The sequence below is a fragment of the Chlamydotis macqueenii genome, chromosome 4 (genome assembly GCF_036417535.1).
Source record: "Chlamydotis macqueenii isolate bChlMac1 chromosome 4, bChlMac1.mat, whole genome shotgun sequence".
Lineage (NCBI taxonomy): Eukaryota > Metazoa > Chordata > Aves > Otidiformes > Otididae > Chlamydotis > Chlamydotis macqueenii.
In genome coordinates this window covers 39,071,314-39,359,671 of record NC_141559.1, presented here as the reverse complement: position 1 = coordinate 39,359,671, position 288,358 = coordinate 39,071,314, and the positions used below count along the sequence as shown (strand labels likewise).

The following is a 288,358-nucleotide window of genomic DNA, read 5'->3' as shown; positions in this document are numbered from 1 at the left end:
ATGGTGTTCACAACTTCAGAAATTCAAGCAGAGGTTGGAGGACATAGAAAGAGCTGCATGGATATTTAGCCTGAGCAACGGAAAAAAAAAATACCAACTCCATGAAATTCAAACATCCCATAGGAGCTAAAGGCTGGTAAGCTCTGACATTTCAGGTAATTGCACTCTGTATATAAGGGATCTTTAAAATTTACAAACAAGATCTCTATGAGCAGGATCTTCAGGATTTTATAATAATTTCTTGCCTATCTATATCCTTACAAGACCTCCTGTGCTAGAAATCAAGGAAAGAAGACTCTTGACATGCCATTTCCTCACTGTACAACAAAGTAAGTATAGTAATTATAAATTTAAAAATTAAATACACAAAGTATCTCAAATGAAAATTAACAAATTTGAACACATACCTGCCTGGTTCACTGCACAGATAAATCCAGGTAGCTACCAAACCCTCTTTTGATTTCTACTGGGCTCTTTTTAGTAATGATCAGCAATGAAATAGGAACAATGTGTAGCATACTACAAAATTTCCATGTTTATTCCATTAGCCTAATAACAACAATAGATTTGTGGAAAAAAAAAAAAAAAAGAAAATCAGGGTTATAATTACATAATTTATTACTTTCAGTATATTAAAAATATTTGGAGTTAGTTTTTCTGAGATATTATAGTGAAAACCACGTACAAGACAATTACAGTTTTGTGAGAACTACTTTTTGGGTTGAGTTATGCTTTTAACAACCATTTTGTAACTTTTTTCTTACTGTTATTACCATTTTATAGGCCATTTTTTGCTGCAGTCCACAAAATTTGAATCACCTCAGAATCATATTTCACACTCACCTAATTTGGAATGCCTCCTAGAAATTTCACAGATGTGAGCAGCACTCAGGAGTAGACATTTTTATAGGGGTTCTCAAGCTCTCCACCAGCCAGCCGTCTGGTCAGCCACCTCCATCAGCACCCACCCTTCAGCTTCTCATTTCTCATGAGAATAAAGTGGTATTTCTACAAAAACACAGCAATTGTGAATTTGGACAAACATACCATTATAATCTTTTTTTTTTTTTTTTGGTCTATTAATGTCATCTACACCCAGAAATACTGTGCACAGTTATCAGGGCAGGGTAGAGGCTGAAATCCCCAGAGCTGCTATCAGGACCCTGGTGTCCTGTTGCCAAAACCAGTGATTTGAACAATGCTGACTGCACCCATGGTGCTGATCCTTGTCCCTGGCTTCTCTCTTCCCCTGTAGGACCGATCTTTTCTCCAAGATGAAATCTGCAGCAGAAGATATCACCACTACATGCAAAGAACATAAGCAGTACAATTTTTGCTAACAGTCTTGACCACAAACCTGAAAGGATGTATTCTGTAAATATGAAACGATCAGAGTTTAGCTTTCTCAACCTCAAAAGCAGCCATCCTTCACAAAGCCAGATCTCCCATGGGTTACTTTACTGTTGGACAGAGCAATTAGTATCACTATGTGATCTCCTCTTCTCTAAAATTGCCTAAAAATACAAATCAGATTGCAGCAGATGCCAGAACATCTATTTCACATATGTCTTTAAGACACCCGAAAATTAAATTATTGATCTTTCTATTAATCTTGGTTTACTCTAATTTAAAAGCATAATTTACTCTTTACTTAATATAGTAACTATAGCCAGAACATACATTTGGTTAAGTCTAGCTAAACATTAATTCAAAGAGAAAATGGGAGCTTCAGTTCATGAAATAATAAACAGTAATATAATACTTTTCTGTTTACCAGACTATTGTCAAAACTGTCTCCTGTACACTCATTATCATCATTCAATCAGAAAATCATAGTGTACCAGTCTCTCACATTTGATGGTTAAATGAGTTCTTTATGGTTTTACATCTCATTATCATCTCAAAAATGTCACCACACTGAAACTCTGAAGATGAAGGAAAGAAAGGGAAAATTAACATGCAAGAGGTTTCTCTGGCTTGTACCAAGTAACTGAAACCTCTAACTTCTTCATTTATCTTATTAGGATGAAAAAAGAAACCTTTACTTGAACAGAGAAATCTTCAGTTTCTGAATTTGGTAGTCAGGTTAATCACAGGTACTGTGATTTAACCTTACACACCATCTGGTCTTTCTTTTCCCTTGAGTTTCTTTACTGAGCTTTCCCCATGCTCCTCAGAAACTTCCCAGATGTAGCCTTTCTCCAGTTCCCAGCCCTCTGTCTCCAGGGAGACCTAAGTTGTTCATCGCTACTATCAATCTCATCTGCACCAAGCTTTGGGGGGAGCGGGGAGGAGGGAAGGAAGATTACTCAAGAGAGATCTGTGTTGAATGTTACATGATTTCCTATCACCTGTTTTCTGATAAACCTCTTGTTTGCCAGGCCTGTGTCAGATATTCTGTATTTGTAGTCACAAGGGACATCCATCCTAACTCAGGTCTTAAGGCAAATTTAGAAGAAAGCTTATGCCTGACATTTATTTATACATAATGCTAACACTTATGCCCTACCATTACTGTATTCTTTTCGGGCAGCTTTATATTAAATCAGCATTACAAAATGCAGACTTAGTTCTTCTTCTAACCTAATTTACTTTATGTGCTTTTCCCCTAAATTGAATAGATGTGACTGCAGAAAATTTTCAGAATGGAAGTAAAGATTATACAATATAATTCATACTGCAGTGGCAAGTGCTAAAATCTGAAGATAAGCTATCCCTTCATCTCATGATTTGTGAAAGCACTACATCATTTCAGACATATATTATGTCATCATCACAATGTTTCTTGCATAGAGTCTGTGTTATCATCATTCTAACCAGATCTAGCAAACAGAAAAATCTTTAGGTAATCTGATTTTATTCCCTAACACTAGAAAGATATTAATAAAAACATCTGTCAGGCCAGGATGCTCTGGTGTAATTCAAATAAAAAGTCCTAAAGTTTCTCCTGAAATAATATATTACCTTTACGCATTGGGTTAGAAAGAGAATTTAACTTATTCCTAGCACTTTTCTAAACAGCAATCACAGGAAGTCTTTTCATGCTCAGAAACATCTTAGAATATTGTCCTACACTGTAACTTCTCCAACACCAAAGCAATTGCAAGAAAACACCTGTTCTCTCCAGGCCGAGTCGTGCACCTGCCAGTATGCAGTACGACAACTTAATGGTGTGAGCTGTTTGTTGCTGTTTAAATCAGATTGCTCTGGAGTGTGACTCCACACAGAATCACAGCGGCACGATTAAGGGACCGTCGAACAGAGGCAGGCAGGAAGGTGTTTCAATGGGAACACCTTTACCACTGGAGAAGTCTGATATGGGCTGCACCTTTTGTCAGCGAGAAACAGTCCTTCAGGGATTTTTTCACTAGAGTATACTAGGCAAGGCAAGTATATAAATTTCTGGTGGCATTTTCAAAGGAGGCTGTATGTACAGGAGTGCAGGTACAATGAAAAAGCTGGACACGCAATGAAAGCTGGACACGCAACACCTCGAGCTGCTCTGGAAATCCTAGCACTAGTGAGAAAAATCTGCTTTATGCTTATGCAGGTAACTTAAGATTGCATTTATCTCATTTACTAAGCAAGGTATAAAAAAAAAAAGAACAGGACAGAGACAGGCCAAGTCAGCTGTAGGCACAGGGGAGGCAGGAAGGGCAGGAAGGCACGGTCATAAGACTGAGTCAGAGCTACTGAAGCAGCTGTTGCCAACGAAGAGGAGGAAGAGAAGGAAGGGGGAAAGACAGGCTTTAGTTCCTTCGCAGTAGGCTTTGGCATTTTCCCTACAATATAGAAATGCCTAAACTAATTTTTAAATTATCAGTCTAACTTGTCAGCACTAAGCTCAGTAATAGCTAACTTAACCTGCTTCTCAGCCTCTATGATCATAGACGTACCTGAAAGGCATGAACACACACAATTTTAAATATATTTCAATTAAATGTGAGATACAACATGGTTTAAACGCAGCTTGACAGACTTATAAGTTGCACCACATGAGGTTACAGGCCAAAATGCTGCACGCCGTGTTACCACAGATCAACTAGTCACAAAAAAAAAAATCACTGGTGTAAAACATTTAATTTTTTTAATGTCAATTTACAATGGATGGATTCCAGAGCTTTTTCCATGGGTTTTGTTTTTTTTTTTTTTTGGCACGTCCCCATTGTCAGCTGGATTCTTTGTAACTGTGGAAGGAAAGTACTGCTAATTAACCCGACATTCACTCCAGACTCTCATCCTGATTTTAGAATGGTAGTTTCAAGAGCCAGAGCAGAATATAAATGTTGAAGGAGAATGTAAGAGTTCTTTTCCCTTACATTTTCCTTCCCTTACATATTTTCCTCTCCATAAGAATAATGTTTCTGGTAATTTATTCATTGAAGAATTTCCTTACAAATAACCAGCTGTAACATAGCTAGATGCCCAGGGTTGTAGCTAGGAAGTTAGCACGCGCAGATACATTTGAAGGAACATTACCGAGCAATTCAAACAGTGAAATCAAAATGCAGCATTCACTTGAGACAATCTTTGCAGAGCTGATCCTTTGTTAGCTACTATTAGGAAGATAAGAAGATGGATTTGCCTTATCTGGTAAAGCTATTCTCTTTCACAAATCCAGAAGGAACACATTTGTGTCTTGGCTGTAACACAAAGCACGATACATACAGCAAGGCAATAACAGATGCAGATCTGCTGGTTGTCTGGGTGTGCTGTAGTGACTGGCCACCAGTAAGCTCACATAGACACAACACAGGTGCATGAGCTTTGCAATGCTGCCATTATTTGATTATCACATATTACAAAATATCTTTTTTTTTCTCATATTAAGGTGATAGACTATAAAGGGGAGGACTGCATACATAATTATGCTATTTCACTAGTAATGTATTCAGTATATAATAAACAGAAAAAGGTGGAAAGACCGTTCTTATAACAACATTGACTTTAAACTACACTGTAGGACTTGAGGCCATACCTGAAATCCTGATTTAGATTAAATAGGTGTCAAAATCTTGCAACTTTATCTAATGTCATAAGATCTGCTCCACTTGGATTAATTTGGAAGAATGAACACTCCTTCAAGGAAAGTTGAATGCAGGCTCTTTCTAGATAGAAAGAAAATGAGAATATGTCTTGTTTGGGAAAAAATAAAGTTAATGCCACATTGTTTATCCTCAAAACCCTAAAGGATTTTAAATTTATGTAATTCACAACTATCTGCTTTACTTTATTTTTTAAAGAACAAACATTCGCATTTGACAGTCTGAGAAATACCAAAGAAAAAACAGAAGTAACACAAAGCAGTTGATTTTGCCCATGCATCTAGGCTGTAATAATAAGTAAGAAGCAACAAGCAATGAAAGGATGAAGGGTCAGAAATACAGACTTCCATTAGAACCATTTGAATGGTTCATCACTGAATGTTTATCAAGATAGGAAACTACTGACCATCAAGTCTTGCTGAATTCGCAGAGAAGAAAGAAAAAAAAAAGTATCCTTTGATTCAAGCATTAAGCATCGAGTTACTGATAATGAAGGGAATAACGGCAAAATGCAGACGCAAATTAAGTAAAAAGGATCTAAAGCTAGTTTTAACTAGACAATTGCAGTACATATCAGCTTAAGGTTTAAAATATATTTTTGTCCTTTACCGGGACAAACCTAAAGCCTTTCAAATCCTATTGCAATATGTCCCGTAGTCCAAATCAAAGAATTCAGATTTGAGGGCTGTTTCGGTTTTATTTAGTATTTCTTTCCCTCCCATTGTCTTTCTTTTTGTCTGGTCAAAAGTAACAAAAGAACTCTGAAATACCAGATATATTCAAATGTCATCAGAATTAACCCATATCCTTGAAACTGCATATTTTAATTTTGTAATATCTTAACTTTTCACCACTATCTACCTATTGATGTGCATACAAGGAAAGACCAAAATAACTAAGGAGATCAGTGCATCTTAAATTAAAGCAGCACTGACAAGCATTTCATCAGCTTTGGTTTACAAACCCATTGAGTGGAAAGGGATTTCTGAGAGGGTTCTCATTTAAATCCTTCTCTCAAGCCTCAGCTTAAATGTACAGGGGATTATTTCTTCTTTTAAGTCAGTTCACCTATCTTAAAGAAGCATATACTCAGTAACTCAGTAACACTTGCTATAGTAAGTGTTATCATTTATTAAGTTGAGGGACGACGTTAAGAAAGTCCAAGCTCCTGAGCACACACGCTACTGAATAGGCTAGGGATAGACACAGCCAGTCTAGGATAAAGTCATGTCAAGAAAACACCCATGAGTGTGAGCTAATGAACAGTTTTAGGTAATGTTAGACATATTTCTATAAGGAAACTTTGGCTTCAGCCTGTAACTGAGCTCCATGCAGGGAGACTTGCAGGACTCTGTCTCTCACAGGAGAACCAGCTGACAGTGTGCACAGAGCCTCCCTGGGAGATTCACAGAGCCACTCTTGTCCTTCTCTGAAAATCTAACACACAGCAAACCAGCATTATGCCTCGTACTTTGAGAGAGAAATGTAACCTATTCAGAATGGCGCAAAATAATCTGACACTAAACAAAACAAGAAGGTGTTACAGAAATTTCTTGAAGAACTCGGGAATTTGATTACAGAATCATCTCTAACTCAGTGTGATGCCCTTCATAGCAAAATGTGGAACATCTTCAAATGACAGTAGGTTTATAATGGAACCCTGTTTACAATCTGAGCTTTTCTGAAACAACTGTCTTTGTACATGTATCAAAGCGATGGTCTATCAGTATCTGCATATTTTCTCATTTTTCTGCATAAGTATGTGAGAAAAGGTTAAAGGGGACAGCTACTCTTGTTTTTGTTGGTAATTTCAGAGGGCTTAGTTTACAAATTTTACATTTAATGAAGGCAGAATTTGGGATACATCTTTAATACTGTTTGCTCAGTCTTAGGAAAATTCTGTCTAGCCAGAGACAGACAACTTTATGAAACCAGAGAGTGAATATGAAATTAGAGTATGTCCTGAAAATGGTAATTACCTTAAAGATGGATAAAATTGCTTTCAAAGTGGAGTTTCAGCGAAACACTGGCTTCTATCAAAAACCTTTCATTTATATTATTTTGTACATCATCTTTGGTAACAAAATTCTGTGCCAGGTTTTTTCCATTAGTATCAGGAGCAAGAATCATGGTTGGACATTAAAGTCATGACAATTATGTAATCATTTTTTAAACCTGCTTCCAAAAACTGCTTCTTGTGTGAGACTGTCAGAATCTACGAACGCTTATATTTGTGCAGTGTGATAGTGCTGGACTGACAGTAAAAGACAAAGATTATACAGCATGTATTTATTCCCACTACGCATTTTTAAATGTATAGCTCTATGATTTAACACTATGACAATCTCATTCCTATTAATGCAGCAATCCTAGTTGCAGTATCTCAATTTATGAGACTTACTCATTCACATTCATCAAGCTGCTAAGTCTTTCATCACAACTGTGTTTTCTAAAAGAGATATATTCAGAGTTATTTTAAAATTTAATGCCAAAATATATTGTATTGCAAACTTATACCAAATAAATCATTTGCTTCTCAGTCAGTTTAAAATTGTTTACTCATTCCACATTTTATTTTGTTTGGTACAATCCACAAAACAGTTCTACTGACACATTAAACTCTCAGGCTTTTGAGACCCACCACGATTCTAACACTATCCTTTTTCTGATGAGCTATTGGGGTCTTTGTTAGTCCTAGCCACACAGAACATAGAGTTAAAAAGTGTTGCATGTTTAAAAAAAAAAAATAAACAAAACTCATTTGCATTGTTCTCTAGAATAGGAAGCTGATGATATTCAAAAGGACATGTGCTTTGCTCATGACAAGAACATTTTTTAAAATGTTTTTCTGGTGAATATTTTGGAAGTCATACAGCTCAAAATTGTGCTTCTTGCTTTTAACCTACAATAGCTGAGTTGGTGATATATACCCCAGTTCATAAAGCATTTCAGGACATGTTTTTCTTTTTGTATGCACAAAAAGTACTTTCCTAGGTTGGAATTAAGGAGATTCATAAAAGTGAAAACATTCCCCAGATAAGATGTAAAAAAATTAGTGACTATGCTGCTAAAATACAGTCAACACAAGCACATGCTAGAAGATATGGTTTTAAAGGCATTGTTAAATCAGAGCCTGAATTACAATTGCAAAGCCAATTTCCATCTCCTCAACATGACAATTAATACTGTCAGCCAACAAGGACTTACTAGAGGGCCTGTAATCTCTTTATTAACAGCATTTAGTGTGGTCCATTGCTCATGCTCAAGTGATAGAAGCAGTCATTGAGCTGAATGGAATATCAGACACACTGTCATTACACTGAGCCCAAACAAATGTACAAACACCTTGAAAGCAATTTGTGCTAGTATGCAGCCACATCGGCATGCAAAGAATGCAGAAATTTAAAGAAAACACAGCCTGAAGCCATTAGAGTCTGGGGAAATGAAGATCTACTGCGAACCCACCAATGTTACCAGTGATCACAGTTCACACAATCACGCAATTCACCATATTGTACATCCAGAGTGTTTAAACTTACCATGTGCATGCTACACAGCCTTTCAGGTTCGGGGGGGGGGGGGGGGGATGGGGGGGGTGTGCAGCAGTCACTGGGCACAAGCTGGGCTGGCCGTGTGTCCTCTGATCACATGACAGCGTGCATCAGAGATCTGCTGATTCACAGCGCACATGCCACATAATACACTTGTCCACATTTCAAAGACTAACTGATTTCCAAACGTGTATATCCTATGACAATACAGTGTTTGGGATTTCAAGATGTATTCAAAATGGTTTGAAAACTGAACAAAGCTCAGACTATAACTAAGAAAGCATCTCTTTGCAGAGACAATGAAATAGCCAGTTTAGTGGATGTCAAGAAATAATGCCTCACTGCCACCTAGAGGCAATTCAGACACTCCTCTTATCCTCGAGTAAAACCTCCCCTAGTTCTGCTCAAAATGCTGTTATCCTGCATTGAGTTTTTTGAAAAGTAGATAAGAGTTCACAGTCAGTTGAATATCCAGGTCCTTGTAGTACTGGGAATGTCGTAACAAAGACCAAAGATTGTGACTTCCTGCAATACAGTGATCTCTTTCAAAGGCAACAAAAATCTGTGGTAAACACAAGAACGTATATTTTAGTACATAAAAGTAAAAGCCTGATTAAAAAAAAAAAAGCACCAAGAATAAAACTACATCTAGGATGTACAGTTGCAGAGTACAAAACCAGTATATACACAGCTTTCATCTTTGTTTTTAGTAATTAAAAAAGGAACATGAAATATTTCAACTACATCTCCAGAATTACTTTTTTTCAATATTGCTCCACTGAAATGCTTGTTGGCTTTTTGAGTATTGAAATGTTGCTTTGAGAAAACAATTTAAGCACACAGCTATGAAGCGACTCTAGAGATGTTTAGTATTTATTGTTGTTATTACCATTCATTCTGTATGCAACAAGTATTTCCCTTCTTGGTAAGAAATTTTACACAGGCTAAGTTAAATTTGTTTTACATCAGTGTAAAATAATTGCCATTGAGAGTGGTGCTCACAGTAGAAAGTCTCAAAGTGCATACGTATGCCGTCAATCTGAAGTACTTCCATGTGTTTCGTGGCAGCAGTGCCTAATGTCCCTATGAGGTGATTCATCCCATCTGTGGGAGTGATGCCTACGCACATCTGGACCCAGCTGTGAAGGTGCTTTCCCCACCATCCAGGCCAGTAGGAAAGACAGAACGGTTAAGGGATGGAAGTTGACATGACAGGTTTTGTGGCACAAAAGACATATCTATGGCCATGAGACCAAGTTTTTCAGTTTGGGGATAGCGTGGTAATCGAGGAGAATAAAGGTTTTGAAACATGCTTTTAGACCTACAGGGGAGGAAAGCAAGCAGGCTCTGGTGGTCTCATACTCTTGGCCTGGTACAGAGCTACTAATGCTGCCAAAACCCCCACAGATGTTGCTGCCGCTTCTTGTGGTGCTTGAGCAAACAGGCACCACCTGGGGACCTCCTGGGTTAGGGAGCTGGATCTTATCATCAAGTTTATTTAATGACAGCCAAACATAAAAGAGAGAAGATTGAATTATTTCAGCAGGAAGGATTATCTGGATCAAAATCTTCCTTCAGTTCTCTGCCATCTGTTATAAAAAGACCTTGTAATAAATGCTGTAGTTTTGAAACTATCTGAAAGTTGCACACATTGGAAAGAACAATATTCAGTGTCTAGAGTGCTTGGGGTTTAGCTCCTGAGTTTTTTGTTTGAGTATATTAAAATTATTTGGCAGTATAAGGATAACAAAGCTTGTGGAGAGTTGTGACAGAAGAAGGGATCAGACCGAAAGCAGTTCCTTCCACCATCTGTATGCATCAGTTCCAATTTGTACTGCTTCCTGTAATATGAAGCTCTTCACAGGTGGCACAGAAGGCATTACAACAGTAAAAGTCCGTCTTCATTTATTTTCCTAACTTTCATTGGCATTATTGTTTTGGCTGAAATTTTCCGTGCTGGGTGTCTGCACAGACTTATGGATTTGACGGAGTTTCGTTTTTAATATTCAGCAATCCTGTTTAGAAGTAGCTAAACAAACAACTTTGTAAACACTTCAGAGAGCTTGGGGGACAGGGAGAGAGGGAGGTCCACCTAAAAAGTATTCATTTGGCTGTTGCACTAATAAATTCTAGCTCAGTGCTGTTATTATAGAAGAGCTGCATCCATATTGCATGTTACATTAAGCTTATTTATTAGTCACACAGTTTGTTCCTTTCTAGTGCCCACAAAAAAAAAAAAAAAAAGGAAGACATGGATGTAACTCACCTCAAATGCTGTCCTAGAGAGAAGAAGAAATACAAAGCAGACTGAATACGGAGGAAAAGAGCCTCCATGGGAAGGCAGCTAAGCACAAGGCAGAAATGATGGCTGTGATTTAACTGCAGTCAATTTGTGATAGTATTCTTGAATGCTATCCAACTTTATCACTGGCTAGGAATACCCAATCTGCATGATACTCTGATAAAAAAAATATCCTCCTCATGAAATCTGTGTTTTTCACAGCATTAAAAATACCTGAGAAACTGTCATTTTTCCACCAGGAACTTGAAATGACAGACAACTCACTTCTGTCGCATTCACGTTTACTTAGTGTCTTCAGTCAGGCTGCTGAGGACTTTGGATCTCTGCTTTCCTTATCAGATACTTCCAAATCATATGTGTCTAAGCTACCAGCAAGACTGAGACCAAGGCTTTGCTCATCTCCTTACCCTCCTGAAAAGCGAGCTGTGACTGCGCTTACAACCTAGTTTTTCAGCTACTGAGCTGAAGGGCTCTTGCCAATTTCACTTTCCATCTGCAGAAGACAATTCAACTGACAATAACTTTGTGGATGAGCAATTTAAGAAACAAAGGTATGTGCTCTGGGACCTCTTAAAACATGAGACACAGAAGACAGATCAGATAGCTAACAAAGAAAAAAAGCAACAAGAAAGCCATAATATTCAAATACTAAACAGCTAGGAAAAAAAAAAAAAAATATAAAATACCAGCTGGAAAGATGCTCTGAACTGTGAAAAAAAAGAAATTATTTTTCTTTTTTTTTGACTCGGTGTTAAGGGCAACAGACTTTTCTTTCTTTGAAATGATCAGGATTATGTGAAAGAAATATGATTCCATTACCAGTTTATTCCCCTCTTGGGAAGAACCCATAAGCCTCCCTAAAACCGACTGTTTGTATCAAAAGTATGAGGTCATTATATACTCTGACATAGACAGTGTTGGTATTGTGAAGAGGAATTTCAATTGCAGGATTATCTGTTTACCAATACATCTTACTACTACGTATTATCATTGACTTTTCCTCCTGGGGCTTACCTTCTACATCGAAGTTAACACACCTAACTGCATACCACCATATTATACATTATTTCAAGGTCTGAACTCAACTGAAATTGCCTCAGCTGTAGTATCAGATACTTAGACTTTCACTAGGAAAGTTATTCTATTTTATAAGAGTGTTTCTCAAATTCATTGAGTGGCACCCTGAGTTGGGAAAAGTTCAGTGCCTCTAGAGCTGAGGAGTCAAGAACTAGCCAAAAATCCTGTTTTAAAATATTTATACTTATTCCCTGACTTTGGAGGAATGGAGTTGCTGCCAGTCATTAGAGGTTTTTAGCTAGTTTTGGGCTACTGGAAGCACTTGAGGAGACTATTTCTCACTCCTGATTCTTAAAAAATCTATACAACTGGATGACTGGATGATATTAACATCCAGCAGCTCATTATCTCCAGTTGGCACTGATCCCATTGCTTCCTCCATCTGCACCATCTCAACTGCTGTGCACTTGTACCAGTTTTTAATCAGCCCTGGCATTTGTTGGGCCTTCCATTTAAGAGAATTCAAACCATTAACCTAGCAGAAAACTAATGCAAAAAAAAAAAAAAAAAAAAAAAAAAAGGGGTATTTTCTGCTGGCTTATGGAACTCAGTTCACTCCCATAAATGTCTGACAGGCACCAAAACTGATATGAGGGTAGAGCAGAACTGCAAAGCCAAAAATAAGTGAAAAGAAAAGAAGGAGGAGCAAAGAAGTAGAATGGAAAATTATCTTTCAAATAAGACAAAGGTTGAGCTTTGCTAGATCTAGACCCTAAATCTATAGGCCTCACAGGACACTTTTCCTACAACAGCTTTTCCTAATCCAGCAGGGATGGCAGTAGTGTCCGCTTATCTCATCCTTGCACGTCTGACAACCAAATACAGTTACTTGGCATGGAAGTTTTTGCTCATATTTCTGGCATTCACTCCAGAGACATGCCAATATTTCAGAGAAATCCTTTCTCTGTGACTCAGTGCACTTCAGAGAAGCAGGAAGATAACATTAATTCAGTTTGTTATCAATATAGATCATGAAATTGGTTCAATTTCCATAGCTGCAGAAAAATCAGTCAACCTAACATATATGCCATGAAGCTACTATGTCAAAGGAAGATTTCCCAATAAAATTTCCTAGAAAAGAACAGTATTTAGTAATGGTAATTCCAAATGTTAATTTGCAAAGAGTAAATTAATAGCAATATCTAGGTGGTAAAAACTGATGTATAAAATGTAACTAGTCATTAGACAGTAATGTACTATCAAGATTAATAGTAATTTGGTTTTTCTTCAGAGTATTTTCTCCATGACAAGGTACAGCTGTCAGGGCTTCAACAGATCTCTTTTTTTTTTTTTTTGGCAGAAAAAACAACAACAATCCATAGTTCACTGAATATTTTCCAAGTGGAGTTCCCAGTTGCCATAGAGGTAGTAGACATTCTGGAGAAGCTCCAGCTGAACTAAAAAAAAAAAAAAAAAAAACCAAGTTACTCTTGGTACTGCAAAAGTTATTTTGAGGCTGTCACACACTCTAGTAGGATCCAACAGTGAATTACAAAAAAAGTTGCCATATGGGCATACAGTAACTTCAGAGCTAGGTGTGTCTGGGATCTGCCATCATCTGCATCACACTAACTGTGGAGCAGTATCATATGAAGTCAGAAAGTCAGCCTATCTTGTAGCAGTCAAGAGCAGGAAAGCTTTGAACACTCCTATACTTTGCAAAGAGCTCGCCAAATCTCACATAATTTCTTTGTTCAGTGATAGTGATACAGTGAGTGCTCAGAACAAACTGCTAGCAGGCCACCATTTGAATTTAATACTCAGATTTGATTCATACCTAATAAAATATTTATCTTGTTGTTTAACTGAAACAGCCAAAATCCAAGCTGTGTTCATCTGCAGTTGGTCAGCTATGTTGCAGGATGTTTGCATACTCTTCCGACTGAATGAGTTTACAGGCGTATCGAAAGCCTGTGGTGCAACTGAAAGTAAAATGCAGCTCTTTGCCACAGCACACAAAGTTTCAGGGTTTGCATTCTGCAAATGTTCGGGATTGTCAGACTACCTGGAGAGCAAGGAGAGGTGAAAAGAAGGAGAAAGCTTGTTCGAAACAAATTCATTTAACAGTTCAAAACACTTCACACTGTTTACCCCAGCCTTAATTATAATTGACTCTGAAGGACACATTTTGCACATAAGCATGCTGGAGATATTTAATCTCTTTCAACACGCATGGGCATAAAGCTCTTATCGTGGGATGTCTAGGGAGAGACAGTAGTTGCTAAAAGAAAAACCAGAATATATACAAAATGCTGGAAAATCCTCATCCTCCCCTCCTCCTAAAAATACATTCAAGAGAAACACAAGCTCTTTCATGAACATATTTCAGCCTCATTTAAGGGCCTAGAAAATCCCACATGTATGCAATAACCCTCCTGACACTGTGCAAAGACAGCTGTTAGGATTTAGGATCCAGAGTGCAGCATATAATCCCGCAAGTGGAAAAAAAAAAAAAAAAAGGCAGTAAATACAGACAGCAAGCAGTGAACTTATTAGCATGAGGTCTTGTGCTCCTCCTGATTTAACCAACCAGTATCAATGAACTCAGAAAACAGAAAGTTTTCTGCAAGCCAGACATGTTAAATTGATTTCATCTATCATAATGTCAAGATGTGAAACACTCTCTTACCTCAAAATCTGCAAGCATTTTCTAATAAATGATTCTTCCCGTGGACTAGCTCGGCTTTTAGTCTTCGGCTCCTTTTTGTTTGAATTGCAGACCAATTCAACTGTCCAGTCACAACAGATGAGATCCTCTAAATCAGGTAAGCAATTTCAGAATAAATCTCTCATATTGATGAACATCATGTAGCAAAGAGTAAACACTAATAAGTAATAATGCAATAGCTAATATTATTTTCAATGTGAACAATCATATTGCACTTTCAAAAATCTCACCCAGACATTCCAAATATTGCTTTGAAGTCAGATATAAACTTTTATTTTTAAAGAAAGCTTTTAATTATGGTCCTGTTTCCATATATTCACACTGATATCAATTCACAAATTCCTTGTACAATCTTTTTACAACTCTTACACTAGATTTTATTAAAACAGCACTCCAAAATTGCTAGTTAGGACAAATAAGGAAATATTACCTCTTGTTCATAGAAGTAGGATAGGAGATTCTATTGTTAGGCAGGAGTCAAATGTATCATTTGGCATTTCATAATTTCTTGTGCATCATTTTCCCACCTGTAAATGAGGGATGTTATTTTCGGTTTTACAAAAGACTAAATACAGCTTTCTTTCAAGCTCGGACTGTCTAGACTAGAAAGAACTCATCAAGCCAAAGCATTAGTGCTGTGCATTAGTATCTCTGCTGATCCGGCACCTAAGACTAGTGTTCAAGTTATACATTATATCAAGATTAACATCTGTAAGGAAAAAAGGTGGAATAACTCACTTGGGCTCATGGCCACTAATCTTTCATTTCTTGAGCAAATCTTTTGCAAAATACACTGAAGTCAAATATGGTCCCAGACAGAAAAAGAACAAATATAGAAAGTTATCATCAGTTAAGAAGGTCTGAAAGTGAAATACCTGGATCCTACAACAGCAAGCAAGTGCTAGATCGCAAGTAGTTAATCTGTGGTTCTAAAATAGTAGTGTATTTAATATTAGCTTTAAAATAACACTAGGATAGCTTTAAAATAATAATAGGAGTATTTGTAAATATTAACATCATAATATTATGATGAACATTTACTTTTTCATTCCCTGCCCCTTGCAGGGGGGTTGGACTAGATGCTCTTTAAAGGTCCTTTCCAACCCAAACCATTCTATGATTCCATGATTTTTAAAAACTTTGATTTTTTGAGAATCTCATTGATTATTTTATGTCTAGGAATCTACTTGTAGATTGCATCAGACAGTACAAAATTGTCTTTCCCACTCAGTTTCATTGGTTTACTTGGGGATGAAATTATTTGTTTATACTTGGGGAGATCCACAAGGCGCCTTCGGAATTCCATGAGAAATTCTGAGAACAAGGTGCTTATAGCACTTAGGGGAGCAAATCATACAGAAAGAAAAGATCCAGTGAAACAGACAGTTCTCTCTACTCAGCTTTTCATACTTGGATGCTGGCAGCAATTGCTGACCAGCGTACTGAGGGTTACTGCAGTCCTGCCTGATGGCTCAGCAGCAATATACTCCTAATAATTCTAATAAAGTACAACAGGTGAAGTTTTCTATCTTCTTGTGGGAAAAGGAAGTGACATTTATTCTAAATTCAACCTCTTCAATAACAGGATTTTAAAATGTCTTCACTAATTAGTTCTGGCTGCTTGAAGTGTTGTTGCTTCTTTTTATTTTTTTTCTGTTAATTATTATAATTTTCTAACTGAATCTAGCTCTGCTATTGTTTCCTAAACTTTAAAAGCACAGCTGTCACAGAGGAGATTTTGATGTTTTGCAGCCTTTTGTATTTGTGTTTAGCTTCTTCTCCTCAAAAAAGCACTTCCATTAATGTCAGAAGCATTTAATGTCAGTTCACTAGTTAGCGTTCAGGTAATGAAGCAAAGCACAACTTCTGAAGGAGACTTTAGTCAGAAGCTACTTCAGAAATCTATTGCCCAACACAAAAATATTTACATTACAATGACTTTCATTTTAAATAGAATATTTTATGCTTCTGAGGAAAAAAAAGAAAAAACACCAAAAATTAGAAAACACTCAAGTTTTAGTATTATATTATTATTATATTTTGTTGGTTCCAACATGTATTTTGGAGAATTGGACAAAATACCGAAAGCTTACCAAAAAAAAAACCCAAACATTTCATGATTTGATTTCAAAAAGAAAAAACTGTGCATTCTCCACCAAATTACTTTTTGAGTAAAGCATGTTCAACTAGTTCTAGCAAGTCTAACATCAAGCATAAAATGTAACTGGATGTTGCATGAATGGAAACAGACAGAAAAAATTATATGTGATTTGAGTACAACAGCTAAATCTTTCAGTTATTCAAGAAGGATGGAAGTAAGACTGGAGGCGATCAGGCAGCTCTGCATGTTACAGAAATGTATGACGATTAATAGGGAGGCATGAAACTGTCTAGAAAGAATACAGGTACTTAGGCCAACTGACATTAAACTTGCCTTTCTTAATTACCTTTTACTCACTAAAGTAGACACTAGAATTCCCTGGGCCTGTGGACTATAGGTTGAAAACTAATCCTGTAGTGAAAAAACACCATCTCTTTAGGATAAAAGTTGAAAAGCCCCAGAAGAGAGAGATCTGGAGTATGGTTACAGAATCACTAAGCTTGGGCTAGAATATTAGGATAAATCCCTGTAAGATTATGAGAAACAAAGAGTACTGATTGTGTGAACATGGGAGACTAATCCCCCAAACTTGGATGCAATATAAATGCCATCACTAAGAGCTGAAGCCTTAGGTAGTCTTAACCTTGCTATAAGACAGATTTCTTTAATAAATACTCAGTGAACCAATGAAAATTAATGCTGCTTTGGACATAGGTTTAGCAAGAAACAAGGCCTTACAGAACAGCTTTTCACAGAAAGAAAATAATCTTGGATTGAGTGATCATTAGCTGAATCAGTCTTTATCAAACTGCAAGGGAGCCAACAGATTTGCCTATGACTAATGTTTGGGATTTTGGAAAGGAACTAAAGAAACCATACAGAGTGAATTCAAGAATGCAGAGCTTTTAAAACATAGAAAGCAACAAATTACTTTAAATCAAAGGGCAAACACTATTTAGAGTTCACATTGCAAGCAAGAAAAAAAAAAACTAATAGAAAAAGCTCATGGGTTTCCTTCAGTGAATCAGCTGCTTTTGTGCACATGCAAATCTAGAGGAAAGAAAATGTCTGAGATTTCTTGAGCTACACTTTTCATTTACCATTGAAACAATCAGCAAATTTCTTTACAAACAATAAAAATAGTGAAGTGTGGGGAACAGGAAAAGTTACCATGCTATGAATACAGAATTTATTATTTAACAGAAATTTGATGTAATAGGGATTAACAGTAACCTAGGTCTGATCCACATACTAAACGCGTATTTTGCCTCCATTTTCTATAAAGTTAATGATGAGGACATTAGTGGAGTAAGAAGTAAAAATGAAGGCAGAGCATTGGAAATTATGGCACCTGAGAGAGAAATAAATGTTAACATTCTTAATACCTCATAAAGCAAAAATAAGACGGGCTGGATAATCTCCATGTTGAAATATAGAAATATGAAGCTGTCGAACGAAATTGCAAGTCCAACTGCTAGGATTTTTGGAGGTAGTATCTTATGACTGGAGAATAGTAAATGTAGAAACTATATTCAAAAGAATGGGAACAAAGACCAATTCTGGAACCACCAGACTTATTAAACTGACTTAGTGAAAAAAGACCTAGAAGAGTGTGTGAAGGAAGAATTAAGGGCAGAGAGATAAATGGAAAGTAGTATAAATCATAATGTGGTTTTATCAACAATAGATCATCTCAAACCAATCTCTCTCTTCGAAAGTTATCTGCTTTAGTAGACAGAAGAGTATTATTTATCAGATATTTAAATAAGGCATTTGATGAAATATCCCTGCAGAAAAGGTTTGCTAAAGGTGAAGACGTGCTAATATAAGGTCTCTAAAGCAGCTAAGGGTGTGGCTAGAGGGATCAACAACAGCCTACAGTAACTAGGTAGCTGTGAAATGAGAAGAGTTTGCTAGGTGTCTTACGTGTCCTGTTTAATAAGTTATTTAAAGATCTTAAGGAAAAATTAGCAGACAATGTGAAGTTGTGCAGTACTGTTATTATTACAAAGACCAGCTCATCTTATAAAAGCATTAAATTAATATATTGATTTGACTGATAGAATGAGATATCATTTAATAGTAGAAGGAGCAGATTCATGTACTTGGGGACATCTGTTAAGAACTGCTGGCTCATTAATTATGGGTGATCATATAGGCTGAAAGTGCAAAAAAAAAAAAAAAAGTAGGTATATTGGAAGATGTAGTCTACTGAAATTAGTCTTTTGGAAGATGGCTATGAACAGTGATTGCTGGAGCTATGAAGGGGCTAATGAATTCACAAATGCATGAGGAAAGACATTTGTTGTGAGAGGAACCAAAAGGCCTAATTAAGAATATTGTGTACAGTTCTGGTCAACCAGTTTCAGTGAAAATTAACTTTAATTGGAATAACTGCTACGAAAGATGATTAGAATGATTAGAGAGAACAATACTACCAGCACAAGATCAAATGGTAATAAATCAGCTATAAATACATCTTTACAAGTTCAGAAAAAGGCTTCCAGATAGAGTAATGAAAGCAGCAAGAAAATTCTATTATTTCAACATGAAGTCGAATAAGTTTATACATAAAACTGTATAACTACATAAAAGAGTTTCTTGCGATATAAATTCTTATTCTTCTTACAAGCTTTCCTAGATGGCTATGTAATTTAAGAAGTTAAATACACATGTGGGAGTTACCCAAACCACATATCCAAGTGGACTGGTAATCCTCACCAGCCAGAGTCAGAAAGGAAATTGTTCCTTACGGCGGGTCTGCAGCATTCACTGTTTGAGTATTTGGGTTGTTTTTTCATGTTCACCACCACAGCATGCAACACAGACTAAACTCAGACTGGAGTTTCACTTAACTAATACAAAGTTAGTGCAGGGGATGGGACACTGGTGAGCAGTGCTGGAGCACTGCTGGAGCAGGGGAAGAATCCGAGGGTTGTTTAGGAGTTTCTCTATCCTGAGGGGTGAGGAAACTTGAATCTGCTTTACAGCTTGGCATCTATGTGAACAGTGACAAATATGAAGCCTTCTACAGTGATTTCCTCCTTCCCTTACACCTTTAATTTAGTTATGGGAAGAAACTCTAAAATATTTTTTATACTACAGCCTGTTTGCACACTAGCTCGGTGTACAGAAGTAGAGGAACTAAAATATTAAGGCCATCCTGTCAAAAGTGGTTTTGCCTTCTCTTAGGCAGATTTCATAGCCAACATTCTTCATGCTCTCCTGCCGTCTCACAACCCTCTCTAACTCCTTTCCTGTTCAGTTCCTCAGAACAACAGTAGTGCATGTCCTCCATCTCCTGCTTCCCAGCCCCTCAGTGTTGCCTCGGCAATCACTGACCGCACTGCATGGCAAAGCCAGGGGGTGACAGCACAGGGCACAATCCATTTCGTAGTGCAACCTTCCTCCCCTGCAGAATCCCACTGTGCTGCTGTCACCTCTCTGCATCTAGATAATGCCACAGTCCCGAGTAATAACACAGCTGGGGAGAGGCTGTGCTATTTCAGCCTTCAGACCAGAGGCTAGACTGCAGCGAGGCCCCTCCTTCCCTAAAGCCAAAGCAGTGCCTCTCAGTAAAGGGAAGGCGAGGTAACAGATTCCTTGACATCTCATGCTTCACCACTTTGGGAATATCCTGTTAAAGTAGACCCCCTTGCACACCACATCATTTCACATCATTTTCTTTGCTTAATATTTTGTTTCAACTAGTTCAACAGTGTTTCTTCGAACTTAGGGAAAAATATGTTACAACCAATTAAACATTTCTTCATCACATCACTTAAGCTCCAGACTTTTTCTAAAGGTTCTGCCTGTCATTTATTCTGCCATAACTCTAGGAGTGATTCCTCTCCCCGCTTTTCCTGTTTTCCACCCCTCTGTCTCATACAGACAACTGTAGTCAAACAAACCCTTCAACTGAAATGTCTGAAGGACTAAGTTGCCTTGAGTAGATCATTGCTAAGATTTCGAAACTACATCTTCACATAAAGGACTTCTTTTTATTCTTTTTTCACAATAAAGAAGCACTGCTACATCCATCAGTTTTAACTGGCTTAATCTCACCGATAGCATATACTTCACCTGTCATTCATAATTCAAGTATACCAGCATACTTCTCTTTTCTTTACAAAAACACAAACAAACAAAACAAGTCAGTTCATTCCACATAAAATATAACGATGGTTGTTTTCCAGGTGCTCATCTATCATTTTGCTTTAACTCATTGCAAAAAGGCTTCCTTCTTTTCCTTTCCATGTAACTTCTCCTAACCAACAAGCTAATCATTTAGACTTTCTTTCTGATGCAGCTCCTAATCACCAGAGAGGATGCTTTGCTGCAAAGGAATGCTAACATTATGTCTATATGTTTTTATAGTACAAAATAGTTTAGTTTTGTCATCCAGTTGCTGCATTTACATACAGGAAGTAAAAAGGAAGTTGGTGGATGTTAAGTGCTGCAGCAAAAGGAACACAAGTAGTTTAAGTCCCCACTAAAAAATAAATTTAAAAAATGTTAGTAGTTCAGTGAGAAAAATCCGGCAAATATTGAAATTCTTTATTCATTCTTAGAATTTGTTACAGAAAAAAAAAAAAGTCACTTTTAACACTAGGTTTAACACTGTAAGGATTTAACACAGTCTTGTGAAAAGAAAAAACAAAATTTACTCCAAGAGCTTAGTTAACGTCATCAGTGATCTTAGTATTCCACACAAAACTCAAACAAATCAATTCCAGAAAAAGAAAACAAAGCTTATGGCAAAATTTCCCTTATATTCCTGTGTTTGGAAAGAACTGGTGAGTAGGACATCGAAGTGCTAGAAATTAAATAGCAATTTATTATTTAATTACTAAGAGATAATTAGGTGCTTTGGAGAGATTACTAAGAGATATTGGGTGCTTTATAGACTGCAGAATAACTGACAGTGAAGTGGGAAAAGACATGCCAGAGATCATGAACTTCCCTTACAGTAGACTCCTAAGTGTATTACTTAATACACTCTTAAATATTAATCTGGTTCAGGTATTTTCACCAACTATTCATTTTTGTCAAATAGATCCAGACAAATTTCTGAAGTGCATCAGATCACTTTTTATTTTTGTTCTAAGGATCTTCTAAGCATCCAGTTTCTCCCAAACTTGTAAACAATAAATGTATTTGTAAACTGCAGTATTATTCTTCAATAACTATCCAGATAGCAACTTCTCAACTATGCTGGAAAGCTGAAATACTGTATTTGGAAACTTAATTTTCTATATCTCTGTGCCTTTCTTTTCCAGCTTCTCTTTGCAGACACTTAAATATGTCCTTCTTTTCTCTCTCTCCCTCTCTCAGCATCCCATCAAGGTCTCTATCAGCTAAAGATTATTTTCCAACAGCTCACACAGCTCAGATGCTGACTTTGTCCCTGTGGTTCCTGCAGCATGTTCACGCTCTGTCTGTAACAGTTTACGTGATCTTGAAAGATTTCCAGTTCTAAGCATAAGTGGGAGTAGTGGAGCTCCTTTTCAAATGACGTGAAGGTTACTCACTAATCACATACGAGGCATCTGTCTTCCAAAGCTCTAATCAGAAAGTGATGCATAAAAGGCCAGCATTTGATATTCTTTATTGACTTGATCAAACATTTAAAAGGGTTTACTCCTTCTGAAGTCAAGAGGACATCAGCTCAAATTAACTATGTGCTTAAGGATTCTGATTCATCAGATTTTCCAGTACTTCATTTGTAAGCCAAATTGCAGAGTGCACCTTTGCTCTGATGTCAGTCTACTAGCATTAGAAAAATCGGGGTGGCAATCTTGAAGTGACTAAATGTCAGGGTAATGAATTTCTTATACCTAAAGGCAAAAACACCAAGGAGTCTAAGTTTTTATAATTGTTCCATAAGAGGAGTGAAGATGGCTGATGACAAAATTTATGCTGCAACCAATTAATTAAAATATGTGGCACTGATGTGAAAAAGAAAACTGTACTGGAACAGCTTGGGTAGGCAAACACTTTTGATTCTATGATCTGTACAAGTAGAAAGTACAAAAGAAACCAGGACTAATGTACTTCTTCTGATAACTGGCATTCGAACCCTGTGGGAAGCTGAAAGGTCAAAGTGTACAAAGTCTTTGCATCTGTCTTTCTTATATATTTTCCCCATCTAAAGTATGAATTCTTTCATCTGGAACTTTGACTTGACCTACTGTTCCATAGGAATGAACAGTGATGTGCATGTGCATATTGAATGCTTAGAACAGATCATACAAATTTTTCTGCTGCTAACTCACTTCATTATGAGGCAGGCTCTTATCTACAGTCATTGACAGAAAAACCATGAGTCACTAGCACTTTTCAACAGACTCTGCTGTCTGTGCCATTACCTAAAAATAGTTACTACCTTAGTAGTTTTGCCAGCCTAGGTTTCATCAGAGCTGATGGAAAACTAACAACAGAAGGAAAAAAGTATCTTAATAGAAGCTTTTCTTCTTTGTTCTTTTGTTGTCCTTAATTCATCCAGTTTGGGCAGTGTGGTCAATTTTATGCATAGGCGTGGCATGATCAGAAAAATGATAGAGCGTTGTTCTTCATCTGCTATATAATTTTTCCATTATCTTCTACTTTCTCAATGATAAAAACATTGTATATATAAGAGAATGTCACAGCTCATGCAAATACAGGGATAAATTTTACCACTAACTTTCTCAGTATGAGATATTCCCAACCACAAGGCCAATCTTCTTTTCACAGAAGTTATACATCAATGTAATTTAACTGAGTACGTACTGCAGTTACATCTCTTTACATTCTGAGTAAGAGTTAAAGTGAGAGAATCAGCCTCTGCGCATACCCGAGTATGAATAAATCCAAACTAGAGCAAAAGCAGCACTTCAATAAATTAAATCACTATGGCCCATGACCACTTCTCCGCTCAAGCATAAATGAAAAACTTCTAAAATGATTTGCATCTTTCTTTCCTATGCTTTTTTTCTTTTTAATCTCTGCTCTATTTAAGACCTTTTACAAAGTCACTAGAATAGCAGGTCTTTATAAGGCTTCTGCACCGTTTTTACTGACAAAGTTGAGGAGACAATACATTAGGATAGATTCAGGGGAATAAAAGTCCCAGGTTCTTCAGTTTATTTGCTATGTGCCTGATTCTGCTCAATACTTCATGAAAATGAAAAAAGAGAATGACTAATAAGACTATCAATTGCTCACAGTGTATTAAGGATATACCTCAGTAACTGCTCCTTTAACTGCTCTAACTGTTCCCCCCTCCTTTATTCAACTAGAAGTATGATTATCTGACAGTTGGTTAATATATTCTACAAAACAGAGACCTCTGTGACTGAAGGCAGGCAAAGGAACAAGACCTGAACAACATGCAGGAATCTTAATAGCGAAAACTCTCCACTGCTGCTGATCTGCTTGTGTGCTTTAAGAACAGCTTCCCATCATCACAAGATAATTGATATTTATATTGCAAATCATGCCTGACATCACTACCTTTATAATTATTATAAATTCTCTGTTTATCTCCATGTAGCTGTGAATATTTTAAGAAATTATTTATTTTATGCAAGCCTGTTTTGGAAAAGTCCAGACGTTTGGCAATGATAGTTCCACCTAGCAACCACAGATCCCCAGGAGGGTCAACAATATACTTGCTTGAATTATAACTCATCTCCAGAACATCACTGGCAGCATTCCAACAAATTAAGCTTTCCTAGTCCCCATCTTTGTTTAGCTTATTCAGAAAATCCATCTGGTAAAAACCTTATAATCTAATTGAGATTTCCAACTGTTGTAAATACTTCACTGTAGTAACATGAATCACAATTCATTAGAATCATACTATTAATTACAGTATTTAAGATTAGAGAACCTCATTTTTCATTTTAAAAACTGAGCAACAATCAACCTCAAAAACATCTGAAGTACAGCAGTCACATCCAAAATAAGCAGATTGAAACCAAAATTCCTATCAGCTGCTTTATGACCTTGGAATTTCTATATTTCATCTATGAGTATAAAGCCACCAGTTACAACATCTTCTACAGGTCTTATATTAAGAAAACATCTCCACAATTTAGATTGTAAATATCTTCCCTTATAACTCCTTCCCCATTTTTCTCAATCAAACAAACAACAAAGCAGAAGATCCACAACAATTTACTGGGTTGACATAATCTATGTTGAAAAACTAGGAAGAACAATAGTGAGAAACCACCAACAACTGAGAGGAATCCTTTTTACAATAGTGTTTCCCAGCTTTGTCTCCTTGCTTTTTTGCTAACTCCCACATTAGGGAACTGCTGACTGAGTACAAAAGGTCAATGATTTTGCAGTCAGCAGTGACTGAGCTGAGACACTGGAGTGAAGAAGGGAAGTGTTTTAGAGATCCTTTATTAATCATAATAAAGTGTTATACTTCCTCCCTTATTCCATAGCCAGGCTGACCAGTCTGAGAGAAAAAGGACAAGCTTTCACACACACAGTCATTAGACAAGGGGATTATTTAAGACTTTTAATGTTTCAGTATCAGTGCTTTGCCATATGGGAAACTGCAAAATGGCAAAGATCTGGTTCAGAAACAGGCACCGTGCAAGGGTAAAGCACTGCAGTGGGGAAACAAAATTCACAGAATGAAACAACCTGACGTGACCCAGGAGCACACTCAGATTAAGTTTAAACAAGCTGACATTTAAGCACATTGGCAAAAGCTTCTGTTGGCAAAAGCTTCTGTTTTAATATTGATGTGCCCTTGACCTGGAGCATCAGCATGTCCAAAATGTAGTCAGCATGACTCCAGGTGTCCTGGTTTTGGCAGGGACGGAGTTGATTTTCCTCTCAGTAGCTGGTGTGTTTTGGATTTCGTGTGTGAAGAATGCTGATAAACACCCTGATGATACGAGTTATTGTGAATGAGACCAAGGACACCATCCTGCTTTCCAAGTCTCGCTAATGTACAGATGCAGGAAGCTGGGAGAAAGACAGACAGAATAATTGACCCAAGCTTGCCAAAGAGAGTATTCCATGCCATAAATGTCATGCTCAGTATATAAGCAGGGGTTGGCCAGGGTGGGTATCTGCCTTCGGGACATCCATCTCTCTCGTTCACTGGCATTGTTCCCCCTACCTTGCTGATCCTTTTTCACTCCTTTGCTTGCTGCTCAGTTTCATTTCTGTGATCGCTGATCAGGACGGGCTGTATTAGTCATTGGGACATCAGATGGCGAGAAAACATATATTGTTCATTTTGTATATTTTAATATCCTTATATTCTGCTATTATTGTAGTTTTCCCTTGCTATTTTAGTAAACTGTCTTAATCTCAACCCACAAGTTTTCCTTTCTTCCCAATTCTCTCCCGCATTCCCACTGGGGAGGGGAAGGGTAAGCAAAAAACTGTGTGCTAACTCAGGCTAAACCATCACACTAGGTTTGAGATTTTAACAGTTTAAATACAATTTGGATAAGAGTTTCATCTGCTATAGATACAATGTACATTATGAACACAAGCAAGGCCACAGAACTCCACAATGCCAAAATTTGTTTTACCAGCTTCAGCATTTCTGTTTCTTATCATAGTAATCACCCTCCATCCAGCTCCAAAGGAACACTGGAGATTTATCTTTCCTGACAGCTACGTTGAATGATCTTTGTTAACCAGGTAGCATACTCTGTTTAGGTTTCTTGAATTAAAAGGACAAAGGATGCTGCACCATCAATGTACACTGGCAACCCTGCCTGCATCTCTGGCCCGAGGTATCAAGCATTTTTTCTCTTCTATTGTGTTTAGGACGGTAGGATTTTCCTCCGCATTTTGGTGGGTCCCTTTGCTTCAAGTTCTCTCCATGCCTTTTTTACCATGTGCTGATCTTCCTTCTGCATCAGTCATTAGCTGACAACATTAAAAAGTATGTCCTGCTGCTGCAGTTCCAGTGTATCGGCAATCGGATGATACTGACAGCCCTTGGCATCTTGAAACAAATTTGTCCCTGTAACAGTCACTAGCTCTAAGGCCACAGTCATAACCTGAGCCAAGTTATCAAAGATCTACTATCTAAAAAGTGTACATAAACCCAGCTAATTGTAGTTGAAACAGGTACGTAAGTACTCATACTAATGCTCAATCAGCAGCACAGAGTAGTCTGACAGACAGGCACATTCATCAAAGTCATTCCTTCTCCTGGCACAGCTGACACGTTTCCTCATTTGTCCCAGAAAACAAGTTAACTCCTCCAGTAGATTACAATACAAAACTGAGCCAACACAGATACACATACTTCTAATAAAAGTGTGATTATTATCTATTTCCTCCGCAGTAGTGTGACTTGTTGTATTCTGACCACTCACATCCCAAGGTCAGGAACTCAGCACTTCTGAAGCAGCACTGAGAAAGGAATCCAGCTATTTAGTTTCCGTTCTGCCATTCTTACTCACTGTTAGTATTCTTTCATCTTTGTGAGGGCCTATTTACCGAAAGGAAGGCTATAAACGCTCAGTTACAGGTAGAATCCAGCCTTCCAGTTTGTATTACAGAATACTGTATTCAAGTAGTGTCAAAACAGCTGGGAAACCAAACAAATACAAAATAAATGTTATTGAATAAAGTATTGCTGTTGAAAAATACATTTAAATACTATTCCAACAGATGTAATGATTGCTTATGCATGGAAAGAGAGGACAGAGAAGAGTAGGTGAACTGAGGTGGATTTCAGATAGACAAGCCTTGAACTTGTTCCTTGTGAGTCTGCCAACTCTGAAAAAAATTACCTGAGATTTCAGTAGAAGAGCAAAAATGTATCAGCAATGATCTGTTTCAGATTCAAAGGTAAACTTCCAATTCCTAAAGGTACCTTGAGGCTCCAGTCATCATTTCATCATTTCCTGTGTGGAAGGGGAAGAGAAAATGTGTCAGTATTGTGTGGCTGAGGTGAAGTCCTGTCCTTCAGCTGGCTGAGAAGGACTGCACAGGACAGGACCATGCAGCAGCCAAGCCCAGGGCAGCTCCCTTTTGCAACTTTGATTGTGTCAGTTTTATGTGAAACCACAGTCACAGCCTGACATGATCACCGGTCTCCTAGAGGCTTTGGCATATGTTATCAGAGACCAACTGTATGGAAATCTCTGTTAAGGGTTGTGGAGTGGTGTTTACTGCTGCTGTGGCTTCAGGCAAAAGAGTTTGCTACTTTCATGCATAGCTACACTGATCCAAGGGTTTAAACATTTGTGTGCTGAACTTAGCCGGTCATCAGTCCTCCTGTGCTTTCACTAACCCAGCATTCCATGATGATTCAGTAGGAGTCACCAGTTCTCCGTTCACTGCTTTTTCCAAAAAACATATTTGTAATACCTGAAGGCATGATCCATTCCCATAGAAGAAATCAAAATCCTAAATACTGATAAAACTGTCTTTTCCTCCCTTCATCTAAGGCACTTAGAAGCTGTTATCACTGGCACAATTTCTGTGTAGCACAGTTAGATGATGGGTAGGTTAGTGATGTTTGCATATTTGTTGATGCATTTCTCCACCTTGCACGGCTCTTGCAGACTGTGTCCTTTAGGATGTTAACATTAGCAGAAGACATTTCATGTCAAAGATGTCAAAGCCTCATTTCCCTCAGGACAAGTTATAGTGAGTTAATTCCTCTAACTTGTTTCTCACTATATTGGCGCTGGTAAGTCCCTGGCAGATTAATTCCTTCCTTCTTTTTTTTTTTTTTTCTTTTTTTTTTTTTTTTTTTTAAATGTCTTTTACAAGTACAATCAAATAATTTTCAGGACTGAATCAATGCCAAAACGAGATTAATTTTCCTCCAGAGAACTGGAATAAATGGTTATTTACACTTCAACTCTCTAAGAGGCTGTTGTAAAGAATGACTTCTCGTTTATAGTTGAGTTGAACAAGAGACTAAGACAGCTTCATGGTTTAGGCTGAAGTTTTTTCAAAGCAAATTTGGATTACTAATTTCATCTGGAATTGGAAAAATCAACGTACCATGCAGAACTCATCTGGAGTATCACTTATTTTAATTCAGTTTTATTAAGGAAAAATTAAATATCAATTTGTTCTCAGATTGCATTTCATATATGTTTTAAGTAAGCAAACAAATGAACAGGAATTGACTTCACTTTTTTTCTTTTTTTTTACTATATAGTCTGCTAGCTTACCTCATTCTAATAGCACACTCATTCACATCAATAACAAACTCACTCAAATTTTCAGAATGCTTTTTCATTAATGTTTCTCCCAGGACTTCTTTGTAGAAGACAAGGTCTGTAAAATCCCAGCCCAGAGATCATCCCAGAGGTCTATGGGACTTTTGTCATTAATATTTAATCTGATCCTTCTTTCTAAAAAAAAAAAAAAAAAAGGGATTGCAAGCCCATGGGAGCTGAAAGTCATATCGGGCTGATAGGAAAAGCTTGAAAGGTAGGTAAGGAAGAGGAAGTATTCTGTGGCTGAAAGGAGGAAACAGTATGAGGGAAAGATACAGAGTGGACAGAGAAAGGTATTGCTATTCTTCTGCCTGGTAATATCTATCATACAATCATTTAAAGATTTAATTCCATACAGATTCCATTGAGCTAGTAGAGAAGTACCTTCAGTTTGAGCTCAAGGAAAAGAAAAAAAAAAAAAAAGAGCTTGCAGACTCACTTTTACATTCAAGATTTTCCTTCTTGCATGGATCATTCACAGCAGAGAAAACTGGCGTTTGTAAAATTGGATTGCTTATTAGAAGAGCACTCAAACAAACTTCACATCCTTTTAGAATTGATTTATTTACTTGCAGACTTCATAAACATGTATCAGCTTGAAAATGCTATTTTGTTTTGGCCAAGCTCACTCAGGTTACATGCACATGGTTGCACAGAAATGAAGCTTTATAGCAGTTTTCTGATTTCTGTAATCAGATTTTACTTTTTTTGCTTCCACTGGAAAGATTCCAAAGTAAATATCCATTCTTTCTGCAATACTTATTCAAAATGTGATGACTGTTGCTTCGCAAACTATCCCACTGGAACCCTGTAGGACATCTGGAATTCAGGTGATTCTGTATAGATACTCATTATTGCAATCAAAATTTAAAATCATCTGGCATTACAACTTTGTCTCGGATTTTCCACTTCAGTTGTATCATATAATTATAGAATAATTTAAGCTGGAAGGGATCTTTGCAGGTCATGTAATCCAACCTACAAACACAGACACACAATCAAAGTAGGGACAACTCCAAAGTCAGATTAGGTCACTCAGGACCTTGTCCAGCTGAATTCGGAATACCTCCAAGGATGGAGATTCCACCACCTCTCAGAACAACTTGTTTCAATGTTTGACCATCTTCATTTCCTTACATCTAATAAGAACTTCCTGTGCCGAAACTTTTGTCCTTTGGTTCTCAACCTTTCACTGATCACATCAGAGAAGAGCTTGGTTTTCTCTTCACTATAATCCCCTATTAGGGACATGAAGACAGAAATTAGATCATATCCTTTGCCTACTCTTTTCCAGGTTGAACAAATTCATTGTGTGATTTGAAGGAAGTTATCATTGAACAAGTAATATCATTGAACAAGTAATAGCAAGTAGGTGGAAGCTGGGAGAAGGCAGCTGAGACAAAGCAACACAGAATAATAGAAGTATTTTTAAAGGTCAGTAAAAATAAAATCTACAGTAAAGTTACAGCAAAATGTTCTCCAGTGTATCTGGTTACTGGAGCCTTCCAGTGATTTGGTACCAAACGTCAAGATCTTTGCAATCACTCTATTTAACACAGGAACACATATGTTAAAATCTTCTGAGATTTAGTTCTCAGAGCAATCTTAAAGCATTCACAAGTTATAGTGCACTTTATTCATTGTGAGGAGACACAAATGAACATCACTTCCATCATTCTGGGGAGAGACTGTTCAGTAGGGCGTGTTGCAACAGGACTAGGGGTAATGGTTTTAAAACAGAGGGAGCTAGATTGAGATTAGATATAAGGAAAAAATTTTTTACACTGAGGGTTGTAGAGCACTGCAACAGGTTGCCTAGAGACGTGGCGGATGCCCCATCCACGGAAATGTTCAAGGCCAGGCTGGATGAGGCTCTGAGCAACCTGATCTAGTCAGGGATGTCCCTGCTCCTTGCAGGGGGGCTGGACTAGATGACCTTTGAAGGTCCCTTCCAACCCTAACCATTCTATGATTCTATGATCACCATTAGATCTGTTTCCCAAGTAGATAAATGTGCAAACACTGCTGGTGAGATTACTTTATGCACATAAGTTTAAAAGCCATCGTCACACACATGACTTTGAAACTCACTTTTTGCAAACTGCCATGCTAATGAAAGTCAATCACATAAATGTATACGGAAAGTGAACAAAAACAGAATATATACAAAAATCATATATTAAAAAAATTTGAATGGTCATCCATCTCTGCTGCTTATCAAAAAAAATTAGTGACCCATGTTCTCTCAGAATTCATGCCCTTACAGGCAAACTTGAGAGATTTTCAGTGGGCTATTGATTATTTCTAAAAATGGTGCTATATTATATACATTGTAAAATATATACATTAATGCAACTAGTTTAAACCTCCATCATGTTCAATGCTCTTAACATCAATCTTCTAACGCACAGACACACAGTTTAGTTTTTCTTCCCTGCAGTTTTCGTTGGTAGTTTATATTCCTCAAGCACCTTTTAAAATTGCTATCACACTACTCCTCCAAAAATCTGTAACATTCTTTATTGTGTCATTGCAATTGATATGCATACTTGCATATAGCCAGCAGGAAATTTCTGCATCTAAGGATTTTCTCAGGGAATCTGCATATTTCTTAATAGATGTATTTAGGACCCTTTTTTTTTTGTATCCAAGGCTACAGGTCCAAGTATAATATATGCAATTTTATACCTATTTTGTATGTAGAAATATGAAATGCAGATTTATGGATGTAGGCAGACTGTTTCACTCTAGCTATTCACAAATATAATGCACACACATCCAGAAATTAACATACAAAGCCTGGCTTCCTTGATGCTGATGGCAGAATTCCTATTGACTCCCACAAGACCTAGTTTTGACCTGTGATTACAGAACAGTAGACTACATTTCTGTTAGTTCAATTTACGAAAACACTGAGGAGATATCTAATTCTTAAACAACTTAATATATTTGAGGAGCCTGTCTCTTCTCTCTGACTACAAATTTGAAAAGCTCTCTTTTTATAGCCCTGTTAAAAGTCTCTGGTGCTTAAGTGTATTTGCAGCTCAGCATTCTTTTGGCTCCCAGTACATAAAAATGTACTCATTTAGTAGCTCTTCAATGTTCAAGATAACTTGAAAATATAGCCAACTTCTAATATGTCCCAAAGAGCAACTAGTTGCCTGGACTCTCCTTTATGACTCCTAATATTACATGTGTTATTCCACTGGTAGTAGAGTAATCAATAATTAATGTGTGCATAAGCCACATTAGATTTCCACCAATTTATTCCTGTAGAGATGTATTTTGTTTCTTTGATCACCAAGTAAGCAGCCACACCAATGAAATAATTTCTAATACAATTCACAGAAAAGTTTGAAGTCAGAGTCAAATACATGTTGTAGTTCTGACTTTTTGTTCATTCATCATTTTACAGGGTAATGAGTGATGCTGAGCTTAAACGACTGATTTCAGCTCCATGTTACAACCTTTCTACACTTTGAGGACATTCAAGAGGTATTGGCTTCTTTCTAACACTGAATAATATTGTCTTTGGGGCGATATCAGCAATATGTTTTCCTGTCCCTTGTATATTAGTTCTTGTGTAGCCTGTTATTTCATCTACAATGCCTCTGGTTTTGTACTCTTTATAGTGCCAGACCTTACTCTGAAATGACAGTTGCCTGAAGTCAAGTTTAAATGATAACATACCTCATTCACAGTCAGAGAGAGGTTTTTCGGTGGATGTTCCCTTCATATTATACTACTTCTTTAGTTCTTCAAATTCGCTTTCTAGAACTCTTCACTGATCCTTGACCGACAGTACTCTGACATAGATAACAATTTTTACTTCTACTTTTGAAGATACTCCTGAAAGAGGGTAAACATTTGAAAAGCATTACTGAACATTCACCTAATCTAATTACTTTATCAGACCTGTGGGGATTAATCTGATTCTGTGTTGTGCCTGCCTGTTGGTTTTTTTTTTAAAAAAAAAAGAATGTGAAACTCATTCCTGCACAAATGCTGTACAACAAACATAAGCTAGATATAAGCCAGTAGAGCATGTATTGGAGAGAGTTATGTCTTTACTTGGTATTATTTACACCTGCAAATAATGTCTTGGAGTCTAAAAACATACAGGTAAATCTTATGCCTCTCTTCCTGTCCCTCTATTGTTTGAGTTAACACCAAACCTAATGATGACATTAACTATCTTCATTAATGATTCTATGGGATGAGAAGAAGGAGCTGCTTTGAAGCATGAATGCAGGAAAAAAAAAAAAACATAAGAGGAACATAAAACAGAGAGAGAAGTTAAGAAAAGAAAATTAAAAAATAACACAGAAACTGTCTTAACAGTATATTTTCCATTCTCATGTCATTGAACATGCGTGCTGGTTTTGTGTAGGAGGGGGGATTCTGTGAGAAGCTGCCAGAAGTCTCCCCTTTGTTCACTGGACTCAGACAGGTCTAGGGCGGACTCGCTGCTGGCCAGGGCCAAGCTCATTGGCAACAGTGATAATGCCTCTGCAATAACGTATTTAAGAAGGGGAAAATTTAAAAAAAAAAAAAAAAAAAGAAGCAGAAGCTGGGGCAGAGAGCAGGAGGCATGAGCCTTGTGGCCCTCACCCTCTGGCCTCCCGCCGGGTGGCTGTCTGGGCCCGACTGAGAGAAGTGGAGAGCAAATGTGAAGAGAACCTGAGAGGCATCTGCCTGAGTCAATTGTGAAGAATTTCTTGAGAGAGGAACGGCTGCAGATGCCAAGGTCAGTGAAGAAAGAGGGGGAGGAGTAAAGTTGTCCCTGACAAGATTCCCCTGCAGCCTGTGGTGAAGGCCACAGTGAAGCAGGCTGTCCCCCTGCAGCCCATGGAGGCCCACAGAGAAGCAGAGATCTACCTGCAGCCCATGGAGGACCCCATGCTGGGGCAAGTGACGAAGTCTGTGGTCCTGCATAGGGGCAGCTGGTTCCTGAGGGACTGCACCCTGTGGAAGAGATGACCCATGCTGGAGCAGGGGAGGAATGTGAGGAGTTCTCCCCCTGAGGAGGAAGGAGCAACAGAAGACAACATGTGATGAACTGACTGTAACCCCCATTCCCTACCCGCCCCCCCCATGCCTCTCAGGATGAAAAAGGAGGTGGAGATAATTTGGAATGAAGTTAAGCCAGGGAAGCAGGAAAGATTGGGGGAAAGTTGTTTCTCTCTCATTATCTTGCTTTGGTTTTATTTTTAATAAATTGACATAGTTTTTCCCCAAGTCCAGTCTGTTTTGCCCATAATGGTAACTTGAATAACCTCTGCCTGTTCTTATCTCAAACCTCGAGCTTTTTCTATTTTCTCTCCCCCATTCCCTTGGAGGGTGGAGAGAGTGAGTGAGAGACTGCATAGCTTGGTCCTGAGTAGGGCTAAACTACAACAATGTGACAATCAAATAACAACACTATTCAGTCATCACGTAAAACTTGCCTTCGTTACCTTCATCTCCCTGCATCCCACTGATACTAACACAAAACCCAAGACTGAATCAAAATAGGCTTTGGCTTTAATGGTCCACTGATCTTAAAAATATTAGTTGCTGTTTGCATAGATGAAGAGATTACTTTAACTTCAGCTATAGTACCATTCGACATAGTTTGGTCAATAATTTTCCTCCTTTACTGTCTCAGTTGACCTTTCTTCTTCATTACTAGCCTTCATCAAGAAGTCAGCCTCTCCCTCAACATCCCTTTGGAACGCTGCAGATTCTCTTCCCCTGTGTTTGCAAACTCAACAGATTCCCAAAGCCCCAGGATCCTCTGCTCCTCTCTATTCTAGTACATACCGAATCATTGGGGTTTTTTTATTTTTCTCTCTGTATGAAGAACCTGCAACTTTCTCGTGACATTTCCTCAGAAGGCAATGTTTTTGAAAATTGTTCATTATATTCAATCTTTTACATTGTTTTTTGGTCTTCATACAGTTATTGTAAATATTCAGTAAATTCTCTTCTAGAGCATGTATTGGAGATACACTATCACAAAAAAAATATAGTTGTTACATAGATATTCAGGGGGAGGTAAAATCAGAGTACACAAACAAACCTGTGTGACAACTGGGTTACAATCTAGATTTTTCCCTACTGCTTTGAATTTTTCAAGCACATTCTTTTACATTTTAAAAACATGTGCACTTCACCAGCGAGTAATACTGCCACCAGCAACAAGGAGTGTTCCAACAAACCAAGAAGAAGAGGAAAAAGAGAGGTCATGCTCTGAGATATCCATTATTTTAATCATCACCCCAATTTATACTCATCTTTTAATCATCCTCTCACTTTCTCTTTCCACTGAACGTTACCACCTACTAATAAGTGAAAATGGTCAGCAGACTCCTGGGTGAGAATATACAATGAATATTAACACAGGATTTAAGCAGAATATGGAATAACAGTGATTGCATTAGAATCATATGGGCAAAGGATTTAGTGTATTTATTTTTTCTCAGCTATGTGAATAGAATATCAAACAAAATTTTTAATTTCCTTCACCTTCAGAAGATTGCTACATTCTGATAATTTATTAAAAGATGAAGGATTGAGGGAAAAGGTTATTTTTTTGCATCGCTATGTATTTTTATTATAATTTTCCATTTTTCTGAATAGCTGCACATTTAAAAAGGAAGAGCTCTTACTCTGAAAAATGCTAAAATGAAAGATTCAGATTTCTTCAAATCCATTCCTTTTTATTGCCTTGAAAAAAACTACTGGCCAAAACCCCTCCAAATTTGCAAGTCACTTCTATTACCTTGCAAATGCCATTTTCAGTAAATAAAAAATGCCTGCAAGCTATTAAATTTGAGGTACATGCCATCTCCACAATTGTCAAAGAGCACATATTGTGATTCTGACTACTAAATTCAGAACAAATATAATCTTCCATTCTTTGTCAATTAGTCCAGAACCCACAGTTGTGTGAAATCCACATTCAGTTAGAACACCCACCTTACTGCTGACATTCACCTGGATTAAAACACAAACTTTTTCTAAAAATGGAGAATTCTGAGATTACTTTGTAAACTAAAAAGTACAGTACATAAAAAGTCAGGTAACTCTTTTTAAAAGGAATTAAGTTTAAGTATTCTGTATCTCAATATTAATTTTAATTGAATACTTGTGCTGCAGCTGTTGTCAGAACAGTAGAGTCTAAAATGATAAGTAATATTAGAAATATAGGAAGACTTTGTTATAAATAAATGGACAGTAATATCAGTTATCAAAATTATCAGTTTCTCCTATCAGTTTCTCCTAACTTCCTACATGTATTTTCATAGTGGAAATTCTGGTTTATTACTTCTCACTTTATTTCAGTAATAACTTTATTTCAATTTAGATTTATCTCTCAAATTATTTTGCTGCTGTATTCACTCAGCTCAAAATATACACACACAGATCACCACAACTTTTACCTAAATGTCTCTAGTAACTGTTGGAGATGGGGAGGGGAAGATTTAGGCTGCATCCAAAAATCTTGGAGTTTTCATGAGATTACATTGCCATGTGTATTGCAATATTGCCGTTTAAATGAGCCTAACTTAAGATAGAATAATATTAAATACAATAATTTAAAGTCTCTATGAAAAAGGGCATTAAAGTGCAACTGAAAAGAGGTTTTAAATTGTATTTGTTTGTTTTTTTAAACTACTGTGACTAACAAAAACTATTAGACCTGTGACACGGTTTAAACAGAATGGTGGGTTTTTTTCATAAATGTGATCATAGTCAGAACCTTGATCAATCTGATTTTAATGCTAAATGTAAATCAAAAAAACTCACACTCTGAGTTAAATCACTGCTCCAATGCAAAAAAAAAAAAAAATCAGCAAAGATCTACATAAATGTCCCTTTTCATATCTTGAAATACTCCTTGCAGTGCAGATCATATCCTATTTGTTACAAAATTCTTATCCACTAATCTTTGCTCTTCTCACAGACCCAGAATAACACACAAGTAAGCAAATCACCTACTTTGATTGACTCAGTTTCTTCAGCAATGAAATGCACAACATGAATATGCCTACTTATCAAGGATGCACAGGTACTGGCATACATTCTGTTCTGCTTCCACATGAATCGCATTGCACAGGAAACACCATTTCTTCAAATGATGGCTCTCCATACGTTTCCATTTCCTGTTTCTGCTGGCAAGCAGACAGCTTTAAAGCCGTAGTGAGAGATGGACCATATGGCTGCATAGCACCAACTACAGCCTACTAAAAGATGAAAATGTATTGGCAAGTGTTCCCAAATGGCAAAAAGTATGCTAGCAACAGTCTGGGATTTCTATTCTTTTTTGCCCCAGGGTATTTCTAATCTCAGAAACTTCAGGTCAGCTACTATTTGCCACAACTCTTTCTCCAGTCTAGCAAGGTCAAAATCCCACCAGCAGGATACTGAGCCATCTGGATAGTGGACAACTTGCCTATGCCACAAGACTGCACATCACAATTCTTGTCAAAGTAGAAGAGGACATAGGCAGCTGCCAACCAAGCTATGCTGATACTGTACAGCGTATCAATCCCTCATAACAGCAGCTATCCCAGAAATTAATCAGGTCCATCCCAACAGAAGGAACAGTCCTTGTTTAGCTTTCAGAACAGTTTATGCATTATAATGTACCATAATCCTAACGTTTCTGCTGGAGCACAAAAGTACTCACTACTACATAATAAGCTTTCAAGTCCTTTAGTCTCTATACAAGATCAAATAGACTTCAGAGTCATCATGTGATAATATTTTAGCACACATAAGAATTACATAGAATATTCCATGCAGTGTAATTAGAAACTGCTACTACCAAACTTTGTCCCCAAAGTTCCTCCAGTTGTAGAATATTCTACGATGTATTATTTGGCATACTATACAGGCAGAGGCATATGCATGAAGGAAAAATGTAATAGTCTATTGTCCCATCAAAAAAAAAAAAAATAGAGCATAATAAACATTTTTTGCAACAATCATAGATGATCTTAGCAGCTACACAGTTTTATGGCTCCATTTACTTAAAATTATACTAGCTGAAGATCTTTCCTGTAATGTATATTTGGAATCCACAACAATCCACACTATGTCTGCTATTTTCTTATTGTAAATAGTTACAATATATAACAGTAGTAATATCACAACAACCTGGGCTTTGACAAATCGTTGATTTTCCTAGACAAAAGGAACAGAACACTTACAAAGACATACAAAGTAGTGAAAATAGCGAAATTTGGATAAAAGGAATGGAAAATGCTCAAACCCTTCAGTGATGACATCTGGTGACATGAATCTGATTACAAATTTGATTTTGCTAAAGCAATAGTTCCAGTAATATATGAAGCCATCATGCAGCCACATGGGGACCTTTATAGAGGAAGGTGTCGGCCCAAGTAATCTGTCAGTATGACCAACCTGCGCTCAGTCTCTCCTCCTATTTCTGCCAACAGAATCACTCAAGGCGGTGGGTGGCTGTCATCCCAGGCTTGCTTGAAAATAACTGCAGTTATTGACCTAATGCAAGCAAAGCAGTTACATACATATGTACAACAATCCTTCATATTTTACCTACACTACCACATAATCTCTGTAACAGGCTGTTCAACAGGCAGCAGAACTGAAGACCCCCAACTCTGTATGGATCTGTACATAGTGCCACCTTCTAACCCCTCCTCCTCCTCCTCCACCAGATCTCCTTCACTCCCTCAGTCTCCCGCCTATTTCAAAGGCACCGGGGCCAGTTCAGAGCATGGCCTGCCCTGATGGATCAGGCCACACAGCCAGCTGGCTGGCTGTTGCATATCTCAGCTGGCTGGCACCACTGACACCATGTAAGTGACACTGATTTGGATCTCCCTCTTCTATCCAGCCACCAATTTACACAAGCTTGTAGACCTTTCATACCTTTGAGATTTCAATATGGCTGAAGCCAGGCAATGAGTTCAAAAAATATTAGTCACAAACTTGACAGCTGCACAGCATATAAGCATCATTTCATAAGAAACAAGGCTGCCACCTGTGCATTCAGTTTTTCATCAGTGAAACTGCAGGAAACAACACAAAAATCTGAAGCATAATACAACAAAGAAAACAAGACTAGTTACAGAGGTTACTGAATTTCTAAAGTTTAAGTAAAGCTTAGAGTTGAATTTAAATTATCAAAAACATTGAATCTATACACAAGAAGTGCTGTGAACCTAGGTAAGATCTGCTGCTTTAGAAACACAAAACTTATAAATAGAATAAAAGTGAAAAATGGGGCTTAATGTTAACTAGTGGAGTAGCAACAGTAACTCCATAATAAAATTAGAGTACATAGAATGAAGGTATTATCTCCTGTGTAATTGTGTTCCTGTGCTGTATGATCATGGATCCTAACAAATATGATTATCAGCTGCCTGAATGATAGGCATTTCGTAAATTCTGCACCAGTTCAGTAAGCACAAGTGCTAGGAGCAACACAATTACAAAGATGCAATAAAATTAAATGGACTTAACAGAATAAATGGTTACCAGAATTACTGAACATACAAATTACTACCACAGAGTACTCTGCATTGTATTATCTTTCTGTAGCTACAATTCTGTCTCCATATCAAAAAATATTCTGAATTAAGGACACAATATCTGACTTCAGGCTAAAATTTCTGCCTCTAACCACTGTGACCACCTGAAATTAGGACAGACAAATGTAAACATTTACAGGAAAAAACCAAAATGTACTCTTTCTACCTTGAAATGAGCAGCATGATGTACAAAACGGAAAAAAAAAAAAAAAAAAAAAAAAAACACAGAAATTTGAATGCCCTTAGAATTATTAAGAATGCTGAACATTTTTACATTCTCTTGATGCAGTGCCAGGATGATAATTTCAATGGAGAACTCTACAGCTGCCTCTGCCAGTATTTCAGAAAGGAAATGGGTCAGGCAGTAACACCTCATTCTTTAAGTCTCCTTTTTATATCCCTGCACTAATGGCTTAGAGACTATTAAGAACTTCATGAAGGCCGAAGATCTTGCTCTCCATCACCATAGTTTCAAACACCAGAATTTTTCATTTTACCTCAAGGAAATAAATAAGGAAACATGTTCATCAGTATCAGGATCAAAACTCCAGACTTTTCTAGAAGCAGTGTTCTAGTCCAGTCCCATCATCTTATCAGATGTCTTAATTTTAAATATTTTTCAGACAGAGCCTTTGAGAATAACACAGCTTCCTCACTGCTGACACAATTACTGCTCAGAATTGCCGCTAATATATTCACAGAGAGGAAACCATGTTGTTTGAAACAACCCCTCATTTTCAGGTCTGCATTAACCTTAAAGGGCTATTACAGCACTGTGAAATCCCCTCTGTGCTAAATAGAAGCAGCAGTGCTCTAGTTAAACTAATTTTTCAAGTTTTCTGCCTGCAAGCATGATTTGTTTTATTTAGAAGTTTCTGCATTCCCCACTGTTTAACAAGCATCCACAGCTGACTAGCTCTCTCACCTTCTCCTTTATTCCTGTTGTGCAAACTACGCAAAACACAGAGTTATTTTATTTAAAGAATGACCTGGATTTGTTAACTCAGGTAGACCAAGAACCAGCTGATCCTAAGCATATACTAAGAGTTTTGTTTATTTCTCCTCAAAAAAAAAAACAAACAAAAAACAAACAAACAAAAAAAAACAAAACAAAACAAAAAAAAAAACAGTGAAGCTGATGGGAGGGTCTTGAAGAAAAATGGGTGAGGGCCAGAAAAGGTATTTGCTCCACTAAACTATATTAATGCTAATATGACTAGGGATTTAAAACCCACTTTAACACTCAAAAGTTAGGAGATGCAATGTTACGGTTCCCATAGGTGTCTTAACTCATTATCTTGTACACATGCATTATTTTGTATTAAATCCTGTTAAAATTATAGGAACCATCTAGATATGTTACAGTTGTTTTTTAAAGTATTCATTCGAAATTTGTTATTAGAGAACATGAGGTCATACAAGAAACATTCAGCAGTGCCTTACACAGCCACAAACCTGAGTCTGTCAGGTCTCAGCAAACAAGCAGAAATTTTATGTAAAACCTGGTGGTCTTTTGCTGGAGCTTGACTATACTGTAAATGCTATCAGACCTAACTAGCATAATGTTCAGCAAGGATCAGCACTCCATACAGACAAGAAAAACCCTGTGGTTTGAAGTGCATCAGCTGGACAGGTGTTACTCAGTAGTCAAGGTAGGGAAAGATGATTTCTTGAACTTCTACATGTTCATATGTCATAAAAACTAAAGAACTGCAGATCTCCAGTACAGGGAAAGGGAGCAGTGAAAATCCTTCTTTGACATCGAGGATCAAACACAAGGTTACAGAAGGAACTAATCTGAAAAACTACAGCCATCATTACATTTGTTGTTCCACGTAGCTGCAACCTGCCTCAAAAGAGAGTAACTTTCAAGACTGCTAAGCTTATGAAGTCACATATGACTTCTTAAGCAGAAAATAGTTTAATGAATTTTACAATATTCAGTAAATGTTTACTGAAATTTAAATAAAGGGAACTTACCAGTAAACTCAGGATATAGCTTAGACTTGCAGTCATGGACAAATATAATCTAATAAAGTTATGCCATACCAATTTTTATTTTCTCCATCTTTATCTAATTGTTGGTTTCCAGATGGCATTAAGTTATGTTAACATCCCTCGCAAACCATTGACTTGAGTAGTTTTTTTATAAATGTATTTGATATCTCTCAATATTTCTATGCTTATTCACAGGAAAATAAATATTTACATGAATAGCTTACATTGTTTTTAATATGATTTTTAAGCACATCCTGATATAACTAGAATATGTAACAAGAGAGTAACACTAATCTCATGTTAAAGCATGCATAGCCACAAGCATTGAAAATCATTGTTGTCATGCTATGTCATAGGAAGAGATTGCAAATTACAGGAGTTTTTGCTAGATTAAACACGTTTCTCAAACTCTTCCTCTTAGTTCTGCTATCACTTCAAGGAATGGCTCAAGAGGGAGCAGGCATTTTTTCCTGTCAATTGTTCAGCAACAGGATGTGCTATATTTGGTATTTTTATTGCTCTCACTCCAGCTGAAGGGGATCATACCTCCTTTGGGGTCCTCAGCAGTGTGTTTCTAGTCCTTCTTATCATAACACAGAGAGGCCTGGAAATTAGAACTCGTCAAGTTTCAATAACAATGCAAATTTAACAAACTTAATAGTTGCATTTCATAGTTTAGGTGTTTGACTTGCAAAGTTGGAGCTCCTGAGTTGGTAACACTTCACAATGTTATAAAATGCTAATACTTCACCCTGCATATGTCAACACTCAGAGAAGCAAAGGGCTTGTTTTAAATAGTACTGGTTGCCAGTCAGCTCCAAAAGGAGACAGGCCAGACCTGCCTCTAGCATTCAGAACCAGGACAGACAATCTGGAAAGCCTCGGACAGACGATATGGAGATGTCATTTGCTATCAGCAAGTGGCTTACTCTCTAGCTCATCCCTCAGAAATAATTTCAGTATCAACACAGCCTTCCTCTTCCAGATCACACCCAACTTCTAGAATCAAAAGGAGGTTTTTGTCCTGAAATGTGCCCATCTGCAATGACTGGAATACTTTGAGCAACTTCAGCTTCTGTGCTGTGGTCTCTAGTGTCCCTTAGCAGACTGCTAGATAAAGCAGCGAGACTCTGGGCCTTAATAACCTTCAGGTGACTTGACCTACCCACAAACTCTTGAATTTGGCCTGGCAGCAAAGAGCAGCACTTTCTCCTGATAATCACAGGAGGAGGGGAGTAGTTCAGCCTGACTCATCTAAAATGTCTTCTTTTTTTCACCTATCAGTATAAGATGTACCATTAATAGTAACCTTAGTGGTTGGGGACAAAAAACATGAACTCTGGACAAAAAATAGAAACACAGGTGAAAAATGCATCAGAGCTACAGTTTAAATAACTATGGTGGATGACCTATGAAGTCAAATGTATGCACAACATGAGACATCTATATACACAACTTGGTATTCAAGGAAATAACCCAATTTTCTGGAGGTGGTGCAGGTCTGCAATTATTTAAAGTGCAAGGAAACTGTGTGTATTCAGCAACTCTGAAAATCAGCACTGGCATGTTATCCAATGGTGACTAGAGAGAGTAATTTTTACAGCCCAGGCTGGAAAACTGCAGTGAAGTATGACAGTGCATCACAGAAGTCTCAGAACAAGCAAGCAGCAGAGCTGGGAACACACTTCTGGCATCAACATTCTGTTCGTTTCCCTGTTAGCACCAGCCATCATTTCTTCTGCAATACCATAGGAGCACAAGATCGTTTACAGTGAGAGACAAATAGGAAGCTCTAGGCTAATACATGTCTTTTACAATTTATACCCAAGCATATCATGCAATCTAACTAGATTTTTTTTTAAAAAAAAAAGAGCAAATGATGTTTTTTTACAGGCTAAAAAACTAGCAAATAAAGGGAAGAAAAAAGATACCAATTAAGTACATTTCTGTTCAATGTGAAAAAAATGCACAGTACTCTACTGGTTATAAAAGGAGCAAAGAACACCATGAATGATGCAACAAAATATTTTCCAAGAAAAATTGAAAGGAAAACTGGGGGAGCGGGCAGGGTGCTCCCTGGCAAGTCATTGCCTTAAAAGATTTGCCTCAAACCCTGAATGCACAAGAGCTAGATTGAATTTACAAAATAAAGAGTTTTATTACAGATGGCTAATGCCTTTAAAATTCAGAAAAAGTATAAAACTGGTAAACAACTGTGTTGAAGGTTTTTCTGTTTCATATGAGACACTGCACTTGGATTTATAATAATGCAGAATCCAAGGAAAGATGATGCTTTTGACGTAGAAGTGTGATGCAGGAGATGAGAATTCATTTTACAACTCAGGAATTCATCTTCTGCCACTCCTCACCTTGAGCATAAGCCTTAGGCAGTCACTCCCATTAATTTTTATAGGAAAAAAATTCATCTAACTTTGGTCTCCCTATGTAAAGTTAGAATAATACTGGTTTGACTGGGACAGTCACAGTGCAAAGTACCCTACTATTGTTAAAAAGAGTCTGAGACATTCTTATGGACCACATTTTCACCGTATCACAGAATTTCCTCTGCCTCCCTTTTAAAGGCATGTGCTTAATAGCTTACCCATTTCCATGGCCACCTTAGCAAAGGAAGAGATAGGGATCCTTGTGAATGGTCTCTGCATGCTGTTTAAATTCTATTTTTAAGTCAGTCATATCAATTACATTTCTTTTGTCAGCCTTATCTATGAACTCAGAAGCATTCTCTATTTCTCTGTCCACATATGGCGCAAGCCCTGCCTTACTGTACTGGGGCTCCCCTGAGAACAAAGCCTTCAGGCATTACTACAATGCATTCAGCAACAAACCCAGCAGGATACTAATAGGCTGTCTTCATTAACCTTTGCTGATTGAACTGTGCTCCATTGTATTTGCACTCTGCACATTTGTGATGTCTTATAAAGATTCATAAGGGGGATTTTAATGGCAAACGAGTCTATATACTGAATTACCTATCCACTGAAAAGGAAGAGTGTTTGTAGGCAACAATAGACTTTTTTTATTTTTCCCTCATCAACGCTGTGGCAGCACATGAAAGGGCAAACAGAACACAGGACTGGATCAATAGAGGAACTGCACAGATGATAATTAATGTAGGAAAATGGCTATTTAAGCACAGCGACAGAAGCTGCATTCACTAGGTATCCAAAATGAAAGGAGACAGGTTCTGATGAGAAAGACCCATCAGATGGCATCAGCAAGAGCTGATGAGGCACTGGGAGTCCAGTGATATAAGCGTTTCTCAAAGCACTGCTGTCATCCCTCACAACATACCATGCAAACCAGGCAGAAGGAGTTGTGGAATGACTCCGACAGGTAACTTTTGAGGGTAAATATCTTGCCTTTAAATTACCTGTGTAATTTAAATTCCATAACAAGTTTTTCAGCTTATTGCATTCATGAAAGTTGAACAGCTGAAATTCAAATTTTTAAGTCATGCAAAAGGATGATCAGGGCAATAATAATATATAATATTATATAACAACATATGATATTATCATATTATATATAATATTATTATGTATATATTATCATATCTATTATATAATAATATTATATGCTAAATAGCATATTATATATAAAACCATAAAAATCTCCTCCTGAAAGCAAATATCCCATACATGTCAATCTCTTAGTTCCTCACCTTCCCAGTGTGATAATGAAAATTCTGCAAGTTACAATGTAAATTAATTAGTTGTATTTGATTAGTTTGATCTAAAGGAAAGAAAAACAGGAGTTAGGAAACTAACAATTCAAAGACATGGAAAACCATTAAGTAGAGAGTTACAGCTGAGTGAACATAAAGGCAAGTTTGAGATAGCCATGTGAATAAAACCAAGGAAGATAGTTTTAGAGCCATCAAACATGTTCTATATGTCTCACAACATGATGATTTATTAGTGTTAGGTTATATTAAAAAAAAAAAAAAAAGGAGGACAGCAGAACAAATTTTTATGTTGCTGCTTTATATTAGGCAACGGGTACCTTTCCAGTTGCCATGTCAAGGAAACTCAGTAGCTACTCTTAGCTGGAAGAAGCGTCCTTGCCTCAGACCATGAGGAAAATTAAACCATAATTCTCTGTCTTTCAGTTTAATCAAAGTCTGGAGAAGAAGCCTAACTGTACTGTACAAGTCGGGGAGAAAAGGCAAAACTACATAAACTCTGCAAAATCTAGGGAATGGAGACAGAATTAGAGCTTCTGTAAGTACTTCCTATTTATACTCTCTTGAAACAAAGCAATTCAAAACATTAGCAATTCATGTCATGTTCTTGCACTGATTGCCACACTTTGTGAAATTGCAACATATCTTTGTAAGTACTCTTCAAAGCAAGGGGAAAAGCTTCATAGCTCATCAATAAACATGAAACAGTAGTCTTACAGAAATTTAGATATGACATGTTCAATTATTTCAGTGGAATCAAGCAAGTTGTCACGTTACCTTTTAAGAATGAAGTGAAATAAGAGAAAAAGCTCTGTGAAGGGTCAAATGTTTTAAAAGCTTTGCTCTACACTATGGTGTGGAATAGAGTGGTGGCTGCTTCTGTAATCTTTGTACATTATGTGAATAGTAAGAACTATTTCCATTAAAATTGAACTGTTGAGGAAGAAGGACTATACTTTCTGTTAATTACAGTTCTTCATAAATTAAAAAGATTACAATCATTTGTAACCAGTGATCTGGAATGTTGTTTCTTTTTCTTTTCAAAACTCAGACAGGAATATTTAAGATCCAAATTACCGCTTGGATGATACTTTGTGCTTATTACCCCCCTCCCAATGCTGTTAAAATTGATTCATTAATTTTTAATCTAAAAACAATTAATGTAGGATGTGAAAGTTTAGGTTTGAAATAAGGTGTGATACAAAGGGGATGGCAAGCACCCTGATGAGAAGCAGATTGGCTCTGATCTTTCGCAAGCCAAGTGAGATGTTGTTGTTCTGCTATGGATGAAGGGGTTCATTATCCCAAAGATAATTACCCAGATGCCACACCAGTGAGGTCACTCGAAAACACGGCTGTGGCTGCTGAACCAGTATTGGAGCTAATTAACAGTTAAGGCTGCAGGCAGCCATTTTGTACAGACCTCTTCTTAGATGCATAGCTTTCCCATCCCATTAATGTTAACTGTTTGCTCACCCTCTTTTTGCTGCTGAAAGAAAACATCATCTTGCCTGTCAGAAAAGAAAATAGTTCAGTGTTATTTTTACAGCATTAAAATTCCTCCTTTCAATCATCCTGCTCATATCAAGAAGCATCAATCATTCCCATCCCAATGTCAACTAAAGATTTGGCATCTCTTCTTGTTAAATGCAGAAAAAGGCTGCATCAGAAATTAAGAGTAAACCTGAAGTTCTAAAAAGAGCTAACTCACACTAATAGGAAACATGACACAACATCTTAACTTTCAATCATGACTCCATTTTTTCTGCTGCCTGTCATGCTGGATTACATTCCTTACTTAATAATGTGAAAGCATGAATTGAGATCTTTTGCATCTGATGCTTTCAGAAACTAATCTTTTTCAGCCATACCTGCCTTCGAGGGGAAGTTAAGTCAATAATGCAGCAGCAAATTCTACACTTGTGAACTCCTGAGCCTCTGCAGACTCTCCCTTGATTTTAATGGGTATTTCAACATGAGTGCACACAGCTGTCCACAAGTGGAGATCACTGCAGTAACAGAGGATGTGCCATGACAGCAGCAGGCAGGCCAAACAGGTAGTTTTTAAATGGTCTTTTTCAGATGCTATACTTTCTTCCAGCTTCTTCGACTGACATCTTGTATGTTGTTATTGCCTTAAAAAGCATCAACTGACACTTGATAATTCTGCATTTCTATAATAAAACTGAGAGGAGTTTCAACTGTTTTCTATTTTGAAGTCAAGTCAAGTTTAGTATATCTTTATAGCCAAGAAATATTTAATATCATTTAAAAATCTAGTTTAAGACTGTAAAAAAAAAAAAAAGTCAGTTTCCCCTTTCAAAGTCAGTTACATTTAATCAGGACAGTCAGAATAGTTTTCTAAGAGAAAGTGAATCATCCTGGGGTTTTTGCCTTTTTTCACCAATGGGAAAAATTTTGGTTTTAAGCTGTTGTGAGACAGTACCTGCCCCTTGTTTTTCCTCATTTCAGTCACTGAACAACAACAAAAAAAATCAATCTCAAACTGCTAGCTTTATTCTCTGGATCATTTAACCATTACAGCACCTCTTTCCCAGGATTTATGTAGAAAGTAGTGCAATTCCTACACAAAGAACATGCAAAAGCTTGAATGACCTCCAGTGTTGAGAGGCTTACTTTCACCTAACATCCAGCTGTGCCCCGCTTTACTCTTGCCTACCACTTGGAATGATTTGCCATTCCCTGCAACTTCTGAAACCCTTGTCTCTTTTCAGAGGACTGATACTCCATATAGGCTCATGCTCTACTATTTCTCTTAGCCAACAATATTAAATAAGGTCAGTTTTTGTTGTGGGGATTGTTTGTTGTTGTATTGGGTTTTTTCCCCAGTACCTTCTTTTCCAGTCTTTTTGTCAGGTTCGCTCATCATAAATATGCATCATAGGGCTGAGGATTGCCTAGCTTTAAAATTTGGGCATGCACTTAAATACCTATATTATGCATACATATATATATACACACATATATTTGAGGGAGTGTCGCTTTGGATACTCTTCACAGTGATCTGCCTGGTTTTTCTGACCATACGAAGATATTAATATTTTTCACTGCTTAGAAAAAAAGTCAAAGGCAGGCAGTATAAATGGTTAGTGATAGCAAAGCAAAAATAAAACCAAATCTGAGAATGACTCTCTGGGAACCTGTAACAGCTGTCACAGAATGGCTGTAAGTGGGTAAAACCTACACTGGAAAGAAGATACAGTCATTTTTTCAGGGTGTGTGAGAGGACTCCATATAATGTGAATCTAGTCTGAGAGAACTTGCAAAGATTAAGAATACGTATTTTGAATATATGGTAGGTAATAGGGGCTTTTTGGTATCTAAACCTTAAAATGACAGCTTTCAGATGAACTCCTAACTATAAAATTATCATTGTCTTCCTTCGCATACGCATGTATTTTTATGCAACTCAAAGATTGATTAATTAGCAGAGCACACCCTGTGAGAAAGGCAAGAAACTGTTATCCAAATGCAGAATCCTTTCAGGCTCTGCTCTAGTCCCAGTCTTGAGATCCGCTATCTCACTGAAAATATGCTGTATGTCTGAGCCTTAGCCCTTCTGGAGATTTTAGTTTGGAATAGAGAAAATATAGAAGAAGAAAACAAACACAAGGTCTGACATAGGAAACACTATACTGACTTACTTAAGACTTTTAAAATGCTGTCTGATTCAGTGCTTGCCAGCCCAACTTATTAAATCATTTCTAGCAAGATCCTAATCTATTCATATACTGCTCCAGGGTGCAAAATGTCTGATTCATAAAGGTGTGAATCTTTTGAGAAGTCTGCTTTTAAAAAAAAAGCCTTCATATGGAAACATTCAAAATGTTTTAATCATTGAAGCAGCTTTCTGAAAAGAAATCAATTTGGGGTTTACAGATGTGAATATATTGGCTAGGTCAAGCTCCAGGTTTCACATGTTTTCATGTTATGTATGACATTACACCACTATAATCCAATATTCTGCTATGGTGTCACAACATAGTAAAAAAGTCAGAGCATCCTAATTACAAATCAGCAGGAACCCAGGAGCTGAAAAGGCGTTACAGCATGTATACATATGTAATGCATATTGGAAACTGAAAATGTTGGAGTCCTGAATTTACTTGGATATGAGAGCAAACATTACGTAGATGTCTCAGTCCACAGTATAAAGATCTTCCAAAGCAGGCAAGCATACCAATAGGAAGGAAAAGGAAAGATTTTTAGTTTAACGGTAATGCGTCTTTAGTAGCAGCTGGTTAAACTGGACTTGCAGAGCAACAAGATGGAACTAAAGGTAAATATTTTTAATACGAAATCTGGAGTGATTCATATTTTTAGCAAGAACAGAAATGAAAGTTACAGTGCTTTGATGCTTGCAGACTAAACACTGGTATCCAACTTGATCAAGCACAGTATGTGCACGTTTTGGAAGAACCACTTGCAAGCAACAAAAATCTGGAACAGAAGCTCTGTTTCAAGAAAGAAGATACCAAGGCCCCGGAGCAACCAAGGCAGGGCTCAACATTGTCCCCTTCTAGTCACAGCTTTACCTGCAGTGCAGATACTCATATTGTTGACAATTTGCCTTTTAGCACTGTGATGACAGAAGCTTGATGCTTCTGCAGATGGTGAGATAGGCATTGCCTTTGAAATAACTTACATTAACTAGGTTTCCTAAATGAAGTCTGCCAGTATAACTTACATGTGGTTACCCAGTAGAAGTACCTTAATGATACTCTAAGCAAATGCTGAACACACACTACTGAAACACAATTTTTTACGTCTAGGGCGTAAGAGTCTGTCCTGCTGCAATGTTTGGATTACAATTTTAGATTAGCATTAGTAAAAATAGTATTACACAACAGGACATTTGCTGCACAAAAGTGTACTTAGAATCAGAATATGCAAGAAATTATACTGACTTGTAGACTGGAAAGAAACTCCAAGGAGCTATCCAAGCAGTACAGCACAGCCATGGGAATGATATTCAGTTTGTACTCCTGATTGGCTAGTTTTGGACAACTTGAACAACTGTATGTCTATATTTATACATAAAATATTATACTGTTTTACATCAGTGCTTCATGGAAGCACATATAATTTACAAATAAGGACATACATTACTGCATTCATTTTACCATTTTATTGTATGCTTCTTTCAACATTGTTTCTGTTTACTAGCAATGTACAAAATCACAAGATGCTATGAAACTATTTTGAGCTTAGTGGAAGAGGTTGTTCAGCTGATAAAGAAAAGTATAAAGGAAAGGTAGCAGCTAATTTTTTAAAAGTAAAAAAAAAAAAAAAAATCAAAGTTCAACAGTTATAGTATAACAGCAAGCATAATAGTGAAGCATCAGAACACTTTGCGTCCAAGTTCTATTGAAGCAAACAATGCTTACCACAAGTTGTCCCTAAATTGTAGAATGAGGTCGTGTGAATGGTCTGTGATGGAAAGTGTGCATATTTGGACTATAATCTAGATTCCTTCCTGATGGTGTTGCCTGCCTCAGACTGCCCTCCTCTGCATTTCTATGAACACTTTTCTCTTTCCTCCAGGCTCAGTTCAGAACAGTGTAGTGCGCTGCCAGTCTCGCTGAGGGAGGTTTAGGAAGGCTGTGTGTGGCACTGTGCAAACACTGACTGTTATATCCACAGCCTGGCTGGAAAGAGGAAGAAGAAAGCAAGGCTGAAGGAAATTAACTGCTGTGGAAGTGTCTGTTCCCCAGGGTATGTTCCTCTGCATGAATCCCTTACATTCCGTCCTTTCTTTTTTTGCTGCTAACACTGATTAAAATTCCTTTCCAACTCTTCTTCACCCTTCCTCCAAATCAAAGTCATCTCATAATAACCTAAGCAAATGATATCGCCACACTGCTGCTATTTTTTCTTCAGACAAAGCTATTTGCCCATTTCATTCCAAGTAGTTTCACAGTAATGGAAACGCCATTCAGAGATGAATAACTTAATCCTTTCTCTTAACGGCCTTCCCTATCTCTTCCGTTTGATTTGCTGTCTTTGCTGGCTCAGTATCTGTTTAACTGATATTTCTTGGAGCAAAGACCTTATTTTCTGAAGTATTTGTACAGTGGCTAGGCAAACTTATGAATATGCTTTTATAACTGTTTTCATTTCAAGGAGAGCTCTGTGGACAAGATGCTAATTTAAGTCATTACAGCCTGTCAACCAAGATCAGTTAACTTGGACTTTTCAGGTAATTGCCCTTTTTTTAACATTTATAATGTAAAATATAGAGAGAAATAAATAGAATTAACAGCACAGTGCAATTGCTGATTTTCTAAGCCCTACAGTGATGAGTATAGAGGACATGGATGAGATATTGGTTTATTTGAAGAAAGATTGTCCAATTTCATTGTTTAAAATATAAAAAGTATATTGCAAATTATTGTGCAATCTCACCTAAATCACATTAGGTTTTTATAAAGAGCCATTTCTATGTTGGAATTTAGTCTTCCTGAAGGAGGACTGACTGCATTTGGTGTCAGACTTCTAACACAACATTGTTCAATATAAGTAGTCACACAACAACCAGCAGCTTGTTCCAGAAACTCCTAAGGGAGTTCGCTATGTCTTACCCTCCCATGTAAATATAACAACAATTAACCACCAGCTTATATGTAATTCGAAGTGCCAGGAATATACATAGATATGTAAGCTTAATAGCGATGTTTAAGGTGTCTTTGTGGATCCTTACACTTCCTTGTGATCTCTCCACCACCTAGGAATCATAGTTATCAGGCGATACTAAGATAATTAATTCCACAAATTAAAACTTCTCTGTCTGTTGCCTATTTCTCAGCCAAGCCAGCTAATTCAGATGTCCTATCTTGTTTCTTTCTGGAACCTGCAGAAATTGTAATTCTAGAATATGAGACTGTCTGGAATGACAATGTCACCCAATACAATGGCCACCTCTCCAGACACTCCTGCTGTTCGCAGCCTTTATTTTCTACTGCAGGTACTTCTGGCCTCATCTTTATGGATTAAGGGTAGCTCCCAGGATCCCAAAGCATACCAAGGTTTGGTTTGATTTGACTTAGTTGCTTAGTTGATTTTACTTAGTTGCCTCCATAGACATCTGCAATTCCCTACTGACCCAGACATTGTTTTTTTTTTACTTACGGAGACATTTTTTGTTTTCATTTCCTGTTTGAACAAACTGTCAAAGATGACGAGCCACACTTCACTGTCTCCATTACGTAATTTAGCAGAGCTAAGAGATCACAAGCTGAATCTACATACCCCTCCACTAGGCACTCAAGTATTTTGACATGCTTTTCCACCAAATTATTATGTATGAATTCCTAGATTACACATGCTACACCAATACTTCACTGCAACCTCATAGCCACCTGACTGGTGCATTATGTGATCCTACTATAGCTCTTTCCAATGAGAGGCCTGATTGTTTGGAAACAACTTGACAAACTTTAAAAGCTTCCTTGATGTAATTCTTTAGCTGAAGATAGCATACAGCACCTATTACCCTTCTTTCATATTTTTTCAATCTTAAGGGTCCTTCCTGCATTCTTTTTCACCTATTATTCTAATCTGTCACCATTCCCAGATTTAGCAGTCATGAATACATTTTCACATCAACACACTTTTTCACTTCTTTCGTCACTTCTTTTAAACATTTGTCATGTGTTGCTTTTTATCATAGGGAAGCAGCTTCCGCTAACACATTTTTGCAGCTATTACTGCCAGAGTACTTTAAGTGCTCCAAAACTAGTCACATATAAGACTACTGGCAATCAATCTTGGTTTTTGTCGGAATATAATGCTTGCAGATATGACAGAAAACAAAACACTGCTTAAATTCTGTCCTGATTATTTTCCAGAGAACTTTAACTCTGAATAGAGCTCTTCTGGCTCTCATTGTCCTTCTCAGATTATTTTCTTTGTTTTGCCCTCATTCTCTTTCTCAGATAATTTTCTTTTTTTTATCCCTTTACTGTGTATGGGCCAATAAACACTCAGAGACTGGCAGAGGGGGTCTGTTTCATTCAGTATCACTGTTTCAGCCTCTCAGCTTTTCACCACCAAGGCCTCTGTGCTTCAAAAGTCTATCCAGCTGGCTTACGGCAGGATGCCTTTATGGTACAGCTCTCAGTTGCCTCAACCTGATTCACTAGCACCTGTCCTCTGCTGTCGCAGGTCTTTATGCAGTGCTGTACCCACCAGAAACAGAGGATTAGCACTACTTCTGGTATCTTTTGGATCAGTTTATTCGGGCTAACCATCTGGGTCATTTCAGTTCTCTTTCCAAACCTGTAATAATTACCACTTTTGAATCAGTCATTGCCAGCCAGCTGCACTGAACTAGAGTTCTATGACTGGCTCGTAATTAATTCTCTTTAAAATAATTGTCATTTCTGAGTAAATAAAACTAGGATCAGATGGATGAAAAGAATTTTCCCTTCCACCCCCAATTACTAGTATAAAAAAAAATACTGGATGTATCTTTGGCACATCTTGCTCAGAACAAATAAAGTTGGAACATATCATACCATCTACAACAAACAGCATTTGTTTATACAGAGCAAAGCTTTCTGAACCCAGGACTGCATCTTGCGCTTGAGTAAAAGCTACCTCCAGCACATCAATTAGCAGAGGGTAATTTAATTTATGTGCAGCCAAGTAACACAAGGTCTTCTTACAAAGACAAGGAGAGCCAGAAGGAAAAGCACTGTGAAGATAATGCACTCTTGAGCATACAAAGGTTGTAGCCAGATTTCAAGACATCTTTGGTTCACATCTTGCAGCATGTTCCTGTTTCAAGTTAAAAAAAACCAAAAAAAACCCACAAACCACAACTCTCACAAAACCCAAGAATACTAATCAGGCTCCAAAGGAGTAGTCTAGCCCTGCCAATAGTCACTTTAAGCTGTATAACATTTTCTAGTAAAAAGTTTGTCAGCAAGGCCCTTCCCATTAGCACCGAACCACCCTGATGCGCAGCACTGCCCGTACTGTGAGGCCGGGGTGAGGCTGGGGTGAGGCTGGGGTGGCAGCGGGGTGGCTGTGTGTCACCCTGGCTGTGGAGGCACCCCCTGCTCCCAGGCACCTACACCCACCTTACGCCCTGTGTGTTAAAGTAGCTTAAAGCAGAGCAGGGATTTGGATTCGGTTCCCCCACCAAATCAATCATATATATATATGTGTGTGTGTGTGTGGTTTGATCCAGATACCTGCGCCACCACCCGAACAGCGGGGAGGCCGTGACCTCGGAGGTCTCTGAGGGTGTCCGGGTGCGGGGACGCCGCCGAGGCCCGGCCTGGCCACAGCGAAGGCCCCTTCCCCGTTCCGCCGCCGCCTGCCTTTCCTGAAGACACATTGCCACCTAGCAACGTGCAGCGTAATCTACAGCACACCAGCAAAGCCTCCAAAAGATGCTTTTTGAAAAAAAAAAAAAAAAAAAACAGACATCCAAGCACAAGTACCCTGGCCCTCAGAGGAGCAACAGCCCGTTCACACTGGCTGCAGGAACACCAGGCACAGGCCCAGGCCGGGCAGGGGCGGCAGGAAGGTGAGGGTGGCGTGGAACTGGCGGCTGCTGGCCCTGAGGGTTTTGGGCAGAGGCACAGCCCTGTGTCTCACCCACCGTGCCAGAAGTACCTCCGCCAGGCGGAGAGGTTGGTACTGGCCCGGTGTGCCCTCCTGGCAGGGCACCCCCAGAGCAGGGAAGGGCCTGGCAGGCATTGGGGCAGCGCCTTGTGCCCCTCGTGTCTTTGCCCAGTGCATGGCCACTCCTGGATTGCCACCGCGTCCACCTCAGGGACAGGTGTTTTCCTGGGTGAATTTGTTCTTACCCCTCAATGCCTGAGACTGACTGCCAGGGAAGGAAAACGATGGGTGGAAAAAAAAAAAAAAAAAAAAGTGAACAATTTCAACTCTTTCTCCACAAATATAAATGTGGGTGAGATGTGGCCTCAGGCTCCCTTTTTCACCGCAACCCACTTAGCATGCCCCTCTCTAAGGCAATCACTTTGGTGGCAACTCCTCTCACTAATTCAAAATTCCTCTAATTCATTTCTTGCTTTCTTCCTTCTGCTGCTCACAGCATAACGCCTTTTTCCATCAATCTGCTCATCACCACCTCTCTAAGCAGCAGCCAGTCACTCCCTGCAGCAAGACTGGGTCAGGGATATGGCTTCAGAGCGATACCCATCTTGCGCCCATCTGCAGGGCGAGAGGGAGGGAGCCTGGCAGTTTGCATCACCGTCTGCTCTGCCTGCAGTAGGTATAGCTGGCATGGTGCAAACCACAAATTTGGGAAAGAAGGCTGAAGGAACTGCAGGAACTCAGTAGGCAGAGATGTGTTTTAAATGGTATGTCGAGATGAAATTGTTGTTTAACCCCTTTAACTGTCCTTTGTGGTCATCTTTGCCTATGAGCACATAGGCAAGCAAGAGGGACTCCCAGGAATACTTTTAAAGTGTCTTTGAGGTGGGATTAGGAGTATTTTCTTCATGTACTTCTAAGGCAAAAAGTTTGGAATTTTGCTATCCAAATTACTTCCCATCTTTATCTTTTATCTTGCAAGGGTTTTTTCCCCATATTTTGGACTATTAGTTTTTAGTTGAAAGTAGGGATGTTTTGGGAGATCAGAGCCAAATTTGGTGTTGCCCAAGGTAACTTGAGTTTAATTTTATCATACTAAAAGTGCAACAAGTTTTCAGTACCCAACAACGATTTTAATCAGTCATAATATCCTCTCTCATTACAACAAAATATTACATAAAGGAACAGAGTGCAATATGTTGAACCAACTGTCTTTCCTCATAAAGCACACTGGAATTATTTGAAGGTTTTCAGTGGGGACACCAACTCAGTAATTTACCTCTACAACACTTGAAAAGAAGAAAAATTAAAAAAAAAAATAATTCAGTTATTTTAATCAATAGCATCCCCTGTCAGCAAGGCACATACAGGTCCTAGAAAAAAAGAAATGAGAATGTATTCACTGGGAGACTAATACATCTCACAGCTGACTGCTGAGACTGAAGTAAACAAATGCTTTTGTGAACCTGTGCAAACCTGAAGTCAAAAGCACCTCTCATTGATTTAGTGCACAGTACTGTACATTAACACTAGCTACTGTTTACTCTACAAACTGCCTTTCAATAACACGTGCTCTGACAGAGGCCTTACACAACTGAACATTTTGATGAGTGATACAGTGGTGCTTAGAATTACCAAGCTGGATTGCAAATACTTATTTTGGTGTCTCCTCAGAAATGCATTGTAAAAAGAACCTCTCTTTGAAATTGCACAGTGGCTTCAGTGACCTTTCTCTAATATATATATAGAAAGCGTGACACTCAGCTAAAAATAAAATGCCTAAAATTACAGCTGTGGTTTTGCCCCAAAACTGTAGGTACAGTAAAGATGTCTCTTCCAATTTCATACCACATACAAATCCATTGCAGGTAACACTTTGGGTTTTTCTCTTGTGATGCTATCTCACATTTCAGCAGCACTTCACACTTCTTTAAATATATGGCCCAGAAAGCCAGAGTAAAATATATTAATTGGGTTGCGATAATTGCATGTCCATATGCAGATGAAAACACAAGCGGATGGAAATATGCGGCTATTCCAAAGATGGCATTAGAAGAAAGATAGATAACTGTGAGGCTAAACTAATCCAAAAGGTAGCAGTGCTGATATAGACAAACCTCACTGGTACAAAACTACATCGTAGTTTTAGCATTGCTTGAGGTTAAATTAATGCTTGCTGAATGTGATTCTTCATTCAGCAGTCCTTACACAGGAGTTTTTAAATTATCTGAGAGAGACAAGTGCTATTTACATATCACCTTGAAATACAAATGTACAGCAGGCTTGACTGCCACAGCAGGGACGGCTCCCCCAGACCTTGGCTACAGCATTCTCTGTTTCAGTAACTGAACCAGCTCTAATCTGTCTCTGTCGGCACTGCCCGGACAAAGGCGATGCCCTTTCAGGCAATATTCCCAAGTCTGACCCACTTACCTCCCCTCCCATCTCAAGTCCAATAAGCATTGCTTATTTCTCCAAAGCATGTAGCTATTTGGGATGCCAAAACCATATGACTTTGAAGGTTATTTCTTGTGACAGCCCTGGCCTTTCTTTCCCAGCAGTTAGACCCAAGGCACGTCTACACTGCACAAAACAGGGTAGCGCATGCATACCTGAACCAGCCCCAGCATCAGAAGCAAAGCAGAAACATCCTCACAGCATGTTCCCAGACTAACTAGCTTTGTCGTGATGACTAAGCAACACAGGAAAAGCCACCATAACTAGTCAAGTAGACACCAGTTTACTCAGAGCTAGTTTAAGTCTTTCCAGATCCAGTTTGGCTGCAGAGAGGATGGAGGTGCAAACATAGCATCTGCAGTAACTGTTCCTTTCTCAGATAAATAGAAGACTCATCACCTTTTATTCATATCTTTTTCTGGGAGGGTCTGTAAAAACACTGCGTATTTCTCCACAGTGCATAGCTAATCTGGAATGCAAACTTTCATAACTATGGGAGGCTGTCTCTCTACATCTGTCCTGGTAATGGCACAGTTCTTCATTGCACAGTGTAGACTCATTCACATAATTATTTTCATGAAAAAGGGAGCATTCCCTGCACACTAAGTCATGATAAGCTTTGTTAGGTTTACAGAGTAGGGGGTTTTGGTTTTGGGGGGTTTTTTTTTTTTTTTTTTCCTTATCTCGGTCTTCATACACTTGTAAATCCCAACAGACATCCTTCTAAGCAGCAACCAAATTATTAGTGCATAACAACTTATGCTTCATTAACATTACTTTATGATTTAACAATGTTAAATGTGGATCAGAGTGATTCTTTTGTCTTTTCTAGCATGACCTTTATTATTCTGATACCATTTCCCAATATCTTGTTATACTGGAGATAACTGGCTCTAGCAACTTCATGTGTAAACCTCCACTCTTCCACCAATTTACTACATTCAGTCTCAGCAAACTCTGCCCCACTGTCAAAGATTGTTGCATCTGAAAAATAGCTAACATACAGTAAGAAAAAAAAAATACTAAGCATGATCACTTATTTAGTTGTAACATTCTCTAGTGAGTTTATCTCAAGGAAATGAACACAATATCACAGCAAGTAGAGTTATTTGTGGTCTTTTTTTTTTTCCCTTCAGTGCAAAATATCTCTGCCTACCTTATTGCTGGCAACATTTTTTCCTGTAGCACCAAACATGAGATGTATTGTTTGATTTAGTCTGTAGTTTTGGCCTGTGTGAAAGTCTTAATTTTTGCAATGTCATAATTAGGTTAAACCTAATATGAGATAATTCTGGCCTTTCAGTTAGATTTTCTAATCCCCAAATAACCTTCCTATACCATTCACCACACTGTCCTTGGCAGGAGAAGGCAGTCTGTACAGATACATGGCTGTCTCCTGCCAAACATGCAAGGAGGAACACTTACATCCAACGTTGTTTGATAGTTAAAATACAGTTCCTTTATTCACACTTGTAAATATATACGTTATGTTTCCCTAATCATTTAATGTAGTTCCCTAGCTACCACCTTAACAGTCACAGACCACCTGTTGTGTTTGAATTTTTGGGGTTTTTGTCAGATTCATAGGCACCTAATCTAACTCTAAACCTTGTTCCCATGGCCTTTTGTTAACTCCTTGCAACAATTTATTTTCTTGAAGGCTCCTGTTCCCCTTACAAATCACATCCTGAAGTGGAAAAAATAATTTCTCTACCTTCAGGGAGGCAAAGGTTACTTGGTCTTCAAAACATTTCTTATTTCTTCTGTTTTACATAACTAACAGACTATGGAGCCTGTGTAATTCACAGATGCTTCTAACTGGATTTGATTGGTAAGAGTTGGAAAGATTAAATGGTTTTAAACCAGCTGTTGTTAAATAAAGCTATCTAATAATCTTCTTCTTTAGATGCTACAACTACTTACAACTCTTCTTCTTGTTATCTCCCACCAAATCCTAGTGAATCTCAACAACAGCAGAAGTTTTAGCTGCCCCATTTTCCCATCCTTGGACCTTCCTGGTTTGTTTTCTTTGTGTTCCAGTGTCACTCACTGCTCAGTCAGTGGAGATCAGCTTTCTCTGGTGATGTTACAGAAACAATCTTTCCATGGAGAGGTGGGAGCTATTGGAAATCAAGAGGGGAAAAAACAAAACAAAACAAAACAGTTTGACTGTATGAAAATATGAAATTAATTAGCAGATATCTCAAATAATTAACTTGAATGCAGTATTATCAGCACAGAAAATAGTTCTTATTACCTAAACTAAACACTTAATTTAGCTGGTCTAAAGTCTTTCTGTAGTCAAGAAAAAGAAGGTCCTTTGTCAGTGCATAGTTGTTTAGAGCACTGTCCAGTTGTTAGAGCATAGTCCAGTCCTGTAGAGCAAAGTCTCAGTCATGGTCTCAGACCCTACTGCAAGCTAGGCAGAAGGCCAACTACAGTTACCATTTCCGTTCTTCTATACCCGTAGGTCCTCTAATCGCCACCAGGTGCCCCTTATCTTTTTCCCACCACCAGGTATCCTCAATTTTGCTTCTCTTAGAAAGTCCCTTATTTTTCAATCCCAGGGCTTCTGATATTCGTCGCCCCCAACAGTCCTCCTCAGTGAAGGCAGCAGAGAACAGTGTTACTGGCTGGTTAATTTAGCTGTCAATAGCTGGTAGCAGTGGAACATCCTTCACTTCAACTGTAAGGATACGTACTGAAGAGGAGTGGATTATGGAACTTAATGGTGGAACAGGATTCACAGATTAAAGATGTTTGAGATGATGCTACTGGATACTTAGAAGATTTCCTCATGGACATGTCTGTAAAGTAGAGACTGCTCTACACTGTGGCACATACAGGGAACAGTCCCTACCATGACTATATTTTAATATTATCTGGGAGAACTCAAATGCGTATGGATGGTCTCTACTGATTTTGCCAGCACCAAAAGGCTGAGAATGGCTCTGGGTGTATTCCAGGTAAGTCCAGGGACCTCAGAATAGCAGTAGCATTTATGTACAGTGGGTAGTTGTTGACTTGCCTACCCACATACCAACAGACTGCTGCTGCTGCTCTCTGTCATCTTTTTAAGGTCTGAGAGCTAGATTTCATAGCAAATACAGATACCTAACATTTGATCTCATTGTCACTCTTACAGCAGAATTTATCACCAGTCACTCTTGTAAGCTCTCATTTTTCTGGAATTGCAGCATGTTGATCCTTCATTTCAGGCATCTGCGGAACTAAGTGTTATACTGAAACACTCCAGAAAACTTTACCATACTGTGGAGGCATTGTTATTTTATGTCATTGATTACTATTAACAAAGAAGAAACAAAAAAAAAAAAAACAATAGTCATCTTCCTTTTAATCATTGTCTTATGAGCAGAGAATTTACCCTGCAAGACCATGAAGTCTTCTGTGGTATTACTGTTATTTTTGGTACAAGATTAAAGTTTACTTAAAAAATGTAACACACATCTGAGATGTTAATTTGTAACACGATAACTGAACCCAGAGTAGACGTATGCTTTCAGTCATAACTTCAATTTCTTGTTATGCTAGTGGCATTCTTGCTGGTAACACAGAAGATGCTATTAATACACTGTAACTGTGTCACAGAATATCATTCATGTGCAATTCAATTTTCTTGAATCCAGTAAAAATGCATCTAGGTTTGGGATGTCACTAATTTAATGTCAAATGTATATATAAGAGCTTTCCCTCAAAAAAAAATCAATGTCTAATTTGCTTGTGGAAGCAGCAGAGGCTTCTAATTAACTACAGACACTTTTTTTTTCCCCCAGAAAAAAGAAGAGTTCTTTTTTTCTTGTAGGCATTATTTCACTTATTTATAAATTTCTTTTCGCTGACGTGAGCTCCTGAGGGAAAGGTTCTGTCCAAATTGTTGTTTAAACTACTTTGAACGCACGACACTGCTTTCATTTGGGACAAGGAGGCACTGCTGAATTAGAAAAGAGTATTTGAAAAGGATCCCCTCTCCCGTTCACTATACCTCCCTGACTTCCACCCCAACTTTGAGCTTTAGGCTATTTACCCAAAACTAGTTTCAGGTGAGTTCACATCTTACCAAGCACTGCTGTAATACTCTATCAGCCATGAACACATTGTGTGGAGTTGCACCCTACCTGTGGAGCACGACAGCATATGGCAGCATGACGTTGTAGACAACCAGGAGACTCTGGACAAATAAGAGCAGGTTTATAATGAAAACTACTTGATCCTGAGGACTTGACATCCACATCAGCCATGGTTTGAGTTTGTCTGTTTATTCACTTTGGACTAGCTCTCTTCTTTTCCCCGTGAACAGAATGCCCATCTGTGGCTAGTGAACTTTAGGTGGCTCCTGGAGCATTGCTGCCAGTGTTTCATCCAAGAGGAATCCCATTCACTAACATTGAGACTGCTCCTGGATGCAAACCAAAGCATTGTAGGTGGGGATAGCCAGCAGACTGACTTAAAAAGCGCACCCCAATATGCACTAACACGCTAACACGCTCAGCCCTTGAACACTGAAATCCCTCCTGCTCAGATGCAGTTATGCTTCTGTCTGCTAACTTTTATTTAAATCCAGAGCTTAATATCAGATGCCTTTTCAGCCAGGCATTGTCTTTTTACACAGATGTTTTTATAACAATACAAGCTACAAAGGAGTGTGTTCTGAATTGGATCTTTTGAATGCTACCACGCAATAAATACCAGATAATAAGCATTTGGCAGTTTCACACTAAAGATTCTTTTTCAAAAGGGAAATCTAAGTTAAATCACTGCCAGTCAATGCTGATTCATGACAGCATAAGGACATATATGCCATTTTTCATTCTAAATACATTTTCCAATGGAATGTTATGCTTGCATGACTCAGAAAAATGTATCCCTATGTTAATAGCCTGCATATGCAGTCAACTCAGTCTCTGTCTAGAGAAACACTAGATCTCTGCAGTCAATCATTCCTTCCAACAGAACAAGGCCTGAGCTGTTCAGATCAGTTAGTTAGCTCAGTTATCAGAGGTTTCTAGGTCACCTTGGAGACATTTAAGCAGTAAAGCCTGTGGAAACAATGGATGTTGTATTGTTGCAATATCATAGCAAAAAAAAAGCTTGGCTAATGCAGCATTTAGTATTTCAGTATTCTAAGATCAAAATTTGATTTAGAATATCAGAACAGACATAAAAAAAAATCACTCGGGAGGGGTTTCTTGGCTGGTAGAAAGAATTTCAGGAAAGACTAGAACAAGAAAAAAAGAGGTTCATGTCACTGGACAGCTGGTACTTGAGGTAGTTATTTTAGATGGAAAAGTTTTTAGACCTCAGTTTAGTTGCCCCTACCTTGTGCCCAAAGATAGCCTACACGTGCTCACTGCAGTGCCAGGCACCTACCATAGATCCATGTGCTTCTGGAGACCAGATGGGATACCCTGTGGCACCTCGAATAAATACTGATGCATGCGCAACTGCAGTGAGCTCTTCCAAACAGAGATCCCGAATGCAGGTATCTAAAAGTTGGACATCTAAGCTTACGTTGTAGAAAACTGGGGCTTGAATCAGCTGTCTGAAAGGAGAGCAGACCCAGACAATTACTTAATAAATCATAATGTTAATAATGAATAACCTAACCACCTCTGTGCTGGATGTAAGCCTGTGAACTTGTAATATTATCACCCCATTAGATAATATCCATCACAAATAATCCAAAACTATAAGAGATTTGTTTTGAACTGAGTGCAAAATTAGCACTAGCCACTGTACCTTATGCTCCGTGTTATCTGAAGCGGTTTACAGGTGTAAGCTGTTTAACGTGGGACTTACCTATGTTAATTGTGCATTTGATGGCTTACAGAAAAAGGTAAAGTTTAGATTGCATACGTAGTAATCTCTAGAGTAGTGCACTCCTTGAATATGCATCCCTAAAGTAGACTTGGATCGTGGCATTCTCTGCGTGTGAATGTCTCGCGTGTACCCAGGGAAGCGCTTCTGGAAGCAGCTGATGTGCAGTTCCTGCGAGCCACCGCTCTGGGGAGAGCGTTAACCGCCAGCATGCCTAAGACAAAGCAGCTGTTTAACAGCAAGAGCAGTTAGAGGAAAGAAAATTACTAAAGCCTTAGAGAAACTGAAACAAAAATAAACCGGCTTGCTAAATCACCATCACATTCCTATAACATGTCATTATGCTCCAAATTCTGAAAGCAAAAAGCCGCCTTCCTCCCCTTGGGATCGTAAAAAACAGTAGAAAACAATGGGCCAGAACTGTCTCCAAATAAAATTATTTTCAGACTTGAATTCTAGCTCTATGTTTATACTACCAACATTACTAAGCTTCACACTCCAAGAAGAGTTGTTAACACTGTATTAACTGGTCTTAAGTTAGCTTGTGTGTTGTATTTCGTTTGTGTTGAGGTAAGGCATAAACTCATTCTGCCTAAACATATATATGCATATATTTATATAAAGATAAAAAAATGCAAACATCTTAGAGCTGAATGGAATTATCTGTAACATTACAGGAGATACGTTAGTTAAGATCAAACTTGGAACTCATACTTGTATAGGTACACATATCCACGTGTACACACACACACATAAAAAAGCAATTGCTACTTCACCTTTTTAAAACTCAAAGGCTGTAATAAAGCCTTTAGTAGATACTGTAGAGATACTAAAGTATCTCTAAATCAAGGAGGAGAACAGGATTATTTTTCAACATATTTCCTCTGTTGAAAATGAACCTGATCATTTTAATGCATAAATCACAAACTTATTTAGACAAAGATTTTTTTTTTTATTTTAATTTTAATATGATCAGCCAAGGAATCACTGGAGTTTGAGGTTGTTGGGTTTTGGTTTGTTTTTTTTTTTTTTAGGGGGGAGAGTTTTAATTAAATTTAGCATTATTTTCAGCACACAATCTGTGTTGGGATTGTATCTTATTTTAATGAGTTGAGAGTCATTTTTATGAGCCGTTTGGTCACCTCCTTCAGATTCTGCTTTAAGTGCTATCAGGAGTTCCTCTGTCCTGAAAGGAAGCTGAGCCACTTGCCTCTGTATCAACAATGTCACTTCAGTTTATGCCTAGAACAAACACCATAGATGGAATCACAAATTCTCTGAGGCTTTCTTGCTAAATACATACACAAGTACAAATATGTTGCCATATGCACGCACAGAGAGCTTAAGTAAAATACAAGGAAAGAGCACAGCTAAAATACAAGAAAAGTAGCTAGACTGATGTTTGCATACATCACCTGAACTTAAGTTTAATGTCTAAATGGAGGAAGTAAACATCATGTTTAATCTTCTGAAGCCTCCAGCACCAAATTATCCTCTCCCTCTCTCACTCTTCTTTGAAGATCCACTTGCAGTGTCACATCATTTATAGAAAAAGCTATCGTAATAAACAGCTTAGCTGCACTGTGAGTGTGGCATCATCTAAAGCAGCATTTTACAAGACTTGGAAGCAAGCAGATTTGGTAGTACGGATAGAAACTCTACATTTCCCTGCAAACCTGGCTGCACTGACTGCCTGGGCCTGGGGACAGGGCAGAAAACAGCACAGCCAGTGAAGCACTGTGCATTTCCACACAATCAAGAAATCAGCCAGCACCATACAAAGCTAACAGAAGCTGGAATGATAAGGAATTACAGGATGAGTGAAGGCCACAGTTGCCAAGCAGGATCATTCTGCTCTGTGCCACTCCCCTTCCTGCTCACATGTTGCTTTTTCTTCTTCTGTATCACCAGTCACTGTGGGAAACTGATCCAGCTGCAGTTTTTTCCCTGAAGCTGTTTCCAGCCATATCAGTTGCTGTATTGGCATATCAAATGTCAGTGCTAACACAAAGCGCGAACAGCTTGCCAAAGACGTGGCTGCTCGTTTCAAAGGCAGTTGGTGCTTGGATTGGCTTAAGTAGTGCTGTGAAGCTGCACAGTGTGATGTGGGAAAGGGGACACAGAGAGAAACAAGCAGAGAAAGATAATTTTGCTAATGGAAATAAACTCAAATTCGAATGTTTTCCATTTAAAATGCCTAATAACTCTGCAGAAAGGGTGCACTGCTTTAAGCCCTATTTTGGATGTGTGAATCTGAGGAGAGAAGTCTTTTCTTCTTAAAATAGAACAATTTCTCTTTGTTATGTAATGCCCTCATATTTGAGGGTTGAAAATGTATTGTTACAGTATCCAGCATTGAGATGACAACTTTAGGAAGAATTGTTTGAAGCTGGAAGCTTTCTTAGGCTTGTGAATGAATCTGCTAATACACATTTACTTTGAAATACAACTACAGCTTTCTTTTTTTTTTTTTTTTTTTTTTAAACCTACCTGTGACAGTTTTGCAGCTGCACACATCCTAAACTTCCACATATACATCACGGGCTGTGCACACAAAAAGACATACAACGTGTACTGAAGACACTTGAAATTTGACTGACATTATTCTGCAAATCTGTTCTTTGGATATATATCTGAACAATTATCAGTTCACAATTCAAAGAAAATGTATGATAATAAAATTCCTGAATAAACTCTAAGAATACAAATGAGGAGAAAAATCTAGATTTTTTTTTTTAAAAAAAAAAAACAAACCTCACTTGCTCATAATATTATATTATTATTTTATTTTAGCAGATAACTATCCCACTAAAATAGACTGTATTTTTCTATTCTTAAAGTAGGTTATAGTCAAGTGATACAAGTACATGAAGTTTTCTATTACACAGTGAATCTGTTGAGATAATAAGTACCAGCTGGATCTATCCCCAGCAGCAATAACAGCGTGTAGAGCATGATTATAATGTAACAGATTGTGAAATAGAAGAGATGGTCTCACTTGTAATAAGGCCCTTATGTTAACAGAGTAACAGAAGAGAGAGTTTTGCTTGCTACAAGCATTGTGTACAAAGCCCTTATGTTAATATAGTAAATTAGTTCAAAGGTACATTTTCTGAAAATATTGCCTATGAACATTTTAGGAGCTTGATTACACGTGCCCATATGGGAAAATGTGGGCCCACTGCTGAATGAAGCAGGGCCCCTGGTGACATAGGATATGGAAAAGGCTGAGGTACCAAATGCCTTCACCTCAGTCTTTACTAGCAAAGGTCAGTCTTCAAGAACCCCAGGTCCCAGAGACCAAGGAGAAAATATGGAGCAAGGAAAATATACCCTTGCTAGAAGAGGATCAGGTCAGGGAATACTTAGGCAAACAGTCCACGTGCCCTGATGGGATGCACCCACAAGTGCTGAGAGAGCAGAGCAATGTCATCGCAAAGCCAATTTTTATAATCTTTGACTGATCGTGGTGATTGGGAGAAGCGTCCAAAGACTGAAGAAAAGCAAATGCCAGTCCTGGAGGAGGGCCCAGGGACTGACAGGCCAGTCAACCTCACTTCTGTCCCTGGGAAGTGATGGAGCAGCTAATCCTGGAAAGCATTTCAGGGCATATGAAAGACAAGAAAGTGAACAGGAGTAGTCAACATGAATTCACCAAGGGCAAGTCACGCTTGACCAACTTGATAAACTTCTACAATGAAATTACTAACCTGATAGATGAGTGAAAAGCAGTGGATATTGCTTACCTGGACTTCAGTAGGGCTGTTACCAGCATCTCATATAAGATCCTCATAAAGAAGCTGTTGAAGCAGCAGGAAGAGGCTGGATGAGCAGTGAGGTGGATTGAAAACTGGCTGAGCATCCTGGTTGAGAGGGTGGAAATCAATGGAAGTCTAGTTGAAGAGCAGCAATTAGCAGTGTACCCCAGGAGTCAATACTGGGTCCAATCCTGTTCAACATCTTCATTAATCTTCACACAACTGGGAAAGCAGCTTGCCAGAAAAGGACCTGGGGGTCCTGGTGGACACCAAGTTGACCATGAGCTAGCAATGTGCACTTGGGCTAAAAGAAGGATAACAGATTTCCAGACTGCATTTGAAGGACTGTTGCCAGCAGGTTGAGGGAGCTAGTTCTTCCTCTCTAGTCAGCACTGTTGAGGCCATACCTGGAGTGCTGTGTCTAGTTCTGGGCTCCCCAGTACAAGAGAGACATGGACGCACTGGAGACAGTCCAGTGAAGGGCCACTAAGATGATTAAGGAACTGGAGCATCTTTCCTACGAGGAAGGGCTGAGAGAGCTGGTACTGTTCAGCCTGGAGAAGAGAAGGGTTGGGGGGCTCTTATTCATGTGTACAAATAAAGAAGACAGGATCAGAGGCAATGGGCACAAACTGAAACACAGGAGGCTCCATCTGAACATGAGGAAATGCTTTTTTACTGTAAGTGTGACTGAGCACTGGTAGAGGTTGCTCAGAGAGGTGGTAGAATATCTCTCCTTGGAGATATTCAAAAGGCATCTGGACACAGTCCTGGGCAACTGGCTGTAGGTGGCTGTGCTTGAACAGGCGAGTTTGATGAGATGACCTCCAGAAGTCCCTTCCAACCTCAATCCTTCTGTGAAAACTTAGAAAAGCTATGCCTTGCAAGTAATATGTACTTTTAGCAGACAAGAACACGTACACAGGCAAAGCTAAACATCATGCACAAGGAGTTGGCAAGCAGAGCTACAGAAAACCATTCCAAATGTCAAGTAGTTTAGAGGCGGATCAATGTTCAGCAATGAGCGTGAATGCAAACAGTTTAAATTATTTGACAAGGAAAGTTTTTGTTTAAATCCCTCATGAACTGAATTTGTTTCCTCTCTAGGCTTTCCAAAAGCCATTCAGCTGAGCAGCATTTATACTTGATTTTGAGATCTATAGATCTACTCTAGGTTTTTTTTGACAGATTTTCAAGTTGTCTATCTAGCCATAGCTGTTGGTACCTTCCAGAGCAAAGTATTTTTGGTCTTGCTATTGGCAACACTTAACAGGTCACTGTTCCTATGTATCTCCCACTATTGAAAAGTATTTGCAAATTATTTTTTTTTTCTTCTAAAGGCACTGACTGAGTAGTCAAGTGGAACAGCAGCTTGGGAGCAAAGCTAGTGGGAACACTGGCCTGTTTACCAAGTGTCTGCACATGAGCCCTCATCCAAGATGGCCTGCTGACCGCCAAGAAACATTCAGTGACACACTTGTTGCTGATAGATCAAGTTGAAAACAGCCACCTGCTGTCAGCTTGCACGATTTTGTTTTTCTAAACAAGACTCACAGCATTTGGTGTGTGTTTTTTCCAAAAAGCTCCCATGTCCAGATTTTTGCTTCCCAGTTCTGATATTATAATAAAGCAGCTTGAAACATGCTTAATAGCATGTTTTGCATCCTCTCCCCCAAGTATTTAGTTATTACTGAAGAAAATCCATAAATTTTGATAATCCTGATGATGTGTTTAAGATAGTACTCTCCATTCCTGAATAACCACAATTTCCTACACTGTATTGTACTCACATACAGCTCCCATCTCTTTGAAATGTGACAATATCTTGGGGATGTATAACCAATGTTCTTCAGATGTGTAGAAAACTGTAGGAGAAAGGTTATTGGGCTTCAACTGTCAGTAAATCCATGCAGGAAACAAGTATTAAAAAAAAAAAATCAAGTCTTTTTCAGTTGCTGTCCCATTTTTAGGTTGTAACATTTGACACTGGTGCAGTAACAGCACCCAACATAGGTCCCTACCATGACTGAAAATTTCAAACTGCATACGGCCTGCAGTTACACATTAATGAATTTATTAAAAAGTCAATGAAGTTTAAATACATTTGGAAAGACCAATGTTTCATTCCAGAAGAGACACTTCTGTTCTAGAGATTACTTATTAGCTAGTGACTATTTTCCTGTGACACAAGTACATTTTTTGATGCAATAAGGTTTGGACACCCACATGGGTTCCTAGAAACCATTTCAAAGAGCAATTTCACTCAGTCATCTCAGGTCACAGGCTTCATCTTCAGAGTAACAGTCTCCAAATGTAAACAGGATACATGTGCTCCCAGAACTTGGGCTGGAAAGCAGACAACTCAAAATGGAATAATAAAGATGTTGAAGTTGGATTCTTCATATATAACAGCTTAAGTAGGCTTGCACAGTTTAGACCATCACATTCTCAACTCTTCCATTCTCCTTGGACGTGTTAACCATTGCCAAGAACTTGGGGCTGGCTCATTATCACCACATACTTTAAAAAAAAAAAAAAAAAAAAACAAAAAACAACCTAACAAGAACAAAGGAAAAAACTAACGAAAAAAAATCCCCTGCAGTTCCAGCATCTCAGAAATTTACTCTAAAATAAACAGTACCTCTTCTATATACAAGTAGTTACCATGTGCGGATAGTGTACCATTTTCTAAAATCCAGCTGCTCTTCTAGTCTTGTTTCTGCCTTCGGAGGAGATTCAATTTTCTTTACAAAACTATTACTTTACAACCGAAGGACTTTGCAGCAGCATCTTTTGGGGGCGAGGGGGAAGCTAAGAAGTCATCTCAGGATTTTTTAGGCAGAGACACGCAGCACTTTGGCAAGCAGAGAAATCAGAAGCAGCTTTTCAGCCCCCCCAGAAGTGCAATACCGGCCAGCCAGCACACGAGGTCTCCAGCCCGCGCAGAGACTCAGCCCTCCCTCAGCCTGAGTTCACCAAAACCAGCGTTTCACAGGTTGCCTATGAAATCTGGGACCTCTCCCTGAAACTGCTAGGCCCATATAAGCAACGTACCGAGCCCTTAAGCTGCAAGTTTTTTAGAAAAGAAATGGAGAGCTGGCATTGGTGGTGTTATTATTATAGAAGCAGACGTGGGGAGCACAGCTGCACTTCGGCTGCAGGCACACAGGGACAGCCTCAGAGCTGTCACGCTCCCGTCGCTCACAGTCCTTCAGCTGCCTTTCCCTTACTTATTTCCACTCCCTACACAACTATACCACCTATTCGTAATGTAACATTGACATACTCCTGCTGGAGCACATTGCAATTCTCAGGCACAAAGTATTAGGGATTTTAGGAATACAGCTTTGATTTTCCTACTCCTCTTTGCGTATCATTGGAACACAATTCCTCTATGTGTTATTATCCCATCCATATTTTTCTTCAGATGTTTTCTAGATGCCTTTAAAGAGTAGCATATGTTTTGTCTACAAGTAAAAACCTGATCTTCTGTCTCCACATAATTATAGTTAAAGGAGGCAACAAACATGCCAAACATACTGAGCTTGCCTTGAGCCTTCTTTACTCACCTGTAAATCTGTTGTATGCATAGATGGTTTGTTACTCAGTGCATCTTAGAAGAAAGGGAGACCCAAAAAGAGCTCAGGGCAGAATCAGCCTGTCAACTTATAAACACAATTTAGCTTTATGAATACAGGTAATTTGATTTTTAAAGCACAAAATTTCAGAATTGTTATCTTCAGGTATTAATTCCCATGACATATTTTAAGTAGTAATTTTATCATCATAATTTTATATCTTCTTCTCTGAATTGTACTTAGCTGTTTGTATTCATTCGGATTACTTTTATCAGTCATTTACAGCAAGAAATGAGATTGATACACAAAAGAGATTTTATCTCATTTGATTGACATTCCTAGCAGTGAAAGAATTGCTACACGCTGTCTTGCGAAACTAAGTGCATTCAAGATTTTTGGTGTGTGTATTACCCATGCTCTGCATGCTTGTGGTTTGGCCAGAATGCGAGTATTCCTAAAAGATTACCGAGAGAAGGTCAGATCAGCATGATGTCCATTCTGCGGTTTGGACTAATTACCATCCTCCTACATTTTTCTCCTTGGAGAAACATGCCGCTTTGTAATGAAAAGCTGGAAGCGCTAAGGTCATTGTTCGCAACAAGTAAAAGGTGAAGACTGAAATAAGCGTTGTATTTGTTCACATTCTCCAGCCCATTATAACAATAGCAGTCTCAGTCATTCCATCGCTATTTTTCTTCCTTAAGTATGGATAAAGTAAGAGGTCAATAAATTTAACTGAACTCTCATCTTCGAAAAACCCAATTTATTGTAATAAGAATAAATGCTATGTCATCAACATGCAGTATTCTAGTAAGTACATATTTTTAGCAGATTTTTGAAAGGTATTGATTGCATACATCTGGCCAATTCTGTGTTTCTAAAATCCTAGCACATTTCATTTATAAAATAATATTTCAGGTGAGAGAAGGTGACCTTCACTAAGCAAGCAGAGGTTTTTAAACAAATGTGCATCTATAATTTAAGAAATCTACAGATAAATGGGCTTTTTCCTTTTTTTTTTCTTTTTTTAACCTTGGCAATGCAGCGCATGCTTCAAGAAAGAAAAAAAAATGTTAAGGAAATAAGAGTTATCCACTGATATTATTTTATAAATGCACACTGCCTTTCTCAACAGGCCTCCAGTCTAAATTAGGCATCCATGTCTGATGTAGTAAGGGAAGGTAAACAGTGGGGAGGGACTGGAATGAAGGGCAGACAGTGCTGTTACAATGCAGCAAAAGCTCCTATGTTAAATAAATATTGGCATAGGCTAAATTTACAAAGATTGCAGGGTATACAGCTGAAGGGAGAAGGGAGGCAGTAAAATAATGTATAAAACATTAACTTACAAACCCCAAACTCTCAAACAGCAACAACAGCAATTTATTTGACAATCTTAGGTGAATAATCAAAAGAAGAGCACTGATCACTCGGCTAAAGTCAGCTTTATGCCCTTGTCTCCACAAGGACACAAAGCAGGCGGGGATCCACAAGGCACTGGAAGCGGGACAGCCCACCAGCGAGCCTTCAGCCCATCGTGCCACAGGAACTTGAACTACTGTCAAGCAGCTCATTCGGCATGAAGGAGGAACATGACCGCTTTCAGCAGGACAGCAATTTGCATTTTTTCCCCTTTTATTGACACATACCTTTTATTTATGCACACTTTCAGAGCATTAAAAATCTCCAGAAGCTCATGCTTCCACCACGATGCTGTTTTGTAGTGACCTACACCAACAGGCAACCTTCATAAACGTCCACAGGGCAGGACCTTCTCAGCTACAGAGCGCAGATCACTCCAGAGTGAACTAAACTGGGAATTTCTGCTGTGGAAAAAGTATGTAGCAAATCGGGATGGCTCATGAGAATGAAATGTGATTCAGGTCTACATCTTAATGAAATGGTGTTAGAACTGAAACACTGGATAATACAGCTGCAATACTGGGGACCGGGAGGGAGGAATTAAAGGCAGATCATCTAATTGAAAGAAGTATAACTTTGGCTCATAGAATTCTTGTTTAAAACATAGCATAATTGGTTTTCCACTGCTTACAAATAAGCACATTTCTTCACTCCACAATATAAAGTGTTGAGAATGCCAACTACAGACCTAGATAGTTACACACTTCTCCATTTGGCAAAGACTGGAAGCAAGGACTAAGGCAACCCTAGTACCTATCTGCAGCAGAAGCAGCTGCAGAGCTGTGCTACTCAGTTTCTCAACCATAAAAATGATTCCTTTAGGAACATCTTGTCAGGACAACCAATCTCAGGATGCAGTAAGGAAGATTGTTTTAAGAAAATAATCAGCGAACAAGAGTACAGGCTACTATGAGAAACCTAAGTTCTTCAGGCATCTGCTAATTGCATGAAGAATTAAGAATTCTAAGAATTAAAAGTACAAGCCAGGATTTCTCAGGATACAGGAAAATCAACATTTTCTTTCATAGCCATCTGTCTGCATGCTGAGATGCATCCTCAAGAGAAAATGTCCTGCTTGTTGGCAAAAGACACTAACAAATGAACGCATGCCCAAGAAAAGCCCATCTTAAGTGTCAAGTGTATTTTGTGTATATAGCATTAGTGCACTTCAAAACAAGAAAAATAAATTGTTTGTGACACTTGGACTAGCACCAGATGCAAAGAGGAACAGGGCATCAGCACATCAGCAGGCAGCAAAAGCGTTCAGCTGCAACGCCTTCTTTAACAGCATGCAGAAGAGGAAAGTGAAATTTCAGCCAAAGCTATCAAAGTTACAAGGACACAATCATCAGGACAACTCTACAACCAAGGACAAGTTTTCAGCTAAGAAGGGACTAAAGGCTGACACTGCAGGGACTACAAAAATACCATGTACTCCTGATTTCAGTTACAGCATGCAAATTCAGAAACCTCAATGGCCCTAACCCAAAATGAATAATTCATTCAATAGTTAGGCAAGTGAAAAAGCAAACCAAAAAAGTACCAAGAGCAAACTATGTAGTGTGACATCCCAGCAGCTTAGAGGTCTGCAAAGATTTTAAAAGGTGCAGAGCGTGTAACACCTGCCCCAGGAAGAACTTATTGCACTCAAAGAAAAAACAAATCTGGAAAACAAAGGCAAAATCACTGAAATTAGACACTTAAACGCCAGACCAGTGAAGACACCAAAACAATGTCTGCATCAGATCCAAGCAGATTTAAACAAACACTAAACCAACTCATCCCCAGTTAGTGATAACTGTAGACAATATCACTTGACTGAATAGAGTAACTACGCTCTCCACAAGTGCACAGAGATTTTGAAATTTGTATTTGTGCTCAGTGTACTAACCAGATGTGCAAACAGGCCTTTAAGGGAGCCTTGCCCACAGATGATGACATTTTAATGTCCCTAATGCAAAGATAACACGAAGGAAGCTATAGCCACAACCTTCAAACACCTGCCAGAAATATCTAACCTAGGACAGCGAAATTAAAATTGGCTGCAATAGTACCTGCAGGACACTTGCTGACCTCCGCAAGCCTTAGTCCAGTCCCCTAAAGGACAAGAGTGATATTAACTGCCTAAAGACATTACTTCAGCTATTCAGACTGTCAGAGTTTGTAAAGCACTCCATACTGACTGAATCTGCAACATTACATCCCACTTACTTGTCATAAGAAATGAAGTAGGATGTATCCAGTTGGCTCCTTATCCCCAGTAGCTCTGTGGCGTAAGCAACCACAAACTAGAAACAATCTTCAATGAATTACAGAAGATATAGGGAGACCTCAAAACCATTAAATAAGCCTGTGACATGCCAGTTTCCATAAAGAGAATGGAAAAGATCCAAACACAAAGCTACACCAAGAAGGACTGCCTATGCTCCCCACTCTGGAAAGCCAGCTGCTTGAGGAGCAAGTGCCACAATGGAGATGTTCCAACCAACCAACCAAATATTGTCATACACAAAACAAAGGTAGTTCAATCCTGTAAAAGTCATTAACAATGGGAGTTTTCCAACATGAGTTTAGAAAGAAGCGTGTTTTGTTTTGTTTTTTTTTTTCTAGAGAGGATTTACATTGGTCAAATGTGATTAAAAGCAGCAGAAATGTAATTAGTCAGATAGAGTAGACTCCCTGAATTAGAGAATCCTGTACATTGTAAGATTACTGTTTGGATTTGAGAAGTCTTGCCAGAACCACCCCCACCCTCGCTTCCCCTCCTCCCAAACTCCCTCCGCCAGTCCTAAGCCGCCCTCGGTTTGTATCTGACAAAGACTTCAGCGAATAAAAAAAAACAGCCCTGCATTCATCAGATCATAGCTATTGCAAGTACAACAAAGTAAGCGTTACGCCACGGTTATATATGGGGTACTACATAGAAACCTGAGCAAATCAGCTTTTGGGAAACAATTGAGAAAAGGGCAATGTATATGCAGACAAAGAACCCAAGTCTGAATTTGCCCTGCCTGGGTACACTCCTTTCAAGCTTTTTGAGCCCTGAAGTGCTGCCTCCTTCCATTGTTTCTCAAGACTCGCATACAAAACACACTCTGGGAGGAAGGAAATGGGTGGTACTATGTTCTACAAAGGAGCAAAGAGAAGCCCTGTGAGAAAGCAGCTAATGCAAGCAACAGGAAGAGGTTAATAGGAAGGGAGAATTGTGCATCTGAAGAACAACAAGGGAGGCATGGGAAGGAGGAAAAGCATCTATGTGCTGGGAAGAGGAGAAGCAGTTAATTGCACCCTTTCTTAGTCAACAAAACACTTAAAATGTGCATGATTTGTTGAATAATATTCAAGAGCAATAAATACATAACACCTTACTAACATGAATTCCAGTGAGGTCTTTGCTTTTTCTTGAGCTTTTCACAAACCTAACAACTAACTTGCCAAATGAACTTCATGTGGACCGAGACACAGCATGCAAAATTTCAGGAAGCTTGCTGATTTTGCCAACATTATTATTTGAAAGTAAACCAACATTCAAAATTCTTCAGAAACTCACGTTCAGCATTAACCACAGAGAGAACTCCACCAGTTTTCAGGTCTGTTCAGCTGAGACAGTTGCACTGTGCTAACACTCCCACTCACAGCACACAGGCTCAAAGGCATTACACAGAGCCTGGGGACGGTTAAGTTCTTTAGCTCAGGGAGTCACAGGAAACAGGACTCCGGTTTTCCTTGGAAGCTGCGTTTCACAGACCTTTAAGTTCTCCTCTAACTCTATGAAGAAGGCACAGACTTTCTCAAAGCACAGTACCGAAACTTGAGTAAAATTCTTCAGCCAAGCTCTCAGTTAACCTTGGTTAAACAGAATGAAAGATTCACTTATTTCACAGGTTACCCAAGACACAAAAGCTGTCCAGAATGTGTGTCATCAGCAGGGGGAAGAAACATGTAGGGCAAGGCTCCAGGATAACAAAATAACAAACCAAACCAGAACATATTTTTAGAGTAACCAGAAAAACCTAATCCCTATCCTCTAACCCAAACCAAAATAGGCAAGTAAACAAAGATTAACAAACTAGTATTTTGGAGGATGGAGATGAAAATGAAAATTGACAGAAGTCAAAACTAAATTAAAATTTTCCAGTGACACAAAAAGCAAAAGATTCTTCAACTGAATAAATACCTCAAAATCAAAATGAGTCATCAGGGCCATAAGGCCAGAAAAGAACAGAGCTCAGGAACAGTTCACCTACAGCTATGCAACAAAGTGAAACCTCTTTCTTCAATAAGAATAACAAACATATGAGAGAAGTGGGGGGAACAAACCATCCACCAGCCTGACCTAATAAATATACAAAGCTTGTGAACAAATCTCAAAACAGAAAGTTGTTACAGAACCTGGACTAAACACAGAAAGGAATAAAATGCAAGGTAGAAATGATATAAAGCACAAGCAACTACCTACCTGCATGGGAGGTGGGAATTAACTGTGCTTAGACTGTGCCGTAAGAAGGGTATCAGTTTGGAGAAAGACTGCTCTCCTCAGTGATCAAGCTGGGACGAAGTATGAGGGTTCCCTGAACTGTCAAATCAGAGCAACCCTTCCAGGTCTACACTGATGTTGAAAAGCGGGGCCTCAGTCCGGACGGTTGCTTTTTATCTGTGCAATTCCCTGTTTTACTTGGTCCCTGACCACAAGACACCACGGAAGCAAAGCCATCCTGGGCCACAGGGACTACCTTCTGGTAGAAAAAGCCACAGTTCAGATTATATTATTTGTTACACAAAACTCAACAGAAACTAGTTTTTTTTAAAAAAATCCTCCTATATCTCTAGTGATGAGAAAAGCCTTAAAAAAGATTGAACGCCCCACCTAGGCAATTTGTCTCTGCCACAGCTACTGACCCTGGGGCAAGTGGCAATTTTTTTTCTAGGACTGTATGAGAAGATAAAAATGGCATGTCAAAATAATTTGGTGATGGCTGAAAAGGCATTTTAAACATCACTACTCTGGCAGAAGTTCCAGCAAAAAAAAAAAAAAGATTTACAAACTGCACCCCTCAAATGCCTTTAAATAATGCTGCACTGGCTTCTTTTCCAGTACAGACAACCTAGCTAAAAAAAAAGTGGATGCTGCACTAGTATGCAATAGGGTGGGGTTTTATATTTATGTATCTATATATGTGATATATATCTAGATATATAAACACACACACACTCACACAAAATTTCACTGCCAGCAAGGGCAACAGCACTGCAAAGGAAATTATCTACTTTCAGAGGTTAGACTACACAGGAAAAAACCTACTCATTTGAGGATTCATTAAAAAAAAAAAATAACCACCAACTAAGTTGTCCAAACTGTAAGAGAAAACTAAGCATGCCAAGCCACGGGAGAGTGTCACCAAAGAAAAGGCTGGGGTAGACAAGGCTACACCTAAGGAGAAGCCAGCACTCCTCACTAACACAAACTGAGCCTTGGCACAGCCCGGACCCACAGAAGGAGAATGCAGCCGTCGGTGTTGAGCATCACTGTATAAGTTTAATCCCAGGCAAACTAAATGAGAACAGTTTAGATTATGCAGTTGATGGTTGCTTGTAGTGAAATACCTTCAAGGTTTATAGCTTTTTGTTTGGTTCGTATGATACAATTATGTCCATCTATGAATCTGAAGAATAGATAATATTGCAGTACCTGGGGCATATCTACTCATTCCTACATCGTCACTGCATATAAGCAAGATAGAGCTTTACAGATCTTTGTATTCTAGTAAAATCTACAATTTTCATTTATCTAATTTTTAGTGGAAAATATAAAGTAATTGATTCCATCTTACACCAGTAATAAACCTACTTTCACTGCCAGCCTCCTCTCAAAGCATGCCATGAACAGACACAAGACTGCAAAGCTTACTTAAGAGACAATCTAAGGATAAGTGACCAAATTATATTAATAATCTCAGATGGTTGTCAATTTTCAGAGTAATTTTAACAATGTTCATATTTTCCTCAATAGATCTGTGTTATTTAATGAATGTTAGACAGGCTGTTGCTGCTACATAAGCTTTGTCCACAGAAGTATTTTTGATGTTTTGTCACATACCAAGTAATACATAAAGTATTAATACTTGTAATTAAGTCATTACTTGCATTCCCCAGACTTGCTTTTATCTCAGGTATTGTACAATCCATACGAGACAGGAAGTCTGGAACTTTATTACATTTCCTACTCGTTTTGAAGCAAATAGTATGTATTGTTTTAAAGCAGCAAAACTATTCCCCACTTTAGGTGGACCAAGTATTTTAGTCCCAGATTTGTAACACACGCATGCCTCTCCAGATGACCAGGGTTAATCCATTAAAGCTGTACCTTCAGTACCTCAGCTTTTAACACTTTTATTGCTGACTCCAATGTGTAGTGTACTGCATGAAGAAGTAGCCTCTGCCTCAATAAGTTTCAGTTAAAAAAAAAAGTCATAAAAGAGTACAGATAATTGAATTACATCTCTGTAGACAAAAAAAAATTCCTTACGTTTCAGTGTTCAGTGCAATTTTTAATGTAACACCAAATCCTAGCAGCCAGTAGTTACTCTGCTGCACCCACACAGTAAGTACAATATTTGTATTACAGGTACTAGAACGACCACCAAATCTGTTTCATAAGAAGTCATACCATAGCAAGGCCTTTACTTCTACCAAATTGGTTGCTGTGTTAAGTGTTCTTTATTGTTCAACCCACAATGAATTAAACTATGTGTATTGGACACGAGTGTTGAGGATGTCTCTGTGTAACGTGTTCTAAAAATATTAATTACAGAAGGGAGGCATAAACAGAAGGATAGGGAATGCTGCCTAATTCAATACCGTATCAAGCATACTGAGAAAAATTTACAAGTGTGCAAACAGTTCACAAGTTGATAAGAAGAATTATTTCCCTACCAACGTCCCTTTAGTATTACTGAAGGACAAACTTGCAGGTAGGATATCTAAGACTATATGTTCATTCGACTAACATCAGAACCAGTGGTAGTTCTCCAGCTTGTTGAAATGCACCCAACAAGGATCAGCCACAGATTCACAGAGATGAGTTCCACCCTCCTCAGACATACACACCCCCCCAAACAAATCTAACAGTCTCCATAATTTCCTACCTTACAGTGCTAGAGATGCCAGTGATAAGAAGAAAATGTTTATGAGACCTATATTTTCACTTATTTTTAACTTGCTTATGATTGTATTTTAAGCGTGGAACATCTCTAGAGTTACGTTAGGAAGAATTAAAACCATATAAAGCATTCTTGTTGCTTCTCTCTGCAAGAAACTAATTTTAGATTTGGAAGCAACACCTGTCAAGCATTTTAAATCTAAATGGGATACAGCTGATAATGGCTTTCGCAGTAACATTGTAACCCAGTCTTCCGCATACTACTAAAAATAATGAATCTAACATCTGGGAAAAAATAAAATCTACAGATTTGACATTGAATTAATGTCAACTTTTATTACAGGTGATGCAATTAGGTGATCTTTATTACTTGAAATACCTTCTTCGGTTAAAAACTCAAATGGATCACTTTCCATACTTCTCCCTACTCAAATGCTACAACATGTATTCCTTACTTTTACACCATACAGAATAGAAAAACAACACAATCCTTCCTTTAAAACTGTTTATATTCTATATATACCTAAGACCTATACTCCTTTTCTGGCATCTCCAGTGTTTCTGCTGGGGATAGACAACGTATCAGTCACTCTCATTCAGCAGTACACACACACCCCAAACTTTTCAAAAATTATCAGCAGCACAACTGTATAGTAAGAAAAACTCCACACCAATGGTTTGCCCACATCACTTGGCAATGTCCCTTTAATATTAATACACAGAGAAGTAAAATTTTTTCATAAATTTGTTCAAGTATGTGGAACATGTAAAATGCATAAGAATCAATATGGACTTCATTAATGTTATATTTATTTATTTTCCAGCTTCATACAAACTGGATGTAGAAGCATAAACATAGTACATTTCTACCATTTTCAACAAAAATATAACCAATATGTACAATTATTGTATTAAAAATACAAAAGGGATACAGACTCCACCAATGTCTTTCTAAAAGACATACAGGTACAAGTAGTATCAAAAGTATGAGGAAATCACCAGTTAATTGTACATTCTGCACTTGACATCACAGAGCGAACTGAGATTAGCAGTCCTATGGTCTACAATTACTTAAATGCTTATATAACATTTGTGCAACTTGTGATAGAGCGAGGATTTTGTATTTCTATATGCACGAGGTCCATAGCCTTGAGAATAAAACTGGCAAATAATGCATAATACATGTAAAATTACAAATGCATAATTGACAATGTGATATATAAGCAAATAGACAAAAGCTATGAATACAGGAGAGAGAATTAAATAAAGCACTGACATTTGTTTGATACAGTGAAAAAACACTGCAATTTGATCTTTAAAACTTGAAGCTATTTACGTTTATCTACTGATCAATATGATCAGCTGAGTTCAATGGAAAAAAAAAAAAAAAAAAATCCAAGACCAGCAGTTCCTCACATTTGAGTACTACTCGGATTGGCAGCCTTCACTTCTCCGGAGTCTGTGCAAAAACAACACAAAAATAGAGGGGAGGGTCATTTCAGTCATTATAGGGTTAATAGCAGCTGTGAGCAGGTGGTTGCTACACATTGGCCTTCTCTACACATGCAGTGTTCCATGAAGCCATTAACAGTTGTGACTATTTCTGCATTGCAAAGGCTGGCGAATCTAAACGTGTTATTTTTCATTACTTAAAGGCTCGTTTATCCCCTAATGCCAAAGTCAATAGATGGAGGTTATTAGATCAGTGTTAACAGCCGACACGAGCTGTGACATCCCAACTTGCCTTCACTGCAATGTTATCCAGTTAATTTATCTTTTAATATAACTACTATATAGTAAAAAAAAAAAAATAATAATAAAAATAAGATATAACTTAAAGGTGGGGTTGCCATCTGTCTGATTGGAACAGGACACTTTCTTTTTTCGTATGCCATCCTGTATTCCGCAAGGCACAGGTATGAGACACGCAGTGTCCTCTTCCATTACCGGCCAGTTGCAAGTGTGCGTTTCTGCATTTACACGAGACCGGGCCGAGGAGGCCGTTAACAGCTGAGGATGCCGTGAACGCTAACATTTATCAGCTTTTGAAGATTCCAGGGTGGGGCACGTTAAGAGTGAAGCGAGATAGTCAAGGAAAGGCTGCATCCTGTAACCTCTGCCTTCCCATCTGCCCTGCTCAGCCACGCGGTAGCAATATTCTTTCCCGGAGCTCAGGCTGGCAACCCTACTTACAGGTACGAAATAATACTGTAAATTACTATGCAGACGCGGTATTTGATCTCCGAAACGCAAACATACAAAATCGTAACAAAGGCATTGTAAACAAGCAAATAAGCACTGCCTCCTTGAAGGATTTCAATGCATTTTTCACTCTGTAGGTTAAAGGCCAAATGTAATTTGACAACTAGCTTATCTCATTACCCCAATGAGACTAAGTGCTAGGATTGTGATTAAAATCTAAAAGGAAGATTTAAAAAAAAAAAACCCTTCCAGGCATTGGGAAGTGCAGCCAGAGTTAATCATCCTGATGTGATGATCTTGGAATTTGGAATGATACTGTATGATGTGGCAGACAGCGACAGTGGTAGCTTGGAGATTGCTGCACTGTGCATTTCAAGCAACACAGTTTGAAAAGTGCCAGGGCGATTTCTTCACAGTATTTCACATGCAAGGGGAGAGGGGACAGAAGGGGGAGGGGCGGAGGAAGAAGCCCCATGCTGCTTTAAGGCAGGGAAGGAGGCAAATAGGTCCACCATCCTTTCACTATAGTTCCAAGGCTCCTATTCTAGGGACGTCTTCTTGTGCTCTCCTTTAAGGTGGCTCACTCTGGATCCAGAAAAGCCCCAAGTCTTAGACAGCAGAGACTTGTTCATCTTCTGCAAACACAATAGGATAGGGGAAAATAGAATTTAGTTCATATGGAACAAGACTGCTACTGAATGACACAACCTGTACTGTGCTCATGTGTTGTCCATTTTGTTGTATTAGCTATACATTTTAAAACAATCTAAGTATCTGTACATTTCAGGTCTCATAGAAGTATTCCTTTGTAATTTTGTTCTCAAATAAAATAACACAATTGCTATAACTGAGATAGGTGCAGTTCCTCAGCCTGAGGAATACAACAGCTAGTCCTAGATATCCAATAGCTTCATAAAGCCATCTTGCATTTTTTTCCCTGAATATATCTGTAATTTATTTAAATTAAGATTGCATAAAAGTTGAATGCAGCTTTAGCCATCACTGATAGAAACAATTAAAATTCTCTGTCATGGTAATTTTCAAAGTTTGAGGCAACTTGATTAAGGTAGACTTCACTTTTTTTCATCGTGTTCAACCGCAGAGTTCATCCTGCACATAAAGCCTTAGTAACTAAGCAGCTAGGGAGCAAAGGGGAAAGTTAGCCTCCCTATCATTAAGCAAAACAAAGCATTCAAACATGTGATTTGGGCACCGCCCTGCCTAAATTTTGAGCACCCAGGCCTAAAGATGCAATCCAGCTCCTCTTGCACTCCATAGAAGAAAAGAAAGAGTATGTCTGCATAGTCTTTTTAGCATTATAGCTGAGCTAAAGCATAATGATACAGACACACTTGGCCAAGCGAGGTAGCAGAAGAGTAGTGGGCTTGTTATGTGAAGCAGTTGGTGTGGAAGACTCAGTGTCCACAGCATAACAGTTTCAGGTAAAATGTGAGTGACTATCCAAATAAACGTCACCAATGATGCTCTGTGGGGCAGATGGGCAGGTATTCTACAGATTAGGATACTTTTTTGAGCATTAAATACATGGGATAGTGCCAAATATTAGGTATGCTGGAAGCTTTCAGGGCAGGCAGAGCTGTACCTGATGAGCACAGCCACCTCCACAGAGGCTGCCTAAGCCAACTGTTTGGTTGTCCAAGATTCAGGAGGACCTACATTCCAAATTTTACATTATATTTAGGATGAACTGAATTCCTCCTCTTCCAAAAAGTTAACAGATAGAAAGTTTTGAAAGATGGAAAAGCACTCAAATTATGGCAAGAATTTCTATGGCAGAACACATTTGTGTAATTTGCTTTGGGTCTGTGAAAGCACTGACCATTTTTGCATGCAGCACACTCAAAATCTAACAGTTAGAAATTTACCATCTTCCTCTGTGGAAAACCCTTGAGGCGGATAGTGAGCAAGACGTGGATCTGACTCATTTGGTTTATGCCACTGAGGTTTGTTCACAGGCCTGCTAGTTGAATGGCCATGTGACTGCTGCTGCGGAGTTGATGTCCCATGAGTCTCACAGGTCCGTGCCACCATTCTAGACCTCTGAAGTGCTACGTTGTAGTCTGGAGGCTTTCTGGTTGGATGGGAACCACCTTCTGCAAACTCAGCAATAGGTATTCCTACATAACCAGGAGGAGTTGGAGGTGGTTCCCGATATCGACCCTCTTTTCGTGCTGCGGGAAAAACAACAGATTATTACATGAGATGGTAAGAGGAAAACTGCTCAAAGGAAAATGAATAGTGAAAGTTAAATAAACATCAACCAACTCAACATCCCAGGAGGAGAAAATCTGAAGGACAAAACTTACCATACGATAGACAATGAGGTCTTGAAAAGTAAACCATGCAAGAAAGTACAGAACATACAATCTACACAGGACATAGCTACTCTTCCAGTAGTGAAGCATTACTCTAATAAAATTCACCAAATTACATGGGGAATTTGTTCAAACTTAGCAACTGAAGCTGTTCCATCAATCGTATAGAATAAAATAGACACTGATCAAAGTAAGGTGGAAGACTCAAGAGTCCACAGAAGTAGCAACCATCAGGAATACTGGCATCTCCCCAAATGCATAGCTAACTTTCTTAATCCTGAAAATGGGCTTTGTACTCAAGAGCTTCTCTCTTTTGTTTTTAGCATCTTGCAGGGGGAGGGGTCAGGGGAAAGAAGGCACCCACATTATTTCTCCCTACCAATCTTACTACATTGAGACATAAGCTACAATTCCAAAAAGTAAGGAAAAGAAATGGGCTTCATCTTCATATTTTCTGTATGCATTACTGCCTGCTGCTTTTACAGTTGTATTCTCTGCAAAATTAAAACTTCAAAGTATGCCCATAACAACAATGACTGAATATCATTTTATATAGGAGCCAGAAAGATGACCACCTAGTTTGTGGATCTCATTGAGGTGCAACTGTTTACCTGAACAAGGCTTAACGCTGGCCATTCTTAGAAGTTTTCTCTTGCAGAGAACTTCAAAGGAGGAAACAGTGATTAAGAATTTTAACCATCTGCAGGGACACACAGCAGACAGGCATGACTCTCTGGTTTGGAGTTATGCACTTAAAGAAGTCATCTGGGGCTTTGATACTGAAGACTTTGTGGGTCTAGCCCTTTAACATGTAAGCATTTAACTTACAGTACAAAGGCAAACATAGCAGGAAAAACCACTGACACAGACAATTTACTCTCCACAGTTCGTCATACACTGTATATTCTTGCACAAGGGATGACGACAACATCACCCTGCATTATGCAGCACGGAACTGGCTGAAAGGGTAGTACAAGCTTGGATGTCAGTTTTTATAGACTAAAAATAAAGTCTTGGTATATAATAAAACCAAAAAGTTTCCAATACAATCTAGGTATTTTTCTTGGACAAACTGTTTTAACTGAGCAGAGCAGCATGAGGTTTCTGAGAAATTTTCAAAGATTTCTGAAAAGTAACCGATGCAGAAGAAATCCTGTAGAAAAAATACTGATTGAAATACTGCAAGAGATCAATGCCTAATTCAGTGCAAAAGAACCATGTAAAGATAGTGACTTCTGTAGGACAGTGATATGCAGAGTTACATTTGCAGAATAATTGGTTGATAGTACTGAAGTGCATGGAAGTGTGCGGCTTCAATTTTTGAATCTCTGTTACGTTCTCCCAAGTCTCTAAAAACGCAGTGAAAAGCACTGCCTTGACAGGCAAGTTTGGACATGCTTCTTCCACATTCTGCTGGAAACCAAGGGCAACAAAGAGTAAAATTACAGAGCAGCATGAATCAAAACTTGGAGTCCCGAACTGAAAGGCTTCCTTGTCTTCACAGTTCAGGGATTCAGATCTGCACCCAAGCTTTGAGGCAATGGGCCATTGCTAAGCAATACACTTGGGCAGAACATGGAAAAACAGTTTATCACAGTAGTCTCAGCATGACCTCAATCTGGCAGACTTTCTCAGCTGTGTCAGCACAAAATGGCTTTTAGATAGTTCTTCATATTAACCTAAAGAAAGGCAAAGCAAAGGGGAATGAAAGGAATGAAAGAGGCAAAAATGCAGAGGTCTTGGATGGCCCAAGGACTGGGATGTGTAAAAGGAACAGTATGAGAAAAATGTTAAGCACTGTCAAAGAGACCTTCATATTAATTTATATATTATCTCACCTTTCTTTTGTTGAATTATTATGAATGTATTTCAGCTCTAATTTCTTAGGAACCTCTTCAGTTTCAGCAGTCCAAAGAAACATTTCAGTTGATATTTAAGTACAAAGTGATTCCATTTTCAGAAGTAAGGAATATTCACAATTATCAGACAAGCTATACAGATGTACAAAGCAAAAGGCTTCTAAAAAAATCAGGCCACATTTATTAAGATATCTAAATATAGAACGTGGAGCCTTACTGTGAAGAGAAATTCACATTTCAGAACAGACACCTAAATACATCAACCTCTCAAAACACCGTCCAACAGCTGAGCTAGTTTTCTGATGTATGGCAGGCTCTCTTGAAACACAAAGGCACTGCCAGAACTGAGAATCAACAATAAGTGATATTTTCCCTAGCACAGTTAAAGGGGAAAATTTGAGAGAGACTGCAAAATGTTCAGTTTTGCGTTAAAATTAAAGAAATCACACCAGACAAAAGAAATACAGTTTTAGAATACTGCATAATCATAAAATTAATCATAATAAATCATAAGCAAATGAACTAAAATACTTTGTGGTAAACAAAACTTAACTTACCAATAAGCCCCTTTGTACTACTTGACGATACTGCTATATGAGCGGGCACAGAAGCTGGCTTTGACTCTTCCGCTGGTACAGATGTTATACTACTGGTTTCAGCTTCAATCGAAACATCCTTCCCACCCCTCCGCTTTATGGTACCTGTATCACCTTCCGAGTCCTCTCCCCAGTAGCCTGTTGAGGATGCCCAGCTTGCTCTGGACTGTGCTTGATCAAGGCCCTCCCTACCTTGACTCTGCCTGCCATACTTTGTGCCATGATCAGGAAACATCAGCTGGTCCATGTGACTGCCTGAGGCCCACAGTCCTGCCCCGTCACCTGAACTATCGAAATGAGCATGTCCAAAAGGCAGAGTCTCCCAGCTTCTCTGGTGCTGTATTGTTTGTATGTTGTCATGAGAACCGCTCGAACAAGAAGTCCAGCTACCACGGCCACTGTCAGCTGCATCGAGCGAAGCTCTGTCCCCCTGATCCTGTGACAGTTCTTCTGTACTAGGAGAAGAAAGCACAGTTGCTCCAGCATACAGGCCTCTGGTCTCTGACAGCGGTGCATATGAGCTAGGTGCACATTGAAGAGGAAAAAAAAAAAAAAAAAATCCACCGTTGGAATTGGAGATCATTTACAAGACACGTGAAGAATTCAACAGTCAAGAGAAAAGCAAACATATTCGTGGGTTGGGCTAGATGACCTGTAAAAGGTCCCTTCCAACTCAAACCATTCTGTGATTCTATGATTGAACGTTTTGACGCAATTTGTACTGAGTATTATTTGCATTAATGACTAATTCAATTTTGAGAATAGAACAATTTCCTTTCAAGCTCATTCTCAGTAAAACAAGCAAATTACTGGACAGATATCCTGACAAAACTTAACACTTCAGTGGAATCATTTCAAAATGTAAAATCTTAACTTTGCAGCAGCCCTTTAAGACAGGCAAACTGCACTGACATACAGAAAGGGGAACAGACTGGTAGATAGAGGTTTTACTGCTTTTTTTCAGCCACGTGAAGCAAAGGATCACAAGTTAGAAACAGAGTTTTAGTGGGAGATGGCAGAAATTCAGGTTTAGGTTTCAGCTTTTCAGATTTTTTTTCTGCTTAGGAAATTCTGAAAGCCAACTTTTCAACATTTCTTGCAAATAGACATGTATATAAATCTTCATTTTGGAAACACATGCTACTTTGTAGAGCAAGTACGTTCTCTGCAGCCTTTCAGTGATTAAGTAAGCCTGACACTATCACTTACATGGCAGCAGTGAAAACTGACAAAGCATCACTTTTGTTTAGCAGCTCTCCGGGCTCCTGGGATTTGTCCTTCCAGGGCAGCCTGCTATGCAGACTGGAACTCTGCTCTTCCAAATATTTAAGACATCTGATTAAAGAGTTTGCATAGCCTGGGACTCCCAAAGTTGAAGTACACCAGTTTTGGAACAGGCCTGCCAACCACAGACCCCATGGGATTAAAAACCCTGAAACCATTCAGAGAACTGAAGCATCCAAATAACAGCTCAGAAAAGTAAGTGGAGACTAAACAGGAGCCAGAGCTCTGATTATTTTCAGAACAAGGCTCACTGCTAGAGAGTTAGAGAACTCCTCACAGCGCTAGCTTCCTCACCATTACAGAAGTTAATTATCTAGAAAATTACCTAGAAAACCAGCAGCCTAATGTGAATTTTAGCTTCCAATTATTATTGACTAGGAGAGATATTTGGGGTAAAATATTTTTGGGTTAGATAAATATGAAGTTTTCTATGAAACAGACTGGAAAATTACTAGCTATTTGTGTTCTCAGCTCGATCACTGAATAATTGTATAAATAATTTCTCATCTAATTCAGTTAATTCCCCATCTAGAAAACAGGCTAGGATACTAGTCTGCCATAAAGAGGATAATCTACAGCACCCTTAATGCTCAGATTATGAAGTCTATTGAGGTGAAGTCTTACTGCTGTAGACCTCATAACAAATTCAGGAGTGCAAAACAATTTCTTGTCAGAAAATCAAGAATTTTTAGCATTGAAATAGTGGTTTTTAAGAGCACAGGAAAAAAAAATATTTGAGAGAAATACAGGGAAAATTACATGAACAAATATACATGCCACATAAACACTATATGAAAGTATAATGTAAGTAAGCACAAATAAAATTCCTACCCTAAGCTGTATTGATCTGGTTCAATCATGATTCTTCTATCAATCCTTCCCACACCAAGATTTGTCTCCACGATGCTGACAGAATGCCTCTGTCTCCTCTCATCATGCAGGGAGACTGGCATAGAGTCAAAAGAGGAATTGCTGACAATACTAGATCTGGAAGAAATTTCGCTGTGACCGGAATCTGAAAAGTTATCCACCGTGCCACTAGGAGCCAAAGTATAGCCTGCAAAGGGAACATCACGTTAATCAGACTCTCCAAGAAACCTGCTCTGTCATTGCCAGGCAGCAGTAAATCAGAACTACGGTAAAATTTTATTCACAGAAGCAGCACTGCAAAAGACAAAGATACGTAGCAGAACTGTGTAACACTGAGTATTCTGTCTCATAATAAGAGGTTTAAGATTGTGGGAACATGCACTGCTCATTTAGAAACCAACTGCTCACCTTCCTTCTTCTCTGCCCTTCTCCTCCAAATTATTTTCAAACACATCATCATACTTGTATCCCTGCATTACAAAATCTCGCTTCTCAGAAAACTGCCTGTACGTAAACACTGGCTCCAAGACTGGAATGAATGAGATGCCCTGGACAAGATTACTGCTTAAAGTAATCCAAGAGACCCTCTCACACAGTGTTTCTATTCTACAAAGCTACATTTCAGAGATGAACAGCAGATAGAACATGAAGCACAGATGTCTAGGCTGACTGCTTATTACGTATCTTGGCTGAAAGGGGGCCAAATTTTCCAGCTTTCTTTCTACTACTTGGCTAATTACATTGAAAATAGCATATATTACCAGAATTATACTGTAATTTGGAGGTAGCATTGACACTGACAGACTCAGATAAAATCTGCAAACCATGTCACAGAGGCAAATTCAGCTTTTGTTTTAGTATTAAAGAAAGTTGTACTGAATGCTCATCAGCTAAGTTAAAGACCATTAAACAACATACATCCACAAGTAACTGCAGTTTTCAATTTTTGCTTTCAGTCTACATGCAAGTGTCAAAATGACTTCAACTTATTTATTCCAATTCATTTGGTGAGAACATGGAAGTAATGCTGCCATTTTTGTCTGAAAGAGGATACCATTAGCTTCATGACATCATCAAACCAAGGATTTAAAAAAAAAATTTATAATCATGTTTATGATTTGCTTTTTGCAAAAATAAAGTACTCTTCCCACTACAAGCCAAGTACAGAATCTCGATTCCTTTTTCAAGAAATGCACAGGCCTGACCATATTTATATAAATTCACTCTTTGCTAATGTAGTATTTGAGGGAAATCAAGATAACAGCTTACAAGGACTCAAGGTGATAATTTAAGTCTTTTCTACATAACATCCTCCTCCATCTAACCTTAGTAAATATCACTTCAATGAAAATTTGGGACAGGCATTTGTACTTTCTTACTATATTCATCTCTCCCCTTTTCAGATCTCTGCTTATGCAACTGGACTTAATTTTTTCCCCCTTTTGTTTCTGTAAGCCCCACCGATCCCACAGGTCCTGGTGAATTGTTATTACTGTTCCTGCTTCCAAGAGGAGAGGAGGAACTGGTTAGGCCCACTACTCTGGAACCAGGAGGCCTCAACTGATGGGCACTGCCACTTACCATGTTAAGAGACGGGCTTAGGTATCCATTTGATAAGAAAGTAGAAACAGTGACACAAGTTCCAAATGCTTACCATCCCTGTGCAGTTCAGGGAAAGTTATTGCTACAGGGAAGTCTGCAACATATTTAGCATTCTGAACTTCTACTATGGGGACTAAACCCCAAAATATGTATTTTTACCATAATATTGTACTATTTAACTGTTAAAACGAACTTTTATGATACTCTGAAAAGAGAATAATTTATAAGTTAATCTGCAATACAACTAGGCTATCACACTTCCAAAGAGATTTTTTTGTTGGTGTTGTTTAAACTACAGGAAAATACCTCCATTCTCTGTCTTGTCAACTCATAACAAGTACAATGAAGAAACAAATAGGCTTTTTTAAAAAAAAAAAAAATCCCTTTAAAGTCCTAAATTCGCTTTAAAAAATAACTCTATGAAGTCAGTCAAGAAAGCTCCAACGTGTAATACCATTCCTCAAACATCCATATACATTGTTTGAATAATTAATCAGGCTGCTAATAAAATGCTGTGTATTAGTGATTTGAATCCCAAATATCTTAAGTCTGCCTGTCATACATAGGTCACATCCCATCCAGATGCATGACACAGCAAATAATTCCTCTAATAGGCTAGTGGGCTCAATGCTGTACAAAGATTTTAAGTCTCAATCTGCACATTCTTCCACTGGCAGGAAACACTGACGATGGGAATATTTTTGTCAGAAGCAGCTGCAGTGAGAGCGACCTACTGCATCAAATCTTGGACCAAATCAGGCTCTCTTTCCTGGCTTTTGCTAACCAGAGGGCTTTCAGGTATCCCTGAAATCAGGTTCCCAGGTATCCTTTCATGTGTCCTGCTGTACACTACACTTCCTACCCTCTTCCTGACCATATGTGACAAGAATAGGAGCAGCTGTAGTTTATCCTGAGTGTCCAAATTCTCCCTCAGAAGTTTCCAAAGTTTAACAACTTCAGGAAACAGGATGAGAAGTATTCCACATCTAATACCTTTCCTTGGCGAGCTCTGTGGTGAAGTGGGAGGAGAAGACAGCTGTGAAGACGCACTTGAGACTGTGTCTTCAGACTGTTTCTTGTGACGATCCAAACTTCCTTCTTCAGATAATGAAAGAATTTTCTTTAAAGCTTGTGGAGAGTTAATGCCTTTAAATAAGAATTAATGTAGGCAGATGTAAAGTCCAGTATAAAGACATCTTTCTGTTTCAAAATGCATTTATAGAGCAGACACCATACAGGAGAAAAACCCGATTTTTTTCCTGTATCTTTGCAAGTCTCTGACACCAGATTAAATGAAGCAAAATGTTTAAACTTACTCCTGTTTAAAATATAGCACTCTATTTCCACGTATTAGTGAACCCAGTCTTTTATTCTGACCACCTAAAATAAATACTTTATCACAGAAAACACAATGCAGATTGGGTGTTGCAGAATAACGCCTATACAATATATAAATCAAGGATATGCATAGTAAGGGTTACTAAGAAAGTTGGGCTAAAATTATGTTGACTACAAACACACACAAATCTCACTGGTTAGTGAAGGTTTATATAGCAAGAATTGAAACTATTCTCCTGTTTCTTTTCTATTCAGAGTAGCCTAGAAGGTCAAAGAAAGCTGGAAAGAAGATGAATAAGATTAGGCTTACAAAACAAGGCCATCCTGCAGCTGCCTTTCTCCCTTTCATTTCTGAGAACTATCTCTGCACCAGCTTATTTTAGGAAACTAAAGAGTAAAAACATCCTGAAGATGATGTATGATGTAAAGATCTGGGGCACCAAGAACTACTTTTCTCAGGCAATGTTTATCCATCTTTCTCTTCCTTTCCCCTCAAAAATCCATGCTGGGACAGTCTTAAAAGTGAAGGTGGAGCTTCTCTGACAGTTTTGCCAATGTTTGTGGTACAGGTTATTTTCAAGCATTGTACAGAATTTATCTTTGATCTGCTGAATCACAATGTTGCTATCAATAATTTACACCTGCTTCATCAACATAACCTAGTCAGTTTTCAGAAACTTTTCCACCATGAGCAAAAATGTACTCTACAGTGTTTCAAAGTCCATGTAAGATTAAAATTTAATGGTGAAATCAACAAGAACTATATGAATATTGAATTGTTTCTTCCTCTTTTTGCCGCTTCTAATGTTTCGCTAGCAGTCCAAGCAGTGCACAACTAATAAAAACTGAAATCACAATTAAGCTCTTGTGAAATTACCATCATGCAATAGGAAGGGTTAATTATGCTACATATACTTACTAGGAATATTACTGTACTTTAAGGGATATGTAAGAAGTTCTTTAATAATGCATATATGTCACGTACACATGCTGGGACACAGATCCGGAAATCAGATTTTAAGAAATTCCTACACTCTGGTATCTTTGAGTGACATGCAGGCAGCAACAACTGAACAACAACAATGAAGAAGCACCAGGGACCAGAAGCCAAAGGGACAATTCTCAACGTGAAACTTCAGGCCTACATTTCTAACAGGACTACCAGTTTGAGCAGGCCTGAATTTCACATTAAATGTTCAACTTTTGAAAAAAAAACCACCAAAACTTCTGAGGTATCTCAGGTGGGTCACCCGAAAACTCCAAGTCACTAACCCCTTTGGAAAAGTTAAGCCAAGATCTCAGGGGAGATAGTCAGAAACATTCATTCTTTCCATCTGCTAGTAACAGGTAAATACTCATACTGATTAAATTGACAGGATGCGTTCCTAGATTTCTTTCTTTGCATTTCTACAGAAGAGAATTATGCATCTACACTGCATGAACTGGCATATCCTGCATATAATACTACCAGAAATAAATATCTGAATCTTACGTGATTAAAAATGTCTCCCTGACATCAGCAAACAAACCTTAGAGTATTAAACCAAATGCTTCACTGTTCCACTTACCGAATGGTGGGAGGTCTTTGACTGGCACTTTCTTGCGAGAGGGATAAAGAGATACAGCAGGGACCTGCAATGCTTGGTTTACTTTATGTTGCTGCTGCTGCTGCTGCACTTTCTGCTGGATGCCTGCCCGGGGAGCCACAGGTGACGTTTCCGACTTTCCAGATCGTTTGTCTCCTGTATTCTTCGGCACTTGGCAAGAAATGGGAGAAAGCGCAGAATGACTACAAGCTAAAAACATTGTGGGAGTTTTAATCCGAGCAGTGCAAAGGCCTCCAATTAATATTTAAAAGATACTCAAATACTTGTACAATTAATGCAGCAGGATGCCTTTAGAGAGAAATGACAAAGAGGAAAAGAGGCAGGAGATTTAACTCCATTTATAATATGTACATTATCAAAGAATATTTACTCTCTTTCTCAAAATAAAACTCAAGTGGCTATTGTTATCATTGTCAAAAACATGACCGTAAGTTATACTGGGCTACCATAAGGACTACAACTGCTTTAGAATGAATACATAATTACTGGGTTTTTTTCTACCCTGAAGGAAGGGAAGGGCATAAGATTCAGCTTTCCCTCAAATCAAAGTGAAACCAATATCCAGCATAAGGTCCTCCCTCTGCTGCAGCCAGGTACAGCCCTCCAGGTCTCTCTGAAACATCTGGACATAAGGAAATCCCCTTTTCCCTCTCAAGGCCAAGATAACCAGGAAAACAAACCCTATTCACACCAATAGCCTGAGTACATCAGCACTGCAGAGAAACTTTCGTCTCCTCTGCACCCTTTGTATGGACAAATCTAAAGAACCCCTGTGCACTTCAGCATGGCATCTTCTGAAAGCCTCATCTTCTATATAAATGCTATGTCTCTATATCGTTAATCTGCAAGATGATTTCCTTAAGATTCATAGGTGTTCAGTACTTGGAAATGACTAGACATTATTTTCCACCTCACTGTCTAGTTACTGCTCCCAATTACTTCCTTGGAGAATAAAAAGAGGTCTATGTAACAGTTTCCTTGAAATCCATAACAGATGACAATGCTCACATGTGTTGGTGGCTGGCTCACACTGCAGAGAGAGCGTCTGGAGGCTCTCTTCATCCATCTCCAGATCCAAGTTTGAGAGATACTGCTTTACTTTCCGTGCCATCTGAGCATCTTCGTACAGTTTTTTAGCATTAAGGAAGGAGCTGCGACGGACCCGCTTTTTATGACCCCCTGCTTGCGCAACATCCAGCACAGCTGCGTTCGTACTGCCCTGGCTGAGAGACCTGAAGTGAAGGCGGGGCAGGAGGGGGAGGAAAGAGGGGAAAAGTATGACTTAGTTCAACATGGTACCACTTGACAAACACGAAACATGCAAAGATTGCATGGATGTCAGTCTATGGTCAAAGCTCACATGCCTCATTCCAGTAAGTCAAACAGCTACAACAGACAGAAAGATGAGGGTCAGGAAATCTTTTTACTTGGTTACAGACACTATTTTAACTACACAAATATTTTAACTTTTTCTGCTCCAACTAGGCAGTATCACTTCACACATCTAGAAAGCATTCAAGCTAGCTCTCTCACGTAAGCCAGCTACAGAGAAGACTGGAGTATTAGGAAAAGCTCATGCAGTAAGGCAATGCTCACAAAAGACTACAGCTGAGGTTCAAATTTAAATACACGTACAGAATGTGCTTTGAAAGCTAAATGTTTTTTTTTAAAATCAGACCGTATACAAAATGTACAGCTCAGTTTTACAGAATAGAACTTCCCTGTAACTCGCTAGGTTGAAGACAGCTTTTTGTTAAACAAAATGATCAGCTAGTTCATGATGAAATAAATGTCATGCACATTTCAGTGTATGTATGCCTGTATGAAAGCTATGCATTGTTCCTGAATTGTTAAGAGTAAAAATGATGGCTGAATCGTAACATGAAAATAAGTTAGTTTAGCAGATACTGTAAGTTTTAACTCTTGTATTTGGTTGTAATTATTGTTTTTTAGGCATAAGAAATTTATCAGCAATTTTCAGATGCTGCAACCTTGCCATTTTATAATTTCTCTTTTAGTGGAAGTCACTTCCTTTAGCAATTTAAATTAGGGGTAGGGGAGAAGTCGACCCCACTCCTATCTACAACCACTTAAAAATAGTTTACAATTTTTGTGTTTTAAACTCAAAAGCAAAAGCACTCCTGGATTAAAATGCATTGTCAGTAAAAAAGGGTTAACAAAAGAAAAAAAAAGTCAAAGCACCAGAAAATTAAAGATAGCAAGAAGGAAACAATGCAAATGGTAATGGAAGAATGAAAGTTTGTGTGCGTTGTCTCCAACCACTTACCCCAAACTCCTCCATTTCTTCTTCCTGCAAGTGAGAGCCAGGAAGAGTAAAGCACGGGTTTAAGAAGAGACAGAGAAAGATCACAAGCTCAGAAAGAAAAAGACCAGACCTCAGGACAAGCAGTTCTGGAAGCCCACAAACATTAAAAAGAGCCTTGACTCAGGCATACAGTCAGATATTACAAACTCTTCTAGCTCAAATTAAGAGAAAGAGTATGCAATAAGCTGGTCTAACACGAAGCCAAAGAGCATCCACTCCATGTTTTCTAACACCAGTAGCTGACACTGTTTCAGATACATTCCCACCTCTACTAAATCAAAATGGTACGGCTGGCACACATCATCTTTTCAAATAGACTAATACATACATGTTCAAGGCAGTATCTCCCCCTCCCTCCCACTGATGGAATCTCATTTTTATTAAGTACTGGGAGCTAAGGAATAATATAAAACATTTTAATACATATTAAAAAACACAAAATGTAATGATTTCTCCAGTTTTAGAATACCACATAATTTTGGTAAATTGTTAACAACAAACAAAAAACTCATACTACTCTAATACAACAAGGGGTATTTGAAAAGCACCTCATGCTGACAGCTAGCCTCCTCTCAGCTGGGAAAAGCTCCACCTAACACAACACGCTTACCTTGTTCTAAACATTAAAGCAGGATCCATGTTCACAGACGCCATGCGACCAACATGGCGTATCTCCTTCGCAATCATTCTCAGCTTCTCAAAATTGACCAAGCCTTCCACTTTCGAATCATTTCCTACAATCAACAATTAATAACATCAGTTATTAGGTAGCAGAGGTAGTTTTCCTTAGCTGGTAAAAGATGACGTACTTCTGCTTTTACCTTCATGAAGGAACGTAAGGTCTTTTTTGATAACAGGAAACAGGGGGATAATGGGGGGCTGTAGGTTTTGGCTGTTAAGGACATTACGATATTTTGCCATATTCCTAGACGGATCAAACAAGTCCTGTAGATCTTGAAACAGTTTTTCATACTTGCTTGGAAGCTTTTCCCAAGTAGTTCGGAGCCTTGCAACTGGTGCCAAATTCAGGCCACTTGAAACAAACAAACAAAAAAGTGCAAAAAAATTCAAGAACAACAGAAAGAAACAAAAAAATCCTAAAAAAGACCATGTTAAAATTTGTATGGGAGAAATATATAGTCAGAATAGTGCAGCACAACAATGTCAATAAAATATGAGAAAGTAAAAACTTCCTTTTGCCAGTATGTATTACAGAACAATTAAGGTATTTTTTATAAAAGCTATAAAAACTGGAGATATCTGCATGATTTAACCATAAATAGATAAAAGTTATACTTGCATGAGTAATTAAACCTTACAGAGAGTAGGTATTTATTCTTATTACTTTGGAACCGTGTTTGAATTTGATAACAATATCATAATCTAGGAGCACCTTAGGATCACCACTTACTTCCAGATTCCCAGACAGGAGGAAAAAACATCTTTCACCTACACAATGTTTAGGTGGTGGCAGCACAGTGACCCCCCACATCTTGCTGCAATTTGACTTTGTTATATCTAGATCAAGTTAATATAACAGACTATATATTTGAGGTTACGCTGATATATTTGTAGCTGGTACAAAAAAAACATGGGTTTTTCCCCTTAATGGCACTGCCTGCCTTTCATTTCTACCTATGGGAAAATTTGATGTCTAGAATTCTTCCTTCATCCAAGTTTTTGCTAGCAGGCAAGCTGCTTTTATTTCTCATTGAGGTCAGCTGAAATAGCTGAGCTAATTCTCAATATTTTTACATCTCAGAGATGCTGACCGATCATCAGCATGGATCCTTGACTTTGGAACTTGCCACATTTGACCGAATGGTATTTAAAAACAGTGATCTTCAGAAAAAGCGTCACATTTAGTCTGTTGATTGAATGTGACATGGGCTTTTGCCAGATATAGTGATAAAATTGCCAGTTTAATGCAACTTATTGAAGTTTTTTTCATAAGACAAAAAATTTAGGGATTTTTTTTGCATAACTTGGGAGATTCTAAAGGAAATGTGAATGTTTTTAAAAAGTGTGTAAACACACACATTAGAGTTTCCTCTCCTCTTTTTCATTCCAAAGCTAAGAAGGGTTTTCTGAGATTTTCAGTACTTTTTTTTCTTATTAAAATATCTTTATTTACATCTTATAATATTGCATCATAGTCTGCTATTGACTATAGTCAGAGTTCCATCTAAGAAACTGCTGATACAAAGAAAACTAAAGGCAACATACCCTGAATCAATGAACTAAAACTACGAGGAATTAGGTATAAAATTATTATCTCCCTTTGGGCAATGAACTCATTCATTTACGACAATGTTTTAATTTTTCTTCATATAACTGCTCTTTGTTTCGGTCTTTGTTTTTCAGTAAGTGCAGTAGTTTCTCTACTGTCATATTCACCAATAACTCTTGCCTCACTGGCTTCAGCAATAAGCACATAATAGTAGAATTCCAAATAAAACTTCAGCAAATGTTTTAATGTCAAGTTCAGATTACTAGAAAATGCCCTCCTTATTGGATTGCCAAGTGTTGATGCTAGCAGTATTAACTGGTTTACTCTGTTAAATATGTTTTTTTTTAGATTGACATAAATAAAATTTTGCTTTTTACTTAGAAGTAAAATTCTTAAGGGGCAATACCTAATGATGGCAAACATTGAGTTGAAGTTCTTGCATTCTCTGCAGTGCAGTGCTATCTTAATGAAATGCTTAATGATCTTCATCCTTTTCAACTGGTTGGTTTCTCTTAGAATCTCAGAAGCCACCCAGAATGTTTCTTGATTTATAACCTCTTCAAACTTTTTTAGATTAGTGCAACCTGTTTTTGATTTGAGTTTAAACAAGTCATCTATGTATTCCGTGGGTTCAATATTACGGAATAGTTCAAAGTTTCTCATGGAGAGCTGGGTAGCCACCTCAACAGTACTGAGCTGTAGTAGGGAAATTTGACTTTCCCTTAGTAACTCTTGAGCATCTTCATCCGAACAAAGAGTTTCTGTTTCCATGTTGTTCTTCAGGTAATACCTGTAAAAAAAATTCAAAAAGACACTAGATAGAATATACTCAAATACTAGTGGAAGTTCCAATAATGATCCAGTTGGAATCGTAGAATACATTGAAATTCACTAAGCTTAGATATTAACCAGAAATTGCATAAGGAGCAATTCTTGTAAAGACACAGAACATTAATAATTAAATAATGCTCCTATTAACAGGATTTTGACTTAATAAACTGGTATCATCAGCTTTAGCTCACAGTCTCCATTCTCACCTGCCACTCAGCTGTATCCTGTCAGCAAGCTTGGATAACTGATCAGGAAGCCTCCTTTGCTTGATTACACCCTCAGGTGTAACAGAGACTTCGCACAGTGAATACGCATCAGGGGTCGCAGTGAGAGCAAATTCCCTGATAGCCTGGATGACCACCTCCTTTGCTGTTGTGTCCTTACTGATCATGATGTAGCGACTTTGCTGGTCTGCCTTGAAAACCCTCAGAACTTGATCTGGTAAGTCTGGAAGAAAATTACATGCAAGGTATACAATTTAGTAAAGCAGAAAAAAAAAATAATGGTGTAAGAACAAGCAACAATATCAGTTACATTGAATCTAATTACTAGGGCTATCAGTTTTTACTTCAGTATCATTGTTTCACCACTCTCCTTCTTATAAAACAGCTGCCTGTTTTTAATGAAAGACTAATTTACTACCAGGAAAAGAAGTTAGTTGGGCTACTGATGGGGCAAGCCACAAAAATATGTTAACATTTCCAAAGTTTGGACAGACAAACCAATGAGCAGTCTGGTTTTCACAAGTGTTGAGTCCTGGTAAATTCCATTTAAGTCTGAGAAAAATCAAGGACACTCAACAACACTACCCGATACACTGACATAGAAGTTTAAGCAAATGAGGTGACAGGAGTGTCAATCTTCCTAAGGATGTTTTTAAGAAAATAGACTCATTTACCTAAGTCTAACATGCAACCATAGTGCCGCACACAAAGGGAAGATGTGTACATATAAGTAGCTAGGGCGACGCATGTATAATGGCCAGCGTGCACCTATACACAAATAAACCGCAGTACTATTAATGCATCCAAGTACTTAATTACCCTATCCTTGATACATTTAAACATGTAAGAAACAAACTGAAAACTTGCGCTCTATTTCTCTGTGCCAGTGTTTTAGTAATCAAGAACTAAAGCAGCCAAAGGTAGAAAAATACTTCACAAATATTTGACTTCTTAATATAGTACTGTTTCAAGTGACTGATGACAGAAAGCTTACAGTGAACACCTACAAGGTGGCTGTTTTTAGGAAATCTGGAAAATTACCAGCCTATCTCCAAATGTTTGATTTGGCATTTCCATAAGCTTATTAATGGACTGAAATCTAGACCCATTAATCAACTGATGTTTGACTGTTATCATTACATTATAAAAAGAAAAAAAAGAGATAAAATTGTACAGCTATCCACCATCGGATTTTTTAACATAAGGTATTTTTCATTGATAAGATAAAGTACTTTCATTTAATTTAATTTCTTCCCTCTGTTAAAAATAACCTTTTCCAGTTTTGTGTGGCATGACATCTGGTTATTATTCTTTCTTTAATTAATATGTTTTCCAAAAATTCATTTACTTATTTATTTTCATCATAAAGGTCATACAAACAAGAAAATACAGAAACAAGATAATAATAGAAAGCCTTCTGAATCTATAGACAAAAAAAAAATCATTATTCAAAAAAAATATTGAAAAAAACAACTGCCAGATGAAGACATTCACTTTGACACAACCACAATCTTTTTTAACAAGACCCGAATGTGCATAATATGCATTCAAGTTACTACAGAAAGATCTATTCAGAAATCTTGTGACAAAAGAACAAAAATTAACATCTTCCCACTGCTGCTGCATGTCTCCAAAGTAATAATTTGGAAAGCACTAAGATAAATCTCTCTGCCACAAAGACTATTTAGGCTTAAATATATTAGTTTACAAAGGTCATGCAACTAAGTCTGTAACTTTTAAGCTCACAGTAGTATTTCTGCAGCTTGGGAACCCCTAATACTGAAACACGTTAGAACTGAACGATTGCTCATTTACACACAACAGACATCAGTACAGGCCAGTTTTTAGCCATTTCTAAGTACTTGAGTCAAATGTACAAATCCCTTATAACTTGCAAGCCAATTTTGCCTTTTATCACCAACTCTCTGTTGACTTCTCTTCCTTCAGTAATTAGCTGAATTAGCAGTGCCTGAAATAATTTCTACATTTTTGACACCTTGAGGAAGGCAGATGCCAGATACACAGCCATTCAGAGCTGTCATTAAAAGCCAGAACACTCTCTTGATCCTGTTGCCTCTTGCTGTTACAGAAATATTGCCACTCAAAGAAATGCTACAGAGACGGGAAGCTACGGTAAACAATACCGAAGTGGGAACTCACTTAACACTCCCAAGAAGAGAGTGCTTTGCGCAAGGAGAAAATAATCTGCTCTGCTGGATTGCTACAGTCAATATGGAGAAATGCTGAGAACAGCAAATAGAAGAGTGTCACCTTTGCTCTGTACCTTATCATCCAGGGTCTCCGGCTGCGTACCTATCACAGCTGGTAGCAAAAGTGCTACACAGAAGTCTGTGACTATTTGAACATTAAAAATAAACCTTAACAACTATATTTGAAAAAGCCTATCCAAATCAAAAGAGAAACTAAAATGACTCCTTGCAGATTTCAAGCTTAAAAAAAAAGTATGTTCTCATTTTCTCCTCAAAGACTATCCTTCCAAAACAGTAAGTTGTTTTATTTTCTATCCTGAGGAATATTCCCCAAAGCCTCAAAGGATGGCTGTTCTACTACTCTTCTCTTTCTTCTCCAGTGCATTCAATTTCTTGCAAGCTGCCTCCTCTCCATCCTTAATTTAGTCCAAGGTAATAAAGAAATTAAAATTGCAGGCTTTAATTTTTTTGAAGTCTTAAAGCATCTAGAGGTATAATTCATATATATATATTATATATATATATAATTCTAGAGGTATAATTCTTCTATCTACAATGCAACCATCCCTAAAGACCTTGAGGTATATGGTTTTTATTTCAGTCCCCTTTTCCCCTCCCTCCCACACAAGGAAAAATTACACCTTTAAAATTACTTTTAAAAATATTCAGTATGTCAACATTTGGTGCAAATTTTAAGCACATTTTAAAAAGAGGTTGTTTTTTCTGTTTTAATGAGAAAGCACTAATTACTTAATGCATGTTCTATAAAGATAATGGAAAACCTGCTATAACACCAAAGCAATGGCATCACATCATAATGTATCTCCTTTTCGTGAAGCAATAGGCAAATGGTAGAACATTATTCACTTATTAAATATCTCTGAATTCCGTCTGTGGTGGAAGGATCTTCAGACATGTAATGGCTTTCCTTCTCAATTAATGGATTTTGTTTGAGCTGTGTGAGACAGCGATGCCCACAGCTCTGGAAGTTAGCCCATCGTTGTGCTTGGCATTAGGGACACATTAATTACCCAGAACTGTCTGGTCTAGGTAAATGGCAAGCTGGAGAATGGAATCTTCACTCATTTATAGATGAAGTGCTGATAAAAAGTTAGGCTTTTATTGACAAAAAATATCCACCACCTTTCTTGTAGTCTTCTCTAGCTCTAAAATACCCAAGGTGAAGTAATGCTCAGTACCACAGTTCCAAGTGTAATGATTGCACCAGCTTGGCCAGTATGCAGGCTGATGTTTAAGCACCATCCCTTCAGATAAAATTTGAAATCCCTCAAGGTTTAAGAAGGCATTGAATTTTCCACTCTTATTTTTAGAAATGCTCTGAAGATCAGACTAAAACAACCAAGTGTCACCACATCTTCCTCCAGCAGCTACGTTTTAATAGCAAAGATTTGGACACTTAACTCAGAGGAAATCTAAGAATCTAAGAACCTGGCTAAGAATCTTCCTGCAGCCAGGTAAGAGCCCAAATCCCAACCCTGCCAGGAGCTCCGGCTAAACCCTTCTCGTAAGACTCTGAAGTTTCTCATATTCTCCCCTTTTTTCCCTCTCACTCAACCCCATACTTTGTTCCTGTCTGCTAAATGTTTCATTTTTCATCTGTTTCAGAATGGGATTTTAAATCACTTTATACACAAAGAATTCAGCATATAGCTGTAGGGCAGAGTGACCAACAGGGAACTTTTAAACTCTGTCCTTTACAGATGTAGTACAAGATCATACAAGTCTGTTCAGAAGAAGACCGAATCCCATGTCCTGTGTCCCAGCCCAATGCCCTGTCACTTCACTGTAAGCTAACAGTCAACTGTGCTATCTGAAAACACTACACTCTTGTAAAGAGTGAACTATCAGGGCAAATTATAAAATACCAAGCAAAATAAGTTTTCACTGGCCAAGAGTACTCCATCAGTAAGAGGCACTCTGTATACAGCACACTTGAAAAACAAAATTCTAATAGATTTGGGTAACATGGACCTGGAGAGACACGGATTTGACAGATGACCACTCAGTGGATAGGGAATTGGCTGGATGGCTGCACTCAGAGAGTTATGGTCAACGGCTCAATGTCCAAGTGGAAACCAGTGACTAGTGGCATTCGTCAGGGGTTGGTCTTGGGACCAGCCTTGTTTAACATCTTTGTCGGTGACATGGACAGTGGGATAGAGTGCACCCTCAGCAAGTTCACCGATGACACCAAGCTGTATAGTGGAGTTGACATGCTAGAGAGAAGGGATGCCATCCAGAGGGACCTTGACGGGCTGGAGAGGTGGGCCCGTGCCAACCTCATGAAGTTCAACCAGGCCAAGTGCAAGGTCCTGTACATGGGCTGGGGCAAGCCCAAGCACAAATACAGGCAGGGCAGAGAATGGATTGAGAGCAGCCCTGAGGAGAAGGACTTAGGAGTGCTGGTGGATGAGAAGCTCAACATGAGCTGGCAATGCGCACTTTCAGCCCAGAAAGCCAACCGCATCCTGCATCAAAAGAAGCGTGGCCAGCAGGTCGAAGGAGGGGATTCTCCCCCTCTACTTCGCTCTGGTGAGACCCCACCTGGAGTACTGTGTCATTCTCTGGAGCCCCCAACTTAAGAAGGCCATGGACCTGCTGGAACGAGGAACAAAGATGATCAGAGGGCTGGAGCACCTCTCTTATGAGGACAGGCTGAGAGAGCTGGGGCTGTTCAGCCTGGAGAAGGCAAGGCTCTGAGGAGACCTTATAGCAGCCTTCCAGCACCTAAAGGGGGCCTACAGGAAAGACAGGGAGAAACTCTTTATTAGCAGGGACTGTCACTATAGGAAAAGGGGTAATGGTTTTAAAATAGAGGGAGGTAGATTTAGATTAGATATTAGGAAAAAAAAATTTATAATGAGGGTGGTGAACCACTAGAACAGGTTTCCCAGAGAGGTGGTTGATGCCTCATCCCTGGAAACATTCAAGGTCAAGTTGGACGGGGCTCTGAGCAACCTGATCTGGTTGGAGATGTCCCAGGAGGGCTGGACTAGACGACCTTTAAAGGTCCCTTCCAACCCAACTGTCCCATGATTCTATGATTTTAACATATATTGGAGCAAAAGTAATAAATCCTAATGCATTAATATGTGGCCAATCTGAGTGACAGTACACAGTTAATAAACACTGATATGCATCTTCAGACTGTAAGCCCAGAAAAAAAAAAAAAGAAAAAAAAATAAAAAGAGAGCAATGAAAGTAAATAAGGTCAAGAACAACAAAAAATGATCCTTACCTGGAGTAGTATTGAAGTCTAAAATACGGTGATGAGACTGCAGTAGATCAGGATTACTGGATGACAGGGTTCCGCTGACAGGTAAAGCAGGAGGAATGTGCTTAGTTTGCCTCAGTCCCACAATGCTGTCATCTTGAGACTGGCCAATTCCAATGTCACTGCATGCAGAATGAAATAAAATCAGGACTTACAGACATTCAGAGCTTGGGCTATACTTCAGGGATGCAAGGATGTCTATATTGCTATATTTTCACACTTTTAATTGTTAGTACAGTAATGACTACTTAGAAGTTTAATTCTCCAGCCAACAATACTTGCTGTCTAGCTTTGTCAGCAGCACCCAGATGTCCACTTGAAGTGATTACATCTGCTGCTCACATTGCTGGAAGATCCTCGTGTTCACCGCTAAGCTCTGAGCAGCTGCTAGGCTCATCATTTTTTGACCATTTCTCACAGTCGCCAAGATCTTTATTCAAAAGCCGGTACACATCTCATCATTCTTGCATCACCCAAACTTTGACTAATACTGCTGTCCCCTCAGTGCTTTTTTAAAGACCTGAATTTCACAGATCTTCCACTTCATCACTGATATGATTTGCAATTGTACTTTGGGCTGTATTGCAGCCACACAGCCTACAGATCTTTCAACAGACAGATAAGGTCGTTGAGACAATCTGTCTTTCCACCCTGTATCACCTTCTCAGAGCTTGTCTTCACTGAATGTGACTGAAGGGATGCCAGCTACCTTGGAAGGCTAAGGTAAGCATCTGCACTTGGGTGCTATCAGCATACTCTCTGACATACAGCCTGACAGCTGTAAATAAAGTATTCTGTGGTCAAGGTGAAGGCTTTTGTCTTACAAATTGTGAAAGGCAGGGTTATCTAAGGAGGTCAGTAGTGCTAGATGGATCAGAGACAGAGCTGTCATCATATCATGGCAGGCACTAATTTGCTTGTTGCTTTTGAGTTCATAACCAGCAAGTGAAGCAGGACAAAGCTGGAGCTAGCTATTGAACTTTTCTATTTATAGCTGCAAATCCTTAATAAAATACTCTGAGGGTGTAAAATGTTGAATGGTAGCCATTAGCGATAATGAAATTAATTACAAATTTAGTCCCTATAGGCAAAGCCTTTTTAAAAGGCTAACACATCTAAATCTGTGTCTAAACATGTAAAGAAAGCATAAACCAGAACTTAGATTTCATTCCAAACAGCTGCAACTCTAACATGTCAAGATACTAAATTAAACAACGCAACACAAATGACCATTTGTACCCTAATTTGGGGCACTTAAGCTTTTGTTTGGTATTCTATCCATCCTCAGAAAACCCAAACAGAAGTAATTAAGGGCTTGATAATTATCCCTGTTACAGCACAAGAATCCTTTTGTGCTTCCCAATGAACTACTTTACCCAGTATGCTCTTGTACCACTTCTTTAAGTGCTATGAATTGAGCAGTACTCTGGAAAGCTAGGACAGTATCTCTGGTATTGAAGACACAATTTTAATTACATGGACACAGGAACTGCTTTTTAGAAGGCAAGGCTACTCAAAACAGTTGAAGGGGTATCTCTCTATGTTGTGTTTGGGTTTTCTTGTGGTTTTGTTTTTGAAAAGCAAGATAGCTCTTTTACCAAAATATTTTATAAAGTGTAAACTCCAAGACATAAGAGCAACAGAAATGCTCAAGTGCATTGGATTTTCTCTCCATCAGAAGTTAAGCTGAATCTGAACATCTGTATTTTTGTCCCTGCACATAAAGCACAAAATACTGTGACAAGCAGTGATGATCAACTTGGCACACAGCACTTCTAAGCTACAAACAAATAAATCTTCCACTACAACTAAAAGCATTCCCAGCAATGGACATCTTGTCTTTCAAGTACGAACCACCCCCCTCACATACAAAAAAGTAAGTAAATAAATAAAAACCCAAAGCCCCTGAACCTCAAAATGCTTTCTGGTGCTTCTGAACAATTATATAGTATATTTCATAAATGTGCCAACGTCAATATTTTCTCTAAATTCAAATCAGATGCAGACAATGTGACCCACCCCCTTATATTAATAGTTTCACTTGCATTATGTATTCCTTTTGCGGTTTTTCATTGTTTCATAATCTTATACCTATCCTCTGTGTCACAACCGAAACAGCTCCAGTAAAGTGGATCAACTGACAAATGTTAGGTTTTAAAAAGAATAGAAGTAATGTTTCTAAAATTCTTCTGGATTCTAAGTATGCATATACTAAATGGGAGAGTATTTACCTTACACTCAGTTCACTCTATTTTTAAAACTTAAATCAGAATCTGAGTGAGTTCCAACTTACGCAAACCAAGAAGCGAACTCCAGAAATTTCAGATAAAAACAGCAACATTAGAAAACTCCAGATCCCAAGAAGATCAACTACCCCTGCTGTTAGGTAAAATATTTCATTATGTTGGTGAAAGGAGATCGTGGTTTTAAAGGAAAGGCATTCCTGTTGCTTTCTGTATGCATTTGCACACAGGGAGACAACATTAACAAAGAAATAACTTTCCTACTGAATGACAAACAGGGTTGAAGGGATAATGGAATGGTAGAGCTGTCTGAATGCTTCTTCCTTCAAAATGCAATATACTGTGCGTGCCACTGCAGGGCTGCAAATAGAGATGAGAAAGGGGAGCTGCTTCTTTGTCTGGGATGCTGCACTATGGACCAGGCAGAACTTCGCTAGACATGGAGGTGAGGGTTGTGTTCAATCTGTATTTGGAGCAACTGAGTCTGCAGACCACAAAACCACTCTGGATTAGAAGAGTAAAGAAAGCAAAGAGCTCAAGTGGAGGCTATAGCCAGAACCACACTTCACGAGATGCCTCATAGCTGCTGGAGAGAAGGAGATTTTCCCAGTAGATGCAGAGGAAATGGTGCTGTTTGCTCAGTTCAGAAAGTTACTGGACATTATTGAACTAAGGAGCAAGACTGAAAGAAGGCATTATCTCCTGCTCAAACAGATTTGTCTTTGATAGTGAATTAACGTCTCACGAAGTAGACAAGCTCTCTCTAAGAGTGACATCATTCTAGTTTTAGATTGGTTTTATCTGGATACATTCTGGAGGCACTGGTGATCTCCAGTGTACTCACGTTCAAAAAAAGTTGAACAGTTTCACCTCATAAGCTAGCTGACTCATCAAGTCTTTAAATCCCTACTTTTATTGATGAATAAATCATCTTTTTCATCCCTCTTCATTTTTGGTATTTAAAAAGACGTGAAAATAGGTAAAATCCCTTAATATATGCAATACTACTAATTATTACAAAGAACGAGACAGACATTTTTATGCAATAGGGGGAAAGAAAGCACAAACAGGAAAGTCTACAGCTACACATCTCTATGCAGAAACCATGCAAAGACAAACAACTGAATGTCAACAGGCTTTGCAGACAAATTGCTATATATAACGCATGAAGTAAAGCTAGTAAAAGGAAAAGAAAATAGGTCAAGCGTACTGTTTTTCTGAGTCTTACCCAAAGAGGTCCCTGCATAGAAAAAGTGCAAAAATGAAAGGAATCAAAAAAAGAAAAACAACAAGAAAATTTTATGCAAAAGCTGTGAACAATGGTGAACAATGCAAAAAATCATGTCTACTAGTATGCGTGGCTCGTCAGAGGAACAAATACACACAAGACTAGTGAAATAAAAGAAAACATTCTAAAGACAGACAACATAAAAAGAGGATTTACAGATTCTCCTCTACTGAAATGTATGTCCATCAGTTTAAGAAATATCCATTATTTGGATATAATTTATATTCATTTAACCTTTACATTACTAACATTCTATTTATAATGTTTCAGAACAGTAGTTGTTTAGTATAGAATGTCTAATATTAGTTAAGCAAACCTTTTATTTTTTTTAAGTAATAGGAGGAAAAAAAAATCCTAGACTATGAGCACAAGTGTCTTTTTCATTAATTTACCTAGAATAGATTTCTTCCTCAATTGGACACAGGAAAGAAAAACACAAGAGAAAACGCTGATTTCACATCAACTACCCTCTACAATTAATTTTTCCCATTGATGCCATCTGGTTTTGGCCAAGAACCAGATTGTCATAAAATCTTATAAAACTATTTCTTCTATTGTTTCAAACAATCCTTATCAGAAGTCTATTTCTAAAATGTGTTCATAGAATAAAAGATATGAGATACCATATTTAGCTTCCATTAAAGAAGTGCCCTATTCTATCAAAGAACCCAAGTTAAAATTTTAACTTCAGTCTCCCTTACAGCAGTACACAAAAATTCGTATAGACCACAGGAACGTGGATAAATTGAAATTGTTGATCCTATCAACCATTGACAAGCAAACCCGCTTGCAGAGTTATTCTGAAATTAACTGCCTGAGACACTTCCAGTTAACAGTCCTCTTAAAAGAAAACAGTAAATGACATGAAAAAGTAATTTGTGCCATCACTTCATCTACAAGTAAAATACCTCTATATTGATATCAGTAGCTGCATTCTTAGTAGTCTTATGATAATTCAAATATTCGGACTAATATTTTCTAGTATATTTTTTTCAGATATAAGCATGGTTTACATAAATAAAAAAAGTATCATGACAAATTGTAACAAGAAATTATTAAAATTTAACACAAAAAAATATTTAAGAGGAAACAAAAAACTCACTTGTATGGTTTCTGAGGCAGAATACTGATTCGAGTCTTGTCAAGTATCTTCTTTAATTTATTTCTTCCTCCAACTGTGTTGGCTTTACTTTTCTTATTTACTTTTTCTAATCCTATTACCTGCTCCACATCAACAGCAAGGTCTGGGATGGAATAACGACTCGCCTTTTTAATATCACCAATTTTAGGCAGGTGGGGAGCACCATTTCTTTTTTCCTCTGATAACCGTGTTAAGAGTTCTTTAAAAACTGCACAAGACAGGAAAAAGGGGGAAAGAAAGAACAAAAATGTAAAAGAAAGCTCTGTGCAGCAGATCAGTTTAATACTAATAATTACTAAAAAACTGATTAGGATATTCTGTCAATTCAACCATTTAATGAATTTAGATGTAAGACTTTAAACATTTTTTAAAGAAAATTCATTTTCTGTAGTATCAATCAGAAAATCAGTAAATTGGCCCAGCTCAGATCAGAAACACACTAGATGACCACATAGTTACATAGATAGTGTCAACAGAAGGACTTCAACTTCTCAACCCAAGGACAGAGGCTTCTGCAGAATAATAGCACACATAAGAAGAACACACAAGACAAAAATGAGATAGGAAAACTAACAACTGAGAAGGAAGGTTTTAAACTGACAGCAAGCAATAAAAGGTCTCAGAAGGACAAGAAATTATTCGCAACAGGATGAAAAAATCAGAAATCAGAGGGCAAACTGCAACCAAGTCATAAAGAAAATACAAGAAAGTATGAGAGTACTGGGACACCTTGGATGTTCGATAGGGCTGTTGCGTCCATCTGCCAGCTGCATAAAAAAACCTCTCAGGCTTCCTCAGCTACCTCTGCCTCAGTCACCCCTGAGGCAGAACTATCTGACGAATTTGTGAATTAGTTCTTCTACTGCAACTTGTAGCTTCACTAAAATGTTCATATATTTAAATAAATCAAAGAAAACTGGTCTGGAGATCAAGTCACTCATTCTGAGTGTGAGAGGAAGTCTCTGTATATAAATGGAAAAATAATCTGATGAGTTGATTTGTAATAATAAATGAAAACATCATTAAAACCAGGGAATTGTTGAAAAAATGACAACAAGGGCAACTAGCTAAAGATAAGTAGTAGGGGCTAGGTTTTACTATTATTTATTCATTTCGTCTTTAATATTCATCCTTATCTCCAGAGGTATACAACGAACTACCAAGAGACTTCAAAAGCTTCAAGTAAGGCACACAAAGAAAAGTGGATGAGAGTAATTGAAGCTAACAGCTCTACTGTAGAAAAGGAGCTGGGGGCGGGAGAGCAACTAGATACAGATAAGAAGGTGCTGTCAAAAAAAAGGAAACTCTCCTTTTGGGATTTGCTGATAAGGAATACGGCATGCAACACACAGAAAGTAACTCTTCTGAGACGCTACTGTGATGTGATTTCGGCATTTGTAGTGGAGTAACAAGATTAAAACCTAGAAAAATACAACTTCTGAAGAAACTAAGAAATCTATTTTAGTTTTAAACATACTAAAGCAACACGAGATCCAAAAACCTAGTATGTGAAGGACGGTTATGCAGAACTTACACATAGAGAAACATATACTTCTAAACAAGCAAATACAGATATATTAAGAAATACTTTGATTATTAGAAACACTTGAAATATTAGGATCTTTACTGCAAAGCAAAAAAACATCCCCAGGAAATAGATGTGACAAATGACTTCGGGTGATAACCTAAGCATATTTCATCACCAGTTAGTGCAGTGACATCCTGTAGTAACAGTCTGCCCTACTTACTTGGGATGAAGAACCCGACCCTGAAAGACATACCTGGGGAACATATCACTAAATTATATAAATAATACAAGTAGCCAGCAGTATCAAACAAAACCCACAAACTGCTAGTTACGTATGATGCTAGCTGAGGTCCTGCACCGCTTAAAGACTCCTTCATGACTGCTTTAGTACTTGTTAGAGAGAGAAATGAGGATAATAGATTTGGAGGGTACTAAGATTGCTTTCACCTAGCTGGCAAGAAAGTTTTTATTAACATTTTCACACTTATTGTAGGCATGGACTGAAAAACTGAGCAAATTCAGCAGATAGATTAAAATCACTAATGAATTGAAATTCCAAACCAGGCTTCTTTCTTGAGAAATGTCGTTACATGTACAAACACGTTCTATAGGTTCAACCTAAATGGTTCCTCTTAATCCGGAAACATGCCCTTGTAAGAGTGATGTCATTTTATAGCAGAATCTATTCGTAAGTTCTGCTCTGCAATTATGAGCTAAGGTATTTTAGGACCTGCAAGCCTTCTTTTTTTATTCTCTCCAGTACAAAAGTCTTTCAAAGAAAACTTTTAAATCATTCAAAAGACTCCATCTAAATTAGAACAGAAACTAGAAGAAAAAGTGCACACAAACATACCAAATAAATTTGTTTTCACAGTGATAGACAGATGAGTGTTATTTCTAAGGATTTCCATGGCTTTTGACAGCTGAATGTTTTCAAAGTTTTGACCATTCACTTCCAGTATCTAAAAATGCAGACAGAGAGTGTTATTTTTATTCAGCAAAGAGAAAGGAAGAAACAAAGGAAAAAAAAAACAAAAAAAAACCCCCCAAAAAAAGCATGTCAAAATTACATACCTGGTCTCCACGTTTCAAGCCTGCTTCTGTAGCTTTGCTACCAAAATCTACGCTGTCAACAAAGATTCCAAATCCCTTTTCTGACCCTCCCAGCAAGATAAAAGGCAAAGGCGCTTCTCGAGATGGCTTTGTTAAGGTTATCAATCTTCGTTTAGCTTTAGCAGCACAAGCAATATTTAACAGCCTCAAATGTCCACCCATTTTCTACAAAAGAAAAGCAGAATGAGTGATATTTAACAACAGCCTGGCTACTCCCTGCCATCCCAAATTGTCAGATATAAAACCTCACCCTTACCTCCCTCTCCAAATTGTTCTCAAATTCTTCTAGAAATCGAGTCATAGCAGGATCTCCTTCAAAATCATTGAAGTGATTGTTCACCCACAACAATACTACCCGTGTAACCTGAAAATTAATCAAGAATATAAATATTTACTAGGAATACTCAAAACAGTCCTTTAAAAATACTGGTCCTAGAAACTCCTGTAAATTTCCATTGGAATCCTAAATACTGTGTGTGTATATATATATATGTGTATATATATATACACACACCCAAACCTAACTTTACTAATATGCAATCATTTACCAAGAGAACAGAATGAAATAAGTATTAACATTGCTTTTACTTGTATAAGCAATTGTACATTATATTTCATAAAGAATACTATGAGTTAGAAAATTATCACTGGCTGTATCAAGTTTGATTGAGTGGGAAATAGAGCGCGCACATACAAGGCGATGTTTTAGATCCATTTCTAACTTATAACAACAATTTCCTGTTCATGTCCATTTCCAAATCTGCTTAATTCTTTGAGCACATGATCATAAAGCTTCCGACACTGCTTTACATTGGCTCTTGAATCTCACAAATCTTTAGATAAGCCACCATTAATTTCATTAGGCATTCACGTGAGTCAAAGAGTTACTGTATCTTTAGAAATATAGGAAAAAGGATCTATTGTGAGAAACAGGAAAGAGGACTAACAGCAAATACATGCAATTCCTTTCCTTAGGGTCAATCTTTCAGTTTACTACTCCTCCTTTCTCTCCACCCCTACTCCCTCCATGTAACTCTGATTATCAAGTTCAGAACAACCTTAGCTGGTATTTTATAGTTTGTTAGAAAAAAAAAAAAAAAACCTAAAGGAATACTATCAATTAATATTACTGCAGGTGAAGCCACAAAATAAGAGCCACCATTTTCAAAAATATATGCTTCCACCATAAAATTTTATCTTGGTATGCAATTTGACCTGGAACATCAGCAGCATTTGTCCTGACAAAAGAAAAGATTTTTTTTATATCTCAAATTAATATTGATTCATTTTTGAAAGCTCCTGAATACAAAAAGGATGTGCTACTCACAGTTATCTTAAAAATGCAGTTGCATTTCTTCTGTTCTGCTGGGATAACAGGTTAGTAGAGGAAAGCCCCTCAATATTTCTAAAACTAGAGCTTATGAAGAAAATCTCATACAAATTTTAATCAGCTAAAGCTAACCACTGTCCATTCTCTGCATCTGCACAGAATCTAAACCTCTGCAGCCTCTTATGCTAACGATCTGACACAAGGGATCCAAAACCCAAATCGAGCCACCATCGTGGGAGCTGTATAGTTTATTGTGTTCGTAGAGTTTCCAAGTTGTTTCCCTTTATTGCCAGAAAGGCAAGTGAATTCAGAAGAATTGCCAAAATTCATGACCAAATTAATCAAGTACTTCAGAACTGCTTGAGAGTGGATTTCTAACAGGAGGCAACTGCATAGCACTACCTGTTGCAGCTGCCAGCCACAGGGATGTAGGCTACGGGGAGCATTTCTGACACATCTGAGATTTTTCCACCTTTGAAATTGAAGATTAACTTCCTGTCTGTTAAACATCTGTGATGTTTTTCATTAATGTGGATGACACTGGAAGATTCAGACAATGCCTGGTTAAATTTAGTCTAACTACAGATTTTTAAAATTGGCTGGGAAGTTGGCAGCCATACCACATAATATATTTTAAATCACTGCAGTGACAGCTTCAGTATCAATGCTGCTGTCAAAGATGGAACTTAGTACTGTGCCCAAGACACTGCACTGGCAAGGGCAGAACAGTGACTTCCAGAGGAATGTCACTGCTTGTGTCACAGCCAGCCACAGCATTTAAAGATGGTTAAAGCTATGAAGTCAAGTACCCTGCTGCTGGGCAAAATCCTCAGTAAGGCTGGATCTCAAACGTCCAGGTCTGATTCCTACCAAATTCTGATCATCCTCAGGAAGTTTTATTCACCGCTTTCCCACTCCTCACTGCCTATCAGCTCCTAACACAAAATGGCCAAAATCTTCCAGATTCAATGTTCCTCACTTGCTTATTTCTGCCTGTCCCAAACTGTTCTCGGTGTCAGAAAGGGTTGGTTATTGAGATGGCTGCTCTGTTTTCACACCTGACACCAGCAACTGTGCTGGCTCACACTTTTACAGAGACTGAGGGGATTATCCACTGGAGGACAAGAGAAATATGTTTAAAGATAAACTCCAGTATTACAGCTCTGAGGCTCAACAAGCCTATGCTAAACAATATTAGCTGCAAAGCCAATATAGCTCCCTGCCAGATGCAAGATCCTTCCTCCGAGGCACAGATATACTAGCGTTTCTAGAAGAGAAAGACTCAGATTTAAATAAAAGCTGAAAACCAAATTTCTCATTACCCTTATTGATATAATTCCCTTGGTTTCAAATTTGCAAGAAACATCTGGAAATTTTTACTAAGTTTTTTTTTTATGTATGAGAAAGTCATATATAAGTGAAAATAAAGCATTACAGTGTGAAGCACAGTATAGTCTCAATAGACAGTGTGCCAAATCTGGATACTCAGGGCCTTATTTTTCCATCATCGCAGTTTTGTTTAGGATAGAGGATGTTTGATTGCTTTGTCGTGTTTGGGTGGGGTTTTTTAACGCTGTGTAAGGCTCAACAGATTCTTAACAATGGCTATATTTTCTAGTGTCTCTATACAAAAATAAATTATCACAAAGATGTTGGTCAAGTTGTGTTAATTAGTATTATGTATGGAAAACACAGAACTTGGTTATACGCTCAACTTTTGAGACACAATAGAACTCTTAAATTACATTAAATAAAAATACTAATTATTGGAAAAAAGCTTTCTCTATACTTGCAAGCAAGTAAGTTACATTTTAAAAACACAGCAAGATAAAACACAGCTAAATTACCTTGCCTGAACACATTAGGACTTACACAAAACATAGTAAAATAAGGAAAAAAAGATTTTATTAGTTTTATCCATATATTCTGCCATTAAAATATGTCACCAGCTATTTGTGTCTTCATCCGTTTAGTCACTCCCTCTAAAACTTATTTTATTCTTAATAGCTTATGTTAGCTTAAATTAATTAGGGGATTTTAACCTTATCCCTGAGGCTGGGGTCATTGAACCACTCCAACAACTTCTTGCCCACTTCCATTGGGCTGGAAAGAAAGGTTCGATATGTCAACAGGAAGTCTTCTATAAATGTTGGATCTACCACAGAATGTTCTTCTACCAAATGCATTGTTAACCTTTCAGCTGTTCCCTATTAAAAGAAAAAGTTAGTTATTAAAATAGATTTTCAATAAATGCGAATTTGTTTTCATGTAACATACTGAAGATGCTTCACACTAGAAAGAATACTGTCATCTACTGACTGATGAGCTAAGCAATCATAACAGCTTAACTATTGTGATAAGAAATGTAAAAAAAATTCTGTAATTGAATTCCACAGAAGTTACCTAGTTATTGTAGGTATAGTTGTAGGTATTGTAGGTATAATTGTACAGAGCAAAATGAGAACTATTAACTGTCTATTTTCAAATAAATATTTTTACAATATGTATCTCAACTAATCCTGGACCTAAGTTGCCAAATTGAGAAGTTTATAGAACACAGACTTTTGCAAGACACTCCCTCTTTTGCTTTTACCTTGATGACAATGTGACCTTTTCTTGTTCCAGTGCGATCAAGCTCCCTGTGCTCCTTCACCATCACAATCTCCCCTTCCTCTTCCACCTTCTGCATGTTCTTCTCCACTTGATTGAGGATGCGGCAATAATCTTGCTGGGCTATACAAACAAACTGGAAAGAATCATTGCGCACCAGTATTAAAATGTAAAATCTTCAGAAAACCATTTAGACTTAAGATGCAAGTACTCTATTAATAGAAAAGATAAAGTAGTTTCTCAACTTGCAGTGAGCCAAATTTGTCTTTCCAGCAGTTCAGCTGTAGTAAGCATATGAATACACAAGCACTGTATTTCCACTACAATCTTGCATTTAGAGAAGACAAAGATGCATCAGAGTAAAATAGTTTAGCAATACCAGCCATTTTTGTTTAGCTGCTTTGATCTCCTCTTTGTTGGAGATGAAGCTCGGAATCCAGGCTGGTATTCTTTCTCCCATGGAAGCTTTTGTCTGGTATTTTAGAATGGTTAAGAGATTGAAGTAAAAACCTAGGTTTTGTTTTGTTTGCCTACTGCTATTGTAAATAATTTTCATTTTTCATAGCTACTTATTAATAAAGTCAATCATTAACAAAACTAACATTAATTCAATTACATGAGTGTGGGCACACAGAAAAATTATTTCTGGATTAAAGCATATAGCAGGAAAAAATATTTTCTTCAATCATCTGCACAGACAAGAATAAGTGCAAGAAGAAATATCTGAAGAATATTCCTAGCACTTACACTATGCAAATACAATTATGATCACCCACTACAACTTAGGGAAAAAAAGAAAATTGTATACACTATGAATTGTCTTCTATAACTCATTAAAAGTTTTATATCTTTGTCTCTTTTTAGGGGCAAATACTCAAGATTAAACTCTCATTTTATACAAACTTAAGTATTTAACTGAAAGTAAATGATAGTGCTTCTTCCGATTGAAATGTTGATAAATGATCGCGTACGTGCTTAGGACAAAGGCACAAGATTCACAGAGATAGTATTTGCTCCTGCACTGTTCATAATCCATTTACATACCTTTTCTATTTCCAGCACCTAGTAGTAGCTGAAACAGAACTCCCACAGTTTGGATTTGTTGCAAAACATTTTCCTAACAAAATACCATTTATGCACTTTTTGGAAAACAGATGGGCAAACTAAACCAGGTGACTTACATTAACACGTTTACACTCGTTTGAAATGGCATCTACCAGAAGCTAATTAGCCATCAAGACTAAGCAAAATGCTTAACTCATCCAGGGTTTGGCTATTATCTTCTGGATGAGAATAAGTAAATAGCAGCCACATATCCAGACCAGGCTGATAGTTTTACGCTATGAGAAGTGTTCCTTAAATCCGACTACTTGTGTTACAGCAAACATCAAGGCATTTTCCTTGAAAGGCCAGATTGGCTGAAACTAGATTTTCCACTCAAACCATGAGACAGGGAGCTTGTATTACTTTAAGATTCAGCAGCTGAGTTGAGTAAACAAGAATGGCTATTGCCTGTAGAAGCAAAAGAGCCTGTAACGGCTAATGGACCTTAAGATCCTATGGGAAAGTTTGGAGCCATGGATATACGCAACAGGCTGCTGGACTTCAAGTTCCGGAGAAAGCATGTAGACAAACCTCTTACTCCACAAAGATGAAGAGAATTAAATTTCCCAGACTGTGGGTATGCAGGAGCCATATTTCCCAACTATTGTACAGGGTTACAAGCTGAAGACTTTACATATGTTCAGCTTAAAATAAAAGTGTTTTGACACCGAGTTGCATTATGCCTACATGTACGTGATTTAGCATGTATTACAGTCCGACACACTACCTGGCAGTCATCCACTTTGGTTCTCATCACTCCTTTCATATATTCCTTTTCCATGGTAGGGGAAACACCAAAACTGTTCCCCATGCAGAGAATCTCTGTTCTTCCATCAGGGTACGTCACCTCCACAGAGCCATTCAAAATGACTGACCACGAGTCCAGCTAAAAATCAAATTATGCACAATATATGAAGATTGAATCACTTAATACTGTAATATCATACTATATAGATATAATCCTCCCAATTTTTCCAAAGGAAAATCTACTTTTTAGCATCTATTAAAAACATTTACAAGCTAGTTTAGCTTGAACATGCAGTTATTTCCAGCTCAATGTTACAGTGTTCCAGTTTTTTTCAGAGTTTATGCAAAACTATAAAAAAAAAAAGAAAAAGAAAAAAAAAGGTGGGTTTAAAACACCACTTAAACATGGAAATAACTCTCCAGATCAGCTCCAAAAGGCAGGAAGCATTTTCGCATTTTCTACATTATGAAGAGTACTTCCATATGCTTTTATTGCATAAGAAATGTTGTGTGAGTGCTTAAACAAAAGCTTTCAAACTAACACAGAACAAAGAGAGACAAAATTTACATGACCAATGTCACTTTTTCTTTTTTTCATTTTTAAGTAACAAAACAGGAGAGTCCAAAGTAACTTCTACTGACCTCTTCCCCATCGTTTAGCACAATAGTTCCTGCTCTCTCCACAACTGCAAACACCATGACAGCACAGAGCTCTCTCCTCACTGACATTGTCATGTTGGCAAAAGCAGGCAATTGATGCATGAATTCCAGCAGTTGTTCTGAAGGAGAAAAAGCCCACTGAGTCGTGCATGTCAAAACAACAAAGCACAGCAAAGGCAGTTCTTCAGCAAGATGCCTGAGGCTACTCAAGCTAAAATGCTGCACAATCGTTTCTGTATACTAATAAATCATGTACAGTGGCCTGTTGTAATTACTGGGTATTTTGTAGACACAGACTGGCTGGTCACATCATCAATAGAAGCCCTGCAAAGTAAAAGTCAGTATAATGGAAGAATTGTAATGTAACCAAGAGCTCTGAATACAACCAATGAGACTATAAAACTCCAGCCAGCCAAGCAGTAACTCCACGAAAACTACGATAGGCCTATATAAAAAAAACCAGCAAAACACTAAGAAGGGAAATTTCACAAAACTGAGCAAGTTCATTGCCATCCCTTCCTAGGCTAGACCTAACAGTCAATGGTACATGATCGTCATCGACCACATTCACAAAGTTCCAGACAGAACAGGATTACTGTCTTAAATGTGGCTACTGCTGCTTTGTCCTCTGCATGCACTGGAGTTGTGCTTGTACTCAGCTGTGAACTTCTCCCATATTTTGGCTTTTCACACTGTTCATAACTAGAGCTCAATTTTTCTTAATAGCCCTGCTGAGGGATCATATGCCCTAAATGCTAGACATTTTTACACTGTTTGATCTAAAAAAAAACCTACTGAAAGTAGTCAGTAGGACTCCATCTTTTTCCTAAATGTTTATTCACTCAGAATCACTAAATAGTTAAGGTTGGAAAGGACCTCTGGAGGTCAACTGGTCAAACCCACCCACTCAAGGAAGGCCACCTACAGCCAATTTCCCAGGACGGTGTCCAGATGGTTTCTGAAGGCCTCTAAGGAGGGAGACTCTACCACCTCTCTGAGCAAACTGCACAGTGCTCAGTCACTCTCATAGTAAAAAAAGTGTTCCCTGGTCATCAGATGGAGTCTCCTGTGTTTCAAATTGTGCCCATTACCTCTGGTCCTGTCACTGGGCACCACTGAGAAGAGCCTGGCTCTGCCTTCTTTACACCCTCCCTGCGGGTATTTGTACGCATTAATGAGATCCCCCGAACCTTCTCTTCTCCAGGCTGAACAGGCCCAGTTCTCTTAGACCTTCCTCATATAGAGCTGCTTCAGTCTCTTAATCATCTGACAATCAACCTTAATCACAATTTAGTCATACTTTGATAAAAGAAAAAAAAATTAAGACTCAACCAGTGAAACAGATTAGATTAGAAACTGTAAGAATTTGAATTTTAGTTCTGCTTTGCTTTCAATGTATTAGCCTGTACATTAGCACAGCAAATCAGTTTGACTAGATGCACATTTATGTAAAGGTCTTAATGGCTCCAATGTTTAACACGAATGTTTATCTGTAGTTAAAAACAGACACAACATCACAACTTACAATTAAAAAATTTAATGTGATAAGTGTTCAGTGTTTATGTTAATGTTGATTTTGCCAAGGTTCTAACTGTTTTCCAGTACGCAATGATGTTTACTTCATAAACCAGTTCTGATATCAATTAGAAGTTGAAGCTTGAGATCTAAAGGGCCAGCAAGTAACAGCTCTCACCCGTATCATACGTGTTTTCCTCTTCTCCTTCAGCTGTACTCCTTCACTGGCTGAATGTATGGCATTTATGAATCACCTTCCAGAATAAACACTAAACTTACCAGCTGCAAACGCCAATGATTAAAATAAAACCTCAAGCTCAAAAAGTTGGATGAGGCTCTGAGCAACCTGATCTAGTTGGGGATGTCCTGTCTCCTTGCAGGGGGATTGGACTAGACGACCTTTCAAGGTCCCTTCCAATGCTAACCGTTCTATGATTCTAAGTAATTTTTTTTTGGTGAAGGAAAACAAGTTTGACAGTAATTTACTACATTCCAATACTTACCAATGTCATCATCTGTCCTGTCTATCGGGTCTTTCTCCAAGCAGTCTCTAACAATATCCCTACTCATTAAAGGATCCGATGCCCTCTCAATGTCTTCTTCATCATCATCATCCTCAGAATCCACTGCTGTCTCTGGCAACCCACTGAGATCCATATCACCAGCCTCACTTTCTGTAGCCTAAATACATGCATAAACAATTAAAAAAAAATTAAACATTCAGATGTGTTCTTCACTGCTACAATTTTCTAGTTAAATGTGCAGAAATGAATTCTATCACCTAACAGATCACAGAAATTCACTCATTTTTATATTGCCTTTTTCTTTACATATCTTTTTAAAACAACTAACCATTAATCAACCCCAAAACCATTGTTTAAACAGGGCTTTTAACACTTCTTTCAATCACCCAGACATAAACAGGATTCAATGTACATGATTTAATCAGGAGGTCTTGGGGGAACTGAAGGCAGTTATATTTCAAGAAACAATTTATTGGAATATTAGTTGAATATATTTTTTAAAAATCAACAGTTCATTTAAAACAGTTTGGTTTTGTTCCCACCTCAACTTTACATTTTCAGAATCTTAGGAATGCAATGTAATTTTAAGTAGACAGTTTGGGGAAGTAAGTACAGCATCAAAATGCTACAGGAATTTTGCTGTCTCCCAGTAACCTAGGACTGTTTCGTGTGAGTTTTTTGTTTGTTTGTTTGTCTAGGGTTTGGGGTTTTTTTACAATTCCGGTTGAATGTAGTTAAATGGGGCTTTCATTTGCTGATAAACAGTGTAGGAATTTACAGGTGCAGAAAAAACGTGAAGTCTCTGCTTAAACACCACAGATGGACTACATAGAATATCTGCCAAACTTAACCTCCATTAAATTGTATTAAAATGAAGAAAAATACAGTCCATATAAAGCCTGAGATCATTAATATAGCACCTAAAGGTAAATGCATTTTAATGATTCAATTTTAAGAGCAAAACACTTAATAAATCCCACAAATATTCATATGTCATGGCTGATAAAGCTGCTTTTTCTCAGAATCTGATTTAATACCACAGCAGCTGCCAAGGCTCAGCTACAACAATTTTTAAAGAAATGCAAGCTTCTAATAAGCATGTTTTAAACCACAGTTTGAGAAAACCAGTTTCACATGTCTTATAGGGATGGTTTATTTCTGAGACTCTGGAAGCACACAACGCATTCATGTCTACTTGAAAAATACTACATGGGACAAACACGGCTACTAAAGCCTGTCTTATCGATCTATCTCTCACATCGGTATAAAAAAAAAAAAAACCCACTTAAAACTAGGTCACCCTCCAAACACAGAGAAGGTAAGACAAATTACGTCGGTATTTTCCTAGAATCATCTTCCCTATTCCTGCTTCACGAGCTGCGGCTGACGTGTTACTCTAATGCCATTACACACAGCCACCTTATGGCTGGAGACAGATCAGGGCAGCCAGCGTCATTCTTAAATGCTGCTGTCCTACAGAAAAACACAAGCTTTGTAACAGGGTCTTGTTAATTTAAAAAGCGTGATAACAGCACCTACACAGTATTTGAATTATTCTCACTTTGTGTTTTTCTTTTTTAAAGGGGAAAAAAAAAAAGAAAAAAAAAAAAAACCGCTGAGCAAACATTTCTTAAGCAGGATAAAGAAAGATGTTACACTGGCATGCAAACAACTCACAAAAATGATAGCACTGATGGCAGTATTTCCATTAGCGATCTTACTGTGCTTAGCATGTACGTTCCCTATGGCATATTTGAAACAGTTGCTTTAACTACTCTTACATAATAGCCTTCATCAAAAGCGACCGGTGGAAAAATTAGTGATGATGAGTCAGTAGACACACAGCTTATGACACCGATCTGCCAGAATCAGAAGTCTCCAACAGTGACAATTACAGTGACAGCAGGACTGACTAATTGACAATTTTGCAAACGTTCCCATTACTAACGACCCTCCCTCCTACCCGCCCACATTAACTTCTCTCAAAAGCACCTTAGTAAAAGGAATGTAGAACTAAATTTAGTCATCCAATGCTAACATACACGAGTAAATTCCACATTGTGCAAAATCTGATTATTAAAAGACAAGTAATTTGACTGTGTTAAAATGATAAAAGCTGACAGAAGTTGATGCTCTTGTATCTAGAAAACTTGATGCTATTAAAAAAAAAACCTCACACAGAAATTAAATGCAACATTGTACTCAGAAAATACTTTAAAAATACTACTAGAGGCTAAAAGCATTTCCCAAAGATCGTCACTTTTTACAGAGCTAATTAAATCTTTTTGACAACTGAAGTTATTGGTAGAAACCTGCATGATAAAGCAACGGTTTCTAACTTACTAGTTACCAAAAAACACAAACCGCTGCAATGAAGCAGCTCAGAATTGAAAGCAACAATCCACAGAGTAGTAAGGAAAATTATTAATTTAAGACACCTTTTATTTAAAAATAAACCTTGTATGTTGAGAAAAAAAAAGTATTCAAGCAACTTCTTTAAATGTTATGATTATGCAAAAGTTAGCAAAGAAACACAAACGTGGCCCTTACACAGGCAATACGCACTCACAGGAGTAAAGAATCAAACACCTCATCCCACAAGGACTCCTTCTGTTTATATAGGCAAAAAGTTTTGCATGAGTTTTGTTGCATTATTAAGAATAATTGGATCTATCTTCATGTTAAAAGCATGCACCATCTTAAAAAAAAAAAAGCATTGCAAATAGCTTTTTTTAGGCTTCATAATAGCAAGTATGACATTAAAGAATCAAGGTCCTCTTGCTGACATACTAAACTTCATAACCCACCTACTCTGAGTACTTTTGTACTCCCTCATGTGTTAGAAAAATCACATATGTCCACACAGGAATCCTTAGTTATGAAGTAATAACCATGCATTTGTGTAAGACTAAAGGGAAAACCTCGATCAGTTCCTTTGAGGACAGAGGCCTCCTTATAAACCTCAGCAGCAGAAAATCCAGAACACAAGAAGAATACCCTACAGAATTTGTACTACAGTCAATCATGAGGCTTAGAGCTTCCCAGGGCATTTAATCAAGGATGAAATACACTTCAGAAATCAGTACTTTCATAGGTGCATGTTGTCCTTTATTTCTTGGGTAACAAGAGAGACTAACTTCACTTAAATCTAAAGAGACTGTAAGAAAAAAAGCTAGTTGCAGCTTAAACTACAAAACAACTTCTTTCCAAAGTCTGAACACTAGTTGCAATGAAAACTTTCTTCACAGTTGGAAAGATGGCATGAAAACTTTGCTGAAGCTTCGAAGGAATCACATAATGACAGCCTACTATTTTCTTTGTCACATCACCAACAGTCGGGAGACTTAAGACAGACATTTTCAAGCCTGAGGTGAAGGCTTATTTCACATTTGGTACCTGAGGAGATCTACCCAATTTTAAGCAGTGTCTATAAAGGGTGATATTGTAGTGATACAAAAATGGTTGTTCCAACTGCTAAAGATCTCCAAGACCAAAGTCACTTCTAGATCTGAGTAATAACAGCTAATTAAATAAATACCATGAAACAACTAGGAAAAAATAGACAGTAAGGAGCGTTGCGTAAGTTTTCCTCAGTTAGCCTTTGGCTCCCTGATTGATTCTAGGAAGGAGAAAAAAGAAAAAAAAAAAAAAAAAGAAAAGAAAAGAACTATCATTCATTCCCCTTAGGTCAAACTGGGAAAATGGAAGACCCTGTTGGTCCCTTTAGACTGGTATGAGAGCAAGCTAATTAAGCCCAACTCTACTGGACTTTCATTTCTTGGAGGCATCATGGACATAATGAGAGGTGATGGACTATACGAAGAGCTAAAGATTATGACCTTCTTTACTGCCTCATTTCCTCTCCAACTAATTTTTGGGTATCTATTGAGAAAAAGATCAGAAGAGGTCAAGGGGGATGTTGGCTTATCCAACAGATCTATACCTTTACAATGAAGTAACTCTCCCTCCCATATTGTAACTGCTTCATCACACACGCCTGCACACACATACCACCCTTACTACTGGAAAGAAAGTGGGAAGACTTGGAGAAGTGCTTACAAGATGACTGGCTCTGTTTCAGGTGGCCTTCACAGTTTTTTCTACACTGTTCTGGGGAAAAAGCTTCCAGTTGATCTTTACAATACAAAGAGAAAAAACTAGAAAATCCTTAAAGTTAACCACATTAACTACTGAATTCTTTCTATTTTTAACAGAATATTTTATTTTATCACTTTCTTTATGAAACATTAAGGAAAAAAAAATGCATCATTTTGAATAATAAGTTCCCTTTGTGACTAATGTCATCACTTAAATTGAAAATCCTAAATCTCCAATCTCCAAAAATGCAAGTGAAAAAATACTGAACACTGAAAAAAAAATTAAAAAAAAAAAACAAAATAAAACTTGTTGCACAAACCAGAAATATGTTCATGATCTGCTACAGTCCTCCATTAAGCTAACAAGGAAAGCAGCCAAGCTTAGCTCAAAAAAAAACAAACCCATCTTTTCTTTATTTCCAATAATGGTCGTTTAAGGGCTAAAAAGTAAACTAAAAAAATGAAATTACGAATATTTATTAGTGAAAATATTCTTTTTTTACATCTTAATTTATAAGCCAATACCACTACAAAACACAAAGAACACTGGCACTCATTAAATTACTTGCAAAAGTTCCATTAGCTCGAAAGATTTTCTCCTGTCATTATATAGGCACACCTGATCCATCTTTTCCACAGAGAGAAAACATGGCTGGGGTTTTGTTTTACATTAGGTTTCAACTCACTGGGCAAAAGTCTACAATATAAATAAACTGCTATGAAATTCAATCCATGTAATTATATTATGTATTTGTTTGGTAAAGAATTATCACATATGTATACAACAATTACAACTACTACATGCACACAAATCATACATAAACCTAAGGTAGTAAAATTATTTGCTCATACTCTACTAACATGAGTGCAAATGACCATGAAAAAGCTCAAAACTCCTTCAGTCTAAGATTTTTACTGCTCTCTCTCCATATTATTCTTTCATTATCTACTACAAAATTTACAGCACAGCAGTCCACATCTATCACAGGAGTCAGTCTGAGCACTATTCCTCCCTCAGGATGAAAAAATGTAATGTTGCAGACAACGCACATCACCAACAGCTTCCTCCTCTATTGCCAAGTAATCACCTTTTTTTATATCCAGAACAGAACAACATTTGCTGAGACCACAGGCATGCAGAACAAGGACTCTAAACGGGATTCCTAGGATGTAAATTGTAGAACAGATTAGAGGACCTGAACTCACCAGGAGTACTAAGGTACTGCACAGGACTTAACCAAAGCTGGAAAGTTCAGTAGGACCCAGTTTACCTGAGTCGTTTCTGATGTACTTGCATTACCCACAGCCCTGCACTGCAATGGGCGATACAGTCAGAAAGACTGACTTAATCTTAAGGTAAAATCTCTTTATTTTGCAGACAGTAACTTAGGGGCAGGCTGCACAGACTCTCTGGTTTGAGAGATAAAGGTTTGGCCTCTCTCAGGAATCCTGGAAGGTGGACCTCTCTTCTACAAGTTACCATACAGACTTGTGAGAAAACAAAGTTGACATTTTGAAACTTTCCAAGTGCTACACACATCCTGGGAGGGTCTCAGAAAGGATGTTCCTGGTTTCCTGCACCACCAGGAGTATCTGGGCAGACATCAGAGGGCACGTCGGGCTGCGGGCAGGAAGCCATCGGGCTGAGGACAGGATAAGGCAAAGAAAGGCTGGTGAAGGAAAGAGCTGAGCCAACACGTCTTCCCAAAACAGGCAGGGGGAATAACATGCTCACAGGCTTAGATCTCCTCGCTCTTGAACTGGGATCTGGTTTCTAGTTATTCTGGTAACACACGTGACAGGTATAGGAAGCCTTTAGAGGCATAAAGGAACAGGTATATGCTTCCATATAGGACGCATTAATGAAGCATGACAAACAAGAGCGAGCAGCCATAGAGGAGAAGCAGCAGTGAATGATTTGCTTTCCCAAGTCAATACAAGACAAAAGTAAAGTATTTTTCTTGGCAAATACAAGCCGGCACACAATCTATATAAACTCAGCATCCACTTCCTCTCCAGTCACGCTACAGAGTTAGTCACTTTATGAACTTATTTCCTAAAATAAAAGTAATATTTAAGGACCTTACTGATTGGCACCTGAAATATTTCTAAGACTTGGGTGGGCTAAACACAACGGATTATTTATTTTATTTTGGTAAGGACTTCTTATCCTAAAAGAAATTCTTTCATGTGCAACATTTGACAAACAAATTTAGTTACAGCATTAATATTTAAAAGGAAATATTCTCAGCTCAATGCTGAAAGCATCTCAAGATTCAGCTTCATGATTTATTAAAAAAAAATCTTAAAAGGCTACGAACATATTTTCACTGCAAACAGTTTCTCTCAAGGCTATAGAACTAAAACTTACTAGGATGCAAAACACAACGTATCATTACTTCAGATTTCAACAGTAAAGATCTAATTAATAGTATAGTTTTAAAGAAAGAAAACATTTATTTTATTTATCAATTGCAAGATGAGATGGTAATCTTTCTAAATAATTGCTTTCTACTTAGCCATAATGATCAGACGTCCACCCTACTGAACAGAAAAATGCCATTATATACAGAACATAAGAATCAGAGGAACAAAGATACTGAGCTTTACCTAAGACCTATTAAATTCAAACCAAAAAAAAATAACATGCAGATGATATGGTTAAGGTTTACTGGTTTTGTCTTCGGAGAGAATTAAAAGGCAAACAATTGAGAGAGAATGACTGATCCAATTTCTTGGTTTCAAAAAGTATTTCTGTTAATTTACTCTCTGACTTGACCCCAGAGAATTCAAGTTACAGCCATTTAATTTTGTTGTTGGGTTTTTTGGCATTAATTTAACATTGTTACATTACATTCCCTTATGACTGAAATTGAGGTCAGAAACTAATGATTTACCACAATATGAGAAATCATTAAATCAAACAATACTTGGTACCATTAAGTTAAATTCAAGAATTAAAGAACCTTATCAGTTTCCACAGCTGAACTTATAAATTCATTTTCTTAATAAATGTTTCATCAAGTATGCACATTAACACAAAAACATGGGGTTACACTCCACAACACCTATTCATATTCCTTGATGTTAATATGGACATAAGTTATTTTAACAATTACTTTGACACTGTACAATTACACAGCTCTCAATAACTATGCCAAGACAAATGAGATATTAATTGTAGATTAACTAAAGAAACAGGGTAATATTTTTAAGATCACTAGGAATGCATTTTTTTAAATTAAATTTAGAAGAATATTTTAAAAGTAAATGTTCTTCACGTAAAAACTTCAGAAAATCATTAATTCTGTCTGAACACTAAACAAAACATATCATAGAAGTCATACACCAAGTTGGTGATTACATAAAGAAGTATTTCTCTAAAGTTTCTGTAGAGTTGTTTTTGGTTTTTTTTAATCTCCTAGATATTCAGTGATGCTTTTCACAGTTATGAAAGTTTTGCTGAAAATCTTTGCAAAAATTTACTTCCAACTTATCTAGAGAGTAACTGTATGACTATAACTACATGCCACCTACAACTGTGTCTCTAGAGATACTTGTTATTTTTATGTTAAAGTGAAAATCTTTGGAATAAAAGGTACAAAACTCTATAGAAGACTTGGAGAAGAAAAATGATTTTACATCTTCTTCACCCTTACAGTATAAATCTAAATCCTGTCTTGAAGTAATCCTCTCTTCAGAAGAGATCCTGGCAAACATACTTGAGTGGCATACACTATGCCTAAAGTGTTCAGTTACTTTGACACTTTACACAAAAATAAACTTTCGCATTATTGCAATTACTGTCTAAATTGAACTTGGACCCTTTCATAGCCTATCTTCTCCCACAGAAAAGCCTACAAGGTTATTCACCTGAAGCAGACTACATGCTACAAGTATGCTCACAACTGAACTTGTAGGTATTTCCACAGATGATGCTTCTCCCATTGTTTAAATGGCTACATTTGCATTTTTAGAAGCACCACAAACAAACTTTACTCCTCTTCCAGTAAACAATACTTCACGTAGAACTGGTCTGGTTAATTTTTTAATTATTGTTTTGATAGAACATCATTTTAATTAGATTTGATTCCTTTTTTCCAGAATAACAAATTCCTATACTTTCCTATCAGGACAAATCCTCCCCTGACATTGCGAGAACTGTAAACATCAAGTGAAGGATGTAGACTTCCTCATTTTGTTTTATTTCAGATTTTTTTTCCAATTTATATTTAGAGTAAGCACGCAAACCCCCAAATGCTCTAGGGACCCTGTGAATCAGTTTCACAGTAAGTCTCTCCAAGCTCAAGCTGTTTCAAATGAAGAGCACAGAGCTTTACAACAAGAAGCCCCTTCAGAAGTATAAAAACTTTAAAAAGCTGTCACCAGTTCAACCTCCCCATCTTTTACAGGACAGCCAGGAGAGAAAGCCCCAAAAGGCTGGCACCTGGTCTCTACAGGGTCACGAAATTGGAATATAACCCCCAACTCAGCCCAGCACAGGCTACTCAACACATATTTGTTTCTCCCTGACAATGAATATGTTCTACATTTTGAAGCCAAGACATCTAGGAACTGTAAAATACCACAGCAAGAAGAAAAATCCCTCACGTTACCAGGTCTTAAATCTATAGTTTTGAAATTCTGATCTGTAAATATCACAGTTGCTGTTATACATATGACAAATCAGACAGACAGAAAGATGAGGTGAAGCACTGGAGTCAGGAACAGAACCTCCTCTACCTCATAGGTCCCACCATGGACATCTGCTAGAGGGGTCACACTGGCTCTCCATGCTCAAGTTCAGGAAGATGTCCTCCCTCCAAAATCACAAATTACGAACAAAATTAATGAAGGGCAATGTTGAAATGTTGTGAAATTCTACATTGCTGACTCAGATCCAACAAACTATGGCCATACACGTCAAGTCACTGTGCTACAAATTATTTGCTAAGTTTTCACACATCAGATCTAGTACATGGTGGATAAAACGCTGAAATTATTACGATTGAAACAAAAAATAATTTTTTGAAATCTATTGAGCATTGCTTCAGACAAAAACTGACAACAAGAAATAGCACGGGCGTTCAGCTGTCAACATCAAAAATGTTGGCAATTGCACCTCCCATCAGCATCCATTCCACTCTTACCTGGTAGATATCAGAAAGGCTGCTGCTTCCTGAATCACTAGTGATGCTACATCCTGAGTGACTAGATGAAACGTGGGTCACCTGTGGGTGGAGACTGTCAGTAAGGTGCAGCTTTGTGAAATCTGCAGGAAGCTATAGGTGGAGCAGAAAAAGCATCATTACAATTTGAGGTAGATACACAGCAAAACTAATTTAAATCATTTACGTCACGCTTTACTTTCTGTCAGTACCAAGTATATTAAGAAAACCATTAAGGATTGAGAATGCAGCATAAAAGTTTGAGTTTTGCAGTTTTTTTTAATTCATGCAGAGGTCAGCAAAATACCACCAAATATAAGAGATTTTAAAAAAACCATATATCTGAGTACAAACACCAGTGATGCAAAAAGCCTTATGCCAAAACTCTTCAGTATTTTCCTACGGGGTATGGATTGAACTAAAGACCCTATGAATAATGTGCTAGTTTCAGTATCAATGGTCTCCTCTAGAATGGGATTCACAGCAAGTAAAGTCACATACTTTAAAAAACCCCAGGTGCTACTTTGGATTTGGCTAACTTTTTTGCTTCCGAAGCTGATGAAGTACATTACAGACAAGTAAAATCCCAGGCACTGAACTATCACACTTTGAGCCAAATAATATGATGGCAAATAGGAAATGTGGGAAGACTGACACAACTGCCAAGAGCTACAATTCTGAAATGAGTTTGCGCACACACGTTGCTGAAGAAGGAATCAAGACAGTAAATTCGATCTTTTAACAATCATCCACCAAGACCTGTGATGTATATTTTTACTATTGCTTTATGCACACAGCTCCTATGAAAATCTATAAGAACTGTAAACATTGCCAGACTGCAGAAAGTGAACTTTGACAAAGGAAAATATTTGTTGTCTGAAGCAACATTTAAATGCTATTTCAAGGGCAAATTACTCCTCTCCCCAAGAAGCTTGCATCTCACTGCTAGTTAATAAAAGTATGTTAATGTATCAATTCTGGTATGCAATAAACACATCAATAATTTTTTAAAAAACCTAAACTCAAACTTCGCTCATTATGGGGTTTTTTTTTCATTTGTTTCAACTCAGGCAAGGCAGATAGTCTCTACCGAGGTGCATTTGTATGAAGGATGTCATATACTCTTCAGCAGGGCCTGTTGCAATAGGACAAAGGGTAATGGCTTTAAAATCGAGGGAGGTAGATTCAGATTAGATAGTAGGAAAAAACTCTTTACACTGAGGGTTGTAGAACACTGGAACAGGTTGCCCAGAGACGTGGTGGATGCCCCATCCCTGGAAAGATTCAAGGCCAGGTTGGATGAGCCTCTGAGCAACCTGATCTAGTCAGGGATGTCCCTGCTCCTTGCAGGGGGGTTGGACTAGATGACCTTTGAAGGTCCCTTCCAACCCTAACCATTCTATGATATACACTGTGTCCATCCATGTCAGTTACAAACACTACACCTTGGTGCTATTACCGTTATCCCTAGGAGTTCATTCAGCATTAAGATAAAATAGGTCGATCAGTATAAAAGGTTATGAAAAAAGTCACCTGCAAGTCATAAGAGCTCTATACAGCTAAAGGTGATTTTACTGCTGTTTGCCTGGTTTAAGTCTGTTTATGGAACACACTCTGAAAGAACTTTGGCTTTAGGATTTGTGGTAAAAAATAGCACAGACAACCGGAAATCTTAGTCTTATTTAGACTGGCATTTCCTATTCTAATACACCTGAAAAAGATTTCTTCCATATTACAGCATGACTGCGTCAGTGACAGCAAAAATGGCTATATTTTAAACAACCCTTTCTTAATATTTCACCGGAAAGAGGAGTTAAAAACAGGAAGCAGATATTAATAATCCTAAAAAGCTTCAGCAAGCCCAGAGCTAGAGCTGATCTTCATATACCAAACAACAAAGAATTGGCAATTAACAAAAGCAACACTCTAATACCTACAGCTATGGATGCTGCCTCCAGAAAAATCTAGTTACGCTCACCACTGCTGATGAGAAAACAGAGCATTACATAGTGCATTAGTTACAGTCTCTGTTGTCTCTACTACTTCGCTTCTCAATCTGTACAATTGAATTATCACAAAACTGAACAGTATATACGGATATTTGGGTCATTATATCAATTTTTTATCACAATTTGAGCCATTCTATAAATAAGTATACATTCCATAGGTAGAATGTATTGTAAATTAACCACCACAGTTTTTGTAACGTGCCAATGACTACTCCTGAAAGCACAACCTCTTAGAATTAAAGCAGTCCAAGTTTATTTCCAAGTAGAAATCCTACACATGATTAATATACATGCACAAATCATCTAAGATTCGCACATTTAATAACAACTTTCAAAGATATAGAATTTTGAGAGTTTAAAATTTTATAAAATAATAACTATTTCAATCCCAAATATATATTAACTCCATAGGGAGGTGCATGTCAACATAGTCTTGTGCTCAGCCAAACATGTTCAATTTTTTATAGTGCCTTGTAAATATCTCCTTGTCATTAACAACTACATTTATTATTAATCAATGCAATTAACAATTCTTAAGACCCTTACAAAGCAAACCCAGTTAGTATGGTAAAAAATGAAATCAAGCTACGTTTAATATAATCACTGCCCTTCGTGTTTTAAACGAACAGCAAGGATTTCTGTTTTGTTATTACACAGGCAATGGGGAGAGGCAGGGAATCCCACAATAACCAATGAAACACATGGCAAATGAAAGCAAGCTTCCTGAAGTTTTTTGGCTGTAGACAATCAGCTGAAGGTTTGGCGATTGCTGGTTTCAGAATAACTCCTCAAGCCAAAACCATGCCGCATGAGCTGGACTTGCCAAGCGGTGATAGCAGCAGATCAGAAGCAGTCATTTTACCTAGGGCAACCCAACTAATCACTTTGATCCTAATCAAACAGGACTATTCACAAGCAGAAAGCACATGCTCACATCTTTGCAGAATACCACATCTCTGTGCTACACGCCTGAAAGCAGCATCCGCTTCAACTGCCCTGCCCCCAAATAAGTTAAGGTGAGAAGTCGTGTGAGGAAAGAAAAAAATTTCAAAAATTAAATAAGCTAAGACATTTATTGTTAGCGCAATGAAAAGTGCGTCTAAGAACTACATGCATTTCTAGCTTAGTCACATACTGCTATTTAAGATATTTAATGTGCAGAATTGTACACAATGGGAAAAAAGCAAAGCATGGATGACAATGATTGAAAATGAACGTGATTAAAAAAGAGCATGACGAAACAGTGCTATTGTATCAGTGAAAAAAATGGCTAGGAACATCAATCACTGCTTTTGGGAAACATAACAGTTAACTTCACCACTATAGGTATATTTGCTGTGCTACTATCACTTTATCATGAAATTTTTAAGCAGCTAATGCTTATATACAGCTACCATTCCATTCAACAGTTTAGTACTCGAGTATTTAGTATCACAGTAAAAATAGAGGTTTTCATATAGTGTTTTAAAGCGCATACAGGCTAGATGCAGTGCATGTCTTGTCCTCCCGGCCATGCAGCCATACGAGAACATCTAAAGAAAGACCCCTTGCCTGAGTAACATCACCTATCACAGACTAACAGACACCACAAATGGCATCAGAATGGAAGAGTCCTTTATATTTTGGTTTGCATTTTCATTAAATGATGGCTAGTTTCAAGAAGTCATTCAAAGTAGCAAGGAACAAAAGCAACTTGTGTATTTTGCATAAGAAGCACTTACATGACAACATCAAACACTGAACTACATCTTTGCTGAAGCCAGCAGCTACCCTATTTCTTAACTTCGTTACTGAACGCTTGCAGTCCCAGTACATCGCGGTTTAGCCCCACTCAGCAGCTAAAACGCCGCACAGTCCCTCACTCTGCCTGCTCACTGGGCCTCCAGTGCGACAGGAAGGAGAACTGGGAAAGAAGAGAAGATAAAACTGGTGGGTTGAGATAAAAACAGTTTAAGAGAACAACAGAGGAAAAGAAAATAGAGATGGAAAACAAACAAAAAGCAAACAAACAACACACCCCAGCAACAGAAAATACTGAAGCATGTAATTTACAGTGCAACAGCTCACAGTGCATCTCAACGCCCAGCTCCCCTCAGCACGGTCCCCACTTTATACACTGAGCATGATGTCACAAGGTATAGAAGAGCCAATTTGGGTAACTATCCCAGCTTCTGGCTAATTAGTAACCTATCCCAGCTGTGTCCCCCAAACACAGGTGCCACCAGCTCCAGCTCCTTTCCAGCTCAGGTGAAAATTAACTCTGTCCTAGCCAGAACCAGGACACAGCATCAGAAAGAATTAGCAAGTAGAGTAAAAACTTAGCAGGGTAATTTAGAAAAATAAATGCAAGATTTGTTCTTCAGTAAATACAGTTTCAAAATACATTATATTTACACTACATTAAACAATTAATAGTCATTAAAAGGGTCAGATAACTGTCATCATAACAAACTTTGTTAAGTGAGAAAATGGAGCTAATGAAGCATGACATAATGGAGGGAAAAAAGTTTTTAATACAAAACATGAACTGATAAAACAGTTAACATGAAAGTCCTAATCTTAATTTGACAGAGGTCAAACCAGTATTTTATAAACATATATACAGCTCTTAGTAAGCGTGCATGCCTGCGAACATACACACATTTAAACAGTTCACACGCATGCAACGAAAACGGAGGAAAAACAGTACATCTGTGAACCCCACGCTTTTACTTCATGAAAACCATAAAACAAATGAAAAGGTAAACAATTGTGTGAATCTTAAGGACAAAGGTATCTCCATTTTGAACTGTACAATACCTTACACCCTATCACATCTTCCCATCTTAAAAGCAGCACTTTACGACTTCCACCCTCAAAGTGAGTCACAGCTTTATGCATGCAAAGCTAACAATTACTTTGCTCTGAATAGATTCCTCCTATTTTAAGAACATCATGATTTTCTACCGCCCTACAGCATGCCTTTCTGTATAACAAAAGGCAATGAATATGTATGCTGTTTCTGGGACTGTGATGGCCTTCTCCTCTTATTCTCTTGGCCAAATGCTTTAGCTCCGCTGTATTCTGTGCAACTTCTACTCAATAAATCATTGGGCTCATCCTCCCAATACTTTAAAAAAAAAAAGTCAGAATATTTACTAGATACAAATTAAAAATCTTCAGATATATCATAAAAAAATGAAAACAACAAAACATGAGTAAATAGTATTCCTCTTGGTTTTTTGTTGTTGTTTTTTTTTTAATTTCATTTCTGGTTTTGTTTTGCATTTATTTTTCATAAATACAGTTATATGTGAAAACAAGTATAAATGCACCAATGGGAAAGATATGCACACAAATATAATTCTAAAATACAAGCGGAATGCTGGTTGGAGAGCTCCAATATACCACTCATTTCAGAGCAAACATATCAGTAAGCACTTTATAAACAAGGTCTTCTACTGAAGGCCAGTCAGCACTTTATGAAAGATTTATAAAGCCTGCAAAGTGACTGAAGCACATCTGCAGAAAAATGGAATTTAAGAGAGCAAAAGGTGTAACATTCTGTTATGCAATTCCCGATGAATGATCCTACAGGCAATTAGGTGCCACTGAGATGGGCCAAGCAAGTAGAGCAGACATTGGACAACACAAAATATCATCTTTATAAACTATTTCCACTTTCTGAAATTAAACACAATCAAACACTGATGCTTCACCCTCGAACCCATGCATCTCAGCATTTATTCTGTAGTACCTCTTTGCTAGTAAAATAATAAAAGTCAGCATAATACAAAACCAATGTCATTTCTTTCTTTTATAGATGATGCAGTTAGTCCCATAAATCTAAATAAGTAAATTACAACAAAGTTATTTTGACACTGTGTATCTTTTCATAAAGGAAGAGCAACAGCAGTCAAATAAAATAAACACTATGTGTTAGTCTTTCCCATTTTTCCTCCATCAAGATAGACATTTTGAAATTTTTATTGCACTACAGAAGTCTAGATTACCAACCCAGTATTCTTCATTATCCTATCAATTGAGTAACATTTTATTTCAGTAATTTAATGTAAATGTTCCTTTTTATATTAAATGTTTGTAGATCTGTTGTATGCGTTTTATGGATATACCCAGATTTATGATAGCTAATGACTGAAGGAAGAAATACTTCTAATAATGCTGGTTATTCAACAACATGCTATTTCAACATAATTCTTTCGCTAACCAAGAGAGACATCAAGGAAAACATTTTTATGGTTCAGCGATTTAAAACACAGCAGTCAATGTAAGTAATTACAGAAGAATAAAGTAATTTCTATCGATTCAGTCTACAGACATGATGCAGGCTGACATGTCCAGTGCACAGTTAAATTTAAAGTAAAAGTTTAGACTATATAAAGTTCAAATTATGATGCAATCCCCACAGAAGCAGGATTTCCTTGTACTTAGCGGTCAGATGGAAAATATTAAGAAGTTTCTATGCATTTTCCCTGAAAACTTCAGCAAGAGTGAAATAAAAACCCTCTGACTTGAGATGTCTTCTGTATATAATTCACTTTGTACAACAGTATCTCACATATCTTGAATCTCCAAATTTTCCTCACATAGACATCTTTATGTGAAACTGGCTCAGATCTCATGAAGGACAGCTCTTAAAAATATTCTTCATCTTGAGTACAACACAAGACACAATTCGTGTTCTGAAAATACTGCATTTGGGCACTACTGCTGCTAAGCAGTTGTTTATATACAGAGTCCACTGCAGAACACATCCTAACAAAAAAAATAAGCATTATAAGGATCTTCTCTGGCAAGCTCTTCATATTTTCTTGCACCAATACATTGCTACAGGTACTCGTCCATAAAACTGTTCAAAGGTTTAAGCCAACACAACATGATCTGCTGGTCTCAGAGAGAGAGAGCAAGTGCACAGGAACTTCATTGTGTTTCCCTTACAAAACAGAGTGACTGCCACTTACTGTGCATCTCATAGCTCTCAGCGGCTAATCCTATGAGCATTTAATGCATTGAACATAATTATCCTTTGCTTGAAGGATTATTGACTTCTGCAGTGGGGCAGAGGTGGTGAAATGTAAATGGGTATCTGGGGAACGGAGTAAAGCTCTCAGGGACAACTCTTTTCAAAGGAAAAGTATGAAATGCATCACTGACACGCACACACTCTTATTTAACATAACTACCTTATCTGTGGTAGGACCACATCGGTTAGTATTTGCTTTTTCTTTTGACAATTTGTGTCACAGATTCAATGCAGCACTTCATATTCAGAAGTGCCTTCTTCAGGAAATCTGGCATAAACAATATTCCTTCTGCAAACATGGATATCAATTTATTGGCAACAGCTCAAATGATGCAAAATAAAAGCAGGGGGGAAATTGTATCATACAGGTATTTTCAGTGACTGTGAACCAAGAATACAAAAGAAAAAATGCAGAATGGATTTGAACTAAATCATACTCAACTGAAACACTTAACGAACGCATACTAAATTTTCCAAAGCTCTTCTCCGGGTTTTGAAATTCTAAACTCAAACCATTATAACTTATTTTAAATTAACAGCAACGAATCTGCAAGATCAGAATATTTTTATTTAGAACCTTATTCAGAAGTCTGTCTCAGTCAGAAAATACCTAGTAAAAGTGTAATTTCTTCACTGAGCAACAAAGGGAAATTTAGTACTTTTAAAATATAGCGTCTGTCGTGATTTTAAAGTTAGAGCAGTTCTGCTCCAGGGATCAAAATAAAGAGACCGCTCTACAACTGTTTTGACTGTGGATATACATTCAAGTACCGACAATCCTCTGACAACCTCAACTGCATGGAGAAACACGGTCTCTCCTCTCGCAGCATTTAACTCTTTACCTCATTTCGCGTTAATAACAAAGCGGTGCTATGAGATAGGCTGATTTTACAGAGAACATCATTCCTCAGACACTATGTACATTTTTTTTCCATCTCCTTCACAGAAAAGGAGATCTGTCTCTGCCTTTATCTTCCACTTAGTTGCTGAAAGATTTTTGTTCTATCTGCTAAAATTTTCCTCAAACAGTGCAGTGGGAGTGAAACCTTGCAGAACTGAGTATGAGGGCTTTTCAGGTTTTCCTCCTCTTTTTTTTTCCACTAACAGTATCTGGCACTTTATATTGATTGGTTTGGTTTATTTTATAAATATCTACAATTCAGATCAGATCTCATCCTTGAACAGCAGTTGTAAGTATGAGAAACAGAATCTCTACTCCAGTATCACAGACAGACTGTATCACTCTTGGTAGGACCCCACTGCCTCACCAAGCGTTTTGGAGCCCTAACAGAGTCTGCACAGCCCACATTCGCACACAAATTAACAGCTTCCCAAAAACACTGAATAAAATTGGGATGGGAAATCATGTTATGGAAGTCTACATAATGAAAACTGACAACTAGAAACAGGCACTCAATGGCAATCACAGCTTAGGCTGAAGGACAGACCATTCTGAGGCATCTCAATGGGCTTCTGAAACATCTCTAGGGCAGGAGCACAGAAAACTGAATTCAATGACCAAACTTCAGTAAAAGCTCCCCAGTATTTAATAGCAGTAGGTGTGGAGGACAAAAAAATTAATAAAGCCTGGCTTTGCAGAGATCTCTCTCTTGGGAATAACTGATTTTCATACTAACACAACGCATGTTCCAGTTGATGTTTTTCCCACAGTTAGATATTTCTAAATACTTCCTCTTATGGCTGTTTTGGTGTTTAATATGCTGAGAACTAAGTGGCCTACTTTCAGGACTTTTGGAGACCTATAAGGTTAAATTTTGAACTCTTTGGCCCGTTACAAGTAACTGTGGGAGAGGAAGGAATATGGAATCTGGTCACAAACTTTGTTTCCACAGGAAATCAGACAAAGGATTTATGCTTAAGGATGCAATAGCAAAAAAAAAGTTCAAGAATGCTTTATGTGGGCATGTATGTTTACAGGAAACGTTAGTTCAAACATTTTGAAGCAATATGTTTTAAATACAGCAGAATATTTTAATTGAGGGGATGCTCTTGTATACCTCAAATACAGAGTCATTTTGGTTTCCTTATACAGCAGTCTAACCAGGTACATGGGGGATGCTGAAGTGCAATTACACCTGAGGTAAAACTGATGGTATCTGCAGCCAGCCTCTTTTCAGCTTTAAAGCACCACTCAGGACTGAAAACCACTACAGACAAGCAATGAGTCTAGCCCAAAGGTGAAAACATCTATCCTGGACACATTTTAAAAGGTTAAAGCAAAGACCTGTGATACATATACAATTTCAAGTGTGGAAGCCTCCATCAGTAGGGCTTTCTTACACCATGTGTTGCTTTTTTTTTTTGTTTTATACCTGACCATGGAGTATTTAATTTCCCTACTACAACACTCTAGTGAATGTATCTAAGCTTGGTTAAATTTTTCAAACACTCACGAGGGGACATCTCAGTTTTGTGCTGCAGCTGTTTAATCTGTACTACTGCAGTTTACTACTGAACTACAGCACTGAATTTTAGTGCACTGAACTAACAGTAGTAAAAGAAATCAAACTGAATTGATTCTACAATAAAGAAAAATTAAATTAAGCACTAGCCAAGTAACTTTTTATTTTGTAAAGATGGAATATGAAAGATAATAGATATAGGAAAGATATTACAATTCCCCTCTTTCCAAGTCAGGGGAAAAAAAAAAGTGCTGGTAAAACCTGCTGGTGCAAAGAGACACTGTTGGTACAACTGATGACTCCTACTTGGAGTAAAAGAAATAAAATGCATTATGAGAAGATGCAAGATCATGCACTTTGACACAAACCCCAAGAATCTAGGAACTTATCGACAGTGAAAAGAGTTTCAGTGTATCAGCTAATCAGAAGGTGACTGAACTGTTAAGGTGATGCAGCAGAACCCCTCAGTGAGATCACAGCATGCATAATCCAGAAAAACAGAACTTCTGGGCTCTCCTCCATGGCGCCAGCAGAGATCTTATTTGGAAAAGCTGCACACATTCCCAGCTATTCCTTTTCAATAAAAATGGACTTAAAGCCATACACATATGCAGAGTCAGAGAAGAACTATCAGGATTATCAGAAGAAGAAAAGCTAGTATTTGAGGAAGTGCACGAGGAGCGCGGCTATTTGGCTGAAGCTGAGAGAGGGTACGATCACTATCTAGAAACAGGAAAGAGGAAAAAGAAATATTTCCAGTAAAAGGCAGTGCAGGTGCAAAGCCTAACGAGCAGGAAGTTGAAAGAAGGTTGCCACCTAATGAACGACTGAGATTCTGAAATCCAGACTTAACAGGAGCTGTGGTAGAGAAAGCTTTCAAACCAAATCTAGACTAAGTTATGAACGCACTGTGCAACAGTGTGTAATGGCAGTGACCCAGAAAAACCCTTCCAGATCCATGTCACTTCTCCAAGTAGAAAAATCTGAAGCCAGTCTGGTTTTTTTTATATACTTATCAATCAGAAGCAGACTAACCAAAGGAGGAAAAAAAAGACAAAAATCAACAGGATTAACACCCTAACATTTTAGATTTTCTTACTGGTAGCTTCTTAGTAAAGACTTCAGTATTCTGTACAATTCCAAGGAAAATATTTTTAAAAGATATAAATATGTAGAGAGTTGCTATACACTCTTCTACATATCCACAGATTCCAATGTGTGTACAGATTGGAAATCTCCACAAATGTGGAGATTTCCACTTGTACACTGAGCCTGACCTCCATAAAATACCAAGTTAATTGAAAGAAATTTGATGAAAATTTAAATAGAGACATGACAATTCACAAGCAATTAAACGTAACATTTTTTTGAAGTCTAATGGCTGCAGACATGTCAGTGCCTCCCTTGGAGTTTAACTAAAGGATTATCTTTGCTTTATAGCATCAAGGAATAGTTAACGAGAAAAGTCGTGGGATTTTTTTCCTAATACAACAACTTTGCTTTTCAGTAACTTAAGCAATAGCAGAGGAACATGCATAGTTTCTTCTGCTAATGACCAGCTTGAAATAAGAAATCAGGCACTGGGACTACTTGCTTTCCACGTGCTTGCTCTACAATGGAAGTTTCCTCTACTTCCTTTGTTTGACAACGAAAGATGCATATTTTTTTCTTCACCTCAAGCAAAAAAACTTGCTATTAAAGCACTTGCTCATCCTAGGTTTTACGAATATTCTACTTCTAGCATTCTTTGATGTAAAGCAAAAACGTGTATCATCATAATCAAAGTTTTGAGATTCTTAATCACATAATACTGAGCATTTCAAAATAATGATACAAATTTTAAAAGAAAAGGCAAATAATTTTCCTTAAAAATGGGGGTGATATTTTTAAAAATAAAGTCATTCCTGAAAGCAAGGTTATAGACAATACTTCTGAGACTGATGTACAGAGACCAAAAAGGTTTCCTATTTGCATTAGAAAGGAAGATATGTAATGTCTCGCTGTTTTTCTGGATAACACAAAAATGGCCCAGCAATGAGACAACTCAAAATATTTTTATATGACAAGCATTTCCCTTTATACATTACTAATACTGCAAAATCTTAAAATAGCATGGATTTTACCTCTTCTATGACTTTTTAATGCTATACTAACATGTCTACAAGTTAAACAGCTTTATTATTTACTTCATGAGTTTTGAAAGTGCAACTGTACTCATGCCACAGCAATATAACAGCACTGAATGTTGCTATAGCATCCCTAGCTTTCCTTGTTACATTATGTTATTTACAATTTCCCTCATATGGTAGCCAAAGAAAATTAATGAAAACTTCACACTGACACAAGCTTTTAAAACTAGATGTGGTATCATGCATTCCTAATACACCCAGAGTTTCTATCTGGTCACACAGAACAAGAATCTGACTTCTTTGAACCACTACAAATATTTACTAGTTTAGGCAAAAGACCTACTTGTGTGTGTTCCTACTATGATCATAGGAAGGGAAGAAGAAAAGGACCCTTTTTCTTCTTTTCACACATGAGCCTTTAGGAAGTGCAAAGGTGTTCCCTGAATTCTGGAGCACAGCACAACAACAACTGCGCAAAGCCATTTAAAATTATTTACACAAATTAACACAGAATCACCTTTTACATTAACAGTATTTCCACTGAATTTTGCAGAGTTTTTCTTTGTAGTGTAAGTATCAGTTATTCAAAACTGTAATATCAAATGCTAAGTTCAATTAGCCTTTTTTTTCTTGGTTGTTTTTTTTTTTTTTTAATTTCTTAAGTTTTCCACATGTCCACAACAACATATTCACAAGGTAAAGGTTTCCCAACTTCCTTCAATGACGAAGCAAAACAAGAAAGCCCTACATGTTGCCTGCTAAAACCAAGGCTGCTTTGGAGGAATGTGACATCGTCAATTGAAGCACCATGTTATTCTGCTTAAAACGCTGACATTCAGATGTGACTTCCAGAAATTCATCTATTTGTGCCTGTGCAGGTGTGCACACAGAGTTTAAATCATCCCTTATATTCCTGCCTTAGGTCAAGAGCATACTAAAAAAAAACAATTCATGTAGCAACTTATATATTCTACTGACACCATGAAATACTTCAATGGTGCCTATTTAGGAAGAGATTTTAAACCAGAGATTGCCAAGCTGCTGAAAAAACAAGCAGTACAGAAATCAGGTGGAAATTCTAGGAGTGATACCTGAAGCCCATTCCACAAAAGCAATTAGTGAAGTTCATGGTTTTTTCTCCCACCTACCAGAAGGTAAGCTACGGAGACCCAGGATGTGTGCATGTACATCACCTACTGCATTAGGTCACCTTGCAATAAGCAGAAAAACTTAGAACCAAATCTTAACCACTGATTTATGATAGCACTAGATTGGGTTTTGCTATAACACCCCACGGCACAAGAGATTAAGGAGGTTACTTTCTTTCAGAAAAGTGGTAGATGTTTTAGTCATTTACTACAATAAACATGTTTTCTCTGCATGCTTAACTGAATAAAACCCCAGCTGGAACATTGAACTTGCACTTAAAAAAAAAAACATATTACTCTTAACTCAGGAATTCCTAAATTTAGTTTTCCCTGGGTACTATCATCACAGAGAGAATAGTAACGTACAATACTAATGGAAGTTGCAGGTGTAGGAGTGACATTTAATTCTCTAAACAACCTCCTCCTTTAACAGGAAAGAGGTAGATAACTAGATTTTCTACATACTACTGTTGACCTGCACATCACTGTTTGTGAAACTACACTTCAGTAACCATTTATTTAGGAATAGCAGCTGTATTCAGGGACCTTGGAAACTCTCTGCTAAATGGAAATATCTGAAATCCTTTGCTCTGAAGTTCAGGAAATCTCCTCACAAAACTAAAAAAAAAAAAAAACAAACCAAAAAAAAAAAACCAAACAAACAAGAAAAACCCACATCATTACCAACTAAAAGAAAGTACTGTTTTGAGAACAAGCAAGAAACTCCCAGAGTCAGACAACAGAAAATGTTTGCAGAAGTCATACAGCAACAGGCAAGGAGAGGTACACCTTGCACACAGGCTTTTACGGTTATTAACAGAAACTAACACTGTTTTCATTTGAGTTTGCTTTTTATTCTGCTCCTACAGCTGTGAACAGCTTCACTTTTAAAAGAATTAGTATGAGTCTTCTCCATTGCCTTAAAAAATCCAGTTGACCACCATTGCCAGATGCAGCATGAATTATTGAAGCAGGACACTTTACAAAGGCTCCGAAAACCATACATTCATGGATTGTCCTTTTCCTTATAGTTCCTTAAAAGTGAGGACAATACAAAAAAGATCCATCTACATTATTTATTGATATTTCAACTATAAGTCCCCTATAGTCAGCTTCTTATTCAAAGGCCAAAAAACCAAGCTGAAAATCCACCGGTGATGTGGGTCAGAACTGAAAAGGCAAGCACGCCAGGGAGACACATCCATGTCTGACATCTGGCTCTCTCCTGAGCAATCTAGAAAGTAAAGAGCTACTGCCTGCCAAGTATTTGGAAGAGGTTTGGGTTTTTTTTTTCTCTAGCTCGTTATCAAGAATACATTAAGATTTAGAGGTCAAGCTGTACCCTGATCGTTGAAGCAGCAGAGGCAGAGAGTGTACAATGCAAGTCTGGAAGTACCTTAGCAGCCTACGTATAAGAAAAAAAGCAAATCAAGAGCACAAAAAATGGAGCTGGGTTAAAATGAGAATAAAGTTGATAGTTCAGCAAACGTAGGATATAGCTAACAAATAATTCCCACAATTCAGTTTAGATTTGACAAAATCTAGAATGATTATTTTTTTCAACCACAACCAAATACACGCAGTTTTTAGGTACAATGTCCTTCATTATCCTGTTTTCAAGCCATCAACCCCCCTACCAATACTAAATTTTTGGTCCAGTTCTGCAGCCATATTATCTTTTTCAGGCATTACCGTGCCCTTTCAAATCATCCCACTTTAGACCTTCCTGACACTCATGTAACTCCTACAGCATTCGGTAGGTCGGCAGGCACGCAGCAGCAGACAGGCATTTAGGAGACAATGCTATGGATGGAGCCCTAAGAGCAAAACCCAGCTCCCATTCTCCTGGCTCTGCAGGGATAACAGCAGCACAGAACAGTAAAAGCCTATTTTTAACTATAAAGCAAAGCTACATGACTAAATACACAAAGGGAGCAGATCTGCAAAATAGCACAACGTCATTTTTATGAAATCATTCTTCAGTGGAGGGAAAAAAAAAAAAGCTTTAATTCATTTTTCTTACTTGCAAAGTCACAGTTTGGATTCAAGCTACAAACTAATAAATCCTACCCAGTCGGTGTGTCCAAATGACCCAGCACACAGCGCCTACGCTTGTGAGCAAGCAAGCTGACAGGCTGCAGCCAGAGAAAATGAGGCAATTTTTATAGACTGAGTGAAAGAAATCACAGGCTGAGGAATTTTGACCACTGGGTTATTGTCTGGGTTTACAGTGTGGTTCCTGGCTGCCCATGTACCTCTGAAGGTCAGGTAACTGCAGCTACCAAGAGGACACATTACTGCTACCAAACACTGGCACTTGGTCACCAGCCAGCTCTGGGACAGCTGAAATAAGTTAGCTACAGGTGGAAAGTTCAAGTGCTACACAGAGCTACATTTTATGACTGTCGTAGCATTTGTTAGCCTATTAACAGATACTAAATGCAGCTATAATGTAACACTTGACACTTCTCTGCATCCTAGTCAAGAAGCAGGGGCTGAAACAGAAGGCTGCTGTTAAACCAGTTTTCATATTCCCCGCCCAAAGGAGAAGTGTCATCTCCATTACAAGCTGTAAATACCACGGAGGTATGCATATATTTGAGTGCAGAGTCAGAACCATTTTCACATTCAAGGCAAAATCTTCACATTTTGTCAAATAGCTGAGAGCTTTCTGTTGCCGTTTACCCTAGTTACTAAACTGGAACTCAGAAGACATGTAAAGAAAAATCAGAAAGCTCCTCCAAACGAAAGGAGGGGCACTCACACTCCCATCCGTTGCCCAGCACAGGGACCATGAAGCAGAGGGGCTACTGAAACTTGTAACAGCCCAAATTATTTTATACCTTTTTGAGGCACTCCAGACTGGCTTTCACAGGAACGGCATTATTACAGGAGCCATCAACTTGACTGCAGATAACACGGGACTCGGGAAAGGCTAGAAACTAGCCAGTCCAAGCTGTGAGATTCAGTAGGCTACTCCCCATTTAGGAAAATCCTCTTTCACTTTTCATGAAAAGGGAAATAAACATGCTAGGATGTTGTGTTCCAACATTTGCAATAGACTGTGGATCACAAACAGACTGATGCTCTTATTTTTAGCTTTTTGTTCACCTTAAGGCTTAGACCAAGTAGAGAATGCCAGGTTAACTAAATATTGTGAAGCTGGTTCACGGTAACAAGCTTCACATTTGCAGCAAAAGCAGCCCAAAAAGACAGAGAAAGACTTTTGGCCAAAGGCTGGATCCACGTTCTTGCATATTTCCATACTACACTAGTTTAACAACTAAGTCCAACATCAGAAGTGCAAATCACACACTACACCACACAAAATTTAATTCTACCTTCCAGTTATTTCATCAAATGCCATTGGTTGTGATCCTTCATCTTTTCCAAGGAAAAAAAAAAATGCAATAGCTCATCTCCACCCCTATGTCTCAGATGTACTAGGGACTAAGTAGCATCACTATTTGGGTCAGGCGCTATGTTAACCTAAGCCTATTTACCTTCAACATCACTCACATAAAAGCATTGTTATCTGTTGTCCTTCATCTGCCCTTCTAGTATTCCCATACAAACACAGGTTTAGGAAGGAATAACAAGCACTTTATATAAATTCCAGCTCCTGGGCATAAGATCAGCTTTCACAAGCAACCTACCGAGTGGAGACCCCTTCAGTACAGTTTACTCTTCCTGTGGTTCTCAGCTGAATCATCACCACCTCAAAACGAACAGCAAAAAAGACTACTGGCAAGCTGACAAAATTGGACGAACTACCAGAACTGGGATAGCATAGGAGTGCCAGTTACATTTCAGTAACAGACTGATGAGTTAAGCATGCAGAGGTTAGAATCTAAAAAGCCTGCAGACTTGTAGAGGTCATCTCACACTTCTCTTGCACTACAGCTACCAGACTCTTAAATACAACAGTGAAAATGAAGTGTGGCAGATATAAGGTTCTTTGGTCAAGGGTAAATCTTGAGACATCAATATTCCATTTTTCTCAAATCCTTAACATTAGCAATACTTATCATGTATGGTCTCCACAGTCAGGAGTACTTCTCATCCATCGGCAATAAAGAACACTGGAAACACTGCTTCAGTATTACTTTCATCTGTATGAACTCCTAAAACACCCTACTGTCAATATTTTTTTTTTCTTTCTAGTAGTATCACTTCTATTAACTTTTAAACTTCGAGAATGCTAACAATAATAGAAAATAATTGAAAAGAACTGATAGTCTGGTTATATATCTGCTGTTGCAACTAAGATATCAAAAATCAAAGCCAGACTTAATAAAACAATCCTGAGATCCTGATAATCTTGTATTTATCACACCACTGTGTATTCATGAAAGCGTTAGTAAAATTAGTTCAGCCTTTCAAACATCAAAGATGCTGTTAAGGACTAATCTGTAGTAATTTAGAGCCTAGAATATACCAAGGATAAAAAAAAAAAAAATCTAAGACAGTTGAAGAAAAACAAACTTTAAATAAGCTTAAAAAAATATATACTTAAGAGCTTCCAGCATCAACATCAGTCATTATCCCAGAGAGCTGGGTCTGAACCCAGTTTAAATATTTATCCAATTCTAGTTTAGAAATTAGAAATCACGGTTTCTAACGCTCATATTGTTAAATCATGTGCAGTTACCTTTTGATATTTCACTGATTTTGCAGACAACCTGTAAAGCTATCAAGTACAGAAGTATTTTGTAGATGAGCTTCAGGACATCTCAGCAGCAGATACAGAACATGAGATGCTTTCCCTTGCTTTTGCATACTGGCGTAGAACCATTAGCAGCAGGGGCAATCACAACTGCAAAACCCAGCAACACAACTGATCCTCTTACAAGCTATACATTTCTTGGCATATCACTATATGAGATTCCCTGCCTTAGCTAATTAAAAATGAAATTTCCAAAAATTTAATTTACTTCATCTTGCTGGAATATTTCTACAGGTCCACTTGTTAAACAGTTTCATTTATATCACTTGGAAATTGTTTAAGTACACACATAAGTACCACTGTTTATAACTCTTGAGTCAGTATTCTGCCAGGGAGTGCAAATATTTTGCAGGTGGAAAAACAGACTTGAAATACTGAGGCACAGGATTTCCTTAGCTGACTGTGCGTGCTTCTAGTTACAATGGTCCTCATGCTACTCTACGTGCATGTTCCTAATTCCCTGATACTTTACATCTACACCACTTAGCACATTATCTTCTGCTTTTCAGAGCTTCTGTTATTCCTCTGTCTTTATTAACCTGTAGAACGAGAAGTAAATCAATGAATTTCAGATTTTTTGTTTCTTTTGATGTTTGGGGTTTTTTTCAATTGTTGGGTATCAGCAGCTCTCACTTTCTGCTGGACTTTCAGCATGCCTGAAGATCAGGCAAGAGTGCCCACAACTCGGTAATGATAAATAGTATTGTTTTGTTGGTCTCAAATGAGCATTTTGGGAAAAGCTGACTTTCCTTTTCAGGTTCACACTTGTATTGTGACTGCAAATGACAAATTTCAGTGTGCATCATCATAAATATCACTTTGCAAGCACTCCAGCACCACCACTAGATTTGGCCATTTTGGAATGTAAACCAGAATAAGTAATACTGACTGTGTTAGTCTCCCAATTCTCATTGTGATGCCTGAGTTTTCCCTACCTCATAAACTTGCTAAACAAAAGCGCTATGGTAAGATTTTTCTACACCAATTATCCATGTTGACCTGAAAAAAATTCAGCTCCTTCTTAAGAAGGTAGAGAAAGTAGTTTTGTGCACACATGCACAATATATATACAGATGGTGGCTTTTTTGGTGTGGTTTTCTTTTTTTTTCCCCCTTTAAATATGTTGTGCAATCCTCAGGCCTTGAAACAGTAATAGAAAGATGGCAGGACATCTCCTATGTGCCAAGGATGTTTTTATTGCCATCTCCACAGGTCACTAATGCATTCACTGTCATTCCTATGAAATGACCCAAATTTTGCTATTTATAAGCTTTTGGGAAAATCTGCAGTTAAATGATGTCCTGGAGAACAGGAATTTAGCCAGACTCTACCACAGAGCTCCGGTAGGATGCCAGGCAAGTCACCTAAAATCAACCTTTCAGACGATCAATAGGCCCTGGGTACCTGAACTGGGCCAATGCACAGAAAATTCAAATAACAAAATCCATACTGTGAACACATACTTTGGCCTAGCTATGCTGAGAAATAAGCATCTTAAGTTCTCAAAATTCTGTCCTCACTTTTTGTCAAAGATTTGCTTCAGCAGAACTACCTGAAAAATTAAGATAATGCCCCTCTCCATTTTAATAATCAAACAAACACTGTAGTTACAAACACCTACGAAAGGCCACGGGGTGGGGGAGAGATGAGGAAAAAAAAAAAAAGAAAAAAAAAAGAGCTTTCATCTTCTGAGTAAAACCTGAATAGTATGCCATAAATATAAGCTGGCCATTTGCGCAATGAAGCTAGCATAAAATATCAAACAGCTGCTCATTAAACCAGAGCTATCCATCTTCAGACGAATCCTGTGGAAGATACACAGTCATGTAATTAAAGAATGTACCATAATGCATCCATGAAGAGCTGAAATACTATTCCTAATCACATGAAAAATCCACAACTCCTTTATTGGTCTTCAGAGAGGAGATTTTTTTTTTTTTTTTCAAAACATACAAATTAAAAGGAATGGAATGATCAGCAAGGGCAAAAACAGAAATCTAGTTTCAATGAGCAATAAAAACAAAGGTGCCTAACAACAACAGGAAAAAAAAATCTGTATCAAGTCCCAGGGCAATGTAATTCATTAAGATTAACAAAATCACAACCATCAGCAGCTACAGTAGATAATAGGTTACTACTGAGTGGGAGTTCGTTTTCATACATCTATGTTTTTCAGATAGATTTATAAAAATAGCCAGGCATGACATCACCTCAGATTGTTCAGCTTACCAAGCGTAGCCCCCTGGTTGCATCACCACACCTTGCCTTCCAATGTCTTATTAGTGCTGTGTGATGCTCACTCACAGGACAAATAACTACCCCAGGTTATATTTATTGTGTCAGTTATAAAGCAATACTGATGATATCTTCCAGAAAATTATGCTTATTCTGTATAGTTCTAGATTTCTTAGGAAAGCATGCCAAACAACACCTTTACTGCACACCAAGCTAAAATAACCATACTTGAACAATTACCACTCAGGACTCTTCCTCAAAATTCCACACATTTCCTCCTCATTCCTGGGAGTGAGGTGGCCCTTAGTACAGGGCCACAAATCCTTGTGAACTAAAATACGGTAAGAACAAGTCAAAGATCTGACTTACTGCTTTCAATATCTTTCAGTAATTCAAGACAGGTCAAGCACATCAAAAGACAGCACTACCTACACGAACACTGAAGGAGAGCCACTTGGCTGGCAGTGAAACGTATCCTTTATTAGCAAACTTCATTTCAATAATACTCAAAGTAAAAATATAACTTATCCTTTCTAAAGGTTGTGCATCAGTCACTCCAATGTACCCTGCAATTCATAAGTTGTTAATCATTACACAGTCATGAAAGAACTATGCATCTCAAGTCAGATTTTTAAAAGCCATTATACCTGTCAATTTTTTCATTTTTTTAAATAACCTTGAATGAAGATCCCACAAACAATACATACAAGTGAAAAGGAGAAATGAGATAGAAAGATAACATTTTAGAAGGTCCAAGTCTATCACAGGAACTTTCATACTCTAGACCTTCTTGTGATTTTTCCACATAATAAAGCAGGTATATGATACAATGTGTGAAACTTTCAAGAGAGAGTTGTCTCAACATCCACAAAGTGACCATTTTTAAAACATCACTCATCCTCCTAACATTTAAGATTTGGAAAATCTCAGTGACAGCACTACAAAGCTAGTTGAGTGGCCTCTTAAGATCAGCAAGGATACAGCCAAATAGAACAAACCTACTGAACTACATGAAATCTGGTTAAGTACTTTAAGTAACTGAGCAGACCTACTTTTTCAACGATCCAGCTTTCACTTCTCTGCCATTTTTTACTTAGAGTACCCTTTAGTCCCTGTTCAGCAGATGACAATAGCTGTGTATCAAGGAAATCACCCATAGAGTAAGAACACCTTCAACTAGGCAACCATTGCACTGCTTCAAACTCTTTCCATTTACGAAATATGAAGTATGTAAGGCCAGTACACTTGATTGATGTGGCTGATTTTATTTCTTACATTAAGTAATCTAGGAAACGCAACACAATTTTTCACTTTTCCTCCCTACATTCTCACCATGATGAACAAAACGGTCAGTCTGCATACCATTTTCACAGAACTGTAGATTTAATCCATATCCCGCATTCCCTAACTAAATCTTAATTTCACACTAGTTTAACAGCATTAACTAAAATTAATTCACAGAAATGAAGAGGACAGGAGATTTTTGCACAGGAGATTTCTACACTCAGTTCCAGATTGTCCCAGCAAATCAAGCTGTGAGACTCTAGAAAGGGGTGTCACAGAAGTAATCAAGGCTCTCTTCTTGAAATACGATCAAGTCAGATATCAATAAGACATTTAGGGTTCTGGGAACATGCCAATATGAAAATAACTCAAATCAAAAGTTATTAATTCAGTAAGTTTTTCTTTTAGGTAAAGCAAGACAAAGTGTGTATAGCTTGAAACTCCAAGTTTGCCTTCCCTCTCTACCAAGAGTTCACATCTTTCAGTTCCATTTTCCAAGCAAAAAAACCTCTACCTGGAGAACAAGCATGGAGAAGTTTCATTGTCAAAGTGGTGGGTTTTGCTGAGCTACATTGTCCAAACAGGTTTTTTAAAAACTTCTATATAAACTCTAAACTATGGCTTTTGTTCACGTAAAATATGCAATTGTGTGCCAGTCCTGTGTCAAAGTATGATTTCTTTTTCTTACATATATGTGGCCATTTCTTAAGGTAAACTAATTTTCTTGTAAAGCGATACCTTGACCTTTTCCCTTCTATTATTCCTACATTTTGGTCCAGAGAGTGAAATTTATCTCTGTAATTTAATCAACTCAAAGTAATACAACTAAAATATGACAGAACTTGTAACACAGAGTCTCTAAAATGCCAGGTTATTTTTTTCCTTTATCTATAAGCAATAATTTTTCATTAGTTAGACTTGCTGTGTTACCAGAATCAATCTAGAACTTTTTATCAACATTATTTGGAGAGTAGAAAGAGCAGGAAAAACCAGTACATAAGCAGCTTTCTCATTTTATTCCTATTTGCTAATTCAAGGTATCCTATTCTATTTCAGCTTCTTCTGTACTTTAGTTTCAGGAGGGAAAGAGAATTTTTTTTTAGATTAAGTTCTAAATCTTTCATGAACACCAAATGATTTGGTAACCTGAACTCTTTTGTAGTTAGAATGTAATTAAGAAGGAGGGAAAGGAACAAAACAGTCTCAAGAAGAAGTTTCTGCTATGCCTGCTACATGTATAAGAAAAATCCACTACGCACATTCTGAAATGTTTCTAGATTAGTTTCCATATTTCTACACAATCAAGACTGAATTCTTGAAGAAAATTTTCCTCATCTAAAAAGTTCCTGCTATTGCATCTTCCCAATATTTACAATTCTTAGCTGTATATGCTGAACGTACTGTACAGACTCCCATGCAAATTCTAACACACGTTGTGCACAGATGTATAAATATAAATATATTTTCAAGTAACAAACTGTAAGATTCAAAATTATATTGAACCATATAAAATCTAGCACGCAGATTTAAATGTGTTAGCTGAGCAATAAGAATCTATACTTCGAGAATCTTTTTGTCATGTAAAACCTAAATTTCTAATTCCTGACACCTGAGGCCTTGTTAAATAATGTTTGCACTTCTGCTTATGAATGCATTTTTCCCAAACAATAAACACAGGCAGCCTATGGGATTAAAGCATGACAAAGGTGTAGCTGACTCATGGGATCAATTAGAAAGCATCAGTACTTACGCCTTTTGTTCATTCCCTGTTTTACTAACAGTTTCTGCATTTTCAGCATAAGTGTATCACAGATGTTAAACACCACACTACAAGGCAACAGCACACTAGTACCGTACACTAGACAGAATAAATCTATTCTTATCACCACCTACAATTATATCACTTGTTATACAGCTTGAATATTTAAAGTTCTAACAAATGCATAACGATTTTAACTGAGTGCTCAGAGCTTCCTGCCCTATTAAAGTATGTCAGCATTTTTTCAGCAAATTTTTAACATCCAAAAAGAACCCACAGAGTTGCCTCTTCCAAGCTAAAAACAATTTTAAATACAGCTACTGACTCTAATGCCACTTCAGGTACAGCTTTCCCTCGAAACCTCCTATTAAATTCACAAGCAGGAAAGCCCATGAGCAGGACGACAAGCAGTCTCAATCTCCATGCAGTTTGCCCGTGACAGGTTATTGATAGAACAAACAGAATTTGCAATACTTACTGAGCGTTTCTCCTGCTGGCCCATAACTCCATGGTTAGCTGGGATTGCAAGTGGTTTCATAATGAAGAAACGTAAGCTGGACTGAATTTACACATCATGTACCAATTTCTTATGGATGGCAAGTCACCCTCTACAGCATTAAACTAAAAAGAGGAGGAGGGGGAGAAAACCAAGCTGGAGCTAAAAGTGTCACTACTGGTAAGCTCAAAACCCCCTCGCACTTGTAGTGCAGAGCAGCAATCCAAACGACAGCGTTAGTCTCCATTTTTGTAACCCTGGAAGTCTAAGCATGTCAGGATGTACAGACCTTGATGAAACCCTACATACATCCAGCATTCATCCAAGGGAACAAAACCAATCCCTGAGCCTGAGGAATGAGAAGAAAAGAAAAAGGAGGAAAAAAAAAAAGCTAAAATGGCTGACTGCACAGAGACTCCCTCAAAAAGGCTTAATACAGTATTATATTAGTCAGGGTGCAGGAACCAGCCTCCAGCATTCAGCCAAGCATTGTTAATACTCCCGTTTCATTTGCAATCACACACACTCGCACACTCAGCCTCCCCCCGCTCCACCACTACCCTCCACTCCCCCAAAATCAGGGCAGAGCACGCGAACAGGGACCTCCTCCTCTGGCTGCTAATGATGCTGACAGAGTAGTGACCAGCGATCTCTGTTCCACTCAGCTAACCAAGTTTGCACAATTAATCTTTGCAGCGTGACATTGACGGACATTTAATTTTATGATGCCTGCTCCTTAAAATCAAGACAAGCACATCTACCGCCCAAAGAGTCAGCAACAAAAATACAACACAGTTACACACACACACACAAACCCAGAGAATCATGAGTCTGAATGCAATACGCCAATATAATTACGTTATTGTGCTTACTTTGGAAGACCATGGCTGCAGGCAGTTGGCATAGCAACGCACAAGGAAAGCCATTTCCTGGGTAGAAAGAATGCTTCCTTTTCTAAATAAAAAATTCCTCTTAGGATACAAACGGCATTGCTGCTTCCTGCAGAAAGCAAAGACACTGTAGTCTGTCTCTTAACCTGCACACAGGCACACACTCAATGCAGTTCGAGTGATGTAAGTGGATTTCTCTCGCTCTCCTCTCCCTCCCTCTCCCTTTATCCACCGAAATATTCAAGTCAAATGGAAGACATTCCTTCAGGCTCGACCCCTCGGATACTTAACCATTTCACTCATTAAGGTAGAGATGGACAATGCAGATAGAAGAGCAAGCTCTTGCCTGTATCTGGTATCAGCCTCTGAAGATCAAGGCAGCCCCAGAGGGGAGGGATGCTTTCGCTGCCGGCTCCTAAGAATATCACTGAAGTCAGGGTGGGAATAAGGACCGACGTTTACCCCGCCAATTCCCGGACTGAACATGACTTTTCGTGAAGATGAAGGTAAAGCAGAGGGTTTGACATCACCTCCTTTTTCCCCCAACCCGAAAGAGCGCTGCTGCAGAGCTGTAAACATTGTTATCAAGTATTTATAAACAGTGCACTTGATGAGCTCTCTCAGATTTTCAGCTGCATCGCTGCTATGCAGGCCACAGATAACCAGGGGCTGTGGCAGGTAAATGTCCAGCATCCTTTAACATGTAATTTAAAGTCTTTCTGAATACAGCTCCTTCTTCTCCTTCCACACCAAATGCACAAATTCCATGAAAAACAAAAGGAGATGCAAGATCTGGATGAGACTGGATGAGACTGATATACATACGGCTTTTATAATTCTCCTCTCTGAGTGCAATTATATGTAAACTCAGAAATTTCCCCAGTCACTTCCACTTACACAGTACCACTTCTTGTGTTGTACTAGCAACATCATACTGCAGAGGAGCTAAAACACAACGGGGAACATGCTCAAGCGATAAACTAATTGTCAGCCCTATACGACGTACATCTCAAGTGCCACAAATTCACTCCACTTGACACGGGGGAGACCAAGGCAGGGCAAACAGGAACACATCACTCCTCCATTAGCCTTCAACTTTAGAACAGTTCAATGTAACATGTTTCCAACACGCTATTTAAAATCAGAGACCATCTGTGCTTAAAGCAACTCCAAAGTATTTTTTTTTAACAAGAACAATAGAAGAGAGACTTAACAGTTGCTACACAGGCAAAAACACACAGGAAAAAATGAATACTATAGAATGCTATGTCATACAACTGGCAGCTGCCTTCCACCAAAATAAGATGTCCACCGATCATTAGTTTAATTTGTTACACAGTGGTTTCTTTAGATACTGACAATGACTGCTAGTAAATAAGGACACAAAAATTAGTGGAAATGAATTCTAGTAAAACAAGAAATGATCCTGGAATAGCTGGTCTATTTTTTTCCACAATTATTCTAAGGACATCATTTCACACACTGCACATTTTAAATTGAATATATTTACATTTATAAGAGTTTAATGACACTTGTGCCCTTGGTCTTCCAGTACACACTAAAAGATAAGTTATTCTTTAAACAACTGAATTACACAAATCAGTTTAGAATTTTTAAAAGTCTTTGTAATGTGCCAGTGCAACTAACAAATTATTTTTAACTGTTGAATTATGCTTAAGCCTTGTAAAACAGTCTAATACTGAGTGCAATCAATTTTCTGATGAAGTGCTGACCAGAAATAGCGGAAGTTATTAATTCTAGGAAGCTTAGACAAACCCTCTCTAGTATAAAATTTAAAAATATTACTCGTTGACAAAGCAATTAAAACCCTCTTGAGTCTGATTTGGTGGCCTTGCGGTTAACACCACAAGCAGAACTGGAGTGTGGGATTTTACGCTCATGTCAGGAAAAAAAAAAAAAAAAAAAAAAAAGAAGTTCTGCCAAGACAGAAATGTCTCCCCAGCGCAGCAAGGGAGCACATCACTTTCTGAACTCCATTACATACATAACTATCAACATGCATCTTACTCTGCATCAGCTGCTATTTCCATCTAAAATCTAGCCTAGGTTTCTGTGGCATAAGCCTTGAAGAGTAACACAAAAACATGAACGAGAACATTAAAACTGAAAGTCAAAACTTCCAGATGACTGTGCCACCAAACACTTCCTTACTACTTATTCTGGTCACCACTACACACCTCTACTCGCCTGTTAGAAAATTAAGTCAGTACTTCATACATTTATGCAAAACTTAAAGCAACCTAACAAACTCTAATTGATGTTCATGTGTATCAGACTAATGAAAACTTGGTGGTTTCCAAAACAGAAAAAAAACCTCTTTACATTCAAAATGTGAGAAGTGGTATTCATGTAATAAGGTGAAGAAAACATAACTCAAAGGCAACGTATGAGTCCAAACAATTTTAAGAAATAAATGCTTGATTCCTTTTCCCTATTCCTTTCCCCTCAACTGCCACCACTTCCACCACTTTCCAGGTACAGTGGTGGAGTGTAATCCTATGTACTGTCCATTCGCAGTTCAGAAACTAATTACATATAAATTATATTTAATTAAAAAAAAACGGAAGTAGAACTTCAGTGAATCATTATATGTTTCAGTGAAGAATGAATGGAATTTAAATCAATGTAAGACACCAGAACAATGTATCCTGGAAAGTTTCTACCACAAGCAAGTATGAATAGCTTATTAAGAAACCTAACTGTAACTTTTATATTCATGTGTATTTCAAAACTCATGTAAGAACTCCTTGCTTAGACTTAAAGTCTGAAAAGAGCAAAACATTTCTGCTGATGCTTTTAGCCAATTAAAGTAAGATGTTAATAAACCTGATGTGCAATAATTGGACATGATGGGCTATCCCCAGCTGCTTTCAAAATACTGTATTTATAAGAAAGTTGGCATCTCTTTATGAGTCACAGAAAAGAATGTTAAAAAAAATCCTTTCAAAAGTAACTACAAATGTGAAGGACATCACTGGACTACCCACAGGATGCAGAAACGCTACTTCTGAATTTAAGGCAGAAACCGATACAGAGCGCAGCAGCATCAGACTGTAATGCCTCTCAGCTCTTTCACATTCTCAAATGTAATCTCACACAGACATTATTCTCCTAAGCAGTGTCAACAACGCTTGGAGTATTAAGCCTTTTTAGGTTAATGACAAATGCTGCAACAACAGATTACCTCAAATCTTCAATTTCAAGCAGTCACTTTAACTCGCAACTATTGACAGTACTTAAAATCTTATACAGATCGCATACACAGAAACCATTCTCTTCCTGAAGTACCTCAAAATCAGAAGTTATCAGCACATTTTCCCCTTCCCTTCAAACACAATACAAAATAGCATTTCCTTCAGGTTCAACATCTTAAGCAAAAGACAACAGAACACTATAAGGTCAACAAATGTACTCCATGACTCCCCCTTCATGACTCCAGTAACTAGAAAAATGGTGGAGAGGGAAGTCAAAGAAATAGAAAAAAAAAAGACCAAGAAATCAGGTAAAAAACCACAATCATTATGTGACCCCCAAAAACATTCATAGTGAAGGGACTATTACACAGATATTACACAGTTGTGTAGGTGGAATGTAGACAGTTAAACTGAAGAGTGCAAAAATGGAGTACATATTTGGTGGAGGGGGGGGGTATCTTTGCTTCTCCTGTCTCCCTCACTTGGAAAGAAATAGGAGGTTTAAAACTTCATTTTAAGCTCAGGGCTATAGGACACTGTATTGGGTTTGCATGGCAAGGTTTTGGTAGCAGGAGACTACAGGGGTGGCTTCTGTGAGAAGCTGCTGGAAGCTTCCCCCATGTCCCATAGAGCCAACGCCAGCCGGCTCCAAGATGGACCCACCACTGCTCAGGGCTGAGCCCATCAGTAACAGCAGTAGCACTTCTGGGATAACATAGTTAAGAAGAGGGGGGGAAAAAAAAAAATCTCAGCAACTTCAGCCAGGAGACAGTAGTGATAATATGAGAGAGAAATAACTGTACAGACGCCAAGGTCAGTGAAGAAGGAGGAGGAAGAATAAAGTCACTCCTGACAAGATTCCCCTGCAGCCCGTGGTGCAGCCCATGGTGAGGCAGGCTGTCCCCCTGCAGCCCACGGAGGCCCGCAGAGGAGCAGAGATCCACCTGCAGCCAGTGGAAAAAGACCCCACGCTGGAGTAAGTGGATGCCCAAAGGAGGCTGTGACCCCGTGGAGAGCTTGCCCTGGAGCAGGCTCCTGGCAATACCTGTGGACCCATGGAGAGAGAAGCCTATGCTGGAGTAGGTTTGCTGGCAGGGCTTGGGACCCACGCTACAGCAGTTCGGTCCTGAGGGACTGCACCCCATGGAAAGGACTGGAGCAGTTAGTGAAGAACTGCAGCCCATGGGAAGGACTGACATTGGAGAAGTTGGTAGAGGCCTGCGCTGTGGGGGAAATCCCACCTGGAGCAGGGGAAGACTTGAGGAGTCCTCAAGGAGGAAGGAGCAGCAGAGAGACAACATGTGCTGAACTGACCTCAACCCTCATTCCCCATCCCACTGCACCACTCAGGGGGAGGAGGAGGAGGTAGAGAAAACTGTGACTGAAGTTGAGCCAGGGAAGAAGGGAGGGCTAGAGGGAAGGTGTTTTTAAGATTTAGTTTTATTTCTAATTATCCTCCTCTGATTTGATAAATCAAACTGATTTCTCCAAGTCAAGTCTGTTTTGCCCGTGATAACAACTGGTGACTGACCTCTCCCTGCCCTACCTCGACCCACAAGCCTCTCGTTATATTTTTTTCTCCCCTGTCCAGCTGAGGAGGGGGAGTTACAGAGCAAGCTTTGGTGGGCACCTGGCATCCAGCCTGGGTCAACCCACTGCAGAAGCAAAACTGTTTAGCTCCCAGGAGCACGCTTCTGAATTTTATAATGCTGATGCTCTCTCCCTCCCACTAGCCTTATGAGAGAGATTGCTAAGTAACAATCTGATGCTCCCATCAGATTTAAAAAACACCAACTGAAACCACTAAAACCCCAGAACAATAATTCACTCCAAATGTTACAATACATTTACATGTCCCATACAATAGGAAAGTCTTATTCTAATGTATTTAGGCAAATTTACTGCCAGTAATTTAAATCTCTGGCCATATGACCCAATTTCATGCAAGCCAGTTCCTGTTTATCAGCATAACGCTGACATGGAATTGTCCAGGCATCTCTGTCCTATTTGCATTTTCTCAAGAACTTTGAGAACTTTAAATAAAACTCTTGTTGAATAAAGGAAAAATGCTAAATATGTTCTTCAAGGTGAATTTCTATTACTAAAATACTACTTCAGCCAAAACACACTGATAAAGTAATAGTAGTACTTGTCAAATTATTTTTTTTTTTTTAATTCATGAAGCTGTGGCATCGTGACAACGTTCACCACGCCACTGGCAACACCAAAGCAACAGTTACAATAGAGCCATGTGTGCTGTTTTGCTAGCACATTTACTAATGTTACAGACCATTTGAACAAACGCCCTTCTGCTGAGCTGCTGCGGCAGATGAATCTATAATCCGGATCTTTAAAATAATGATAAGCCCAGAGCAGTCAGGCTGGTGCCTCAGCTGGGTGGATGTGCCAAAGACTGCCAGTCTTCCCTTAGACGGCAAACTCATTTGTCACCTTCTGTGCACAGCTCTGTTTTCAGTACAGCAAACTTTCTGTTTGCATGCCATCCATCTCAAAACAGGAGCAAGCTATAGTGTTAATTTAAAATACTTGCCATGGAACTATCCTTTTCTGACGCATGACAACTATGCTAGAACAAACATAAAAAAAAAAACCTGTAACTGATGGATACTCATCCCAAATGGGGTACGAAGTCCCATTTCCAGAGTGTCTAGTTTAGGTTACTAAACCTACTTGAACAAAGGCTCACGGCAGTAGCGGAACAGACGAACTTTCATCTGAACTCCATATTTATTTATGCTTTAAATCTAACAACACTTTTAAAACAAAAATTACAATAAACTTATCTTTTGTGTTCCCGCAACACTTACAATGGTCTTATCTATTGAATTATAGTTGCAAGATCAAAACCATATTTAGTACGTATGTTTGTGAAATCACTTTATGTGCTGCTTAACTAATTTACCTGTGTTTAATTAAATTAACTTGTCTTTTAAAGTATATATCATTAAATACTAAAACTTAGACATTAAAATTTGATCTATTAATGACTAACTGGCAAAACAGTCACAGATTAGTTTAATTTCCTTAACAGTTTCAGTGCATTAGGAGTGGAAAATGTAGTCTGTCAGGATAGATGAAGTTTTTCCCAATGTTCATAAAGTTTTCTCACTTTGGTATAAGGATGAGATTTTAAGATAATGTGCTAATTAAATCAGAGAACATGAGACCGTGCTTTCTGCTTTTAAACTGTGAAAAACAGCATGAAAGCAAAAAAAAGCAAACACTCTTTTAAGGTCAAGAATGATGATATAAGGCACAGAAGACTAACAAGGCCTCTTTACCAGATCTAAACAATACCTTGACATCCATACCTGCTGGGGACAGGTTCACGACTGACATGTAAATCTCCTTACTGTGCTGGAGGAAAATCAACATACCCACACAAAAACCACACATCTCATTGCGTCCATACCAATTTCACAGCAGGAATTCAGTGACACAAGTTCTTTACTTACATGAGGTGCCCCCAAAATTTCATGTTCTTCAGGGTATAATAAAGCAGGAAAACGTTACCGAAGCTGGACAACTACTATCTCTTTCATGCGTATCCTACTGCTGCACTGTTAAAACGTAAGAATGAAAACAAAGGATTTTTCTAAGGTCAATCAACTGCCGAAATTCTATTCTGTTCTTCACCAGCCCCACTGAATCCTGTTACTTGCAATACGCTGCCATGTTTGAATTGCAAGGATGATTCTTCTAGCACAGAACTGAATGTATCCGAGATCACTGAAGGCAGGGGAACAACTATTTAATGTTTCCAGTTTAAAATATTAATGGATTAAAACCAAGAAATGCATTTTTCCAGCCTTCTCTAAATGTTAGCTGGTTTTCTGTTGTTTTTTTTGTTATTTGTTTATTCATCAGGAGACTTTAGCAGTAATGGAGGGGAAGTATTTTTGTTTTAAGCAAATATGATATGCTTTCTAACAGTTTTCCTTGAACTTACGTAGAAGCTTTAAGGCAGAATCTGAAACTCCCATCGCTGTGTTCAAGGTGCGGACATAGACTGGACTGGCAGAAGACCTCCAGTCTGCCGTTAGGTTTCCAGATTCCCCTAATAATGGTGGAAATTGTGCATCATTTTTACCGCCATCTGTGATGTCAAGTCCTTTCTGTCCATCTTCCTGAACGTATATGCAGACATCTCCTGGGGTAACTAACTGCTTGTCTCTGGTGTTGTGAGGAAGGGGAACTTTGAAAGGGCCATTTGCTGTTACAGAGGATTTTCATTCACCTCAATCATTGGTCAGAAGGAAATAACTTTCTGTTTTGTCTCCAGTCACAGTCTTACCCAGGGACTCTCCAACAGCCTACTCCAGGGTTTCTCAATTAAAATCAACACTAAAAACAGTTTACCAGCATAGGATCATTTTCTTTTTGGAGAACTCGCTCCTCATGCCCCTGCACATCCTTCCTTGTGTAACGCATCATGCACTAACATACCTTGAGAGCTTTGTGCCCTGGCTCTAGCAACTGTACCAAAATAAACTTGTCCAGATCTTTTGCTTTTATCAGTGACAAACCCTACACAACCTCAATTGTCCCTTACTTTCAAAAATAATTATCAAGCAAAATGAAAAACAATTGTCAAGGAAAATGAGCCAAAGTGATTTTAGATAGGAAAGAAGTCAAAACACAACATTACATTCTTCAAATAAAGAGACTTTCATATAAAATTCTAAGAAATGTCCTTTCCCTCTCCTCTTCTTCAATCAAATAAATCAGAGCCAACTACCATCAGTTGATGGATGTCCTATTTTGCAAATTTAACACTACATTTTTCTCTTGCAATTACAAGATCAGTTACCTAGCTATAGAAGTGCTAAATAAAATTAGATAGAAGTGCACGTACCAGGTTGAGTCTCTCTGATAATTTGATTCTACACTGTTTTGTATTCCAAGATTACTATCAGAAGACCTATGAGCATGCTTACTTTTAAGACTTTTGTGCACCATGGATCATTTGCAGACCTTAAAACCAGTTAGCTGCCGGCCTTTACACTCACCATATTACAACATTCAAGAGTAATACAGAGAATATAATTTAGTGAAACAGAAGGAAGAAAAGGTAAATTATTTCACATTTTAGCTAATGCACACACAACAATGCAAAACAGAGCAAGAGCACAAACTGTGTAGTTTTTATGCCAGCCACATCAACAACACACATAACACCTGCCAGATGATCCAGGTGCATATCAAAACTTTACTACCTGAAAATTCAAAGATAATTAAGACTAACTGCCCAAAAATAAAGCCCAGTTGCATATACCCATTACTCATACGACAGAATGCTAACACTTAGACTACACCTTACATAAAACAACAAAAGTTTTGTCATCATACAAGATATCTTTCCATCAGAGATATGTAAATTCCAGGAATTAAAAAAAGTGCTCAAGGCTGCTCAATCATAGAATCATATTCTAAGAGCAACTTAGTTGCACAGTGACCCCACTATGACTACGCAAGCATGTTACTGTGATGGTGAAGGAGGGGTAAGGAATTTGCACACAAATGTATACTACTTTACCAGGTCCCCTACACTGAGCTGTCACCTACTGGAAAATGCAAGCATGGACAACGGCACTTACACTTAGCAGGACTCGCCAGGGCACTGTAATATACACATCTACCCAGTACAGTAGAAAGCATTTACACATTAGAAAATTCAACCTCATTAGAGTTTAAATAAAGCAAATTATCCTATCTTTTGCCTAACCAGCATCTTTGGGGTTTTTGTTTGTTTGGTTTTTTTTTTTTGTTTTTTTTTTTTTAAACAACTTTTTTATTTTGTCAATTTTTTTTTTTTGACAAATTATTTGTCAAAGACAAATCTTTGCTTAAATTGTAAAATTAAGACTACCTGGAAAGTATGATATACATTGCTGCTTCTTCATCAGCAGCTGTGACAGCACTTTGCGAGAAGTCTCCTATCTGCAACTTGGACTACTGAATCTCAACTAAAAGCTCAGCAATAGAACTATGTCCAATGTACAATTATCATTGCAACAACTGTATTTCCTTCACTTTAAATAAACACAGCTTTTAAGGAAACTAAAGTACCTCCCTCCCCTTCACCCAACACACCCATCACGACAGACACAATCTCAAAGATCTATCCTATGACCTTGGTCAACTCCTTCACTCCTTAGGTATGTTTTCGATCTCTGACTCTGAAATACTTAGTTTTAACAATTTCAGCTTTTTTTTTTTTTTTTTAAATCTTGAAGTAATTCACAGATAGGAATTATAGCATCATCTCCACATAGCAAAAGTTACAAGTAGCACAAAGCTTCAAACACATGAAAATCCAAGCTATGTTAAACTAAACATACACAATTTACTTCTGATTTACTTTCCCAATTTACTGTTTAAGATTATCATACCAGACTAGAAACCAGGAGCTGCAGGTTACAGTTCTAGTTTGATCACTCAATTCTTACATTGCCTCTAGCTGCTCCCTTCCTCATCTCAAACTCAAACACACCAGAACCAGTCATGAAAGGGTCATGTCTAAATGCATTGGAATAGGTTCCAGTTCACAGTGGAGACATTAGGCATAAATATAACATCAACATTTCAAAATATGGAGAAACAGTCTTGCTTCCCCTCCACCTCTTCACAACCGATAACTGCAAAACCATTAGAGAATTAACATTTTACAGTTTTCAAAGAAAAAAGAAGCATTTGCAAATCCAAAATAGAAAGTGAAAGAACGACTCATCTTCTAGACTTGGAACAATCCATCTTTCCCATATTTCAATTCCATACATACTTCCTTAGTTGCTCAGGATATTTAAACTACTAATTTTACTGATTTTTTAAAGCTTTTAAAATTATCATTTTGCTGAGCAAATTTCAAATATTCAACTCAAATCAGTTTGGGAAAGAGTTACAAAGAATTCATTTTTCTGCTGCATGAACCCTTTTACCCTACATCTCAGAAAAGGGATATATAATATAAAAGAGCGAATCACATCAGTAACAGCAAAAAACTCACACTACTCTAGAAAATCTAAGCTATTATTAATCAAAGTTTCATATATGTATGGTCAGAAACGATTGGCAATTCTACAAGTCTAAACAGGACCCAATGCCAGTATAACACCAAAAAAAAGGGGGGGGGCGGAGAACAGGACAATCAGCAATATTACTGACACTTCAAATGCATGAAATACTGCATAGCTTCAAGTATGCCTGTCTTTGAATTTTCAAATCTAATCACAATTACAAATCCACTAATGACATCAATGTGAGCCCTTCCAAAGGGAATGGAAGAACGGTAAATCCCAATAGACAGACGAATTCTGCAGCAGGGATGATGTAATGTATAAAAATAGACATCCTTTGATAGAAGCTGCAAGTTGAGTAAATAACACACTGCATGTCATTAAATTTGCATTAGCTTGCCAGTAGACACTACTAAAAGGATGATGAACTAACAATTTTGTTTTGCTTCAGGTGTTACACAAAATAAAACCATAGCATTGCTCATGTTATTAACAATAATACAGAACATAATACATAACCTTAAACAGTACAGTCCCTTACAATATGGATGAGGGAAGCAAGCCATGTGGCTATAAAGGTTGTGTTTTGCCACAAAACACAGAATATAGGGATGGGAATTACATAGTGCCATTATAACATTAGCAGTGGACATTCCCATAAAGAAACATCCAACTTCTATTAAAAAAAAAATGGTTAACAGGAACTGCCCAAGTAATCTCAGGAATTTTATATTTCAAATCAAATTACCTCACAATTTTTGTACTGTCTCACTTCAAAATACACCTGCATATATAACACAGACATACACTTCAGGAACTGGCATTATTGCGTGTGTTCAAATATTACGCATACAGACTATGTATACTATGTAGTATTTTGTATTACTTCTAGTATGATGTACGCATCAGTCGCATTCCAAATTATGAGTAGATTATCATCATCATCATGGAATAATAAAAACAATTGCTTTTGAAACTGCACACTAAATTTTGTAGACAGGCTGAGAGAGTTGGGGCTGTTCAGCCTGGAGAAGAGGAGGCTCCGGGAAGACCTGATAGCGGTCTTCCAGTACCTCAAGGGGGCCTACAAGAAAGATGGGGAAAGGCTGTTTAGTAGGGCCTGTTGCGATAGGACGAGAGGTAATGGTTTTAAAATAGAGGGGGGTAGATTTAGATTAGAAATTATGAAAAAATTTTTTACGATGCGAGTTATAGAACACTGGAACAGGTTGCCCAGAAAGGTGGTGGATGCCCCATCTCTGGAAGCGTTCAAGGCCAGGCTGGATGAGGCACTGAGCAACCTGACCTAGTCAGGGATGTCCCTGCTCCTTGCAGGGGGCTGGACTAGATGACCTTTGAAGGTCCCTTCCAACCCTAACCATTCTATGATTCTATGATTCTAGATGAACAAAACCAACTAAACAAATATCCTTCGTGCTAAAAGGACACTTGCACTTGACAATGTTAAGAACTACCCCCTTTCTTTTATTAACAAAATGATTAATACACTGGATTTTATTTTAAATATAAACACTAGAAATATTAAATAAATTATTTTAAACTGAATGTGTTATCACTAGACAGGAATTTGTTTGTACAAACATGCAAATGTGTTTAATCAAGTGAAAACATCTGATTAAAACACCTTCATATACCATGTCACTTCCCATCGGCAATACACTGTAAAGTCAGGTGTGTGCACAGTTCGGTTCTAATACCATTTCTGTGCTTACATTAGTTAAATGACTTAGTTTCATAACCAAGAACAAAATGAGTCTAGTTTTTATTTATTTCAAATGAGGTACCATTTTGCATACAGAATGTAACATGACCTTCTCAGGTTCCTTTCTCCTTGCTCTTCACATTTTTCCTCTATCTGAGGGAAAACTAAGTCAGCATCAAGATCAAAAATTAAATGTATTTAAATAGGTTCAGCTGCCATAACTCATATGAGTCTCTAAAGTCAAAACCCTCATACAACCCTGCTTCATTTTTGAATTCAAACATTTTTGACTACCAAGCATACCTGACATCAGGATTCCCAGAAGTTTTTCTGTGCCTTTTTGTTCTTTGTAAATAGACTTGTTTAACACTTCCAATGTCAAGGATGTTAAAAAAAAAAAAAAAAAAAAAATGGTTTTTTCCCATGACATCTCCATATACTTTATATGTGTGTATAAATCAAAGTTTCAGCGTGTCCATACCTCCTTGTTTGCTGCCCTATTGAATGATTTTCCTAGACTTGGCAAATTAGTTCAAAGCGGTTTGCGCTTCCTAAAAGCAACTTTAAAAAAAAAAAAAAAATCTCACAATTGATTCTGTGGTTTGTTTTTTGTTTTCTTAAGTGAACTTGTATTAGAATGAAAGTGCTTGATAATCCTAAAAATCATCAGGAACATTAAAAACTGCAGCTATTTACAAGCTTGAAAGACTTTAATTTCTTGGAGTTTGGGTATCTGACAACTGTTCCTACGGATTTAAACTGAAATGACTGAAATTCTATACGTAATAAAGATTACCAAGTACACTACTATACTGGCATCAATTTACTGTGAAAAACAAAATAGACTAACAAGAATACACTATAGCAAGGTACGTCACAATACTGTAAAGTCCACAGTATTGAGAAGCAGGCACGTGAGGTATTTATTGACCACTTATAGTGGTCCATGGAAAGACAACCAGCAATATGTATTTTAGAACACAAGCATAAATATACATGCAGAGAAGCAATTGTGTTATGATAGTTTTTCATTTAAAGTCTCATCTCAAATTATACTGGACATCTGTAACAAAGTTCTAAAACAGAATCAGCTTTTTTGAATTCTCATCGACTACATTAACCACAAGAAAACACTGCTTATCGTGTTGTAAACTTCCACATCGCTTCAGCAGTCACACACACTGAATAGTGGAAAATTCAGGTAGAAAAATTTAAAATCCATATTTTTTTAAAATCCTTCCTAAATGTAGGAATATGACATGCAACAGCTTTGTTGATTTTTAAAATGCAATTTTGCAGACAAAGGAAAAGGCAAATTTGTTTCAAAAAACAGAGCAATCTGAATTTTTAATCCAGGACTTTTAGACAGATATTGTCTCAGTAGACAATGGGAATGCAAATGGTATCAGGAAAAGAAGGCTACTTAGTCAGTGCTTTGCAATAACTATTAGTTACACAGGAAGACAGGGGCAGTAAGCAAGGTTTCTGCAATTTGCTACTGACTTTCTAGCTGAGCAGGTTCTAATACTTAAAAAAAAAAAACAACCAAACGAAAAAAAAAAAAAACATTTAAAAAAAGATAGAAAAAACTTTCATATTTATTTTTTCAGGGAGTTGTGACTGCAGATGAGACTTGACTGTGCCACATTAGGCATAGTTTCATTTCCAGTCCTCTTCTCATTCAAATTTTCAGTCACCTCCGTCAAGTAAAATCCAGAAGGACAATACTCGTCTGTCCTTAATGCATCGGCACGATAACTGGCTCCATAGCACAGTGTGCAAGGATAAAACAGCTACATGCTTGTAACTTGGGGAAGAAGCTGGGGTTATTGATGGCTCCATCGCTCTTTTTTGTCTGACACGGGATAAACCGATTGTCACCTCACATGAATCCCAAGCTAAATGGGCTAAGAAAGGCTACTAAAGACAGAGACACCTTTTTTTCAGGGATTTCAGCAGCTAGCTTTAAGCAGCCTGGCTGAGGACGCACTAGCAGCAATTTTCATAAGCTTGTTAACTAATCCAAATCTGGACAGGTTCTCACAGAATTAAAAACCACACACTATACTTTCAGTTCAGGGCTACTCACATGTGCTTCTGCGTTTCATTTACAGGCCCATCTACATCTCTCTAAACATTCCCCAGTAAGCTTTGATATTTCGCCTTTAGCAAAGTAAACCCACAGTAACCAGCTCAGCAACACTCAGGTCGGGCACGACCAATTCTTCACAGATGCACCGAAACAGTCACGAAGTTCACTGGCACTAAGATTATGACAAGAAAGTCTACCCTTTTTTACATTCACTCCATAGGTGACTATTCTATTTTAAAGTTTAAAAATAAAAATCAGCCTAAAGCAGAAAAAAAGCCATGCAGGTTCTTGTGAGACTACATCCACGCTCTTTCAGTCAAGCCACTCAAAACAAGGGCTTTTCTCTGAAAACATTAAGTAGCCTTAAGTATATATACACACAGAAAGAAAACCCACATGCAGAAGTTAAAACTAATTTCTATTATAAAATAAGGAAGTATTAACACTAATCTAGTTAAAAAAAGATTCTGACACATTAGAAACCCAAGCAAAAACTTTCTATCAAGAATATTCGAACAAGGTTTTCCAGATTCAAGTAAGAACAGCTCAACCTAAACTTATTGGGACTTTTTTCTTCTCTGAAAAAGAACAGATCCATTTTACCAAACTAGAAACAGTGGCAAAAAAGGATACTATTTTATCAGTCTGATAACACACATTCATTTTATTTCCATACATTATGACGTTTCTGTTTTCCTGACCCCAGAAATCAGCAACACTTGTTCCAAAAGTAACATGCCTAAGCACGATACTCAACATCAGATTTCACTTCAAATGGTCCTTCAAGCATTACGGTAAGTTATCAAAATACTATGAAGTATTTTGAATGCCTATCATAATTTGAGAAGCACATTATCACTCCTAGATGTAATCTTTTAGTAACTGTAGGTTACTTAGGATCATTCCACTGAGAAACTGGTCAGCACTGATCTAAAGACACAGAACTGGGTTCCTAAAAGAAAGGTACCATAGATACTGAAGAAAGAGAGAATTTCATCATAGAAGTCACTTGCCTATGATACTGAAACCATACTGAAATTTGAACCCTCTAAGACTTTTAGATAAAGAAGTGAATGGAACAATGTGACGCAGAAGGAACTTTTTACATTTCCTGATAAAATATCAGAAGAATTTACCAAAGTAATATTTGAGAAAAGGAAGAGTTTTGATGCTAAAAAAAAAAAAGTTTTAATTTGTTTTCAGTATTTAACTGTTTGACAATACACATTCATACCAAATGTTGTATTTGGTGGATGCTCAGTATTTACTCCTGCACTGACAAATGCAATTACAAATACAAGTTAAGTTTAAAAGATGTCACTCAGATCAAAGGTCATTCAAGCTCGGCAAGATATACTGTGCTCTCACCAAATTCCACATTTCATTAGTAGTTTCTTATCACAGTAAGATTGCTCAAGTATCAAACGAAAGGCTAGGAGACAATTTTAGTCATCACATCGCATCAGTATTACGGTATCACACTGCAAACCCACGAGTAAATTGTTAGTGGACCATACACAGTAAGTTACGATACCTGAGGTTTAGTGCATTCCTGTGAGCCAAAATGAAATGAATGCCATAAAGGAGGAAAGGAAAAGATGAACATTATCAAACATGCCATAGTACATTCCACCACTATGAAGATAATGTTAAAATCATGTTAATGAGGGCCACTGTCCCCTACAAGTTGACTCAATTGCAGAAAGCCATGCCACAACTGAGTACTGCATTTAATTTTTCATTCTCAAAAAGCACAGCCATGCATCTTCATTTAAGCTCTATGTTTCACTCTACGTTTTCACAAAGATATAGAAAACTTCAGAAAACAGTGTTTGAACTTTCTGAAGAAAAGTATTCAGACACTACTGCAAATAAAGCACTAATGATTTATCAATAATCATTCTACATGGTAAACTACAGATTTAGGGTAAAACAAAATATAAAAAAAAAATACACATTTTGTGAAGATTTTGAGGATGCTATCAAGGCAGCTTTATTACTTTGAACCTCATGTACCTAATACCTAAACCAGAACACATCTACAAGGAAGACCAAACTTGAAATCAAATGCATCATATTAATTATTTTTCAATTTTGCTTTAAAAACATTATTTATTGCAATATCTAAACATCTGCTTTTTTAAAAACGCTTCTTTATTTATCTAAAATTAAGAAGTAGAACCAAAGATGAGACCCTGACGGATGCTGACGAAAGAACGGATGGGCACAAGCCCACGAGATATGCGCTATGATATGCTTTGAATTCCTATGTGTTTCCAAAAAACTCTGCTTTCTTCAGTGAATTTTTCAAGAAATTAAGACTAAAAAAATGAGGTCAAGGGACATAAAATAGGAAAAGAGAAAAGACAATGCAGCCCTCAACATGTATGGTTAAAGTAACAGAAATAATATTAGTCATAGAAGTGAACAAGGGAACAATGTATACAAGATCACCAAATACTGTAAAAAAAAAAAAAAAAAAAAAAGGATGGAATGGATCAGCAAGCAGAGTCTTGATTACATTGTAAAACTCATTTGAGCTTGACTATTTGCTTCGGGGAAAAAAAAAAAAAATAAAGTCATTCATATGCATGATATTACACTTTTAAAAACAACATTTGACTATAATTATTGAAAATTTTACAGTTTATTTGGCAATCTCTTCCAACTCAATATGAAATCTCACTTGCAATGAATTTCCCAACACACACACACAAAATCATTATGAACTGGCACAACAGAATGGCACACAATGGGCTTTTGCTCTTAGTACCAGTTAAGCTTACAGAAACTCATGAGGCATACCTAGAGTGAAATTTATACAACAGGCACGGACCTATGAATGCAAATGGCACTGTGTGTAATCTAAATATTGCCTTCTAGAGTTAGATAAAAATCACACTGTAACTGTTTGCTAAGCACAATGTACACATCTAAATAATACAAACAAAAGTAATTCTTCCTGTAATTCCTACAAAGTACAATACCACATATTTATTTTTTCAAAAGCAGACCAGTAAAACGTTTCATCTTCAAACCAAGTGAACTGGCTCAATTCGTAATAAATTTAGAAGCAATTAAAACTACACTGAAAATTAAACCATTAAAAGCTGTTGTATAAACAAAAACAAATTGTTGGCATAAAATGTAATTATTCAGCTCATGAGGAAAAGCCTGTATAATTAACAGATGTAATAAAACATCTACACGCTTACAGACACACATTGAATATACAGGGAACTGGCAAACAAGTCAAGGAAGAAGGATAAAGAAGGAAAAACGGAAAAAAACCTACAATTGAATTGGATCAAAGACAGTATTTTAAAAACACTAAAGCTCTAATCCTGCAAATTTATACGCATGTGGCTTATATTGTGCAAAATTCAGTCCAATGAGCTCAATGAGATTAAATGTGCACAATGTTATATGCCCATGCCTTTACGGTTCTAGCAGATTTGGGGGCTTAAACAAATAAATCAAAGCCAAAGACAAACAGCTTTTCCAGTATTTTGATTATAGTTGAAATCAATATAAAACCAACACATTAATCTAACAGAGTTTTTCTCAATTTAAAAGCCATATAAAATATTCTGTAGAATAATTTTTGATTACTAGTTTATTTTCATCTCAAGAGAAAGCCTGGCAACATTCAACATGTAAGATTACACAAAAAAAAATAGAAATCAAGTAAAATGACCAAATGATCTCCCTGAGAATGGGCAGACTATGCAGCTCACCGAAACCTAAGAATAAAGGGCTCCTGAGGCAGACAACAGTAAAGGTGAATTTGACATTTAAGTTCTGCATACTCAAAAGAAAGATTTAATCCAAGAATCTAGCCTACCACAGTGCACCACAGTCCCTTTCAGGCAACAACTGTTACCACGTATGTGAATGAGTGCTTCACTAATTGACCTTTTAATTGACCTTTTATACTAAACTATTTGTACTGTAACAATATCAAAAGGAAGTGAGAATATAGTTTCTTTCACAACTTCAAATAATGACTGGAATATTAAGAAATAAGACATGACATTCACGGCCATAAAAAACATGCTTTCAACTCTGAACTAAGATGCAAGCTGCACACACGTTCACTCACTGATGGACCCAAATTCACAGTATTCTAAGGGGAATCTCCCCACAGAGGCACACTTTTTAAAGATACCAGCAAGTTTAGCCATTTTCAGTAGTTTTCCTGTTTATGTTTTTGTGAACCATACAGACAACTTACCGTATGGTAGCCTCTAGGTAGAGGTGGCTTCCCCACGGGATAAGGGTCAACAGTATCAATAATTGTTTGTCGCTCCCCTTTTTGGTTGATTTTCCTAAATCTTCTTCGAGATTGCCTATGAGAAGCTTGACGCTGAAAATACTCCTCATTTTCATCCATGTAATCAACCTACAATAGATGGAAGGGAGTGTCATTTCCCACAAGAAATAAAAATAATGCTCTTGTTAGAACACAAATCTTATTCTCAAAAAATGGCAGTTAGCTCTGAATTCCCTGCATTTTCAGCATGAAGATTGAAGCCGCTACTGGAAAAAAAAAAAAAAAAAAAAAAAAAAAAAAACACCCCACAACACTAGTATGAACAACAACGCTGAATATGACTGCTTTTTAAAAATGACAGAAGAAAAATTCTGCCTTGCTCCCCACTTCTTATTCTTGCACAAATACAAACATTTCATCACTCAATAGAGTACAAAAATAAAATTGGTATGAGAGAGCACTTGGTAGTTTTCCTGCAGACCTGTTTGCCACTTAGGCTCTGTCCTAACCAACTATGGTAAAGGCTTCGCTTTTCAATAGGCAGCACTGGTTTTATTATTTACTTCAAATATTTTCAGAGCGTAGAAGAGGGATTTCTAACAGACTAGATGTACATAAAAACAAATCACTTCAAAACAACATCAAGAAGAATTAAAAAGCCATATTAGGTATATCCTAATATAAAATTAGCGTTCTCAGTTTCAGAGTCATCAAAGTAATAGGCCGAAATTACTACACAATGGTATACTGCAATGAAAATATTTGAACTAGGAATTCTGTTTTTTCTGAAAGAGACCAATCTTTTTATAGTAACTTGGCTGCAAATCAACATCTCTTCTCTGTTCACCCTACTAATAGAAACCTTAATTGAGACCAACAGGGAAATGAGAGAAAAAAACAACAACAAAAAAATCTTTCAGTATTGGCCATACATGGGGATTCAGTTAACTCCGCCTTCCACTCAATTCCACCCCCCAGGCATACATGCTATTTCTGAAGATGTAGAGAAGAGCTTGAGGTACCTTGCAAGGTTCCTCCATATTTTTCAACACTGCAAAGAAATACTAGACAAAATACTCCTAAGAATTTGCAGCCTATCTGTGTCAGAAGTGTCACGCCCTAGCCACCTCATGTCACCAAACACAACTTTGAGTGTACTAACACAAGGGTATGAGGACAGCTCCTGGTTCACCAGGAAGAGCTGGTAACGCTTTTACCTTCTCACCACCGAGTTTCTCTTTCACATCAGACACAGCCACACTCTCATCCTACACCTCTGCCACTTCTCCCTGCAGAGCGACCCCCTCCAGCTCTGAGACTGGACGTTACTGTGCCCGACAAACTCCAGGGATGGGATTCTCTCTGTTCAAGGTACAATTATTCCTTTGAAAGGCTGGATTGAAGCTAAGTGTTCAATTTCAGCTTTCCCAAAACTCAGATCATTTTTTTTCAGACTGAGATGTCTCATGGGAGTACCTGCCCCTGCCCCAACACTATCCATCAGCCCAGAAGATTTCTTCTGGACTCTTGTTGTTTAGTTACCTCCTCTCCCTATGCCTATTCTTTGTATCACTCTTCCTTACAACCTACCAAGGAACGCATAAGAGACAGATATCCACACAGCTGCCACCTACTAAACTGCATACCTCCAGAGAACAAATCTGGGACAACAAACTGTTTCTCAAACTTGTGGTCAGATATGAGTTACACGATCCGGCCAGGCAAATCAGGGGACCAATACCAATCAGGGGCAAATGGGGAGGCATAATGGGCTGCTGTTGCGGAGCTCCTGTTTACAACGTAAAGTTACAGAAAGCTTTAGTTAGGGATAGTGAAAAAGCAATTGGCATTTCTCACATATGCTTTCTCTATCTCCTACTATATTGTCTTAGCTTTGTAAGATGATTTTCTTAATTAGAATTGGAAGAGAGAACTATATCAAACATTCAACAGAGAAAGCTACCATTACACAATCATGTCTCCCTGTTTACTGTGAAACCACAAAGAGCTTAAAACCCACAAAAGCATGCCTGCATTTGCATGAAGGTAAGTTAAAAAGGTACTTTTTTTACCAATCAACAAGTAGCAATCTCTTCTACCAGCCTAAAGCTATACCATAATTTCCTGAGCTTCTGCAAGTTTTACAGAAACTGTCACTTTTTAGGAAGTGCCACAGACTATATTTGAAATGTCATCTATAGATGGCTTAGATAATCGTCATGCCTGTATTATGAACTAATCACTATCTCAGTGACAGAGGGGAAAAAAAAAAGAAGGAAAAAAAAACCAAACAAACCAATAAAATCCAAACATTTAGCCCATTGATTGTGCATTTGTTCAGATGATGCACCCTGCAGCGGCAACTAAAGACTTCTGAGTCTGTGAACCCTCAGAGACAATGCTGTTCTGCCACTGAACTACAGTAGATACTGCTAACGAAATAACATTCACCCAGAAAAGTCAGTATAATTTTAAAATGTTCAAATTGCTTCTTAAGACCTCAGAAAGTTGAGAATAAATTTAATTCAATCAAACATTAAACTAACCTGAGATTAATATTTTTAAGCATCTATGCTTACCTATAATAATAAAACAGTTTAAAAAAAAAAACAAACCACAAACTTCTGCTATTCTACTAGAAGATGGAAACTTTAGTTTTACAAGAAATCTGCAAAAGTAAATACAACAATACAAAAGATGCCTTTATCACTCAAACAACATAAGTATGTGTGCAAAGAATGGCAAGAAAGTTATGTATGACATCTTAGATTTATAAAAAGATCATGGGAAAACCAGAAAACTCTTCAGGTTTTATTGGAAGTCCAAGTGTTACCAAAGCTGATCTGTAAAATTTGAAAGCAAATAAATGAAAAAATTCTTACCACAATCATTTCAGATGGCTCTAAAACAATGCATTCACAGCCACGCCTGAAGCTTCCTGCAGAACGCTTGCCAAAACTGAAGAACAAAAACACTTCAATCAGAACAAAAATCAGAGCTATAACACAACATATTTACATCTTCTCCAGGTATTGCAAAGCATAGAAAAAAACCCATACATATACCTCTGCACAACACAAGTTTCATGCCTATGTCCTTCAACAAGCAGCTGATACCCAAGGACACCAAGGGCTGTGTATTTTGTATTTACACAGTTTGCAGAGAGTATTTGTTAAATAATTCTATTAACAATAAAAAAAAAAGATGTCAATCAAGTGCTGTCTTCTGAAGATGCATGGTTGATTCTGAACTACATTACAGAGGTTGATCTAGCATCTTCTGATGTTACAGTATTACCTTACCTAAGCTATCAGCATTTCTATAAAGAAAGCTAACTAGCACATCAAGGAAAGAATGAAAAGGCTAATCAGCTTCACATAGTTCTTTTTAACTTAGAAGAAATCAGTAAAATAAGGGTGCTGAATATGAGAGTATTCCCAAATTGAACAGGTGAGGACAAAAGGTTGTTCTGCCTTTCATGACACCTCCCACCTTACTGTAACAATTAAGCGTGATACCACTTTGCTTCTTGTAGGACAAAATGGAAAGCTATTTTAGTTTCAGCTTCTGAAGTGCTCTGCCTGTATTAACTGAATGCATGTATCTGCAGGCTTAACTGCAAAGAATCCTGAAAACGCATCGGCAAAGGTGGAGTGCAGAGAAGCAGTACATAATTCAGTGAAATACAAGACCTTTACAGTTAGATCCTTAATCATACGCAGTCAGAGTGGAAGAAGAGACAACCAGCTAAAGTTTGTTTCTGGAGCGGGTGCTTTCCCTCCACGTAGGTCATACTTAAGCCTGCCAGGGTAATGCCAGACCTTTGCTGTCCAGAGAGGAAGACAGGATGAGAAAATGGCTGGAATTTCAGGACCCCTCTTGTAGCCTGCTGTAACAAACCCTCCCTAAAACTTGCCAAAAGTCAACATGACTATTTAGCCTTTCCCTTTCCTCAACCCAGCACCATGCAACAGGCATGGGAAACCTTCCTATCTGAAGCTCACAGGGTGACAGCTACTAAGTTTCTGGGGAATAAAAAAAAAAAAATAAGAAAAAAAAAAAACCAAAACCAAACCACAGACTCAACAAAATTGTAAAATTTTAATTTTAACCAATCCTGTAATGCACAGTCACAGTGACACACTTAAGTTAAAATGTTTGTGAAAAATAACTTTTTAAAGCTTTATTTCACAACAACTAAACTGAAGAAGTTCATGTCCCGTTTGGAACAGTATAATCTATTCTCCTGTCCCGCCTGGCGATTAGCAGAAGTGAACAGTTTAACTTGCTACCCCAAAGGCTAATCTCTTGACAACACCACGTTTATAGCTCAAAAAGAAGGCAGTCAGATACTGAAAAGAAATGCCAGCTGTGCTTATTCATCAAAATAATAATCGCATTTAATGGTACATGGGACTTCTACAATAGAAAAAAATTTCCAGAATACTAAGCCTCTTGAAAAGAAACATTCAACAGAGAAGTCTCTCAACAAAATGTGTATTTTCCTAGAGGCAAACTCATGCTTCCTCCTATAGTCCAGCAACAAAACACAGGGTGCTTTACTCTACAATGCCATCTTGAATTTTATACAGTTTCAGCTCTTAAAGATAACAAAATTAAGTCATCATCTTCATTCATTAGACTGTTGTAAAACTGACAAACTTATTTTCTTGGTCATTAACCTGATCCATACACAGCTTTTCTTTAAAAAAAAAAGGAAAGTGGAGAGAAAGGAGAAAGTAAATCACCTCATCGACTGAAAAACAACAATCCAAAATGGTGATTAGGAAGTCAATTTATTTGATATTCTAACCAAAAACAAACACAGAAATATACCCTTTCCTCTTGCAGATCCTTTTCCTCTCTTTGTAACCATTGGTTTTGAACTAGAATACAATAGTGCTGTATTTTTTGTCACCATTTCTTCTCCCTCTAGTGCTGTCTGTAAGTATCAACTTTCAACTTCTGCCCATTGCTAATCACTGTTGGCATCCAAAAGTATCAGGCTTTAGCAAACACAGTAAAAAGAAAAAGCTGTGCTTTGGATGTGCTCTTCTATTCTTGAAAACTTGTTTGGATTTTACACTTCAGGAAAAGGGAACAGGTAGTCAATGTATTAACATGACATGCCCTGAATTACTGTAAAGAAAATTCTTGATTTCTGTTCTCAGCAGCACACCGATTCTCGCAGCAAATAACCACGTTAAGTGCTGTACTGCTCAGATTCCTATGACAGCACTAAATTTATCAGAGCAGAAAGTGCATCATGCATATATGTCATCTTTGACCAAAGATCACAAGGCATTTCAGGCTGCAAACAAACTGCAATCTTTGTGAAGTATTGTAGGCAAGAAGACAAGAAAATCAAGGTCAAAGAAAGCTAAATGATCTTCCAAGTGCTGCAGTTCTCTTCTTAGATATGCCACACCTCCTAAATCTCCTGCTGCTGAAAATTCATCACCAGGGAGGAATTCATGTAAACACTGAAAATTAGGAAACTATCTTGTGACTGTCTGCTATGTCTGGACACTTCAGAAGTGTCCAGCTCTGACTGTGGTAGAACACCCCCTTCACAGTACCACATGCTATCTGTTGCAGAAGCACACTTTGATACCTACACACAGTCACACAAATACCTGTTGACTTGCAACTTTGAGAAACAACTGGGATTTTAGGGCATCACCAATTGCACTGTTTCAATTCAGAAGACTGATATCAAAGTCAGTAAGTTTTACGAGAATTAAATTGTTGGAGCTTTGCACAAGAGCAAAGACCAACAAAAAAGGACTTCAGAGACGCTTCTCTACTCAAAATCCCGAGCTGTATTAATCAGCCACTGGGTAGAGGAAGACACCAAATAAAACTTGATTTAATTGAAAACAAATTATTTAAAACATTAGTAAGCAGTAAAAAGAAGCAAATCCCCAACACATAATACAGTCTGTTTACTAAGCTGATCAAAAAGCCCAAGCTGTAAAGCCTTTCATAAAACACCAGGAGAACTTCACAGACGGGACCACAAGCTGGCACGCAAGCTGGCTTGAGGGATGCTCGGTAGTGCACAGGAACAGTAGGAGCAAATAAAGTTTCAGAGGAAGGGCTGACAGATTACCTTCATAATACAAGCTCTATTTCAGTAACTTTTGCTAGACACTGTTCTCCGCAAATTTTGATACTAGACTGCCCACAGAAAATGAGTTTGCCCAGATTTATCACAAAACACAGTCTACACGAGCACTGGCTAGCTAAAACTAAAATGTAGAGTGCCTTTATTAGCGCGTTTCAATGGACCAGGGATTTGACAAATTTATTCCTTCCCTTACTGTAGTGTGAAATAAGCCTGTGGATATATGACTTCACTATGGAGCTTAAAGTGAAATCACACTTCTGTTTTCAAAACACAGTAGAGAATTTTAAATAAATACACTTCACATTTGGTTGTATCATATCTTTCCTTAATAATTTCAATCCAAGTTGTCTTAATACACAAAGATAAAAATCTTCTCTTCCTACTTAAATCTTACTAATTTCAGCTCCTAAAAATAGCCCATTTGTAACTATTAAGTCAGTGATATACCTGAGAGAATCTCTGCTTTGTAACTATTTTCTCTAAATCAGTGAGGTCCATGAGAGAATTTCACCAAAGGAAGCTAAGGCAGTTTAAAGTTATATTTCGATGGTGGCTGTCAATATGGGATGTAGAGGTTATAAGAGTACTTTAGTTAGCCAGAAGGCTGCCTGGTTAGGATATTGCTGTCTCCCCAAAATTCCCCAAAGAACCTTGTTTTGCAGCAGCTTTTCCAACACTTTTTTTTTCTCTGCTACCACATAAGCTCTGACTTGAGGTTCCCTGAGTATTAAACTTCACAGATGCTCTCCTCAGTACTTGTCCTGTACCTCCTCTGCACTTCTGGAGTCCTCTTCTACCACAGTTACTTTTATTCCCCATAAAGCTACTGAAAGCATAATGTGAAAATAAATCTACTTTAAAAAAAAAAAATCCTTGAAGATACACAAAATAATTTTATTTGCAGGAATCCACTTTATGGTAGCAATTTTGAAAGTAGATGATAAAAAAAATTAACTCTCAGAAGGTTTGATATTCTCCCCAGCAACTGCTCCTTAACTATGCTATTCCCTGAAGCAACTGACAGAAGTCTAATTTCCCATTTAACTATGCAAAAGCATTATTTACAAATAAATTCACTAGTACTAAAAAAAAACTTTTCTTCACTATGTTTATTAAAAGCAGATATTTTAATCATGTAAGTAATCTGTAACTTCATTTCCATTCTGATGCATTCTAAAATTGAGTTTACACTGACTGCAGATGACAGCTCCCTTCTCTGTAAGTGTACATTGCTACACACATACCTCATAACCCTTTACACTCAAAACGTACACAGTTGCCTACAGAACAGATGTATTACACTTTACAACACGCCAGTTAATACAAGACAAGTTTTAAGTAAAAGCTAAGGGTTTCCACATTTCACATGTTTATACTTTCAGTTTTTATTAAAAAAAAAAAACCAAACCTTTAAAACTATAAAACTACAATTGGTACAAATATGTCAGTGGCTAAGGAAAAGCAAAATGAGAATAATTTAAGACCGCCATCTGCATTTACTCCCCTTCAAATTTATTAGACTTACAAATAAAACAAACCAACAAAGCACCTCAATTAAAGGAAGCACCTAAAGCCATAAGCAACACATTAATTTTTTATAAGCACTTACGCGTAGACACAGCCAAAAACTTCCAGGTATTGAGGGTGACTTGTTCTATCCTTTCCATTATCATCATGCCACTGGAGGACAGAGCAGTTTTCTCCAGATGTGACCCATCCATTTCCCCAAGTCCCCAGACATCCCCGTACCCACACACACACGCAGATGCTCTTTTCAAAGCTCGCAGGAAAGGCGGCAGCTACCGAGGAGGGAATGCTTCCCTATCAGCATTCAGCCCTGTCCCCTCGCCCTGGGCCTCCACATTCTTGTTTTCACGTCAGTCCAGCTCCCAAATGGAAAGTTATTCCTCAGCACTGGAATGTAAAGGCATTCATCAAAAGTGATGCAAAATCTGAAGAAAACTCCACTGATGAAAAACACCAAGAAAAGGGTTTTTGGTGAGAAGCCCTTTTCTTCCTTCCTCTTAAGAATCAAAGACTGCTCACAGAAAACCCAATTTCATTTTTCAAAAAGGATGTACAAAAATTTAGGTTTTCCCCTATAGTGCAATCTTAACTTTTATTTCGTTTGATATTGACTACCTTGCATTAGCTTAAAGTCATAATTAATTCACATATGAACTACAAGTCTCCGTAAAACTACATCTAAAGTCTCACAAAGACAAAGAAAGCTCCACAAAGTATGCTCATCTATACGGTCCACATTCTTCAGCACATTTTTAAGTGCAAAATACTGGCATAGTTTTACGTATTTGTAAATGCAATATTTGGAACAAAGTTGTTGGTTTAGAATAAAGTCTATTCAATTGGCATTTCCTCTAAGTCAAAAAGCATATTCCATTTAGACATGTTCTAATGCAAGGAAAAATACAAGTAACACATTTTTTTGGTTCTCAAGTTCTTAGCATTTTCTACGGTACATTTATGCAAGGGAATAAATTCCATATAAATTTTGCTTTTTTTAAAAAAAAAATCTACAATATATTAAAAGTGGAGATGTAATGTATAAGTCTTGCAATTATTTATGCCAAAACTCTAGAAATCAGATATTCAAAAACTTTCTTTGTTCTGAAGTTTTCAATTAGGATGTACACTGCACTTAAGATGACTGCTGTGCAATATTGGCCAATGCAGGACATCTAAATGTACATGGAGATTAAAGTAAGCATCTTCCCTCGCCCACCTTCCCTGAAACCACCCCCTTTCTCTTCCAGCCTCAGAGCACAGAGAAGTCACCGTTCCCCTGGACGGATCATTTGCTGTGCATCCCACCTCCACGATTCTGCTTCCTCATGCCAGCGCCACAACCTCAGCCGTGACCAGCAACTGCTTTCCATCACTGCATCAATTATTCTCTGATGATAGAGAAGCAAACATGAGCAGAATGCCTGGTCTCTGACAAATCCCAAAGTCAAATTTTGATGAAATAATCAACATTGAACTTGCAACAATGCCAAAATGCATTAGATTTAGTTCTCAAGCAAACCAGTCACACTGAATTCCAGAGTGAAAGATTATAAAGCAGTATTTAGTAGATATCTAGATTGAGGGAAAAAAAATTAAAAAAAAAAAATTAAAAAGAGGGCTATTTTCTACCTGCCATTTTGGGAGAGAGTAAGGGATTCAGATAAGTTCCTTCTCCTGTATGTTTTTAAATAAAAAACCATCACATTTCATTTTGGCACATCCAGATTCAAATGCGAGGCACCAGTTCCTCTTAATGGCTTAGTCTAACCAAGCCAGGTTTAGTTCGGTTTCACATTAATGTGCTGTGAAACTCAGATTGTTCCTCCACGCAACTCATCCTCACCAGGGATGAAAAAAAAAAAAAAAGTTACAATTTAGAAGTGTGTATACATGCACAAGCCATCCCTAGCGGAACTGTTAAGTGTTCTGACGAAAATTAAATTTGGCATGGCCATTTCCTGACCCCTCAGAAAAAAAAAAAGACAGAGCCCTTCATGCGTGCAGAGCAGCTCTAAGGAACAGCCCTCTGCTGGGGGTGACGCAACGATGGGAGGTGGCAGTGGGCTTCCCCACGCTGAAACCTGCACACACTGGAAACGATGAACGCAAGGGTTTGTCAACTAAAAGACAGAGGATTATTACCAGATAATTCAATTTTCTGGATAATATAAGTTGACTTCTTGGGTTCTCATTTGAACTAGTGCCTGTCTTTTAGAAAACATAAGCAAGTACGCAAGTGAATCCCAAGCTGCTTTTTGACTTGTGTTAAATATTTTAATTAAAATGTGGCAGACATCTACATATCAAAATAATCAACAGATTCACCTTTTTCTTTTCTTTTAACTTCTTTCATTCTCACAACATTATATTTATAGCACTTTTTTTCCAGCAAGAGCAAATAGCTGCTTTACAGAAAAGCTTTTTAGTGGCAAAGGAAACCAAGACGCTAGCAATGGAATAGGAGTTGAAAAGGCATTTGCAGACCTGTCACTGTTTGCAAATCCTGGAGACATGAGCTCACTACATCCCACGGATAAGGATGATTAGACTTATCCAGTGCCATATGATAGCTTCAATGTTTACAGGCGCAGATACAACAGCTCATGTATCAGGGGACAGACACCCTTGCAGCACCACAGCTAAGTACGTGCCACTTAATAATACTTTGGGGAGGGGGTGCTTCACAAGAAAAAAAAAAAAAAGGTTCAAACATCAAGCTCCTCTGCTTGATCCAGGATCCAAACTACCAGCTGCCTGTGAGGAACGAGGAACGACGGTGTCAAGGGCAATAACCCCACTGCTGCAGCAGGAGGTTGTAATGGGGTGAAGAACCGAGCAAGCCAGGCAGAGAATCCCTGACGGGTCACCAGTCCGTGTGAGGGACACCAAATTTATAGGATAAGCATGTTTATAGTATATTCATGATCGAAATAATTCCTGCTAAAAATGTGTGAAAGTTTATTTGAATTCCAGCTGAAAGCTTTAGTCAACTTCTTCGGTATTTCTAACACATTTAGTTAGCATCCTTACAGATGCCAGACTACAGCATCTTACCTACGTAATGCTCAAAGGGATTTCTTTGTTTCTTATGCAAATACAACCCAGATCAGAGGTTGCATTAATCTGGTGATTTATAGCTGGCTACTGAAAGCACTTCAAAAGAAGTTCCTGAAAACTCTCAGTGAATAATTTGGAATTAGCTACATTCTGGAGGTTTGCTTCCAGAGAAAGTCCCTTCAAGTCAACCCCTAAAACGTATGCCTTATAATCTTCACACAGCTTTCCTTTTCGTACAGACTTCTGTTTTGAAAAGTGTGGTTAATTTAAAAATTTTACCTAGTTACAAGACTGAGTACGGTAGCAAGTTTGACTAAGTTATGTCTAAAAAAAAAACTGAATTAAGTTTCAAATTTGTTGCTTTTCACTTTAGCTTTTTATCATGTTACCTTAAAACTGAAGTTAAGTTGTAAAATGGTTAAAAATCCAATCTGATAAGAACTGTAAAAAATAACTTTGCTTTGCAAATTTACTGCAAATGAAGGTAGATGTTCGGGGCCTTTATAACAGCAGGTGATCCTGAATACTTTTCAGACTAGAATACCACTTAGGGTTCTTTATAACCATTTCATATATACTAATAAGAAAAATGTGTTTATGAATTTTTCCTGTGAAATTAAAGATCTATATTTATAAACTATATACACAAACATATAAAGAAAACTAGAAAGTAGTAGTAGTGGCAAGAACAAAATTTAGCTTGTTGCAGCAGTTCAGCTTTGCAGGGTCTGTAGTACAGAAGGCTAGAAGGCAGGTACCTCATCAGAACAGCTGACAGAAAAGATCTTTATTTGGAAAAAATCATCCTTATTTTATTTTTAAATTAGTTCTCCTATTATTTTAGCTCGGAAAACATTCAAAGATGAAAGCTTTTTTCCCTAACCTACTTTAAAAAAAAAAAAACAACTGTATTTTAATAAATAGTTTGAATAATGACAGTTTTGCATGGGCTTCATCTTAATGACGTCTGTGTTGCCATGGAGATTACCATGACATCACAAGATCTACATAATGGTCTCAAAGAATGAGAAGTAGTAGGAAAACATTACCTAAGAGGCAAGACTTAGTCTGAATACAGTTTGGCTTATTAGCATTCATGAAATTCATTAAAACAGAGGAGTATTTTCCAATCTCCTACAAAGCCTTTAGATGTTCTATCATAAATGAAGAAAGTTTTTTACCTTGAAAAATATATAGTAAGCTTAAGTCCCCTTACAGACCTTCGTAATTAAGGTACGAGAAACTGTCATCTTTTTCAAAAACTAAAAAAAAAAAAACCCCACTTGACATGTCATCTGGGTTTTTAGTAGTAAAATAAGACCATACATATTGACATTTTCCACCGTGACATACATGCCTAACTCATTCAATACAACCAATTCATTCACACAGAGCGCGAAACACATGACCTCGATAACCATAAATCTTATCAGTACAATGTAGATGCATTCAAGGTATCTTTGTAATAAGTGCCCTATAATTGTAAATGGATAAACAAACTAGAAGAGTGAAGTAATAGTGACAATTTTGTTTTAGCTATTTAGATCAGAATATAAACTAGTCCTCGCTTAGCATGCTATACTGTATCTAGTGTTCCTGCGTTTATTCGTTAGGAAACATTAAAAAAAAAAAAAGTTATTGTTACCTGAAAGAAAACTCTCAGATATTTTGAAGTATTCTACAGTATGGGATAACATTTTGTTAAAGACACTATTTGTAGAAGAATTATAGTAGGAAATCATGCTAATAATAAAAATAGTATTTTTAATTCCTTCCAGATTTCTGCAGTCCTGCAAATACCCAAGTAAAAGTCATTACCTCAGCTTATCAAAATTATCCTTCAGACAGGTCTATAGAAATTCAAACCACCTGAGTTCCACACGAGACAAAGAAAAGGCTCCTCCCCACATACAGCCCAGTCATAAACACAGGCACAGCCATCCTGTAACACATTTATATTGTATTTCCCTCAAGAGTTTTCTTGGACATTTTGTAAAGAAAAAAATAAAGTATATATCAAAAAAGATTTATAAATCTTGCACTTGTAAGCACAGGATGGACTCTAAGCTATCCTCTTGACTTTTCTGTAGAGTACACAAAGTTTGGTGAGTATGATCTTCCACTCGGTATTCTTCTTTTAAATCTATTATAATTATTCAGCAGTAATAAACCATCTCCAGTTTCAGGATTTGAAGTGGACCTCTCTAGTTAGTGTTGCTCTCTAGGCTGTGAAAACTTCATTGCCTTGCTGAAAATGGTCTTTTCCCCAGCACATCAGACCTAGACCAGCATTGTCACCTTCTTGATCTCCAAGTGCACTCCATCCCCTCTCCACATAGCTATACTTCTCCCTCTTGAGTATTCTTTATGCTACTTTTGCATATAGCTAATTTTGTTGTTATTTTTCAGTAAGCAATGACCAGGTTAAGTTCCCACAGTTTGTTACACTTACAAAACTTGCCCAGAGATCCTGTCAGCATGTAAAACACACACGGTCTTCCATTTGCTCTCAGCAGGAATCTCATAATGTCGTTTTCTAAAGTAACTGAGGGGTTTTTTTTTGATGTTTTGCAGGTTTATACTAAAACTCAAAACCTTACATACTAGAATCAGAGGGAACAGATTACGGAACAAGTCTTCTCACCAGCTGCAATATCAATTGCGAAAAAGCAACACTCTTCTGATAGATAGATATCTTTAATTAGCAATGTAGGCAGCAGTGAATACCCAGGTATAACAAGTTTCAGATTTAACTTTGAAATAACCACAAACTTTATCATATAGAGAATTTCCCCTCCTTAATTTCTCAGAAAGAGCTCTCAATTTTTTCCACATCCTCATTTGTGTGCAAGTAATTTATTATAATTCCAGATAACAGTTTTTTAATACTAAAACCAAGTCTGAATTTCTACAAAGAAGGTACCAGTATAAGTGAGAACTGTTGAAATCAAAATAATATCACATAATTATGATGTACAGAAGAGCAATAAAAGCAAAAGCAAAAATGAACTGTGTTGCCAAGACTGCTTAGATGCTGTTCTCAATTACCTCAAATTGTGACATGCTCCATTAGAATCCTAACACTGGGACGACAATGGTGTTTCTAACCAATGAGACACAATATAAGCCAAAGAGAATAGTCAGCAATAAAAAACAGAGTTTTAAGGCCAGCTTTTGTTGCAGCCTATTTTAAAAACCAGGTATCAACTAGGAATCACCAAAATTTTTCAACAACGAGAATACATCAACATCTTCAGGAAAAAAAAAAAAATTCAGTGGAATGAATGTTTTTCCTCATTCATCCTCGAAAGCACTCTAAAATATTCCCAGTAAAAACAAAATTTCAGCACACTCTTCAAACACTAAATAGCCATAATTTTAACCTCAACTTTCCAACATTTAAAAAAAATGGGACGTGAGTGTTGGTATCATTGATAGATGTCAAAGGTTATTATTTCCTCTGCTGCCTTCAAGGATTCTCTCCTTTCCTCTGCTTTCTTTTTGATAAAATATTATCCCCCATGAATCCAGTGTTAGATCTCTCTGCTTAATTTTAGTTTTTCCTCAAGGTCCTTTTCAGTTACTTTGAAGGTCCCTTCCAACCCTAACCATTCTATGATTCTATTAAGATATATTCATGCTTACAGAGAAAAATTCTACTATCCATGTTGCCTCAGATTTTGTTTTTCCTTAGCATTGGCTATATCCCATATCATATCACACTGAAAAAAAATCTGATTATACTTACTCTATACAGCAAGTGCAAAAATAATCTAAACTGGTTCACAGGTGGGACTTGCTATAAAAGCAGTGTTTTAGATTTGTACTGTTATATACTTTGTTTCTATGCTCCATATTACAAATTCCTAAGTATCATTTTGACATTAAAATAGATACATTTAACTTTTCACTATTTTTACACAATTGTGATTTCTATGGGGGAGACTAACATCATTGACCTGAATAAAGCACAACATAAGAAAAGTCTACTTCAATTTTTTATTTTTTTTTTTTTAATATAGCAATAGTGGCAGGAAATGCCGTCTTGACTTAGCTTACAATTGCCATGAGTAAAACAATTAAAAACTGGACCAGAACAAGGACTCCTGAACCTAGAAGCTCTACACCATCAATTAATAGAGCCTCTCCTACAGAAAGCGTGTGAAGTTGTTCTGATCTTCTGCCAATGCACCTGAGCATCAGCAGGGAATCCAGATCATCTGAAGTCCACCATTATATCTTTCATATGGAAAGAGACAGAAGTCTGTAGCTCCAGGATATAAATGTAGAAACTAGTACAATGTTAGCAGTTGTAGGTTTGTTAGGGCTTCTGAAGTTGGCTTTTCTCCTAATACAGAACATTTCCTTCCGTGAAAATTTCCCTTGCCTTAAGGGGAATCAGAAACATTCAAGCTCACCTAAAAGTTATTCAGGTCATTTGACACTTCCTGCTTCGTTTCCTTCTCATCTCCTCATTACAAACTTGGAAGACAGCCTGGTAGCACCAGCCCCACTACACTGGAATTCTATTTTTATTTTCAAAAGATGCCAGTGTAATAGATTAAGACCCTCAACATTTCATCAGCTGTGCAAGAACAAAATTCCAGTAGTGTTGAAATAGTTGCTTTGACAGGAACGAAGGCAGACACCACCCAATCTCATAATTTAGGAACTGTGGCCTCTTCTATTTCCCAACACCTCAGATACCAGCAGCACACTTGGAAGATGACCAATTTCAAATCTCAATGAACTCTTAAATTATTCAGCACAACAGGAGACGGGTGGAATAAAGTAAAATGTACATAACAACAAACTCATTCAGCTGTAAAAAAAAAACCCAAACATTTTAAGTATTCGTATTTTAAAAACTGTACACCAATTTCTGCAAACAGTAAGGACAGTTTCAGACTACATTACTGCTTCAAGTAGCACGTGCTCTGCACCACGAACTTCACTGTAGCAGCAGATGATATGACGAGACAAGACCCCGTTAATTTATGGCTCAGCTAATTCACCTACATCTGGAGCTGACTGTGACTGTTATCTAAGCGAGGAAGCCAGGTTTAGAGAGCTTGAAACCCTCCCTGCACGCCCTCCCTGCCAGCCAGCCCTCAGGGAGCTGAGCTTGGGGGTCAAAACCATGGCAGCTCCAGCTCCTCCAGCATCATGTGAGGAAGAAGGCAACGCCACACCATCAGTGAGCTCCAGGCTTCGCTGATAACACCGGCTATGACACCAGATTCAAAGTAAATGGCCAGACCAGGTGCTCCCAATAAAATGTTCCCTCTTGTAAGCAAGCTTTTACGGTCTCCAGGAGTCTGAGTCTCAAAAAGTAATTACCGCCACATGCACTGTGACAGTCTAATTTCGTGTTTGCAGATAGACGTCTCCATCCAAAAGGACATACGCAGTCTTTTAGGTAGATGCAGATGGTACAAAGCAATTAGCATCACTTTATGTCTGTTTGAAATTCATTGTGAATAATTCATGGTAGACATGCACTCAGTCATAAAAGGACTGACATCTCCACTGCTTCTTCCAGCTTCTTTCTTCAGCTTATGATCTCAGTCTTTCCTAGATTAAGCCATAAAATCACTCTCCTACACAACTCAGTTTCAGCTGATGGACTGAAATGCTGAACCAAGGCATTCAAACCAGACAGAAGACAAGACAGCACTGGGGGTCAGCCCACAACAATACCATACTCTATACCTTCCCACCAGCCTTGAGAGACAGTCATGAACACGGCTCCAGAACAGCACTAGCTGGGTACAGAAATAACAAAGCAGCAAACAGGTCATGGGAAAATCCAGCAGTAGCAACCAGCAGTAAAAAAAAAAAAAAATTAAGTTTAACATTAGAGAGTGAGAGTTCTGAGGGCAAACTAAATCCAAAGCACACATTTTCAAGTAATTTCTTAAATACACTTGAAACCATAACCCGGGGAGTTACTTTTTCTTTACAAAGATCCAATGTATGGTCTCCGTGTTTCTATCATGATGCTGTAAATCCTTAGCCATAAGCAAAACTCAGAAAAGCTCAATAAGCTCAGCACAGCTCTTGATCAACTCCCTCTGCAGCTTAAACAACTAAACCAGCAGCTCCCAAAAGCACAACCCTGAGTCTCCCTCAAATCTGTTGTTCTAAAATTCTCAGTTTCCTGCTCCAGGGGCGGGGGGGCAGGGGGGCGGGAATAGGGGGAATATTCTTTTTAGTCAAAATCAAAACTTATCTTGGTTTAAATATATCTGTGTAATGGTCAGCGATAGCCATTATTAATAAACACTAAGTCACAAATATATTAGGGTCATATATTGAGAGGAGGATTTTATCGTTGTGATTAAAGCTATCAATACAATTTTATTCAGTGAAAAGATCAAACACAGTTCTCTATCCAAAATATAAATGTATCATCAGTCAGATATATGCAAACCACACCAAACAGCATGTCTCAGGCATCACAAAAAATTAGGAAGTATGTTTCTGGATATATAAAGCTGTATAAATGCACATACATAACCAAGAGCTCTGCTCCAGCACTATTATACTCACATGCATTACCTGTCAAAATAAAAAACCTACCAAAATACCTAAAAAAAAATTACTTCTGAGAGAGGTTACTTTAAGTTAATCAGGGCACACTTGGGTGAGGACAAATTATTTATGCACAAATTGAGTTTTGTTATTGCTTTAAAACAGTTCAAAAAAGTCCATAATTTCTGTAATGGCTCTCCAATAGAATTTGATATTCTACTCCATTTTGAAAGTTGTTTTAGTACAGGAAAGACCAGAGGGCTAAATCATGAATACTTAAATAGATACATCCCTTTTAATTTTGAAGAGAGAAAAAAACAGGTGTTCTCTCAACTTCAAAACTTAGTATTTTAATTAGAGGAAAAAGCTTAAATAATTGCACTTGTACGTAACATTTGTGAACTTGCCAAAAGGAGCACTGCTCTCCATCACCATATGAAACAGCAAGAGGAGAACCGTCTGTGTGCGGCAGTAAGGAAGGAAAAGAAGAGGCTACAGCAAGGAAGACAAGTGAGTGGTTAAAGACAAGAGCAAAGCCAGGTTTGAACGTAGTTAAGTTGGCTTTGGAGCATGCCTGAGCAGCACAGCACAGCACACACTGCCCAGACCACTCCAATCATGGAGGCTATGGGCAGGCACGAGGTTAGCTGTAGGAGATCTAGGAGACGCTTTTGTAGTGTAGCTCCAAGTCAGGTAAGATGAAAGACTGTGGTAAAATTTCCACCAGAAGCAAAGTCCAGGAAGAAAAACCACACAGGATGTTCAAGCAGCTGAGCAAATGTGATGGAGCACGGAGCAGACCTAGGGATGCTGGAGGTCATTCCAAAAGATATTTTGAGGCACTATCACATTACTGCTGTCAGTGACCACATGAAAACACAGGAGAACCAGGACAATCTTCAGGGAATTGTATTTTCTACTTATTTATTTTCTGGAATTAATACATAAACCTCATTCTACCATGTGAACTGCTTCAGGGTACAGATGCTCAGGGGAAGTGGTGAGGGGAAGAAGTGTTAATTTCTCCTGGTTTGGTGGTCATGGTGGGAGTGGGAAATTAAGGAGCATTTAGTTTGACTGCAGTATGCACCTGATGTTAAAGAAAAGCAGAAAGTATGAAAATTTTTATAGTAAAATACATGAGGAGGGGGATGGAGAGGTGGAAATCTTCTTCAGATTAAACTGTCAGAATAATTTTTCCTGCTGCAATTTACAGAAATTAAATAAGAGAATAAGATTAAGCTTTACTTTATTTTACAAAAAAAAAAAAATGGCAGCTTTAATTGTTCAGGTCAAAATTCTTTAAAACTCTGAATTGTAAGTTTTCCCAAAATAATAAATTAACTGAACAAAAGTCAGCTTATGAACACTATTTGCTAGCTGATGGCCTGGCATTTGAACAAATACAAGCTAGACTGTATACACAAATAAAGTGATACTCAGACTATTTTCACAAAACAGGCATGGTTTAGAAGTTAGTTTCAAAAATATGTTACTCTATTCCAATATTCCACTTATTTATTATCTTGAATTAAAGACTTGTCAAGTCTTTAATTCAAAGTTTTACTAGTCACCCTGTAAATTATATAACTTTGGCAGTTACGCCACTCATTTCAAATTATTTCAACTAGTAGCTATTTGACTATATATAGTACATTAGAAAGCTGCTTATTTTTGGACTGCTATACTATTATTTATTTGTGGTTTAAGTACAAAAGCAGGAGGGTGGTCATTTCTTATGCATTAGACAGCTTGATTTTTTTTTAACTTATTTTTTTTACGACATTCTTCTTCCCAACTATGTATTATCTGTCTGCCAGCACCAGTCGCCACTCCCTCTCCCCACAGAATTTTAAATAGTATCTAACACGAGGAATCAAAGAGGTGGAAAAAAAAAAATTATTTGGAAGGGAAAAAAAGTTTACCTGACACAGTACACAACAAAACAGCATTTCCAATGTTATCCACCAACCAGTCCGACGACACTACCTCTGAAACTAATGCAACTAAATTACCCAATAGAGGCCCCAAATGCAAATGATAAGCTGAGTATATTCAGTCAAATGCACTAAGGTATTTCCAAGTTTCAGCTATAAATCTGATGACAGCATTCCTTATTCCTTATAGGCTCAAATGACAACAGCCACAAAGTTAAGAGTAGGACAGAATTCAGCACAGGATTGAGAGAACACCTCCAAGACCGTAGGCAGGTTTATTCCCTACTGCTAGCTGAATTACCCTAGCTAGGTACTATTTTACCCTGGCTTGTACAGAAACACATTTTAAAAGAGTGAAATCCAACAAAGAATAGCAAATCCTCTTGAAACTCTTGAGGGAAAACACGTACTTGATTTTAAATGTGGCCAGCTACTGTCCAGCTATCATTCAATGAAGCCAAGCTCAACCAAGACAGCAGGAGGGGCAAGGGGCAGCCCACAGCCTGAGCAGCACCAGGTCCCCAGGTCCCAGTGGGAGGGCTGGATGCAGCCCAGGGAACCTGTGCAAGGGGATTTACTGCGGGTGCGTGGGGCAGGCTGGGTTAAGCTGTCAGAAAAGAGAGAACAATTTTAAGGCAGGGGGAAAAAAAAAAAAAAAAGGGAGCTTTGGATTGTGAAATGTTTGGGGATAGGAAGGACTGGGAGATAGTATGTACCAACCACTCTGAGCTCTGGGAAAAGTTAGGGAAATGAGAATTTTCTGAGTCCCTCAGATTTGAAGAGAGGAACATGCTTTTTGCTTTCTGCTCCAACACAGACTTCTCCACTCCATACTGCTCTCTTATTCACAAGCTTCACATGTTGCGACATTACTTCCTAGAGGCTTTCTAGATAGGCAAAGATAAAATGGATGAAACTGGAAAAACCCACTTGAATAGTCTAAATGATTCTACATTAAGTTTACTCAAATGACAGTGTTTTGGTCAAACAAGATCAAAATTGCATGATCTCTACTCAGCAATGTTTAAGTCTCTTCCTATTACCTGACGTCAATCATGCACCAGGACATGCTCCATTTGCTAAAAGCATAGTAAATTCATCTTAACAGCAGTAAGACACCAATATCACATTATGCAATACTCAAAAAGGCTCTTGAAATTGTTACTTCCTATATATGTAAATAGTCAGTTTAAGTGAAAAATAAGTGAATAATAGTCAGTTATCCAGTAACTGCCTTTTGCCCACTTTCTATGTTATATCGTTAAACTAAAGCTTCTTAATTTCGCTTTCATGGACTTACGTTATCCTTGTTAATTAACAAAGCATCTCTCTTGCAATTTGCTCCCCAAGACACCAGCTTTGGCAGCTACTGGACTTCATCCACAACTATGAAATTTTTTCTAATTCCAAATTCCACACTTGAAATTCACCAAGATCTCAGACACTGTCCCAGATGTCATTTCTGAATGTCTCCAAGTTAACAGCCCTTAAACGCTCCACTTAAGAGCCACAGAACCTGTAATTTCCTGCTTATTCTTCCAGGAAGAATCACAAGTTCATTGTTTATCTTATTAAATCTCACCTCTCATGAAGCATCAAATGATGTCTGAAGCACAAGCATTGCCGTAATTGAAAGGAACAGAAGATTCTTGCCACAGACTATATAGAACCACTCTACATTAATTCAGATACCATATATCCCTTCTTCTGGAATCTAAAGGTAGCACTTTCTGCCAGCATTTTTTTCTGGCACTGCCTGTTCATGGGTGACATATGGGACAACTTTCTTCCCTCTGCCAGCAGCAGGGATTCTATAATCTGTTATTTTGCTACTTTTTACAATAACCAGTGTTGCACCTTTATCATAGACAGTACTGTTTGATGGCACATCAAGTATATCATTTTATCAGCAGTGCCTGTCCTCTTACATACGCAAGACACTTGCTTACACCAAGAACATGCAACCATCATCAAATGGAAGTCCCAAGCCCAGCACTGCTCTCCCATTTAAAGGCAGCTTTGAACATCTAATTGTTCACATGCCAACCAACACTAGCTTTCAACTGGTTTCCCACTGTTTAAAACTGTAAGGAAGTTTCTAGTGCTTTCATTCTCATAATAGCATACAGAGATGGGTCATTCTTGCATTCTGCCTTTCACAAATTTTATTACATGCTATTTACTTCAAACAAAGCTTTTATAGTAGCCTGAATGAATATCCACATAACCAGCATTTCAAAAGGATTCTACTTTTCCACTGAATTGATCAAGCTCAGTCACCCTAGTCTGAAATCCTTGCAATCATTTGCATTTTTTCCATAGGTAAAAAGACTTTAATTTTTACTGTATTGATGTAAATTTGGAGTGTCTCACACTCAAATTTATCTTTTTCCATGTAAAAATATCACTTTTATTGCAAATTCATTTACATGAAGCACAACCTTAAACAGATGTAGCAAAACTGGCAGTAACGTTACGCGAGAACATGTTAAAACGTGCACTGAAGACTTGTGCACAGTAAGTAAAGCCTCAGGAAAGCATCGTAAACTCCAGTGTATCCTATGATTTAAAGTTTGATTACTCACAGGGACAGACTTCTTGGTACTTCACTCCATTTGTCAGGTTTTTGGTGGTTTTATTTTTAAATTGACAGTATTTGCATGACACTCCAGCTGCTTGTACACTGTCCACCATGGTGGGCTTTCAATTCTAGCTATGGGCTTAAAACAACTACCACAGCTAGCAAAGATAGGAAGAGTGTGCTTATGTGTGCACTTCTGTGTTTCATTAAGCATAAAAACACTGCTGTTTAATTCTAAAAATTCTCTAGATCTCATGGTTTCTGTTTAAAATACAGAATGAAATATATTCATAGCTGACATACCTGCTCCTTGGAAGAAACATAGATTCTTTAATGAAGACTGAACCAGACAGCAGGATATACCAACAGGTACCAATATCATCAGGGCTGGAATAAAAAAAAAATTGGACATAGTTTAAGACACTTGACTTAAGTTATTCATAGCACTATCAAATTTGCAGTAGGAAGAACAGAGAGGCAAAAAAAAAATGCTCAAAAGTAAGGAAGAAAGCCACAGTTCAATCATTTACAGAACAACTCTGTCAAACTATTCTAATTTCCACCTGCAAATATATACGTTATTAGAATGTCCCATTTCATTTACTTTACTTTTTAAAAAACATGTATCTGTCCATTTGGTAATAGCACAAATCCAATGAAATAAAATTGAATGTGATTAAAATGAAGTCAAGGTACAGCAAATACATTGTATTGTATTCTGTCAAATCTGTTACCTTCCTCCTGCTGAAGAGAACTGCACCATTTTTCTCTCTATAAATAAGGCTTCCTTTCCCAATTCTAGACATCTCCTTCTTCCCCTGTCTTCAAGACAGAAATTTGCCTTTCAGCATCAGTTTGCCTCTCCACAAGGTAAGAGAGTGTTGGATACATCTGCAGGTGGAAAACCTACATCAAATTTATTAATCAACTTCACCTGCTGTTACTAGGCACTGCCCCTTCCATGCCTCTTCCTGGCACAAGAATAAATTCTCCATAAAAGCATTTGCTTTTCCCCTCTTTTCATCCTATAAAGGAACTGGATTAGGACTTTGCCATCCAGGCCCAGTTCAATTCTACTGTAGATTCAGATCTTGCTCCTTGAGTAATACAAAATCCTTTTCATAGGTTAGACTTTTCTTGAATAAGTCCAAATAATGTTTAGACAGGAAAATCACATAGTTTAAGGATACTAGAAATAGCTGCAGAAGTCTTGTGCAATTTTCACAGTCAACAGTAAGAATATCAATACTTTACTTCAGCTTTTTACCACTCCTCCTTCTTCCAAAGAAATTCACTAATTGGATTCAAGTACGTCGTTACGAACTGCACGAGTATTCTTATCTGAAAGCCACGTCTTTAGTGACACTAAGAGATGAAGATTACTTAATTAATCTGTAGCACCTTCATTTTTTTAAATTACATGTCTCAAGTCTTTAGCAACATTTAGTTCTAACTTCAAGTAAGAACAGCCCACATCTTTTAATGACGATGACAGCATAGTATTAAAACCCAATCTTAAATCGAAGTAAGCTATGTGCATGTGAGCAGCATGTTCTTCATTTGAAGAACTTCCATTTAAGAAGTACCTACACAGCAGAGGCCTCAAAGCAAGAGTGCCATTTCCTCGGCATGCACTGTATTACACTTTCCAAAGGGAAAGTTGATGTTAGAAAGAGGGAGAGAGCCAGCCTAAACCAGCTGAAAGTAAAACAGCAAGCCATCAAATCTAGAAACGCGGTCTATTTCCATTTTGCACTTTATAATATAACCATGAGAGAAAGGACAAATATCAGAAACATGGAGAATTAACAGAGGAAATTGAGGATATGATCTATAACCGAGAACACAAGAACTAAGAGGATGCAGCCTGTATTTCCTTTCTACCAGCCTATGACCCAACCACTGAAGCCACACTGACCAGTGAAGACCTAACATCTTCAAAATGAAGACTTCAGGAAATACTTCTTTATACTGAGAGGCAACAGAAAATGAAGAGATACGATGGTATCGCAGCTAAAGCAACAAACCATTTTGATTTACATAGCTGAAGTGCACCAAGCTGCCTTCTCTAAAGCATGCTTCACATGCTAGCTTCTCACACAGACCTGCATTGCCCTCAGACTTGTCAGTCTAGAAAAATCAACATTGTACATAAGTACAGAGAACCACGTTGAAGTAGATAAACTCAAGAAAACCACTACTTCAAAAAAAAAAAAAAATATTGTTCTCAAAAGTATAAATACGCAGCTGAGTTACGTCACACATCTTCAGACACTCTTACCCTCAAAATGAGTGGGAAGCTGACAGGCATACAGCCAGTCTTGCTGCTGAACTGTAAGTCCGTTGGGGTTGGTTTTTGTTGCTTCTGTTTTTTAATAAATGCTAGTGTCAATACAAATAATCTACATTAATTAGCCTGGTTGAAAGGTTCTAAAATAGCCATTTTCAGCAACGGCTGTTAGACTGAGCAACTTCCCAAGTAGCTGGGAAGCAACTCTGTTAGGATGTCAATGATAATTTTTCTGTGTGGATTACAGTGCATTATACTATCACATAACAATTTTTGTGGTTTGTTTTTTTTTTTTCTTTTTTCCTAAAAATTGTCATTTTGGCTAAATATAAAAGTGTAGTCTGACAGAAAAGAATCTCACCTAGGGTCACAGGCTTTATGACTCTAAAGCAAAAGTAATCTAGAAGATCCATTTATACTTTTACAGAAAGCCATTTCCAAGGATAAACTAATAGAAATAAGAATTGAAAAAAATATACTTAAATCAACAGTAAAAATGTTTAGCTTTTGCAAAACTAGTAATACACAAGCTTCCCCCCCCAACTCCTTTAAGAGTTGATGAACTATTTTAGATCCTTCTGTCCAATCACCTATTTGTAAGGGGCTTTAGCTATCTTTTCTCATTGGAAATCTTTATCTCCAAAGAGAAAGGCAGCAACCGGCTTTCACAAGCATCACTCAGTACGTTCAATGTTCAAAATCATTTTAATGCTATTTTTGGATCTCACTTTGAATCATTTAATAAAACAGCTATAATGATTGCACATTTAACTGCAGTGGTTTACAGTTTTCTTATTTGATCACACACAGCATGACTTTTCACTCAGTTAATCACCCAATTCAGTTTTATCTTTTTTCTTGCCCATTCACAGGTTTAACCACTTTCTCTGCAAGTTAGCCTTTCAACAGTTGTCGCTCCTTCTTGCTTATCTGTCATTAACATCATACTTTATCCACTTTGTATATAATCAAAAGAAGCATCTGTCCATTTGACAACTGAAAGGGCTGATTTTAGAAAAAAAAAATCAAACTTTAATAATATAATTTGATTGGGTTTGTTTTCCTTTTGTTTTATGTGTACTTTGATAACTTTTTATTCTTACAGTCATGCTTGAGAATTTCTAAGCTCTAAGGTACTTGCATTATGTTGTGCCAAATAAAGCAATTCTACTGTACTCAATTCCTTAATTATCTAAATTTTTAAAAAGTCTTCAATATTGCTGTATCACACCACTGGAAGTTTACTACAGAATATGTCTGTATTCAAGGTATCTCCCCCAAAATACATTGTGTATTATTTTAAACTTTCATTGCCAGCCAAAAAGATCATCAGTATTTCCAAGACAGTCTTGAAGAGCAAAGAATGCCGATGGATTTTCATTCTCTTTATTTTAACTACTAATGCCTCAATATAGTCTCGAACAAACACCTGAAAAAACCCCACACATATAGCAAATACATTCCTTCCACCAGAACCCACGTGCTTCCCTCCAAAAAAAAACCACAGACTGTTACCAAAAACACCTGCAATTCTTGCATTTTAAGGATCCCGGGCTTTTCACAATGCTATTCAAACATCATAGAATCATAGAATGGTTGGGGTTGGAAGGGACCTTCAAAGGTCATCTAGTCCAACCCCCCCTGCAAGGAGCAGGGACATCTCCAACTAGATCAGGATGCTCAGAGCCTCATCCAGCCTGGCCTTGAACGTTTCCAGAGATGAGGTATCCACCACCCCTCTGGGAAACCTGTTCCAGTGCTCCACCACCCTCAGCGTAAAAAATTTCTTCCTTACATCCAATCTGAATCTACTTCCCTCTATTTTAAAACCAATACTCCTCGTCCTATCATAACAGGCCCTACTGAACAGTCTCTCCTCATCTTTCTTGTAGACCCCCTTGAGGTACTGAAAGACCGCTATGAGATCTCCCCGGAGCCTCCTCTTCTCCAGGCTGAACAGCCCCAACTCTCTCAGCCTGTCCTCATAAGAGAGGTGCTCCAGCCCTCTGATCATCTTCATGGCCCTCCTCTGGACCTTCTCCAACTGGTCCATGTCCTTCTTATGCTGGGGGCTCCAGATTTGGACGCAGTACTCCAGGTGGGGTCTCACCAGGGCAGAGTAGAGGGGGAGAAACACCTCCCTCGACCTGCTGGCCATGCTCCTCTTGATGCAGCCCAGGATGCGGTTGGCCTTCTGGGCCACAAGGGCACATTGCCGGCTCATGTTGAGCTTCTCATCAACCAGCACTCCCAAGTCCTTCTCCTCAGGGCTGCTCTCAATCCATTCTCCACCCAGCCTGTATTTGTGCCTGGGATTGCCATGACCCAGGTGCAGGACCTTGCACTTGGCCCGGTTGAACTTCATGAGGTTGGCACGGGCCCACCTCTCCAGCCTGTCAGGGTCCCTCTGGATGGCATCCCTCCCTTCCAGCATGTGGATGGCACCACACAGCTTGGTGTTGTCAGCAAATTTGCTGAGGGTGCACTCCATCCCACTGTCCATGTCACCAACAAGTTGTTGAACAGGGCCAGGCCCAACGCAGTCCCCACATGGGATGCCACTCACGACCAGTCTCCACTTGAACATCGAGCCGTTGACCACCACTCTCTGAGTTTGGCCACCCAGCCAACTCCTTATCCACCGAGTGGTCTGTCTATCAAACCCAGGTCTCTCCAGTTTAGAGAGAAGGATGTTGTGCGGGACAGTGTCAAATGCCTTGCACAAGTCCAGGTAGATGATATCCATTGCTCGTCCCTTGTCCACCAATGCTGTCACCAGGTGGCTTTCAATCAAGTCTCCATGTTTTGCGTACCACGCTTGACACTTGTTCGTCAACAATGCATTTGCATTCTTCAGGACTTGTATGCCCATAATGAAGGGCAGAAGGAACTATAGAAGTAGTCTGTACTGAACTATAAAGGCATTTCTTCATCAAGCCACGCAAGGATTCATGCAAATAGCATCTTACCTAATGTAGAATACTCACATTTGAGAGTTTTCCTTTGCAACCACATTTTACACTTCGTTTTTATACATCAAAACTGAATTATAGAGAATAACCCTAAGCCTAGTTACGGCGTTTTCTTTCACTGCTAGAACACTGCCTACCACTGGCAGCCCGCAGAGGTGTCTAGAAACTGTGTTTGTTTTCCTAAAGATATTTCTTATGTCAAAGAGATGACAGCAAACAGTGCTTAAAAGGGTTGTTTTGTGAACAGGACACATCCCTGACTGGGTTTGCAGGAGGGTATTAAGTGCACGTAAGCACTTCATCCAGAATTAGCTGAAGCAGAATAGATGTTGATGACTTCCCCCCAAAGGCATCCTTAGAGGGAAATAAGGGATTTTTTTTTGGCCTAAGGACAGTTGAGGGGAGGCTCTGTCTGTCAACCTGATGTAGAAAGGAAAGACATTTGCTTAGGTAAGATCTTTCACACTAATTGATTTATAAGGGTGCCACTACTGCCCATCATCACCACCACCACCATAGCAGCAGCTGTCAGGCACTAGGAGACTGGAAGTGCAGTGAATGACCCATATCACGCTGAAAGTAAAGCCCACCCAAGCCAGGCAAACAGCAGTTCTACCTAATTTTGAGTTCCTCTCCTCGCTCTCCCTCCAGTTGTGCAAGGCTGCATGCACAGCAGGAAGGGAAATACTGGAAATCAGGCATTACTGGCACACACTGTATATTCCCAAGAAGGCATCCACAGATCTTCTTTGCATGCAAGAAATTACTTTACCCATTGGTCTTAAGTGATGGATTGCTTCAAATACATAAGACTGGTGGGAGTTTCTTCGGGTTGTTTGGTTTTTATTTGTTTTTTTTTTTCCATCTCATCTGTTGTTCTGGATTTTCACCTGGATGAAACCCAGGACTGGGAAAGTTATATTGCCCACTGAATGCAGCATAGCTATCCCACTTTCCCAAGTTACAGAATCATAGAATAGTTTGGGTTGGAAGGGACCTTTAAAGATCACCTCGTCCAATCCCCCTGCAAGGAGCAGGGACATCTCCAACCAGATCAGGTTGCTCAGAGCCCCATCCAACCTGGCCTTGAATGTTTCCAGAGATAGGGCATCCACCACTTCTCTGGGAAACCTGTTCCAGTGTTCCACCACCCTCAGCATAAAAAATTTCTTCCTTGCATCCAATCTGAATCTGTTTCCTTCTATCTTAAAACCATCGCCCCTTCCCCTATCACAACAGGCCCTGCTGAAAAGTTTTTCCCCATCTTTCTTGTAGGCCCCCTTGAGGTACTGAAAGACCGCTATCAGGTCTCCCCGGAGCCTCCTCTTCTGCAGGCTGAACAGCCCCAACTCTCTCAGCCTGTCCTCATAAGAGAGGTGCTCCAGCCCTCTGATCATCTTTATGGCCCTCCTCTGCACTTGCTCCAACAAGTCCACATCCTTCTTATACTGGGGGCTCCAGAGTTGGACGCAATACTCCAGGTCGAGTCTCACCAGGGCAGGGTAGAGGAGGAGAATTTTGACCTGCTGGCCACATTGCTCTTAATGCAGCCCAGGATGTGGTTGGCCTTCTGGGCTGCAAGCACACACTGCTGGCTGATGTTGAGCTTCTCATTCACCAGCACACCCAAGTCCTTCTCCTCAGGGCTGCTCTCAATCCATTCTCCACTCAGCCTGTATTTGTGCTTCGAATTGCCACGACCCTCATGCAGGACCTTGCACTCGGCCTGGCTGAACTTCATGAGATTTGGGCAGGCCCACCTCTCCAGCCTGTCAAGGTCCCTCTGGATGGCATCCCTTCCCTCCAGTGTGTTGACAGCACCACACAGCTTGGTGTCATCAGTGAATTTGCTGAGGGTGCACTCTATCCTGCTGTCCACGTCTCCGACAAAGATGTCAAACAGGGTTGGTCCCAATACCAATCTGAGGAACACCACTTGTCACTGGTCTCCACTTGGACATTGAGCCGTTGATGAAATGTTATAGAAAATAAGATTTATTACTTAAGAAAGTAAGATGCCACAGGCAATATACCCTGCAGAGAATCAGAACTAAGTCAACCCAGAAATGACACATTAAGGGGCAGTCACAAGAACAAAATCAATACATGTAGTCATTCTATCCTAGCTATATTAAAGCCAACAAAAGCCCCAGTGAAATCTTGGTGATACAAACTTCCACCCATGCTTTACAGAACCAATAGGACTACAGCCAGATTCAAGACACCAGCTGCCCTACAGCTGTAAGTTGGGCGAGCGCACTAGGATCAGACTAATGCCCATATGTCTACATGCACTCAAAGCATTTGACTGCCATGCAGAGGAAAGAGTCTAAATCTTAAGTAAGAAGGAGAAGAGTAAGAGATCTTCAGTAGAAAATATTTGTATTCGGTGAAGACAACAACAAAAGGACTCAAGTACCAAGACATAACGTTCTTCTCTTATAATTACTACGACAGAGTTACTTACTGATAACATTTTCAAAATACTCAGGTTCCAGCAGCAGCCTTAAAGTGGTGTAAAACCGAAAGCCAATACCAAAATAGTTCAGCAATATGCAGACTTTATTCATAATCTGCACTTGCTTAAGTTAGTTTTACCAAATTTAAATAAAGCTACTTTAAACCTTGACTCTTACATTATAACACTTTTGAGAGCAGGGGATTTCCTGTGGAATCTATATTTAATTTCCCAGAATGCAAGACAGCTTGATTTATGGAATTCGGGAGCAAGGAACGGAAATCCAAAGACTGGATTGCAATGCTTTCCCACCCCAGCTTCCCTGACCTAGTCTTTTAACACAACTACAATCTGCAGCCAGACAGCACACTTCTCCACCTTGAAATGACACAAAAAGCTGAAGTTAGAACTTCGTAAAATAAGTTCAGAGCTGTCACTAACTGCTCTGTTTGGAAACTTCAGTTACATAATTATACAATACCCTGTGATGACATCAACAGACTGACAATGTTTGTATTTTCAGACTTAGTTTTCACATTTTCTAGCATATGAATGTTCTTTGACACCTCAGAGGTATTCAGCCTTCAAAAATCAGGAAGTGTTTATAGATCTCCAGACTGTCCAGATCCAAGGAGTTTGCAAGCTCTCTCAAAGTCTTCAGCACTTGTATCAAACTCTTCATTCTGTGAGCTATTTATTCCATTGGAAGGTGCAGCTTCTTACTCCCAGATCCCCAACTAGTTACATATAAACTACTTAGCAAGTTTTACTTGCTAATTATTATATTTTATTTTCATGGAATCATTGAACAGTTTGGGTTGGAAGGGACCTTTAAAGGTCATCTAGTTCAAGCCCCCTGCAAGAAGCAGGAACATCTCCAAACAGATCAGGTTGCTCAGAGCCCCGTCCAACCTGGCCTTGAATGTTCCCAGGGATGGGGCATCAACCACCTCTCTGGGAAACCTGTTCCATTGTTCCATCACCCTCATTGTAAAATATTTTTTGCTTATATCGAATCTGAATCTGCTTTCTTCTATTTTAAAACCATTACCCCTCGTCCTATCACAACAAGCCCTGCTGAAGAGTTTTTCCCCATCTTTCCTGCAGTCCCCCTTTAGGTACTGGAAGGCCACAATAAGGCCTCCCTGGAGCCTTCTCTTCTCCAGGCTGAACAGCCCCAACTCTCTCAGCCTGTCCTCATAGGAGAGCTGCTCCAGCCCTCTGACCATCTTTGTGGCCCTCCTCTGGACTCGTTCCAACAGGTCCACATCCTCTTTTTGATTTAATTTTTTTTTATTTTAATTTTTTAAAAATTTTTATTAAATGTAATCTCTAGCACCTGTACACCAGGTTCATAACTGTAACTCTGAATCAATATCAACAGCATATAAAAGAAATTATGCGCAGACAAAAAAAGACAAACTTGTTTAAATACATGTTCTCCACACAGAGTGATTCTGTAAGTCATCTATCTACAGTAGCACAGGTCTTCCAATTTCAGCTTCAGATTGCCTGATAATATAAGATGCTGAGAAACCTTCCAAAACATTCAGCTGCAATGAAGATTTAAGTCAATCTGCTGAAAGACCCCATAAATCTCAAATGTCTACACCATCTCCCATTGTCTTCTCCTATCCTAACAAGCCCTGGTGCATCACTTTCCTTTAAAACTTCTTTAGAAATAGCTACATTTTAATGACAACAACCCATTTAATTCTTAATCTCCATCAAGATGAGATGTTGCACTACTAAAACTTCTGGAATAATGAACCATATTCAGCACACGCTTACTTGTGCGCATTTGGTTCAACTGAGATAACGAACGTCATAAGTATGTACAGTGGCAAGAATGTGCAGGTCTTGGTGATGACTGCTTTAATTCTGTCAAATAAGACACCACTTCAATGCAAAATTCAGCATCTGGACTTGAAAGCACTTGCTAAACAGAAGTCTTTGCTGCTCTGATCACATTTCTGGTCATTGGTTTCTCAGCTAACACCTTTAAGACAGCTAAGCACTGTACAGGTGCCAGTGGAAACTAGCACGGAATTGCCTTCCGCATAATTACTGCTTAATATTCCTTTTACAGGAGATGTGACTGTCCTGAGACCTAAAAAATGGAGGTGTCATTCTCCCTCCAACACTGGACTGAATGGTCCAGCAACATCAAATGCTGGAAGGACCACTAACATAAGCCAAACATCAGCATCCAGAATTACTTCCCAATTCAGATGTATTTTCCAACCTACTTCATAAAAAGGTCATGAAATTGGCAAGAACAATTTCTTGGTTGTGAAAGAGCTAGTTAGAAGTATTCTCTCCATAAATAATTAAAATTCAAACCACTACAAGATTTGTTCAAGACTGACATTTAAACTGTATATAGTACCACTCCGACAAGCTATAACATTTGTAACTATTTTGATAAAAGAACTTATAATACAAACCAAGATGTACCTAGCAGATTACATTTTCATGAAATCACACTCAATGTTGTTGAAAGTTGAATAAATTTTAGAAAGTAAACACAGAGTAATTCAGAATAGACATTGTTCATGCTCCCTGATCTCCCCTTGAGAGGGACGGAAACAAAAATGTGACATGTCAGAACTGGGACCTCTTTCAGGCATTTAAGCACTACACAAGAAGAAATTAGAAAGAACATTGCTCTGCAAGCTAATGCTTCACAGGATATTGTTTCAGCAGATGAATCTGTCTGTTTCTCTTTGCTCATTTCAGTTATCCTCTGTATGCTGAAAGCTATAGGTAGTTTAACCTTTAATTGAATAATCATTGCCACAATTAGACATCAGCCCTGAAGAAGTGCCTTGAGATGTCAAACATGTATTGAAGTTTAATGATTCTCTTAGGTAGACATCTCACTGCCTGGAGTTCCTGCCCACTAGGCACTGTACTGTTGTAACACTCCAAATAATTAGAAAACCATTTACTCGCATTGTCAGCACTGCCTATAACCCTCCTTAATTAGTTAAGCAGTTACCTGACATCTGATAGAGCATTTTAGATGCTCTTGATAACATTAAGTGTATCCCAAACATAGAAGTAAAACAGATGGGGTCCTTAATGCATCAGCCACACACGACTTTCAAATACTTATTTTTTAATGAATACATTAAAGTTACATTTATTCTTACTCCTAATCTTCACTTTAAATATAAGAAAATGTTAAAATATATCCAGTAATAAAACTGATAACTCTGAATTTAGAACTTTTAATTTTGTCTAAGCAGGTATTTTAAAGTGCATATTTCAACTGATGTCCATTATTATCTTTTATTGACGGACACAAGATGAAAACTAGCATCTTGTCTCCTGGTAGCTAAAGTGGGAAATACAGAAGAATGAATCACAGGAAACAATTCCTCAGTATTCAGGAGAACAAATAATCAAAGTATGTTTTTCTTTAGAGTATTTAATTTATTTGTACTCTTTTCCACTTCTGAAATAAAACCAGTAAAATAAAACAGAAAATTCAGTCAAATCAGAGATTATTAGAGTGTCATTAATGAGTGTCAGTTTAAAACAGCTGGTTAAAGAGGCAATCAATATACATATTATGCAAATATACAGATGCAAGCTAATTGACCTATTGTCATTGAAGTCTTGGTATTAAACTTGTACAGTGAATTAGCCCTTGATATCCAAAGAGAAATTCAGAACAAAAAAAAATTAGTCTCCTAAATCATCAGGAAAGCAATGACAGAAGTAGTAAAATAAAATCTTCTTGCATCTAAAATACTCTGAGGCCAATCAAGACAGGCTATTCTGCTATTAAATCTTACATCCTTCTAATATTTCTCCAAAAGCAAGGCTTTGTTCTCGAAATTACAACAATAACAAAAACAGGATAGATTTTAGTGAAGTATTCACAGTAAAGAAGGGTAAATTAAAATCCCTTCTAAAAACTTTAGTCTTCATTCAAAGAAGTCTCAAAATCAGGTCAAACAGTAACACAGAAATTCGGAAGTGGCTATGCAAAGCCATCAAACTGTAACATTGATCACTTACACTATTAAGAAGCCTTGATTCAGCGTCTACTTATACAGAGCTGACTACCAAGTCCCTGAATGTATTTGTTTTAATGATACACATTCCCTAAGAAATTCCCCACGGAAAATGTATCCACAATGTATAAATTCAGGTTCCTGAGTTACTGCAGTGCAGAACTGGCAGTATCCCAATGCTACTTTGGCAAGTGTCCAACTATCAGAAGGTGCAATACACCTTTAGGAATACTCTAAGGAGAGAAAAAAAAAATAGAAAAGAGAGACCAGCCCTGCTGCAGCAGTTCTTTGCATTATTAAATATACTGCTGCATGACTTCCACATGGATGCACAAGCAGAATGAATATATATTGTCTGCAGAGGTCTACCTGAAAATTCAGGTAACTGCAATATTTGGACCCAGAAAGATGCTTCAAACAGACACCTTCTGAGTTTACTGTGTATTTAGAGCATTTTAAATAATTTCCGGAGTGTCTCATATTTCGGTAAGACCAAGGAAGACATCTTTTGTAGCAGCTCTCTGAAGTCAAGAACATCCAGTAAACAAGGACAGTAAATGCAGAAATGTGACCCAAGCCTCCACAAACAGGTGCATCTTGTCCACAACCCAGAAATTCTGGTTAAAAGTATTAAAGAATACAAGAGAATAATTTTATTGATAACTGAGAATACCAGTAGTGGAAACATCAGCTTGATCCTCACACACTTCTCCAGAAATTCCTTTACGTAGTGTTTTAGGTTTTAAGTTTTATATCTATAAGATATAAACATATATAGCTATAGATCACATATATCATATCTATACAAAATAACTTGTTTTTATGATACCACCATCATAAAACCTCTTGAACACATACAGAACATAAAACCACTCCTTCATAAGACAAACGTATGCATCAGAAGACAAATTTCAGTGAGCTGGTCTCTGCAGAGCTGTTCTGGTTAAAAATCATGCACCAAGAGCTAAAGAAGCTTTTAGCTCACTTTTGTCACACTTCATTGCACAATTAAGCCAGGCTATGCAGAAATGCACAGCAACTTTGGCATCTCTTTTTGTTGTTTTGCACACACTGCTTCTATCCCCGAGGATCTTCAGGGCAATACACCACTGTGAAAGAACCATGAATTCGCTTTTTGTGTGTGAAAAATGTCACTTTTATTGTAAGCACTTCAAGTTTGACTCTCAGATTCCCACTCTTCAAAACTACTCATAGATCCCTCCCCTATGTGCAGAACTACTGCATATTAACTACATAGACCTACAGCTGCAAATAAAACTACAGCTCAGCTGTCTAGCTAAGACACACAGCCAGATTCAAAATCCCAACTTGACATTTTGTTGACTGCATGACCCCTGGGCAGATGACAGCACATCTCCTCCCTAGAAAGGGCATCTGCAAAGTCCTCACCAGTCAATGCCCCAAGTTGGTCTCCAGTGACCCTCTAACGCAACCCAGCCCAAAGCTATGCAAAGCCAATGCCCTCCAGCATTTTCACAAAAGTTCTGCTCTACCTCATGGAAGACACTAGCATTTTCATCTAAGAAAACACAGATATTTCAGTAACAACCAAAGAAGCCTTGCTCCTTTATTTCCTTTCCAGATTTTATCCGGTTCAGGCTTCAACAGCTGGGCCAAGTCAGCTCTGGAGAAGGCCACATGGCTAGCCCAAAACAAGTATTGGATCTATGATGTGCCACAGTGACATAACATAGAAAACCTAAGACCAGACAGTGATATTACAGCTACTGAACCTGAGAATTTGGTTCTAAACATAGACATATCCAAAAAGATCAGCTGAAACTACATATCTTTATCCTCTTTGTAGCCTTCTTCATGCTTCCCATCCCCTTTTCCCTTCCCTGCCCTCCCCCTCAATATAAGCACTACGGTCTTAACAGAAGTGGATGCTTTTCATCTCAGATTGCTTGACAAGTGGGGAATTAGGAAACAAGTAAGACAAAAACATAACTGTAAAAATATGGCTATTATTTCACGCCCTGCCTACCATAATCTGTAATTTAGGAACTAAGAGTTTGCTATTTCTTATTTCAGCTGTGGACATTCTCTGTAGCAACAACTCAGTTTTACAGGTAACCCGTCTCCAGTTTATATGCGTGCCTTTTACCTTTGTTTCACAATACAGTCCTTTGAAAGAAGGCTGCACAACTGAATGACATGAAAGCACATAAACATGTTGACGTTAGACAAGAGCTTTTTGCAACCATAGACATGAACACTAGAATTCAGTTCAAGATGTCCAAGAGATAAAGGCTCTTCTTTAAACACTTGTCCTTTTCTAAGAATCAACACAATCAAAGCCACTAGCGTACTACTCGATTGCTACAGACTGAGAAATTTATTACTGATTAGACTGAAATCCAAAATATACATCTTGCAATCTTCTCAGAAGGGACATATGGGAGGTAGGAGCATATACCCTATTCAGGCTTTCAGTGGAAGGTTCTCCAAAAAACTAAAGCACACTTTGTAATAGCATGGGTTGCATTTTTCTTTGGAATTTTGGAAAAACATTATAAGCACAGCTAAGTTAGTTCCAGTTTCAGTTGCACAGAAACTGAAGAATCATAGAATCTTTAATGTTGGAAAAGACCTCTAAGAAAATGTGATCACAAAACCACACTGTGCTACAGTATGGCAATTCAGAAACGCACAAGGTTTTATTATCAAGTAACTCTGGAGAGCAGGTTATCAAAACTTTAAAAAAATTCTGCCAATCCTGTATCTTCAGAGAGGAAAATAAGGGAAGCATAAAGACATACAAGCCAAACACCAGTGATGCACACATACAGAAATACCAAACAGCATGGCTGAAAACTACATACAGCCCCTGTATGACTAACAAGGGGGAAAAAAGAGATGCTTCTCTTAGAGATATAATTCCTTTGCTTATACGTAAAATATTTTTTTTAAATGTTAAGAAGCCAAAGATTCCTCTTAGCCGTCATAGCAAACATCTAAATTTTGATCTGAAAAATGTTGTTCCGCTGTCAAGAGATATACACACCCTCTACAAATCTACTAAAACTTTGGTTTCCAAAGAAAATGCTAATTAGAAACTTACTGTTGGAAACATCAAGAATATGACTATTATACAGATATGAAAAAATAATTTTTTTTTTTCCTTTGAACTATTGATTAAATATGTATCAAGTGACCAAACTAAACACTTTTTTTAAGGGGATCCTTAAGTAGATTTGAATAAAGGTAGCAGGTAAAAATCAGGTATATGTGTCAAGTAAATCTCAATTCTGAAATTTTGCCCTGCAGGTTTTAAGCCCTTTTATCACAAACTTCCCATCAAATGAAACTAGTAGGCTGACTGGCAAATGAAGAATAACTCGAGCTGAACTGCCACTTTTAATAACCCACTTTCCATTTAAACAGGGAGATGGCCGTAGGGTTTGAGAATTTGTCACTACCATGTACACCCGCTTATAGTAAGACAGTAAAGTAAATGCAGATGAGATGAGGCAATTCTAAACAAAGTGCTCCATTTTATCCCTTTGGCCATTAAAAAAAAAAAAATCTATAGAGATATTATGAAAACTAACAACTTCTTTAAAAATGCAGTATAAAAAAGACTGTTTTTACTGAATGAGGATAATTACTCTGAGCATTGCACATATGCAATAAAAATTTACTTTTTTTAAGTACAACTGACAATGCAGATATGAACAAAACAAAAGTGTTTTCAAAATTGAGAAGTTTCGATCAAATAAACAGAGCAACTGTATTAATTTTCATGTTAGCATTTAGGGATAAAGATTTAGCTTATCCACATTGAGATATTAAGTTGTGCCTTAGGGAGGTCACACACACAGGTCAATTAGCACTCAATTTCAGATTTCAATGCAAGTCATACCCTTGCTGCATTGCTGGGGGGAGAGGGGAAAAAAAAAAAAAAAAAAAGAAAAGAAAAAAAATATAAATTCTGGCACATTCAACAGAAAAATAGGTTGTATGCTCCAAGCTCATAACTGAGTGGACTGATTCTAACCTGGCTATTATATTACTTATCTCCTGTAGTAGTCAGATTTTTTCCAAATGCGTAAATTGTAGAACTGGAATTCTGTTTTTTAGAAGAACATATATTCAATACATATGCTGAATTTGTGAAACAAAACTAGGATTTCTCCAAGTTCATTTACTATTAAAAATAGAATACTGAAATTAGACTGCAGGTTCCATGGGATTTTCTTACCAAGTAGATCACAAATTGTTCATTAAAATAAAATGTAAAGCTACTCAGAGTAACAGAGCATATATTTCTGGCTTCAAACTATTGAATTTTTATTTTTTTTCTTAACTAAATAAAAATATTCAGTGTTAACTTTCAGGTTTAGCCCTTTAAACATTAAATCAGAGATGCAAAATACTACAGCACGCACATTTTGCCTTAGTATCTCTATCCAAAAACTGCCAAACTGCCCATTAAATCTACTGAATAAATCGGGGGGGGGGGGGGGGGCGAGAGTCAAGAAGCCAAGAAATAGGAATGACAGGCAAACAACCAAAGTGAAGATGAAGTCACATGAAAGGAGTGACAAAGGAAATCAGTGCCAAAGAACGGGCAAAAAGCACTTTGAGTTAACCCAGATTTCACAATATTGTGTTTGTGCATTGTATTTTCTCAGGCACTTATTTCCTCATAACTTTTGCCTGCCTTGAGTATACACAACTAGCAGCCTTGGTTCATTCAGCATACAATTCAAATTTAAACCAACAATTAGAATGAGTCAAGATATTAGATCTAAACAAACACTCTAGTACACATAATGGACACAAACCAATGGCCTAGAAAAGGACAAATCACCAGCACAATGATCACCAGCCAATTACTCTGTAAAACAAATAAAGATTATATTGGTCTAATTAAAATTATCTATTTACCTATAGATTTTGACCTTGTGCATTTCCCATACATAACTGATTACTGGGTTTGATTAGACATTAATTTAATTTTGTTGAATGGTCAAGACTTAGCATTAAAATTGGTTCAATCACATCTTCCTCCTGATGGTCAATATAGTAAAAATTACACATGTACAAAAGAAGGCATACGGGTGCATTTTTTGTATGCTTAAATGTTCAAATAATACCTGACAACCCAGAAAAATCTGTATTTAGAGTCTGGTTTAGAGGCAGTAAGTGAAAAATCTGATAAATCTTTTGTTTCAATACATTGCTTGCACAAACAAAGCAATTGCAATCCTCAAATCTCTACTGTAAATCTAGGCTGACATTAGATCACATCCTTGCTAATTATAAGCCCTGTTAGATATGTCGATTTGGCACCTCTGGCACAAAAAGCTCGTTGCTACTACTGCAACAAAATTGAACTGAGACTAAATGAAACTTATTCTAATGAGAAGACCTCCCACATCCCCTAATTCTCTATAATCTCACTGGTTACAAAAAATTAACACACATCACCAAGAGTCACTGTTAAGCTCCATCCCTGGCACCAGCAAATTTCTCCACTGTTTGACAATGAAAACGAAGCAGCTCGCTTATGTTTACAGACTGTGCGCTGGGTGAGAGAGTTGGCATTACACACTGTCCTTAACACACCTTAAAATGACTTAATTCTTTGAACATCATACAAAAGGAAGCAGAATACTTACTAGTACAGAACTTCATTGGCTTCATGCCTTTCATATCTGACGGTTTCACACATCAGTCTGAAAGAGAAGGAACAAAGTCATTTTTAATCACGATTCCTATCAGTGTCACAAAGACTTCACTTTCTAAAGTTAGTCAGCATTTCCATGTTTGCCTCCAGCACTTGCAGAAACTAAGCATCAATTTAAAGCTAAGCTGATTTTTAATTTAAGAGTACAAATTGTTAAATGTAAGCATTAAAGTTATTAGTTCATCCAAGATCAGATTTGATTTAGGACACTAGATGTAATTGCTCCCGTGAAAAAAAAAAAATTCTATAAAAAGAATGAAATGATAGTGATCTCATTTTATAAAGTGATCTGATAAAAGTTGCTTTATAAGGAAACAATTCAGAATTTTAGAAATGGATCAAAATTTATCATATGTAATACTAATTGGAGATACAATGATATAAAAACTGCTCCCTTTTTCAAGTTGAGCTTAATAGATAAAACAAGAAATCATGTTACATGGTAAATTCACGCTTCTCATTTTGCTAAAATTCAGCAACTTAAAAATTGCCATGAGATTTTGCTGCTGAAATCCCAGAGGTCTCAAAGCAGAGAGAATTTCCTGCAGGAAAATCCTCTGTCTAGAGAGGAGGATTAAAAGCATTTTTGCATTCACTGTCTGCCTGACAAATGCAGCATAATAGACAGCAACTATACTAGAACTTACCACCTATTAGGAAATGCAATGTTAACTTGGTGTAAAAAAGCAACATGCCATTTCTGTCTATTGTCTTAAGGAACTGGACCCTGTAAATTACTGAGGGGGTGGGAAGGAAACAAACCCCACTATCTCCCTTGGACTTTCTGCGGCTCTGAAGCAGACTGCAAACACCAAGGCTACCTGACACACAGACAGAGAGCTGCTTATGAGGCTCATGTGAACATTCAAATGAGGAACTAAACTGGAGAAAGAAATTCTCATTCCTCGCAGGATCAATCATCAGAACCTCAGCGCAAAAAAGTCAAGTTTTAGCTCTACTCTTTGGATCATCTTTGAAAACTTGTCCTATAGACAACTTTTGTAGCGTATATAACTAAGTATTATGTATTGTTTATCAACTTCAGCAAATTAAAAATCTTGCTTCCTGGTACAACAAAAAACTTTTTGAATGACAGAACCTTCTCTTTTTCAGACACCGTTGCACACTCTAAACTCAAGTCTTGCCAAAATCCTTTACAGACACCAAAAAGCTACTGTCTGCTTCTACCTCCTGGGTTCTCACCTTCTCTCTCTGATCCTCTATTTTGAGAGGGAAGGGGAAAGTGGACATGAGGTTACTGGTAAGAAGATACCAGAAGAAAAGTCATCGCTAGGAGTCAGATTTAAAAATTAAAATACTGCTCAAGGATAGTCTGTATCCTACTGGTCTGAAACAATGCCGGGCAATGGGCTATCTAAGAGTAGGAGTTATAGGAAACAGAATCACTTTAACAAGCAAGTTTTGTTCCCCTCTGAATTGGGAGCAAAGGAAGTACATTCTTGATAAAGTCACACAAGCTCACCACTGGCACTGTCTGAGTTTTACAGCGTTTTGGTCCCGTTATTAGGACAGTAATAGGGGAGAAAATGCCTCTTACAGAAGACAGCCAAGCATTTCAATTCTTGTGTTAAACTGGAACAGTTAGAAATTACAGTGATTGAGCAGTACAAACTAGATTGCTTCATCAAATATTTCTAAAAATTGAATTAGTTCTGGTTAATACTGGCATTTATTTTTCATTCAAACGTGATCTTTGTCTGCTTCCTAAACAACTGTAATAAATTCAAGATGAGATCATCAGCAAGCCATAAGGTAAGTTATTCACTACTAGAGGCTATATTTAATACACTAGTTTCTAACGCATCTCAGAGGTTTTTGTGGCACCCCACCGCCACAAGAAATGCTGTATCCAAAAGGATACTATAAAAGCTTTCTGTCCCACATCTGCCGGGAGCCCAGCCTTTTCCATGTATGGTACTGTAAACAGAAGCTCTCTTCTAGGAATTCACTGTGCCGGGAGAGCGAGCCCGAGTTCCACACATTCCTCAGCAAGAACCTCATTCTGCACAGGAAGCCAAAAAGTGCACATCAACATACCACAGAGCCATATGTGCACACTTTGATCCTTGTAAACAAGTTAACATCAGTTCAACTCCAGCTATGCAAAACTCAATGTGCTAGAAGTCTTGCATATACTAGCATAACACAAAATATATTAACTAAATGTGATCATGGCCTCCTTCCAAAGCAGAAGTAAATACAGACACTACGTTGGAGTCAACATTCACATTGCAAAATGTGTCCTGAGCACTTTGGGAGAGAGAAAACCCTGCCTTTTATTTTCCCCCAATTACAGAATATTGGCTTAGGAATGTGGACTCTGACATAATGACGAAGCAAGAGGCCAGAAATTAGAACCTAAACCAGCATTAATCAAGTCAAACTTGCTTCAGCATCTTCAGATGTAGCAAACGTATGCAAAACAATAGTAATTCACCCTCTTTCCCTACAGAGCATACAGGAGATGTGCTGGCCTCCTCCTGTACCTGCCAGCCTCACACCAACATACACATACGCTTGGAAATCTCAGCTGTAAGATGTTTATGTAAGGAAAATCAAAACAATGACATAAAATCAAGTAAACATAAGCCTTTATGAAAAACAAAGTTCATCTGGAAGGTTTAACTTGAATTTGCCTCATGAAACATTTCAATAAAAAAAAATCTGTGGATGACATTTATAACACTTTACTAATTATCATTTGCATGTATAGTACACCATTTGTCTAAAACTTCTACATGAAAGCAAGCATAAACTGAAACAGAAGCTGAAGAGGCTCTACTGACACGATTATCACATTTCATAAGTGATTCGGATTATGCAGGGACTTTCATTCAGGACTAGAACTTGTTCTCTCTATGTAAAGCATCTACTTCTAGTCTGGAAGTCTGAAAAGAAAACAAAAACATCCATAACAGAAACTGCGAGGAGCAAATAGGGATGCACACATGCACACATACAGGGAGAAAGTGTTAGGGCAATAAAGAAAGGAAGAAAGGGATGCAGTGGTGGCCAGCTTTAAAGTTTGAGGCAGAGTTCACAAGAGCAGTGTGTAGTTACCAACCCTTCTACTCCTTTGCTTTGTTAGTGCATTACTGTATATGTGCTTTTAATGATAAAATATCATACCTTAGCTGATGCTCTCTCAGATTAGACAAGGCTTCCATTCCATGTAAATAGGAATACACAATCTCCAAATCCTACAAACATAAAGAAAACATTATTAGGATTCTCAGTGTGGTACAAGCTGTTAAAATACTGTTTTTGCAAAGCATCCAGAGCTCTCCTAATAACGGCAGTAGGGATATTTGAAATAATGCATTTACAAGAGACTAAAGGCAATACCTTTGATTATACATTGGAACTCGACATGGGGAAGAATGATACTATGCCCACATCAGAAAACACAAACACAGAAACCTTTCTGCTTTTACTCTCATTACTCATGTCCAGGAAACAAGCCTGGTTCAGAATTCCAGTGAGCTACTTTGCAGCTACCACTGTCCTGCTTCCCAATGCCAACATACCAAAAACTGACACTTATTCTGCAAAACAAGCTTAGGAAAATTAGTCTTTTCAAGGTCAGGGGAAAGGAAAAAAAATAGTACAAAACTGTCCAATAAAACTCCCCAGTGTACATAAGTTTCTTTAAAAAACTGTATCGTCTTCAAATGGATGGTAAAAACCACAAGCTTAAACAAGAAAAAAAGCTGGTGTGAACAGAAAATTATTGGTACGAGAGAATTAAAAAAGAAAATCTCAAATACAATCCTAGTTACATGGAGAAGCATTACATTCAACCACTGTTGACCTCCAGTACCAAGCTCACAAAACAACATTAAGAAAGATATGAAAACAACATCCAAGACTGAAACTTCTCACGATGCAACTATGGAAACACTAATGACAATCTAGAGGCTTTGCTAATGTTATACTTAAATCACTACAGCACTTACGAAAACTTCAGTTCAGCCCTCAGCCTGTAGGATGATTTAACTTTGGCTCATGGATTTGATTGTTTCATCATGCATTTTTTAAACATGCTAGTTAAGAGACAATGTATTACCCATAATTCATTGAAAACCGGAGCAGTGGCTCACAGCCACTAGCTGAGGCTGACAGAAAGCTGAGAATAAACTAACACCAATACCAAACACTCATAACTCACTGTAGGACGATGTTTTTAAGTAATGGAATATATCAAAGCTGTAAGTTTATTAAAGATTTGGTCACTGGGAAAATTTTGTTTATTTAAAATTGACCATGAAGTACACACTTGAGCTTTCAGACACAATGAAAGAATGCTATATGTGGTATTTGGGCAAAGACTTCAGGACTGAAGTCATACAGAGAACTTCAATCTAAGTAAGAAAAATAAAATCTAGTTAAAAATATTAAGTGTATTAAGTATAGAAATGTACTTGTTTAAACTGTTACTGTACTTGTTTAAACCATGCCACAGATTGGAAAAGACACCAGGAGTTACACTCAATGGTCCTTCATTCAGCATCAAAAAGAATATAATTTTCTCACAGTGAAAAAAGCAAATATTCACGTTGAAAAAGTGGAGAAAACACACAAGCCAAAATGCCGCAATCTCGCTTCTGTTCTGCTCCTTCTGTTCCCTTGCCCTCTAGAGGCTTTGGTCCTCCTGTGAAGAGCAGAGGACACATCAAGGACAAAAGTAATTATGCATGGTTGGGGATGGAGGGACCTTACACACAGAAGGTTTCGAAGAGAAAATACAGTAGTTGCTTGCAGGTTTGTTTTTTTGTAAATACTAATAAAAGCGTGTACAAGGACATGTCTGCCGCAGTCAGTGACCTGCTCACTTGCCAGACAAGCTGGGGGCAAGCAGAAGCTCCCAGGAGCCCTGCGTCGGCAGTAGGGTAAGACACAAGCCCAATAGTTCCCATGGCACTACTGCCGCCCATCCGGACGTGCCGGACTCTGCGGCACAAGCCACCGGCTGCTGTGGGAAGCTGGGAGTGGACCACTGGGGTTCAGGTGCCCATAGCAGTGGATTACATGGAAAAGAACCTAGCATTTCCAGCAAGCCTGTCTAACAAGCAGACACAGAACAGAAAGAAAATAACCCTCTGCCATCAGCTTGCACTGAGATATTTCTCGAGTGGCACAGATTCTATGTCCAGTAAAAGATTCACAGATGAATAAAAAACCATTAAAGATTCTGCCTTACAGGGATCCACAGATCGAAAAATGGAAGTGCATGGTAAAGTGGGATCCATGGACATGTGGTTTCCAAAACTGCTGGGTGAGACAAACCTAGTGACAAATCCTGCAGATGTACAAAGCAGTAAAGAACAGAGGTGACGTTCCTTCAGGAATGCAGCTGAGGTGACTGAAAGCAGGGGCAGTGCACATCATCACCAAAGGGTGTCACTCAGTAGTTTCACAAGCAACAGACAAGTTTAGCGAATGCTTTCAACAAAATAATTAATCCCTCTTCAAAATATAAGCATACTTGTCAAATATTTGCAAATACAACATCCCACAAGTCCCCACACCAGGAACTGCAGACGGTGGAGCTCTTTGCCTCTCAAATCTGTACCCGGAGATTTAAAAAGGGGGAGTGGGAAGAAGAAGAAGAAGCAAAAAAAAAAAAAAAAAAAAAAAAAAAAAAAAAAAGAAAAGAAAAGAAAAAAAAAAAAAAAAACCAACCCTGAACAGATCTTTACTTGTGCTTCCATCATGGCTGCTAGCTGCAGCAGCACAGGGAAGATAAAGTTGAAGACATCTCATCACAGAGAGAACTGAGGTGTTTCTTTTGATTTGCAAAGAAACCAGCAAGAAAACAGACCAGTGCTCCAGGCAGTGGGGTCCTAGCAAAGCAAACAGTCATTTTAACGCCGCAGTTCATGTGCAGTGGCATTCAGAGAACAGTTTCTGCAAAGTGTGCTGCAGCCCCTGCTTTCACTGCACCTCTCCAGAGGGCGTCCAGCAGGAAAGAGCTCCCTCTAGCACCAAAAGTTCGGCATTAAAATTTAAGTAACGAATAACCAGCATCATTCTTTCAATTAAATTCCCCATAATGGTGTAAGGTACAGAAAACTACAGCAGAGTCAAAAGAGTCGAATATATTTTCATGTATTGTCAGTAGGCACCGCACAGTTCCAGTCTGTTTGCAGCATTAAAGAGTAGGAAAGCAATCTGGGAAAAATTAAAAAAGAAAAAAATAAAATCACAATACCAAGTTATTGTCATTAGGCCACTTTAGATTTCCATTTCCCTTGGGAAAACTGTGCTTTACTCAGCAAACATATTCATTATCAAACATAAACAGGTGTTTCAACTTTTCAAAAGCGAATTAATGGAATGCAAGAGTCCTTCATAAATATTTGTGCCAAGTGCTGTAAAATCCTAAACAGATTCTGAATGCTTGAAATGAAGGTTTAATAAAAATCATTTCACAAAAAAATAATGCACATAAAAACTTCAGTATGTAAGCTACAAAAGTTTTTTATTTTGATATTCTAGACACTAGCCAAAAAGCTAAAATTTTAAATTTCTCTTTGAACTTTTTTCTCTTTGAATTTGTGAACTTAGTCTTTCAAGAAGGACATAGCCTATGTGATATCTGACGGCTAGCTGAACAAAAGCTTAACAAGCAGTAGCTGAACTGAACCCCACTGTGACTTACACCAACACTTCTGCCCGGTCACAGCGTCCCTGAAAGCTGCCTCTAACTAATCCCCAGAAATTAGAAAAGCAGGCAGATGACAGCAGCAGTCTGATGCTTTTCTGGTGGTTGTTTCTACAATACCTATAACTCAAATTACCACAAGGTGGCAGAATGAGCCATCAAAACTTTTTGGAGAAAGTCATTCTTCACAGTTTCTCCCTTTATTTTAAAAAATACAGATTTCTAACAGTTTATAAAGACGAAGCTAATCATCACCAATACGACTGGTTAAGTATTCTGCTACAGTAGGGACATTTATACAAAACCACGGAGGAACCACCAACCTTCTGCTTTCTAGTTTTATCCATCCAGCAGAACTGAAAAATGCAGCAGAAGCAGCGCAAAGGCTCACCTATCTTGCTGCAAGAAGCAAGTCCTACACAAAGATTGTGGCAACAGTGTGGAAAAAAAAGCAAAAAAAACCCATCTGAATGGAAACTCCAAAACCAAAAATTAAATGCAAAGCACAAATTAGGGCAGTTTTTAAAGTATGTTTTTATTTAAATGAAGGCCAAACGACTGAAATCTAATCTACGCTTACATTCATACTGCAGCCAAAGTTGTATGCTTGGGTTGCCATGTGTGGAGCAGCCCAAAATTTGTTTAATTCAGTGTTATTTCTTAATTTGTTTGTTTCTGCGGTGTCAGCTGGCTCAGGTTAAAGTTCTGACCGTACTTTGAAACAAAATGGAGAGACTCAAGTTTTAACACAGCTCAGCTTCAATTAGATCTCCAGAAACACGCTGGTCTGCAACCTTACCTCTGCTCGCCATTCGAATAAAAAGCTGCGTATGTTAATGCCCAGACATTTCTCTCCATTTTGGTTTTGTTTCAAACATATTTGGCAACGCCAGTTACACCAACCAGACAAACTCAAACCAGAATGTTGGCCCCAAATTCACACTAGCTTAATGATTAAATTTTTACTTTAGTCAAGTGACTGAGACACGTGAAAATTTGCTACTTTGGACTGAAAAAGTTAAACCTCTCTAAAAATTGCAGACTTATACTAGGTTTCAGTCCTGGTTTGCATTAAGGTGTGAAACTGCAGGCCCAGCTCAACTATACATCCTTGCCACAGTTAAAAAGCAAAACGCTGAGCTGAGATACTCATTGCTCTCTTACTGAGAAATTCACTCACTTCTGTAGAGTGGCAAACAAGCGGAGAGAAGCTTTCATCTTATAATAGTTTGGTTTAATTGAAATCAAAGGCACCTAATATTCACCTTAGGCTCAAAAAGATCTGCCTACTGAGCATACGACAGGTTTTGAAAGGCCGATCTTTGTTAAAATAACCCATCTGTAGCTCACATTCAGCCAGCCACAAGTAGCACCAGGCCCCAAGGGGAGGAGGGCTATGGGTAGTTGCACCCACTGCCCTGTGACACTTGCCAGCTCCAGACCCCACCCCAAATCCAGGTTTCACTCTTGCGAAAACGAGAGGTCCCACCCTGTCGCTCCCAGCTGCACTCCTGTCACCTCCCTGGCCCCAGGACGGGAACCCGCTGGCAGGGACAGAACTTCAAGCCTCTCTGTTGGCAGCGTAAGACCCAGGAGGTCCAGTGCTGGGGTCACGAAGGCAACGGTTCACGCGCCAGGGAGAAGGTGGGACCTCAAGGTTTTCAGTGGGTTTAAACAGACCATGAAACCTCTGGCAGGAAGGGAGGCACTTGTCAGTTCTGTATGGCTGACTAAACAGCTATTTTAGATGTAAGTGGAACCTCCCTTTTCTCTTTAAGTATTTTATTTTTCCCCAAATCTTGATATACTAACAAGAGCAGCAATGCCCAGTTTTTGCTCCTAGTGAGAAATGAAGCCACAATCTAAACTCAAGGTTTGGTTGGTTTTTTCCCCCCCACCCAGGTTGGAGGGGACCTCAAGGATCACCTGGTCCAACCTTTCTCGGCAAAAGCACAGGTTGCTGAAGTCCTGCTTCTCCTTCTTTATAGCAGCAGGATCCTGTCCTTTTCTTCTTGCATCCAGTACCTGAAACCATTTGACCCTCAGCCATTCAGGTAGCTATACTAAGCATTTCTATTTTCCTTTTTTCTCTAGCATTGATTTAGCTCCTGCCTGCCTTGCTGCCTATACTGTCTCACCAAGGCCAAAGCAGCGCCAGCATCACCAAAAGAAATAGACTGGACTACAGCAACATTAATCTCATCTGGCTTAAACAGAAATGTCCATGTCCACAGAACAGGCGTGTCTGCTCCTGAGCAAGTTTGTTCATATCTGATTCACACTACCTTGCCAGGCTCTCACCAATAGCATCTCAAGTGAGGACAAAAGTTACTGCCTTCAGAGACAGCAACCTCTGAAGAAAAGGCAGAGATCGGGGTGGTGGGAAGCTATGTCAGTTATCCCAGCCAAAAGCTGACATAGCCTCCAAAAGCAAGACCTCACCCTAAGGGTGACCTCACATCTTGCAAGTATTAAGCTGCCAAAAGACAGGAGCAAAATCACAAAAACCAGCTTACACCATGACATAAAATTCCAGTATTACCGATACCAAAATGCCTGCCATGCGCACATGAAGGTGAAGTCTTCATCTTCACCTCCAGCTCCTCAGTGGAAAAAAACCTAAACACTCTCATAGCTGTGCAGGAGCATGCCCAGGTATGCATGGACTTATCAGGGAGCCATACCAAGACTAATTTGTTGAAGAGATTAAAATGAAGTATTTGTCATGTACTACAAATTTTTTACATTCTTTTTCTTACATCAGAGACCTTCATATTCAGATGGGGAGGAGCCACCACATGGGAAGCCTGCCAGAATCCAACCTATTACACTACAATTTACGATAAATTATTCTTTTTAACTTCACTGTAAGCTACCACAGCATTTTTCTGCAAGCCATTCTTACGAGTGTACATAGAAAAAAAAAAAAACTAAAGTCAAAGTTACAGGAAACAATTTATTGACCCGATGCTGAACCAGCAGCTACACAGACATAAATGAAATATTTAAATGAAATTACAGATGTCAAATGGCCCAAACTGGTACTTTTCTGAATGAAATCCCATGGGCCATATTTTAAGGATGAATATGGATTATGCAATTTACTTCTGCAAATTTACCTAAAACAACTATTTCCTTTATATCAGCCTATTCTGAGGCATATAAAAAATTGTAAGCTGTCAAAGACTAATAAAAGTTCATTCTGGAACATAGAATAAAATTGGTAATTCTTAATATATTCAGTTTCTACACATAGTCTAGGGTGCAAAGCTTAGTCAATCAGTTCTGCATATTGACCAGTTAGCATTTCCTTTAGCCAAATTTGACATTTTTAATACTGAAGCTGGATTCTTCAAACCTACAGAAACCAGGTGACACTGCCCTTTTCAATGATCTCACAGCAGGGTTGAAGAAGCTCCTACCCAGTGCATCAACCACACTTAGCACAGTTTCAGATCCCATTTGCTGTTCTCTACCCCTGTGGGACTCCTATTTTCCTGCCAAGAGAAAGCCAGACCTATCCAGTCACCATCCAGCCCAGTGTAGCCCTCCCCTTCCCAAACAGCAGCATCATCAGCTCCCAGATAAGATGCAAGCCTGGAAACTCAACATTCATGACACAGATTCAAGGAGACAGCTCAGCAGAGCTGCTCTGATAAGCACCACCCATCACACCGTATTGCTAGTATCATCTCTTCCTTTTCTTTCGCTTGGCATAGGAAAAAATGTAAAAAGTGGAGGGGTGGGAAGCAAGAATGAGACCTGCTGGAGATGGGTGTGGAGCAAAGCCCGGTACACAGGGTAGGAAGACAACTGATTGCGGAAGGGTATCTTTGCCATCCCCAGTTTGTTACCCAGCAGCATAGTCTACCTTTTCATAAACCACCTGTTCCAGGCAACAGCTTGGCTTACCTCAAAACCACAGCTCTTCAAAACAATGATGAGAAAATTCAAAACTGAGGAGTTTCTAAAAACTTTTACCCATACTCCAAAGAGGTGACTGGGATTAAAAGGCAACTTTTGAACTTAAAGGTCTGTTAGAGCCATCAAATGTCAAATTAGTTATCTGAACTTTAGCCAAATGTGTTAGTGGTCACTAAAGCTCTGAACAATTTTACTATCTTAAACCTGTATGAATACGTCTCTGGAAATTTATGACAAAACATTACTCCACAGCAACCAGGCGTGACTAAACTTGGCAAGTGGCCTTTATCAGAAGGGCAGTTTATAGGCCATCAAGCCAATCCAAGTCTTCACTTCCTCTGCTCCAGCTCAGCAGTGGGAAAGAAACATGGACATTGTATTGATCTTGTTAAGACTTGTTGACACACAAAAAACTGTTATTTTTAGCACCACTGTGGGGAGAGTGGGGACATTTGTTCTGGGTTATGGGTGGAATTTTTAAACTGGATGAGAAACAGGAGGAACAGGCAATTTTAATCTGGAACTGAAGTACCCACACATGAAGCTAATCAGGAACAACTCCAAAACCTCATAAAGAAAAACGAGAAATCCCATTTTCCTGGTTTGTCTTAATTGGGAATTGTCCCAGTAGAGAACAAAAATATGCTTCTCCAAAGCCTTCAGCTGCATTACTGCCTCTACAAGTCAGAGACTGGAGAAACACCATAGGACCACAGTAAAACAGTCACAGAGAAACAAGATGTTTCAATGGGATACTTAAAATCAGCCTTCCTGTCTTTAAAATAAATTTTGTTTGTTTTGTGAATTATTTTCTTTTTAAATGAGCTTCCCTCAAAAGACAATTTCATTACATGTTTACTTCTGCATTTTAGAGATTTTTTTCTTAACGGGAAGTGGGTTAAAAACCTCTGCTTCCATGTAACGCCTCACAGATTTACATATAATAATATAAACACATTTTGGTTTTCAATCTTGCTGACAGAACCTGCTCAAATGTTGGAATGAGTTGGAAGGTTCAATGACCCACCCACACTAACAGACTTCTAACACCAGCTCAAGGTTAGTACCATTGATTCAACATGTCCTGCTGGTCATAAAGGTTCAAGCAGAATAAAGTAAAGAAATGAAGACATTCATGATTATAATCATCCCATAAGATGGGGATAAACGTGGAAATGGTAGACGGGAAATTAAAGCCTGCCATCTCGTAGAACTCAGTGAACAAGCTAATGAGCATAGGAAATTACAGGGTAGTGCCATGCATTTCTTTTCTGCTTTCCAGATTCTCAGAAGTCAGACAATTAAATGCTTAACACAAAAGCCTAAATTCTGTAGTCAAAAAAATCCAAACGTTTGTCTCCTGTCCAAACGCAAACAAAATGGTTTCACTACAAAAGACCTCTCCTACTGACTGCACAGTCCATAATTATGAAAGGTACTTAAGTTATTCACCATTAAAAATATATATAATAGCCTTTTTGCACCTTTTCAATATTTATAGCCAACAGTTGGAAGCTTGTATTAAACGTGTTCTACTCATTTTAACATGCATCGCACAAACATTCACAACTTTTGCTGCAGTTATCCCAGTCCCTAGGGGAATTGGTAATGCCAAAGAGAGTCTCAATTTGTTTTGAGCCAGCCTGTTATTTGTCCTATGTTTTCCATTGGCTTTATGGAATAAGACTCAATATCCTACTGAATGAAAATCAATCTTGCACTAACAAATATATCAGCTTCTAAACACAGCGGGACTTATTTTTAAACAATTACCTGCAGCAGAGATGAGTTTTATATAAATTTATGCAAATACAAAAGACTATAATGATCAACAGCTTTTAAATAACATAATTCAGGGTTTAAAAAAAAAATAGGAACAAAAAAAATGTAGTGATTCACAAATATCCTGGAGTAAACAGCCAAAAAACTCCTTAGCTGGCACCAAGTTCTGATGATGGAAGCATTTTAAAGGACCTCAGCCTAGAGAATGACATCAGGAAGAGCAACCAGGGTGGTCAGAAAAAGGAGGCCAAGTTACACTGGGTAGGGTTGCCCAAGAGCTGTCAGAGCACAATTAAGATATGACAACTCTCAGATACTTTTGCTGGTGATGATCTTGCATTTTTTTTAGGGTGCTTAATTAGTTGTTCTGGTTTTGTTTAGTGAGGGGAGGGGCTACGGTGGTAGCTTCTGTAGGAAACTGCTAGAAGTCGCTCCCCTTTGTCCAGTGGACTCAGCCAGGCCTAAGGCGGGCCCACTGCTGGCCAAGGCTGAGCCAATTGGTAGCAGAATGTTCTGTGATAACACCTCTGCAATAACATATTTAAGAAGGGGAAAACAGAAGAAAAAAAAAAAAAAAAAAAAAAAGAGAGAAGATGTGAAGCAGCTGAGCGGGGGGCAGAGAGGGGGAGGCGTGAGCCTTGTGGGCCTTGCAGGCCTCACCCTCTGGCCTCCCGCCAGGCAGCCAACTGGGCCCAACTCGGCCCAGCCCGGCTGCAAGAAGTGGAGAGGAGATGAGAAGTGAATGAGATGTAAAAAGGATCCCGAGAGGCATCTGCCAGCCTGTTGTGAGGAATGGCTACAGACACCAAGGTCAGTTCAGAAGGAGGGGGAGGAGTAATGCGGCTCCTGGCCAAGATTCACCTGCAGCCCGTGAAGGACCCCACGCCAGAGCAGGTGGATGCCTGAAGGAGGCTGTAGCCCGTGGAGGGCCCACTGGGGCAGCCATTCTGGAGGGACTGCACCCCGTGGAAGAGACGACCCAAGACGGAGTAGTTTCACGGAGGACTGTGGCCCGTGGGAGGGACCCCACAAAGGAACAGGGGAGGAATGTGAGGAGTTCTTCCCCCGGCAATAAAGCAGCGGTGTGAAACAACGCATGATGAACTGACTGTAACCCCCATTCCCTCTTCCCCCCTGTGCTGCTCAGGGGAGGAAGGTGGTAGAGATAATGTTAAGCCTGGGAACAGGGAGAGGTGGGGGGAGGTTATCTTGTTCCCTGTCTCATTCTCCTGCTAGTTTTAGAAATAAATTAATAGTTTTCCCCAAGTCGAGTCTATTTTGCCCCTGATGGTAACTTTAAGGATTTCTCCCCGTCCTTATCTCAAACCTTGAGCTGTTTTACTTATATCATCTCCCCCTATTCTCTCGGAGGGTGGGGGGAGTGAGAGAGAGACTGCGTAGTCTGGTCCCGATCGGGGCTGAACTACAACATTAGTCTACAAGGTTTCAAAGCAGCCAAGGTTAATATCCATGATACCAGTTCAAGCACAAGGACTGTAGTCCAGGCAATCTAGGCATAACTAAGCCAGTCAAACAAATTATCACGAAGTAAGCAGATCACTCCAGACTTGGCCTAGATTAAGTCTTCATACAATTTTCCTTGCAGTGGGCACAAGCAATCTATTTTCCAAAAAACTTTAATTTCTCTAAAGCCTAGGTCATGGTACTTCAACATCATAGCTAAGTGGTAATCATGGCTACACAGTATTCCTTCTTCAAATGCATCTTTTAAAAGGTAGTGATCATTTAAAAAATCCCAACAATGTATGCTTTGTAGTACACTGGTCCTTGTAGTGTACCACATTTGTTAAATGGGGCAAGTATTCCAAATGATGAGCAAATAAGTCACAGTGACATTAAAGAGCTGGCATTTGTCAACTGACCTGCTATAACTGCTCATGTGAATATTTTAAGCTTTCCATTGCAAACAAGCTTTTTTAATTTAGTAACAGGCTAAGGGGGAAACGTTGCTTGGCTGATGAAGGGGTAATCCAGTAAGCCACCTCTGCACAATCACCGGTGGTCATCTGCCTGCATGTGAAGCTGTAAGGGTCCCAACCCCTCAGGTTTCATCTAACTTCTCGGGAATATCGGCATTTTACTTTGTTAAAACAAGACTTTGCAAGTAGCCACCCTGCCCCTTTGGGACCAACAAGTCCAGCAATGAATCACTGGTGGGATTTCAGCACTGCCTGAGTGTTAAACATCATCACACTCCCCCCTCTGCTTGTTGCATTTCTCCCTTGCCAAGCAAAAAAAAAGCAAAACCAACTCAGAAACACAAGCCTCACACCCCGGTTGAGAAAAATCAGTTCCCAGACACAACTTAATCCCAACCTAGCCAGCAACAGAGTCATATCCAGAATCACCCAGAGCATCAGGGCCTCCTCCACTTTGTAAACTGGGATTTTCCAGAAGCCCCCAATCACCCCCTCCATAGCTTACTTGTGACCAACAGCCACCGCCGACCTAGGGTTGAGCCGGCAAGGAGCTCCGCACCCCAGCTCGCTGGCTTATTACCATGACAACTCACAGCCAGAAACAAAAGAAACCAGCACGCGTTGGAAACCACGCTCTGCCAGAACTCCCAACAGAAATATCTCGGTAGTACTATAATCAACAGAAAATACAGTGAGTTATTTTCTATGGCTGGCCTACAACCATTTTATATCACTGGCTTACAACCAACCAAAGCAAAGACACAAAACAAACAAAACAAAAACAAAGTTTGCCTTTCCAACCACAGAGGCAACAGCGGGTATTAGCTGAAGTAAAACTGCACCGTACCTTTTGCTTTAGACTGTTTTGTTCTCATTTAAGAAAAATCATGTTACTCAGTTGCTTTACTGAGATAAAAGCAGATATAATAAGGGTGGGGGAGAAAAGATTATACCACACAATTGATGTCAAAGGTTTATACCTTCATAGACAACCTTCTACATCCATGTATTTAAACAAAGCACTAAGACTCATTTCAACAGATAATTTTTTTCCCCACATTCAAACATGTAACTCCTCTCAGTTCAGCTTATGTTTTTTAAGTAAAAGCTTTGTAATTTGATTTCATGTTTTAAAAGGAGATGGCAAAGAATCACGTTCATTTATTTTTCTGGAGCAGGTCAATTTACAGCAGCATATTTCAAAGCATTTCTTCCAACAGAAATTAATTTCACTTGAAGCACCAACAGTAGGTCACATGAAAATTACTTCCAGACTATCAGGCAGATGATCATACTGATGTACATATTTGCATGTCAAATCAATCCTCACCCAAAAATTCAGCTCAAAAGCTGCTAGTGGTCACATCCTCCCAGAGCTAGCATTGCTCTGCTGTGCAAATGAGGAAAGGATTAGGAAAATGCTGAAATACTTTCCCAAAAATAATCTCTATGCCTAAACTTATTTTTTAGCTCAGCTATTTCCTGAAATAAAGGTTTCATTTAATAACTCCAAATTCTTATCTTTTTTTTTTTTTTCTTCCTTCCTATGAGCAATGGTAGGATTCTGAAAGGGACCTGAGATTTGTTTTGATTTGTTTGGGTTTTTTTTAAATATCTGAGATATGGTAATTGATTCACCCTCAAGTGATGAGCTTACTGGAGATACTGTTCTGATCCGACTTGAGCAGATTTTTGCACTCTTGGAAGTGCAACCACTTCAGAAGTTTTCAAGTCAAATGGGGAAACATCTACAGAGGTCAAGCATCTGTTACGGTGCTGGTAAAGCATGGCCCCTCTCAGGTCACCACCCTGCGACCTGAACACAGCTCTAAGTACCACCATAAAACAAGACGGAGAAACCAAACTAACAGCTTCCCATTGCCAAACAGGCTGGGCTTTCTCTCAGGTACTGGGACAGCATCTGACACCTCAGTGAGCCAAATCCCTTGCCAAAGCCACCTCCTCTGACTCGGGCTAACAGTCCGACTGTTTAATGGTCCAAGTCCAAGGAGCAGAGGTCACGCACACAGCCGCAGCCAGCCCACGTGAGGCTGCCCCGGCAGGAAGGGCACGTGGGACCACCCCGGCTCGGCGGCGAGGCAGGCGGATGAGCTGCGTTCAGCCCATCTGCTCTGCCTCTGCCTATTAAGACGAAGTGACACAGAGCAGTTTCAGTTGATGTAACGGATCACTGCCCTTAAGGGGAAGGCCTCGACTCTCTTGATCCAGTCTTACCTGGCACTGCACCCACAGGGGAAAACCATCAGGAAGAGCACTGAAGCTTCAAAGATAATATAAGAGAGAAGTCATGCGGTGAATCTTCACTGGAACACACTGCCAGCCTCAAAAATATCCCTTCTGGAGGAAATCAGGCACTCAAACTGGTTTGGCTGTACTGTCAAACTATACTCTGAGGGAACCTGGAAACACTGGTCGCTTTAACATCCCCCATTAGCAGCTCTAGATAGTTCTTTCTCAGCACCTTGAAATCCCTTTCATCTCATCACACCTGCTGAAGGGATCCACCAGATCTAAACACAATTCTGGGCACCAGAGAAGCTCAAAACCATGAGCTAACACCTATATTCTTTGTTGAATCTCCAATTCTATGCCTTAAAACACTGCATTTGTGCCACGGGTTACAGAGATGGTCATACCGACATGATTTTCACTCACTATCACACATACACATGAGAGATTCTGAAAAGTCTAGAAACTGGAAATAAAGCTGATCTACCACTTCCTCCATTACCTGACCTGGCTGGCTCCGTATTTTTTGTTCAGTAACTTTACCAACAACTGGAGAGAGAAATACTACCAACTATTTCTTTGCGGCCAGGGTTTCGTAGTTAAGAACACAAGGCCATCCAACAACAGTGACTGCTTACAGCTGGTCTACAAGCTGCCTACTGAACTAGAGTTTCATTTCTGATAGCTGCAAATGAGATACCTAGCTCTCAGTCACAACTGATTTTTTAAAATTTTTTTACCTTGAGTTCAAGAAGGTCCCTCCATTTGTCACACCAGTTTCTCCCCCCCCAGCAGCCCCAGCAAACATAGACATTTACAAGTCGGCGGGTGGTGCAGCTGCCAAAGGACTAACAGCAAGTGTTGTGGGATGGAGAAACCAAACACACAGACACACCAAAACCCCGTCCACAGGGCACCAGCAGGCAGTTTCCCGGAATCTTAATCTGACCCGTACTAAAGGGAAACAGGTTTTTCAACATCCACACTCTTTCCAGAGTGGGACCATATGTCACATGCTTTGCTCAGTGTAAGTTAAAAAAGAGAGACATAACACTCAATTCCTCATGTACAATAAATACATATCCTTGGTTTCATAACAGAGCATCTTGGCCCAGATCTTAAGCATCATCATTTACAAACTTTTAAACTAAGTCTTCATATGGAAAAGCTTACCGGTTCTTTTGCGAACTAATTTAGACTGAGCATATGATCTTAACAAGATACTACTTATCAGCTGATGAGCAAGTGACATTTGTTCTTAAACACTGAATGCATATCTTCACAGCAGCTTAAAATCCTGTGTTTGAACTCCAAAATCGGACATTAAAAGTATGCACATTCCTCATTAGAGATTACCGCTTATCTACTGAGTTGGTAATTTACCACGAAGCCTGACAACTCACATTTTCTTTTAACACTAAGAGCAGCTCCAAGCAGAGCTCAGCTAAAGCAGGGCAGTGGAACATCCGACCCCTCCCCAAAGCACACCCATGGACAATAGGTGTGATCTCTCCCATGGGTGCCCCACAGCCCTTGGAATGCTATCAGAAACCCAGCTCTACGCAGGTTTGAGCACCGTATCAGTATCTAAGCATTCCTAAGAGCGTACTAAGAAGTATGACCAACATTAATTACCTGCTTGCACAGACCTAAAATGTCCTAAACCACAAAAAATAGACAGCCACCTTTGCATTCCTTTTCCCAAGTCTGGCACAAGAACATAGGAGTGACAAATATGATTTCAAACAGCAGTGAAGAGTTCCTGAAGATACAATGGCCCAGGATGATGCTAGATGACATCTCTCCAAATGGGAGACCTGTGCATAAGCACTGTCATCTCCTTCAGGAGCCAGGGGGTAGCCAGGAGGATTATTCCAGGAGCATCTGGTGGGACATGTGGCAGCACCGTGCTCATCAGTGCTCTGGAGCTTTGGGCACCAAGAAAGAGGGATGATTAGTGACAGCGTGACTAAAAGCAGAAGACTCCCACAAAGGCTGGGCAGTGACTGAGGTAAATTGGCTCCCAGGCTGCAGAGGGCTGGGAGGGCAAGGCACGAGGACACCACACCTGTGGTGTTCCGCACGAGGAATTGAGATCTAGGCAGCCTTGTGATTAGCTTTGGTCTTGCGCTGGTACCAGTAGAGCTAATTACTGTTTCTGCTCTCTGCTCTCCAGCTCCACTGGGAAGGGCTCATTAAGTCACCAGCCAAGCAATACCCACAACAGTCTCCGCACATTTAGACGGCGCTTCTCTGCTGGTGCAATAAGCCACAGAAACCCTGGAGAGTAAGGTGCAGAAGGTAGATCCACGGGGAATTACCTCAGGAGCAACAGAGCTTGACTGAAACTAGTTCTGTGGAAACCCAAGGTGTCTCTGCATCCTGCTCACTTCCCATTGGGTCTAGAAACATAGCTCAGGAGTTACTCACGCCATGCCTGCATCATCACAAGCTTTACTCAGAGCACACCTGTTGCCACCACGCAGTGCTGCGTCGCAATTAAAGCATCCGGCGGGACCTGACCTCCCTTTGAAAAATCACCACAGCACGTGTAATCCAGATAACTACTGACAGGGAAGCCTGTAAGGGTTAAGACTTTCTCCTTTTAAAACAACATCCCCAGTTACATTTAACATAGATCACGATTATTATTTCAAGTGTCCAGCATATCAAAGGGTGGCTGTCTGTCGGCTTTTATCTATTTAATCTGCAAATGCTTAGGAGCCTCAGGCAAACTGCCTAGTTCAAGAAACAGTAGTCAGACTGTAAACTTTTCATCTGCAATGGGTGGTAAAACTACAGTGGTTTCAGATTATAAAGTCACTGTTCCTACATACAGGACCCGCTAACTTCTGCCAAATGAAGTTTCTAACTCATCACGTTAGTTACTCTGCCATCTTGCCCTCACCAGCATTTTTAACCCATTTCACCAGTTCCACTTTTCCAGAAAGATCTGAGGTCTTTTGCTCCTTCATGAACCTAGCAATTGCTGTAGACTGGCAAATGTCTACCATTTGCTTTTCCTTGTCCTTAATTCAAAGAAACCAGTAAATTACATTTCTACTACATTCCCTTCTATATTTTCAGTAATACTAGCATTTAGCCACAGCAGGCAGACCCATGGTTGACAGCCAGCATAAAAATGAATTTGAGACCTCAAAGCAGCTGCTATAGGGCAAATAGCCCTAAAAAACTACCAAGGGAGGAAGAAGTTGTCACCTATCTTGGCAGTCTCAGGTACTAGAAAAAGACTGAATGAATGTAGCAGCGGCTCCAAGGTCCCACACGTTTTATGGCCAGCCAAATCCTGCAAAATCTGGTAAAAGTTCTACCTAGGTTCCAACTGTACTTTTAACTAAAGCTTTTTGGCACTTGTGAAGGTACAGGAAGCAGCCAGGAGCTCTAGAAAAAGTACATCAACTGGATATGTCTATGAAAACAATCAGCAATGCAGTAATTGTCTCAAAAATTTTCTATATCCTTCATAGCTGTTCTCAAACAGGGGATCCCATGGCTTTCTTCCCTCCTTCCTTTGAGTGCAGAACACCAAGACTGCACTGCTTATCCTTGATATTCACTCTTCTGCAACTGAATTGACATGAAACAAAGCAAGATTTGGCTGTGCACCACTGTCACAAGCAACAGATTTAAGCTGAGGTTCACATAACACCTTCACTCCACTTTGGCCAAATCCTAATTGCTCACTTCCATTTAGTACATACAGTGGCCCAAAACTTGCCTTGAAAAAGCAAGCACTTTGAGGAAGCCTGCACTGACTCATGTCCTTGGCTTCCCCTGCTAAATTGAAATACTGCCCCAGAGAATTGGGAAGGTCTTTTTGCAACTTCCCAGAGATTGCTTCAGGATCGCAAGCTATGTACTGACGCAGCACATGTACTATGTGCTCTCATCTGCCAGCTCTGCTCGGGTGGGTACTGTACAGATGAAAGACCACGCTGACAGACAGAGACAGTTGCTCCTTAAGTTTCCACATCAAGTTTTGCCAGAGGAGATTATCCAGTGTTACAGTCATGATTTAGCTGGCTCTGTACAGTTGTCTCACCCAGAGGTCAGTTCTGCAGTTTTTTGACATTGACTTGCACTTTCTTCCTTTTTTTTTTTTTTAAAAACTTATGAATGAATCTAAGAGTCAAGAAGAGCAAATTCCTTGTTTTGTGTTTTTAGTGGCTTTATTTTTGTTGGTTTGTTTTGGTTTGCTTTTTTTTAAAGCATTGAAATATTACACTTTCATTCTGGTTTATCAAGAAGTCATGGATTCCTACCCACGTAGCCTGAAGTTACAGAGCAGTTTCCTTCCAAGGACATCTTGATCTTCTTTCCAACATCACGTGAAAAGAAGTCTGAACTCAAGATTCAATGCAAGAACACATACACTCTGAAATTATTAACTTGCTCTGTGAACTTACAGAACATACAAGCTGAGTAAGAAGCAAGAGGTTGGCTATTAGAAGTTAGCTATTTACTAGGTTAAGGTTACAGTCACACACAATCCGCATAAGGAGCACAGCTGGCCACGGAAATATATGCAAAGACTATTTGCCCTTCAGTGAATGAGCTGATAACTCCAGGCATCTTAGTGTCAACAACGTATCCTTACCTATATATAATGGGGATGGCAGGGTGCTGGCCAAGGGGCTCCTTTGTCATTCTGGAGGAATGGTCACGACAGTGAGGGTGCAGGGAGATGACAGGACAACATTATGCTCAGGCTACTGTGAGAAGGTCTACAGGTCAACTTTGTACTGTGCTATGTAATAAAGCTTTCTGGAGTTACTTCAAAAATATCGAGTGCTTTTGTAATTAATTACACTATTCTTATATTTTAAACAGTGGAATAAAGGGGTTTTTTGAGCAATGTTGTATAACAGATCCTTAGGTATTTTTCCTTTTTAGGCTTTGGTAATAGCTGGGTACCTTGCGGCATCGGTATGGTCTCACTTGATAACTATGGGAGTTTATGTAAGGGCAACCACTCTTATTTTTGCTCGGAGTGATTTCGAATTCCTGAGGGACAGGGGAAGGGGGACAAATACCGTATTCAACACTGATCCAGAGAAACACCCAAAGAAGAAAGCACAAGTCCCACTAATAAACTAATGTTTACTATCAGTTTATGTTTATTAGTTATATGTATTTAAAAAAATATCACTTTACAGAAGTAATTTGAGTGTAATTACAAAGGTTTATCAGCAACAAAAACCTGGTTTTAAACTTGATTTTATGCCCTGGCAGAAAAAAAAAACTCAGTACTATGCTAACAGCTTCACAAGAACTGATTAAACTTGCAACCCGATTTCCTCAATTCCTTTTGAAAAACTAGTCCTTTGTGTCAACTTTAGCTGTTACTATCTCTTTTCTCTGAATTACCTTTCGACTTTTTTCAAAGGTACCATATCAAACGAGTGAATCAAGGACTTTATCTTTCATTTAAACACACTTATTCTTTTGATTGAAGAAAGGCAGCTTTTGTACACAGCTTGTATATGTCTCGATTTTCGTCACTTATGAGCCCGCTAGCTAGTTTCAAACCTATTTGACAGCATGGAAGATTTACGATAGGAAAGGAAGAAATCAAGAAATGCAAAGAAACTGGAAGCAATGGGCTGGGAAGCACACAGAAGGCACAAGCTGGGAACATCAAACACTTAAAAACACAAATATTTACACACATTCTTGATGCTCACAGAATAACTTCTGTTTTAAAAATTAAAACCCCTGTCAAGTACTTCATACCAATGCAAGTGACCTGAAACATAAGTTCAGCTTTTCCAGGCTTTCTAAATTAAAGTTAATATTTAATACAGAGTTTACCATAGTACAGTTACTAAAAATGAGTTATATCTTAACAAATCAGAGCACCCTACTCGCTTTCACATTATAAATATACTTTTATATCAGCTCCAAATAAAAGGTGACTTCAAGAAAAACAGCTTTGTTACTTTTTAAGTAAACATGGCTTATCCAAATTCTTAGATCTTGTAAAAACTAATGCTTAGATCTCTGATGGGTAACATTTTGCCCAACAAACAAGGAAAGGACCAGCCCAAGCTTTCACTCTTGGCTCTCATGGCCAGCTGGCAGAGGGCTTGGGGGGTGAGCCGGAGAAGCTTGAGCATTTGGCAATGGAAGACCAAGAAGTCAATATCTGGCTGTCTGACAAAACAATTTTCTGGCTGTAATCTCATTCTCTTAAGCAAATTAAAACAAGCAAACAACAAAAAAAAAAAAAATTGCTCTCGTTGCCCTTCTGGTTAACGGCATTTCATTCACTTGAACAGCCTGCTGTTTGAGTGCTTAATACGACTACTACCAAGAATAAGTTATATTTCTGACCTCAAGCCAGCAGAGGAAAGGCTCAGAGGCCTGGAACAGACTCACAACATTGAGATGGCTCACATGTGTCCAGATTAACTCCTGGAGCGTGTTTTGCTGATGAATGCATGCTTTACTAAAAACAACATACACACATAAGGGAAAAGGTTTATGGGCTGACAATTTATTGGTTTTTACACACAATCTCAACCAAGTAGCACCCTGTAAAAAAAAAAAAAAAAAGCAATGGTTTCCTGCATTCGTTATTCACTTGATACTAAAAAGTATCCTAAAATAGTCTGAAGCAACAGTAAAATTTTGAAAATTAAGAACTAGAAGTATGCTGAAACAGACTTGCAACAGACATGCACTCAATAACTTTCCTTTCTTCACAAGAAATACTCCACTGCAACTTGGCTCCGGCATCAATATTGTTATTCAGAATGTCATATTAATGAAAGGCATGAGGAGGCAAATCAAACAAACTCTTTCGATAAGTACAAATTTTTCAGCAAGAAGTAATATCATGTGATTGTCCAAATTCCTGGACACCATTAAAGAAGAACTGTGTTACTGCAGAAATACATTTTGACATTATTAAAATACTTGATTTAACCTAGCAGTAGTTCACAGTTTACAAGCACCCATAGTGAAGTATCATAATATGTAATAAAACGCCTGCACTTATTAAAGAAAGAATCTGGGTTTTTTTTCTTTTTAACATCTCCTACATGAATATAAAAATATCAAATCCCACAGTTAATATGTTTTTAGAAGGCTCTGCTTCAGGTCAGTATCTTACAAAAACTACTTAAATATTTACAAGCTTTTTACACAACATGGAAAGCAAAAGTAACCACATAACCTCTCACTGGTACTACATCTGGTTGTCTCCATTGTTTCCTACTTCACCATCTGAATACTGGGAAAACACAGTAACTGTTTTAAGACCAAGCACAAAGACGTCCTAATTATTAGAAATCCCTCAATGAACCTAAGCAGCAGAGTAAGATTAATACAGTCACAAGACCCAGAGATTAATCTATTTACCAAAGAATCCATGCAACAAAGCAGTCTAATACTAAAAGATTACTGAAGCCAGATTTTCAACAAGATAAGAAGGGTCAGGAGACCTAACAGTGCAAAACATCTCCCTATAAATGGCTTCTTCTAAAAACAAAAATATGTTCCAGAGGAAAAAAAAATATTACCTTGCTGACTCTTAATAAAAATGTTTCGTTTAAAAAACAAACTCTCTGGATGGGTTAAATCAAGAATCAACATTACAACATAAGCCAAGTAACAAGCTGACCAGTTAAATAAGTCCTTTGTTTTTTAATTACATTTAAAGATCAAAAACGGATGCCAAAACAAAACAAAGCCTTACCCAACTCCCATCCCCACAAAAAAAAAAAAAAATCCCCAGTATGTTTCAACTCAGTAAACTGAAGCCAAATTTTAATTGAAATTAGAAAAAAGTCTAAAACTCTAATTATAAAAACATTATCTATTCAGTATAGTCCACAATTCAGATACAAGATTTTCTCCCAGAAACTATTATAACCAGGTTAAAGGAAAAACAACCAACATCAGATCCAGAACAGGAACTTTTTACTAAGCTTTAAAGAAACCAGTTGATCAGCTCGTCCTTGCTGAACCAAAAGAAGGCTCTCACGTACCGAGACTTGATGACACCTGCAAGCAAGCATCATGGGTCCGACTTCCAAAACCCAGTGCAACAGAAGATGATCCAGTGAAATTCAGTAACCCAGAACCTGCAACTAGACAATTCAAACTAGAAATTTCAGGGGCTGTGGGAGTCTGTTGTTTTTCTTGTAGATTGTGAAAAACAAGCGTTCATAGGATTCAGCAAATCCTATCACCTTACACCAACCAGATAGCTTTCAAAAGATGAATTCACTATAAATTACATCTACGCTACGGAAAATGCCAGAGGAGTTCCCATATGTTGTAGAGAAACTCAGACTGATCCTAACACATTCTTGATTCTTTAGTCAGAGACCTCCAATTACATACATTTTAAAGGTATATTCTTCATAAAAAGAGTATTTCACATGAAAAACTTTAAACCAATCTAGCACTATTGTCACTTGAGTACACTGGGAAAAAAAAACGCTTCTATCATCCAGTATTTTCTATTCAGTATTTTTTTTTTTTATTAGCACAGCATGAACTAGGTGGGAAGCACCTTACAGCTCCTAAGGGCACGTGCCACACGACGGGAGTGCATGCTGGACTTGGCATCTTCCAATCTTCACAGGCTGTGGTCTCTAAATTGACATGATCAATGACTTGACTGAAACAGGATGAGGAAAGAGGTCCCAGCTGCTCATCCACAGACTTTCAGGGACTTGTAATGAAGCTCAAGATGCTCTCCTAAGCCTGGGAGAGTGCTTGCATGAAGATGGAAATCCTTCCTTCCATCTAGGGCATCCAACAGAGGGGAAAAAAGGAGGATGACAACAGCGGGATTAAAAACCTCTTACAGCTCCCAAATTCCATGCTCCAGTTTCAGAGTCCAGCCAGCTGGTCACAAGTCCCAGAGAAGCATTTCCTAGCTGAAGAAACTGTACCACCAGACAGCGCCGCCCATTCCCCACTGCGTCCTCAGCGGGGGAATGCCCCAGTGACCCAGTGAGGAGGGTACAGATGTATCTGCTGATAAACCATGCTGCCCAGGCAGATAACCCACCCAAGGGGAGCACTTGAGTAGAAAGTATTCAGTGGTGGACAAGGAGTGTAACAGGGCAGGGCCTTTTCCCTGCAGACTGAACTTATTTAATGTTCAACCCTCAGCCATCAGAAATTGCTGGCCTGTGGAAAATAGGTGGTTTTGATGTAGCCAAACGTAAGCATGATGTAAGAATCCACAAGTAAACTCAGGGCTGTACTACACCTTAAATTGTCAGTGCTGGTAACTTCTACAATTACGCCACATCTAACTCAATTTTAGGAGCAAGTCTTACCAGTCACATCCTCCCTTCCTTTTTGTGTTAAATAATTATCTTTATTAACGCTTTTATAATAGGCCTTCATTTTCCCACAGTCTCATTAACCTGGTGACTTGAAAACAATAGGGCTTCTTGCATGCAAAGACAGAGGATGCAGCTGCTTCCATCTATAAATAAGATGTTGTTGTATCAGATGTGACTGCTATTGTTTCAGCAGTCCATCAGTTACAGGAGAAGAGCAGAAGCAAGGGTCAAGGTGTATTTTTTTTCCCCTTTCTTTGAATTGAGAGGACCACTATCTTAAAAAAAAAAAATAAAGGACCAAAAAGGTGAACAGAAGAGAAATAGAACAGTTTATGCAAGTTACCTCCTATACACTTCAGCTTCCTGACACAAGAGAAACCTGAACAGTAATGACAGAAACCACTAAACACTGGAACTGATTTTGTATTTTAACATTCATTTATCAGATTAGGGAGCTGTCACATTCTGTACATCCAGTAATACTTTAAAACACTTGTGGAAAAGAGTAAATCTGAGCTTTCATTAAGATAATTATACCTCTAAGGTCTATGAGTATGTATTTACTTGTATTTTAATCACATCTCAAATTTTCCAGGAGGATATGGAAGAAATATAATATAAAAGGCTGTATTACCATCCAAGCAAGATAGCAGTACATTTTATTAGGAACATGAGTTTAGGAAGCATTTAACATATATCGTACTCAAAACCAATCTGTAAGTACCCAGTACTCTGAGCTTACCCCCCAGTGACCAAAAGAACAAGGGAGAGGTGAACACGGGAGGGTGAGGAAATCCAACTGCCTTCAGCACTGGTTTGTGAAACCGCAGCCCAAGAAGTCAAGGATGGATCCCAGTGCCGTGAGCAGCAGAGGATCCACAAATGAAGAGGGGCAAAAGGAGAAAGCCTTGGCCTGCCCTCATCAGACATTGAAACTTCACTGACCCGTGCCAAAGATTTCCTCTCCGATAACAACAATTACATTAAGTTATATCATCTACTAATACAAATTAGCACTAATATCAGTTAAATTACATTAGAAGTACTGAGATATTTTACCAACACCTTTAGTTCATAAAAGTACAATTTAAGTTTTTCTTGAGAAAGCCCATTAAGACAACAGTACTGCACTGGCTACACAGTAAGACCACCACTGGGATCTGGCTGCTCCATGTGATACTCAAGAGCTGCTGGTGGCAGAGGAGCTTTGTTTGGCTGTTCTGTTTTGGAAGAAGGGGAACTCTTTCCTTCTCCTAAGACTCACAGACCCTGTGCCAAGGTGTCTTCTAGCTCACTCTTGCCAGCAGCTCCTACCTGCCAGGTCACTATGGTAGGGGCATAGTGCCCCTCAGGGCAGTTGTGCCCTGAGCCCCAACACCGGTACCCGCAGAAAAACCACACCCTGCACGAAAAAGTGTTTCCACCTTTCAAGGTACACCTACAACACAGTCTGCCAGGCAGGCAAATACATCCCAGCAGGCTCCAAATTCAGGAATGCTTGAGCTGACTAAGACTGCACCTGTCCTACATAGCCTAAAAATAAATATATATTACACTTTTTTATATATGTATATAAGGAAGACAGATATTCCTAACAAGCTATGTACAATCTTTGGCAGTTTGTCTATACTGAGCTTCAGACCACTATGGAAAATTTAGGGTTAAGTTTCAGATTGTCCACACAGACTACTCGAAAAATAGGCATGCCCACATAAAAAGAAAAAAAAAACAAACCTAAAATGAGGGTAGGGAGAGGAACTGTCAGAAGCACTTAAGAAGGAAACAAGTTGCAGTCAGAATGAAAACCATAAACATTTCTGACAGTAAAAGCACAACCCAATAGCGAGTAAAACGTCCTTAAAAATTAGTGAAGTTGTTATAAATACAGGAACAACAGCTAAGAACATAATTCTGTTTTGCTTTTTAATCTCAAAAGTTTACATGCATTATGTTGGAGGAAACTCTCTCTTTTGTCTTTACTAGCGGAAAATCCCTATTTTTACACTCAACACTGCCATAGGCTTCCAGCATCAATTAGTGAATCTGTGTCTAGCAGAAGTATGCGACTCCCACCAAGAGTAACCAAGTGAAACACAGCACTCACCAAGTGCCTTATGCTACTCTTCAGGTAACTAACATGCATGTTTTTATTAAAGAAAAGCATTAGAGATGGTTTACAGCAAATAGTGCTGCCTGCATACACATTCATCCCTCTGACAAACGTTCCGATTGAGGAACAAGTCTCAATTCAAAATTAAATAAACTCTGCACCAATTCACACAACCTCAGACTACTGATGATCTGCTTTTCTCTTAGTCATGGCCAGAACCATTCGAAAATAATTTTTGTGTCGAATCACACAAGTCTACAAACATCTGGAATGATAATTAAAAAATCCGATCTGAAAAGAGGCTAAGTCTCTTATTAGCTGGTGAGAGACTGCTGCTACACATGCTTACATGATGCAACATGGATTATTTAAGTTCTCAAACCATTTTTCAGGAAGGACTATATTTTTCCAATTCTTAAAAAGTTATATTTGAGTATCAATCAACTACAGGATTTTAATGACTTGAAATAGCTGCCAGATATATTTTAAAAATAACATACAGTAGCTGTACAAGCTGATCAGATAGACAACTGCGTAGTCAAACACTAAGTTTTACAGCAATGTGTCAAGAGTCTTGACATTACGAAGTTATCTTAATGTAATCTCATCTGCCACTTATCTTTTTCCTGAAAAATGTATTGTCTTATTTTGGAAAAAAAACCCTAGACAAAGTTTCAAAACTGCATTCTTTAAGTCTAATAATGGGTTGGGTTTTTTTTGTTCCAACTGCCCATTGCCCACATTTCACCAATTAAAAAGAAAGATGTCGTTAAAAAAAAAAAAAAAAAACCACTACAAAGTTTATGAAGCATCATATACCATACAATAACAAAGAGGTATTTTTCTAGTTTCAGATCAAGTTGATAGAAGTTGTATTAGACCAAAGGAAAAAAAAAAAAAAAAAAAAACACATTATTTCTTTAGCATATGCTCAAAGCACAGTAATAGTATACCAGGGGTCCTTAAACCGAACAGCAGCACTCAATTTATTATCCGTATTAGGTACCATACATAGCATGACTGAGCTGAATATCTACAAGTCTTTTCGTATGACTGTTTCCTGTAGAAGGCCATACACAACATTCTCATTAGAAAGAAACATTTCCAGTTGTCCAAATGTAAAGCTGGCAGGTGACTTCTGGACAGATTTTAACGTAGGTATTTCCTCTGTTCCGCTACAAAGCAACTCCTCCTCCTCCAGTTCTGAGTTTTTTTTTCTTCTCTACTCCAATCAATATCTGGTTAAAATGGGCAAAACTATACACTATATGTGTTGAAGTTGCATTATTAAGTATAAGCCATAGACAACAGAATGCACTACAATATTAACAAAAAAAAAGGTCACTCAAAATAGAGAGAAGAATTTGCGCCAGTCAGCTGCAGCACAGACACAAGGACGTGGGAGTAAGAGGAAGCACCTTCCTCACTGCATAAGGAAATATCCCCTTCTTCCCAGCAAAACAAACTCTTTAGAAGAACAGCTAGAGCAGTACAACCTGTCTGAGTGTTTCCTTCATGGCAAAGACACGATCAGGAAAGATCACGACCTATACTGTTCTCCCTAATTTTATTTCCCAAAGGTATCACAGTACTAGCAAATTAAGGGAACCACAGCTTTCCTTCCTTCTCTCCTCTGCATGACTCCCAACCCCCAGGCACTTGCTACAGGAACTTTTATGTACAGTAAGCCTTTTACATGTATATATTTTTATTGATTCTGCTTAAAAAAATAAAAAAAAATTAAGAAGTAGTCACATATCACGTCATATTCCTTCAAACAGCACCAACATTTAAGGTCAAATTTACTTCACACTTGCATCTGAGATTGAATGTCAAAACAGTGCATAAAATACACAGATGATTACCAGCCCTACAACCTTTCACTGGATTTGCAGTGAATGAATAAGCATTTGCAATTTCTGTATTATTTGCACAGTTATCATTTAACAATAGCTGCATACTGAATAATTATGGCCTCTCAAGATGAAAAAGAAAACTTGTTATTCCAAAGCGAGAATAAAAATTGCTTATTTCATTCCTTGTCTATGAAAAGAACTTATTTTCCTTCTTTTTTTTTAGCAGAAGATATACTATCCCCTGAACAGACTTTTGCAGATCTTCAAATTTTACTCTTCTCATTAATTTTCTAGAACACAGATTTGCAAGTCCAGAATGTCAGGATTTAATATTTGCTATTATTTTGTAGGAGCACACTTTGAGCAAAGGTAGTTGGACAAAGATGATCAGCATACTCCATAGAAAGGAGATCTGCCCACTCAAATAATTCAAGGTTTTGCACCAAGCCTGGAACCCTAAGAATTACAGATGCATTACATTCACCTTGTTAACTGAAATAAGGTTAATTATCTTTTTTCAACATGAAGCATTTGAGTGGTTTTTTTTTTTCAATTTCTTCAACCATCATTTTAACAAGCGACTGTCAGGTTGTTGCTCTTTTTACCTACTCAGCCAGAAGCCGGACAACCACCACATGAAGTAGAAAAAGTAAATCAGAAATCGTTTTAGACAAAATTGAAGACTTATGTGACGAAGTTTACACTTTTCTCCTTATCTGGCATCACCAATACTTCGCCTACAGCATTTGTTGCATGACAACACCATCAATTTGCCTATACATTGTAGATAACAATAGTTTTGGAAAAAAAAAACACTGATGCAAACAATGCAGACTGTTCAAAAGTTTGATCTGCGATCATCCAAAGCATATACAGATGTAATCTGATTATCTTCTTCAGACAAAAGGAACGAGTTTGTTGGATACCAAAAACAAAACGAGAAACATTGCTTTTGCTCCTCTCTTTTGGCAAAATTGCTTTACTTTCAGACTGCACGTGTTTATATCCATTTGCAGATGTTTCACTGTTCAGACATTACCAATGCAGTTTAAGAACTCATTTTGCCCTAACAGTATCTTAAAACAGTGACAACAAATCTGAAGAGGTATTTTTGCAAACTATATATCTTTACTACCTTGCCACACTTCCAAGCACTTGTCTCCTTTCTTTGCTAAGCAGCAGCCTGCATGTATTCTCAAGAACGTGTCACTTGCCCCGCAACAGCAGCCGCAGTTTGATACCTTGATACGCAGTGATAGAAAGTGGAATCATAGAACAGTGTTGGTTGGAAGGGACCTTTAAAAGTCATCTGGTCCAACCCCACTGCAAGGAGCAGGGACATCTCCAACCAGATCAGGTTGCTCAGAGCCTCATCCAGCCTGGCCTTGAATGCTTCCAGGGATGGGGCATCCACCACCTCTCTGGGCAGCCTGTTCCAGCATTCCACCACTCTCTGTAAAAAAATTTTTTCCTGATGTCTAGTCTGAATCTACTCCCCTCTATTTTAAAACCATTACCCCTTGTCCTATCGCAGCAGGCCCTGCTGAAGAGTTTCTCCCTGTCTTTCCTGTAGGCCCCCTTGGGGTACTGGAAGGCCACTATAAGGTCTCCCTGGATCATCATAAATCAAATGGACCTAAAGGTTGCAAGGCGAAGAAGCTTTGGATTTTTAATTTTAGCACCTCAGTAGAGAGCAAAGAAAATGCTGTTCAGAAGTGTGTAATTGGACATTAGGTACTGCCTTCTTCAAGATTAACTGTATCTTTACAAATAGCCAAGAACAAAAACATAACACTGGATGTAAGGGGTAAAACAACAATCATTAAGGGGGGGGGGCGGGGGGGGGGGAAGATATGGAAGTGTAAACTGCAATCCACAAAATGCAAGTAAAAGGCAAAAAGGTTAATGCACTAAATCAGAGAGTTGGATAATTTTCATTCCATAACACTGAAACACAGCAGCCCACGTGTGCTAGGATTTCCAGTGTCTCTGTCAAGTGACGGGCACATACACACAAAGTAACAGAGCACCCGTAGTAGTTTCATTTAAACAGGGCAGGTAAGAAACCAGGCTTGTCAGCACAGTAGGTTTTTGAACACATTTAAGATCACAGATCAAAAAAATCTAAGTCATTACAACACACAGGCAGCAATAGAAACAAAACCACATTTTTTTAGTTACATTTGGTTAATTTTTTTTTTTTGCTCTCTTAGACAGCATCCAGAAAGATTAGATGGTTTTAATGAACAACACATTGAGTACAGTGCCACGTAGAAAACTTTTAAAGCTGGAGAATATAACTATTTACAGAGAAACATAAAATATAAGGATTTAGTTAAAAAGGAATAAAGTATTATAGTAAAGTATTATAGAAAAGTATTACTGGAATACCTTTGTAGGTTGATTTTAAAGCCAATCTTTTCATTATTAAACTTTTTCCCAAATTTATGCCTACGACAAAAAAAAAAAAAAAAATAGATGCTGCTGAAGGTACCAGATTGGGAGGGTACAATCAGGGGATGAGCAAAGCATACATAAACAAATGGATTTTAATCATATTAAAAAAAAAAAAAGTCATACATGATACAAAAACATACATGAACTAATAAAAAATACTTGCATACTACTTGATAACATAATAGTTTTGAGGGCCCATTAACATAGCCATGAGAGAAGCAAATCCTGTAAGAGCAGAAGTATTCGAGCCTTTCTACAAACTGCTCTTGGGACCCCACTTACTTATTTCCTTCAAATTAATTCAAAGCCAGAACAGTTGCAGAAAAGAGTCTGTTCTGCAAGAGAGGATTCCCAAAAAGATGGCTATGGTAAGACAACACAAGAGGTCACAGGCAAAAAGCAGGTCTCCACAAATGAACTTAAGCAGAATAGACAGACTATTAGAAGCAACAGCTGGCCTAATAACTTGAGCAGCACTGCAATGGAAATTTGGGAAGGCATACACACAGTTTAGGAAACGCTGTGCTGCATAGCCTGTAGCTGCAAAAGATGGATCCAGTCACCCAGGGGGCTCTTCTATTTTAGTCCTAAAACAAGGCTCAAGCGTATTACAAAGAGAAAAACCAAAACAAACTCTCTTCTCATTTCATTAATAAGCTAGTTTCATAGTTGAGGCCCATCATGTGATTTCTGATGATTTAGATTTGGTAACACTTACACTACAAGCTATATATACAAACTGTTACAACTTACACACGCTCACCCATGTCAACAACTCCTAAAGGCTTGTAACCTAAATCGAACAGCAAGATCAAAACTCTGTATTCTTTCTTAATTTTACTTTTAATAAAAGCTACACAAACCTTTTAAAGTTTCTAGCAAGGACAGAAACAAGGAGAAACCTTTAAAATAATGAAGTTACATGGAGTTAAGTTTATTTTCTAGAAGCAGTAAGCTATAGCTGCCTTCTCCCAAGTGTCCCGGAGGAGTCGGTAACATATCAGCCATCTGCCCTTTATTAGAAAACACCTGTAAGAGACAGTACAAAGACTCCGCATCATTGGGCTACAGCTACTTCAACCATTTATTACCTCAATAATTAAGACATCTAGCTTTTAAGATGATGGTTATTCTCGCCATAAAATAAAAAAAATAGAGAGGGCACGTGAGTTTTTTAACAAACCAAAGAGCAGTAAAGCACAGTGGGTTCAGCTCCTATGGTTACCAAGAAGTGTTATTCAACTGTTTGTAGTACTGGAAAGAGTTATTTAAAAGCTTAAAAAAAAAAAAAAACAAACAAACAAACAAACAAAAAACCAAACCAGAACACAAAACATATAATGACTGAAATACTAGTGAGGGCTTTTTCATTCAAGCTGAATGTCCCAGCCCACTTCAGAACTGCAATTGGGGTGAGGGGGCTTGGGGGGTGGGGGGGAATCAACTAATTTGTTTCCTACTACTGGTAGGCAGACTAATGCCCCACTTTGCACAGGAAAGTTTAACAGGTAAGGGTTTATAGTGCTCCTTTACTGTTTGGAACAGCAGTCAGTTTGACAGATGAGCTAGGAAGTTTGTATAACTCACCAAGGGCAATACCACCTCTGCTGACTTCCACTTCGCTCACACTTCACCAGTCCCTGCCCACTCTCTGTCCCAAGCTAAGCTGCTTGTTTTCAGCTTAAGAAATAGGACATGCAGACGAATGAGTGACAGACACCTGGGATTACGTTCAAATGTCAATTTGACACTTATGAAGTTAATGTTACTAAGGAGAGTGGTATCCCCAGTTCCTCATTCTTCAGTACTAGCCCAAGCACGGTAATTGCTTTCAGAACTCTCAAACCAGTAAGTTGAGTTCCCTTGAAACTATCTTTGATACTCATCTTAGCTCTGGCACACATCCTTCCCTATTATCCTTCCTACCTTCTGGCACCCAAATTAGGAGAAGGAAGGTGACAAGATTAACCGTAGACCATTTTCTTCCATGAGCAGAATCAGAGAAATCACAGTTCTTGCATACTTCTGAGACAGCCCTTTTTCAGCCTTCACCTATCCCTGAGAGCCATGAGCTACAGTTTAATGGACTCTTCTTGCCATTAAAGCTTTCAAAATGCTCCGTTTTAAATAACTGTGCCTACCCAACACTGTCAGCAAAGCAAGTTGCATAGACTACACTGATGACTGAATTAAAGCAGTTGAAAGAGAAGCAAAAACTTCACTGCATGAAGTAGAGCTATCAACACTGAACCTGAAGTCTATAGGTGTTTTTTTCCACTTCACAGTATCTATCAAAAGGCTTTGTTTTGTTTGGTTCATTGGTTTTTTTACTACTCATCAACTGCCAGTGTCAATACTCACCTTGTTTGAGTGCCAAGCCTCTTATTCTCCTTTTCCTGCAGCTCTGACCTGACACCAATGCTGTAAGACATTTAATGTAAAAGTTCACTCCATTTGTGAACAGAGAGCATGCTCTTTTAGTTCAAAAGTCGGAATAATGCTGGACAGAAAAGCTTGACCAGAATTTTGAAGAGACAAATAAGGGCAAGCAACATTTCAGAAGGTATAATTAAAGCTCCATCTTTTGGAGACCAGCACAATTTGGACTTCTCGGAAACTGCATGCAGCAATAACTTGTTGCTCAATTTCAGGGTTAAAAACCATTGTTTCTCCTGCTTTGTCTCCAACTCCCACCAGCACTGAGCTTATTCAAGGTGACTCAGAAGAATTTGGAACTGGTCACAGTTGTATTAAACTCATGTTTCCTAGCTTAAAGCACAATGAAGACACTCAGCTATGTTAAGAAAAATTAAAGTTAGAGGGATAGACCAACAAAAAACTAAATATCTGGGCAGGCCTCCATCACTGAGAAAATTAAACTGCCCACATAACAATTAGCTTTCTGAATACAGACACAGAAGAATAGTACTTAGTATCAGTTTGTTCATAAACTTGAGTTTAAAAATTACTTAGCAACATCAGTTCAACGAAAACTAAAATAAACCAACTTAGATCCTCAGTGCATCCTTTCTGATGAGCACCTGAGGTAACAGGGGAAGCAGGGTTGCCTCACAAATAACTCCAGTCCAGTTAAGCATTCCATAAACCCATCACAATCAACAAGACAAGAAAACTCTCAATAATTTAAATTAAAAACTACTTCCCCATTTTATTCTTTTTTTTTTTAACTATTGAATATATTTCCTGAAATGAAGATTTTAATTTAGTCCTCTCATTCATAAGAAGTGAGTGAGAAGAGGAAAACCAATTAAAGTTAGGAGAATAGCAGCTTTAGGTATTTCCTCAGGTCTTTAGTTCTCATGCTTCACAGCAGTTATACAGCCGGGGAAAAAAAAAAAAAAAAAAAAAAATCAATGTTGGCAAGTTGTTTGCTTTGTGAAATTATAAACAGATTCCTTTGAAAGAAGGGAGAACAGAAGATGGAGCTGCAAATTCATAGCTCTGTGCCCACAAATGAGACTGGGCACACAATAATAGAAAAATTAGTTTCTATTTAAAATACTAAGCTGCTAAAAAAAGCTCTGATTTGTTACAAGCACTAAGTCTATCGATCCAAAGTGAGAAATTTAGAAGGAATATAACTTACATTCAGTCACTAACTTCAGATGCCAGCTGATCCAGGTAAGTAGAGAGACCTTGCTGGTTTTATAAGATTTTTTTTAAGCTAGAGAACATCAAGATAACAACATCAATCACACCAGGTACAGCTGCCCATCTTCATTAAACATCTTAACAGCAAAAAGTTGGACTGCAACTAAATAATGCCAAATATCTCCGAACATTCCAGAAATAGTAATAGCTGGAATTTGCAGCATGTCATTCATCAGTTTTAAATGCAGAACCACCAGTCTGGTGTCCCATAGGCAGCAGATCACATACCACCACAAACTGCAGCACCCCTACAACTGCTACACCCATCAGTACAGAACAGTACTCTACCTATGATTTCAAGCAAGAGGATCTGATCAGATCTCAAAAGTTCCCTGCCCCAAGCACTTACTGACTATTAACATTCTCCTAGTTATTCAGATTATTAATTTCTTTGGTTTAACTTGTGGTCTCCCTGTACTCAATACAGCTAGATCACAGGCTTCTGCTAATCAAGGATCTCTCCCCGAAAATAAAGGCTTGGGGAAAAAGCAGCAAAACCCAAGTCTCTGAACAAGTTCAAATCATTCAGGTGGTTCCATTGACTGTCTTTCTGGGTAGTCCTTTTTAGACCTACATATCAGGCATGCAGTATCCTCCAGTATCATGTCAGTGAAACTTCAGCCTTCTCCATTGCTTACTTCCTAAGTCCCAATTAATGCACTCAACAATTGCACCCTGGCACAAGGTACACAAAGGAAAACACCAGCTCAAAATTGTCTGATACTACTACTCTAACTTTCATAAGAGTCTACGATCTGGAATGTAAAGGGGTAATTCTGTAATTGTGCTGGGAAGTACCAATTAAAAATAGTATTCAAAAAGAAGAAAGCCAATACAAGAAAGGTAACAGCAAAACAGCAGTCACAACTTAAACAAGGAAAAAAAACCCAGGCAGTCAGAGCTATCAATGTCTGTCAACAGGGCCCAAAACCAGCCGCTGATCCTGCCAAATAAGTTCGTTTCTGAAATACGTTCCTTTGTCAACCTCCCAGGGGCACTCAAACAGGATTTCCTGTATTAAACTAATTTTTCAGCATTAACTAGTGTGCACAGTGAATCCAGCTTTAAAAATACTGACGTTAAGAGCGTGATGTTTATCCTTTGCACAGGTATTGAGTGGTGAGTCCCACCACCCAGAATTAGTACTTCTAAAAGAAATGTATTATCCCATTTTTTCCCCCTGAAGTTTCACTACAAACTGAGAAATCTGAAATGTTTTTGTTCGGTTCATTTAAAAATAACAACTCCTACTACAGGAAAAAAAAAAAAAAACAAAACCTTCAAGAGGTGCAGGCAGGGAGAAACCTGCACCATTGCACTTTCTGGGCAGCCAGTATCCTGTGGTATCACACTTCCCAGCTTCACAGCTGCTGCTTTAGGTAAAGACAAACCCCATTTAGGGAACTGAATGAGATCACACTTGAACAGATTTATTCAGTGTTAGGATGATTTCTGTACACCCTCTTTTTCTGTTATGTAAAAGTTGTCATTTGCGGTAGCAAACAAAAGACTACAATTGCTTAAAAGAAAAGCGTAGCTTAAGCTCATTTGGGAAGTGACACCTCTCTCATTAGCAAACAATTACCATTTATTATCTCTAACCTGCCTTGCCGCAAACAAAGACGAATCCTATTCATTTGCACTTCATAAATACTGCACCAGTCACACACAGGAGCTAGTCCCACACAGCAGCTGTGCTGTAAAACTGAATCAGAGAAATGAAGAGTCAAAAAGATTACCACCGCATCAACCGGCACATCCTCCGCCAGCACACGCGCGCCAGTTCCCTCTCCTTGGCACATCCTCGGCCACCTTGTGCTACCAAGCAGCAAGTGAGTCAGTGTGGTTTCCGACGTCCTCCTGCAGGAAATGTTTTCTGTGCAGTGTCTCATTAGAAACGTGTTTTTTGAATATTCTGATTCCATTTCGCCTTCCTTCCCCTTTTTCATTAATTCTATAAACATTTTTTTTTTTTTTTCTTACTCCCCTCCATAGGGTTTTCTGAAATCCAGGCCAGAAAGCTTGCAAATCACCACAACCATCTCTTCTTTCCTTCTCCCCACTAAGTTATGCAAACATAACAGCTAAGCATCCAAAAGTTAATCCTTGCCATACCTACCTCCTTTAATTTCAAACTCAAGACAAATCAAAACTTTTTAGGGACACCTTACAAGGACTATCAGCTAGGTTATAGCAAATGTTAAATTATGGAATCAAAGCAGGTAAAGGGTCACAATGAGAAGATGAGAAGCAAAACACTTGTAAGAGAAGCTAGGTCAGTAACAGCTAGACAAACCCTTGAGGGCTACCTTTAGGAAGGGTTACAGATCAGCAGGACTATCTTTGATAGCAGCTTATTCCAGTGAGACAAGAATCAGTGGTCTTTTTTTATTTATTCCACAGAAATTTGTATCTCTCTGTGCATGCTGTTCCAACAGGGGTGCCAAACTCACATACCGTAATAGATAGGGTTAGATATATGGTAATATCTTGTTAGAACTGTTCACTTCTCCTTCCCCACTGCTCTACAACACATACCAACAGTTTTGCAGTATTTTGAGATTCCAGTGCAACTCTTCACACCTCATCACAAGCCTGTGCCAATTCTGATGCTGTGGTCAACCTTCCACTATAACTCAGGCTTACATCTTTTGCTCACTGCCACCACTCATACCCCAGAATTCCTCAATCATGATGCATATTTGATAGTCAATTTTTGACAATGCCATTATTTGGATTGCATACTCCTTGGGGAAAAAAATCATCCCACCCTTCTACACTTTCTCTAGGACTCATTGTTACCAAATACATTGATTTAACTGTTTTTATTCTTATAAAAGGAAGTCATGTAAGAAATCAAGCCTTTATAAAAGGGAGGAGGAATCAAATATACCTACCTTAATAAACTTGGAATTTTGTTTTCATTTTTTTGGAAAAAAAAAAACCCACATACACGATTCGAACAAAGATGAAGCCCTAAGTGTAAGACTGAGTATAAACACATCCTGAAGCAAGTTACAGCTTCTACAATATTCACACTCCTGTAATGAGCTCTGCTTGGCCTAACCACATAAGACTCCTTAACTTTTTGGCTTCTCCCCTGGAAAGGACAAGCACACACCATCCCCACTTGTTTTCAGGTGAAAATACTATGAGAAAATGGCTTCCTTTACATTATTTTCCATTTGGATTATATGGTACTCTGAGGTTCACATAAACTTAAAGAACAGAATAAAAGAATTTATTCTTCTTGAAAGACAGATTTTTGTTTCAAAAAAAAAAAAAAAAAAAAAAACAACCTGAGAGTTTCTGTCTGCAAACATCTCTTCCTGACCAGTGACCCCACCCTTAATCTTCAAGAAAACAAAACCACCTTTTTTTTCAGAACAGATATCCATTAGATATTTTTTACATTATCAACAGGATGCATTTTTGTTTGGAACTGCACAAAAATATGGGGATATGGTCACTATTTTTAGACACAGAGTGACATGAAAATATTTTCATGACACTGAAAGCCAATGACCAATGACATTTAATGAACTCTACGTTCCCTGGGACAGCATGAATTACTTACATATTTTGTTCGGGGTAAAATACCTCACTTTCTCTTTCAGTGCAAACCAAACTTTATTTTCACAACATTTTGTATGGAGCAAGACCATGAAATCAAGCTACAGGCTTTAAGCACCTTGTTATAAACCCTTGCAGGTCACAGTCTACAATGGACTATGAAAGCGGAGGGTAAAAACACTCCTTAAACGACAGGTTTTGTGAAGAGAGGAGCTCAGAGGTTAAGGTGATAGATGGCAGATGCCAACCAACACATAGATAGTTTATATATGCAGAACTACTATTTTACTGTTGGGAAGCATCTGAGCAAGGCACGTAGTTCAGATCACCACGTTCAAGCATTACAAAAATCTCTCAACTATAATAATGAGAAAGCAAGCTAAAGCAATTCACAGGGTCAGGACTGAAGAGAGCTATCTTTTTAGGCCTCATTTAACTACCCCGTAAAAACTGTATACACAAACTTTTTCTTAACAACACTGTGTTTAACAGATTGGTGTAATCACACTACAGAGCTCAAGAATCCATATTACAAGAAACCGTTGTGTATCCTTTCAAATGAATAGGCCACTAAAGGTGTTCAGTCAACCTGAGGCTTGTATATAGACACAATGCAAGGGAGTCTGTTCTGTGTACTTCGATATGTTTACAATATTTCTGAACATATGCATAAGAAGTATCAAGATTGTCCACATCAAAAAACGCTCTCACAGGATGTAGCACAGTTTTTCCAGCGCAAAGAGACACGGGCATTTTAAGAGCTCTATTTAGCTGGGTGGTTCACCTTAGGAAGGCCTGTACCTGGGAGAACGATGGAAGTAAGAAATACATGTAACAAAATATTTCAGTATTACAGAAATCCCAGCTAAGTCTCCCAAAACTATAAAATACAGGAAAGCTGCCATAAGAAAGGCCTTTATCATCAGGTCAGTATCAGCAAGAGCAGCACTAAGTCTTCAAACCTGGCAAGCAAATAGTACTTTGTCTTCCATAGGGACATGCATTAACTTGATATTTAATTACAGTATAAAATTAAACCTCTATTTATTTTTCTCTCACAATATCATTACTCTCTAGCTTGTTTAGGAGTTGAGACAATGGAAGAATCACCAAAAAAAAAGTCCATCTCAACAAGATTGCTAGGATTGATAGCTTTGCTATTCCTAGGTAGTACCATAAAGATATTATAGCAACTTAATAAGCCTAGAAAACAAGAACATATCTGCATATTTATTTTACAATGTTTACTTCCTTCCTATTTGCTACACAAGTGAGCTGGCATTACCTCTTTTAATTAAATCTCGCATTTTAAATAACAGCATAAAATTGCATATATTCCACCCAACAAAAATCAGGCCTCTTTCAAAGCCACAAAGACCGTTTCCCTTCCGTCATTCACTTGTCCAATATGCAAAGCATAGTTGTCAGTCAGTCAGCATCCCTGACAGCATAATTGCTGAACAGAACATGAAAAACTTGAGGAAGGTCAGGACTAAAAGAGATACTGGCAACATTCCTCCTTGCACACTTTGGTACTAATTTAGGATTCTCCTTCGTTAAGATTCTCCTCCAGTCATTGTTGTAGCAAAACAAGCAATCTGCAGAAGGCGGCTGAGAAGGCCTTGAAAGGCAGTATTGTCAAATAAGTTAGTTTTGTACTACTCCTACTCATTTTGAAAGCAAGTAATAACATTATTCACTAATAGCGGCCTCTTCTTTTCAGGAGCAGGTTTATCTTTTCCACTAGCTACAAGATCCCATGTTCTAATTTCTTACCTGGTCCACACTCCCTTGCCTCAGGCTGAATATATGGGCAACTTTTGCTCTTTGGATGCCTAACAAAACAACATCTCATTGAAGGAATGGCATCTTTCTTCTCATTTCACTGCTGCCAAGTCATTTTTCTCTTATACTATGAGAAAGTTATATGCAGCAGCAGAAATGCTGAGGCTGTGACAACACAGAATAATAATAATTATCTTATCATAGAATGGTTGGGGTTGAAAGGGACCTTCAAAGGTCATCTAGTCCAACCCCCCTGCAAGGAGCAGGGACATCCCTGACTAGATCAGGTTGCTCAGAGCCTCATCCAACCTGGCCTTGAATGTTTCCAGGGATGAAGCATCAACCACCACTCTGGGAAACCTGTTCCAGTGTTCTACCACACTCAGTGTAAAAAAAAAAAATAAATTTCTTCTATCAAGTCTGAATCTACCTCGTCCTATTTTAGAAACCATTACCCCTCATCCTCTCAGAACAGGCCCTGCTGAACAGCCTCTCCCCATCTTTCCTGTAGGCCCCCTTTAGGTACTGGAAGGCTGCTAACAAGATCTCCCCGGAGCCTTCTCTTCTCCAGGCTGAACAGCCCCAATTCTCTCAGCCTGTCCTCATAGGAGAGGTGCTCCAGCCCTCTGGAGCCACCTTCATGGCCCTCCTCTGGACTCACTCCAACAGGCCCATGTCCTTTCTTATGTGCACAAACATGAGCCATAAATTTTCTTTTTGTAGACATCTTTTAAGACAGTGTCATAATAGCTGGGAAATTTTGACATGGCCCCTTCCAAATTAACAGAAATACACAAATACTTGTAATCAGGTTTATTTTCATACTGAGGGCATATTCTAGAATAAGTTTAGGTAGAAAACCAGAAGCATCAGTATTCTATCTGCAAAATTTATTTGAAAAATTTCAAACTGTCTGTCTTGTGTGAAGTAATACCACCCCTGGCAGCACTCGAGCAAACATGCAAGTTAATTTAAGCAATTCAACAGCTACACACCACAGCATAACAGTTATTCTTCTGGAGTTGTGATCTGTATCAGAAGATCCAGAGATTTGTTTAAATCACCATGCAATACAAATGATATTTTGACTACTGTCAGGCAGCCATTCCTTACAGGACCCAAGAGTAGCTTTAATTTTCAGTCTATGCAGAATTGTTCCACAAGAAAAATCTCGCTTTTACAGATTCAAGTATAAATGAGAAATACTGGTCCATATTAGGCCATTTATTAATTTTTCTATAGTCCCTATCCCCTGTTCCAAATATGTAATTAAAAATTTTCATGTAGCAAATCAAAACGGAGAATCATTCTAAAGCCATCTTCCATCTCCAATCTCTGCAACTATTTTACCATTAGTGATCTAGAAAAACATTAAACAAAAAAAAAAAAAAACCAACAAAAAACTTTTGAAACTTGCACAACTACTACTGACTTGCACTTGATGAATTGTGGGCCTTGAAAATATGAGCAATCTAATTTCTACTATTAAAATTTTATATTAACTAAAGAATTTTTGGTCTCCTGACAGAAAGTTACTTATATTCCACTTCCTGAAATGGAAATTCCAAGTTTCCTGAGAGAAAAAAATGTTTGCGACTCACTGTGGGAGTTTCACCAGATACATCCCTTTAAATCTGAGAAAGCTTACATAAATCTGAAAGAAAACATTTTATTTAGGTTCCACCAACGTACCCATTTCTAGAGTTCTACTTTCAGTCCAGAGGAACTTATGCTTTGCTAGTGACAGCACACAAGTAAAGGATGTTTCAGTAATTTTCAGTGTTGCATAATCTGTAACTTAGAAATAATACAACATTATCTTCTTGGAATTCAGAAAACTTATTTCAGATGGGAAAATATGGAAAGTGAACTTGCAAGACCTGAAAGAAGTAGCAGAACCAATTTTGGTTCATGTTCTCATTTGGTTCATGTTCTAAGGAAACACAGAAAATTTAATAGATGAAATCTTTGCAGCTTTGTTTAAATGGTAATAAGTTAATCTTGATGGCCTGTCGCGTTTTCAGAAAAAGAAAAACCAAACTTTTTTATTAGCACATTTGCAGCAAATGAAATTCACTGAAGTGAAACATGGTTTAGAGGCAACTCCACTAGTTCAGACAACTTAAGAAGCTGCTGTATGACTAAAGTATATTTTTCTGTTTAGCAGTGTGAAGGAATTTCCCCTCCCAACGCCCTTAAGGCTTTTGATGCATTTTTTTCCTGTTCATAGCAGAACTGATTAATAGCTATGGCTTCAATCCAGTGTACAGCTTTGGCAGTTGCTGACGGACCACTCCATTTACTTGCTGCTCCCTCTATTTGCTACGCACAACACGTGCTGTTAAATGCATGCTGTCAAAAGCTCTAAAATGATTCAGTTTTAAATCTGGTAAATCTAGATTATGACTCCTTAAAGAATTTCCTCCTTCAAATATGGAAAATAAGCAAACATACAAAACACACCGATAGTTTTCCTGTCAGATTTGGCATACCAGTTTTCAAAGGATATAAAATGAATCATCACGTTAAAAAAAAAAAAAAAAAGGGATAACTTTTTTCACTGTTTACAGAGCAGGCTTTAATTAAGCAAATTGCAAGTCTTCCTATGAACAACAACGCAGCTATGAAAAACAAGCAAGTCAGACTACTGGAAGTCTATTTTTTGTCTCTATAGTTTAGACAAGCAGCATTGTCTCTAAAATCACTGTTTAGCTATGATGGAAACAGACCTGTTTTCAGATTGCCAAAACATAAGCTCTCTCTCCAGTACAGCTGGGCACCAAGAATTAAGAAAGAAAACTTTTTGAAATATTTCATTTTTATGAACATTATGCCATTATTTTTATTTCAACTCCCTGCATACAATAGGGACTTTGAGAGAAAAAGAGCATCCCAAACACAAATACGGATCCTACTCTAAACACTTCAAGATAAGTTAAAGGCACAGGAATGTTTGGCAGTCTTATCAAGGAGTGAATACATTTCATTTCTAATGGCAATGAAAGGTTGAGTCTTTGTGGGGTTTCAGATTACGTTTCTGTATGGAAATAAGAGAGACTATAAGCTTTACTGTAAAAGAAGAAACTGGGAGTTCACGGAGATCTTGAAGTGTTATTTACTTTCTTCACACTTGCAAGTTTTATTTTACGTACTAATTTTGGATGTTGCTTCTGTTTTAAAGCACTGCTAACAGTGTATCCACCAACATCAGCACAGATAACTTCCTTCAGTTTTCTTTCAGTTTGCCTGCTTTTAAGAAGAAAGAATGTAGCTCTTCCATGTAAGGATGCTTCATCAGAATTTGAAGCTCTTGCTTCTTTTAATTTACATGAGCAGTGTTGCTTTCAATTACAACTTGTCACAACCAATTTTTTAAGCAATAATAACCAAAAGTATTAGATCTATATTTACAGAAACTATATTGCCAATGAAAGAGGGACAAAAAGGTTAACTAGCTCCTAATTTCCCTCGTATAAGCACGGTTTTGTAGCCAAGCACAGAAGTACAGAAAGGTTGTTCATCATATTAATTTACTAAAAGTTTATCTGGTCTCCTCATAGGAAAATTTTATCCTCTGTCTCAAACCATACAATCACAGATTCATGGGTTCCTCCCCCTGCCTTACAATAGTTCTCCCCTACTTTTTGTTCTCCAAAAAGGGTTTGTAATGAGTTACACCACATTTTTGTAATTTACTGGAAAACAGAGGACTGTTTCAGTTTCTCTTGGTACCTTTTATGAATAGCAACATAATGAGATGAGACATACCTATCAACATCACAGATGTCCAAAAATTTAGGAACACCTGCAGACTGGTTAGCTTAACAGTCATTTAATTCATTGGCGAAGTAATACTTGCACAGAAAGATATCAAGGAGACTGCAAACACTTCACTAAATTTCACGAAAATGAAAGCTGTTATTATCCCTCCCACACTCCCTCTCTCTCCAGACAGGTCTATAAAAAGCACAGCCTGCCAAGGCAGTCAAACCTAGCTGACAGGAGCGGAGACAGCTCCAAAAGCAGCTTTGCCAGTACAGTTTATGTCACTGCTCAGAACAAAATGGGTATTTGGTGACATGACACGATCAAAAGCATTTTTACCAATGTAAAACTGATCAGAGCATAAGTTAGGCAGATACCACTGTACAGGAAAGCATCACTGACATTTCTCTTCCGACTGAGAAACCCAGTCCAGACATAAGAAACTCCCACAGCTACGGTACTGTATGCAATTTATGTATGACACTGTAGTCTCCTAAGTCAGTGTACGAACAGCTTTGCCAATACAGTCCATTCAAATCAAGGAGCTGCTAAAAATCTGATTCCAGCTAAAGCACACTTCTATCTGGGTCTGAACAAAAGCAACAAAAGGTGTGTGGGAAAAAAAGCCCAAGTCAGAAATAAGTTTAAAAGTTGGTCATACTGAAAAAAAAACCCTTCACATTATTTTATAATAAAAGATATTCAGCTACTTGCTTCCGTGAATTAATATTAAAGAGGTTATCTTAAAACTCAATTCCATGGTGTTTAAGCACAAAATGGGCTGAGTTGCTACGAACTCAAGTCCACCACTGTCTCCTTATATAACCTTCCTCCAAAAGTTACTTTCTTCTGCTGCTACGGTAAATGAAACAATATGTCTTTGTAAAGAACCAGAAATCAAGTGCCAAGTGGCTGGAGGGGACAGCTAAAACAGGGGGGAAAAGAGCTACCTGGAAACATCCACCACATAGGCTGACCTCCTGTCCTCTTCTGTTTCACTCCTTTTCCTTTATTACTCATCTGAGGCTTAGCCTTTAAAAAACCACCAAGCTCTTAGAAAGACATCGTGCTGGTAAAGTGGTTAATATTCATCTACTACATGTTAAAACGTCGCACAAAGCCATACTTACTCTGTTGGCTGTTAGACTGCTGCTGGCGAGCATCGCTGCACTTCATTATTTAACAGCTTCCTCAGCCTTCAGAAACTGTCTGGACTCGCGGGCTGAAGGTTATTAACATTTTAAAATGCCTACAGCTAGTATTTCCAAGTTGTCCAAGACAGTAATTATGGCCCGTATTATCCTTAAATATTAGCACCTGCTCATAAGATATGATCCAACATACACTTTCAAGCTGGCCATTACATTTTTTTTGCATACAAGCGCTTTTTTTCTTTTTTTTTCCCCAAGTAAGCTACATCATTTCTTTTAAGAAAAACAGGACAAAATATCAATACCAAATTATCTTTCTTGCATTTGGATAACAAAAGATATTCCATTAACAAAAAAAAAAAAAGTCATATTAACATAGAAAACCACTAATTGTATTCAAAACACATTCTACAGTTACAGGATGCTCTCTTCAACCTGAGGAAAAAAAAGTTACTACAGATGGTTGTCTCAATAAAAGCCTCACACAGACAGCAGCACGACGGTGCTCTGGTTGATGCACAGCATCTCATCTGGGCAAGCCCCATGGGGAAGGGAAGAGAAAAAAACCATTCTCTTCCTTAACAAGGTCCCAGCCCACATGCACACCTCGACTCAGCCAGCCTAACCGTGACAAAAGACTCTCCCCTCCTCTACTTCAGAAAGAGCGTCAAGCAAAGTGACCTGAAACGGTAACAGAGTCCCTAACAAAAGCCTGTTTAATTCTTCCAAACTGCAAAGATGGTTTCACTAATAACCATTTTTGTCACTATTAAGTCTGACTGGCGAAAGCTTTTATCTCATCTTCACAATTGTTAATATGTTTACGGATTAACCATGGAGCCCCGAGAATCCCTGTATGGATGCGTTGTAAGTGCATTACCTATGAAGACAATGGGATCCTCACACGTTCACATAGCAAGTCAAACCGCAGGGCATCAGAAACATCTTTTGCCAGCCTTAAAGAACTGGAAGATATGCAAAATCCCCTTCTCCTTAGAGATTTAAAAATGCACATGGGTGGCAGAAAAGACAGAAAGGGTCAGATAAAGCCATTATCGTGTTTTAAAATTAACTTTTTAATGACTCAGCTAATTTAAATGGCTCTAAGGTCCCTCCAGACAGCAGCCTACCACCAGTCCAATCAACAGAAAAGCTTTAAGATTCGCCTTGTTAAACAGGCAACGTCTTTCAGCTGCCCACAGGGTAGCAATTACAGAAGAGCAGTAGAGTCGTAACACAAACACCAAAAAGGTTTTTTTTCTCACTCTACATTGCTATCATTGGACGTACTGTAAATTCTACTGATGCCCAAAGGAACTGGACACAAAAATACACACCAAAGGGTTTATTTCTAAGTCATCAAATTGGCTGGAAAAAATGAGCACTCAAGTTCTCCGCTTGCGCTCCCAGATCTAATAAGAATAGAGAGAAAAACAGTCTGGCATTAAAATACTTGCTTACATGTGTGAAAATATACCTCTTACCCTCACTCTAAGGTTATGTTGACTATAAAAGCATTTCTTAGTGTCAAGATCCACAATTTTCCCCACCACTACTTTGTCAAGTGCCAAACAAGCAGCAGCTAACAGGAAATGCATGAGAGAAAGCTTATTTCTCAAAACAACACAGAAATCATAGAATCATAGAATGGTTAGGGTTGGAAGGGACCTTCAAAGGTCACCTAGTCCAACCCCCAAATGCAACCAAATACCTTCAGGGTTCCACTAGAAGTTATTAATCAGTACTTAATTCTGGATGCTATCTATATTTTTAAAGCTAGCATAATATTTGAGTAAGTTATGTGCGAGTTGATTTTCCAGATTACATCCTTAACAGGCCAGGGGAAAGACTGACGAACTGCTACCCATAACCCCAAATATGAAATACTGATGTGGAAAGTACATCCTCATTCTTACACTCATTTATGGTATTTTACAGTCCTCCTACACAAAGTGGAGTTAGTTTTGTTTCCTTTTTTAAAGAACGTATTTTATTTCTTGAAACTGAGGATAACTGTTACATCTGTACTAACAAAACTGTAATTCACACTAGAGAAAGACATCATAATGAGAATAAAATAACAAAAACTGCTCCACAACTGAACACTTACAGCATATTCCTGTTGTTTCAAACATTTCATGCTATCAATCAATACCATTTCACTGCAGCTAAGTTAGTTTCGGTTGCCATAACTTATTTACTCTTAATACAAAATAAAACAAAAGCCAAGAAACCAGACACACCCCACAGGACAGTAAGGACATTTTCTTGATTGTATCCAAGTGTAAGCAGATGTTTGAATAGAATTTTTCAAATATAAACCCAGTCAGAAATCATTTCTAATGTGTGTCACTTCAGTATCATGTTGTTATTACTGGGAACTTTATTTTTTAATAAAAAGCAGATGTAAACCACAGACTATTGATTAAACAGATTTTTCATAAGTAATAATAAAAAAGATAGCCAGTCCTAGTGGTTTTTAAAAACATTCAGCATACAAAGAGATGTCGGTGCAATGACTATCTCATCCTTCAGACTTCAACATTGTATGAGATCCATAAAAGGGGCATTTTTGAGGTTGGGGAAGGAATCTGTCCATAAGCAGCAAGTACACTTCAGTGCTTATGACAGACTGAATTCCCGTTTACCCCTAAAGAATTTTTTCTTGTATTCTTCATTACCAAAGTGAATCATTTTGGAATTTTAGAAAGCTGAATCCTGGCAACACAAACCAATCAGAAATAAAAGACCCACACACAGAAATGCCTGAAATTGTGAAGAGAATGAGAAGTGAGAATAAACAGTAAAATGAGAATAGTGGAAGAAAAAAAAATACAGTTGCTACTAACTGGGAGATTCTTAGTTAGAGAAAGAAAAAAAAGCCTTCTGCTCATCCAAGAAACAGAATCAGGTGATGGTAGTATACTATGCAAGTTGACAGATGCAGAAGATGACCACAGAAGATCACATGTGGGTGATTCTGTGCTAAGCAGTCCAACATTTTTCTTTATCTGGTGAGGTCACAATCTTGCCCCTTCCTGGAAGATTCTCACTCCATTTTCTGTATCTATCTCGGATCAAAAGACAATCTTCTGGTTAGCAGGTGGTCTCACACATCATTTATTTACTCTCCTCACCCTCTTTTTTTCCTTTCATTGTGGGAAAAACCTCTACCAAGTTCTTCACAGATTTCCTGAGAAGATTAACTAAACTGGTGAATTAATCCCCCAGGAATAATTTCCTTTTAATATTCTCAAAGTAAAGAATTTGTACGTGAATTAAGTTGGAATCTATTTGAAAAGCTACTATAGATAAATGTGCATTCCCAAACAGCAGGCTCCTCACTAAAATATTCTAAATGGCTCATGATCGCAGCATCTTCAAGTTTCCATGCATACTCCAGGCAGGTTATCCTTCCAGAGCAGCTGCAATGCAGGTATCACAGGGGCCGTACTACCCTTAGAGCTGGAATTTGCCCAAATGCCTGAACATTAACAAGCCGCTGCTGAACACCCTTGCGCTGCCTGGAGACCACCATGCGTGATGGTCTGCCACTGGATGCGCTCATCGCTCATCTACAGAACAACTAGATCTTGCTTTTGCAACTACCTACAGTCACTACTTAGTAATTTTCTTCTAAAAAAAAACCACACGTCTTGAAAGGTACGTGTCCATTCTGAACTCTTGGAGAGCATTCAGATACTAAATTAAGAAACAGAGTAGTGGATGCGAAAAGGACCATCTCAAGACGTGACCTCTCGCCTCACTTTACAGCTACCAATTCTACTCATTAAATTGAATAAAAAAATTACTCGTTTGACATGTAACCTGATTCCAGCAGTTTCAAGGCCAACTTTCAACAGACAGCAAAGCACTGAAAAGATGCTTACCAGCCCTCTTACATTTTACAGCTGGAAGAAAAGGCACAGAGGTTAGATGTGAAGGATTTTGTTTGTCTTAATTGTAGGTCCCTGTTGTTTTACAGGGTTAGCAATTAAGAATACAAGAAAAACATTAAAGCAGCCTAATTATTACAGTGACTATTTGAAAGCAAACGAAAAGTAAAGTTGTGAAAACACACAAGTTACTCTCCCTCTGCAGAGTCAATGGAGGATTTTAGCCAAGAAAAAAAGGAGCAGATCCAGTTCACAAGCCTTCTGAGCTCTGCGACTCACATCAAAATGACACTTGTTTTTTTTATCCTGTCTAGTAGTCAAATATAGGATTAAAAATGTATATCCAAGTCATCAGGGCACCAAGAAAGATAGCAACAGGGTGAAAATATAAAAAGATTGTGATTGTTTCTCAGCAAATGCCACACTGTCTTTTGGAATAAGTTTGAAACAGTCTGGTCAGGACTTTGAATTTCAACATCTAAGAAAACTTTAAGACATACAAAGCTTTCATAAGCCTCTTTCAACTGGCACGGCACACTGAGGATGAGATAAACGGTGACAATTAAACTCACAATTTGTTTTCTTGAAACCTGTTCAAGACAACATTTTGCAAAGTCTCTTAAAAGTAAATGCAAAGTACTAAACACAAATCAGGTCCATTATAAAAAGTCATGCAACAGCCAGATACAGGAATCTGAAGTTAAACAAAATGTTCAACTACTGTTGACAGTGCTAATTCTAAACACAATTTAGTTTACTGCGTATGGAAGTATGAAACAGTACAAAACAAAGTACAATGACAAAACAGTCATTGTAGACTATGTAACATACTGTCAAATCTGCATTCCAAAAAGGAGGAGTGAGTTACTGGTCAGCAGTAGTTTCAGTAAGTACATAGGTTTAAATTAATTTCTAAAAAGGGAACATCACAAGAAGACTTGGGGGCAGGGCCTTTGTTCAGTTAAAGATTTTAATCAGGTCTGCAAATACAACTTTGCTGTAAATCCCTTACAGCAATAGCTGTTCCTCAAAAGTACGTTAAGGTACATGCTTGCTGTAAGTGGTCATACCACAAGCATACAAGTTCAGTTGCTCTGCTGCACAAACAACAGTGCAAACTTTGACTAAACAGGGCTGCTTGTGAGAAATCAATCCTGAATTTAAGACCTTGCACTGAACCCTGACTACGACAAAACCAGTTATTTAGTCAAAAGTATTCACTGCACTCCCATATCTCTGCTTCCCTCAGAATTGCCATATTCTCTGAGGACTGGTTTAAGTAATTGACTTTTGTTTGCAAGTTGGAGAAATTGCAAACAAATTTTGGAAATTTGGGGAGATTTCCTCTCCCATACACCAGAACTTGCACAAAGCTTCATGCATTTCGTGACCTTCTGCTTTTTATTCTCGTCGCCTCCAAGGCGTGAGAGGTGAAGGCATGCTGGCACTACGATCATAACCTTAAAGGATTGGTGGGAGCACAGGGAATGGATGACCATCTGCCCTACATGGACATACATACTCCTGTCTAAAACAAAGCTGTTACGGTCATCTGAAAATCCACATGGGAAGTAAGTCCTACCAACCAGGATACAGTCTATGTTCTGCTACCACATCCCAAGCCACACGTAGACTCTATTCAAAGCAGTAATAATTCAAAACAAAGTGTGTATTGCCTTTTGTGTTTTAATCAAACAGTCATATAATCGATGTGAACACCAAAAGATTATTAAAAAAACTTTCATTTCTGGAGGTGAAGCAGTACATGCCACAGCCAGAGAATGAAATCTGCAAAAGCTGAGAATCTGTGTTTTATCGTGGAAAAACACTTTCTGTACAGTTCCCTTTGGGAAGGAGAGGAGAGAGGATATGCCAGAAAACCACAACAAGTAGAACTTTTGGAGGAATGCACTTCCTGACCTTAGCTTTCAGATAAACCCCAAACTCAAGACATCTATAAATAGAAGAAACAGGAAAAGAAATCAAGTAAGATATCAGATGTCATTTGTATGAAGCAGAATGTTCATTTTTCCTTAAAAGAAACTATTATATCGTTTTCCTAAAGCAATGCACAGTGTGCAAGCAGTTGTGTATTTCCAGCCTAGATATCAGCCCTGCCGTTTCTTCCTTATCTTCTGGCTCATTCTACAACTGGTTTCGAAATATTCTTCACTACTGTCCATAAGCAACACTCAAGCCTTCTGTCATGCTCAGGCAACTTACCCCAGACTCTCACAACCATGTTAGCGTGTTAATCGAGTTTAACACATTACGGTATGGTTGCAATACTTAATAAGAGTGTCTAATTTTTTTTCTACCACTTCACAGGTTTTGCAAAGTTGGCAAGTTCTAGCTGCGCTATTTCCTACCAAAACTAAGATTACTGCGGAACAAACAAGATAGGTATTAATTCATTACGTGTAGTCTAAAAAAAGTCATCTTGGGAACGGCATTTCAGCAGCTCACTAACAGCAGAGGTGACAGGCCAATATTTGGCTGACAAATTGTGACAAGTACACTCTAAAAATAAACATCATCATATGAGGCAGTAAACACCAAGATGTTTTGTTTTTTTTTTTTAAATGGAACCCTCACACAATAAACCAAGAGGCCTTGTGAAGTTAGCCACAGCTAACAGAAGTAATACTTCACCCAAAAGCTATTTATAAAGGCCAGGGTAACCATTAGAGCACCTGTTTCGAACAAGCCTCCTTTGTTCAAAAGAAACGTAAGGTAACTCCTATGCTGGAACGTGGGCCAATGTCAACAGCAAATCCAACTGGATTTATGTAGGCTGTGTCACTATAAAACGTGTTACTTTCGTCACGGCTAAGTGTTCGTTTACTATCAAGCTAAGATGGACTGTAAGAAGGTGCCATTATTTTCTCTTTTCTTTTAAATTCACGTAGAATATTGATTCACATAAGAACGTCAGACCTCAAACAGCAATGCTAATTTATCAAGCCCATAAAGTTCGAAATTTGACATATGCCAATCCCAGTAAGGACATACTGGGGGTACTTGTATTTTTCATTTTAAAAGTGGACAGTAATTTGTATAATGTACACTGTATTGTAATTTGTAAATAAAGAGTTTACTTCCCACTCTGAAATTTATACCCATGAATGCAAATATTAGCCATAATTACTCTGCTGTTTCTTTCTAAGCGCTCTCCTAATAAGAAAAATATCTGACGTGATTACTTCAAGGTACAACATTAAAAAAACACCAGCAAGAGAGGTTTAGAAAGGGAGGAACTACAAGACATCAAACTAATAAGACAGAGGTTAAACCATTGTATAGATCTAGATACAAAGAACAAGAGAGGGGAGAAATTAAAAAAGGATTAATAGTTCACCTGGGAATTCAGAAACATATCATCTTCTCACGTGGGTCAAAAAGAAGTATGCTACCACGGATCTCAAGTTTCTTTGCTCCAGCTCCTTAGAACAGCTTTACAAAGCTAACAAGGCCTTTATACACCCCCACGTCAGAGACACAATCGTATTTTCCAGCAACATCCAGTAGTCCAGAAATTTTTCAACTACTAAAGCAATATCCCTCTAAAAGTTATCTTAAATAAGAGAGTCTTACAAGCTTCTTCAAGAGGATTTAGGAGTAGTGGAGACCAGCTACCCATCAGTACTAAGTCTGGTAAAATAAAAGCTAGTAGCACTAAAATAGACAGCTACCTAAAACACGGCAGAAACCTTAGCAAACACATACAGTAATGACGACTACCATTCTGCCTTTGGCGTTGTGACTTCAAACCCTTCTCAACAGCGTAGCCGGAATTGCATTTCCATCTGATAGTCGTTCCATGGCCTATGACCAAGGACTTGGCATTTTCAACCTAAATCATCACAAATTAAAAGGAGGCATCGGTGCTAATTAGCAGCTTTCAGCAGTAAGAGAGAAGCCCTGACAAGGATGGAAACTCAATTACCCTCATTCCAGCAAGCGCCTGTTCCCGGTCAGCATGTAGCTGGCGGAGTTCACTTGTGTTTCCATACCTACAGTGCGTGTGAAATACTTCAGCCTTTGGATCAGATCACCGCGTGCCAGTCACACAGGGCTCTGATTTTTCTTCTTCTGCTTTAACAAATACATTATAGATTCCCAACAAATTTGAGGCACCATCTAGAAATGTGTACCACAGACTGGCAGAAATCACGAAATGCAACTCAAACTGAGACCCTCACAATCATCGCTCCACAATTCAGAGGGAAAATTGCCTCACTGGGAGTGTTTACCACCTGCTCACTACCTCCTTAGCAGGGAATATATTCAACAAACTACTTAGCTACTGCACTAATAGAGAAGAGTTTTGACAGACAGACCACCTGACCAGCACTCATCATTAACCAGTGCAAAAATCTTACTTCTTGTTTCATCCTCAGACAGAGCATCCTCCATGAACTATATCTCTATTTATTGCTTTTCTTAAGATACATTTGGTACTTGTTCCTTTGAGACTACAGCCAAAAAGGAACCTACACAATCAAACTGTATTTCTCCATGTTTTCAACATGTACTTAATCCACAAGCTAAATTAATATTTTACAAAGGAACAGTACTAATGTAATTTCAATCGATTGGCCATTTACTGCTTTCAGTGGAGAAGCTGCGTCTCGTTAACCACCCTCAACAGGAAATCACAACGTGTGTCAAGATCAACTACATCACCTCAGCTTTCAGCGTCTTGTTCTGACTTCAGTAACCAGGATAAAAAGCCCAACCACACACAACATCCTTGCCACACATTGTGCTTCAGCAGCGCCCGGCACCTGCATTTTGTCCCAGTTTCTGACACTTTTTACGGACTGTGGTTCCTCCAGAGCGGAGGAACGACTCCGTCCACTGCGCAGATGAGGGAGGACCCTTCAGACACTCAAAGTAACACTGGCAACGGACACAAAGAAATCTGTAATACTGCAGGGCTAAGTCTCTCTCTCAGTTCAAAATATACCTAGATATTTACTATTGTGTAAGCTGTGCATTCTGACATCTCATTTGAAAAATAGTTGAAGTCCACTCAACCATTCAAATGAGTTCTGGCTACTCACACAATTGCAACATACTACCAATTTCAGCAAGATCACATATTTTGAGAAAGTGTTCTGTTCAGGCTAGGGAACGGCTTCCTGACAAGATTAAGGACTTAACTCAAAGTCAAAGCAAAAACATTATAGGGTACATATTTTAGGTATGTCCCAGTAGATTTCAGATACCAAATGGAAAAGTGTGCAAGTCTCATAACTCGCATACCAACAAAATAAAGTTTCACTCCAAATCTTTGTTTGCCCTCAGGAAGACAGCCTGCCAGCATCCATTTTTCAGCTACCATACAACAAAGCAACATAAATACATGCAAGATTCAGTATTTGCAATACAAAAATAGAGCAAGCCTTAGCATCTCTTCTCCACCCAACTCAGTGCATGCAAATGCAGTGTTACTCTACCCAGATTTCCTACCATTGCTATATTTTAATGAGGAAAAACTTTACAGCTAGAGACTTATTACAAAAGTTTCCTTTCAGTTTAATCATCAGAACATCAACCAAAAATGGAAGACTTCTCTCTCAAGAAGCATCTTGCATATATATAAGGTGATCAGAGGGCTGGAGCGTGTCTCCTATGAGGACAGGCTGAGAGAGTTGGGGCTGTTCAGCCTGGAGAAGAGGAGGCTCCAGGGAGACCTCAGAGTGGCCTTCCAGTACCTCAAGGGGGCCTACAAGAAAGATGGGGAGAGGCTGTTCAGTAGGGCCTGTTGTGACGGGACAAGGGGTAATGGTTTCAAAATAGAGGGGGGTAGATTAAGATTGGATATTAGGAAAAAATTTTATACAATGAGGGTGGTAGAACAGTGGAACAGATTGCCCAGAAAGTTGGTGGACGCCCCATCCCTGGAAACGTTCAAGGCCAGGCTGGATGAGGCTCTGAGCAACCTGATCTAGTTGGAGATGTCCCTGCTCCTTGCAGGGGGGTTGGACTAGATGACCTTTGAAGGTCCCTTCCAACCCTAACCGTTCTATGATTCTATATGCCTCATAAGTGGGGGGGAAAAAAAAAAAAAAAACCACCTCATTTTTAGAAAATGCATCAAGAAAAAATAATCTCATAATATTCCAGCCAGTTTAATTTTCTTTATACTTCATGATAATGTTTGAAAACAGAGCACCATATACTCTCTGGAGGAGGTTAAGCTGTTTCAGAGGCTCCTACACACAGCCATAAGCATTTATTCTCAATCTTGCAGCACAAGTCTTCACACCTTCAGCTGCACCAAGACTGACATTTGGAGCCATAATCTAAACCAGACTGAGTCACTTAAATTTTCAGAAAGAAAAAACCCTCACACATCACCTCTCAAAAATAAGACACTTTTCTTTTGTTCAGCTAACGGGATTGTATCACTTATCCTGTTTATATTGTAGCCTCACAAACAGTTGCAGCAACACAAATGAGGCAGCAGAGAACATCAGCATGGGAAACAAAGCTCTTAAACAAGCTCTGCTGCTAGAAAAATACAAAGTACCATGAGAAATTCAGCCTCTGGTTTCAGCAAGTCAAATCTCAAGCAGAAGCTTCTTCCAACTGCACTGGTGGTACAGTCTTTTTTTCCCATCAATGGCCTACAAACCACATTTGCGTAACATGCTAACTGACCCCTCTAAATTTTGGGTTATTTTTTGCTTAATAGGACAAAAAGTCCGCATGACTAATTTCAAATGGAAAAGACTGTACCAATATTTTTTTCCTCCAGCTACAGAAAAGGTAAAATAAAGATGGGAGACAAGAGTATTCGTAAAAATACAGAACTGCAAATGCAAAAATTAAGAAAAAAAAAAAAAACACCAAAAACAAACACTCAAACCACCCTCCAAAATTCCCACAGTGAACAGGATTCATCTTCCCTTTTGGAAACCAGAAATAACTAGGAAATAAATGTTTTTATTTATTAAGCCAAGATTATTTTAACTTTAAAACATACAAAAAGCAAGCAAACAGAAACAAAAAGTCTGGTAAAAACAGTCAGCAACAGGCACGCTTGACCAACACATCTTCAACGAAACTTAATGACCTTTCCCAGGTAATTTACACCGATACCAGACAGATTTTCATTGTGTTGCTTGTGTTTATCGGAATACACAAAAATAAGAGAAAAATAGGGAAATCTTACTATGCATAGTACTAGTAAAAGAAAATTTCTTCAATTTTTATCAGTGCTGAAAATAAACTCATGCTCTTTTTTTCTAAGAACACTTAAATATTTTAACCTTATCTTATTCCTTCAGTGTTGTAATCAGGTAATGATATACTTGCTGCCTGATACTGTTGGCCACATTTCTTCAGAACTGCTGAAAATCAACTACTGAATCACTTCTATTCTGGTCAGAGAAGACAGAGACAAAGAAATACATCTACAGATCTACGGGCAGAACAGAGAGATACCCAGTGAGAACAAATAGCTAAATTTAACTCCAAAACAAAGCTGTAAGAAAAGCACTGCAGTAGGGCTCCTCTCTTTCCCTTTTCAAGAAAAGTGGTCAACTTCACCAACTTCAAAAAAAAAAAAAAGAAAAAAAAGAGAAGTGGAGCACCACTTCCATTTCAAGACTTATTCAAATATATCCCTTCACACATAAATATATCCAGCAAATTAAATCTGCAACACTGGCTGCAGCAAACAAGGCGCACAGGCTCAGCTGCCCTTCACAAAGCATCTTTGTGGAGCTATCTTTCTGCCAGCGCTCCTTTTGAATTCCCAAACAATACCTCGCAAAAATTAGATCTCCTACTGTGGGAAAGTTCCCCAAACACAAGCCAAAATATATTTTCTCATGAGGATACAAAAAACCCTCAATGAGGAAGTCAAAGTTCTTACAATGACTGTTCAGTATACGTATGGTTATTCCTGAAACATGCTAACAGATTAAGTAGCAGCATTCTGATTCGGGGGAAAAAGCTGTCAAAATCAGATCAGTAATTCATCAGGATGAATTAGTAGCTACCACTTGATAATTCACATAAGCATGCAGGCTTTTAAAGACTTTTAAGCATACAGATCTCTAAACATAATGGAATTTAAGAAACAATAACTGTTTTCACAAAACACTAGCTAACTATTGTAATAAGCATAAAATACATGAAGCATCTTCAGAGATTACATTTCAATCTTTTTTTTCCAGGTACAAAGTGTTTTTCACAAATAACCTCATATTCACAGAACACTGTATCTTCCTACTAAGGGAAAACATCATTTTGGGGTAAATGCTTGTGTGCCATTTACTTTTGCTGCTCTACACTTTTACACCCAAAACAAGAATGAAACACAAGTCTCTTGTCTCAGGAGTTCAACAGATGACTTTGCTGATGACCAGCCTGAGCAGAAGGGCAAGCCTAGCCATGGCCATCAGTCTTGCCTTTGATGACCCTCTCCTCTACCGCAGCCTCCCCAGCAGCACCCCTGGCCACTCTATGCCTCAGCAGAGGGATGAGGGAGGATGAGAGGGATAAGACAGTGCCATCCCTTCGGCACCATGGAGAGTACAGACACCCACTCTTACGTCTCAACAGCATGTTCAAAGGCAAGTGGACTGAAAAAGCGTGGGCTGAGAAGAAGATCCCCAGGCTTCAGGCCCAGCACCACTCCAGTAGCTTTCCTAGGCAAGATTGCCATGGACAGACAAGGCAGCGTCGCTACTCTTCCAGCTCTTAAGCGCAGGAGAGTCCGTCTACAAGGCTGTCAAAAACATGCTCGTAGGAACATACCCAGCCGGAACACAGCGCAAACACTTCCGCAGCAGGGCAGAAATCAAAAGCAAACTCTAGCAAACAGATAATTAATCAAGTAGGAAATTGCACACGGCTTATCGGTGCTACAGTTAAACCCTCACTTTCCAAGTGAGCTAGTTTCAAATTGGCTCGGCTGCATACAGCTAAGCGAGCTGCAATCTTCTGATGTAATGAGAAAGCAGACAAGTGTTCAGGACAAACCTTCAAACTGGCTGCTCCTACTCTATAGGTGAAGGCTTCCTGATCGCACCGAGGTCCCGGCAAGCATTGGTGAAACTCACACTGCTACCAGATACAAAAACCTACAAACGCAGAAAGTACCAGCCCTTTGGCAGGGGAGAACTGCTGCAGAAGAAATTTAAAAGTCAATGTTCTCACCATTCTCAAAGCTCTCAGTAACAAAGATTCGAACAGCTATGGGAAAATGTACCCTTGGTCAGAAAGACTGAAAAAAAAAAACCAAAACCACCATATTTTCTTTCAAAACAAACAGGATACTGAGCAGCCTGTTGCAGTACATGCCCTTAATTTTGGGAAGGACAGGAAAATTGACAGCAGAAGTTCAGAATCAGACATTCCAGGGCTGCTTCAACAGAGCAAGATTAGAAAGGTCGCAAGAAAACTTGAGCTACGCAAGGGTTTTTTGCCACCAGAAGACTTATCCATACAATTAAATTTTCGTTGGGCATGAAATTATGCTGCATATCAATACTAGCTCGAGAGAAAAAAATTAAGAGGAAAAAAAATACATATACTTACTTCAAAAACATATTCTCTAATACTCTACTAAAAAACATATTCTCTAATACTCTGTACTAAACAAATACATTACTTGCCTTGTCAGGTAAAGATCTCACTTTTCCAAACAGTTACTTTGGTTTTTTATCCTTCTGGTTAAGCGCTGAAACACGGGGTGGGGGGGGGGGAGGGAAACAAAAAACCAACCCTCAGTGGCCAAAGGTCCATATAAGCACGTTTGTTGTAACTTCTGTTTTATCTGTATCCACTTCCCCCACTTACAGCCCAAGAGACACCGCATAATCTACAATTGATCAGACACAGAATCTTCATTTTCTGGGGCTGTTAACTATTTTGAACAAGTTTCCAAAACCCTGGAGCATCTGGAGGGCTTTTTTTCTCAGACCAGCTACTCTTACAGCTGACTTTATACAGTAACTCTACTCGAAGCCAAGTGTCAGGCAAGAGAAAAGTGCCTGGGCCAAGAACTTGCAACAGCCTTTCTTCATTAAGCAGCGTTACCAACCACGCTCTCAGAACGTTAACACAAAGCCTCACAGGCTCATGCCCCCACTTCAGAATTAGTTACTGCAGGCAGCGGAAAGCCTGAACACTACCATGAGAAATGCAGTTTAGGAATCTCATTTTCTTAGCCAAAAAGGCTCCCTCTAAAACCACAGAACATCAAACCTTGCAATAAAGCCACTCCTGAAAGACCACCTTACAACGCCCCGAGATGCGCGATGGAAAGACCATTATAACAATGTCACATAGTCAAATATCAGACGTAGCTGTCACCACCCTACACTTTATTCAGGGCTACCAAGAACCAGCAGGAGAATTTAGCAACAGAACTGGTTCTCAGCATTACGCTGCTGTCAGCAGCATGGTAACAGAGGTTACCTTCCTCTTTAAGTACTAGCATCAAAAAGATGGTAACACGGTAGAAAACCTGAAAGCAAAACTCAAACTCCAAAATACTTTTGTTTTCCAAATGAAAGAAATCCTAAATAAGCTCTTTTGAAAAAGAGAATTTTAGTCTCTGGTGTATTAGATACATATACACGCAGTAAGCCTGAATTTAAAGACTAAGTATAATCCTTTATGCTAGACTCACACATGAAATGCTTATTTTCTGTAATCCCATGAAACCAGACCTTCTCATATTTACTTGCCAGGCGATCACTATAGCAAGAAGGAAATGTTCATTTCTGGCTTATCTGAAGATTGCACACAATCAGGGTTCCAATGGTCACAAGTATAAAAATAACACAACTGGGGAACAAGCTGGAAGTTTATTTGGAAAAAGCATAGGTACATCCTATAATTAAACCATTGTTTCTCTCAAGCGCTCGAGAAGGGAATATCTGCTCAACACTAGCATCCTGTTTAGATGTCTTCTGACATTAAATGACACAGTAGTATCAAACTAAGACCTACAGTACAGTTGTCCCTCCTCCTCTTCTGACGCGGGCCGATGCTGTTACCTCTCTGCTATTCCTGCTGAACTGTACTGAATCGCCTCAATGTACCACACTGGTAGTTTCCAGAAGAAAACCTTAGGCACCTAACAGACTTAATAAATAAATAAATAAATTCTTCCTGCAGCCATCACTATATGGCATGAAAACAGTGAGCTAGTAGGCAGAGTTTCTGAGGTAACTAGTTATTCACATACCATGCCATGCAAATGAGTCGTTAGGATAAAGAAAGAGATTAGAGCTCGGCTTCTCTTGTTTGAAAACAAAAGCAGCCCCATTTTTTCAGATTAAGCTACACTAGTATAACCGCATGCTTTCTAAGATGGCCTACGATACCAAAAAGAGTTTGTTTTGAAAAGACTTAAAGCTATAACAGTTCATGTAAGATGACGTTTGGCCAAAAAAAAAAAAAAAAAAAAAAAAAAAAAAAAAGATTGCTATTACTCACAGCTTAAGGGCATAAAACCATTTGTAACTTATGAACATTTAGAAGTTAGACTCCCCAAAGTAGTTAAATTAACTTCCTAGTTCACGCCTTCAAAGAGAAAATGAATAGTTTAATAAAGCAATTAAAGAGGAGAGGTCAGTTACACAACAGGCTTGTTAAGTACATACATATTAATTTTTTTTTTATTTTTGAGCTTCTTTAGTCAATTGAGTGTTCAGTGGTAATTCACAAAATCCAGAAAAGCTCTGTAAGTGAGGATACACCAGAGATACAAAGCAATCGCAGAATACAGCTTACCTCCAAAAAAAAAAAAAGAAAAAAGAAAAAAATAAACCAGTTTAGTCCAAAATTACTGAGAGGCTTTTGCGCTACAGAAGTTAGTTCATGCAAAGCTAAGTTTGCTTTCTCCAACGTTGTGTATCAGATCTAGCACTTCCGAAAGCTGTGCACACAAATACGAGCTGGCTGTCCTACTGTCACTCCTCTCCTCTGCGCCTGCATCGAAGTAATTTTGCCAAATTTGCACCATGACAATCCAGGGTGAATAGTCACGTCAAATGCATATTTACCTCCTCGTGATTTGGGAGAAGCTGAGCCCCAAAGAGTTTGTTAATGCAAGTAGGCAGCAAATACGCTACTAACATACTTCTCTTGTTATTTCCTGTACTGACATGAATGCGCTAAATATATTTTCTCTTTCAAACCTTCTCTCAGCTTTAAAGATATCTCATGACTTCTCCAAAGCCAAAATTAAGTAACTACCTTTACAAGATAGTGTAGCAAGGAAAAGAAAATACAAGTAAAGAAAGATACAATTAAAAGTTAGTTTAAGGGACAAAGAAAAACAAGGTGTTTGCATCTTTCCACAGAATTTTTTTTTTATTTTACTTAATGACTGAAAGATGATATCCATAAACATATTTCCTTCAAATTCCAATACTGTTGTAAACTAAAACCAAATTTCCAGAACAGAGAACCAACATTCAACAACTCTTCAACACGCACAGAATTCAACATGAGCCGTTCACAAAAATGCCAACCGAGTTTTCTGCCCTGCTTTTCCCAGCAGCAACAGGAGGGCACGCCTGATCACCGGTTTCAAGTATTTCCAGCGCTAACACCACATTATGTTCCCCACAAATTTGGTCTCATTTGTGGGTTATCTGGGCCAGTGTCAGCTTCGTGGATTCAAGGGTGGGTTTCTCTTCCTGTGGTGATTGCCACAGCAGGCTTACAGTCTGCTGATTCGGGAAGTTTTACAGCATTAACGCAGCCCTCGTGTTCCTGATTTAGCTCTCCGCTCCGTGCCCTTCACACCGGCTTTATCCCTGCATTCAAGCTAATTTCTTCACTGCGTCATTTCTTACTTTCTGCCTCTATTTTTTTGTTATCCCTTCTAGAGAGCAGGGCCCACAGGCAAAGACAGGAGAAAATTTAGCAGATCACACAGCACAGACCACGTCACAGGGGAAGCATCGCCTCCCAAGCCCAGCCTGGTGACCTTGCTACCTGACCAACTGGTTTCGGAGCATCTGCTGGTGTCACTCCTCCTAAACACCCGACCATCCTTCGATAACCATCTTCCGAGGCTGGCCACTGCCAGAAGGCTCCCCTGGCTGGAATTCACGCCTCTACCAAGGCAAGGGACCTTGCTACGAGTTTGCAGAGAGCATCCTCCCCAGGAGACAGCACTTGGCCTCCTTCAGCTTTCACAACACACTGAAGGGCTGAGTCCTGCACTGAAGGCAAACAGACATTTGGAAAAGGTCAAACAAGGACAGAGAAACAACTTTAGAACCATGAAAACACACTCCAGTAGCACCACTAAAAAAAAAAAAAAAAAGAAAAAAATATTTGCAAAAAAGACACACTAAATACAACGGCTTTGCAGTCAGTATACTTTTCCAGGGGAATTTTTATTTTCTCACACGTATTCCATGAGCATGAGGATAAAAATAACATTACCACAATGACGTATCTATAGCAGGAGGAATGACTTATGGGTGCCGACCGAAAGTCAAGGCTTCCTCTTTGCCCCCCATTTGAAAGTGTCACCAGCCAAGCAGGCTCCTGCCAAAATAACCAGCAAGACCATCTCTTCCCCAAAACCAGAACACGGGGACGGCTCGGGGGAGCAGGGCAAAAGCCTTTAGAAAAGAGGACAGATGGCATTACAACTCCGAGCAGAGCAACCCCTCGCATCATTAGCTATTGAACCGCGGCTTGACGCGGGGATCAGCGCAAAGCCTATTAGTCCTTAGACAGTTGGCAGCACCAGCCACCGCAGCAGCCCCTCGGGAGCAGAAGGAACCCATGCAGTTTAGTTGTTTTTCAGGTCATGTTAAGTCAAAACGTTTCCGTACGCGCTCCAGTCCCCCATCATAACCTCTCCCAGCCTCTCCAAGCGCAACCAGGCTTCCGAACAGCCCCAACTCGCGCACCTAATTTTTTAGGGACCTAAAAATTTTCTTGCCTTGTGCCATTGTGTAAGGGTCTCACCCGACCCCGGAGAGCAAGGGCTCGCCAAGAGCCCCGCTCCCCTCCGCCCCAGCGTTACGAAACGGCGCTGCCAGCCCCCGGCCGGCTTCCGAAAACCGGGGTCTGAATTCAGACCCAGGGCCACGGCGTACTGCCGGCTCACAACAGAACAAAAACACCAAAACAAAACACAATTATAGTCCGAGCGCATTTCTCTTTTTACCGGAAGCAACCTTCAAAATAAAACTCAGCCGGCGTTTTCTCCCCAGCCCCGAATTTCGGGAGTAGGAGGAAAGTTGTCGGCGTTAATGCCGCGCTCGGAGAGTCGGGGGGTGGGTTTGGGGGTGAAACTCTCCCCGCAGCCTCTCCGCTTCCCCGGCTGCGAAGCTTTGGGGACCTCCCCTCCCCCGGGCCGGGGCTGTGCGGGGGTACGGGGCCGCCTACCTGGGGGCTCCTCTCCGCCGGGTTCTTCATCACCGCCTGGCGGAAGCTGTTATCCACGTAGGACGCCATCGCGCCCCTCCTGCCTCCTCCCGCCGCCGCTTTGCCCGGGGAGGGGATGGAGGAGGGAGGGAAGGAGGGAAAGGAAGGAGGGAGGGCCGGCCGCGGCCTGGCGCTGCGGGCTGCGCGGCCGGAGCGCTGGGCGAGGAGGCGGCGCGGAGGCACCGCGGGCTCAGCAGCGCCGCCGCCCGGAGCAGGAGGAAGCGGCGGCGGTGGCGGTAGCCGAGCCCCGCCGGTAGCGGCGGCGACAACGGCTGGGCGCTCCCTTTCCAACCGGCTCTACGCCTCCCGCCGGCCCCCTCCGCCGCATCCCCCCGGGCACCGTCGCCGCCTCTCGCCTCCTCTTCCTCCGCCTCCTCCTCCCATCCGGGCTGATGGGGGGGCGCCCGCCTCCGCGACGGGGAAGTTGCTGGCTCGGGGAGGCGGAGCGGTGGGGGGGCGGGACGGGGGAAGGGGGGGGGGGGGTGGCGGGGACCGCGCCCCTCCGCCACCCCCCTTCCCCCGTCCCGCCCTGGAGACCCCATCCCTGTCGTTTCTCACCCCAAAAATAATAAAACCGACCGGCTGTCGCCATCGTCCTAAGGGATGCGCATCGTCACAGTTTCGGTGATGCGTTGGTGATTAGCAGAGCCGGACTTAAAAAAAAAAAAAAAAAAAAAACACAAAGACGTGATCTGCTGGATCTAGGGACTTTGGGGAGGCCACCTGTTGTCACTCTTCTCAGGAGTGATCCGTGTTGGCCGGCTGCGTGGGGCAAAAAGCGAGGAAGGCAAGGGTGTGAAATCTTGAATTTGACACTTTCTCGGGGGTTATCTGGCCGCTGCTTCTTCCCACGTGAAAAGGGAAAAAAAAAAAAACCAAACCCTTAAGTTTTTAAGGAATAAAGGTCTCGCAACATGGCTGGTTTTCTTTGTTTACCACGACACCGAGCGTGTCTCAACAGCAGCCTGACAAATACGAGTCATGGAAGTATTATTAATGTTCGGCTAACGGCGGTGTAATACTATTAATGTATTTGCTTTTACGAGCAATGTGTACCCTTTGCTGATACCGATCATGCAATGTACATAATGTCAACATTAAGAAATCTGGGTTGATTTCCAGTCACTAGCAGGGGTTTACACATTTTAATCACAAGCAAGGTAGTGTAATTTTTATTTCTATTTTTTATTTGCAAAAATTCACAGAGAAAACCTTTTTTCTTTTCCTCACACAACACACACTGCCGGTCCCAGGAGACAAAATCTTATGCTTTTAGACATTCATGGCTCTCAAACAGGCTGTGTCTTCAGACAGCAATCTACTAAACCTACGGAATTTCTACATGTGGTTCATTAATAAAGATAACTCTTTGGGCTAATCCTGCTCATATGTGTCAGCGAAATATTTTTGCTGCTAATACCAATAATTCCAGGCAGACGACGGGAAAAGCCTAGGGAGGGCTCCACATCCCAACTGCCTTTTGCTTGTAGGTGCTTATTAGTGGTCCTTATGGGGGATTATTATTTTTTTTTTAAGTAACAGATCGAAAATGTAATGTCCTTTGCTCTAAAAAAGAGCACTTTTAAATATGCCTCGCATTCATCATCCAGAAAATAACATTTTTTCAAATTAATCAAGCCTGTAGCTATAGGAAAGTGCCAGCTTTTCTGAAGCTCAGCTTACCAACCCCGAGTGCGAAGATTCCCGTGTTTTGTGGGGCATATGTATGGGGCGAGTGCCGCAGGAATGCGAGGAATGCTGTCCTGGGCTCCGCTCCTCAATCACTTCAGGGCACCCATTCCCTCCTGCTACAGACTAGCTTGCCTGACATCTTCATATCTCTACATCAAAACAGAGCTACCCACTCTATTTTAATATGCAATTATCTTTCATTTCAGACCTATTAGCTGTAACAGCAGCAAGTGAAGTGTTTCGCTCTGATTAATTTTTTGTTGGGCTCTCTGGTAGCACAATACCTGTGATTCACAGTGATATTTAACTTCAGCTGACGGGATTTTGAGGGCTCTGGTTGTACTCTCATCAGCGTAACAAATCTCGATGGTTATAGATATATGTCAAAGGCCTATCACACGCCACATGAATTGTTGGAAACGGAAATGAATGAAAGCTAGAGAACTAGGTACAAATACACTCAACAATTTCTTGATAATATTTAGAGATGTGTTGCACTTATACCTTTCTTAGTGTTTGTAAGCAACATATTCTTTTAACACAGATGCTTCTGATGGTTTATATTCTCCACAGTGGATACCAGTCTGTCCTTTGTGCTGTTTCTTTTTCTAGCTGAAATTAGAATAGTTCTTACATCTGAACAGCAAGAAAACAGCAAATAATCATCCAGATACAGAGTGAGGACAATAATTATTACAGAACACATGTGATTATCACTGGAAATCCCTATTTTTCATGCTAATATTGAACAAAATACAATTCACAGCATCAAATGTTTTTTGCAGCTTTCACGTTCTCTTGGTTTCACTGTCTTCCTATTTTCTGATTTTGACAGTAGATTGGTATATTTTAGAATACATGCAAATATCAGAATATACCATTCATTTTGTGTTTGCCTTTTGCTTATTCCTCAATTCACCTTATCCAGCCTGATTTACAATAGACTGCGGGGGGAGAGGGGGGTGTTTGCACTGGTCACACTATTACATTACAAAGGTTTCTTACCCCATATTGCACTAGGAAACCAAGAGTTAACCATGTACATTACACGCAGGACAAACAGTATTGGTATTTCAGCAATATGAAAAGGCAGCAGCTCAAAATATGACAGCTCAGCATAATATCCTTTTGAATAGCTATAACTAAGCACTATGTTAAAGTATTTCAGACAAATATTTTGCCTTAGAAATACAGAGTTGCTGCTTTCCTGAATATATCCTTTTCTTTTGAGGGATAAATTGAAATGGTCAGGTCAAACAGTTACTAAAATGCCAAGGAAACAAATTCAGGATTTCTGTGAGCTCTTTGTTCATTTGCTAACCTTCATGTTTAAAAAAGATACTCTTGCTTTTCAAAGGCTTGCACTTGACTTAGCCACACAGCGTTTAGTTCATGACACCAGTTACCGGTCACTCACAGCTAAATGCTCGGTTTGCTCAGGAGAGTTCCATCTGCCCTGGTAGGGAAACAGAACATTGCCTCTTCGGGAAGTTTAGTAAATTATATACAGACTGCATGGATATAAACCCATGGATGTCCTTTTATCCCCTTTCTTTGGATAAACACTCGTTTTCATCTGTCTTCTGGAGACGACATGGCAGCTGAAGCCAATTCATGAGGCTGAGCTCCAGCCCTCAGAACTGCCCACCTCCTTCCCAGATCTCTCCTGGCACCTTCTCAGCAACCATGAAGAGTTACTTTCATAACCGTTCATGGAGGTGGACAATAAAGGGTAATGGAGGTATCGGCCTGGTGAACCACTCGGAGGCTGACCTTGAGAACAGTGGCCACCCCCACTGGGCTGGGCAGAAGCCAATTTTATTGGCTTTTAAGTCACACATGAATGATTTCAGGTACAAAGAAGGCCCCTGCCAAGGGGAAGCTGTGTCCTTTGAACAAGATTAGTTTTTATGCTCTGTCTTTTGGGATGGCAATGATTTTCCAAGAATGCTGTCTCTCATCTTTTGGGATTTATACATGGATGGGATTACTACCACTTGCAACTCCAGCTTTTGTCTTTTTTTACAACATGAGGAAGGGCATGTGGGTTTGGTTTTTTGTTTGTTTGGGTTTTTTTGTTTGTTGGGGATTTTTGTTTGTTAGTTTTTTTGCAAAACATCCTCCAGTTGCACGGCTATTTGTCAACCAGCGGTCACTAGCCTACCGGCACAGTATGTAACCACCAGCCTGTGCCCCCGAACCTGAGGGTAGAAAGATATCAGTACGTTAACACATTCCATGCTAAAATAATTCTTGAATGATTACCATTAGTTTATTGTTCTTTTGTATGAAAGTACAGTACAAAATCAAAAGGTAAGAGAGAGCCTGACCTGTGGCGTAAAGCAAAATTTGTGTTTTGTTTTTTTCTTGGAACGAAAGGAGAAGAATTTCTGACTACTATAATGTATTTCATACATTTATTCAGAATTTGCCACTATTTGCATAGCTACATTTGGGAATATTTGTCATTCGACTTCTGCTGTAGCTGCAAATGTATGCAAGCTGGCTTTAACTAGTTAGTTTAATTCTAGCAGCGGCAGCTCAGGGACCAGCACAAACTGACTGTTCAAGTACTTACATGGTCCTTTGAGAGGAATTGAGAGGAAAAAAGCCCAGTGTTCCCTTCAGCTGCACTGATAAAGGTGCCCAGACAAAAGGAAAAGAGGTTGAAATCCATATTGCGGCAGTACCAAGGAGGCATAGCAATGGATCACGGCCTACTATGCTACAGCCTGTGTGAACACTGGGCGAATTAGCAGGAACCCTTGAAGGTCAAGCCTGTATGCTGAAGTAAGCTCAGGCACCTCTACACAAGCTTCCCTCGTGCTTGTGACCATGATAGAGGTGTGCCCCTTACCTCCCAGGAGTGGAAGTGATGATGGGAGATGATTGTGGGTCTCCTGTCCTGGTACCTCCACTGGGAAAGGGGTGCTCAGGGGAGCTTCAACATCATCTGCTCCAGCTTCTCCTTCTGTGAAGAGAAGCACAGAAGTATCGACTCAACTCATCAGGTAAAGTATTCTGAGACATAAGGAAAGCACTGAAAAGTGCTGTTGCTAATATCACTAACAGTGTTTTGAAGGGTTTGGTTTTTTTTTAACAGAAAGTTAACCACACACATAGAAACAGTCAAAGAGCATCTTTTGTCATTCCCAAGATGTGCGGTGAAATACACTCTTTCGGTGGGAAGTCAGTGCTTCGGTGCTGGTGCACTTTGGAGCAGGCTGCCCACAGGGACAGGGGCCCTGGGGTAGCTCTTGAACTGCAGCCGCTACACGGCAGCAAAGGTATCAGACCGAGAAAGAACAGGTCCTTTTAGATAGATGGTACTTTCTGAATTATATATAGGTTAAAAAATGGACTCTGCTCCTTTCCAAATAGTCATCCACAATCTAATACATGCAGGATATATATATAGGAGAGATTTTAACTGTTGAAAGGGTGTTATAACACAGTTTTGTGAACTATATGTTCGGTGTCACATGTATTTCTAATATTATGTTTCACTAAATAGCATTCCAAACAAGGAAAAAATATTTCATTCTTATTCACTGCCTTTGAAGTTTTCATTACCGGACAAATAAAAGCCCAAACTTACATTTTGGTGTTTTGGTTTTAAATCAATATATTTCCTAAGAGAAATTACAAACTTACTCTTTCTAAAATAATTGTAATTGAGCTATTTAAAATAATCTTTTGAAGTTCTTACAACCCAAGCATCACATGATTGTGCTACAATATGAAAAGGGGGAATTGTCTAGAAGTCAATCTGGAGAGCATTACTATTTGTTCAAAGCTGGCCCAGTCTTTAAAATAATTTAACTCATACGTATTAATGGTAGATAGCCAGATGAGCATTAATATCTAATAATACTGTTTTTCATAAAACACTAGATGATAAACTTATCTAGTAGATCATGCGGAATGATAAATAAAACATGTGAAGCTCTGCAAGGAAAACGAAACACATAGGAGACCGGAATTTTAGTCCTGCACAAAGATGTGAAATATTTATAAGAGAAAAAATTGTTGTTAGCATTGTTATTAGGACCTTTCATTCCAAATGTGCTATTTTCAGTGTTAGGATTCTATACTGATTTTCTAATTGTCACTGTCTACCATCAGAAACCTTTTTTTAAAAAAGTCAGCTTTATTATATATGGCTGAAGTGTTTGGCTTCAGTTCGTACTAGCTGTTTCAAAAAATATGAATATACTTAGAACTTTTGGCATGACTGCAGGGCATTATTCTACAAATTAAGTTTACAGCTGGTAGCGTTTTTCCATAATGAATTATTGATTAATTATTCTAGATATTGCCTGTCCTCGCCCAGCCACCAAGCATTGCTTACTGCACTGCTAAGTCAGCCTGTGCTAGAGCTGTTCCTTGGACCGACTCCCCGAATGCCGCACTCCCGTCAGCTTTCACCACTTTACTCTTGTCACCGTCTTCCATAGAAACAGTCCATGCTCTTCCCCGCTCACTTTAACATGCTATACTGCATCGCAAATATGTTCTAACACGATACTACTGGTGCCTATTAGAGGAGGATTTGCATTTGCATTGCTTCCTAACAACCTTTATAAATTATTCCCTTGCTTTCAAATTAATAGTCATTGTCTGTAATGTTTATGTGGTTCAGCCTTCTTCATCCTTCAGTCACCACTTAGATCTGTTCAAAGCATATGGGGATGTGTGGGTGTGAACTTAAGTGAATGCTTCTGTGCTGTGCATACATATCCTGGCAATGCATATTCACACCTATATCATAATGTGACAAGTACTAGGTACCAATTTAAACGGATAGAATCAACTTCAGTTCACTAAATGCTAGGAAAGTTAATATTTTTGTTACTCACAAATCAGTTTATGTTCCATTTACTTTTCCCTGAAGAAACCATCTAGTACCTGGAATAAAACAGCATTAAAATCTAATTTTACCTCATCCCAAGTAAGCATATTCCAGACAGATCAACACGGAGGTAAGCTACCAGGATGATCTAAACTTATTGTGTAATCATCCTGATCGTTCTGGACAATTTAGTGACAATACGCCTAATCTTGTGTGCACAAAGGTCCTCAGTGTAAACTCCTAAACTGAGAATACTCTTATCAGGCAGATCATAGAAAAAAAAAAAAATGTTTGTACTCAAAACGTTGTTATGATCAAGTTGTTTTTTTTTTCCCACAGACGCTGTGATCACCAGTAATGTCAGCAGTGAAAATTAAGACTTTCCATTGCTTTCTTTTTGTAAAGAACTTAATGCAAAGAGATCTTTATTTCCACTGGGACCTTCAGCTGCTATACAAATATACAATGATAAATTCAAGCATTGAATTAAGTTGGCACCAGAAATCCTTGCTAAGACAAAAATAGAGACATGAAGGAACTGACAAAAATGAGCAGCACTGCGCAGGTAGGCAGTCACTAACTGTGGGATGGAAGTTTACACAATGTATTACTTGTGTTACCTGGATTTATTTTAAGAGAGACAGCAATAAATTATCAAGTTTCCCTCCATTTTCTGTGTTAATTCCACTATTTGCTTCATTGATGAAGTAGATATTTATAATACTCTTTAAACATTGAGCAGCTAGCTGTGATAAACAGTATCTTCCTACTCCTGTAACAACTGGTCTGTGCTGAAAACGTCCACCATTGCCTTGTTGTACTGCGGTTGGAAAAACATGGGAACCTGCTATTCGTTTCCAGAACAAATTAAAAAAAAAATTAAAAACCTATTACCTATCTTATTGTTGCTGTGCTTAGCAGAGCAACTAGCACGAGGAAGTTGCCAGCGAAGATCTCTAGCTGATCAAGGATGTCTGGTAACTGTGTTTTCTAAGTCAGGAAGAGAAACTGAAATGTGGGAAGCAATTGTACAGAAAGAGGTAGTTGAGATTAGTGTTTTGTGGGAAATCAAGTGACTCTTTGGAAGACGTGCATTTTTTAAAAACAAATAAACTCTTAGAGATTTTGCCAGGAGGAAGTTCTTTGCCAGGAATTGTCCCTTTTTGTGCTATCAGCAACTTAAAAGACTGCTGACATATGCTGACATCTGACTGGCATGATGGGAGCACTGCCACGATAAGCACACTCCTGTTATCCATAGTTAACTTTTTGTTTCTCTCCCTTCAGCTTGAGCTAGCTGGAATGGAGACAGCTCAGTGTGTTTTGTCCTTGGGATAAGGAAGTCTTGAAATACTTCAGTGGTATCCTCCTGCAAATAAACTGGAGGGCAGGGATTGGCATCCACGTGCTCTTGTTCGTGTGCAATTAGCATCCACATGAGGAAGTAGATTCTTCAGCAGGAGAAGAGCTAGGGTTGATAATTTCTTCTGCTTTGGTGTATCTTTGTATTACAGTCCAGGTCCTCATCTGGTTAAAATCCATGTATTTCAATGAGATCAACAAAATCCTGCTTGTTTAAAACACCCAAGGACCTGCTCCTTGGCTCTGATCCCTGTTGGGGTTGCAGGGAGCTCTCACAGTGTTGCGGCAGAGGATAGATATGCTCCTTTTGGTCTCTAGCTAAAAAAAAGAATGCACTGTTTTAAACCCCCAGAAAGAGAGACATCTCTAGCGTACGCTCAGCAGTGCCCCTGGGATGGGGCACACGACGAACAACAAAATAATCTTGCCCCTGTTTGCCCAGTGGCGGCATCTGTGTCTTGTTTGCGAAGCACAAACTTTTACAATGGTTCTTCTCTCAGGTGGAAGTCAGCTGTATAACTTCATTCCATTGATGTGAATAGCTAACGATTTTGCCTCAAGCTTTCGCATTACTATTGCATTCAGGTACGAAGTTAGAGTCCTCTTGCCATGAAAGAGAGGGGCTGAAGTAGAAAAGAAAATTTCATGTTCAATTAATTTGGCTTGGTCTGTCATGTTCTAAAAATAATACCGATGTTCCAGAAGTAAAGTATTTGCATGGATATTTTTTTATATTCAAATAGGCTTTCTGAAGTTTTATTTGATGTACCTGTAATTCTTAAGCTACCCTCATCACTAATACAGTTTTAGTAAGGGTCCCGCTCACTGTATATGTAAATCTCTGAGCCAGAGAACGGGTTGATACTCCTGGGCAAAGTAAATGCAATTAATTAAAAGCATACGTCAGCACATCTTCAAAGTGCAAGGAGGGGCCTTTCAAGAAAAATATCACAGAATTTTTTTAAACAAGCAATAATGGTATGGATATTCAGGTGACTTGGAGACCAGCACTGAAGCTACGGGGAGTATTTTCCTACTGTGGTTAGATATTAAAAGATCTGTGCATGTGGGAGTCAAGTTGCACTTCACTTTGCAGGAGATTCAAACACAACACTTCCAAGGGTAGTCTTGTGAGAAATGAGAAAGGGATTTGTAGGTGGATGGAGATGTGATGGCGTGTGAAAAAAACTGGTCCACAGGTGGCCTGCACCCATTCTGTAGTGCTTGCAAATCTTTTGTTTTAGTAAATTTTAAAGAGGAATAAAAGCACTGAATGTATCCAAAGCATTACCTAACTTTGAGATATTAACTTAAATGCCTCATGGTTTTGCAATTAGCACACATATATTTTGTCATCAAAACCATATAGGTACATCATAACCTTGGTAGAGGCTATGCCCCAAATGTTTTAGGTTAAATCCTATGGTGTCTTCAACCTCTAGCAGGCACTTGCAACTCTTTTGAAGGCAACTGAAAATGCTTAATTGACACAGATGTACTCACTTACACAATTATGAAGTGAAATAGGTAGCTGACATTAAAGGCTGTGGATGTGGAATCCATAAAAATGTGATAACTTGTTCCAGCTGCAATTTCCCGTAAAATAATTTTCATGAATTTATCTGCCTATCATTTCCCTGAACTCATCTGAAACACTGTATAGTAGTCAGAAAACCAGGAAAGAACTCTCCCTTTTCTCCAGAGTAATTTCTGGAGCCAGATACTTTTCTCAGAGCAGCAAAAGGGAGATAAGATCTGAACACAGAATTATTCTGGAAAACAAGTACCACTCCTTCACCCTACTATATGCAGCATAAGAAGACAGTCCTCTCAGCTGCACCAGATAGTTCAGTAACCAATTCTCACCATCTTTCCTGAGATTCTGCAGAGTCCTTTTTTCACTGGACATAACTATGCCATTATTTACTCAGTGAAAAAAAAAAACAAACCTTAAAAAGAACAGAACTTAGTCAAAATCGGGAAGATGAAGCAGAATTAAAATAAATACTAGTTTTAAGCTCTCTAGCTTTAGCCTTCTCATGACTTGAGCTAGACAGGCTGATCTCAACCTGTATACCCAGAAAGCATAAAGTAGGTGTATGTCTACAAAGTAAATCTTAGTGCTTATACTCGCCTACCAGTCAGTTCTTGCTGGTTTATTCAGCACAAGTACCTCACCATCTCGCAGCCTTATTAACTATTCTTTAGAGGGCTAAAGTGACTAGTGTTTTCAAAGCAAATTTCCTCCAGCTACCTCTGCAGACCCTGAGGTTGACTGGGGATACAAAGACCCTTAATGCTGATTATTAGGCACCCTTCAAGGGCTTACCGACCTAGTTTAGAAACTGCATCTCTCAGAGTAATCTTGGCCCTAGCCAGATTAGGTGTGCTGGTCGACACTGGAAACTTTGATTGGCCTGTCTGTGCAAGGTACAGCATGCCAACGTAGTCATGCCAGTAAAAGCTCAGTGAGAATACATAATTATAAAGATGCCTTTCACAGCTACAGCTTATTTCAGCCCCCTCACTGAGATGAGATACAATATTACAAGAACTTTCAGGAGGAGGGAGTTTGTACTGTGACTATTGCTGTTACTGGAGATGTTTTAATTATAATCATGCAGCTAAAGCAGAAAAAAAAAAATTCCTATGCTGCCCTTTCAACTGAGAAGACAGGCATTTTTCATCACTCCTCCTAAAATCATTTCCCTCTGTTTTGAAGTATGGTTTGAGGCAAGCACTCCAAATCTTCTATCAAACTTGGGTCTCTTTGATGATCTCCCGTTCTGCTGTATTAATTGAAGCTTAGTGCAGTAGGAAATTTGTCCTCATAAATTTTAGAAATGCTGCATATTTATCTAGTAGTACTACAACCTGAGATACATTTTAATTTTTTATATCACTAATCACTTCTTTCATATGGAAAAACATGCTGCCACAATGAAATCTTATGAATTTTTAGACAGGAAAACATTGCAGAAGAACATCAGGAAAGTGTAAAGATTTCCTTCCTTTATAATGCTTGCTGTGTGAGATGTCTTTGAACAAGTCACCAACATGTGTCCCTCTTCTTTACAAAGCCTATAACAAAACGCGCGCACCTACCTCGCAGGGCGTTCTGAGGGCTGGTGCTTGTAAAGCCCTTTTGAGGATGAAAAGCATTAGATGAGCATTGAGCACTAATCTCAGGCATGTGGACAAGCTGCGCACATTGGAAGTAAAAACCTTTCTAATAACATCCATCTGCATCTCGAATACAAGAAAGAAATTGTAAGGCAGCCTGTCAATGATCAAGGCTTTTCCATGCAGCTCACCCTACTGTTTGGCGGCTGGCCAGCTCGGAGAGCCTACGGAGGAAAATGGCCCTGAAGGAAAAAAATGTGCATGTTAAGCAGAGGACATTTGTGAAGGGTGAGAAAAACCAAGACAAATACCCTCAAGTGCCAAAGTGCTCTCTGGTATGTGGAGGAATGAAGTGAGAGAAGAAGGGAAGGAAGAAACTGCAATAGGCAGGAGCCTCCTCTTCTCGCTACAGATAACTGGCCTGTATGCACCATAATGCTGAAGTAAAACGCGTTTCTACTTCAGGACCAGGCCTGCTTTACATTAAGGATGTTTCTCTGTGGAGAGGCTGGGAGAAGCCAGGGAAGGATTTATGTGGAACTGCGGTGTCTAAGCCAACTAAGAATGCATGCTGACCTTCAAAACTGTATTAACGACACAAGAAAGTCCTTCAAAAAAGTTTGTGGGGCAATGCAGTACAATCAGAGCATGCTGAGGAGATCTGAGTGGCTCTTCTTCAGATGGAGCGTTGCTGACCTTTTTGTTCAATGGGACTTATCTTGCTGTCAAAGGCACTTTAACTGCTGCTGCTGACGTGCAGGGCACTGGATCCCTGAGGCCTTCCCTACTGTTACAAGCCCCCATGTGCAATCATCAGCAAATTCTTTTGCCTGATATATATATACAGACACACGCGTGTATATATATCTCCAGTGTCAGAACTAGCCCCCTTACTTCCTCTCGTCAGTTATCTACGGATCCATTTCACTCAAGCTGTGCTCCAGCTGTACAGCATTGCAATGCTGCAGCAAACATATGGAGGCTCAGCCAACAGTCCTCCTTTGCTTCCTACAGGCTTTCGGTCTCTCTCCCTCTCCCTACAGTGCCTCATGCGCTACCTCAGATGCAGCAAGGTTTAATTAAAGTAAAACGCGCAGGAACTGAACTAATAACAAGAAAATCTCCATCTATCATCATATATTTGGAGAATTTCACCTGGAAAGTTTTCCAGTCCTCCATTAAAATGTTTACAGGCAAGAGATTTCTCCTCTAATAAATCATAATATACATTTATATAGTGCCTTTTATTCCGATAGCTCATCTTTACTGAAAAGTTGATTCCAGTCATGACTCATGTGCAGCCTTTCATTCAAATTCCTGACATACAGAAAAAGCCTGGAATTAAATATTTAAGCGGCTTTTAATTCACGTTATCTTGCCACAGATCAATTTAGCACAACTCATCAACTGCTAACATGATCAATAATTAATGTGGCTGCAGGTCATCTACTTCAGAGTTCTGTTAGTCCTCTTAACGTCTTCCTGTGGTTCGCTCCACGAGCCTAGGGAGAACAGGCCAGCTCTACCATGGCTCACTGGAGCATAATTCATAGAGGAGCTCAGTCCACTGAAATAAATTGAAAAAAATTAAAACACCCCCCACCTAAAAAAAAAAAAAAAGTTTAAAAAACCCCAAACCAAAGCAAAAGACTTTGAATATACTCTCAGAAGTGTTCAGGATCCAACAGACGAGCCCTGGTGAATTTTCCTGCCATGGCATATCGTGTTACTAATCCCAGAATTTGATTTCCTGACTTCTCCCTCTCTGCAGCAGGGATGGCAGAAGAGCATGTGTCCAGGCCTCAGCTGTTCCAGTCCAGAGCACCTTAACTCAAAATCTTCGCAGCTGAAGCTGAAATGCCACACTACAGACTGAAACAAACACTGTTCACCCAGGTGAGGATATCTGGCCTTCAGTCAGTCACCTCAGGGATGGCAACCTCCAGCAGAGACTGGGAACTGGAAACAATGATGTTAGAGATCTGTATCATGCAAAAGTGAGCTTAGTGTAGTTCTAGCATTTATTTGGCTGTTATTTTGGGATGCAGTTCACAGTGTAGCTGCCCTGGCTTGAGCTTGAGAGAGGCAATTCAAATGTTGACAAAGTCTGAGATCTCCAGGGCTTTTTTTTTAACCAAATT

At 38.5% G+C, this 288,358-nt stretch overlaps 1 protein-coding gene across 6 annotated transcripts; it reads right to left on the bottom strand.

Annotated features, from left to right (window-relative positions):
• Window positions 1-79,696: 79,696 nt before the first annotated feature.
• On the bottom strand, window positions 79,697-275,357 carry RAPGEF2 (Rap guanine nucleotide exchange factor 2). 6 transcript variants are annotated; one of them, XM_086746425.1, is made up of 29 exons: window positions 275,150-275,357; window positions 213,737-213,807; window positions 210,519-210,575; window positions 193,429-193,512; window positions 174,242-174,317; window positions 171,321-171,488; window positions 128,880-129,011; window positions 119,612-119,789; window positions 117,576-117,712; window positions 116,914-117,072; window positions 115,066-115,218; window positions 114,515-114,679; window positions 111,399-111,506; window positions 111,104-111,307; window positions 110,883-110,991; window positions 108,463-108,709; window positions 103,794-103,951; window positions 98,307-98,547; window positions 97,676-98,059; window positions 95,861-96,072; window positions 95,650-95,773; window positions 95,001-95,024; window positions 93,722-93,945; window positions 92,675-92,863; window positions 90,762-90,914; window positions 88,128-88,353; window positions 85,974-86,533; window positions 83,108-83,413; window positions 79,697-80,478 (listed from the first exon to the last, which is right to left on the bottom strand). In XM_086746425.1, the coding sequence occupies exons 1-29, from the start codon at window positions 275,216-275,218 to the stop codon at window positions 80,432-80,434; spliced, it is 4,965 nt and encodes a 1,654-aa protein (XP_086602551.1). In that variant the 5' UTR covers window positions 275,219-275,357; the 3' UTR covers window positions 79,697-80,431. The 6 variants fall into 6 exon arrangements, with proteins under 6 accessions (XP_086602551.1, XP_086602553.1, XP_086602549.1 ...); XM_086746427.1 differs by having other exon boundaries at window positions 79,697-81,856; window positions 275,150-275,297; XM_086746423.1 differs by lacking the exon at window positions 95,001-95,024 and having other exon boundaries at window positions 275,150-275,332.
• Between the last annotated feature and the right edge of the window lie 13,001 nt (window positions 275,358-288,358).

Bases quoted from the DNA above. Each gene is read 5' to 3' on its own strand.
- RAPGEF2 (XM_086746425.1), bottom strand. From the start codon at position 275,218: ATGGCGTCCTACGTGGATAACAGCTTCCGCCAGGCGGTGATGAAGAAC. The intron at 213,808-275,149 runs GTAGGCGGCCCC...TTATGTTTGTAG, and splicing joins CGGCGGAGAGGAGCCCCCAG to GATTTGGAGATTGTGTATTC. The intron at 88,354-90,761 runs GTATTAGATGTG...TTCCCTTTGCAG, and splicing joins ACAGAGCTCGCCAAGGAAAG to GCTATACTTTGGCTCCTAGT.